This window comes from Rhinolophus sinicus, linkage group LG04, assembly GCF_036562045.2.
Source record: "Rhinolophus sinicus isolate RSC01 linkage group LG04, ASM3656204v1, whole genome shotgun sequence".
In the NCBI taxonomy this organism is placed as follows: domain Eukaryota; kingdom Metazoa; phylum Chordata; class Mammalia; order Chiroptera; family Rhinolophidae; genus Rhinolophus; species Rhinolophus sinicus.
The window spans coordinates 129,349,387-129,637,744 of NC_133754.1; the positions used below are offsets into that span (position 1 = coordinate 129,349,387).

General features: G+C 36.7%; 3 protein-coding genes and 1 pseudogene across 25 annotated transcripts; 3 read left to right on the plus strand and 1 right to left on the minus strand.

The window, feature by feature from the left end:
• Positions 1–3,750: 3,750 nt before the first annotated feature.
• Positions 3,751–4,741, minus strand: LOC109451154 (annexin A1; annotated as a pseudogene).
• A 21,970-nt stretch (positions 4,742–26,711) lies between these two features.
• On the plus strand, positions 26,712–188,901 carry FREM1 (FRAS1 related extracellular matrix 1). 15 transcript variants are annotated; one of them, XM_074330366.1, is made up of 38 exons: positions 26,723–27,051; positions 27,206–27,289; positions 50,822–51,325; positions 55,197–55,291; positions 58,021–58,322; positions 59,625–59,836; positions 65,375–65,698; positions 68,123–68,231; positions 78,012–78,143; positions 80,214–80,558; positions 81,184–81,326; positions 91,303–91,499; positions 92,189–92,279; positions 93,631–93,798; positions 98,049–98,257; positions 100,958–101,051; positions 104,429–104,681; positions 108,922–109,116; positions 110,224–110,409; positions 111,486–111,682; positions 121,784–122,006; positions 124,330–124,474; positions 127,647–127,788; positions 130,394–130,589; positions 135,145–135,409; positions 142,869–143,283; positions 150,455–150,656; positions 151,411–151,555; positions 161,413–161,530; positions 164,155–164,227; positions 169,590–169,739; positions 171,231–171,469; positions 172,202–172,249; positions 172,674–172,838; positions 173,011–173,139; positions 174,460–174,575; positions 183,889–183,974; positions 185,973–188,901. In XM_074330366.1, exons 3-38 carry the CDS (start codon positions 51,092–51,094, stop codon positions 186,170–186,172), a joined length of 6,543 nt encoding a protein of 2,180 aa, XP_074186467.1. In that variant the 5' UTR covers positions 26,723–27,051; positions 27,206–27,289; positions 50,822–51,091; the 3' UTR covers positions 186,173–188,901. The 15 variants fall into 15 exon arrangements, with proteins under 15 accessions (XP_074186474.1, XP_074186472.1, XP_074186473.1 ...); XM_074330367.1 differs by having other exon boundaries at positions 130,445–130,589; positions 161,413–161,542; XM_074330363.1 differs by having other exon boundaries at positions 26,724–27,051; positions 161,413–161,542.
• A 12,239-nt stretch (positions 188,902–201,140) lies between these two features.
• Positions 201,141–205,448, plus strand: CER1 (cerberus 1, DAN family BMP antagonist). Its single transcript, XM_019739137.2, has 2 exons — positions 201,141–202,119; positions 203,913–205,448. The coding sequence occupies exons 1-2, from the start codon at positions 201,619–201,621 to the stop codon at positions 204,192–204,194; spliced, it is 783 nt and encodes a 260-aa protein (XP_019594696.1). The 5' UTR covers positions 201,141–201,618; the 3' UTR covers positions 204,195–205,448.
• Positions 205,449–217,679: 12,231 nt separating this feature from the next.
• ZDHHC21 (zDHHC palmitoyltransferase 21) lies at positions 217,680–287,249 on the plus strand. Of its 9 annotated transcripts, none has more exons than XM_019739179.2 (9): positions 218,225–218,347; positions 225,062–225,190; positions 230,831–231,029; positions 232,533–232,631; positions 238,229–238,340; positions 242,208–242,346; positions 268,353–268,469; positions 278,456–278,499; positions 279,046–287,249. In XM_019739179.2, the coding sequence occupies exons 3-9, from the start codon at positions 230,876–230,878 to the stop codon at positions 279,176–279,178; spliced, it is 798 nt and encodes a 265-aa protein (XP_019594738.1). In that variant the 5' UTR covers positions 218,225–218,347; positions 225,062–225,190; positions 230,831–230,875; the 3' UTR covers positions 279,179–287,249. The 9 variants fall into 9 exon arrangements, 8 of the variants coding, with proteins under 8 accessions (XP_074186479.1, XP_019594738.1, XP_074186478.1 ...); XM_074330377.1 differs by having other exon boundaries at positions 230,831–230,912; XM_074330375.1 differs by having other exon boundaries at positions 218,234–218,253.
• The last annotated feature ends 1,109 nt before the right edge of the window (positions 287,250–288,358 follow it).

A 288,358-nucleotide genomic window follows, 5' to 3' on the forward strand; every position in this document is an offset into this window, starting at 1 on the left:
CCACCCGGTCAGTTTTCCTTCCATCACCATATATTTGATCCCCTTTTACTTTCTTCTACCATTTTAAGTGACTTTTTTCACTTAGCGTAATAATTTCAATATCCATCCATGTTGTTGCAAATGGCAGTATTTCGTTTTTTCTTAATTACTGGAAGAGTAGTATTCCATTGTGTATATAGCACATCTTCTTTATATAATCATCTATTGAAGGACACTTTGGTTGTTTCCATGTTTTGGTCACCGTAAATAAAGCTGCAATGAACATCAGAGCACATACATCTTTACGGATAAACATTTTCAGATTTTTGGGTAGATACCCAGGAGAAGGATTGCTGGGTTATATGGTAATTCTATTCTTAATTTTTTGAGGAACCCCCCACACTGCCTTCCATAGTGGCTGCACCAGTCTGCACTCCCACCAACAGTGTATGAGGGTTCCTTTTTCTCTACAGCCTCTCCAACACTTGTTATCATTTGTCTTGTTGATGATAGCCATTCTGACTGGGGTGAGGTGATATCTCATTGTGGTTTTGATTTGCATTTCCCTAATAGCTAGTGAGGCTGAGCATTTTTTCATACATCTGTTGGCCATTTGTATATATTGTTGGGAGAAATTTCTGTTCTCATCTTCTGCCCATTTTTTAATTGGATTGTTTGTCTTTTTGTTGTTGAGTTGTATCTGTTCCTTATATATTTTGGATATTAGCCCTTATCGGAGGCATTGTTTGCAAATATCTTCTCCCATTTGGTTGGTTGCCTCTTTGTTTTGTTGATCGTTTCTTTTGCTGTGCGGAAGACTTTTAGTTTCATATAGTCCCATTCATTTATTTTAGCTTTTACTTCCCTTGCCTTTGAGGTCAAATTCATAAAATCCTCTTTGAACCCAAGGTCCATAAGTTTAGTACGCATGCTTCCTTCTATGCAGTTCATTGTTTTAGGTCTTATGTTTAAGTCTTTGATCTGTTGTGAGTTAATTTTGGTATATGGTGACAGGTAACAGTCTAGTTTCATTCTTTTGCATGTGGGTCTCCAATTTTCCCAGCACCATTTATTGAAGAGGATTTATTTTCTCCACTGCATGTTTTTGGCTCCTTTGTTGAAAATTATCTGTCCATATTTAGGTGGATTTATTTCTGGGTTTTCAATTCTGTTCCATTAGTCTGTGTGTCTGTTTTTCTGCCAATACCATGCTGTTTTGATTATTGTTGCTTTGTAATACAGATTGAAATCAGCAAGTGTGTTACCTCCAGCTTTGTTCTCTTTTCTTAGGATTGCTTTGGCTATTCAGGATCTTTTGTGATTCCATACAAATCTGATGATTTTTTTTTTCTATTTCTTTAAAAAAATGCCATTGGGATTTTGATGGGGATTGCATTAAGTCTGTATATTGCTTTGGGTAATAGGGCCATTTTAACTATGTTGATTCTTCCAGTCCATGAACACGGAATGTCTTTCCATTTCCTTATGTCTTCAATTTATTTTAAAAATGTCTTATAGTTTTCAGTGTATAGGTCCTTCACATCCTTTGTTAAGTTTATTCCTAGGTATTTGCTGTTATCTTGCTATAGGTATTTTGTTTGACTGAGTGGAACTGTATCATTTTATTCTTTTATTGACATTTTTGTATGATTTGGGAAAGAAGCAGAGAAAAATACTGGGGGTACCAAAAATATGTATACACATAACTTGCATTCATCTTTTGTTATCAGTATATATTAAGTATTACAATTTTAATAGTTTTTTTCTTTCTTAAAAATTTATACATTTTTTGTTACCCTCTGTATATGTGTTCAATCTGCCATATTTAACCAAAAGTGTACATCATTGTTTTAAATCAATAATACAGATATATGTCTTGTGCACCTGAAACTAATAAAATAAAATAAAAATAAAAAAATAATACAGATATATTGTACTTCTTTTGACTAAAATATAAACAAAACAATTGCGTGTGAACAAAACAAATTAGAATTGACCTTGTCTTCTAACAGTCCACAATTACAAGCAATAAATTATGATGCGTATGGGTATTGCTTATAAAAAAAGTCATTCATATGTTTAATGTTTTTTTGAGTGGCCCCTTTAAAATATTTGTTTCTTATTTCCTAGTTTTTACTTTTTAATTTCATATAATTACATATTATGTCATTGTTAGCTCTCATATTAGAGGTAGTTGACTCTAAAATTGGTCCCATCCAAGAAACTTCAGTCACTGAAGTATCAAGAGACATTTAACAGTTGCGTTCATCCTCAAGCATAGTTCTGGATGTTATAATAGGGTGGTGTCTATTCTAGGTAGAAACTGTTAGTTTCATTTCATTGGGCATATAACATATAGTGATTTTAAAGATTTCATATTTATTGTGTCCTTTATAATTCATTGTCAAGACAGTATTGTAACAATATGGAAATTTAATTAAAAAATCACCCACAGTCTCTCAGTTGTAACAAGTTTGGAGTTTTTAATGCTCCCATCTAATCCTTGTATATTTGCATTTCTAATTCTTACATAATTATTTATATAAGTACATTTCAATATTCTGGTTTATTTCACATACACTATATTATAACCATTTGTTTTCATTGCCTTACTATCCTCATAATCATCATTTAGTGGCTGAATTATATTTAAGTATGTGGGCTACCGTATTTTACTTAATCATTCTCCTAAGGTTAAGCATTTGGGCTGTTTTCAGTTATGTTGAGTAACTGATGCTTGAATGGGGATAAGTAATACATATTTAAGAGGAAAATATGCACTATGTATAGGCTTTGTCTCAAACCAGCCTAAGTTCTGTTTTTGGCTCAACCACTAGCTTTGTGGCCTTGGGTAAGCTTCTTTTTATTTGTTTTAACATTACTGTGTTTGATGGAGGTCTCTTTTACATACAGTAAATTGCACACATCTCAAATGTATAAATCAGTAAATTATTACATATGGATACACATACATGACCATATTTATGCCCCTCCCTGCCAAGTATAACCACTATTCTGATTTAGCGGTATTGATTAATTTTGTCTTTCAACATTCATATAAATGGAATCATACAGTATTGCTCTTTTATGTCTAACTTCTTTTGTTCAATGAAATGTTTTGAAATTCATCCATATTGTTGTGTATATCAGTTTGGAAGTTTGTTCTTTTTAATTGCTCTGTAGTATTGCTCTGTGTGGTTATCCCAAATTTGTTTATCCTTTCTTCTGCTAATGGACATTTGTGTTGTTTCTACTTTGGGCTATTATGAATAGAGTTGCCATGGTTACTGTGAATATTCTTGTACAAATCTTTTTTTAGGCACAGGCATTCAATTCTCTTGGGTGTATATCTAGGAGTGGAATTGCTGTATTATAGAGTAAGTGTAATTGGTGATGCTGATAAATGTGAAAAATGTAGACAATCACAAAATTGAGTGGGATGGAAAATATGCCAAGACCAGACTTGAGTATATCTTTTTTTCCCTGTAAAATCATTTTATTTTCTGTTACATAAACATCTTTCTCATGTAATGTTACTAGTCCAACCTGTTTATGGGTTTTAATAGTTGGGGTAAATATATTTTTAAAAAGCTTATCTCTATTATACAGAGTTGTGATATAAAAATGATTCATAGGCTATAGTTTTCAGAGAGCAGTTAACTAGACTAATCCTGCGAAAGAAACTTTCCTATTTAAGTCTATAATATGGAATGAAAAGATATGATTAAAAAAATCTTCTGATCAAAAAGCTTGAGATCATCAAAGGAATGTTTACCATCCTCTACAGAGAGCCACAAGGATTTTTCATAATCTCCTTTGGTTCCATGATGGCTTGGCAGATGGAGATACCATACAACTTCTGAAAGCATGCTTTGTTATCTTTTATGTTGATTTCAGAACAGGAAACCATAATTCTGATCAATGTCTTATGACGCATTCCATCACCTTCACGACCCGATGAAGCTTCTCAGCAAAGAACATCGGTTTATTTGTGGCACACTTCACGATCATTGTGAAAATTGACATCACCTTTCATCTCCTGCTCCAAACTTTGTTCACGCTGACTCTACTTGGCATACTTCTGAAACACTTTGCGAAGATGGGGATAGCTTCTGGTGGTAAGAACGGTATTGAACACACTCACATCTGTCCCTTTTCTCCTTTTCCCTGTCATCTGAGTCAGCCAAGTCCTCATCTATGCCACGATCCTCAGATGGGTCACCCTTAACACGAGAGAGCAAAGCCTTCCGGTAATCTCCAGATGTGTCTGAGGTGATGTCTTTAGCCAGATATCACTTCAGTTCTTCTCTATAGACTCTAATTTCTCTGTTAGTTCTCGATGCCAAAATTTCATTCAGAGTGTTTTCTTCAGTTCCAAGGCCCTTCGTGGCAGCATGAAGTTCGTCAGCCTCCAACTGGGCAGGAGTTTTCAATAGAGCCAAAGCTACTTCCTTGAGGTGTCCTGTAAGGGATTTCTTCAGAGCTTCATCCAGGAGCTGGCCTTTTTCCTGGAGATAATGCTGTTTTGATCTGTTGACGCTATGCATTGTTTCTCTTAGTTGGAATGTCAATGATGGTTGCTTCATCCACACTTTTAACTGTCATTGCTTTATGCAAGGCAGCAACATCTGAGGAGGGTTGAAGCTAGGATAGGGGCTCACTGTTGACCCAGGACCACCTTTGACTCCTTTAACAGTTTTAAGTATTCCTATTCATTTTCAATAAACCAGGCCTGCTTGAGGAATTCTGATACCATTGCCATTTTTAAACAAGTTTCTTTTTTTTTTCCCTACCTTCTTCCAAAGAGCTAAACAGAGAGAGAGAGTCTTCTTTGATCATTTCACACTCTGGGATATAGCTTTTAAATAAAAATAATAATACCTACCCTGAATAGTTGCTGTGAAGTTTAGGATATGGAGGAGTATAAAGTACCTGGCATAGGATCTGGGGTACAGTAGGGTATTCACTGAATGGGCTCTATGATGAAGGTGATGATGATGGTAGTGGTGATGATGATGAAGATGATGGTAATATAATTTCTTTGTATGTATGGATTAATTAAACTAAATTAATTTATTAAAATAAATTAAAATACAGAGCTGACCTCTTTCTCTTATCCTTGAAAGAAAGTCTGAAAACATCCAAGAAGGTCCCTTTTGTTCATTGGCTACACTTGCGATTCTTAATAAGATTCCAGCATCCTATCCCTGAGATTCTGATTTTATTTTCCAAAAATGGGGCACAGACATCCACTTGCCTTAAATGTTTCTCCAGTGAGAAACATTTAATCTGCAGTCAGAGTTGAGAACCACGGCTTAACAGAAAAACTACTTCATAGCTCGCCTCCTGAGACTTTGCCCTTGTTCAGTTCTCCAAGGTAGCAGACCAGTTGCATTACTTCTACATTCTTTTCTGTGCTGAAAACTTCACCCTAGTCACGTCTGAGAGCCTAAAACAGTCCTGAGATTTATGTCTTATTGCTGAGTTTTCTCTCCTCCTCCCTTCTTATTTTGCTTACAAATCTCAAGCCACTGATTTTAGAGGGTGCGCCTATGTTCCCGATTTGCTCCTTGGTTTCAATATGCAGTCTCAGTCTTCTCAAATGTCATCTTATTAATATTTTCTTCTTATTTCTCCCTCTGATTTTACTTTTTCATTTAAAATAAAAACAAATACAGCAAACTCCTGCAGCCCCTGGCAGCTGGCAGCCTGCACACTTGGCTGCTCCCACCTTTGAGGTACAGATTATACTGGCAGACTGTTGAAAGTTGTTGTGACTTAAGGAGCAGCTGATTTTTTTTCCTACTTTCTTTCATTCTTTTTTTTTTTTTAAACTTTACTTCATTTTCTCTATTAATTATCAAAGCAATATATGTTCCCCGTGGCAGAAAATTTGGAGAATTAAGCCTAAAGATCCAAAACAACAACAAAAATTTACTTGCTCAATATTGACCATAGTCAATATTGAATTTTAGTTCCAGCACTTCCTACATGTATGCCACTGGGTTACTTCTCTTCCTTGAGTCTTTTGCCTCGTATGTTACAGACGGATGATAACAAAAACTTGATAGAAAAATGAGCAGAAGACATAAAGGAAAATTCACCAAAAATATAAAAGTGGTCATTAAATATATGAAAAAGTATTCAGTTTCACTTATAATAAATGCCAATTAATGGCAAAAATTTAAAAGCTTGACAACATACTTTGTTAGTGAGGCAGGTAAAAATAAGCACTCGTACGTTGCTTGTGAAAGTGTAAAATGGCACACCTTTAGAGAAGGGAATTTGGCAATACCTAAACAGACTACATATATGTTTACATTTCGATCCAGGAATCCCACTGCAAGGAATTTTCTCTGAAGCTGTGTCTCAACAATGTGAAAATATATATCCACAATGTTACTTATTGTGGCATTATTAATAATTGCAAAATATTGAAAGTAACCTAAATCCCCAAATATAGGAAATTTTTATTGAATAAACAATGGAACATTCATATTAAGAGGAACTATGCAACTGTAAGAAAGAAGAAAAAATAGCTTCACAAACCAAAATGAAGTAATTTCCTATGGAAAAAAGCAAGGGCACAAGTGTATATATAGTGTGTTGCCATTTGTGTAAGAAACAATGGTGATAAGAAAATATACACCACAAAAAAGGATAAATTAGAAACTTAAATTGGTTACCTACAGGAGGCAAATGGGAACAGGCTAGAAAGTGTAGGAAAATGAGTGACATTTCTCTGAGTTTATTCTCTTGTGTAGTTTTGACTTTTGGCATTATGTTAATGTTTGTCCACTCTCAAAAACGTTAAATCAACAAAGGTGTAGGAGGAGAAACCCAAAATGGAATACAAACAGAAGTAGATAAACCTAACTTTAAATGAGTAATATAACCACACTGAATGGTGACAAAGAGCTAATTCAAATAATTTTGAATGTAGTATTTTGGCTATTGTCAGTCAATACAATGTATGGCTTTAGCAATTATGAAATTACTTTCTGTGTATGGTAGAACTGAGCAAATATGTATATATGTTGATTATGCTGGCAGCCAGATTTCTCACAGTTGGATAGGAGTGATACAAATATGGAGTGGGGGAAGGCTGGGAAAACACTGATGTTCGCTGTTTCAGTTGGAGATACCAGAGGGAATATTTCTCTACCTGTATAAACACCTATGAGCTGTTTTAGTCCGGTAGGCTGCTATAACAAAATACTATAGACCAGGTGGCCTGAAAACAACAGAAATTTACTTCTGATAGTTCTGGAGGCTGGGAAGTCCAAGATCAAGGCACCAGCAGATTTAGTGTCTGGTGAGGACCATTTCCTCATAGACAGTTCTTTTCTCACTGTAATCTCACACAGCGGAAGGGACTAGGGAGCTCTGTGGAGTCTCTTTTATAAAAACACTAATCTCATTCAGGAGGGTAACACCCTCATGACCTGTGGAACTCCTAATATCATCACTTTGGACGTTAGGTTTCAACATACGGATTTTTTTTTGGGTGATACAAACATGTGTATATATACACATATACTTACTTATATGTGCATATATATACTCACCTGTACTATTTATATTAATATATATGTATGTAGACACACACATACATGAATGTATACACAAACATTTCCTTACTTCACACTGCAAAAACTTAGAAGCATATTAAAACAAAACAAAACAAAACACATTTTGGTTTTCAAATAACATACCATGTTAAAAATAACTAATACTACTTGAATTAATGACTGATTCCATGGCCAGGAAAGAGAAAAACCAAGATGAGCCTGGAACATCTTCTTGGCTGAAAAGCGAGGATGTACTTAGAAAATAATGGAAACCTGTATTAGCCAGGGCTCTTCAGAGAAACCAATAGGTTTTTATTATGGGTTTCTAATACACACACACACACACACACACACACACACACACACACACGGTTTTAAATATATATATATATGGAATTTAAGAATATATTTATTGTAAGGAATTGGCTCACATAATTATGAAGGCTGGCAAGTTCCAAGATCTTCATGGTAAGTCAGTAAATTGGAGACTCAGGAGTGTAGTTGACAGTGTGTTTCTGGTCCAAAGGCTGGCAAGCTTGAGACCCAGAAAGAGCCGCTGTTTCAGTTTGAATCCAAAGGTAGGAAAAAGCTGATGTCCCAGGTTGAAGGCCATCAGACAGAAAGAATTAGCCTTACTTTGAGAAAGGGTCAGCAGTTTCTGGCCTATTCAGATCTTGAACTGATTGGATACGGCCCACCCACATTATGGAGGGCAGTCTGCTTTACTCAGTCTACTGGTTTAAATGTGAATCTCACTCAAAAAAACATCTCCCAGACACATCCAGAGTAATACTTGTCCAAATATGTGGGCAGCCCATTTTTCAGTCAAGTTGACACATAAAGTTAACCATCACAGGACCTATGAAAAAAATAAGATAAATAATGACAGCAATGTATTATAACTCATTGAATAAAATAGGAATTGTGAGTCCATAGTGATAACCAAAAAAACCAAAAACAAAAACAAATAAATAAGAAAATAAAAAGGAAATCTCTTCCTTAATATAATATATTAAATACTATTGTATAAGTGTGAAAGCCAGCAATGAGAGGCAGATCACCATTTTGTGACCATTATAATGGTAACTGATTCAGAGAAATATCTATAAATATTACAATAGTAGATGAAGGTTTGATGAGGCAATGCATATACACATACTCTTAAAGAATAAAATAGGAGAGATGACTTTACAGTGGAGAAACCTGACTGGCACTGCCTAGTGGCTTCAGTGATGTTTAACATCACCAATAATGTGATAAAACGACATCATGCACTTCCTGACGCAATGCATTGAGGACGTAATATCATATAGATAGTATTTTTGCCAAAAAATGAAGAGAAACAAATTGAGGGGAAGTCTACAAGATGTATGGCCCACATATTTAAAAAATGTCAATGTCATAAAAAAGAAAAGTTGAGGAACTCTTTCAGATTAAAACAGACTAAAGAGACATAACATCTGAATGCAATGAATGATCCTGAATTGGATCTTGGATCTGAAAAAAATTGTTATGAAGGACACTGTTGGGACAGTATAGTATATTAAATATCATTGTATAAGCATGAAGTTTTCTGATTTAATTATTATACTGTGATTATATAACAAAACACCCTTATTCAAAATACCTTAGTCTCCTTGGGTGTCTAGGGCTGAGACAGATTTCCAACGAGGTTCTCAAATGCTAGACAACTGGTTTTTGGCATCAGGTAGACCTGGGTTCAAGTCTTGATTCTTTCATTTCCTTAGCTTCTAAGCTTGAGCAAGTTTTTGGACCTTTGCAAGCCTTGTTCTAAGGAAATATACAGTGAAGTACTTAGGAGTAAAGGGGCATGATGTATGCAACTTGTATGCAAATGTATGTGTGTGTTTGGAGAGAGAGAGAAAGATAAAGCAAATGTGGCAAAATGTTAATTGGTAAATCCAAGTGAAGGGTAGAGAAGAGTTCTTTGTAGTATTTTTGCTAATTCTCTGTGAGAAGTTCTTTCAAAATAGTTTTTAAAGTTAAAAAAAGAAACAATAAGCGTACATATAGTAGTGTAAATACTAAATGAAATAATCCTCGTACAGAGAGAAAAACTTGATTTATTGTTAGATATTATGAAGCTAATATAAATATAATATCAACATATTAATATTTGATCAATATAGTAATATCAACAGCAATATATATTAATATCAACTATACATGTGACATTTGATATCAATATTATTTGATCATATATTTACTATATTGATATGTTAATATTACTAATATTACTATGAATATACTAATATTGTTGCAGTAAATAATTTTATTAAAATAGTATTACATAATAATTTTTACATTGTGGCTTTATTCACTTAAATTACTTAATTCACTTAAATTATATCATAAGTGATTTTTAACGATGTGTGAGTTTCGTTGATACATATTACAATTTTACATTTTGTCTAATTTTGGGTGTTTATGTTGTGTTTATTCTTTATAAGTAATATTTTATTTCTAAGTTTATAAAACAATTTATGAATATTATAAATTTTTGTCCCATTTCCTGATTGTGTAGGACAGGGTCCTTGAGGTGCTATTGCTAAATCAAAGGGACAGACATTTTAAAAACTCTTCGGTTAGCTGACAAATGGCTTTCCAGAAGATTTTCCCTATTTTCTCTTGCACCAGCAGGATATGAATGTATCCGTCTATCTCACCCTCACCAACATTGCAGACTATCAGTTATTTTACTCTTTAGAAGGAACTGATTTTGGGGGAATTAAATGTTTCTGGATGGTAGAATTTTGTTAGTTTTTAAAATTTTCTGCTTTGTACTTTTCTCTAATTGCTTGAAATTTTCCTAAGGAGAATTAAAAAGAAAAACAAAAAAATAATTCTTGAAAAGCCAAAACAAGATTAGCTTAGTGTTGGCCAGTGTGATAAAGGAACCAATGTAGGTTGTGCGGTTTCCTTATCCACAAGGAAAATCATGCTGTTACCGAGGAAAATTAGTCTCCTTGGGTGTCTAGGGCTGAGACAGATTTCCAATGAGGGTCTCAAATGCTAGACAACTGGTTTTTGGCATCAAATAGACCTGGTTCAAATCTTGATTCTTTCATTTCCTTAGCTTTTGAACTTGAACAAGTTTTTGGACCTTTCCAAGCCTTTGTTTTCTATTGGCAATATAAGAATAAAAGTGCCTTCCTCATGGCATTGCTGGGAAGTTTAAATGAGGTAATGTGGGAAAAATGCTTGGTAATATACTAAGTCCTTTATAAATGTTGACTTAAAAAATTCATCATGCAAGTAACAATGTTTTCATCTGCAATCTTATAATAAATGAACTAGTGGGTGTTGAATGCTTATACATAGCGTCTCTTAATGTAAGTCAGGAGGAGAATATTGCCAAGGGGCAACCCACAAAAAATAAGTTTTCCGGGGAGGTTAAATTTGTCCAGGGATTAGAATCCATGACTCCAATAACTTTAGCTTAGTAATGAACTGAACCAAAGTTCTGCATACCAGATGACTGTATCTTAAATGCTTCATTACATTCCTATACTCTCCCTGGAGACCACCAAAGAACAGTTTCCTGCTAATTAGAAGTTGAGCTAAGACTTTTAGGTATAATCTTGCTGTGGGTTGACTCTGCAAGTAACAATGTCAACAGTATTATTTGTGCATACAAATGCTGTAAAACAGTGTTTAGATTTAGACTTTGGAATAAGACATGTTCAAAAAGCTGTGGCCATTTCAAGTTTCTTTAAATCAGTTTTACCTTGGGAGAAAGGATACATACTATATCTCACCACCAAAAGACCTCTGAATAGGATGATCGTCTATTTTTATGTGGTTGTAAAGGAAATATATTTCCCCAGCTCTAACTTATCATTGTAAAAGCAGATCATTAGTTGTAAAAGTGTTGCTAATATAAGGTTTAAAGGAATGGATGTTGAAAAATTAACTTGTTTTCCCTTATTTATCTCTCCAGGAAACAGTCATCATAAATATGCATTCCCTTGCCTCTTGATAGTAAGCAGATGCTACACTCCCACAAAACAGAGCTCAAGAAGCTTTAGCCTATGGGGCAGAATCAGCCATAACTGTCTGAACATATTTACTTGACCAAGATTTATGCTGCACTGAAATTAAGTCTAATCTTAAAAAGCAATTGTCTATTTAATTAAAATTTATGCACACTAGTGAATAATTTGAAAACATATGTTACAAATCTCTAATATAGAGGGGTAAGACAATGTGCCCAAAATATGTGTAGAAATAGAGCTTGGTTTGAAGAAGGAAGAAATTCCAACCCGCTTAGCATGGTGCCTCTTTTCTAAATTCCCATTTCAGTGTGCGGAATAGGGCGCCATTAGTTTACATTGATGATAACTTTTTTTTAATGTGGAGATAAGCTCAGTGATGCCTGAAAATACCAAGGTGAAGGGTCTTTCTTTGCAGGACTCTGGAAAATGATGGGGAATTTCGTCAGTTATTGTGGTGAAGTTGCCTCGCTCGCTCTCTTAACTGTCCAGGAGTGCTTCCTTGTGGTAGTTTGGGGACTGGGCAGAAGCACTGTCCGTCACATTTTCAGAGCTTGCTTTACCTTCGAATTCTCTGATGATCGTATGGCCCAGTCTGCAACTGTGGTGTTTGGCCTTTTGAGATGGAAAATGTCTTTTCGCTAAAGCTATCTTGCTGCTCAAATGTCATGACTTGCTTAGAAGAAAGTACAACTGGGTGTTGATTTGCCATTCTCTGGACTTATAATGACACTTCATCTGGAGATTGGGGGGTTTCTCCTTCCCCACTTTCTTGTTTTGTTCTTGGCAAGTATTGTATCCTGTCACTATGCTATAAACACAGCGCTAAAGCACCAAAAATATGGAAAATTATTATGGGGATGGTTTGGAATTCTCTAGTCAAATTTAAGAAAGTAGTTACAAAGGAAAAATTCTTAACTTTGAGGGTCCATTCCAGCCCTCGAACTCTGCTTCTCCCTAATTCCACAATGTTTTAATTATAATAATAAAATGACTAGCACCACCTGAATTTTTTCAAATATAAAAGTTGGAAATTTACATTTCAAATATTTAGCATTTACTTGGAGAAGTAAAAAAAACTCCCTGTTAGTACAAGTCATTGATATATTTTTTAAAGTGATTATTTATTAGTAAATACTAAAATGATTTCATATTTAGGAATATTTGAAACCTTCCTAACAATCATGCTGTTTACCTATGTTAGATTTTTCTGGCTCTAATTATCTGGTTCAGATACTTTAAATTATTGGTATTCCTGTGAATATGACCTTAAAAGAACTTATCTTCATGATCTGAATCTCATTTAGCTACCCACAAATTGAAACTAAAATGCTTGTCTACTTAAAACCAGACTACCTTACTCAGTAAAAAAGAACTAAAGTTTTGTGTTTATATGCCATTTTAATTGATTTCTTAATTCCTTAATGAATCGATTAATGGCATGCCATTAATCTCAAGCAGAAATGGAAGTGTCAGGAATCACTAAATCATCAATTTAAAAAATAAATCAAATTATAGGGAAAACCATTCAAATTGTGCAGAGCTTTAGAGAAAAAAAAATTATCAGTAAATCACAAAACAACGATTCAACACCTGATCTTAGGAAATGATTGCAAAAATCTTTCTTTTTTAAGTTTAAACACACTTGGTTCTCAAAAGGTGTTTTAACTGCTATCAGTTTGCTCTGTTAAAGACAACTCCATTCTTTTTATGGAATATATAAGCTTAGCTCTTCGTTCTGTCTCAGAAGATATATTTGCTACTAACACAAATTAGACCATGCTTATTTTTAGTGAATGCAAAGACAAAATGGATATCAGACTTTTTTAACCCTTGAAGGATAAAGATACTTCTAGAAAATTAGCTTCTCTTAAGACACTTTCAAGTTTAGTGAAAGTAGGTTTTAGTGAAAAGATGATGTTGCTTTTTTGAAGGAAAATAACATTAAGAATCATGGAGTTATAAAATATTCAGATTCAAAGTTTACTTAGAGAATATTTAGATACAGTTCTTTCATTCTGCTTCAAGAAACATGCGCTTAGACAGCGAGTGACAAACATCTACATTCCAACCCCAGTCCAGCTTGTGGCCATGGATCAATTATGTGACTTCTCCAGGTCTGTTTCCTCATCTGGAAAGTTGGGAGGATAATGCCTTTTTTTATTTATCTCAGATTTGTGAGGATTAAATAAAATCATGAATGTAAACATGGAATCATGAACTGTGACACTCTTTGTGGGGACAGAAAAAATGTATGTCAGATATTACTTGAGGGGAAAGTATAAGCCCTACATTCTTTAATTAAATCCTTGATTTCCATAAAGCTTATTTTCTTTGATTCAATTTTGGCTAATATAATTATGCTAAAACCAGACTGCTGATCCGGGAGCTTGTTACATGTGGGGATTGAGAATATTTGGAAGACATTTGCTGAGATGAATAGTTCTCAAAGTTTTTGTTCTCAGAGTTGCTTTACACTCTAAAAAATTATTGAAGACTCTAAAGAACTTTTGTTTAATTGAGTTACAGCTATTTATATTTACTGTATTAAAAATTAAAACAGAAATGTTTAAATATTAATTTATTTCAAAGGAACAATACGTTTATTACATGTTAACATAAATAAGTATTTTGATGAAAAATAACTATAATTTTGAAAACAAAAATTGCTGAAAAAGTAGTCTTTTACATTTTTTAAACTCTCTTTAATGTCTGACTTAATGGAAAACAGCTGAATTTTCACATCTGCTTCTGCATTCAGTCTCTTGCCAATATCACACGTCACATAGCCTCTGGAAAACTACATTCTAAACTCATGAGAGAATGTGAATGAACAAGGAAAAGAATATCTTGATATTTTTATAAAAGTAATTTTGACCTCATGGAGTCCCTGACATGGTGTTGGAGACCCCCAATGTTCCTGACCACTTTGAGGAGTGCTGGCTTGCAAGATACTAAAAACATACATTGCATCTTGTGTTTTGCTGAGGTACATCTTATGCAGATACTTGAATCTGATTTAGGAAATGTAATCTTTCTCGGCTGTTGTTTAAAGATCTTATGAGTTAATAGCAATCTTCTCTGAACTTAATTATTCTTTTTTATTGATATATAACATTGTGTAAATTTAAGATAGCTAACACTTAAGTATTTTTATAGCTAGACAGACTAATTGTTTTCAGGAGAACTAAATTTTCTGTTATTTCAGTTGTATATAAAGGGATTAAAGATATCTTTTTGTAGTCAGAAAACATTAGGACTCCTCTGACTTATTTTTCTACTGGCTTGTTTGTGTAGTCAGTGACTAGATTACAAACTCATTTCTTCAAACAATTTAAGAGGAACAATTTACTTGGATACAAATGGAAGTTGGTATTATTATTGCAGGGGAGGCCCAGGAAAGTAAGAGATTTCCCTCAAGTCACACAGCTGCTGATTGGAAAACTGAGAATAGAACCCCACCTTCTGATTCTTTATTCAGCACTTTTTCATGACTCATTCTTAACTAGATTGGAACACATAATTTTCAGTGGAAGTAGGGAAATGCACCCACCTTCAGACCAGTCATGCTCCTTGTTATATGCTATCACAGTGACCTGAACTTCCCCTCATCATTAATTCATCACATTCTAATTTCTCGTGCAATGTCTGCTGCCCACCAGATGGCAAGGTTCATGAACGGCAGGGTTCATAGTTGCCTCATTTATTGTTATATTCCTGATACATAGCAGATGCTAAACAAATATTTATTGAGTGAATGGTATTGTAATGAGTGCACAGAATTAGAGTCAGGTTAGAGCAGACTGGATTTAAGTCAATGTTATTTAAAATCCTGCTTTTTAAAAACACTGTAGCTGAAACATACACCTACTCTGACATAGCAATGTCTAAAATATATCCAAGAGAAATTAGTACATAGGTCTATCTAAAGACATATAAGAATGTGCATCACAGCTTTATTCATAACGGTGCCAACCTGTAAACAACCCAAATGTTCAACAAAGAAATAGATAAATCAATACTTAAATATTCATTCATATAATAGTATATTACATAACAATAAAAATAAATTACTGGATTCAAACACCACAGATAAATCTCACTGAACTTATGTTGAGTGAAATATACCAGACACAGAAAATACACACTGTATGAGTCCATGTACACAAAGTTCAGGAACAGGCAAAACCCACCTATAGTGATTTCGGCCAGAAGAGTCATTACCTCTGAGCAGACAAGGAGGGTATTGACTGGGCAGGGAATGAGGGAACGTTTTCTGAAAACATTCTATGTCTTGATCTGGGTGGTAGTTACATGAGTGTGTAAATTCATTGAGCTCTACACTTAAGATTAATGTACTTTACCCCAAATTATATGTTCTTATACGTCAAATATATTTTTTAAAAACCCTCAAGCTAGTTCTTTTTCTGCAAAATATTTTGAATTTGCAATATGGAAGAAATTATACTATGCTCAATTTTTCCAAAGTGTCTTAATTTCTACGTAAGTGGTATAATTAATATTAATAGTTAACATTTATGGCATATTTCTTATACTGCACTAACCATGTGGGTGCTTTACATACATCAGCTAATCTAATGAAGTTTAATCATCACTTCGGAGGTTACAGAGGACTTTTTTGAGCACACTGTTCTGTTCAAAATTCATGTCAATTCCTGGAGATATCGAAAGGTATAACCTCATTTTATATATCAGGTAATTGAGGTTTTCAAAGATGAGGACACTTCTCTAAGGTCACACAACTTGTAAATGCCAAAGCTTTCCGGACATCCATGACTCCACATGTGGCTAAGCTACTCTGCTGTTCTTTTACAGATCTATTATATAGCACTAATCTGGTGAATTCAAAATATCGACTTTCTTGCAGATTCTTCAGTTGTAAACAAATGATATTTTGCGTGGAAGATAGTCTCGAATGCCAGAGTTGATACCAGAAGTGTTGTTAGATACAGGCTGAGCACATACAGTCCATTTTCCAGCAGGTTGGAGCGGTAGGGACCCCCTGACACACTGAAGATTCCTTAACATCTCTCCAGATGGAAATGCTAAGATTGGCAGGCTGATCCTGCTCATTTTACCACAGGGGAATTAGAAAGAAAAATATATTGCAAAGACACAAGCTACATAACATGGAAACCTGGCTTGGAGTCAAAGGTCCTGAATTCATCTTTCTATTCCAGCATTAGTTATGAGAATTTGGGCACTTTGAATTTCTCTTCTATAAAGTGAAGACCCACATCCAGTTCATCTCTGTTATTCCCTGAAACTACATGAATACATTCAGTGGATACAAGCCTCAGAGGCAGCCTCGTGCTACAGAAGCACAGCTAAAAGTCATTGATTCTTCTATCTGTGTGATGAACAGAATAATGTCAAAATTGTAGTGTTTTATGATGATTAAACAAGTTAATGTCTATGAAATAATTTCGAAATGGAAAAAGGCTCCAAAGTATTGTATTAGTGAGATTATTTGCAATATTCATTAGAGTAATTAATATTTATCTGAGTTCACCTACATTGGAGTAGGTTAGACAATTCACATCTTTCTTCTCTTCTTGTACTAAGTTAAAAGTGATGCCCATTGGATGCTGCAGTTCATGCATTTAAAACCTTAAGTAAAAGCTACTATTAGAACCCAAGGTTACAATGCAGTTGATATTAGGTTGGTGCAAAAGTAATTGCAGTTTTTGCAATTTTAGCCTTTTAAACTGCAATTGCTTTTACACCAACCTAATATTTCTATTAATGATGGTGAAGAGTCAATTCTAGAGAGTTCACTATTTAAGAAGATGAAAACACTTAACAATATCCCCTTGGTTCTCAGGTGCCTTTGCAGAAGTTGTGCAAGATAAAAGACCAATGGAAAAGCATGGACCAGATAAGTAATAAATTCCTACTCTGTTTGCTATGGCAATGAGCATTTGTTTCTCTGAAATGGTCAGATGTTTCCTGCAAAGAGTACCTTGCTGAATAAATTTTCGTTTTGAAATTTTTCTTGGATGGAGTTTCTGGGATCTGTTTAGTTTTTTTGATCTCTGGTAATCATAATTGTGACAGAGCTAGGTGCCATTTGTAACATTTGAAGACGATAAAATACCTGGAGTATATTTTAGGTCCAAACAAGAGCTGGTGATATACAATTAAATGTCCCACTGGATCCAAGTCCAGTAATTTTAAAAATACTCACCTTCCTATTCCTAAGAAATATAATAAATGGTTAGAAAGGACCCACACATCCCCCCCCCCCTTTTTAATCCATGATTGGAGACTAGTGTCAGTCAGCACACTTCCCAGTCATCCAGTGCTTCCATCAGCAACATTTACACAGAAATGTTCTCGGGGGAGAGGGTGGTCCGTAATAAGGGAAACAGAGGCATCACAGAATTCTCCATCATTTTTCAATGATAGCATTTGTCAGAGGAAGAAATGATAAAAAATACTGAATCAGATACCTTTATCATTGACTATTAAAACCCAAGGAAATAAGATACAACTACTCTGAAGACAGTGAGGTTCATATGTACCAGGTTGGACAATTAAGTTCGTGAACTCATCCTAGAAAAAGTGCTACATACGTCACTGCTGAATATCACTACAGTCACCTTCCAAGTAGTCCCCTTGGGAAGCTATGCACCGACACCAGCACCTAGTCCATCCTTCAAAGCAATTTTGGAACTCTTTTTCTGGAATGACCATCAGAGCTGTCATCGTATTACCCTTGATGTCCTGAATGCCATCAAAATGTCTTCCTTTCAGTATTTCCTTTGTCTTTGGGTAAAGAAAGAAGTCACTTGGGGGCCAGATCAGGTGAGTAGGGAGGGTGCTCCAATACAGTTATTTGTTTACTGGCTAAAAACTCCCTCACAGACAGTGCCGTGTGAACTGGTAAATTGTCATGGTGCAAAAGCCATGAATTGTTGGTGAAACATTCAGATCATCTAACTTTTTCACGCAGCCTTTTCAGCACTTCCAAATAGTCAACTTGGTTAACTGTTTATCCAGTTAGTACAAATTCATAACGAAAAATCCCTCTGATATCAAAAAAGGTTAGCAACATCGGTGCAACAAGTTTGCGAACTTAATTGTCAGATCTCGTATATACCCAGAAGTGGGATTGCTAGATCATATGTTTATTCTATGTTTAATTTTTTTAAGGAACCTCCATACTGGCTTCTATAGTGGGTTTCCCATATTACTATCCCACCAGTAGTACATAAGGGTTCCAACTTCTTCATGTGGAATTCTTAAGACTGTTTTTCCTTTTTGAGAGATTGATTCTCTGGGGATTATGATTAGAGGTGCCATTGCCTTTTTCTTTTTTTTAACTTTGGAATTAAAAACATTATTAGATGTTACTTTTTTAGAGTGCTTTTTGTTCACAACAAAATTGAATGGGAGGTACAGAGATTTCCCACATATGCCCTGCCCTACACGTGTATAGCCTCCCCCATTATTAACATCCCCTACCATTTGTTACAAGTGATGAATTTATATTGACAAATCATTATCACCTACAGTTTATTGTCTGTGCTAAGTTTCACTCTTGGTGTTACACCTTCCATGGGTTTGGACAAATTTATAAAGACATATCTCCACCATTAAGGTATCATACAGAGTAGGTTTATTGCCCTAAAATATTTCTGTGCTCCACCTATTCATATCTCCCTCCTTTTAACCCCTGATCTTTTTACTGTCTCCATAGTTTTGCCTTTTCCCAAATGTCATATAGTTGGAATCATACAGTAGGCAGCCTTTTCAGATTGGCTTCTTTCACATCATAACATGCATTTAACATGTCTTTTCATGGATAGATATCTCACCTTTTTTTTTTAAAGCACTAAATATATTCCATTGTCTTTAAGTATCGCAGTTTATCCACCTACTGAAGGATATCTTGGTTATTTCTAAGTTTTGGCAATTATGAATAAACAACTACTATCACAGGTTTTCGTGTGGTCTTACGGCAAAGAGTATGCTTAGTTTTGTAAGAAACTGCCAAACTGTCACCCAAAGTAGCTGTGAATTCCCACCGACCATGAATAAGAGAGATCCTGTTGCTCCAGACCCTTGCATTTGGTGTTGACAGTGTTCTGGATGTGGCCATTCTAAGAGGTGTGTAGTGATATCTCATTTTTGTTTCAGTTTGCATTTCCCTGAAGTCATATGATGTGTGGCATTTTTTCATACCTTTATTTTCCATATGCATATCTTTTTTTGTGAAGTGTCTGTTAAAGCCTTAGGCCCAATTTTTAATCAGGTTGTTTGTTTTCTTAATACCATAGCTTTTTAATCTGACTGAAGAATGTGATTTTGTTTTCAACTACAAAGTATGTACTCACTAAGGAAGAGAGAAGCAGGTCTTTTCCATATCTGTTCAGTGGAGAGAAAAGTCAATAGTAAGATGAAGAATAAATATTGGAAGGATAAGAAAGGTGTTTTAGCATACACCATTTGATCAAAGCAGTACACAAAACTTGATAGTGAGGATGAAGTTAAGGTATCCTCAGTCTGCTGGGCAAAACAGACATACGAGCAGGAATTCAGTTATGAAAATCTTTATTAACACACAGTCAACATACATGATACGGAAGAGGTATATTACCGAGAATATAAATTCTTAAGGCAATACCTCCCTTTATTACATGTGATAAATCTCTTCCCTGGTCCTAGTTTTATGAAGGGTATGTTGTATATCCTATAGCACATTTTTTTGTGGCACTTACACAATTCATAATTAATTGTGTGAGAGTTTTATAAGAATATAGATATGGACTGACCATAGCATAAGTTACGTGAGGCCAGGGGGCATGTATTTTTTTTCCCATTGCTGTTTTTTCAGTAATGAAGCTGGTATCTGGTGCATTGCAGGAGCTTGTAGATATTATTGAAGGAACAAATGCAGTGTGGTAGAGAGAATCTTGTTTGTAGAGGGAAGGGATCTGAGTTCTATTAATATAATACAATCAGAATCATCACTAAATAGTAAGCTTTCTTGGGGAATTCACTTACTCTCTCAGCCTTGGTTTACACCATCTATAAAACGAGGATTCCACAGTTGAACACTTTTTCCCCCCAGACAATGTTACTTGGGGTCCTGGGGTTTTTAGGAGGTGTCCCTGGACTGCACAATGGAGAAATCCAAGACACAGGGCTCTTGCCCTCTATCCCCACTTTGGAAATAAAGAGCCCCTCTTCTCTGTTTTATGTATTGGGATTCTATGAAAAATTTTATTTACAATACACTTCCAATGCTTCAAAAGGTGGAAACCCCATAATTTAAATTGGAAAATCTCTGAGACCACTTCCAGCATTGTCTGGATTATTCTTATCCCAGAATCCTCATTTCTTTCAGGTTTTTGCCTAAGTGTCACCTGCTCAAAGAGACCCCCCCCCTTTTTTTTTAAGTTGATGGGTTTTTTTGTTTTTTGTTTTTTCCAAGTCAAGTTGTTGTCCTTTCAATCTTAGTTGTGGAGGGTGCTGTTCAGCTTCAAGTTGTCCTTTCAGTCTTAGTTGTGGAGGGCACAGCTCAGCTTCAGGTCAGGTTGCTGTTGCTAGTTGCAGGGTGTGCAGCCCACCATACCTTGTGGGAGTCAAACCGGCAACCTTGAGGTTGAGAGGATGCACCTCAACCAACTGAGCCATCTGGGAGCTCAGCCACAGCTCAGCTCAGGGTGCCGTGTTCAATCTTAGTTGCAGGGGTCACTGCCCACCATCCCTTGCGGGACTCGAGGAGTTGAACTGGCAACCTTGTGGTTGAGAGCCCACTGGCCCATGTGGGAATCAAACTGGCAGCCTTCGGAGTTAGGAGCACGGAGCTCCAACCGCCTGAGCCACCGGGCCGGCCCCTCAAAGAGACCCTTTTTGACTACCCTCTTGAACCACCCTCTTGGTATAATTTGTGCGTATTGCCTGGTATGATTTTGCATTTTATGTGGTAGGTATTAGTGCATAAATCCTGTCTCTCTGACTGAACAGTACATTCTTTGGGAATGAGAGTCATATGATGTATATCTCTTTCCTAACCCTAATCAGTCTTTAACAGAGGGCTAGAAATGGAATGAATATTACTGTTCAACTTATTCATTTACAAATATTTAGCAAGAACTTTGTAATAGTTACTGTACATTAGACATTTGGCATTCAAAGTCTTTAATATACCATTTAATTTCTTCTTTAAAATAGAAGAATACTTTCTTCAATGTTAATGGAAATCAGAGTTAATGTATTGAATCAGAAGAGCAAAATCTTGGTGAGCTGAAGATTCTGGGCAGTGGGCAAGGTTCAGTTACTGGCTGGATGATTAGGGCCATTACCCTCCCTTCCTTACAACCAACCCTTCACTGGCTGCCTATTGCCTCAAAGACTGAACTGCATATTTCTTACAGTGCCCAGCTCCTTCCCCATCTTTCTTCACCTGCTGCCATTTGGAAAGCCTTTCCCCACTCCATGTTGTCCTGATGTGTCAACATTCATAATCCCCACTCCTTCTCTAGTTGCCCTAGGGTTTTTCTGAGAAAATATGGAAGCTGACTCTTTTCCTTTTGGATTGCAAGCCATAGGAATGTAGTCCTGTGCTGAATGTGGTCTTCTTTGTCACAAAATGCCTGTATGTAGCAGGAGAAAATAAAGTTAATATGCAAAGTGAAGCAGAGATGGAGATTGGCAACAGAGGGAAAGATAACTGATGCTAAGGTTTTAGTCTCTAAATCCACTCAAGGTATTAGCGTTGTCGTAAGGGTCAAATGAATTAATAAATGCATGTAAATAAAACTGTATATAAGGATGCCTGTGTTCAATAATTGTTACCTTCCTTAACTATATCTAAAATGATATTTTAATGTATTCTTTTCTACTTCACCTGGATTGTAAGGTTTTGAGAGCAGGCCCTAGGTTTTTATTTATTTCTGTCTTGCCTCTCGCCCATGATTAGTACAGAACCTTATTGAAGATTCAGTAGTCCTTGTTGGAGGGAATTTAATAGATTAGCACATTCTGGTTCCTGCAAGACACATCCAGTGTGTGGCTTCACCCTCATCTTTCTAGATAAGTCTGGGAATTTTGTTGGTAGGCTTGTGCCACTTCTAAGATGTGAACATCATCTTTTGCCTGTGGATTATTTTTGTTACTTTTGGAGTGTTCTGACTTAGGCGGAGCTGCCATGGTTTCTTTTTCTTCCTTTCTTCTTCTTCTTCTTCTTCTTCTTTTTTTTTTTTAAATAACAGCTGTTTTTATTTTGATTTTTCTTGCTTAAAAATGCATTGTTTTTTGAGAGAGCTAGAGTTAGGCAATTTTTCCAGAATCAGTAAGCCAAGACTCCCAACTCCTTGGGTTATGCTTGGAAAGATAAAAATTGTTCCTGGTGCTAAGCTTTGAAAGACTAAATAACTCCCAAATCTCACAAAGATTGTTGAACTGTAAAACATCTTAGAATTAAATTGTGTATGTTGCCTTTGGTGCATTTTCTTGTAAAGAGGATTCCTGATGATTTTTTTCATGTATACAATCGTGTTCAGAAATCTTAATGTCTATTTAATGCTAGTGTTTGAAGCTGTTTTCAAGTTAATTATTAATGAGAAAAATAGATTGCCTGTTTGATTTTCAATTGTGAGGGCAGAATGGAATGGAATGAGTCAATTTATTCTGATTTCCTGACTGAATTTAGTGGCCAAATGTGGAAATGACAATGTAATGAGTAGAAATTTTAGCCTGCAGTTTCCATTTCCACAAGCGATAGCCTTGGATAAGAGAATGGGAAATGCTTGCTCAAATAGATTCAGTGAAGCACGTGATTTGAGTATCAGTCCTCAAAAAATTAGAGGACTTGAATCTTTCATTCTTTCAGGTCTCCAGCTAGACCATTAGCTCCAGACATGAAACAAAGTGCTAGGAGAAAGATTCCTTTGTTAATAACAGCTATGGTGCTTGGTGTGTGCATGTAAGTGTTTGGAAAAGTCTGTCCCTTTAATATCTCCCCTGTCAGGTAGACCCTCTTCCAACACCCTCATTCAGAAGATTTTTAAAAGATACTTTACAGAGAGAGACTCATATCTTTTACAAATAAAAGTTTTATTTTCTTCCTTTTCAATCCTCATGCCTCATTTCTTTTTTCTTATTGTATTACCTGGGATCTCCTATCCAATGTTGAATTATGGGGACTATAGCAGGCATTTTTCTCCTCTTCCTTCTTCAGTGGTTGCTAAAATTTTACCATTAAGCATGAGATTTCTGATAGATGTCTTTGGTTAAAAAGCCTTCCATTCTATTCCTAGTTGGTTGATAGTGTTTTGTTGTTTGTTTATTTGTTTACTTTTAGTGAATGAATATTGAATTTTACTGAATACTGCTCTTCTGCATTTATTAAAATGACGTGTGGCTTTTTTCTCCTTTAATATATTCAGATGCTAGATGTTTTCATTTTGAGCCATCCTTCCAGTCCTGAAATAAACCCCATTGATCATAACGACTTTTAAAATACATAGCTAGATTAGATTTTCAAATACATTATTTAGGATTTTGCATGTATGTTTACAAATGATATGGGGTCTGTACTTTTCTGATTTCAAGCAGAGTGCACAGCTCTGTTTCCTGCCTCCCTCAGGATAGTTTCACTTCCTGTTGTCTCTTACCCACCCTGTCAGCTCTGAACTCCTGAGGTCAGCAAGCCTCCGCCTCCAAACCTCACTGGGTTGGTTGTGTTTCTGTTCTTTTCTGGTATACAGAGGTACTTATTGTACTTTATTTATTTGCTTTTAAATGGATCTATTTGCAGTGTGGGTATGTGTGCCTTTCGTCTCCTGCACGGATAGTCTTCTTTTGTCACAGCATCACTTCCCATAGCCATCCAGCTTTATTGACTTGGCCAAAAACCATTTCCACCGGGCAGTCCAACCTCTGTGCTTGGTGTCTTAGGTAACATTTAATGAGCACACTGCTAATGCCTTGGTATGAGTTGTAAGTGTAGGTCTTGGCTGTGCTTCTCAGACAGTGCTATATTTCTACAGCAGTTTAACCAAATCATATGCATTTTATAACCCAAAAAGGTATGCCAATCTCCAACACATGACATTTTATATTTTCCATATCACTCCAGCCCTAAGGTTAGAAATAGAATAATTTCTTTAAAATGCATTTTGTTCCAACATTAAGTTCAACAGCCTATGCTTTTAGGGGAACAATTCTTGGATGTTTCTTTGCCTCGTTCTTTTTAAACCCTGGTTTTGCATTTCAACTGGTCCAACATTTGTTAATGTTAATAATTATATTATTTCAATAGCCCCTATCCATTTGTGGAAGATATGAGAGAACGAGTGACTTATTTGTATAAGCAGGTAGTTCAGATTTCAAGACATTTTGGATAAACGAACCCTAAGTCTGCCTGTTTTAGGATATGTTCAGAAGTCAGGCCAAGGGTCATATATATAATTAACTATGAAAATTACATTTCTTGCAGGCACGTTGGAATACATTGTAATCTAAATTTGTTAATTTTGCTACGATGTTTAAGGTATTTCCCCCCCACAGAAGTGATATAAAATATTTATTTATTTTTCTATGCTAATTCATAAACTTTGTTTAGCTCAGATGTTAGCAGAGGTATACTGATGCACTATATACTAGGATTTCTTTATCAAATGGATTTTGTGTCTCAACTAGTCGCATCTAGAATCATCTTCATTTCTTTTCAGGTATGACATTCACAAGGGGAGGCAATTCTTAAATTCAATCTGAGAACAAAATTTTCTATCACATGTTTCCTGGTATCATAAAGGCTTTATTTATTTCTTGCCCTTTCAAGATTAGTACATTAATATTCGTTGTCACTATATTTTGTTTACTAATAGCTGTGTTTAGTAAACAATGTTTTTTGTTTACTTATAAAGAGCTTAGTGATTCTTCAAGAAGTTTTACCATTTATACTTAGAGAAATGGAATGAATCAAGAGATTCTTGAAGATTTTAAATTCCTAGTGACTCTGAGTAAGTGTGTATGTATATCATTCATTGATATACATATGATGAAGTATTTATAAAACATGTTTTGATGTAATATTTATAAACCATGTTTTAAAGTAAAATAATTTTTCTCTCTTCTCTTGTATTCTTACTCATTTCTTTTTCTTTTCCTTCCTTCCTTCCTTCCTTCCTTCCTTCCTTCCTTCCTTCCTTCCCTCCTCATATAATTTTCTTCCCTTTTCCATTTCCCTATCTCTCCTCATTTTTCCAAGGAAAGGGGTATGATGTGGCGCCTTATTAGGGTAAACCACATCTAGGTTGAATTGGATTTATAGTGCCCTGTACATTTGGCTAAGATTTAGCATAGCAGGACGTGTCTCAATATAAACATTTCCCCTAAAGTGAGATAATAGTCCAACTTCTCTGTATACAGTCAATCTAAAAGTTAGGCCAGAGGATATGCTATTATTATTATTATTTTTTCTGGTGGAGCTGAAGTAAAGGAAACCATTTTAGTATGCAGGTGTTAAGAAACAGGACTCTCAACCACCCACTGAATCCTGATAAGTTTGACTAAATGAACCTCAGTTGAGAGGATATTTCTTGACCTGTGATGTATCTGAATCAGGGGGCTCATAAACTATATGCAAATGAGGCGTGATTAATGGGACTTTTGTGGATTTATAAAAAGAATCAGACATATGAAAAGCCTTATAAACTGAAGAACTAAGATGATACTTTAAAAGAGAATCCTAGCATCTTCTATCTTTTCCTTTGAATGCTGTGACAAAAGCTAAAAGGGGCCAGTTCCCTCTTGTCCTCCCTTCTGAGCGCTGGGCATCTTGTGTGAAATGAATAAAAACCCTTCAGGATGGCAATTTGTTTGAAGAAAAGAGGTTCAGGAAAAAAAGTATGTTTGAAGAGTTTGAAGGTTCAGGAAACAACTGTGTGGGTATGTGTGTGAGTGGGTGTGAGCACGTGTGTGTACCTACATGCGTGTAGTATGTGTGACTATGCATGCACATGGGTGTGAAGTTGTATGAATATGTGTACCTGCCTTTGAATGGGTTTGTGTGGGTGTGTCCCCCATGGGTGCCTATGTGTGTGTAGCATGTGTGCACGTGTGTGGTGTGTTTGAGTGACTGTGTATGTAGCATGTGTATGAGCATGTGCCTCTGTGTGCTGAGGGCTGCGGGTGGGAGAGGCAGCTTCGGCTCAGCCAGTGGCAGAGCAGTTAGCATATAACTAATAGTGAGAAAGGAAGCTGGGGAGAGACAAGGAAGAGAAGCAACCAACCTCATTAACAAAAGCTCAGTTTTGTCCCTGCGGACCCACCCAGCAGAAGGGACTGGAGAGCGGTGGCTGTCTGCCAGGGAGGTCGGGCTCCCTGCAAACAGTTGCAGGCATCCTTTATCATGCTCTTCTCAGAGGGAGTCCTGAGGCTTGGCAATCGGGAAGTTTTCAAAGCCGCAGCAGCAGCAGCCTTGGCGAAGACCAGCAAAGACGGTGAAGTGTGTATGTAAACTTCAATTCTATATTTTCTTGTTGGGTGGGTTAATGGATTTTTAGTACAAAGAAAGCTAAAACTCAGCTGACCTGAAAGACTGGAATTTCAGCTCTCTTTCCTTCCCTGTGTTGTTTTTCCTCCCCCTTCCTCTCTTTAAACCAGAGATTAACCGGTCAGTGACTCTGATTCTGCCCGCCCGGGCCAAGGGTTCCTAGTTTTGGGGCTTGGAAAGGAAAACCACTACCTGTAAGTATCTGCTTTATATACTTCCTCTCATCTTAACTGTGACCCTTCTGTTAGCAGAATGCCCCAGAAGTTGCATGCATGGTGGTAGCATTAACTCCAAGTAATGATGCAAGAAGTATGTAGAGTCTGCTTGCAAAAGTTTAATTCTCATGTAAACTCAGAAGCTGGTAACTTGCAGTGTTAAAAAACCATATGCCAAAAAATGGGATACTCTTTATCATGTAATAAAAATGTGTAACTGTCTTTTGAGTCCATTTCCAATGGCACTCACCAATGAAATAACCATTTTAAAATTTTGTGATTTTTCTCCCCCCAGAATGGTTTTTCTCAGCCAAATAAAATGGCAAAGAGAAAAGATGCAAAAATGAACAAAACAGATAATATCCTCATGGTATAAAGATATGGAAATTTGGAGGAGACGATTTTTGGATACTTTTGCTTTAGTTTAGCTATGTTTGGATATGTTTTTAAAAACACGGTATCTTTTTTAATGGGGATGAGAGAGAGTGTTGGAGAGGCAAAAAAATCAAATTGTTCTGAAGTTTTTGACTGATATTTGCTTATCAACCAGATTTAGTTTAGGAATTTTTGGTGCTATAGTAAGTAGATTCTTTTAGTTTTCATCTGGATCACAGAAATAATTTTTAAGGCGTTTAACTTTTATTCCTGCCTTTTACTATTGCTCTCAGTCTTGTGGCGTGGCATGAATTACAAAGCTTTAAAAAGAGCATTTCCGGAGGCTGGTTGGAGTTTATGGCCTGGGAATCTTGCTGGAGAGATTAACCTCTTCAGGGCTGCTCTGTGGACCAGATCTAGTGAGGCAAATGCTCTTTAGCTTTCTGCTCTGGAAACCTGATATTGTCATTTCTGGCTCTGGTTAAAGCTTGAAGAGTTGCTCTTCCTTCCCCTGCCTACATTTGATAAAAGTGTCTTTAGCAGAACTCTAGGAAAATGTTAACTAGCTTTGGCTCTTTCACTCCATCAGAGATTCTGGAAGTGTGCATAAGAACCACCAGGGTGCTTAGTGAAACGCAGGTGTCTAGGCCACACCTCCAAGGAATTTTAGACCTGGGGTGGGGCTGGGAATCTACCCAGGTGATTCCGATGCAGGTGAGGTCACACTTGGATAAGCACTGCTCTACCTTGTCCTTAGCAATTAAATTCTTGTCATGTACTTGGTTAATATTAAATCTCCTAGCTAATTCATAAGCTTGAGTTTGAGCTGATGTTGAACATAAGCTATGTGCCACATGGCTTTGCATGCTTGGCTGGCAAACCATGGCTTTTTAACCAGCTTTCCCACCAACTTCATCTTTTTTTCTTTTTTCTTTTCTTGCTCCCCTTTCCATCTCTGCCTTCCCATTCCCATGAGTGAGAAAGGGAGTTGAGCAAAGCTACCTGGACACCATATTTTCCTGCTATAGGATCTGACCTGCCCCCTACATAGCCAAGCAATGTTTGTCCTGGAAACTTTAAGCCCAAGGCTGTTTTAATTCTTTATCAGCCTCCTGGGATGCTCTGCCCCTGAGTTAGGCAGAACTCAGCTGGATTCCTTGGGACTGTTCAGGAACAGTGTAATTCATAGAAACTGAGTTTAGATTGGACCAGCCCACAGGGATTGGGAAAAACAGGAAGTCATTCCTCCATCATGTTAAGGTCCTCATTTGACAACATAGGAAAGTTAAGAATTCAGTCTCCATCCCCATCCTCAGTGACATTTTCTGGCATTGTATATTTATAGTAAAAAGAAAATAGGATGTGGTCATCAGTGCCCCTTCCTTTTTTCCCTCTCCGCAGTCCAATTATTCATGGGTGCCTGCTACATGCCAGGCTCAGTGCTAGTTTCCAATGACTTTGAAGTGACCAATGTGAACAGTATGGACAGGGTCCTTGTCCCTATGATGTTTCAAATCTTAGCTGTTGGTAACCAATCTTGGATGAGCCGCCTAATCCCTCTAAGCATCACTTTCTCCATCAATAAAACAATAGGGCTGAATTAATGAGTTTTGGTATCTTCCCTAATGATATTCTGACACTGATGAACTTTTTTCTTTTTAATTTTTTATTGAAGTATAGTTGGCATATAATAGAATGGGAACTCTTTAGCGTTTGCTTTGAGAAGAGGCCCCAAAGATTTGGCTTACTGCTTTTCTTCAAGATTAAAAAAAATATATGTCCTTTACATTTTCTTTCTCTCACAAATAACCAAGACCACCAGTATAGTGAGTTAGACAAATGCCACCTTTTCCAGAGCACACAGTCTTTCTTCACAATGGGATCCTGTAACTCTCTAGAAACGCTGTGTCTCTGGGTCGGTTACTTAGGACGGCAGCCTCTTATCTTGTCTGAATCTGGTGTTGTTACCCCTTTGGAGAGCTGGGTGGTCCAAACAGGACTTGCTGGCTTCCATACTTGCACAGCTTGCAACCTGACCCTTTCATTCAAGTGATTTAATAGCTTTTGTGCTACCAGGTGAGAAGCTCAAATAGAGACCTTTGAAGGGCTGGGGGGAAAAAAACAACTCCCTAATGAAATCTTGCATTTTGTCTGTACTATAGCTTCTCTCACTTCGGTGACTGGGGCAACATTTCAAAGGGTTCTAAGACTTGGCCATCAAGATAAGAAAATATAGCTGTGATCTCTGTGCTTTTCTGACAAATGTAGCCTCCAGCTGCCTGAAGATATCATGTTTGGGTGGGAAACTACTTACTGGAGACAGAGTACAGGAATCTTGCAGAATTAGGATTTTTTTTTTAACTTTTATTTATTTAAGTGTGTTTTTCCAGGACCCTTCAGCTCCAAGTCAAGTAGTTGTTTCAGTCTAGTTGTGGAGAGTGCAGCTCACAGTGGCCCACGTGGGGATTGAACCAGCAACCTTGTTTCTAAGAGCACCACGCTCTAACCAACTGAGCTAAATGGACACCCCCAAGTTAGGAATTTTTGACTAAATGTTTTCGGTCTTTCTTTGGTAAGTTTAAAGGGGAAAGCAAAATAGTCTTTGATTTCACTCTCAGCCCTCCCTATTTATGGGGTTGTTGATATGATATCAAAATACTTCTTGTGTGCATCATGCAAAGGCTGCTAAGATTGAATATCACTCTTCATTCTCAACTTTATCCTTGAAATGTTCTTATCTGGCTTCCTTAGAGACAGGGGCAGATAACACTCCAGGACTCACAAAGCCCCAAGTCCTCCATTGGGTGTTTCACCTCCCCTGGCCGATCCCATCTCTGCCTTCTGTCAAGTGTTATCAGCTGCTTAGTACTTAAAAATGCTCCCTACATTCTTCTCTTAAAATAAATGAGCCAGGACTTTATCTCATGGGGTCGCACTCCATGCTGTGGTGTTTTCATTTCAAGGTCTATATTGCTTGTTAGCACAAAAATTCTTCATGTTGTAAATTGTTAGTCAAAACCATTGTGAAGTTAGGAGAATTTCAGAAGGGATCGAAATTCTCAGATGAGGACCAATCCAAATGTTTGAAAGTTGTTGGGTGTATCCCTTTCATCAAATCCCTTTCATGGCCCAGATTTGTTTTTCCTATAAAAGTGATGCTCCTCCTTGGGAAATCAACACAGCAACAACATAAGACAATGATTTAATTCTGGGATATGTAAATCTCCCCCTTTATTAGAACATGGTAGGATGATTCTATTTTGTTCAATAAGTATTAGTGATAGTTTTAAACCCAAAAGATAGTACTGATAGGAGATCCTTGAAATTAAATCAGAATAGTGCAGTTGAAAAAAAAAAGAGTGGCCTTAGAATACATTTCAACTGGGTTGCAATCCTGGTCTACAGTATTCTTTTGTTCTGTAATATTGGGCAAGTTATATAGTCCGTTTCCTTAAGAGTACATAAGGAGATTAATATTCACCTCACCAGGTAGTTGTAAGGTCTAACAGACATTTGGAAAGCACCTAGCATGTGCATGATATATGATAAATGCTCAATAAATATTTCTTCTTTGAGAGAGGGTTAACACAGGTGTGAAGACTGGAAAGAAGCAAACATGTGGCAAGCCACTCAATATATAGGTGTAAAGAACAGGGAAATGGGAAAAATAGCTTCTTTCCAGATCTCATTGACTGAGCAGGATAGATCTCAACCCGTTACTTCCCTCGCCTTAGCTCTGGTCAGCAACCTAGTTCTCAGTGGATTCCTTTTCACAGGTTGAATAGAAGCATGAAACAGAGCCTTGAATTCACAGGCTACCAAAGCACTTAGTGTAGAGAGAACCAGGGCGATGTAAAATCCTCCTGTCCTTAGTTTTTCCTGACCCTCCAGTATTGGAGACTTTTGCAGCCATTTCAGATAAATATATAAGAAGATGAGTTATTGTTTTTGTCAGGATTTTGCTCCATTGTAGCAAGGAGCCCAACCTTAGGGGGAAATGTTTGAGAATTTGAAACTCTGGGGTTGCACCATAGCGAGCCTGTGAACTGTCATCAAGTGGAAAGAAATAGTCACTCAAACATGCAGTGCTCTTGGTCTCGCTCTTTTTCTTCTTTCCACCAGTTTTTCTTATAGGTCCAGTGTTTGCATTGACAGTCACTCAACTGGTATTTATTGAGATTCTCTGTGCCAGGCTCAATCACCAGGACTGGAGATACGTGAATGCACAGAACAATCATGGTTGTTATCTTCAAAGAGCTTACAGATAGAGTAAAAGGCAGACTTGAAAAAAAAAAAAAATGACTGCAAATAAATAATGAAATGCCTGTAAGGTGTGCAACATGTGGTAAAGGTTATTACAAAATTCTGTGCAATCAGATAAAATTGGTCTGGGAGGTTGAGACCTCAAAGGTGCTCAGAATTTAGCCAGGGGAATGGAGTGGTTGGTGAGAGTGTGGGAAGGGCATTCATGGCAGATAAAATAGTACAAACAAAAACATTGAAAGGCCTGGTGTGGGCGGTATGCTGAGTTTAAGGAAGGAGAAAAGACCTGTGTGAGAGGAGAGTTGAAGGAAAAGAGGCTGCAGAGGTGAGCAGGGGATAATCATGCAGGGAAATCAGTCTCACATTCAAAAGGGACCCCAGAATCCATATTCCCTCTCTGAGATCCTTATCTGTGTCTATACCTCAGCCCTGGCTATTACTGGACAACTCTGAAGGGAAGTTCTTTCTAAAAGTAAGTTGAGGTTTTACCCAGTCTCCCTGGTTCTACACCCTGGAATCACAGAGTCAAGTCTCTCCTCCTTCAAATATTTGGAGACAGACTATTTTCTTCACAAATTGCTGCCATAGTAGTTCTGCTCTTTCCCACACACATGCAATTGATTTTTGGAAATGCAGGATTTTACATTTGTTCTTGTTGAAAGCGAACTTACTTGCTTTAGTCCATCATTCCAGCCTCTGACTAGTCAGGCCGTGGATCTTTATGTCTTCAGTGATAACAGTTAACCTTCCTGGATTTGTGCGGTGTGTGAATTGGATAAGCTTGTCTTCTATATCTTTGTTTCAGAATTTAGAAAGTTGTTTAACCAAAGGGGGACAAATATGGAGCTATGGGCAACAACTCAAGATGTTTCTCTTAAGAGAAGTGGTGGCCCTGATTGTTCTTTTTTTCCTTTTGAAAAGGAAACTAGACACAACATTTCTAGAGGCCAGACTCATAGAGATGTCGCAATTTAAATGGGAAGAGCTCAAAGAAGTCAATGTGTGTTCAGATTCTCATTTTGACAAGGATGCTAACGGCCCAGATCAGCTGTAGTTGCCGATTTCATTTATTGATGCATGTGCTGAATGCATATCACATGCAACAGACAGTTTTGTCCTCCTGCCTTCAAAACACATGGATAAATAGCTACACCATCAGGTATGCTGTGATAAATGCCCTGTGATTGGTTTAAGGAAAATGTGGTTCTTCTGCAATAGCAGAAAAAAATGGACTGATCAGGTCTTAGGGCATCTTGGAGGAGGCATTTCAGGAGGTGTTAATCTGTGAGAAGGATTTTAACTAATAAGAATGGAAGCAAAGACATTCCAGGCAGAGGGCAGATGAGAGAGCAAGAGCATAAAGGTGGGACAAGGCCAGCAGGTCAGTGTGAATGCTAACTGCAGCTTAAGGGAGGGGGTAGGGCTGTGGTTTGGGGATGCAAAAGACTGTGGGAGTGATATGTAGTGAGAAGCCAGTTGAGGTCAAATTTTTAAGAAGCATCACATTTGTAATGATGCAATATGACCAAGAGAGGAGAAAAAGGCAGTGGAAAGAGAAGGAAGCACAAATAAAAGAGGAGGCATTGGTGCAGTAGAAAGAGAACTCGGGGTATATTGAGGCACATAAACCGGAGAGAAGCAATTACGCAGACAGTGTGGTAGAAGGTACATTGTCAGATGCTGCAGGGATCACAGAGAATTGTCAAAGTTCTATATGCTATGTTAATTAGGTCACTGACAGCCTTTGACACAGCTATTTCCGTGGACTGGTGACAACCAGAATCAAGTGGGAATGTAAGGGCAGTGAGGGAATGGGTAGAGACAGTTTTCAAGGAGATAGGCTAGTTGGTCAACAGGAGGCATATTATGGGAAAAGAGAAAAAGAAAATATTTGATGAGTATTACCAGTAATAGTCATAACAGTAATACTACTACTGGTAGTAAGAACACTAACATTTATTGAAACACTCACTCCGTTCTCGCTGCTCACCTATATTTTTTCATTTGATTCTCACAACAGAACCATGGGTTGGTGTTTTAACCCTTTTTACACGTGAGAAAACGGAGACTAAGAGAACTTAGTTTGGCCAAGGCGACCTCACCAGTGAGTGGTAGAACAAGCATTCACATCGAAGTTAGCATGTTTCCCCGTCTCATTATTGTTCCGGCATAGGACCTATGCTGGTACAGCAGCTCTCCTGGTGCAGGCTTGGTTCTCCCAGGGGAAGGGCAATTGGCCTGCTGATTAAAGCCAATTTGTCCAAGTGATAATACTTTTTAAAAAAAGGAAAGATGGGGATTAAAAGGCAAGTGTACTTGAACAGATTTCTACCACATATGGAATAAGTACCTCAAACTGATTTCTGAAATGTAAAATTACCCCTTTTAACATGAAATCATTGTCACTGAACATAGAGGAAGTGGTCCTGATGTAATGGCCTGTTATTCCACAGCAGTCAGGGCATCAGCAGTTCATTTCAAATTACAGATGCAAGGGACTTTTCTCTTGCATTCCTCTGCTTTCGTTGTCCTTACTTTCTTTTTCTTTTAATGTTTTTCGGGGCTTAAGAAAATCAGACTCCTTGCTAACCACATGTCATGGCTCAGTAACTTTGATCTTCTCATTGACGGTGACCTCTGCTACTAAGATCTAGCGACTTTCATGCAATAGAAAATGTCACAGAATTTTACAAGTGATTTATAAGTGATTTTGCTCAAGTGTCGGAAAAACAGTTGATGCCTTAAGGTCTTAGAATGTTTGGAACAATAAAAAAATAGCTGCTGCTGGAGGTATGGATTTGTGATTAATAGATCACTAGAGAGTGATTTATCAGTCGGAGAGGAGCAGGCATTAAATGGCCATTTGACTATGTTAATTAGCTACCCAAAGAGTTTAACATTGATTTTTATATCCTCCACATATCTTGTTTACCATGCATATTAATTTGCCAGGGCTGCCATAACAAAGTACCACAGACCGGGTGGCTTAAACCACAAAAATTTATTTTCTCTCAATTCTAGAGACTAGAAGTCCAAGACTAAGGTGTCAGTAGGGTTGATTTCCTTCTGAGGCCTTACTCCTTGGCTTGCAGATGGTTGTCTTTTTCCTGTGTCTTCACATGGTCTTCCCTCTGTACCCGTCTGTGTCATAATTTCCTCTTTTTATGTGGACACTAGTTAATCAGATTAAGGCCCACCAAATGACCTCATTCTAAATGAATTACCTCTTGAAAGACCCTGTCTCTACATACAGTCACATTCTGTGGTACTGGAGGTTAGAACTTCAACATATGAAATTGGGAGAAAAAAATTCAGGCCATAATATCATGCCACAATGTGAACGTTTCTGCCTGGTGTTAGTTAGCTGATCTTCCAAATTCTTAAGACATTACAGCAGGTCCTCGAATAATATTGTTTCATTCAATGTTGATGAGATGCCACAGGAACGAAACTCTTGTTTATATCAATTAACCTATGATAAAATTGATAAAATTGTTATATATTGTTTTGCTTAAAGCTGCAGAACCTATTGACGATGTTAAGTGTGGGCTTACTGTACTTTGGCACAAGGAAATAGAATAAAACCTGTAGCCCCATAAACCCACATTAAAAATATCTGTTTATAATACACTCTGGGTTTAGAGTTTGGCTTCAGGATGGGGTGATAGGGAAACTTCCTCAGGCAGGACTAGCTTTGCATTTTCAAGAATCCCAGATGGAACCCATTTGATCTTTCTCATTGGGCCATAAAGCCTGTGTACTGCTGCTTTGACTTTTCTGGTTTGGAGGGAGCAGTGTGCGGGATCCATCCTTTTACATTACAGATGCTATGTTGCCTCACTCATTGTTGCTGAATTGCTTTATTGGGAACTATTGGTTTTTATTTACTCCCAATAAAAAGTCACTTTTCTGGTCTGGGTCTTTGTTAGTTGCTTGGGTGCTAGGTCCATGGTGCATGGAAATTACGGGCTACAGGATTCATTGGTAGGAAGGCACTGGGGTCCTTGCACGCCCCTTCCCCCCACTATAGTGTTTGCCTACATTAAGAATCACAACCATGTAAGCTCATGGGGACATGGCCAGAGATCACATGGTGTTTCACAGCAGGCTTGCCGTCACTGCCAGCCCGGTGCTTACACCTATCGTATCTGAATCGTTAGCTCAATAGCCAGAGATGCTGAACTTAGGACTTTAAAACCCAGGACGTAAGACTTCAGACTTTTAAGACCTAGACTTTTCAGACTTTTTAAGACGAAGACTTAAGACTTCAAGACACTGACATGGAAAGGAGCACAAGTGCCCATGATGTGGGGGCAGGTGAATTTCTCTGTTAATTAAAAACAACAACAAAAGCTATCTTCACAGTAATCTTATGAAATCAATACTATGAATCCCCACTGTACAGAAGATGAAAGCAAGGCTAAGAAATTTTAAGTAACATATTTATATTGTAGGTTGAGGTTCTTTCTAAACAGTAAAGTGTTCAAAAAGTGAACAGCTATGTCCAAGTCCTTAGTTCAAAAGCTTAACTGAGGTCTGCCTACAAAGAGATATGTGAGCTAAAGAGTCTGACATAAATATCATGCATTATTATTTTGCTTTCTCTTTTCAAAAAGGAATTGATTCCTTTTTTCTTTCAAAAATTGATCTTCGTTTTTTGTTATTGAGTAGAAAAAGCCAAATTGCTTATCCCAAACAGAAGCTTGGAGATAGTGAAATGGGCTCCAGTGGACAAGATTGAGGTTCATGTCCAAGTTAAGAAGTGTTATAAGAGACTTGAGATACTGGCGATTGTTTCATTGAAGAATTGAGGAAGTAATTGGTACATTAAGAATACAGAGGGGAATTAGACTTTGGAGTGATGTAAGAGATTTAAATTTACAGACCTGAAGGTTTGAATGTTTCTTCTTTGAAGCAGATGATTAAGCCGATAGCCTCAAATTTATTTTCTAATTTGATCGATAATGATTTTGCAAGTAATGATTTTATGGAGATCTGTTACTTCCAGCCTAAACCCAAATGACCCTTTCTATCACATCTTGAACTATCATGCTATGAAAAAAAAGCATGGAAAATATTAGTCTGTGAGTAATACAATGTATTGCTATAATATATGTATTTAACTTTGTCCTTAAAGATTCACAGCGAGGGAAAAGTTAGAATGCAATGGAAACTAGAGTTAGCACAAAATTTTACTAGTTAAACTTCATGTTAATTTCTTTTATTTGAGATTTTGTTTTCTTTCTAACAATTTTGCCAATTCAGGAAGCCACTGTCTTGTGTCTACATCTCACACATGTGACTGGATTTCTAGGAATGGCCCTCCCTGTTAGGCTGTCAGGAAAGGTTCTTTCCTTTCCTTTCTGTCTGAGGCCAACCTATCTCCTTCCCCTCTTCCCTATCCCTCCCCCAATCACCTCCAAACTGGGTCTTGCTTTCAGCCTCTTCCTGGTGCTTTCAGCCCCACTCCACTCTATCCTGATGGTTTTCAGACCTGCCAGAAAACCTAACTTCAGTCTTTGGGCACTATAGCTCCTTTGACCTCTTCTTATACTTACAGTTTACAGCAGTGATTCTCAATCCTGGTTGCTCACTAGAAGCGACCTAAAGAACTTTTGAATTCAGATGCTTGGCTCCACTCAGCCAAATAAAATCCAAAACTCTGGGAGGGGTGCTTGAGTTATTGTGATGGGAAGTCAGACATGGGGCCTGGTAATTTAAGGGTGATGTTAGAGGCAGCTCTTTCACCATGGTGTGTTTCCCATTGTCCTCAGCGTTCAGACCATGATTAGCCCTCATAAGGACTGTTTGCTTCCTTCTGGGGCAGTGGAACAGGGCTGAAGCCAAAAGAGTGAATGAAGTTTCTTTTGCAGCCAGTACTTTTCCTCAGGCCATGGGAGACAGTGGGGCCAACCCCCACATTGAATAATTCCAGGGGGCACTGTTCACTTTGGTGTCTGTGAAAACAGCACCCCTGGAACCTCTGGAGCATGAAGCCCTGGAATTTGGTTGTGCTGAATTGAATGAAACAGAGCAGAGGAGCCTCAATACCTTTAGCCAGCATTTCAATGGACAGATATGTTAGTGTGGTTTCCTACAGAAACATCTTCCATCATGATGAGTTTATGCAGTACCCAGGGGATATCACAGTTGGAACTGCATTTTTCAGCAAGTCTGGACACTGTCTATGGTAAATATGTTCTCAGTTCTAGACAGACGCTTTGCAATCCAACTTTTTAAAAATAGCCTATTTGTGTCTTGGAGACTCTAAAAAACATGTTTTAGCCATGGCTGCTTGTATACTCTGTACATTTCTCTCTTTTAAGAACTTTTCTCTGACTTGCTGGTGTTTGCAATTGTTCTTCAATGCCATTCTTATACATGGCCGCATACTCCCACACAGATTTATTCAACAGTAAGTCATCTAATCAGACATACAGATGGGTTATTTGCAGCCTGTGATGTTTATGAAGATTTTGTTTTGGAGCCATTACATGAAGCATTTTTAATCCCGCTGACTGAGCGCACCTTTGCACCCTCCCACTCTCTGCAGCCCTCCCTCCATTCTGCCAAAGTAAGCAGATCAAGTTTCACTCTTAATGCAGTTAAACTCAGTAGGCCACAGAGGCGCCGGGAACTCGTGTGTGCAGAAGTAACACTGGCTCTGGATGTGCTTTCACATGGGGGGCCTCCTTTCACTCTCCATGTGGGAGAGTGGCCTGTGGGCCAACGAGACCTAATGGCACTTGCGTGGCACTTGAGTGGCTGGTTATATGCAGATCCTCAGCAAGGATATTGCTACACAGCCTGACTAAAATCATGCTCAGAGCCCAAATGCCAGGAAGCGTGGTGAGCAAGAAGTCGCTGTGGGTTGCCTTGTTTCTTTTTTTGTTGTTTTAGCCCTGTGCAGCTCTACAGAAAAATTTCTAGCTCTGTCTGGGTGTTAACTGAAGAGTCAATACAGCCTAAATCGTAGAGTATGTCAAAGGGTGGTTCAACTGATAATTTTTAAAAATTAATAAAAGTTCGTTTTTGAGCAGATTTAAGTTTATAGAAAAATTGAACAGAAAGTGCATTTCTCACATACACCCTCTCCCTCCAGTTATTCTTTATTGACATCTTGTTTTAGTATCATATATTTGTTACAATTGATAAGCCAATTTGGATTATCCAAAACCCACAGTTTGCATTAGGGGTGACAGTTGGTGTTGTACATTGTATGGATTTTGACAAATATTTAATGACATTTATCCCTTCTTACAGTGTTAACTTTTTTCAATGAGATAAAGAAAAAAGTTTCTTTGATTGGCCTGCAGTTGAAAGGGGAAGGAAGGGGATTGACTTGGGTGCAGCCTAGTGTGTGTATGTTTGCTGGGGACTTTGGTTGAGCCATAATCACATTTAACTATTTGAACAACCCTGAAAGGTATCAATTATTGTATAGATATGGAAACAGAGCTCAAGGAAGAATAAAGACTTTGTTCAAGGAAATGGTGGAACCGGGAGAGGTGCACATATTGGATGTATCTGATTTACAGTCTGGTCTCTGGCTTCTCACTATTGCATTTTCTTTCACTTCAGCTCCAATCCTACATCAGATCATCAAGCCCCTCCCCTTTTCCTCCTTCTCTTATTCCTCCTCTTTCCTTACATTTTTTTTGTTTTTATTGATACTGTTGTATTGAAAATTATTTATGAAGTTGTTTGTAAAAAACAAATATTTGTAGAAAAATTGATGTCACAGCTCAACATCAAAATTGTGCTAAGATCCTCAGCAGTGAAGAAAATCAAGACTCTCATTACAGTTCTGTTAGGTTTAATTAATTATTTATTGTTTTTTAAAAAGTGCATTTTTTTTTTTTTTTCACTTCGCTGTATCTTGGTCTATGATACTGTGATTTACTTTTCACACTCTGCTTGCCTTAATGAATAAAGCAGCAGGCCCAATCAGTTCTCTCACCTTTGGCAAATCGCTTAACCTCTTAGGGCCCTTATTTCCTCATCCTGACCACTGTGTGCTGGGGCATAGAGCATGGAGTTTCAGGTACCTAGGCTCCTGAGCCTGTCTACTGGGGTTGGAATTCAAAGTCCACAATTTATTAGCATTTGCCTTGGACAAATTACTTATCTGTTTCCTTAAATTCAGTATCCTGAGAATAGAGTCTACTCCATAGGTTGTTGTGAAGATTAAATGAGTTAAAACAGTTCCAAAGGCAAAGTAAAATGCATAATACTTGATGATGATCGCGATAATGCTGATAATATTTAAAATTTGGAGGAGAAGCTCCTTCCAAGTCTAGAATTCTGTGTTTTTGATATACTGTACTTAGGCCCAAACAACACTGCAATTTTTGTCCCTTATCACCATGTTTCTTAAGTCATCAAAAGCGTTTCCATTACAGCTGATCTTTTTACAAGAATATTTGTGATGGTGGTCTCTTTTCTGCACCAGATATCCGTGAGTTTGAATTTTATCATTAGCTATGGCAGGCAAGTATGATGGTCAGGGCTATCACAATACAATTCAACGAGCAACCATGAGTAGTTTTCTACATGTCTGAGCAATCCTTTTCACAACTAAGTACTTCATCCTGAACAGTAGAATTTCTTTAAGTATGTAGTACTGAGTTTGATGAAGTCATTAGAGCATTTTGCTCATATGTTATCATAGAGTATCATTTTGTATTATAAAGTACTTGGTTATAAATCTCTCTCTCACAAGACCTCAATCTCTTAAAGATTGGGCTTGTATCTCAGTTAATTTGTATGCATCCATTGCATCTCTACTCTTTCACACAAATGCTGTTTCTGATATAACATCTATTTGTTGATTCTTTGACTATGCCACATTCTTTCTTTCCATCTTCAAACATACCCGTTTTTACCTTCCTAAATCCTATTTATTCTTTCAAAGTTAAATCTCTCCCCTTCTAGGAGGCCTTCCCTAGGCCAGCTGAGTCAAATGCTGCCCTCTTATTTATTCCAACAGCACACAATACATTCCCCCATTATAGCACTTACCACTCTTTTTGAATTGTTAGTTTATATCTCTGTCTTTTTGCATTACACTATAAACTCTCTAAGAGCAAGAATTTTCTTTTTTTGTATTTGTGATCATAGCACTTAGTATAGCCCTTGTCACCAAGTGGGTACTTGACAATTGTTTGTACAATGAATGAACAAATGAATTTGTCATATACAAACAGAGAACCAGGCTGTATTCTAAAAATGGAATTGTTCTCAAAAGTTGAACTCCTGAACATGTTTTAATATGAATTTAAACAGAATCTCACTTTTGGACAATTTGGTTATTTCATTGTGATTTAAAAGACGCAGAATTTACTCAAGAAGAGGAAAACCAATTTTAATCAGGGTGACTCTGTTTGGGGACATCCTAGATGTGATTTTGGGTACAGACACATGGTTAGACCCAGGTGAAGAACAGGTGTAGTCAGCCATGGTGAATGTTGAGAGAGTGTTTTTCATTCTGTTTAACGTATACAATTAAAGCAAGCTGTTGTGAAAATTTGTATGATTCAACCCTCTGGCTAAAAGCAAAATGAATGTAAATTATGGCCACTTCCTAATCTTCAAGGAAATGCCTTTGATGGTTTAAGAAACTTTAATAGTCATTAAAAACAGAACTGTAAGTTGAGGGCACTAAACCTTTTCCCTCTGCAATCAGTTTTCTCTAACTTTGAAGGTAGCTTTAGTGGAAGGTCTCTGTAGAGAAAGGTCAGATGTCTGGTTTTCAAAGAGTGGCCTGGAATTTAGATTTCTGATGTAGATTCATTAAGTATGGATTTATCAGGTCTGACCGGATAATTTGTAGACACCATGTGGCCATCCTATACTTCAGTCATTTTAATTCTCTAGTCTTGTGTCTCTTGAACGATTTCTCAAAGAACCTGGGTTTTTTATGATAAAAGGTTTTCTAAGTTTGCAAACCTTGAGCTTAAGGGTTTCTTGTCAGAGCCTTGAATAATCTCATACTACTTGTGAATCTTTAAAAACAGATTTTAGCATTCTGTGTTTCAAACATATTTGGATATAGAAGACATTTTTGTGGAAAACTTTTAGCAGCTCCAAAGTGTACATTTTAAGAAACACAATTTGCCATAGGTGCCCCTTATCAGCAGGATAGATACTGCAGTGTTGAAAAAAATCTAAAAAAGGAAATCTCTTAATGAATTTGTGTAGTATCAATGGTCCATCTTTGCAACCTTGATTTTGTTGGCATAGCCTGAGGGAGAGTTTTCTCTTCCTAGTTCTGTGAGTCTGTCGGCACTTCCTGAGATCTTGGAAGGAATTACGGAAAGCGGTATTTCTGGACCGAGCATCTATGATTTAAGTGAGCTGCATGGGGTAGTGGACATTGCACGGGCCTGGATGTTAGAAGAACTAAGTTTGTAATCTAGGCTTGGTTTCCAGATAGCTACGTAATCTTGGTGTAAAATATGATTGGAGAAGACAATTTAGGTGATGCAAACAAACTATTTCACACTTCATGAAATGGACAGTCTCCTTTTGGAGAACTGCAAAATGGGGTGGATGGCAAGCCTTTTTTTATAGGAAAAGGAATAAAGAACAATGAAGAAATCAATAAAAAATATCTGATTGGTTGGGGCCACAGAGTCAACCTTATTTGGGGTGAGAAGACCCAGAATTGGATTGGTGTTTGGGGATTGGCTGACTGAATATACTTGATTTCTGTCCAGGGGACCAGAAAGTTATCTAAGTTTCTGTTTGCCGATATGCCACCCTGGGCAAGTTAGAAAGTTATTTGAACATTGGTAAAGTCATTTCACTGCCATGGGACTTTCTTCTGTAAAATGAAGGGGCTTATAGAAGAGAAAATACAAATGGTTAATGGACATTAAAAAGAAAAAGCTAAATCTCGAGAAAGCACAGAAATGCAGGTTAAAATAGTGGCAGGGTACATTTTACTTGGGAAATGAGTAAAGATTAAAGGGGATGATATTAAATGTCAGTGGTGAGCAAGACTGGTAAGGGTGTAAATTTGCATTACCAGTGAGAATGCATATCAAGACCCTCAAAATAAGTTTATAGCCTTTGATCTTATAATCCCATTTTTAGGAAACTATCAAAAAGAAGGAACTAGAGACATACACTAATTTATAATTAAGGATTTTTCATCACAATCTATTGACATAGTAACTACTTCAATGTAACAATGGATTGACTGTAGAAATCATAGTACATTCATGTAGTGGACATAGCACACAAGTGAAAGTAAGATCACAAGAAATATTTAATAACAGGAAAATGCTTAGAATACAATGTTACAATGTTTTGTTAATATAAAAGAATGGCACACAATTCTTTTATAGTATGGTTCTAATTAAGTTTAGAATCTGGATATATGTATATGTACATACCTATGAAAACCTAAGGCTCTTTTCCTGGTGTATTGGGAAAGTGCTTTTTTTCCCTTTATGTTTCTATATTTTAATCCTTTAGGTAGTAATGAGCATACATTTATTTTATACACTAAATGGAAATTATTTCCAGAAAAAGCAAATTAATTCATAAATAAAATGAACGTTAGTTGCATTCTAAAGTTTCTCCTAAACCATACATTCTGTAATTTAGATTACATATTAGGAAAAATTGCAGAGTGGAGGAAGCAGAACGTTATAAACAGAATCAACATATGTTTTATTAACTTCATAGACTGGAATTTTGAAGTAGTCTGTTTGCCTTGAGGCCTTTATACTTGCCTGTGGTGTGAGGAATTAGAACACTAAGAGATGCTGGTAGACAGGAGCTCTACGTTAATTATATGCTCTTAAAGTAACAGCTACTTCCTTGAGGGAACATTGCCTCCAGTGAAACGTTAACTCCTGCAACAGTCATCAATTGCTGTCTGGACCCATAAAGGAAGTTGTTAAGCTTTTACATACTGTAAGAAAAAGACCCCAGGGGTAGTGAAGCAATTGCAGAGGTATAAGATTTGTTGCAATGAGAAGCAGTATAATAGAGTGGTTAAATGCACAGGTCCTGGCATTGGGCAAAATTGTAGCATGTTACTTCACCTCCTTGTGCCTCATTTTTCAAATTCTATAAAATTGCTATCTACCTTCTAAAACCATTGTAGGACTTAAACAAGATAATATATGTAAAGTACTTTGATCTATGCCTAGCACTTAATAAATGTTAGTTTTCATTATGATTATCATGTCACTTCTTTAAGTCACTGTTTATTTATAAAATCAGGATAATAATAGAAACTACTTTGCAGGGTTGCTGAAATAGCAGAAAACATGCATATAAAGAATATAGCCCAATACCTGTATGTAGTAAGTAAAAAGGACTAGTTACCAATAAATCATAAAAGGACGATACTAAAAATTATTTGTTAAAGAAAAAATTTTTAGAAGTCACAAGCTATTTCTTTCTTCTTCACCACTCTGTTCTCCTTTTCTGAGAGAACTCACTCTGGAAATCCTGTGTAGGGCAAGATTGTGAAGGATTTTCTACCCTTCTGGGGTCACTGAACAATTAAAGCTCCATAAGAGGTTATGAACTTATTGAAAGAGAAGAACCTGCTTTTTGTCTGTGTCTTCCCAGCACGTTTTTTTGTAGTGTGGCTCAACCACTCTCTGTTGGAGGGAATGGAATGAGAATGTCAGGATAGAGGAGGAAAGAGCCAGGATGTCAAAGGCCTGCTTCTTTAGGCTCTACTGTGTCTGGCTATGACCTTGGCAAGTCTTAGAATGTTGACTACTCCTTGTTGCCTATAAACAAGGAGCAACTAGATCTCTCTCTCTCTCTCTCTCTCTCTCTCTCTCTCTCTCTCTCTCTCTTTCATTGGTAAGGTTGCAGGAGGCAGTGGATCTGAAGTCCTTGTTAAAGTCTATCTAAATCTTAATTTCCTCAACTAAAACACAAAGAAGACAACCACTTTATCCAAGTTTAGAAAGCTAGTTCCCTGCAGGTACAGGTCTCCTGATTTCCAGTTCCTCACTCCTGGGCTAATCAATTTATATCACATCTGATTTGAGTGCAATTCAGTTGTCCTGTGGATAATTCCATTCAGCTACTAGTAGTATATGATTGAGACGTTTACATTTGAATTATATGAATTACTTGGAAAATAGTTTGGGTGAAAATTATGATAATTTAAGAAACATCATAAAAAATTTCAGGATGGCTTCTAAATTCATTCTGACTGGCATTTGGAAGATTTTAATGTGGAGTAGAAGTCAGAAAATTCTCTGGCTTTCTTCACCATTCTAGTCAAGGATATCAAAATCTCTCTCTGTTTGGGTGGGTGGGAATGGGTTGAGTCCTGAGTTGGTTATTTTTTTACTTAAAATGCTACTTCTCTATTAGTTTATTTTCTTTCTTAATGACTTTAGGGTACTTGCAAGAGCTAAAGCTGTGAGTCAGGAAGTAATTCCATTGTCATCTTCAGTTAATAAGTAATAACTACCTGGAGCTCTGAGGAATAGAGTATCTGGCTACATAGGAGTTCTGCAAACAGCAAAGCAAGTGAATAAAAAACTATAATCAATTTTTGATATCTTGATATCTGTGCTGGGCACTGGAGGAGGAAGGCAATTCCCTTGTGTTGTGTAGTAGCCACCACTGCAAATTCCAAAGAGGAAAAAATAGTAATATGATGCTCATCAGGGCACATCATCAATATTGACCATCAAGAGTTTCAATTGTGGAGAGAGCCTGGGAATACAGCTGTGGTCCATTTTTTTCTTGTTGTGCACAGATTATCAGATAAGTAACAGGAGTATCATGCTTATGTCAACATAGAGAATACATGCTCCCACAGTTAAGCTAAATGTGTAATTATGCAATAAATACCAGCTTAGATTTCCCCTCCACCAAATGAAATGTTATGGAATGATTTCCTTCTGTTCAAGATATTTACTAAGAAAGAAAGTTTGGTTAAAGAAATCTTTTTGGATTTTTATAAGGAAGAACTTGAAGCAGGGTAGTTTTCCACTTTTTAGAACATCTTTTCACACATTGTTATTGGGTTGTACAGGTATACTTAGAATACGTGATTTCCCCTTGAAGAAAGACAGTCGTGGGAAATGGTCTGTACGAACAAAACTGATTTGCAGTCATGACATGAGGTTTTTGAAATGCCGAGGAGCAGCTGACCCACACAAGCAAGCAGAGACAGGATTTGTTTCTATTGTAGAATCAAATTCAGACCCATGTGGCTAAAGTCAGTTTATAATCTCTCTTGATAATCTAGCCACCTTTCTACTTCCACTTCCAAATACCCTCACTGATTCTGCTGACTCTATAGATGTCCACATCAGCAGTTAGAGAACAATCTGTGGACAGAAGGATTCTGAGGGTCTGACTTAGCCCTATGTTGAGATGAAGGAGATGGAATTCTCAAGATATGCTAGGCTTCCCCTTAGGGTATTGTCAAATAAATGTTGGCTGCCTCTGGACATCATAATTTTATATCAGAGACAAGGCGATTACTACCATTTTATTTTGGGGGACATAAAAGAGCCATCATCACCTGTGAAATCTTGTTTGACACAGCATTCTGATTTCCTTTGCTGTTGTTCTCTGTGTGGTTTTTGTTGTTGTTGTTGTAGTTTGTGTTGTGCCCTCCCCTTCTCTGTCTGTTCATCTGGATTCTTTTCTTTTTCCTTCCTCCTGGCACCTTCTTCAAGTAAAATATCAGAGCAATATTTTACATGGACTCTCCACATACTTAATGTTTCCCAACATTAAGAGAAAAATACAAAAGCAAAATTAGAATACAAATAAAAAACAAATAAAGCATATTATTTTTTTGATCTTTATTGCCCCTAATTTTGTAGCCCAGTTGACTGAAAAATGAGTTTTGTTTGATTTTGAATTTGGAAATTGTGCTCTTTTCTTTCTCCCAAATGTGTAGCTTCAGGTTGTTTCTGAAATATTAGAATTCAGTTTTCACTACTACATCCTATCTTAAGGCTATGAGGGAAAAAAATGATAAATTTAGAATGTAAATAAAACATGCTCTTTTTGACTTTTACGGAACCTAATTTTGCTGCCTTCACCAAGCTCCAAGTCCTGCCATTCTATTTTTCTTGAGACGAGCTTTACTCTCATTCCTTTGATATATTTTGTAATAATAATATTACATCTGTATGGAGCTTTATAATTAAGAAAATATTTCCACATGGATTATTTCATTTGGTCTCACGGGGAAACTGGAAGAGGGAGAATGAATGGCCTTATTTTTAAAAGAGGGAACTGATGTTCGTAAGAATCAAGATTAGAATATGGATCTTCAGTATTCAGGTCTACCTTTTGCACACCAGTGTGGCCCAGGGAGCCATAGAAATAGATTTTCTTCTTTCTTTTTATCTCTTGTCTCTTCCTGGTAGATGAACATTAAAACCTTGGTCCTGTCCCGTATCTCCTAAGTAAGCGCTTACTATCATATAGGGAATGAGCTATTGCCTCATATGCTGTAAGATAAAAAGTTACAGTCTTTAGCTAAATAGTGACTAAACTAAATTAATAGAAAAGCTTGAAGAAAAATTGATTATTAAAAGTGTAGAGTTCAATCAAGAGTAACAAAATAAACCCAGTGGGTTAAATAGGAAAGCAGTTTACATCCCTCACCATGTAGAATTCTGGGAGAATGGGCCAATATGGCGACTCTGCTTTGCAAAAGCCCCAGAGACCCAGGTTCCTTCTAGTTCACAGGTCTGTCGGTTGTGTTTCTCATGGGCAAGACAGCATCTCAATCTGGACGACAGGTTTGAGGGAATCATAAAGGTACATCTGTGAATAAAAGACATAAATTTTTCACCTTCCTGAGGCAGATGGCAATGAACAACATAAATAAGCAAATGTATGTTTAGATGATTCTAAGGGCTAAAGTTTCAAACAAAGCAGAAAAAGATGTACTGGGGAGAAGAGCCTCATACTTTTCATGGGGCGGTTAGCCGTGGCCACACTGCAAATGTGACATTTGATGGAAAATTTGAAAGTGGTGAGGTGGAAAGAAGGATATCTGAGGGAAGAATGTTTGTGCCAAAGGGAACAACAGTGGGAAGATTCAGGAGCAAGGTGAGAATGGGAAGGTTGGTCTTGATTTGTCTGAAGAAAGCCAAGATGCTAGTGTGGCTGGAGCAGAGTGAACAAAGGGAAGACAAACAGGAGATGAGATGAGAGAGGTAAGGGAGGAAAAGATTACATGATTCCTGTGTGTCATTATGATGGCCATTGCAGTTATCCAGCAGAGCTGGTGATGGCTTGGACCAGGCTGATAACAATGTGAGTAGAAAGAAGTGGTTGGATTCTGGATATGTTTTGTAGGAAGAATGCATTCAATTTATATGGCTGTGTAAACAAATTACTACAAACCCAGTGGCTTATGGCAACACAAATTTATTATCTCATAGTTTCCATTGGTCAGGAGTCCAGTCATGGCTTACCTGGGTTGTCTGCTTCAGGTTGTCACCAGACTTCAGGCAAGGAGTCAACTGAGCTCCACTCTTCTCTGGCGGCTTGATTTAGGAAGAATCTTCTCTTAAGCTGATTCAGATTGTTGGCAGAATTTATTTCCTTGTGACAGTAAAACTCTTGGGGGCTTCCTTTTTCAAGTTCAGCAGGAGAACCTTTAGCTCCAGCCTGCTAAGAGAGAGTTGTGTGTGTGTGTGTGTGTGTGTGTGTGTGTGTGTATTTATTTCAGTATCCATTGGTTGTATACAGAAATTTATTGAAGTCATTAAAATGTAAAGCCTTCCTATGGGCATAATAAATCACCATTGGTTCACCTAATCATACCCTGAATTTAAGAATGTATTTCAATACATTTTATTGTGGATAAAATCATTTCTGTTCTTATAGAACACAGGGAAATAATCTTAAAATTCTAAATGGTTAAAGTAGAAACAAAGAATACATTTGTGCAAATTCAGTCCATGGGAATGACATCCTATCACCTTTGTCTTATTTTTTTGGTTGGAAGTGTCATATGTTCTGTTGTCATGCCAGGGCAGGGAACTTCTGGATAATAGGAAGCTGGAATTATTGGAGGTCTGTCCACTGCAATGAACAAACAGGATTTTTTTGTTCATTTAGATGTAGAATGTGAAACAAAAGAGGAAAACAATTGAAAGTTGGAGTTGCCATTAACTGAGGTAGGGAAGACTGAGGAAGGGACGATCAAGAGCCCAAATTAGGGTACAAGTACAAGATGCCATGACACACCCCATGGAGATGTCAAACGGACAGTTGCATATACAAATCTAAAGTTAAGGGAGGAGGTTAGAGATCTAATTTTGGGTCTCATTAACATGTAAGTGATATGTAGAGCCAAGTAATGAGATCACTAAGGAGTGAGGGTAGACAAAAAAAACAAGTCCAAGGACTGGACCCTATGTTCCCCCCCATTAAAAAGTCAGAGCCTGGTAAGAAGCTGTACAGAAATGAGATAAGAGTGAGATAAAAGGAATGCATAAGAGTATAAAGTTCATGCAGCCTTTACATGTTGACTTAATTTGTTTAAATCTCAGAAAACAAAGTTTTTCCCCTTATTTCTCAGTTTTGGGAGACACCTTCCTACCCTGTGGCCTTTCCTCTCTGAATGTGCTAGGATTCTTTGAGTGGTTTGAGATGCTAAATGTGAATGGAAACAAGGTTTGATTTTGTTGTGAAAGTTCAACAACCAGATTTACATTCTTGTCCAAATAAGCCAACCTAATTCATCCAGCGTATGGATAGCATGGTCAGTGGAAATGTGTGAATTGTTTTATTTTGGGACTGACAACATAAAAAAAACCAGGCTGCTCTGTAAAGCATACACCCCTTCAGGTGTCAGGTGACACATGTCATACACTACCTCAAATGTAAAAGGGTTTAAATAGTGACAAGAGAATGAGTTTTCCTTTAATGTACTAGATGTAGGTAATAGAGACATTTTCGTCTACACCCTTCTGTCAAACATTTATTTCAATGTCTATTGGCTATACATATACAGACATTTATTAAAATCATTAAGCTGTAAAGCTTTTCTATGGGCATAGTAAACCACCATTGGTTCACTTAATCTTACCTTGATTTTAAGGATATATTTTAATACATTTTACTTTTGATAAAGTCATTTCTGTTCTTATAGAATACAGAGAAATAATCTTGAAATTCTAAGTGGTTAATGTAGAAACAGGAAGACCCCATTTGTGCAAATTCACTCCATTATAATGTAATTAGTGTTGTAAATAATGTAAATAGGCACACATATTTACTGTTTCATTAGCTACGTACGTTGGACCTATATTATTCGATTCTTAGTCCCTTTTACACATAAACAAAACCCAAATGTTCATGTAGAAGAAAAGATATTTTATCCAATTTCCACTCAGGTATGTCTTAGATGTCTTCATTCCCCAACAAAGTCAGAATTGTGTCCATCTGACAAATTATGAAGCGTATTTCTTATTTGGGTAGAATTATTCATGCTTCCAAAGAGTGTCCAAATAATTCTATTAGCTCTCTTCTACAAATCAGGTTATCGTCCTCATTTAACAAGTGAGGAAACAGAAGCAGAGTTCAATAACTCCTCCGAACACAGAACCAAACGCTGCGGTGAGGCTCGGGCAGTGAGGCTGGCGGGCGTCTGTTGGACCACACAACTGACATCCCAGTTGGGGCATGTTCAGTCCGGAAGCAGGAGTTACAAGCAGTGTAATGAAACGACCGCATTGCCTTTCAGATGGGCCTGGAGGTCAAGTTAGTTTATTTGTTTTTAATTTAGCTGAAATGATAGGCTGGTTGAAAGATTTCTTTGTCGGTAGTGATTTTTTGAGTAGCCACGCAAACCTTTTGGTCTCTCTCTCTCATTTTTCCTCTGACCCCTTCTCCCACTAGCAGGATTAGAAAAGCACTTGGGAGGCACATTAATCTTGCCAGCGTTGTCAGGAGTGATCAGCGAGTTTTATTAAAAGCCCCGGGATTGCCTGAAAGGCCTCCTTGTCTGAGTTTGCAATGAGAGAGGCATGTTAAGATCTTGGGGCACATTGTCAGGACCCTTTGCCCTGCCCCTTGGACTATGAACTGACACCCCCGGAAGAAGCACAGAAACTCTCCTTTGTTGAAGGGATTTCACCGGTGGACGGAAAGGAGTTGGCCCCTGTCGGCATGAGCTCTCTGAGTTGGGGTGGGCTGAAAGCCGTGATCCTGCTGCTCTTCCTGGACTGGGCCAGCCCCACCTTCATCAGCGTGAACCGCGGGGTCAGGGTGATGAAGGGCAGCTCTGCCTTCTTGTTGGGAGAAGACCTGAAGTTCGCCATCCCCAAAGAGAAAGATGCTTGCAAAGTGGAAGTTGTTATGAATGAGCCAATAACCCAGAGGGTTGGAAAACTCACTCCACAGGTAGGTCATAACTGAGATTTTCTATTCCCTGGTGTGAATAAATGTGAATGTGTGAGTGTGTGTGTGTGTGTATGTCTGTGTGGAGAGAGAGAGGGAGAGAGAGAGAGAGAGAGAGAAAACAAAACAGAGACACTGTTGGGCAGTCTCTTGAGTGGTGTGATATAGTCAGTCTTTATGGGTTATTCTTAGCCCCCATCATCATACCCATTGCTAGTCAGGTCATCTTTGGATAAGATAATCAGGATTTCAGGACATTTTTAGAACACATTTGTGACCATAGAATAGCAAAAGTAAAACAGGAAGATATGGTCATCTATTAACATCACCCAAACTTTCCCTTGATTAAGGGAAGAGAGGTGGCAAAGAGAGGTGGAGATACTTCACTTTCAATATTCACTGTTCTTCAAAAATGTCTGCATAAAATTTTTTTGCTTTAGTTGAAACCTAGGAGACTTTGTCTTTTAAGGATATTCTAGGCTCTAGATGGGCATCTAAAAAATATTAGTATACAAGAATGGCCCCAGGTCACAAGTGTTTGGTAATTTCAACATCTCCCCACTTTCTCCCAACACAACTTGCATTCGGAAATGTGTTTGATTGGCATCTATCACTCAAGGAGAAAGGGGAGACCTGAATGAGTAGGTGACGTGAATAAGCTCAGCTGCAGGCAACAGAGACTCAACTACAGGGACTGGGGTCAAAAGCAAACCCTTGGAGTTTTGGGGAGCAGCAAGATAGGACCCGAATCCTAGAGGACTGGGGTCCCTGATAAAGCAGGGCTCTATGGGTATATGTGGGTGCCTTATAAAGACTGATCAACTAATAAATTTGTACCCTTTCATATATAGCAACATTTATTTAGAAGTGATACTTAATATTTTATGGGGGAAGAAGAGAAGAAAAATTGCTCCTGGTGGCATGCTGGGGCAACCTATGGTCAGCTGTATTTAACTCTGGTCCCAAGCATGTGTACCCTACTGAGCAAACAAAAGCCCTGTTATTCACCAGCTTTTCCCTCCTTAGGAAGAAATTTTGGAGGCTATATATTAAGCTAGCCTCTAAGGTGTATTTTCTCCCCATCTCAAAAAGTCTATGACTTCTAAATATATATAGCATTTTTTTTTTCTGAGAGTAATGAAATTGTGTCCATTATATATTTTCAATGATGTTTTAATGGTTCTTATCACTTGGCTGGCTCTGAGGCACTGGAGACCAAAAAGAGGTCTAAGTGACTGAAACTAGGTGAAAAAACTTATTTGGTCACAAGGAGCAAGGGTTGTGATAGATCTCCAAGTTAATTCCATCTCAAACTTTCTCTGATGTTAAGGCAAAAATCCACATAGAAAGATAATATGGAACAGAAACAACAACATGTCTTGCTGATTTAGGAAAGTCTGGACTGCTAGGGAAGGGAGATGGGCTCTGCATATCCCCAACAGGTCCCCTAGTGAGCTGTTGGTCATTAAAACAACAACAACAACAACAACAAAAAACCAAGTCCTGAATGTTCAGTATATGTATCTCCAGAGGTAAATCTGACATCGCAAACAGATTTATGTTATCTAAAGTAGATATGTGATTTACATCTAAAATTTATCCTGTGGAAAAGGAATCCACTAAAATATGGAGTTTCGTTACCTTTTTGTCAAATATTAGCACTTTGTACCATAAAGAAATCTATATATCCAAAAATGTTGTTACCTAAACTACCAGGTGATTTTCCTTTTTTTTTTTTTTTAAATTATGATACTTTCAACAAAAATGAGATTCCCAAGTAAAGTCTGCTTTTTTAAAGTGTGTGCTTGTTTTTAATGCAGACTGATTCAGTCCTCTCTAGGGATTTATCTCTTATGGAATTTTTGAAATTAAGCATAGCCAAACGCGTGTGTGTGTGCATGGACACACATACACACACACACACACACACACACACACACACCGCCTAAACATTATTCTTTAATAGAGCTTACTAGTAAGTTAAAAGCAAGGCTTATGTGAACCCATTTCTAGCAAGATGACTGTATTAACAGCACCCTGCTGTGTAATGAACAGTTTTATTTGATTTGTACGGAAAATGTTTTGTTTAACATCTGTTCAATTAGTGTTTTCATTTCATTACTGGAGTTTGTCTTAGGACCAACAGGTTCATTTTCCTATTGGATGTTTGGAAAGGGATTTCAGCTGGTGCACACCAGTACCTTCTGTTTAGACAACCCTCCTGATATAGTCAATTAGATAAGGTCGATGGCATTATGTTTTCCTCATGTTTTAGGTCAAAACTTCTTTACACCCAGCAATTCTAACACCTGTCCCAAAGCGAAAAATTTCCTGGGTGGAAAACCACCCCAGCTTAATGCTGAGCTTGCTCTTTTGAATAGGAAATACAGCAGTAACAAAATATCTCTAGTTTGAACCAGTTTACTATCATTATAGTGAGTAATGTGTTAGGAATGTGTGACAATTTAATTATAAATTGTAATTGAAAAGCAGTTGAAGTGGAAAAAAACAAAGCTAGACAGTAATTAGAAAAGGATTTAGCTCTCCTTTGTTTTAGTTAGCAAATTTATGGACAATTATGGTTGTTGCCTTTTATAAAAGGAAAACATATTATGAAACATAAAACAGATGTTTCTTTTAACAAAGCAGATTGTCTCTTTATTACCATGACTATTTGTCAATAATATGGGAAAGGCCTTTCTTTTATTTCCTTTCTTGTTGTAAATTAAGAGGAACCAATGATGGATACAGGAAAAGACGATCATTTGTATAAGTGATAAAGTCTTCTCAGGATTATGTTTTCTGTAAATGTTTGAAGCTGTAACAAGGTACAGGCTAAACATCGTGAACTCAATAGTGATGATGTATGAATACCTCAAGGGTATATAGTAAGTCCTCACTTCATTGATAACTTCTGCAACTTTAAGTGAAATGATATATAACTAAACCAATTTTACCATAGGCTAATTGATACAAATAAGAGTTAAGTTCCTACTGCACCTCAGTTATAATGAAATGACGTTGAATGAAACGACACTATTTGAGGACCTGCTGTATAGCTTAGAACTCTACCAAGTCAAAATGGGGTCATGGTATAGGTGGCAAAGGCAATTCCTTTTAAAAACTAGAGTTTCCCAAATATAACAGGTAGCAATTTCCTTCAGAGTTCTGAGTAAGGTGATACAGTTAATTATAATTTTATTTGAATAGAGAAAATTGCCTTTAAATTGCTATTTGTCGTATCAACCATTTCTGTTATTACATAAATAATAAAATATCACAAGTATAGGAGAAACACCTGAGGGTCATGTTTGGCTCTGATGAACCACAATTGTGTCCATAGTCAGCGGCTGCATCTTTGAATATAAAAGCACTATTTTTAAAAGAAAGAAATAAAAGAAGAAAAATGAATATACAGAACTCAAACAGTGTGTTTGTGTGTTTGTAATGCATGCCTTTCATGAATACACACAGGTAGACCTTTCTTACTCAATTGTTGCGAAGGGTGTGGGTAAATAATATTTTGATAAATGGAACCATATTTTAAATGTATATAGACTGTAAAAAGATTATTTAGAGAGATAATCCCTCTTTAATTTACAAGCTTGATCTGCTTGCTGTGATTTTCATAATTTAGATATTCTCAAACCAAGATACAACGGTATAAGCAGGATGGTAAGTTGGTATGGAGTTGGGTAGACAAGGTGGTGATTAAAACACACACACACACACACACACACACACACACACACAGAGGAAACAAAACAAAAAGTTAACAGACCGTGATTTCCTCAGGAAGTACTTTACTGCTGGAAAAATTAACTCTTGTACCAATTTTCTCACAGATATTTATCCATTTCTTCATGTGAACTAGGTCTTTGACTGCCATTTCCTTCCCAATGAAGTAAAGTACATTCACAACGGTTGCCCCATTCTTGATGAAGACACAGTGAAGCTTAGACTTTACAGGTAAGCAGTATAGGAGCTTCATTCATTCTCTGCCAGATGACCATCCTGGGCAGTTCTTTTTCTGTGGATAAATGTTATCCTGGGGAGTTACTAGATTCGAAACAAGAAAGTAATCAGTAGAAACTGGAGAGCTGAATGAGCAAGGGAAGAATTGTAGCCAGCTTTCAGTGATTTTTATTTGTATCATCTAATAAAGATGGAGCTTTTCTGTGGCTAATTATTAGTCCTATTCTGTTTCCCTTTAGAGTTCTTGTACAGGCATCTCTCGAGCCAACCCTCTGCTTATGATGGGAAATGGAAATTCTAAAGTACAAATTCTTAATGAGAATAAGGAGGAAAATATATACGTATTCCAAAATTTAGTAAATTTCTTCTTTTTGATGATCAGGTGCTTAATTATAAGAAGTGCAGTACCATTTATTTATTTTTTAAAATTTTATTTTATTAAATTTATTGGGGTGACAATTGTTAGTAAAATTACATAGATTTCAGGTGTACAATTCTGTATTATATCATCTATGAATCCCATTGTGTGTTCATCACCCAGAGTCAGTTCTCCATCCATCACCATATATTCAATCCCCCTTACCCTCATCTCCCACCCCCCACCCCCCACCCCCCCTTACCCTCACCCTCTGGCAACCACTAAACTATTGTCTGTGTCTATGAGTTTCTGTTTCTCATTTGTTTGTCTTGTTCTTTTGTTGTTTTTGGTAAAACATATTAAATAATAAAAAAAAATTAAAAATTAATTCTAAAGTTAAACAGAGTGACCGTATAACCCAGAAGTTCCACGTATATACGCAAGATAAATAAAAACTTATGTTTAGCAAGAACTTGTATGCAGATGTTTATTGTAGCATTATTCATAATTGCTAAAAAGTTGAAATAGTCCAACTGATGAATGTATAAACAAAATGTGAGATATCCAGATAATGCAATATTATTCAGCCATAAAAAATGAAGTACTGATACATGCTACAATGTGGATGAACCTTGAAAACTTTATGCTAAGGGAAAGAAGCCAGGCACAAAAGGTCACATATTGTATGATTTCATTTATATGAGACGTCCAGATAAGGCAAATTCATTAAGATAGAAAGTAGATTAGTGGTTTCCAGGGGTTGGGGGAGGGGCAAATGGGAAGTGAGTGCTGGTGGGTATGAATTTCTTTTTGGGGTGATAAAAATGTTCTGGAATTAGAGTCATAATGGTTGTACAACCTTGTGAATATACTAGAAACCACTGAGTGTATGCGTTAACAAGGTGAATTTTATGGTATATTGATTATATCTTAGTAAAAAAGTTAATTTAAAAATTAAGCTCATGTTTTTGGTATTGTTCACTTCATATCAACAACTGAGAATGCAGTGTTGGTGGAGTAAGCCTTTATATAGTTTTTACTTGTTTTTATTGCTCTTAGGAGTGTTTGGATAAAATAGCTCAGTGTGAATTTCCCGTAAGCATTAGACTAATAGTAAAGAGTGTTGTAGAAGACATTGGAATAGTGAATCATTCTGTAAACACTTATGACTGCCTGCCATAGGTCAGGCCTGTCCTGGGCATAGGAAACATGAAGGTGAGGATACATGGACTCTTGGTGCTCATAGGCTGTTGCAAAAAAGACGGACAGATAATTGTGATGCAGAGAGACAAGTGCTGAAGGAGAGATATGAAAAAAATGATGTGCTCAGAAAATGAAAAGGCACTCAAGGATTCCTTAGGAAACGATGCAGTCAGGGCTTTTTTATTTTTCTAAGGCTTTAAAGTTAAAAAACAAATTAGCTTCCGAGAACTTGCCTAGGAGGGCTGGAAAAACTGATGAATTCTGACTAGTCCCATTTCTTCCTTGAGTTTCTAAGGGTGGAGAGTGCGGAGGAGCAGTCATGAAGGGTAGAGTTAGAGGAGCTGTCATTCCTCTTGGTCTTCAGGACATTTAAAGCAGGATATTCAAAAGAGTTGGAGGTGGAAAATCAGGAAGCATGCTTATTCCCCTCTTACCTCCTTTCCAGCCCTTTGGCAAGCTATTTGACCTCTATGCCTCAGTTTCCTCATCTATAAAATGGGATTAACAATGCCTACATAGGTTCTTATGAAGATTGCAATACTCTTTGTAAGTAGTTTACCATTAGCTTGGGCCACAATAAAAGCATATCAGTTAGGAGCTGCATTATGGATGCATACCCATCCCTCATTAATTTTCTTCTGGCAAGGTGTTCACTAAGGTATTGGAGGGAATGGAAATAACAATCACTGAGTACCTTGCCATGCACTAAGCTGGGAACCCAAACTAGGCTGTAAAAATCGCACTTGTCGTGTTTCTGAAGAGCAGAAAGACCTTCATATGCTTCAGAAACTCCTCTCTCTTTCACTCCTGAATTAAAACTCAGCCCATAAAGTATATGAGCTTCGTACTCTTAAATTTTGTATGTGCTAGAAGTGAGACTCTGAGCTCATTGCTATCATTAAATATCAGTATGAGTGATGGGCTTGAGAACGGGTATTGAAAGAAAGGTCATTGGAGATGAAAGTGGCAGAAAAAGGGATTGCCAGCAAGATCAGAAGAAAGAAAAAGAACAGAGAGATTGGGAAGAGAGTACCAAATAAAATCCAAACTACCCAGTAACCAAATTTTGTGAAGGCTAGTCTTTAAGTTTCTGTCCAAGCATGCAAGTGTCATAAGTATCTGTGCACCATGAAGTATTGCCTTTGCTCTGTTCTCCCCACAGGTTTACTGAGACAGACACATTTGTGGAAACCTTCATCCTGCGGGTCTATCTCCTAGAACCAGACTGTAACATCATCCGTATGAGTAACAATGTGCTGGAGGTGTCTAAGTTCTACGGCCTGTCCCGAGCCATTGATAAGAACCTGGTTAGCTTTGACTACGACAGGACAGCTCCCCTGGAGTGTACTGTCAGGCTGGACCCTGTGGGAACTCGGCTGCCAGCCCATGGCCAGATGGTTGTGGTGGAGCCTCGGCCGGAAGAACCACGGGGAGATCAGCCACACACTTTTTTCCCTGAGTCTCGTACGATATGTTTTAATACTTATTTGGGTGTTACTAACACTGATGAAAATGTCTGGCAGTGGTCATCTACCACTATGACCGAGAGTTTTACTTAATATTACTGGTAGCTGGTTGAAAAATGTAGGTTAGTTTTTCAGAGTATGGACTTGGAAATCCTAAAGACCTGGGCTTGAAAACTGCCTGTGCTATTTATTTCCTGTGTGCTTTTAGGCTAGTTACTTAACCTGTGAAATGGGCAAGGGTAGTAGCTGCTCCATAGGTTTGTATAAGGCTAGAGTGTATGAGATCACCTGCCCAAATGGTTTACACAGCATGGCTCGTCACAAGTGCTCAAGAATTGTCAGCTGTTAGTAACAGCAGCAATGGCAGCTGTAGTATTTATTAAGTATTGTTAGATTATGAGCAGATTTGAGGCAGAGCTGGTGAGCTGCAGCCATGGTTTAAATCAAGAAGAGTTAATAGTTAATTTTTTGCCCTATTATTTATTCAATCAATACATTTTGGGCAACTCCCATGTGTACAATAGCGTTCTAGGCACGATGGGAAAACCAAGAAATATGAGGGATAATCATAGTCATAGAAATACTTTGAATCTGGACAGCAGTTTACAGCTAACGACATGCTTGCACGTAAGTCATCTCATTCAGTCTTCACAGCCATTGGGTTAAGAAGAAGAATATTCATTTTCTATCCCAAGGAAATATATAAAAGGCCACTTGAAAAAAATGGGTGGCCTATGTGTATCATACACTTTGCAAGAGCGAAAAATGCAGTTGGGCAGAGACATAAAAACTATGGTTTAAAGTGGGAGAGAGCAATTGGCCAAAGAATGTTTAAGGGAAGGTGTAGTAAAAAGACTAAGTGAACCTGGAAAGATATGCACGACTCAAGGGTGTGACAAGCACCATGGGGAGAACATCTCAGTGATTAGAATAGTCTGGTAGAGAGAGATTGCATGACGGAGTCACGGAAGTGGATGCTGCCAACGCCGACTGGGGCTTGACTGTAGGACTTATCGTGAGCCACTGGCCTATCTGTCAGAAACGTTCAAGCCCCAGAAAATGCATTTCATTTTTCTCTCTGTAACTCTCGGTGCACAAGCATCCCACGAGACAACTAGCCCACTGTTCTTTTCAGTAAAAGCAATCACAGGCTTTTAGAAGAATGACAGCCCACTGAGTGAATGATTGGCGGGTACCCATGAGTATTCCTGGGGCAGTGAGAGGGAGTAATTGTCCATGGGAGGGAGGATTGGCTTTTGCATTTGACAATCGTTATGTTCAAATGACTGTCTTAATTCAGTGTTGTACACCCTAGAACTGGAAACAGAACTCAAGTGTCCAGGTGGAAGCTGTACCCCGGGATTGAAGAAAATAGGAAGCCTCCAAGTGAGCTGTGAGGAGTTCCTGCTGATGGGGCTTCGCTATCAGCATATGGATCCCCCTTCTCCCAACACCGATTATATCTCCATCCGACTGGACCTCACAGATAGCAGGAGCAAGGTCGTATACAAGGTAGAGTTTGGGGTTATGTGTCTATGTCCCCAGCTGATCCACAGAGAAGGCCAGTTTCCTGGAGGTGCTCGTGTTGGCTCCCATGCCAGGGGGAGTTCCTGGGCATTGGAGCTGGAACTGCCCCAGTGACTCATTAAACTGCAGGCTTATTTATTCTGCTAATAAGGGCTTAAAGCAGTAGCTTCTGTATATAATATCAGTATAAGAAGCTGGGGTGACTGTGTACCAGATGAAACTGCTTGGCTCTCTTCTGTCTGGACTGGGGCCAGTTACATGCTACTTCTTCACTCTTTCGCTTCATTATACTTCAGCTTGTCATTTGATCTTTTGTAATACCTTCTCTTTGATGCCCCATTTCCCCCTTCTTTATTAGAACCACTTTTCACCTGTTAGAGGAAGGATATCAGGGGGTCCACCCCAGGAAACTGGGAGGGAGGGGACTTCAGTCCCCCGTTTATTGTAGTAGAGGATTATATACTTTTCACTCTTCCAGACTTTGAGATGGAAGGCTGGGTCGTCAAGGAGACAGGCCCCCAATTTCTTTTAAATTCTCCTCTTTCCTCTTCTTGATCTCTTTACATTGAAATGATGGCGTAAAATGGAATCAGTTTATACAAAGTGTTTAACATGCTATTCTACTGATTCATGTACATATTCTATAATTTATTTACTTGGGTAGCTGGGCAACTGCAACAGCTTGGATTTTGTGCTGATATGCAATGATCCAAGATTACATTTGTGAAAACCTCCATCTTTCACAGTCTGACTTCTCACTAGGATTTCTTCTGAGACACAAATATTGAACATTACTATCCCCAAGAAATTTATAAGACATGAAATGATAAGAAAATGATAAAAGAGGATCATGAAAATTTAGAATTGAGATTTGGAAAGACTTTGAGATAGTCTGGTCAAATTGATCAGGTAAATTAATCGGAGAGCTCTTAAAGGATAAATTTGAGTCTAACATGTAATAATTAAGATCACTGGGCCCAGACTGCCTGGGTTCAAATGTTTACTTAACTAGCTGTGTGACTTTGAACTTTATGCTTCATTTCTTTCATCTTGAAATGGGGATCTTAGAGTAACTGAGAGTGTTAGATGAAATAGTTATGAAGCACTTCACACAAAGCCTGGCACATAGTAAGCACTACACAAATTTTGCTCGGGAAAAAGCCCCCCAGTAAAAAACTGATTATTAGCTAGGTTTGGAAATATCTGGTTTAGCCCAGACCCCTTATTTGATAGTGGTGGCCAGAAAAATTGCATAACTTGCCCATGTATTACATGTCTGTTTTATGGCTGAGCCAAGACTAAACTGTAAGTCTCCTGTAGTTATCTTCTGTTTGTTTTAACATGAAACTCCTTTCACTTTTAATGTTTTCTTGTCTTCATTAAAAAAATTAGATCCATTTTTTTTTGTAATTAATTTTTCTTCTTTTTCCTCTCTATATTGAGTTAGGGCTCTGTTTATATTTTCAGATCAGTTTTACTGAACGTTTATCCCTTCAAATAAACTTCTTGCTTTAATTAGCATTAATTATTAACTATTAACCATAGTCAGTTTGGCATATCATAAAACAGATTCTCTGATGAATATAAAAGTAATATGCTCACTACAGAGAATATTTTTTAAAAAATACAGAAGGCGAAATAAGAAGAAAATAAAACTAGCCGTATTTCTACCATTTTTGGACACACACAGTGGCGAGATATGCACACCTTGTTTTATGGGATTGAATTTATACTCTGTTTAAAATTTTCTATCTTTTAAAAATTATTTTTATGCTTGTATAAATCCATCATCATCGAGTGACTAAGTGACTATTCACCCATAATTTCTTCTAGTTTTTTAAAGGTTTTCTTGTTTACCTTTGCCTTTTTAATCCCCCTGCAATCAATTTTATTATATTTTGAAACACAGGAATAGTTTTTTCCAAGAAACCAAAATTTTTGACACTATTTGTTGAATAAGGAACCTGTTTACCCTTGATTTTAGATGAGTCATCTATTGTGTAGAAAGATATTATGTGTACTATTTCAAGGCTAGTTCTTTTGTTGCTTAGATTTGCTTACTTATTCCTATACCAATATTATATTATTCTAAATATAATAAATTTATAATACACTTTAATATTTTATAGGCAAGTTGTTAATCATCACTAGTCTTCAAAATTTTCTTAATCCATTCTCACCTATTTTTAGTTCCAAAAAATAGTTAAGTCATTTATATTAGTTTAAAAAAAGCCCATAAGCATTTTTATCAGGATTGGATTAAAACTACAAATTATTTGTCTGTAGAATTGGAATATTAGAACATTTACCCTGTTGAGTATTCTCATCCAGAAATGAGATATTCCCTTTCATCTAGGCAAATATTCTTTGATGTGTTTCTTTAAAGTTTGCAGGTATTTTTTCACGTAAGTTGAGCACACTTATTAAGTCCAGTCCTAGACAATTTGTTTTTGTGAAATTATTGTGAATAAATTCTTCCCTTCATTATATCTTCTCATTGGTTACTGATGATAAATAGGAAAGCTAATTTTTTTTTTTTTTTTTTTTGGTATAATTCTTGTCTATCTGGCTTCTTTCTTGAATTCAATTATTCTAAGAATGTTTCAATTCTTTGGGCTTTTAAAGACCGTAATTATATCTTTCACTAATGATGATAATTTTATCTTTCCTTTTCCAGTAATTATTCCTCTTATTTCTGGTCTCTTACCCACTGGCTTGGCCAGAATAATATTAAATATAATGATGTTTACAGGAAGACTTGTCTTGTAGTGTTTATGAATATCAAGTACGCCACACTATTCTTTTTAATGCTTCCTGCTTTGAATTCATCTTTCTTTGAAATTGATATGGTCACTTCTTTTATTTCTTACGTGATAACTTTGGATCGTCCTTTTACTTCTGATCTTTGTATATAATTTTATTTTAAATGCTGCTCCTGTAAGGCACATATAATTGGATATTTAATTTCAGAATATTTGTTATGAACCAGGGAATTTAAGCTTTATTTTTGTAATAATAGATACATAGGGATTTTTTTCTATCTTGTTTTCTGCTTTCTTGCTTATTAAAAAATTTATCTTGCAATATAGGCTATATTTTCTTGGCATTTATTTTTACTTATTTGAAAGTCCTATATCCCACATTATGTTTTACTAGAATTAAATTCTAAATTAAAAATTCTTTAACCTACATTTTTAATACTTAAAGTGAAAAACAAACAAACAAAACACAAGTTCCCTTGGCTGCTTCCTATAGATGATGAGACTTGATCCTGTTTATCTTTTTTCCTGCCAGTTGCCCGCCTTTTTAATCTGCAATTTTAGTTCTAGCATACGGTTATTATACCTTATTTCTTATATCATGCATCTTTTATTTCAAGTAAGCTTTTTTGACATTTGACATTTGTATCAATTTTCTTAACATGTTTAAAATAACATACTGATTTAATCTTAACTCTTGGTTTAATTGGTCTTATTGTTTAGCACCAGTCCTTTTTATATTGTGACTTCTCCATTCTTGAATTTTCAAATTATGCATCTTCAAATAATTTTTTCCATGGCATGTGAAGAACAGATACTCTAAACCCTGGGTATCTCAGCATATCATTCATTTGTCTTCATAATCCATGCAGTGGGGGTTGGGGTATGTATGTGCGGTAATTGTCTTCTCTGTTTCTTTTTGAGCTTCTCTCTTCTTTGGAGCATTACTAGGTATTTCCTGAACTTCCAGACTGTGGGTTTGGGGGGAGTGTTGGAGAGAGAGGTCTTGTTTGATCAGGCACTGATGGGATATGACTTCATGCTCTCTGAGTCTGGCATACGTTTCAAGCTGCTTATTTGTCTCTGAGGCAGTTTCATGGCTCCTCAGGAGACACCCCATCACAAAGATCCCTCATCACTGAGGCTTCTTACCTATAGATCTCTTGTCTAAAGAGGATGCATTTCTGGCCCGAGTAATCACTTGGAAGTCCTCCAGTAGCTCCTAAGATATGATTGCCACTTTCAGCTTCTTGCTGCTGGGATTCTTTATCCTCTCGGGGATGCACCGTAAAGATCCGGGCTTGGATGACCCCAGACGAACTCTCTGTTCTACTTGGCCCATATCTGGAAGCACTCATGTAATCTTTCCTGCCATAAACAAGAAATGTAAAATAATCCCAGCGCAGCCACCATTATCTTCTGCCTCTAGCCACTTAACTTCCTCAGGTATGAGTTTGGCATCAACCCTCTGTGTGCTCCACATGTAAAAGACACACTTTAAAGCTGGTCTCTGACACCTGAGACAGGGATGTAGCATGGTCCCATCCTTCCTCTTTGTGTGGCTGTGTGATGTTGGGGGTCAGGTGAGTGACTCAGCACAACACAGCATTCCTCGCGCTAAGTAAATCGCTTTCTTTTATCTTTCTTACAGTGGGCAAAAGGGTTCTAGAGTCCGGAGCTGGTTCCAGACAATTTGCTTTGTAAACTCGTGCTTTTCGTAAACTCGTGTTTATAATATCTGTCCCACATTCACTTTGAAATCTCTTTGATTAGAACTTCAGTTGAGACAGAGCCAAGAAGAATTCCATTTTTAACATTCCGTTATATATGGATTATAACTCGTTGTCCAATAGCCAGTGTTCAGCAATATTGAACCCATGTGACTAATAATTGAGCTTGGTTCTCTCAACAGTGGAAAACATACAATCCCATGATAACTAGCGTCTCCTGCTATGAAGGTTCTTCCCACCTGCAGCACTTGTTGAGCCCTCAGATCCCAGGATGCATCTTCGTGGTTTCTCTGGGGGACCCCCATCCTGAGGGCTTCTTCCTCACAGCTCTCTCATTTGAGAAGGGGGCATTTCTAGTGCGAGTGGTCATTTACAATTCCCATTACCTGCTCCTCACTTGGAGACTCAGAGTTTTAACTGACTAGACAACTGGCAACCATCCTTTAGTTGCATGAGTACTGAGCTATAAAGACATTTTCCTTCATCCTGCCCCTGCCTGCTTGAAAACAACATTACAGGAAGTAGCAGGGTGGCCGGAGGAGATTGGCGATGTGTGCAGCTACTGCTAAGTACTTTACTTTGGCTGTCTCATTTAATCCTCATTTAATACTTGGGGATCTAGTATTCCCATTTTACAGATGTAGGAAATGAGATTTGGGAATTAAATAACTTGCCTAAAGTTGCACAGATCATAAGTGCTAGAGATAGAATAAAAAAGCACAGTTCCTTCTGATGCCAAAATTGGTGTACCTTCTCAACCCTGGCTGCCTATTAGAGCACCCAGACAGCTTTGAAAATACCAGTTTTCCAGGTCCCTCCTCGAAACAATTCAATTAGGACTTCTGGCGATGCAGCTTGGGCATCGAAGGTGTTGAAACTCCCCAGGTGATTTTAATGTACAGCCAGGTTTCAGATCATTGCCAGATATACCCTCTATCGAGGCTGTGGTTTTATGGTAAATATATTATTAACCCTGTATGTTATAGATTCCTTTATATTGTTTTCCCCTTCATATTTTCTTTCTCCTTCCAAAGTCAGAGAGTGCGTGGTTGCCTGTCTATATCAGAGTTGGCATTCCTAATCAGATGCCAAGGGCTGCATTCATGGCCATGTTTATCCTGGAAGTGGATCAGTTCATCCTGACCTCTTTGACGACATCCGTTCTGGACTGTGAAGAGGATGAGACCCCCAAACCCTTGCTGGTGTTCAACATTACTAAAGCCCCTCTCCAGGGTTATGTGACTCACCTGTGGGATCACACCAGACCAGTGTCCTCATTCACCTGGAAAGATCTCAGTGACTTGCAGATTGCTTATCAGCCACCAAACAGCAGCCATTCTGAAAGGAGACATTATGAGGTAAGACGGAAGCGACAAAGCGCCTAACCTATTTGGTATTCACAGCGTTATTTAAGATGCCACTTCCTGTAGCCTTCAGGTTAGTTTGTACATTCTTTGGCTCTGAACAGAATCAATCACTGTGAATCAGGATGCAAACTCAAATGCCCAGAGGAGCCAGGCTGGTGATGCAAATAAGCAAAGCTTCCTGGAGGGAGACTGTGGGGAACTGGACAAAGAGCTGGTGTGGGAGGAAGCAGCTACAACTCAGTTCTAGCTGATACCGACCACCTAGTGTTGCTAGGTGGTGTGTGTAGCTCATCTCATGTATCACAAGAAGTTAGAAATCTATAATTTTTCTTGTAAAAATGTTTCAATTTTAGAAAACATATTACAAATTTTAGAAAACATATTACAAATTTTAAAACATATTGTGCCAGCTATAAAATATTTCTGAGGGCAGCATTTAGTCTCACCAGTTTGAGAACTCTAGTGCCCTCCTGTGTTACATAGACCATTGAAGTTAGAGATGAGTTTCATTTATAATTCTTTCATTGATAAACTTCCTTTACTCTTTTTTTTTTTGTTTGCAGAAGTGTTTTACTGGGATCCTTAATTAATAACACCGAGTACAGGAGATTCCATTGTCTCATATGATAGCTAATTTCACTATCGAACACTTTCCATCAGGAAAGTCCTCTTTTTATTTAATCTAAATTTCTGCTGCCACTCCAGCCTTTTTCCTCTTGTTTTGTATTCAGTGGGAGTGAAGAACAACTGCTTACAGAGTTGCACATAATAATCCTTCACATACTTAAAGACCTACAGCAGGTTGATTCAAACAGGTTGGACAATTTAAATGGATAGATTGATACAGACTTGAGTTCAGGTTTATTAAGGGACGTGAGTGTCCCTGGGGTTACCAAATTGTCCTCCATCTAATTTAGGCATTTGCAGCATTTAGTTTCAAGGGCAGACAAAAGACTTCAGACTATAAGTATTGTATTTTGCCCTTTGCTTTTATTTACTTCATTTCATAATAGCAAGTGGCAGCTTTTGTTTCTTTCCCACCCTTGCCTCTCATTCCTTCCATATTATGAAGTAATTTCTCATTAGATGTCCAGTTTTACCTCAAGCTCTCAAATGAAGCACTGCTACTCTGCCACTTCCTGTGTGCATTTTTTTTTGGCATTGCATAATGTAATCTTAAAGCAGAATTTGTTCAAATGTGTGATTTTTTGTTGTCATTAGAAGGTAACTTGATTTTTTTTCAGTGGAGATTATACACTTTTCAGATGTTTGTGGGCTGGAAGTGCATTTTGTGGCACTTTGTACATTTGGCTGCCTCTGATGGGATTTCTGAGAGCTGAGCAATGGCCTGTGCTCCTGAATCTCACTGACCCTTCTCTGGGCTATAACACCAAGGCAATCTATTCTTTCAGGCCTCTTTGGAAAATTCAGTCATTTCATTACGTACTACATGTACTGAGAAGACAATTCCTTAGTACATAGCATACAATTTTGTATGGCTCAACCTAATAAATATTTACATTATACTTCCAGAAATATATCACCCACCTTGGTGTAGTTTCATTTTTAGTCTGTTGCATTGGCACCCTTGAATCTGTTTCTTTTGATGTGTTGTATTTGCTGATATGTTGCTGTTTGATAATTGCTCTTATGCTTTCAAATGCATTGTACATCCTTCAGAAGTAGGCAGTGTATCTTCCATTTTTGTATTATACCACATTCTTCTCTGTTAACACCTGGTGAAATACATACATATCACATAATAAGGCTTAAAACTTATCATATAGCCCCACTGAGTAGTTATGGATTTCATGGGAACAAATAAAATCTAGATGTTTATTATAGAAGGATAGATGCCTCTGGATGAGGGTCTCCTAATAGCAACACCAGTGACATTTTGGACCAGATAATTCTTTGTTGTGGGGCTATCCCTATGCATGGTTGGATGTTATAGTCCTTGGCCTCTGTACACTAGATGCCAATAGCACCCCCTCCACACTCATATGTGAGACCATAAATGTCTCTAGACATTCCCAGATGTCCCCTGGGGAGACAGGACGAAGTCACCCCCCGTTGAGAACCATACCTAGACCCCATACCTTTGAGAGAGGTTCGATTGGTATGATGCTGGACTGATGTCGACTCCTGAGCAAATGCAGCGACACGTCTTCTACATATTTGCTTATTTCAGGGTAAGACATTCTTTTATGGAGAGGAAAATTTTTAAATGCGACTAAACTAAGGAACAAGATCTAGAGCCCGAAAAAGTGAGATCAGGTTGTCAAAAAATGAGATCAGGCAGCAGCAGAAACCTGAATCTGTGTTGCTTCCATCTGTAGTGTATACCCCAGATGCAGTGGTATGTTATCCTAGAACGTTTCAATGTGTGGTTCATATGCAACTGTTTGCTTGCAGGTGGAGTTGGAGGTGTATGACTTCTTCTTTGAAAGGAGCGCGCCGATTACAGTCCACATCTCTGTCAGAACAGCAGATACCGACGCCCCACGAGTGTCCTGGAACACAGGTGAAGCTCACGTGGGGTTCAAGCCACATAGCCCCAAAGGGAAGACAAAGTATATGGGTCGGGAAAGAAAGGCGGTTTTATTCCCATTTCACATGTGAGGAGACAGAAACCCAGACAGGTTAGGGGCATCAGATAGTTGGTTTGGGTTTTGTTTTTCTTACTGGCAGGGTGAGAAATTTAAATCCAGGATTCCTGAGTGCTGGAGACAAGTTCTTTCCTCTGCAGGAGATAAGCCAAAAAGACAACTTTCACCTGGATGAGGCAAAAAGGTGACTGTATGTAATACCAAGCTGCAGTTAGACGGAGAGAAAAGGTCTCTGACTGTAATTGTTCAGAGGGATAGAAGGAAGGCATAGATTGGTGCCCTGTACATTGTCCTGTGTTTAAGTTGGGTTGCATGGAAAGCACAATACGTAAGTAAGAGCTTACACTGCTTTATTTGTTTGAAAAGAATGCTCTGCCTCTCATTTCTGAGTGGACTTATAATGCAATGTATATATTTAGGTCAGATGGAAATGTAGAATGTCAATGAAGATTTTTTTTCCCCCCACTAATCCTGTCAATACTGTTCAAAACATATTTATAAGCAGTAGTGGTAGGTTCTGTTAAGGGGATAGTCCATGTGTTTGATTTTAGTTCTCAGGTAGGAGCTTAAACGAGTTGCCTCTTGTGTTTATGTGTGTGTGTGCATGTGTGGGTACATGCATGCACACATACGTGTTTGTATGCATGTGAATTTCAGTAGAGATGAAGAATATTGGTTGAGCAGCCTTGGTTTATAATTCTACTTCTAGGTCCCACTCTACCTTTGTTAGCGGGATAATGAGAGCAACGAAAGAACTGGTAACCTAAAGTTTAGTAATAACACATATTAAGTATATTATGCTTGAGCATAGAGACTTAATAGTCTGCATGTGGGCTTGTGATTTGTGAAGCCCTGGCATGTTAAGCGAGCTCTAAATCTGATTTTGGCTACTTTGGACATTAGGATCCTTTTCAAAATGAATTTTTACTTATTATGAACTTATATGTTCATCATTGAGAACTTGGAAAGCACATTAAATAGAATAAGTGATGAATGGTCATGAATAAATAAACAAAATAGTATGAATGAATAAAATCATTTATTACTCCACCATGAAGCCATAATCACTTAATATGTTGTTATATATGCTTCTAGTCCTCTTGCTTGCTTTGCTGTGTCCCATGAGGTCTTGTTCTTTGCCAAACTGTCCACTCTTGGCTTCACAACACTTATTACCAGTCAGAGATTCTTTATATCTACTTCTCCTTCCCCTGTACCTCCCTCCTTTCTTTCCTTCCTTCCTTCCTTCCTTCCTTCCTTCCTTCCTTCCTTCCTTCCTTCCTTCCTTCCTTCCTTCCTTCCTTCCTTCCTTTTTCTAAATATGCTGCATGTCTTAGTCCAGGTTCCCTAGCAGCAGCCCCTGAGGCAGGGTGTATGCATTAACCCGGCACTGAAAACTAGAGTAAGGGGAAAAGGGAAGTCAAGGTAGTAAGACTGAGCTGGTCACTGCTTTATAAGAAAAGAAAGCTGAGGGCTTGATAGTGCTGATGTCTCCAGGAAGAAATGGAACCACTGTGTGGGGGGGGAGCTGGGTGGGATGGAGAAAGGGTGAACAGTCTGTCAACTCCTTCTCATTTCCTGTCTCATCACGGTCAGTTTGCCTCACTGGATGTTAACTCCCACATGTCCAGGTGTGTTACCTGGCCCCTCCTAACAGCCACTGCACAAACTCTCTGAGCCCCATGGTGTAGGACCTGGCCACAGTCTCAAGGGAGTCATGGCAAAATCAGGCCCTTGCCTCAGAAGGCAGTGAGGTAAACAGATCAGAAGACGAGGTAACTGGGGCAGCCAAGGCTTTAAAATTGTGGGGACTGTGGGAACCCTCGTGGGGCTGCTGCAGCTGGAAAGCTGGCAAACGATCAGGATGGCAAGGGAGACTGGGTAGTTTTGAGGGGAAGCGCTAACTGGACGTCCCAGTACACTGTCTTTAAATTTTTTTTTTTTAAATTTTATTTTATTAAATTTATTGGGGTGACAATTGTTAGTAAAATTACATAGATTTCAGGTGTACAATTCTGTATTACATCATCTATAAATCCCATTGTGTGTTCACCACCCAGAGTCAGTTCTCCTTCCATCACCATATATTTGATCCCCCTTACCCTCATCTCCCACCCCCACCCCCTTACCCTCTGGCAACCACTAAACTATTGTCTGTGTCTATGAGTTTCTGTTTCTCATTTGTTTGTCTTGTTCTTTTGTTGTTTTTGGTTTATATACCACATATCAGTGAAATCACATGGTTCTCTGCTTTTTCTGTCTGACTTATTTCGCTCAGCATTACACTCTCAAGATCCATCCATGTTGTCACAAATGTTCCTATATCATCTTTTCTTACCGCCAAATAGTATTCCATTGTGTATATATACCACAACTTCTTTATCCATTCATCTATCGAAGGACATTTTGGTTGTTTCCATGTCTTGGCCACGTAAACGAAAGCTGCAATGAACATTGGAGCACACGTGTCTTTATCTCTAAATGTTTTCAGATTTTTGGGTAGATACCCAGGAGAGGGATTGCTGGGTCATATGGCAATTCTATTCGTAATTTTTGAGGAACCTCCACACTGCCTTCCATAACGGCTGCACCAGTCTGCATTCCCACCAACAGTGTATGAGGGTTCCTTTTTCTCCACAGCCTCTCCAACACTTGTTACTATTTGTCTTGTTGATGATAGCCATTCTGACTGGGGTGAGGTGATATCTCATTGTGGTTTTGATTTGCATTTCTCTGATGATTAGTGATGTTGAGCATTTTTTCATATGTCTATTTGCCATTTGTATGTCCTCTTTGGAGAAATGTCTCTTCAAGTCCTCTGCCCATTTTTCAATTGGGTTGTTTGTTTTTCTGTTGTTGAGTTGCATGAGTTCCTTGTATATTCTGGATACTAGCCCCTTATCGGAGGCACTGTTTGCAAAAATCTTCTCCCATTCAGTTGGTGGCCTCTTTATTTTGTCAATGGTTTCTTTTGCTGTGCAGAAGCTTTTAAGTTTCATATAGTCCCATTCGTTTATTTTAGCTTTTACTTCCATTGCCTTTGGAGTCAAGTTCATAAAATGCTCTTTGAACCCAAGGTCCATAAGTTTAGTACCTATGTTTTCTTCTATGCAGTTTATTGTGTCAGGTCTTATGCTTAAGTCTTTGATCCATTTTGAATTAACTTTGGTACATGGTGACAAATAGCAGTCCAGTTTCATTCTTTTGCACATGGCTATCCAATTCTCCCAGCATCATTTATTGAAGAGGCTGTATTTCCTCCATTGTGTGTTTTTAGCTTCTTTGTCAAAAATTATCTGTCCATATTTATGTGGTTTTATGTCTGGGTTCTCAATTCTATTCCATTGGACTATGTGTCTGTTTTTCTGCCAATACCATGCTGTTTTGATTATTGTTGCCCTGTAGTACAAGCCAAAGTCAGGAAGTGTGATACCTCCATTATTGTTCTTTTTTCTTAAGATTGCTTTAGCTATTCGGGGTCTTTTGTGGTTCCAAAAAAATCTGATTTTTTGTTCTATTTCTTTAAAATATTCCATTGGGATTTTGATGGGGATTGCATTGAATCTGTATATTGCTTTGGGTAATATGGCCATTTTAACTATGTTGATTCTTCCAATCCATGAGCACGGAATGTCTTTCCATTTCTTTGTGTCTTCTTCAATTTCTTTCAAAAATGTCTTATAGTTTTCAGCATATAGGTCTTTCACATCCTTGGTTAAGTTTATTCCTAGGTATTTTATTCTTTTTGCTGCAATTGCAAAAGGAATTGTTTTTGTATTTCTTTTCTGAGATTTCATTGTTAGTATATAGGAAGGCAATGGACTTTTGTGCATTGATTTTGTAGCCGGCAACTTTACTGTATTCGTTGATTGTTTCTAATAGCTTTTTGGTGGAGTCTTTAGGGTTTTCTATATATAGCATCATGTCATCTGCAAAGAGTGATAATTTAACTTCTTCATTCCCAATTTGGATGCCTTTTATTTCTTTCTCTTGCCTGATTGCTCTGGCAAGGACTTCCAACACTATGTTGAAAAGCAGAGGTGATAGGGGACATCCCTGTCGTGTTCCTGAACATAGAGCAAAGGGCTTCAGTTTTCTTCCATTAATTATGAGATTAGCAGAGGGCTTGTCATATATGGCCTTTATTATGTTAAGGTATTTTCCTTCTATACCCATTTTATTAAGTGTTTTAATCATAAATGGATGTTGTATCTTGTCAAATGCTTTTCTGCATCAATTGATATAATCATATGATTTTTGTCCTTTATTTTGTTTATGTGATGTATCACATTGATGGATTTTCGTATGTTGAACCATCCTTGTGCCCCAGGGATGAACCCCACTTGGTCGTGATGAATAATCTTTTTAATGCATTGTTGTATTCGATTTGCTAGAATTTTATTTAGGATTTTTGCATCGGTATTCATTAGAGATATTGGTCTGTAGTTTTCTGTTTTTGTGCTGTCCTTACCAGGTTTTGGTATCAGGGTAATGTTGGCCTCATAAAATGAGTTAGGGAGTACTGTCTCTTCTTCAATTTTTGGAAGAGTTTGTGCAGAATTGGTATTAGATCCTCTTTGAAGGTTTGGTAGAATTCACTAGTGAAGCCATCTGGTCCCGGACTTTTGCTTTTGGGAAGGTTTTGGATGACTGATTCAATTTATACTGGTGATCGGTCTGTTTAGATTTTCCAGTTCTTCATGGTTCAGCCTTGGAAGGCTATATGTTTCTAAGAACTTGTCCATTTCTTCTAGGTTGTTGAATTTGGTGGCATATAGTCCTTCATAGTATTCTTGGATGATCCTTTGTATTTCTGTGGTGTCCGTGATAACTTCCCTTTTACATTTCTGATTTTGTTAATCAGTGTCTTCTCTCTTTTTATCTTAGTAAGTCTAGCCAAGGGTTTGTCGATTTTGTTAATCTTTTCAAAGAACCAGCTCTTTGTCACATTAATGTTTTTCTATTGTCTTTTTGTTCTCTATTTCATTTAGTTCTGCTCTAATTTTTATTATTTCCTTTCTTCTGCTGACCTTGGGTTTTACTTGTTCTTCTTTTTCTAGTTCTTTAAGGTGTAACATGAGGTTATTTATTTGGGAGTTTTCTTGTTTCTTGAGATAGGCCTGTAATGAGATAAATTTCCCTCTTAAAACTGCTTTCGCTGCATCCCAGAAATTTTGGTAGGATGTATTTTCATTGTCATTTGTTTCTATGTATCTTTTGATCTCTCCTCTAATTTCTTCTTTGACCCAGTCCTTCTTTAAAAGTATGTTGTTTAATCTCCATGTATTTGTGTTTTTTTCCGCTTTCTTTTTACAGTTGATATCCAATTTCAAAGCCTTGTGATCAGAGAATATGCATGGTATGATTTCAATCTTCTTAAATTTGTTGAGACTGATTTTATGTCCCAATATATGGTCTATCCTTGAGAATGTTCCATGTACACTAGAAAAGAATGTATAGTCTGATGTTTTAGGATGAAGTGCTCTATAAATGTCAATTATGTCCATTTCATCTAATGTGTCATTTAGGGCTACTATTTCGTTATTTATTTTCTGTTTGGATGATCTATCCATAGCTGTCAATGATGTATTTAAGTCCCCTAGTATAATTGTGTTTTGGTCAATTTCTCCCTTTAGTTCTGTTAGTAGTTGCTTGGTGTATTTCGGTGCTCCCTGATTGGGGGCATAAATATTGATGACTGTTATGTCTTCTTGTTGTACAGTCCCTTCACCATTATGAAATGTCCATCTTTGTCTCTTGTTATCTTTTTCACCTTGAAGTCTGTTTCATCTGATATCATTATGGCTACACCTGATTTTCTCTGGGTACCATTTGCTTGGAGTGTCAATTTCCACCCTTTCACTTTGAGTCTATGCTTGTCCTTGTAGCTGAGATGTGTCTCTTGGAGACAGCATATGGTTGGGTTTAGTTTTTTGATCCAATCTGCTACTCTGTGCCTTTTTATTGGTGAGTTCAGTCCATTTACATTTAGGGTGATTATTGATATGTGAGGATTTCCTGTCATTCTATCTTTAGTTTTCTGGTAAGGCTGTGTCTCCATTGTTTCTTTGCCTTTTGTTGTTGTCTATTATTTCTGTGTGGTGGTATTCTATGATGTTTCCCTCTGTTTCTTCTTTTATTTCAGTATATATTTCAATTCTGGATTTATTTTGAGTGGTTACCCTTAAGTTTATGTAAAAGAAAGTTTGATATTTAGAGTATTCCATTTTCTTCAGCACGCTTACTTTCTCCATTCCCATATTCGGTTCAGGCCTTTACTCTCCCCCTTTTTGAGTTTTGGTTGCCACAAATTGTCCCTGTTGATGGTGGTCGAATAGCCTCCTTTAGTATTTCTTGTAGTGCAGGTCGTGTATTAGAAAATTCCCTCAGCTTCTGTATGTCTGGAAAGGTCTTTATTCCTCCTTCATATCTAAAGGATATCTTTGCTGGATATATTATTCTTGGCTCATGATTTCTCTCTTTCAATAGTTTGAATATTTGGTTCCACTCCTCCTGGCTTGTAGAGTTTCTGCTGAAAAATCTGATGATAATCTAATGGGCTTTCCTTTGTAAGTTACCGTCTTCTTTTCCCTGGCTGCCTTGAGGATTCTTTCTTTGTCGTTGATTTTAGACAGCTTCAATACAATGTGCCTTGGAGAAGGCCTGTTGGGATTGAGGTAACTAGGTGTTCTATTTGCTTCTTGGATTCGAGGGTCCAGTTCTGTCCACAAATTTGGGAAGTTCTCATCGACAATTTGTTTGAATATATTCTCTGTTCCCTTCTCTCTTTCTTCTCCTTCTGGTATGCCCATTAGTCTTATATTGCTCTTTCTGATGGAGTCAGAAAGTTCTTGTAGAGTTCTTTCATTTCTTTTAAGTCTCAAGTCTCTTTCTTCTTCTATCTGTGTCATTTCCAGGTTTCTATCTTCGATGTCACTGATTCTTTCCTCCATCTGGTCAACTCTACTACCTAAGCTGGTTATTTCATTCTTAATTTCTTCTATTGAGTTCTTAATCTCCAGAAATTCTATTTGGTTCTTTTTAAAATTTCAATCTCTTTCGTAAAATGCTCATGCTGTTCTTTGATTGAGTTTCTGAGTTCATTTAACTGCCTATCTGTGTTTTCTTGTATCTCGTTGAGTTTTTTTCAGAACTGCAATCTTGAATTCTCTGTCATTTAAGTCACATATTTCTGTATCTTTAAGTGCCTTCTCTGGAGATTTTTCACTTTCTTTCTGAGCTATCTTGTTGCCTTGGTTATTCATGGTGATTACTGGTTTACTATTTCTCTTCCTAGACATCTACAGGAGTGACTTTTGCAACAGGTTTATAGGACGAGGTCTTTCTTTTGTTTTCCAGTACTTGTTGGTAGAATGTTTTATTATTTCTCCAACTGCAATTTATTTTTCTTCTCCCACATGGTAGTGCTGTTTTCTCTGCACTATTCCTGCTTCTCACACAATGGGGGGATTCCCTGGGAGATGGGCTTCTCCTCTGTTAATAGTTCATCTAGGTCACAGGGCGCAGTGTCCCGGTGGGTATGCGGAGAGCTTTTGATGTTCCAAAGCTCTTCCAGCTCCTGATTCAGAGCCCGTATGTTTCAGCAGTTCTGTTTACTCCTGCAGGGATCCACCCAGATAGGTGGGGTCAGGGGCGGGGTAAGTTGTGAGAGGTGGCCCAGAGCAATGGCGGCAACCACCACCACAGCCGGTCCTGCTTCCACGGCTCCCTCCCCTTTGCCGGAACCAGTTGGGCTGCGAATTTGTGTCTGCGGCCCACAGTTCTCAAAACAGCAAATTTTCTGTTGTTTTGATCTGACACTGCTACTGTTTCGCTTCTAGCACCGGGCAGGTGGAGGCGGGGTGAGCTCTGGGAGGGGTGGAAGGGGGCGGCTAGTCTCAGTGCCTAAGGCTCCGTTCTCTGCTCGGCAGTGTGGGCTTAAACCACCGTTTGCAACCTTTTTCCCTCAGTCTTTTCTCCGAGGTCTCTGCCATGAGCGTTGGGTTCAGCCATGGTATATGCTGTCCCCTCAGCCCTGTGGGCCATAAGCGGAGCCCTAGCAGTCCGAGTTCTTCCCTCTCCGGCAGCTGCGGTAGTTCCGGGATGCAGTGAGCTGGGAGCACTGAGCTAGGTCTGCGTCCTGTGCCTGCGCGGCTCCGTCTCCGCGCACTTCTCCCTTTCCTCCTCCCTCCACTCGCGTGAATCTCCCACCTGTAGGTGATTTCAGTCAGTAGTGGGCCTCTTCGTCTTGCCTGTCTGCTGTGCAGGGAGTCCTTTGTGGAGTTTTTGTTGTTCGATTCGTTGTAAATTCCAGGGGAGCTTTACAGAGGCTCACCTCACGCCGCCATTTTTCCGGAAGTCACATTGTCTTTAAATTTTGTCAGCTGTTTCTTTAAAAAGTTCTGCTCCCTTTCAAGACTCCCTGTAATCTGTTGGCTCCCAGCTCTGATGGGTAATGGGAAGGGTCAATGATGCTACAGCTCCCTGTCTCTCACTGGAGTATTCAGTCTGGAATCTTTATTCTTGTTCTGAGGAGCACGCTCTCTCTTTCCCCAGATTTCCTCCAGCGCGCTGCGTCCAAGGAAAAGGTTTTATTTTGATTCCTTTAGTTCAAAAGTCCCTTCCTTATTAGAGTCTAAACTAAAATACAGCCCTCATTATAGAATGTCAGACACTTTACATCTAGCACCATTGAGCACTGTCTTAGTACAGTAGCTCTGTATATGCATATTTAACCACTTTACATTCTCTGTGCTTTGGGCTAATTACGAACTCATAAATTATAGCTGACCCTTGAACAACACATGGGGGTTGGGGGTGCTGACCCTCCAGGTAGTCAAAAATCTGTGTATAACTTATGACTCCCCCAAAACTTAACTACTAATAGGCTACTGTTGACTGGAAGCCTTACTGATAACATAAATAGTTGATTAACACATATTTTGTATGTGATACATGTATTACATATTGTACTCTTACAATAAATTAGAGAAAAGAAAACGTTATTAAGAAAAATCATAAGGAAGAGAAAATAAATTCATAATAGTTATTGAAAAAAAAATCTGTATATAAGTGGACCTGCACAGTTCAAACCCGGTTGTTCAAGGGTCAACTGTACCGTGTTTCCCCCAAAATAAGACCTAGCCAAACAGTCTGCTCTAATGCATCTTTTGGAGCAAAAATTCATGTAAGACCCGGTCTTATTTTATTATAATATAAGATTGGGTCTTATCTAATAATATAAGACCGGGTCTTATATTAATTTTTGCTTAATAAAAGATGCATCAGAGCTGATGGTCCAGCTAGGTCTTATTTTCGGGGAAATAGGGTATATGTAAAAGAACTTCTGTTTTGCCCACAGAATATGTGGATATAGCCTTTGAAAAACTCCTTGTGGACCTTATTGAACTAGAGATCCCCGTGAACATAGTATCTGTTCTTTCCTTTGGTGTTTATTTTCTGGGACTATCATGTCTCTAAAGGATATGTCATAAGGAACCAGATGTCAGATTGGAGGTAATAGTACTGAAAGTAAAAATATTACTAAATTAACAGCTCAATTCCAGTTTCTTGAAAAGCTTTTGAAGATACAATTTTCAGCTAGTTCTGTGAGTTAAAATTCATTAATCTTGTCTTCAAGTAGGCTTGTTGGCATATCATAGAACTTTGCAGGACATTTTTATTTTGTCCTGTAGGTCTGAATCTCCTGGAGGGCCAGTCGCGGGCCATCACTTGGGAACAGTTTCAGATTGTCGACAATGATGACATTCGCGCTGTCCAGCTAGTCACTGTGGATGGCCTGCAGCATGGACGGCTCACAGTAAGAGGTGATGACCAACATTTTTAACCTAGAAAAGAACCCAAGACGTACTTTCTCCGAAAGCATATTTAATAAGATCTATGAAGCATTTCTTGGGCTCCATTCCTAAATGAATTGTTATATCTCCAAAATGTGGAGATCTTGAAACAGTTGGCTTTTGTGTTAGGGTGTTCACATCAGTGGATGACCATTTATGAGCAGTGCCTTAGCTCATTATTTAAAGCTAATATACTTTGTAGGGCTTCTTCTACATATACTCTTTAACTGATTATCTTATAGTCGGAAGACAAAATATTTCCCTCTCATTTTTCTGCTTCAGAGAAATGTGTTGAAAAACAAACAAACAAAAAAACATGTTTTTTTTTAAAAAAATACTTTGATAATCATTTTGTTATGATGATGTTAGAAGCAATTACTATAGTTTAAAGAAAATGAGTTTATGATTATAATTATAAGGATGGTAGTTAAGGTTAATGGGCCTAATAAAAATAATAGCCATACTTTATGAGCTTAGAAGATTTAATCCAATTATCCTGTTAGTTCGCCTAATAATGCAGAACGAGAGCTCTTATTTATCATCAGTTGTGGTTAGGAAATGCTGAAACCGAAATAAAATGACAAATTCTCTTGTCTAGTCCCAGGACAGGGGGAGGTCAGCTTAAGACTGGGTGTATCAGGAAGGGAGGATGTTCAGCTGCATGTAAGGGAAACCCAACTACAGTGGCTTAGAAATTCATTTTTTTTCCTCATGTGACAAATTGTCCAGAGGTAGGTAGGTATTCCATATCCATGATGCCAGAAGTGCTTTTCTGCTCTGTCAGTGGTCACAAGATGGCGCCTGTACCTCCAGGCTCTGGTCTGCATTCGAGGAAGAGAATGAAAAACGTTGTGCCGTCTAAGTTTGCTCTCTTTAACAACCGGAGTATGATACAGTGACTTTTACTTACGACTCCTACCATCTCACATACTACCCCTAAGTGCAACGGAGTCTGGGGACATCATTTTTAGAAAATGATCATATTGCCATTCCAAATAGAACTAGGGTTCTGGTGCTGAGGAAGAAGCAGAAAGTGGCTATTGGGCAAGTAACTTATAGTGCTATTATACTAGTGTTTAATCGTTATTCCATGAGATCCTCAACACAAACGTACCTATGGTGTGGGGAGAGTAATGCGGCACCAGCCATCAAGATCTATAATAGTTTATGCAGAGTGGAGGAATGTTTATTAATGCTGCAAAATGAAATGTAGAATGGTAGCCCATAACACTATGATATTCTGGGCCCACAGGAGATAAGAAAACAGTGCTAATATTTATTAAGCATTTGCTTTGTGCCAGATACAGTGCAACGCATTCTACATGCTTTATCTTATTTCATTCAACTTTACAAAGTGAGGTACTATTATTATTCCCACTTTCCAAATGGGGAACCTGAGACTTGGAGAAGTTGACTTCTTGGAGGTCATATACCTAGAAAGTGGCAGAACTGGGATTTTGAACCTAGGCCATTTGCTACCCAAGCTTTAGCGATTCTCAAACTTTAGCATGCCTTGGACCCTCCTAGAGGCTTGATAAAACACATATTGCTGGGCCCCACCTCCAGAATTTCTGATTCAGTAGGTCTAGGTTAGGGCCTGAGAACTTGCATTTCTAACAACTTCCTAGATAATGCTGATGCTGGTGGTTCAAGACCACACTTCTAAGAAGTGCCACCATGTAGGATGATAACAGCGAGTTAAAGAATAAGTCCCATTTATTGTAGGCTTACGATTGTTTAAGTTCTCTCGTCCATGCTAGGGAATAAGAAGTAGCTAGTATTCCCTTTTTCTAAATGAATCTCAGATTCGTTAAATACCATGCCCAAGTCTGCACAGCTATTACTAAGTGTTACAGGCAGTGTTCAAAACCAGGTCTGTGGGGGCCCAGAGCCCACTAAACAGTCTGTCATTTTTCCAGGCCAGGGAAGTCTCAGCTGCACCACTTTCCTTAAAGCCCTCTTGTCTAGTGCTGCTTTCACTACAAGTGCAGCCTTTGCACCCCCTCGTTCAATCAGTGCCATCTCTGCTCTCTCCTTTAGGCGGGAAAGGATTTCTCTTCACTGTGGCTGACCTGCAGGCTGGAGTCGTTCGCTATCATCATGATGACAGTGACTCCACCAAAGACTTTGTGGTCTTCCGGATATTTGATGGCCATCATAGCATCCGCCATAAGTTTCCTATCAACATCTTGCCCAAAGATGACAGCCCCCCGTTCCTCATAAACAATGTTGTTATTGAGCTGGAGGAGGGACAGACCATACTGGTCCAGGGGTCCATGCTGAGAGCTTCAGACATAGACTCCAGTGATGACTACATCTTCTTTAATATCACAAAACCACCGCAGGCTGGAGAGATTATGAAGAATCCAGGGCCAGGCCTGATAGGTAAGTTCTGGCAGTAAGATCATTTGTGTCAGAATTCGTGCAGAGGTGGAAATCAAGTTTATGAGGTAAGATACAATTAGTATCCCCATTTTATAGATGGGAAGCCTGAAACGTAGAGAAGCTAAGTTGATCTATCCAAGGATGGGCATCTGGAAAGTTCTAGAGCTGGGCCTGAAGGTAACCATTACACTATGAAAAATTAAGACTGCCAAGCACAGTGATAGAACAAATAAGTTTGAAGAGAGATATTTGGCCTATTCTAGGTTATTGATAAAGTAATTTCATGAATGATATTTGCTTATTAGAATAATTTTACAACCACGTCTTAAAGTAGTCAGGAGTAACAAAACAGGGATCAAGTAGTTAGTGTTCCTTAAGACTACGTTTCTTAAAAATATTTTTCTAATGCTAATTTCTCTACGTATTTTAAGACAGGTGTGGCAATTTTAATTTTTCTGCTTTATTATTTATAATCTTTGATTAACAACTGTTAATGAAGATTCCTTGGATATATACAACATATGCAGAATGGAGCAGAGAAGACTTGGAGATAAGTCCTATATCTTTATACCCCAATGCCTGGCAGATGGTTACAAAAATATTTGGTGTTTTATGGACCCAACAGGTTATCCTATCCCTGGCTTCCTTCAGAGGGATCTATTTAATGGCATTATTTACTATCGTCACTTTGGTGGAGAAATCTTTGACGATTCTTTTGAATTTGTCCTGTGGGACAGCCATGAACCTCCAAATTTCTCAGTGCCACAGGTAAGAGGCCATCTCTAAACACTTTCCCAAAATCTTGTCCACAGATATCAGTTCTGGGAGATGTTATTAGAAACTACATGAAAATAGGTTTCAGTGTTCAAAGTCTGAGAAGCAACAGATTAAGCAAAATTAAGTCAATTTCTTTGCAACATCACTTCTCTTCCATTTATTTTTCTAAAGAGTTCTATAAATTTCCATGAATGTGGTGTTTCCAAGGTTATTTAACAGTGGGACCCTTTTGTACAGAACACCTCACAAAATTTTTTGGCCTCATGGCACTAAAGAAAACGGTGACATTTTATGTGTAGTGGTTAAAGTATAGGCTCTGGAGTTAGACAGTCTATGTTTCTCTTCTGTCCTTGACACTAATTAACTGGTTGATCTGTGCCTCAGTTTTTTCATCTTTAAAATGGAATAATACAACTTCCTTATAGTGTGATTGTGAGGGCAAGATGTTATATACAAAATACTGAGAACTTTTTGGCACATGGTAAGTACTCAATAAATAAATTAGCTATTATTTATTGTTGCTTTTGAAGAACTAGGAGTTTTGCTACCACTCAAGTATGTCATTTAAATATATAGAATGCAGATATAGATTTAAGGAGGCATTCTATAAAGAAATTACAGCAAATGGAATCAGTGTATGGTCTGGACAACTATAAAGGAGTAGACTCTTTGCAAGGAGAGAGTGGTTGGCGGTAAGAGCAGAAAAAAGAGAGCTGAAAATAAATGGTGACCTGCTACATGTAGTTTTTTTCCTAGACAGTTTATACTTATTATCTTGGAAGATAGCATGCATAGGGATCTAAGCAAATCTTGAACCAGTCCTAGAATGACTACTGAAAGTAGGTATCCCTGTTGGTTATATAATGTCTTCTCATCTCACAGTCAATTCACATTAGCTAATGCATACATGGACATTGAGCTGTTCATGTGTTTGCAAAGATGAAGGTAACAAAAAAGGGGTGATTAGGAAGAATGATGTCAGAGAACCCAGAAACTGAAGGAAGTAGGTGATTCCTGTTAAGAGGAAATGGAGAATGAATGAGAAAATTCTCGATTCAACTGCTTATTGAATAACAAATCAACTCCTTTACAAATAACAGGCCCGTATTTTCATCAATGTATTATGCACGATTTCTAGATTACATTTTTTTAAATAACTATTTCTATGTATTTTTTTAAGGTGTTTTTTTTTTTTTTGTTTGTTTGTTTTTAATTGGGGAAGGGGACCAGGACTTTATTGGGGAACAGTGTGTACTTCCAGGACTTTTTTCCAAGTCAAGTTGTTGTCCTTTCTATCTTAGTTGTGGAGGGTGCCATTCAGCTTCAAGTTGTTGTCCTTTCAGTCTTAGTTGTGGAGGGCGCAGCTCAGCTCCAGGTCCAGTTGCCGTTGCTAGTTGCAGGGGGCGATGCCCACCATCCCTTGCGGGACTCGAGGAATTGAACTGGCAACCTTGTGGTTGAGAGCCCACTGGCCCATGTGGGAACTGAACCGGCAGCCTTCGGAGTTAGGAGCACGGAGCTCCAACCGCCTGAGCCACCGGGCCGGCCCCCTAGGTTACATTTTTGATTGAGAATTTAGTTGATTTGATAATCCAAAATGGCAACTATTAATAGGATTTATTTCTAACCCTTCTGTTTTAGCTATTCAAACTGAGTTTTCTTTCTGACTAGAATACCATATCACTTTTAGCAGACTCTATGCCTTTTTGAAAATAGAAAACTCATGGCTTCTTTTTCCTCTTCTGCTATCATATATTTTATAGGTCATATTTTTATTTATATCATATTTCAGCTCAATGTAGTTGTCAGATCCCTCTAAAATAAAAACCACAGTGACTTCATTGAAACAAAACTATTTCTAAATCTTGGCAAATAAGTCAGACTAAAAACTGTAGATCAGTGATAAGGTTACTTCTTCTGATGGATGGATTTCTAAGCAAGGATCATAATCACATTTTTCTTTGCTTTCATTTTCTTAATCTATGTTGACAGACAGAGAGAATGTATACATTTGCTCTGTCTTCCTATACCACCTATTTTTGGCTCCTGAATATTCTCCAGCTCAGCCTTGTGCACCCACCTCTCTATCTGACATCTCCACATGTATATCTCACTAGCATTTTAAACTTACCATGTCCACAAGACATTTAGTATATTTACCTCAAAACTTGCACAAAACCACTGTAACTAGAATCTCTGAAACCATCTCTAACTCCTTTGTTTCTCAATATCTGAAAAACCAATTAGTCAACAAGTCTTACTAAATCTGCTGGATGAATTTCTCTCATCTGTCTCTGCTTCCCCACCCCATTGCCATTGCTTTACTTCCAACTTTCATCTTTTCGGGACTAGATTATCAGAATCCCTCACATGGTCTCTTAAGAATAGAAGAGATCCTTTTAATTTAGGACAATTAAAATCCTTTGATACAGTAGCAGCACATTTAGTAGAATCCACCTAGCATCAATTTTCCCCAAATTCTCCCTCTTCTGATTTGTGGCAGCTCTAGCTTAGTTCCTTTCCAGACTATGGACTTGCTGCTCTACACCATAATATCACCTGCTCCTGGAATCATTTTCTGATGTCCCCCTTCCACAATTCCCTCAGGCTGGGTCAGCTGGTATTTTTATATGATCTGATATAAAATCACTATAATGTGAGGCTATTATTTGTTTTATTGGATTAACTTTGAGCTCACTGATGAGCTCAAAGAATCCTGAACTATTCATCTGTGTGTCTTCAGGCCTTGGTATCAGACTTAGTAGAATCTCAAGAACTATGTCTTGGCCCCAAGTGGACTCCTGTTCTTTCAACTTTTATTGAACATAGGAGGAAATAAGAAGACTGAAACATTTGGTAGAAACTGAGGAGTCAGTGCGATGAGGAGGTAGTAAGTACAAAGGTTTATTCTTCAGAGTTTCCAGGAATCAGTGTATTCATAAGAACAAAAGAAGTAGAACAAGGATTTCTGGTCAAGATGGTGGAGTAGGTAAATGCGCTGCTTGCCTCCTCGCATGACCACATCAAAATTACAACTAAACTACAGAACAGCCATCGTTGAGATTGACCTGAAGTCTAGCTGCACAGAAGTCCTACAACTTAAGGCTATCCAGAAGAAGGCATGTTGAGACTGGTAGGAGGGGCAGAGACACGGAATGGGCTGGTGTCACACCAGCACTAGTGGCAGTTGGCCTCGGTTCACAGCTTAGCCTCTCTTAGGCCCCTTCAAGCACAGTGCAGGTGGCGGCCATCTGTGGATTGCTTTGTGGCTCATTCCAGGTTGCCAACCTGGGCAGGGTGCAGGCTGAAGCTGAACTTGGCCTGTGGCAGGGCCCCTCCCAGGAGACCCTTTGGACCAATCTGGAGCACCACCTGGCTGCCTCTGAGGGATGACACACCCAAAAGGCAGACTGGGCAGGCACCAGAGCGCTGCTAAAGTAAATCCTAATCCGTAGGGTCAGCCCCTGCGTAATAGCTCCTCCACTGTAATCACCGCCAGTTCTTATAATCAACCAGCCTGAGGGTCAATCCTCCCTATTGATATGCAAACAGCAACCAAGGATCAACTACAATAAGGAGGACACACGCAATCCACACAAAGGGACACACATGGAGCACCTGGCTCGGGTGACCAGGGAGACTGTGTCACAGGGCCCCGTAGGACACATACTACATGAGACTGTCTTGAGAGACATGGCAGTTCTGCTTAATACATAGAAACAAATACAGGGAGGCAGCCAAAATGGGGAGACAAAGGAACATGTCCCAATGAAAGAACAGAACAAAGCTCCAGAAAAAGAACTAAACAAATTGGAGATAAGAAATCTAAAAGATATAGAGTTCAAAACACTGGTAATAAGGATGTTCAGTGATTTCAGTGAGAGCTTCAGCAAAGAGGTAGGAAACATAAAAATGGAGCTAGAAAACATAAAAAAGAACCAGTCAGAAATAAAGAATATAATAACTGAAATGAAGAATACATCAGAGGAAATCAACAGTAGATTAGACTAAGCAGAGGATTGAATCAGTGATTTAGAAGATAAGGTGGCAGAAAACACCCAAATAGAACAGAAAATAGAAAAAGGAATCCAAAAAAAATGAAGATAGTTTAAGGGGCCTCTAGTACAACATCAAGTGTCCCAGAAGGAGAAGATATGACATTTGCTTTCTCTGTCTGAGTTACTCCACTCAGCATAATACCCTCTAGGTCCTACCATGTTGTTACAGATGGCAAGATTTCATTATTTTTGATGGCTGAGTAATATTCCATTGTATATATGTACCTCCTCTTCTTATCTATTCATCTATTCAGGGACACCCAGGTTGCCTTCATATATTGACTACTATAAATAATGCTGCAATGAACATATGGATGCACATGTCCCTTCAAACTGTGTTTTGGGTTTCTTTGGATAGTATCTAGAAGTGGGATTACTGGGTCCTTTTTTGTCTCTTGTTATAGCCTTTGTTTGAAAGTCTATTTTGTCTGGTACAAGTATTGCTGCCATAGCCTTTTTTTTTTTCATTTCCACTTTCATGAAATATCTTTTTCCATCCCTTTACTTTCAGTCTGTGTGTGTCTTTTGATTTGACATGAGTCTCTTATAGGCAGCATAAGCAAAGGTCTTGTTTTCTTATCCATTCAGCTAGCTATCTTTTGATTGGAGTATTTAATCCATTTACATTTATATTAATTGTTGATAGATATGCAGTTATTGTCATTTTATTATTTATAATTTTCCTTCTTTTTCTCCTTCTCCTTCTTCTCCAAGAAGTCTCTTTAACATTTCTTGTAATACTTGTTTGGGGTTGATTAACTCCTTTGGCTTTTTCTTTCTTGTCTGGGAAGCTCTTTATCTGTCCTTCAATCCTAAATAATAGTGTTGCTAGGTAGAGTAACCTGGTTGTAAGTCCAGGCTTTTCATCACTTTGAATTTTTTGTGCCAATCCCTTCTGGCCTACAAAGTTTCTGTTGAAAAATCAGCTGATAGTCTTACGGGAGCTCCCTTATAGGTAACCATAACTGCTTTCCTCTTGATGCTTTTAAGATTTGCTTTGTTTTCAAGCTTTGACATTTTAATTATGATGTGTCTTGGTGTGGGCCACTTTGGGTTCATCTGCTTGGAACTGTCTACATTTCTTGGACTTATATGTCTATTTTCTTCACCAGGATAAGGAAGTTTTCTGTCATTATTTATTCAAATAGGTTTTCGATTCCTTTCTCTCTTCACCTTCTGGGACACTTGATGCTGTACCAGAGGCGCCTTAAACTATCTTCATTTTTTTTCACTTATATCTGGAATCTAAAGGACAAGATAAACAAACAAAACAGAAACAAACTCATAGATACAGAGAACATTTTGAGGGTTACCAGATAGGAGGGGTGTGGTGGGCTGGGTGAAAAAGGTGAAGGGTGGAAAAGTACAAACTGGTAGATACAAAATAGTTATGGGGATATAAAGTATAGCATAAGGTTTATAGTCAATAATATTGTAATAACTATGGTATCAGATGGGACTAGATTTATTGAGGTGACCATCTCATAAGTTACACAAATGTCTCATCACTATGTTTTACATCTAACACTAATATACTGTATATTAACTTTAATTGAAAAATTTAAAAAAATTATTAAAAAATAGAACAAAACATGTATTTTGTGTGTGTGTGCTATAAACATTTTTGTGTTGTAGAATCCTGATAACTTCACTGAAACTCCATTTTTTTTTTTTTTTTTAAATCTCTTTTTTTTAGGGGAACAGGATTTTTATTGGGGAACAGTGTGCACTTCCAGGGCTTTTCTCCAAGTCAAGTGGTTGTCATTTCAATCTTAGTTGTGGAGGGTTCTGTTCAGCTTCAAGTTGTTGTTCTTTCAGTCTTAGTTGTGAAGGGCGCAGCTCAGCTCCAGGTCCAGTTGCCGTTGCTAGTTGCAGGGGGCACAGCCCACCATCCCTTGCGGGAGTCAAACCGGCAACCTTGTGGTTGAGAGGACACGCTCCAACCAACTGAGCCATCCGGGAACTCAGCGGCTGCTCAGCTCAAGGTGCCATGTTCAATCTTAGTTGCAGGGGGCAGAGCCCACCATCCCTTGCGGGACTCAAGGAATTGAACTGGCAACTTTGTGGTTGAGAGCCCACTGGCCCATGTAGGAATCGAACCGGCAGCCTTCAGAGTTAGGAGCACGGAGCTCTAACCACCTGAGCCACTGTGCTGGCCCTGAAACTCCAATTTTTAAAGGATGTAAATGATGATATAGTTTTCTGATTATAACATCTTCAATTTGGACAAGTATCTAGTCATGGCCTACAAATAAAAGTGTATTTAAAATAGTCAACAAAATTTGTAACTTTCAGTTGTTCAACTAAAAGTCCAGAGAAGATGATTACTTGATGGGAGCTGTTGTAATCAGAAAGTTCCACAGTCACTGTAGATTAAACTAAGGCACAGGATTGTTTAGGTCATGCTATTAGAACACTTCCTTTGATGGAGGCTGAAACCAAGCATATCCTTAGGTGAGAAACAATATAATTAAAGCTGGAAGGAAGTTATATAAGCAGGGATGCCCCTTACCTCCTCTTATCCTTCCCAACTGAATATTCCTACTGAGAGATGTTCCTGCATATCTGATGCACCTAAGAGGGGTCTACGTATCGGCAAGAAACTCCCTCCCTCTTTTTATATTGGTTGTCATTACTGTCACCAAATAGAGCCTCATCCACTCAATTTGCTTTTGAAAAATATTTCCTTTTTTATCCTTCTCAGTAGCGGGCTTTATAGAGCTTAAGCCTTAGGTCATAAACCAATAGAGAGAGTAACATTAGAAGTAAAATGGAGTGCACAAAATAAGGATAGAAGAAAGAAGCAGAAAGAGGACTAAGAAGCAGAGTAAGAAAGGAAGCAGATGCCACACAGTCCTGTCGGTGACGTGGAAGGGAGCAATGAAATGTGACAGGATGAGAGAACAGGCACCCAGGGGGTGGGCATTTATCAGAAGTCAGGCCAGAAAGTGGGGTGGGCACAACTGGCATTGGAAGAAGTTCCTGGGCTGAGAAACAACACTGGGTAATTTAAAGGAAGATGTAAGGTAAAGAATCAGGCAGGAATCAAAGCTCTGGGCAGAGAAAGGATCAAGAACCCAGGTCGACAAGAAAGTCACATATATTATGAATATGATTCTGAGGGTCAAGGTTAGGCTTTGTCATTTTGTATACTGAAGTCTGATTGATTCCCTGCAAGTCTGTATTGTGGGTGCTTATGGCAATAAGTAGACAGGAGGCATATAGGGGAAGCCAGCAAGCTAGAGCCCAGTGACTGGTCTGGGCACTAGTTTTCCATTCTCTGGAAATGGGTATTTAATAATGTCTTTTTATAACCAAATTTCAGTAAAATGAGAACATTTTATTTCTCTATGGAGTTTCTTCAAATAGGATTTTTCTCGTCCACACACACACACACACACACACACACACACACACACACAGTAATTGTTTAAACATGCATAAATATGTAAAGACACATCAACTTAGGGGATCATAAAGCATGTTGAAAAATGTGCCCACCAAGAATTACTACCGCGGTATAAAAAAGCATGCTTGTACATTCTTTTTATACAAAGAATACATTGGAGAATAAATTAGCATGGAAAATGGTCTCTTTGAAGGCACAATAACTATTGTTTCCTTATTAAACCCAGTTTTTCAATTAAGTGGAGCCTTACTGATCCACACTATGGCTGGGAGGGCCCCATAGAGAATTTCTGAACTTTGTAGATTAGCAAAAAACTATAATTGGAAAAAAAATTGTGACACAGACTCCAGGAGGCTCGAAAAATGGTTGTCATTGTGTTCCTTTATTTTGATGACTGGCTTTAGTGTTTAATTATTGAAATGCTTCATAATGGAGTAGTAAATATGCTGTACACTTTTGTAAAAGTAATGAAGGATGGAGACAGGGAATTAATTTATTGAGCACCTCCTACCAAGTACTCACTGTACTACCAGCAATCTCATTTGATCCTGACAACATTTCAGTGTAATAGCCATTGTTATTGTTCCCAATATTGTACAGAGAGAAAAACTGGCCCCAAAGGAGTTCAGTGATTTGCCCCAGGGAACACAGCTTATAAGTGGCCAAGCTGATGTTCTAGTATTTTCCATATCATAGTAAAAGCTTAACCATGTTTTAGTTTTTGCTTTGTACGTCACTTTAAAAAGGAATTCTCTTCGCTTTCAAATTGGGTATTATGAACACCATTATTGTAAACAAAATTGGCATTGCTGATCAATGCTTCAGTGACAATATTAAATTTATTAAAATAAATTGATTAAATTAAAATATTAAATTTGTTAAAATAAATCAAAACCAGGGCAAGAATACCCACAATACCAAGCAAATGTACCATTTTAAGAGACAGTAAATAAATGCTTTCTCACACCACTTGAGGATTATTGTAAGAAAATGTGATGATAAAACCTGGTTGCAAATCCTCCTTGCCTTGTAGCAGCATCTAAACCTGTGAGTATGGTTTTAAAAATGCTTAAGATTACAAGGGCATGTTGACTCATTTAGTTAGCAAACACCAATGATGTGCTTCTACCTGCAGAATACCCTACCAGTTGTGGTAGAGCTACAGAGACGAAAGTAATTTTTATTGAGCACCTACTATGTCCCAGATATTTTATCTACGTAGTGATACTTGGCCCTCATAACCACTCCGTTAGGTTTCCAATGTTATGCTTAACTTATATACAAGAAAATTGATATTTAAAAAAATTGAGTGACTTATTCAAGATCAGTAGCTACTAAGTGATACACTCAGGAGTTTAATTGTCTGTTCACCACCAAATTCCTTGTGATTTGTACTATACTATGGGCCTCCTCTTATGGAACTTTCAGTCTAGGAAAGACTGATGTGGAAACTACTAATAATATATAGGACCATAAAATAATGTTTGTTGAGGGATAAGCAAAATTCAGGAACAGTTACTTCCAGCTGAGAAATTGGGGAAATTTTCAAGAAGAGCCTTCAATTATAAGAACTCCGGAGAAAGCAGGAGAAAAGCATTCCAGATTGAAGAAACAACATGATCCAAAGCATAGAGGCGTGTTTGAAAACCTAGTCCTTTGTGTACAACTAGAGTGTTGGATTAATGTTGAAAGGAGTAAAAATGAAGTTGAAAAATAGCTTGTCTAAACTATGGAGGGTTATATATGTCTTATCACAATAAATATGTAAAAAATAATTTTAAAAACATAATATTGGCAAAAAAGTCACTACAAAAGTCAAAAATAAAAACAAACTGTAGCGAGTCTAAGGTAGCGTGCTAAGGAGTTTGAATAATTCTGTCCCTTCTGAATGGTTGCTTAAGATTTTTGAGGAGGTGAATAACCTGATTTGATTTGCATTTAAAAAAAGATAACATTAGAAGTATGTAAGTCTAGATTAGCTATTGGAGTCAGGGCTAACAGAAAGCTGTTGCAATAACATAAGGAAGAAATTATGAGAACTGGAGCTCGGCCAGTAACAGTAGGAATGACTGCTGGGGTGGGAGGGGATTTGGTCACTGTAGGAATTTTATAAGTAGAAACCCTGGGAGGTGTGTTACACATATGTAGGTGGAGAAGGGGGGAACCAAAAGTAATGTCAAGATTTCTAGAATCAATGAGTAGAGGGAGGTAAGAAAGTACAGGTTGTTGGTGGAAGGGAGATGTAGAAATACCCATTCTATAGCACTTATGACTGCATTAATTAGACTTGTGATAATTACATTCTTAAAATATAAAATGGGTGGAGAATGTTTAATTTTTGGCTCACGTTCTTAATAGCTCCTGAATCATTTCATTGGAAGTATATTATAAATGACAGTTTTTGAAAGTCATCAAAAATCACTGTGACGAGGTGATTGGGATGTTTTCTTTGGTGTCTTTCTGGTATTTCAAGTTAATGATACAGATAATTTCTTTCCAGGTGGTGACAATCCATATCACTCCAGTGGATGACCAGCTTCCAAAAGAGGCACCTGGAGTTTCTCGGAATTTGGTTGTCAAGGAAACTGACGTGGCCTACATAACTAAGAAACAGCTACATTTTATAGATACAGAATCGTATGACAGGTTGCTGCTCTATACAATAACAACTCCTCCATTTTTCTCCTTCCACCACAGGTATCTCTATGAAAAGTCATCACCTGGGCTGTTAGTGCAGGTTTGTGTGATAGGACTGCAGAGTCAAAAGTGTCAGTGCATAGCACTGTGGTTCAATTTGTTTGTCAGACATGAACTTAAATTCAGTTCAGCATTTACTCTAGTCTGAAACTTATACCTCCCTTCAAAAGTGGTATTAGTGGGTAAGTGACCTGTATGTTATAGTGTCTTCAGCTTAGGTAGGCTTAAAGCAGTCTTTAATCCCCTTCCTAAAAAGCATGCTTCTTTCTTCTTTTTAGTAAAATTCATTGAATCGTTATAACATTAATTTAAGATATAACAGGCCGCAGAATGGTCATATTCTATGATTCCAATCCGGAAAGTGGTGTGAATATACCTCAGGCTTGTATCAGGTATGTGGTAGTGAGGAAACATTTTTAGAATGAGAATAAAGATACTCTTTCATGATGGCAAAGTAGAAAATATTGTACATACTTTTTGCATTAATAAGAATGACATTGATGAGATTGGACTTAAGGTGAGAACCGCCCCCCCCCCCAACACAAAGAGAGAATATGAAGATGGAACATTTGAGTTCTTCCCACAATGAACTGTTGTGCTTTTTCTTTTTTAAATGGGTTGTAGGCTATTTGACTTAATTTTTGTTACCTGGAAAATGAGTGAAAATGTTCTCCTGTATTTCTCTTTAGACACTTGGATGCTGGGAAATTATTCATGGTGGACAGCATACCAAAGCTAACCAAAAATCCTGCAGCCCTGGGCCTAAAGTCATTCACTCAGGTAGGAGGCTATGCTAAAATGTTGAAGACTATGATGGAAGTGTCTTCTGAGAAGTCCTGGTGTTCCCAGTATTGCTCTTCTAGATGTTGGCCTTTGACATCTATTACAGATGCTTTATGTCTTTATCTTTTTTGCTTGTACATTTGCAATAAGCATGTGACATTCATTTGACAATGTTTGATCAACCTGGATATGATTTCCAAATCTTGTTGTAATTCAACAGACTTTTGCACTGTTTTGCCAGCAGCAGGGCTGTGATGTAGAGACCTGGAGCACACGTTTTTATTCCACCAAATCCAGTTTACCTAATATTAGGGTGCTAGAGCTGCCATACCAACGTGCCACAAACTGAGTGGCTTAAAACCACTGAGATTTATTATCTCACAGTTCTGAAGCCTGAAAGACTGAAATCAAGGTGTCGACATGACCGTGCTGTTCCTGAAACCATGCACTGGAATCTTTCCTTGCCTTTTCCTGCTACTGGTGGTTTGCCGATGATAATCTTTGACATTCTGTGGCTTGTAGGTGTATTGCTCCAACCTCTGCCTCTGTCATCCCATGGCCACCTTCTTCCTGTTTGTCTCTTTTCTCTTATTATATGAGTAAGGTTACCAGTTAGATTAGATTAAAGGCCCACTCTTCTCCACTGTGATGTCACCTTAACTAATTACATCTACAACAAACTTATTCCCAAATAAGGTCCCATTCCAAGGTACTGGGGCTTAGGATTTCAACATAGCTTTTGGAGGGGGACACAATTCAACCCATAACATCTTCTACCTTCCAAAATTCTTATCGGTCGTCTCCCTACTCCTGTGGAATCTACTCTTTAGATCCCCACAGGGGTCACGTAATGGTGATGAGTGCTCAGATAGTGGCCACCTCCGTAGCTTGTGGCTTCATTATGCCTAATCTCACTGGAGTTAGAAGTTGTAAATGAGTACGTCTACCCCATCTGGGAAGTATGACCATTTTATCAATTTTACAGATAAGGAAAAAGAGGCCTAGCAGGTTAAGTAGACTGACTAGTATCACACAGCTATTTAAAGTAGTAGAGCTTACGCATAAGCTCTCCTTACGACAGAGCTGGGTTAAAATTCCAGTCTCCTGTCTTTCAGAGCTGGCTGGCTTCCAGCACTTGATATAGTTACTTAATTTCTTTGTCATTTTCCCTCCTGATTTTTAGAAAAGGTGACATATAAAATAGATCTTTCTGGAATCATCAAATTGATGATGGTGGCAAACAAAGTTTGATATCACTCACCATGATGGTTCTCTTAGACTTAGAGCTCTGAAAATCTCTGACCCTTGAAAACTGGCACCCATGTGTCCGTCTCAATTTGCTTTTCAGGATGCTGTAAACCATATGAAAGTGGCCTATATGCCACCTATGCATGACATAGGCCCCCACCTCCAACACGTCCAGTTCACGTTTTCCATCAGTAACCAGCATGGTGGCACTTTGCACGGGATCTGCTTTAATATCACGATTCTTCCAGTGGACAACCAAGTTCCTGAGGTATGTACAATATGAAGGATAAAAAGGAAGGAGGATGTAAGGAAAGCAAGGAAAGACTTTAAGACTTATTGGAAATGCTGACCTGTCTTTAGGCTATTTTAAAGAACTTTTTATTTTCTAGCTACATGTAGGAAGAAAACAATGGGAGGGGAGTCCTTCACCTCCCATGGGACTTTCTATTTATAAAGCGAGATTTTCCAGTTGCTGAATTTGGCATTCTTTTCAAAGCTTTATAAGAATCCCTTTCCTTTCCACTGAATTTCACATGCTGATCCGGGGAAGGGGATTAAATTATGGGTCTCTTTACAACCAGAAGGTTTTATTTACTCTCACCACAGGCCACTTATCCCACTGTGTAATCTAGAGACGCTTTTAATTTTCCAAAATGAATTACGATGGGACCTTCCATTCTATCCCATCCTTCTCCCCAATGTTTATGTAAACTTTAAAGTACTGGGGTCTTTCATTAAAACTTAACTATGAAGGCCATGCCATCTTGTGTATCTTATCTGAGAAGGTTGGGGTTTATACTGAAAGTTTGTTCTATACCCTGCCTCCTCTCCCCCAGAATGCTAGACTTAATTAGTGTGTCTATTCCTGAGCTCATTTTCCCCCTACAAAGCGAAAAGACAAAGTAGGATTGCCCATCCACTAGGAACCTTAGTGGACTAGAACCTATACATATCTCATCCCTAAGGTCACCTTCCCAGGTAGCTAGCCACGGAAGCACTGATGTCCCCTTGCTTGCTCACTGCTCACCATCTCTACACCTGACCAAGGCCGACGTCTTACTTTGAGGGACCATGAGGCTTATCTTATGTACAGAACTGGGTTGGATTAAAAAAAAACACAGTAGCAAAAACAACATTTTTAAATAACGAGTTGCCAACACTTTAAACATTAGGAGGTTCCATATCAAGTCTAGATTTCTAGCTTCTATTGAAAATTTGGAAGCTCTGGCAACACTGAGCCTACATACCCCATGGCCACAGTGGGACAGTGCATGCTCCCCAGTTACTAAAGACCCCACCCAACTCATCACAGTCATTTACATCATGGGCCTGCGACCTCAGGCCTCTGACCTTGCAATTTTTGGTAGAAGATGCACCAAAGAATTCACATAAAATAAACTATATTCTTTGACTCTTTCCCTGTCAGGCACCAGATCACATTCTCTGTAGAGAAAATATTTTAGAAAAATTGTTCATTTGAGTAGATTTTGATCAGACCGTCCTTTTCTACGTATGAGGTAGAGGCCTGAAATAGCCCAGCATCTAAAGAAGAAGCTCAAGCTTTTCTAGAATAATCGTGGAGAAATCATCTTTTATTCAAAGCCGGCCAAGTCTCTTGCTAGAGAAAGGTGATCTGTTGAGAAAACCAAAAAGGATGAAGTAAACAGTTACCTCCTTTCTTTTCAGGTAGATGGAATAGTTATGAGGACTTGGAGCTAAAGAGGCACAGTGGCTTCTTTTTTCTACAGTGTATGGGACAAATGAAATAGTACCTTAGAGAACTGAGAATAGTGGAAATAAAATTAAATGAATAGTGTCAGTAAAACCAGCCACAGGAGTAGTGCCCTGATGTCAAATACCCACAGGTGGTTGGGCTGAGTGACAACCACTAGGGGACTTGATACCACGGTAACCTGCAGTCTCAGAAACCTAAGCACTGGGTTTGGGCAGGGACTGAGAAGTTAATAATTTACTTACTGTATTTTTGTTGAAAGTTCTCTCTCTCTCTCTCTCTCTCTCTCTCTCTCTCTCTCTCCACACACACACACACACACACACACACACACACACACACACACACACGAAAGGTTGGACAATTAAGTTCGTGAACTATATTGCCTAATATAGCCAAGTATATTCCTTGGAATATTAGCATCTTGGGACATTAATTAATGCAACCCAGGAAAACATGAGGCTGCAGACATCGACCTCGTTTCAAAGATATTACTTCTCTCTCAATAAGAGCTCCCTTTATTTCTGTCTCCTACCAACAGTGAAAACGTAGGTTTGGCAAGATGAGAGTAAGACAGTTGGGAAAGGATAGGGGTGAGGGGGCTTGTAAGGAGACAAGGTTCTGCTTTTATGTTTTCCTTTGCTGGTGGATGTAGTTCATTAAAGAGTAGAGGGCAGCTGTCTCAGGGTGGTTGGTCTGATAATTTCTATGATCCATCTGGATGCTCCTGGCTGCTGTGCCCTGGTGGGCAGGATAGGGCAGGGCTCTGAGTGGAGGCTTCAGCTTGTCTTTGCTCACTTCCCTTTCCTTGCCCATTCCTTGTTCCTTCCGAATTATCATCTTTCCTCAGGGAACATTCTCCTTTCCAGGACCAGCAGCTGCTCTGAGGAGAGTATTTCTTCCTTGGAGAATGCTGTGTCCTCACATTGGCAGGGCATCCAGACCATCTGTGAGGGGCCCTCAGAGCATACAACTGGGTCCCCCAACTGTATCTGCTTGCTTTGTGTAGTAATACAAACTTGGGGAAATGCTAGGCTAAACAAAGTTAACATATATTTCTGTTGTAGGATCTCAGAGTATTGAATATGTTTATGTGCCTTATAAATCTCCAAGGTAAAGAAATTGTATGTGACAGCTTTCTAGACTTATTTGGCCATGGAACACTTCTTGGCCCCCAGTCAATGTGTTGATAAAATATCCCAAGCCCTTCTAACTTTCTTCTTACTTACAAATGAATTATCAGTCAGTTGAGCAGTGGGTTTTTCTATTACAGAAAATGTCTTTAGGGTTTACTATTTAAGTCTAATGTTTGAATAAATCAGTTTCCTATGGAATCTTCAATTTCCAATCTTCAATTTCCCTGTGCCACTTCCATCTCTAAAATACTCGCTACAACTGACGTTGGAAAGCTCCAATCAATTTCCCAAGTCTTTAAGAAATTTTAGGTTGAAAAAAGAGACGAATTCTTTTCTCCAGGGGAACTTGATACACGTTTTGCTCATTTGGTAGATTAGTGTATATACTCGTGTGTGTTGAGCATTGGTGGGTGTGGTCATGATGATGAACGCCATTTTCTCAGTTTAGCACCACAGATAATAATCAATTTGATTGTTGCTTTTACTATACAAGGTCGGAGATAAATGTAGATACTTCAGGTTTATAGATCTGCCTTGCTTCTTTGTATACATCCATGTTTAAAATAGGAAATATTTAATAAACAATACTTTTTAGCCAAGATGTTCCACGTATGAACTTGTCCCCTATACCACATTCTTGAAAAATTAATTAACATGTGAAGATGGTACTGGAACTTTTCTATTGATTTCTTCAGAGATACCTCATGGAACAAGACTTTAAATGTTTCCCTCTGATGTATATATGAAGAAAATAAAGTCATTACTCAAAGAGTAAACTGTACATATTGCACTCCCAGTATTTAAAGAGAAATTTATAGCATTAAATGCATATTTAGGGGAACAATTAAAATCACACTATATATATTTGTGTATCTGTGTGTATACACACAAGTAAATGTATGCAATTGAAATCAAAACAATATTAGCACCTTAGAAAATTAAAGAAGTGATAATTAAACAAAACAAGCACACGGGGAGATATAATAAATGTTACAGCACAATTCAATGGAATTGAAAACAAAAACAATAAAGAAAATCAATGAAACCCAAAGCTGTTGTTTTTTTTTTTTAAACGATTAATAAAACTGATAAACATCAGGCAAGGCTAACCAAGGAAAAAAGAGAAAGGACACAAACTACTATCAGGAATGAAGGGAAAGGCATAACTACGATCTCATAGACATTAAAAGGAAAATAAGGGAGGGTACCAAATCCTAACCACTAGACCACGAGGGAGCCATAAGAAAAGATAAAATAGTGCCATTTGCGGCAACATGGAGGGAAGTTGAAGTTATCATGCTAAGCAAATGTCAGAGAAAAGTCGAGAACCATAAGATTTCACTCATATGGGCGACATAAAACTGAAAGCAACTAACAAACAAACAAAAAGTCATAGATACAAACAACAGTTTAGTGGTTACCAGAGAGTAAGGGGGGAGGAGAGGTAGAGGAAGAGTATAAAAAGGGTCAAATATATGGTGACAGAAGAATTGACTCTGGGTGGTGAAAACACAATGCAATATAGAGATGATGTGTTATAGAATCGTACACTTGAAACCAATATAATTTTACTAACCAATGTCACTCCAGTAAATTTACTAAAAACAACAACAACAACAACAAACTAAATGTTTCTTTCATTCTTTCTAGGTTGTTACCAAGTCTCTGAGAGTGGCTGAGGGAGGTCACTGCATCATCAGCACAGAGCACATTTGGGTTTCTGATGAGGACACCAAATTGGACAATATCAACCTCTCCCTGCAGAGACTGCCTCAGCATGGAAGGGTGGAGCTGAATGGGCTTCCTCTAAACGCAGGGGTCACATTTTCTTGGGGAGCCCTCCATGCCTTAAAAGTCAGGTTAGAACATTTCCTGTTTTTTGTTTTTTTTGTTTTTTTTTTGTCTTTACATGCTTTGGCTCCCATCTGGATCAATTGTGAGGCAGAGAAAGAGAAAGAAGTTTATCCAATTCATTGAGAATTATCAAACATACCACTTAATACTCTCAAGGGTCAGTTGAAAATTAGAAATGACGAACTTTTAATTTTCCTCCAGACATTTTCTTTCCCTCTGGCTTGCTGTACTAGTGGGAATGACTTTATGGATAGTTAAACAACAAGAATTCATTACCATGAATATTAAATTTGCTGAAACTGCACATATCGCAAGAGGTAACAGTCAAAGTAGATGAATATGGACTGAAATCCTCTATAAAACCAATCTACATAATTGATCTTGGCTTTAAGAGCCATTTTCATAACCCTGGAAACTCAGGGATAGAATTCTATTGATCAATGTCATTAGTGTAAATTTTTATTCCAGTCTACAGGGAAGGGGATTTGGAGGCAAACGAGTAGGATAGGCTGGGTAGATAGGGCATGAAGTGGTACTTGGCTCAGTGACAGTCAGGGATAGAATAATCCCTGACCCATGGCCACATGGTAGTTCCCCTTACCTTGTGGTCTCTCATGGTTCTGTAAGAAACTTTTCTACAAAATCTAGTACAAAACCCTCTCTGTAAAACAATGCAAGATACTCAAAAGCAATAGTCAGGTAGCCTGACATACAGGTTAATTTCTTACTTACAAATTCCAATTATAAATAGTAATTTTGGCCTTTTTGGTAAAGTATAATAGAAGGTATTAGATATTGAATGCTTAGTTCCACACTTGGAAGTTGTCTAGGAAGTAGGATTTGTGCAGAGAAAGATCAATTTCATCTGACAGTTTAGTTATATATACATATATATTTTTTACAGTCACCAATATCTTGACCTCTTTTCATTACTCACCCTTATCCTCATGAAAATTTCTTCCCCCCCAACCCCGCCCCGAGATCTCAGCTCTTAGCAACATGGTTAAGGAGCCCTGTTTAAGTAATTCTTACTAGGGAGTGAATGATGGATAGAAAAATTAAAGCACTAATATTTGCCAGCACATGTAGTTCAAGCATTCTTCTAGAAATTTCTAATTATTTTTTTTTTAAATTTAATTTTCACATCAGTCAAGCCTGATAAGGTAGATGGTTCTATTCTCAGAAGGCAGTTGAAGAAACTAAGGCACAAAGGGGTTGATGTCACTCAGCTAGTGTATGGAGGAGTCTGATTTGGAAAGAAGTTATGTGTGACTCTCCAGCCATGCTTTTGGATATGTATTCCTAGACCCACTTGGCCCTTTTAGGGTTTTTAGCATGGTAAGATAGGATTAACATGTTATCTCATATCAATCTATTTTTGATGAAAATATTAGGGAGCATGACAAAATAAAGTATAGGAGGCAGCTTATGGGAAGGAAACTGGGGGTGGGTGGTGGACCTTCTTCACTGTTGGAATAGAATCCCAAACCTGAGTCCCTGGCCAGAATATGGGTGAGACTAGTCCTGAGTAAAATACCTTTTAGCCCTCGAATTTTTCATATGTAAACATTATATATGTTCAGTATACTATACTATTTTAATGCAAATTATTTTTTTGTTTTGTCTTTTTAAACAACTTTATTGAGATATAATTTACATGCCATACATACACAATTCACTCACTTGAAATACAAAATCTATTGGTTTTTACTATAATCGTAAAATTGGGTAACTCACCATAATCAATTTTGGAATATTTTCATTACCCCAAAAAGAAATGCTGTATCCTTTTTCTGCCACCTCCCCCCCATTCATCTTCCCTTCCCAGCCCCAGGTAACCACTAATCCATTTTCTGTCTCTGTAGATTTGCCCATTCTGGGCCTTTCATATTAATGGAATCATACATGTAGTGCTTTGTGACTGGCTTCTAATGCAACTTCTAATTTCATTTCCTAAGACTTTTTTCCATTCCTGAGTATCTTGAACAGATTATTAATAAGCTAAAAGTTTGGCTTAATTCAACAGCTATTTAGGACTTACTATGTATCACTGCAGTGGGCTGGCGAAGAAATGGGAAGTCTCGGATTAGACAATTCCTTTAAGAAACTTGACTGGGAATTAAAGGAAGGTGGGCCAAGCCTAGACCAAGGAAAAATATTTTTAAATCTGGAATTTTTATAGGTTGAGAGGAAGAGAGCTAGTAAATGGAAAAGTGAAAATAGCAGGAGAGAGGCAATACATAATTCATAAATCAAAGTTTTGGAGAAGAGCTGAAGAGAGACAGAGCACAGGCAGAAAGATTAGCCTTAAAGGTGGGGGAGGAGGGAGAATCATCAAAATCCACACAGGCCCCCACTCTTACCTGTTTACTGTTCGGTGTCAGTGTCCGCCTGTTCCCAGCCAGTATTTTCTGTAAGTAGACAGAGCTGCATCAACTGGTATCTACTGTCACAGTTCCAAGCTGAAAGGCTGCTTTTTGATTCGGGGTCAAATTATGAATGCATATAACATTTTTTCTTGGGCAGAGCAATTTTACATTTAGGGATACTTGAATAGTTCAATATATGACTTCATGTTATACTGTGTTTTTTGTTATTTATTTACTAAACATACGGCCAAAGCCATGGAAGAGCTCCCGTGTCAGGCACCTTAGTGTATTCTCATAGTGGCCTTGAGAGGGTAGTGACAAATGTCATCCTCACAGGTATCAACATGATGGATCTGAGATTTTTCAGGATGACATACTCTTCGAGGTCACAGATGGCACGAATTCAGTAGAATTTGTTCTACACATTGAGGTGAGTAGAAAGTTTCCTCTCTGGTTCAGATAGAACTAAAGCATCTGATTTGGAAGCCTCTCAGAGTCCCTGATAGAACGTGAAACACACTGGCTCCCAAGCAAGAGCACGCCTGCTTACGTCTTTGAACGTCTCAGAAAGCAAAGTTGTATTGGTGAAATGGGCATCCCATTTTTTCGCTCTAATCCATTTAAAGATAGAACTACTCTGACCTCAAACCCAGATACTTAATTAATAAATCAGTTGGTTCCACATATAAATTATTTCTAATATTTTTGAGCTGTAACACTAAGAAATATTTATTTAGCAGCTGGGCAGATTAGGCTAGCATATTGGGTTCTCCCTGTTGTACACAGGAGGGATGATGGTATGTGTGCGGTGCCCCTTTGTGAATCCTGTACTATATACCTCTGGCCTAAGGTCTGTTTGAGATGATTCTTTTCCCCCTTTGGACAAATGAAGAAAAATTGGCAATAAAGTTTGCGTACATGCCCAAAGGCCTGATGGGAACCCCCAAGTTTCTCTGTTGAGTGACAACCCAAGTCCAGAAGCATAACTCATAAGATTTGCACGTATTTATATTTAGTGACAAAGGTCTGCAGAAAGACTTATCATGCTCTTGAAAGAGCCACTAATTATGCTTACTGTACCACATTCTGTTTCTGTCTGAATTTTGTCACTAGGTCTTTGTGATGAGAAATTAGTATTTGTGATAATAATAATGTGTTTGTAAGAGATTTTATAGTTAATAATTAATTAAGAATGATCAAATCCAGCTAGTATTTTAAGAAGTAGACAGGGAAGGAATTATCCCCATTTTATAAGTCCAAGAAGATTCAATGACTCGTTCAAAGTCATTAACTTGGGGTAGCCCTGGGCTGGCACCCCCCCCCTCCCCCCGTCTCTGCGACTTCAGCCACGGTTCCTTCCTCCTCACCACTGCCACAGGTGTAAATTACCAGGTGATTATAATTATGCTTGCTAAAGTCCCCTGAGTACTCATCCATGACCATCACAAGGCAAAGCCCCTCCTTCCATTTTCCCTTGTAATCCTCGTGATGGCCTGGAGGGCTGGATGAAGGGCAAGCAGTATGTTATTTCAGCTGCAAAAAGGAAACAATTCATCTATTGGCAGACTTTTATATAGAGAAAAAGCTTTTCTGAGTCACTGCTTTTTTGGTTTTTGCCCTGAAAAGCGAATTTCAGGGGAGAAAAGCCAACCCTATCTTTTATCAATGACCACTTTCTTATGAATGACAATAAGCAGTGCATTTGAGGAAAACACTGTGTTTATTGTTACTTTTTAGACAAAAGGGCATGACCTTGGATAGCCAATCAGAGGTACAAGCAAGTTTTGGACAATTATTTGTGATTGCTTTTTATTCAGGGGAAATGTTTTTAATTCTGTTGCCTCTAGACTTGGTCATCCATGGGAAACCTAAGGCTATTTTATGAACTGCTGCAAGATGGTCATCATGCATGTATTTGTCAGATTCATCCGATAGAGTCAAGAACAATAATAAAGAGGGTCTTTCAGGAATCTATTCGGAGGAGTTGAACAAAGATATTGTTTCCTAATAAGCCAATAAAAAATAGAATTCTGTGTACTGTGTTTCCCCAGAAATAAGACCTAGCCGGACCATCAGCTCTAATGCATCTTTTGGAGCAAAAATTAATATAAAAACTAGTATTATGTTATATTATATTATATCAGACCTGGTATTATATTATATTAATATTATATTACATTACATTATATTATATTGTATTATACCTGGTCTTATATTAAAATAAGACCGGGTCTTATATTAATTTTTGCTCCAAAAGACGCATTAGAACTGATGGTCTGGCTAGGTCTTATTTTCAGGGAAACAGGGTACTTTTATTTTCACCTTTGATTAAATAAGTGGGTTTCTATAACCCCATCCCTTTCTCCATTAAAGTGTCAACATAATTTCATTTATACTTGTTGTAGAGTTTAAACAACTTTAAATAGCAGGATAACCAGGGCATACATACCGATGCAGTTACATTCACTTGTTCCATAAATATTTAATAAGTGTCTTCTATGTGCCAGGTCCTATGCTAGATGCTTGGTATATGATGATGAACACGACAAATAAAGTCCCTATTCTTTTAAAGCTTATAGGCAAGAGATGAAGGCATTAAACAAATTATCACTGAAATAATTAGTTAAAATACAGATGTGTTCTACAAATAAATGGGGTGCTAAAAGAGAGTAAACAGTACAAGTCCCTAAATGAGTCTGAGTTGTCAAGAAAGTTTTCCCTGAGGAACCCCTAGGAGGAGGTAGCCAAGCAAAGATCTGGGGGCAGAGCAAACCAGGTAAGGGCAGAGAGAGGGTGCAAAAATGGACCTGAGATGTGAGGGATGTAGTGTTTTGGGGTGAAAATATTGTGGGGTGGCAAAGGCCCCCCCTGGCATGAGATGAGGCCGAAGACCTTCTAGGAGAAGTGCTGGGAAGCCATTGATGGTTCCCACAGGGCAATGTCTTTAAGGAAGCTGCATTTCGAAAAGATGCCACTGGTTGAAGAATGGGGATGGAAATGTAGGGTTGAGAGTATTCACAGGCCGGAGTTGATAAGTGAACTTGCGGGACACCAACTTCACATATGGTTGTGAACTGAGGGGAGCAATGTCCTTCATTCCCATTTAGAAGATACGCTTTTTCCAATTTCTCCATCATGTGTTTAAATTCAGAGAGCCAGTGTGATCCCATGTTGCTTTTCTTTCCCTTCTCCTTGGAGCTTTATTTTCATGATAGTGAGAGAAAAATGTTTTGTCAAGTTGAAATCTGGCATTGATTTAATGGTTATGGAGTTTCAGATTTAACTCAAAATGTGGAAATGCAGCTGCTGCTTATTGTAAGTCCAGAGAAACTTCCTGGGTGGCAGGAAGTTGAGTGTAGAGGGAAGCTTTGTAATCACCAAGTAATTTGAAATATAAATAACTTTTGATGTGGTAAATGTAAATGCATCAGACCACAAGGACCAGATTTCCTCTTGAATATGTGTGAATGTAATGAAGGGAGATAGGGGCTTTCGTGAAGAATGCTTTATATTACATTTATATTTTGTCTGTCTAGAAACAAACGAGAGATTTGAGTCCCGAATCATAACTGTACTCTCCCATTCCTACCTAAAATGTCTCTCATGTGGGTCATTTCTTGCAAGATGGTTCATATGGGGAAAGTTAAAAGATACAGACTATTTGGCCAAATTCCATGGCTATTGTTTCTTGTGTCTGGAAGATTGAAAATGCCTGTCATTCCAATTATGAGCTGTGGATTACCAGTTGGGCAATTTGTCATTGCTTTCTTTTTCTTGAAAACATGATTTTTTTTTTTTCCTTCTTAGGTATTCCCCATAAATGATGAGCCCCCCATCCTAAAGACTGATCTCATCCCCGTGCTGCATTGCTCAGAGGGAGATGAGGTGGTCATCACCTCTGAATACATTTTTGCTACTGATGTGGACAGTGATGATTTGAAACTGATGTTTGTGATCGCTCGAGAACCTCAGCACGGGGTCGTGAGAAGAGCTGGAGTCACAGTGGAACAGTTCTCTCAGGGAGATGTTATCTCAGGGGCTGTGACGTACAAACACACAGGTACGTGACAGCATTGTGACCAGTTTGAGTGTGGGGAGGCAAGCGACATGACAGAGCCTTAACCCCACTCCTTACTGTGGACTCCAATAATCGAACAGTCTTAATGCTTGCTTCCATTACAAAAGCAGCAGCAGCAGCCTGTATCCCATTGTTCAAGTAAATCACCATACTTAGAAGTAGTTCTGATTTCAGTAATATAACGAATTTCAAACAGTGGAAGAAGAGCAAGTGTTATTGTTGCTATTTTCATGATGCTCTACACAGACCTTCAGTTCACTCTGGGAATGTCCTCTGGGAATGTCCCCCTCCTCTTTTTGGTCAACTTGATAATAACTTTATTCAACCATTACAGCTTCTGGATCCATAAAGCATCACACCATAACAGGAATATCTGAAGTAAGCTCCCTAAGATGATTATATCATTAATTTTAAAACTTTACTCATCACCATCTAGCTCCTAAGAAGTAACTGGCCTGCCTTTTAAGTTCCTGAAAAGCAGTGGTGATGTCTTATATTTTTGTAACTTGTCCACAGCACACCACAGTGGTGGACACAGATTAGAGAATCAGTAAATGCTTGTTTGTTAGCATTGTGCTTACATTTCTGGCACAGCATTATATTGTTTCTCAGGTGGCGTCTGTTTCTCATGGGAAATGTTCAAATAAATAAAATACTTATTCAACATTTGATATGTGCAAGGCAGTCCTAGACACTGTGGGCTGCAAAGGAGCATAATCCAGACCGTGCTGTGGAGGATTTTTCATTTAAATGGGTAGACAAACCCGTTCACATGCAAAGATAACATTGTGACGCATCTGTGCATTATCACCCCTTACACACCTTCTGAATCCTGGGTTGGTGACACTTCCTTAGTAGTGACACCATATACTTCCTCTCACTAAGTTTTATTGCCCTCTATTACAAGTTCATGTTTACTCAGCAAATGCCCCTCTAGCCTGTAAATTCCATGGGGGAAGTATGATGGGTATGTTGGCCAGGTGAGTGGTAGAGGAAATAAGAGTTGTCAGAATTCAAATTATTTTCTTCTTTGAAAAGATATACACAGCGAATACAAGCAGTGATGGGGGAAGGGAACTCAAGGAGAGGGCATTGAGATAGCTAAGAATTAATTTGGAAATGGGTGAACATTTCGAAATAGCATTTTGAAAACATTTTAAGTAATAATATTTGTTATTATTTAAGTAACACTGATTTGTTATTAGGAGACCAGTTGTCTCATGCCGATTAGTTAGTATGGCACATTTTGATCACTCCTCCAGACATCTTTTCTCTTTATGGTATCTCCTTATCTCTTTATCTGTGTTTAGTCTTAGGAAAGGTTTCATTGGGTATTTCCTTGTCCTGGGGAAAATAGTCCTGGCGCTTGATGTCTCTTAGTGTCTCTCAAGATTGCACAACTAGGTATTTCTCTTTGATTTCCCCAATAGAGCTTAAGTAGACTGGCAGAAAGGGGATCCAAAAAAACAAGGATTGTTGTTTGTCACATAATTTTAACATCTTTGGCAGGCTCATGTACCATTTATAAATTAGGGGTGAAATGAATCTGTCTTCTTTTCCAGTGCCTTATTCCAGGTACTAAACAACAAGGGTACATAATTATAAATCTTTTCTAGTATGATGGCCACATAAGGGAATGTTAGCTAATTTTTTTTCATAAGACCTAGTAAGACATTGGAACAAATCATTTCAAATAGATTTTGTTTTTTTGCTATGTTACTAAGTTAGCAGAAATATCGTATTTAAAAGATGTTTTCTTTTTTGAAGGTTATGTTTTCTTGTAACATTCATGCAATTACTCAATTGGTAGTAATTTAGCACTGTGCTAGGATGAGTATAAAGAACCACAGTATTGTAAGATCAAAAGTTTCAGTGACCTGCTCTTGCCTTCATATATTGATTATAAAGGCCACCTAAGAGTAGTTTTGTCACCATTATTTTATCTGATTTCTACGATTATGAAAATAATACATTCTCATTGCAGAAAACTTGGAAAGTATGCAAAAGTGTAATGAAATTTTGAAAACTCACTTTACCTCTCAGAGATAATCATTGTTAACATTTTAGTATTACAGTATTTTACTTTCTTTTTTCTAAACATATTTTTTAACATTGTTGCAATCATGTTGTATGTACAGTTTTATAGATTACTCTTTGCATTTAGATTATCACCTGAAATTGTTTATTAAAATAATTAGTGAATGTTATAAAGTTGTAAGCATAAGTTTTAATAAGTGAATATTCTGTTTTATGCTATAAAAGTACATAATTAATTTGCTATTCTTGCAACATTACACATGAAGTCATCCAAAAATTTTCTTTTAAATAACACTATAATTAAGAGTTTTAAGTATAAATCATGTCCTTAGACTATATTCCATTTCGAAGTAATGAATTCTTCCATCTGTGTTGTAGCCTTTTTTTGTGGCTTAATGCTCAGGCTTCTTTTCCAACTCCTTCTGTAAAAGTATCCTATGCTTCCATTATATTAAAATTAAAGTTACTGAACATACAATGTTTGCTTTTTTTTTTTAAAGCTGCCTTCTCTTCTTGGAATGATTTTTCCCTTTCTCTTCCCGGTTCCCTCTCCCTACAGGTCCTCTCTCCCATCTCCCAATTCTCTACCTTATCTAATGCTCAGTACAAAGCCAACACTGCCATCTGGAAAGACTTCTCTGACTTTCTCTGGCATGTGTGCCCTGCCCCGACGCCAGTGTCAGCCAATACTCTCATCTCCTTCACTCTCGGCACCCCATACAGAATCACACTGAGATATATGAATTTTCCATTTAATAGGTAAACATTGGCCCAATAGTGGCATTTTCATGTGGTTCCACTTAATACATCCACACATCTGTGATGTTCTAACCAAACTGCATTTCTTTCTCTACAATTAGATTGTGTCAGCGCCTGACACATAGCAGATCTTTTGACATTTGACATTCTTTTGAAATGTCTTTTGACATTTTCAAAATGTCTGTCTTTTTCACTGCTAGAACACCCAGTACACTAGGTGTCACATAGTAGGCATTAAATATTTAATATCTATTTATTTAATGGATAATGAATAAATATGCCTTAAGCCAATTTGTTTTTTGTGTATTTAAATAGAGGAGAGGCTTCTTATTTTTCACTTTTCCTAAGGTTGAAGGCTGATTGTTTAATGCTAATTCTCTCAACTTCAATTCTACTTTTCCTTAAAAACCTAGGTTTCTTATCCTTTCATCATTTGATTGCTCAATAATATTGTCTCTGAATTTTCTTTGTCTTTGTTTAAACAGGGAGAATAATGCCAGGCATGATACTCTGTAGCTGTGACCAGTGTGTCTTGTGAAAAAGAGATGCTGTCCCTGATCTTTTGTGCCCTAGTCTCATTGAAACTTCAAACATAATTGCTTCCATCTTGGCACTTTCAGAGTGATGCATGAGAATTACCAAAAACACATCCGTAGAACTTTTCTTTTCCCTGGAGAGTGAGCGCTCCTACTTTTGTGCTGTTAGTAACCCAAGAGTGATTGTCCTGTTCGCTGATAAACTATGTAATCTTCCTTGTTCCTCTCATTGCCTGAGTTGGGGCCATTTTGAAACCCATAGGTGTAAGCCCTAACGAGTAAAAAGAAAATGAAAATAAACACCACTCCTTTTCCAGGTGCCGCTGTTATTTTGTTAGCAACTTGGTTATTATATGATGAGGAAAATATTGAAACAAATGACAACAATGGGGATTATCTTTGTGTTTCACTTGTTCAGCTCCTTCTGTTTCTCAGAACTGCTATGTGGTTGATGGTTTTTAATTTAAGGTGGTTAATGCAAATGGGCATACAATTACCAAAGGGGCAAGGGTACCTTCTGCTCTCCCTAAGGTTGGTCCCAACACTAAACAATTATGAAGGAAGAATGAAACCAACATTGGTCTAGTTTCGGGTCTGTCCTTTGTTCGTTTGTGAACTGTCAGACCCTTGTTAGCCCTGTTTTGTTTGCCCCTCCGTATGGTGATAGATGTCTGGCAGGGATTTCACCAAAGGCAACAGATGGGCAAGCATTTTTGCATTATCTTCATGACTATTTACTTTCATAGTGATAAAATTGCGTTTCACATTTTAGCCATCTAAGTTCCTTTTCTTGACATTCTGTGCTTGTAGAAGAGGTTTGAGTAGATTTGATCTTTTTATTTTTCTATATTTTTACAAAGTCAGGTTTTAGCTCTAGCTGTGTCTTCCAGGTGGCGAGATTGGCCTGGTGCCTTGTTACGATACCATTACATTAGTGGTTTCGGATGGAGAAGCAGGCCCTTTTGTGAATGGCTGTTGCTACAATGGACCTCATCCATCTGTTCCTCTTCATGAGTCCTTTCCAGTGTATGATCTCAACATCACAGTACATCCAGTGGACAACCAACCACCTTCAATTGCAATAGGTGACAATGGTTGTTGTTGTTTTTTCTGTTAAAGTTGTTTTATTTTACCTAGTGATATAGTGATATACCTGTGGTTCAGTGAAATAATGCACTTTACCTATAGCCAAAATAGAAAACTACCCTACAAAACTGTCTCCAATAATTGCCTTAATACAAATTTGTGGAAACCTCAAATCTATAAAAGATTACAGGGCAAAAGAATTTACTTGTTTAAAAATTTAGATAATTCTGTATAGGAGAGAGAGAGAGAGAGAGAGAGAGAGAGAGTGTGTGTGTGTGCTGGGATGATGACAACATTGGAATCCTCAAATATTCTGGTTTTATTTCACATGGGAAAATATCATTTGCCTGCTGGAGTGAGAGTAAATTATTTTACCCGTAATAATTTCTATTAGAACAGAATGAGTATACCAGAGAGACCATTTATATACATTTAACCTTATTTGCTTTTTAGAAAGTCATCTCTTTATAGGCATTATGTATATGTTCTGTCTCTCAGAAAAAAAAAACCCCCAAAAACAAGCATATGTATGAATGTTATTGAAATTTGCAAACTATCTCCCAAGCAATGTTCTGGAAAGGAAGCATTATCCCTACAGACTAATTAAGCACCACGGCATAAAAAAAAAAAAAAAAAAGAAAGAAAAAGTCTGTTATGAACAATTCATAATAGCTTGCAGGCAATTAACACTCTGACAAACAGAGGTAACGACTGATCTTGCAGAGTACATAAACTACATTTAGTGGCTTATCATTAAAACAGTTTGGCAATTCTTATTTTCATTTGTCACTTCTATAGAGACACAAGGGAAATCAGAGTTCCTTGAGAATGACTAAAGGGCTGTACTGGATTATTTAGTATTTCTGCTGTCTTTCCATTATTGTCTGGCTTGCTTGTACCAGAAAAAAATATATAATTCCATAATTCAAATTAAATTCCACCCATACCCCTGAATAGTTTCTCTGTAAGGAGAATTATCCTCCTGTGGAAGTATATTTGCATATGGGAGGCTTCTCTGAATTGGAATTTCAATCACTCCCATTATCCTCACTATTTTGATTAGAGATTTCACACTAAGTCACAATTGTGTTACTCTTTGTATGCAGGTACCATGTTCGTGGTAGAGGAGGGTTTCTCAGCAGTCCTTACCATTAACCATTTGTCAGCCACTGACCCTGACACTGCAGCAGATGACTTGGAGTTTGTTTTGGTTTCTCCACCCCAGTTTGGCTACCTTGAAAACATACTCCCTTCTGAGGGTTTTGAAAAAAGCAATATGGGTATAAGTATAGGTAAGTCACAGTTTCATGACCTGCAAAAACTTGCCTATGTTTATGCATCTTATTGGCCAAATCATAGGTCATGTCTTCAAAAATGTTCAGAGCCCCATATACATTGAAGGAATTATTATAGCTGATACTTTGGAATATTACTGTTTTTCATTTTAATTTTTTGTTGTAAAATTCCCGATACATGCTAGTTTACTTCAAAATAAATGGAAAATTCACTTATGAAAATAATAATTATGAAAGTGAATAATTTCTGGGGCTCTAAGGTATAGTATGGGGACTGTAGTTAATAGTACTGCATTGTATATTTGCAAGTTGCTTTGAAAGTAGAGCTTTAATGTTCTCACCATAACAACGACAACAAAATGGGAATTATGTGAGGTGAGTGATGTGTTAACCAACTTTATTGTAGTAAACATTTCACAATATATGTGTGTATCAAATCATCACCTTAAATTTACACAATGTTGTGAGTCAGTTGCATCTCAATAAAGCTGGGGGGAAGAGATTAATTGCATTAAAGTTTACATAATTTTTCCTGTGTCTTAATGTACAACATAGAGCATTTTTCTCTTTTGATTTAAGGCGGTGTCAAAATACCAAAACAGCATGTCACCAATTTCACTCAGTTTAACCCGTTGCTTGATATGGACATCAAGTAGCAGGTGATCGATGGATTCTTGTTTTGTCTTCATATAAAAGAGATGTTCTCTTTCTTAATGAAGCATGACAAGAACGGCTCATAGGGAAATGTTTTTAAATCAAGAGAAGATCTCACTGACATTCATTCCAAATACATAAACAATGGTCATGAAGTCGCTCTGCATCCTGGTTAGCAGTTACCACTTTTCTGTTCTCCGTGTAAATTTTAATCCTTCCTTAGGATTTATGGATATCTGCCTTTATGATGATGGCTGACAGTCATTGTAGCAGGCCCTGAGAGGTGATTCTTAGGTCAACTGTCATGACCTCTTATTTGCTTTGCTGAGAAATAGGCTATTGGGTTAAGGATTAAGGATCAGTAGTAGCTTGGAAAAAATGCCTTTCTTACCTACCTGCTCTATCTCGGTGTGCTCTAGCTTCCTTTCAGTGGAAAGACATGAAGGCTTTGCACATCAACTATGTGCAGTCTAGGCATCTGAGGATGGAACCGACGGCCGACCAGTTCACGGTCTATGTCACAGATGGGAAGCGACGTTCCTTGGAGATACCATTTAACATTATAATCAACCCCACAAATGATGAAGCTCCTGACTTTGTAGTACAGAATATTACTGTAAGATAATTTTCAATTTTTCTTTTATCGTTTTCTGATTTTTATTTTCGCTTAGTCCATTTACATTGGTTCAGGTGTACTTAACACATTGTTGATGAGGAATGGGGAGGGCAATATAAAGTCATATAATGCAAATCACTTGAAAAATATTAATCTAATAATAATGATGACGGTAATGATAATAACTGCTAACTTAGAGCAAATGCATAGATGTGATTATCATTGCATATATGTAGGATGAGTACTCACTAGGTGGTAGGTACTATTCTAAGCCGTTTACATGTATTTAATCCTCACAATAGGCTTTTAAGGTGATGGTATTATTACTGCCATTTAGTAACTGAGAAGAGGCGTAACAAGGTTAACTAAGTGGCCCAAGATCACAGAGCTTGGAAGTGAGTGGCACATAAGGGATTTGCACGCAGGCAGTCTGATTTCACAGCATGCCCTCTTAACGAGTGCTATAATGGTGGCAAGGATTCTTAACTCATATTATACGCATCTTTTTTACGTAGCTCTTTATAAAGATAAATGAAATTTTAAAAGTACAGTTTTGAACATCCTTTTTATGCAGTTTTAAAAAACGGTTTTATATAATCACATTTATTAGTTTTATTTAAAAGTTCAGATATAGTATAGTTAAAATGGCCCATAGTCTCACTCTTTAGAGAACACCTGTTATCTTTAAATAAAGAATAATGTGTGTGTTGTTAAACAAGTTAGAATGTAGAGAAACATACACAATGAACACGGAATTCTTCCTCTTCAAAGCTCCTACCCAGTCACTCCCCATCAATTAAGTTTTCAGTAATTAATTGCACAAAAATAATTTGTACATGTGCCAGTGATGATTGTGTGTATGAGCGATTTTTCTGTATGTTTTTACTTACAAACCAAAGATTATATTATACCTACTACTCTCTACTTAAAAGAAAATAACTAATTATGTATGTAGGAAATTAACATCAGCATAGAATTTTTTTTAAACACAACTGGTTTTTATATATTGTTTAACCCAGACATACGTATAGCAAATCCTGACTGACTGGATGAGCCCGGGCTTTGGAATAAGAGGGACTTGGGTGTTGCTGTTTACTAGTTGCAGGGTCCTGGGTAAGTTATTTCTCTGTGCTTCTGTTTCCCCATCTGCAAATTGTATAGCATGTTGTCCTTTGGGGTAGTCATGACCAAGATGGTGAGACATGTAGTAGACCCTTAATAAACAGATGCCATTTGGATTAGTGTTGTTATGTTTGTCGTCTATTTTCTGACATTGACCAAAGCAAATATCCATTTTGAAACAATTACCTTGCCTTATTTTTTTTTTTTTTACTAAAAATCATCAAATTCTAAATGGAAAAGTCTTCATTTGATTTTAATTTTCTACTGAATCTTAACAGTATATGACAGCCACCTCAGGATGCAATTGAAGAGCCGGCTTCTGCCTTTCCTCTTCAGTTGGGACATGGGTTTCTCGGGATAGCACCTAAGTCATTATGAGACAGAAGAAAAATCTACAAATAATTTATTCTACTCCTACTTCTATTGTCTTGTGTCTATTTAGGGTTTAAGGTTGGAGTTTCTGAAATAATTAGGCCCCTGGGAAATTGTTCCTTGCTCTTTTCTGAAAGTGACCATGCTTTTTACTGAGGATTCCTTAGAGAAACTATTGAACGTACCAAATGTGACCCCCATGTTTATTGGCAGAGCTTGCTTTAAGCAGTAAGTGATTTTTTTTTAAATTAAAGTTTATTGTGGTGACAATTGTTAGTAATGTTACATAGATTTCAGGTGTACAATTCTGTAATACACTAACTATATCTCACATTGTGTGTTCACCACCCAGAGTCAGTTCTCCTTCTATCACCATATATTTGACCCCTTTACCCTCTTCTAGAACTCCCCCGCTCTCCCCTTACCCTCTGGTAGCCACTGAACTATTGTCCATGTCTATGAGTTTTTGTTCCTTCATTTGTTTGTCTTGTTCTTTTGTTATTTTCAGTTTTATATACCACATATCAGTGAAATCATATGGTTCTCTACTTTTTCTGTCTGACTTATTTCGCTTAGCATTACAATCTCAAGATCCATCCATGTTGTCACAAATCGTACTATTTCGTCTTTGTTTTACGGCCGAATAGCATTCCATTGTGTATATATACCACAACTTCTGTATCCATTCATCTATTGAAGAACATTTTGGTTGTTTCCATGTCTTGGCCATCGTAAATAAAGCTGCAATGAACATTGGAGCACATGTGTCTTTATGGATAAATGTTTGGGATTTTTTGGGTAGATACCCAGAAGAGGGATTGCTAGGTCATATGGTAATTTTATTCTTAATTTTTTGAGGAACCTCCACACTGCCTTCCATAGCGGCTGCACCAGTCTGCATTCCCACCAACAGTGTATGAGGGTTCCTTTTTCTCCACAGCCTCTCCAACACTTGTTACTATTTGTCTTGTTGATGATAGCCATTCTGACTGGGGTAAGGTGATATCTCATTGTGGTTTTTATTTGCATTTCTCTGATGATTAGTGATGTTGAGCATTTTTTCATATGTCTGTTTGCCATTTGTATGTCCTCTTTGGAGAAATGTCTCTTCAGGTCCTCTGCCCATTTTCAATTGGGTTGTTTGTTTTTTTGTTGTTGAGTTGTATGAGTTCCTTGTGTATTTTGGATATTAGCCCCTTATTGGAGGCGTTGTTTGCAGAAATCTTTTCCCATTCAGTTGGTTGCCTCTTTAGTTTGTTGATGGTTTCTTTTGCTGTTTAGAAACTTTTAAGTTTGATATAGTCCCATTCATTTATTTTAGCTTTTACTTCCCTTGCCTTTGGAGTCAAATTGATAAAATGCTCTTTGAACCCAAGGTCCATAAGTTTAGTATCTATGTTTTCTTCTAGGCAGTTTATTGTTACAGGTTGTATGCTTAGGGCTTTGATCCATTTTGAATTAATTTTGGTACATGGTGAAAGATAGCAGTCCAGTTTCATTCTTTTGCACATGGTTTTCCAATTCTCTCAGCACCATTTACTAAAGAGGCTGTCTTTTCTCCATTGTATGTTTTTTGCTTCTTTGTCAAAAACTATCTGTCCATATTTATGTGGGTTTATTTCTGGTTTCTCAATTCTATTCCATTGGTCTGTGTGTCTCTTTTTCTGCCAATACCATGCTGTTTTGATTATTGTTGCCCTGTAATACAAGCTAAAGTCAGGGAGTGTGACACCTCCAGCATTGTTCTTTTTTCTTAGGATTGCTTTGGCTATTTGGGGTCTTTCGTGGTTCCATACAAATCTGATGATTTTTTGTTCTATATCTTTTAAAAATGCCATTGGGATTTTGATGAGGATTGCATTAAATCTGTATATTGCTTTGGGTAATATGGCCATTTTAACTATGTTGATTCTTCCAATCCATGAGCATGGAATGTCTTTCCATTTCTTTGTGTCTTCTTCAATTTCTTTAAAAAATATCTTAGAGTTTTCAGCATATAGGTCTTTCACATCCTTGGTTAAGTTTATTCCTAGGTATTTTATTATTTTTGCTGCCATTGCAAAAGGAATTTTTTTTTCTTTTTCTGAGATTTCACTGTTAGTATATAGGAATGCAATGGACTGTTGTATGTTGATTTTGTAGCCGGCAACTTTATTGTATTCGTTTATTGTTTCTAATAGCTTTTTGGTGGAGTCTTTAGGGTTTTCTATGTATAGCATCATGTCATCTGCAAAGAGTGATAATTTAACTTCTTCATTCCCAATTTGGATGCCTTTTATTTCTTTCTCTTGCCTGATTGCTCTGGCGAGGACTTCCAATTCTATGTTGAAAAGCAGAGGTGATGGGGACAGCCCTCGTGTTCCTGAACGTAGAGCAAGGGGCTTCAGTTTTTCACCATTAATTATGAGATTAGCTGAGGGTTTGTCATCTATGGCCTTTATTATGTTAAGGTATTTTCCTTCTATACCTATTTTATTAAGTGTTTTAATCATAAATGGATGTTGTATCTTGTCAAATGCTTTTTCTGCATCAATTAATATAATCATATGATTTTTGTCCTTTATTTTGTTTATGTGATGTATCACATTGATGGATTTGCATATGTTGAACCATCCTTGTGCCCCTGGGATGAACCCCACTTGGTCGTTATGAATAATCTTTTTAATGCGTTGTGGCATTTGATTTGCTAGAATTTTGTTAAGGATTTTTGCATCTGTATTCATCAGAGATATTGGCCTGTAGTTTTCTTTTTTTGTGTTATCCTTACCAGGTTTTGGTATCAGGGTAATGTTGGCCTGATAAAATGAGTTAGGGAGTACTGTCTGTTCTTCAATTTTTTGGAAGAGTTTGAGCAGGATTGGTATTAGATCCTCTTTGAAAGTTTGGTAGAATTCACTAGTGAAGCCATCTGGTCCCAGACTTTTATTTTGGGGAAGGTTTTGGATGACTGATTCAATTTTCCTTTCTGGTGATCTGTCTATTTTGATTTTCCAATTCTTCGTGATTCAGCCTAGGAAGGCTATCTGTTTTTCAGAACTTGTCCATGTCTTCTAGGTTATTGAATTTGTTGTCATATAGTCCTTCATAGTATTCTTGGATGATCCTTTGTATTTCTGTGGCATCCGTGATAACTTCCCCACTTTCATTTCTGATTTTGTTTATTAGTGTCTTTTCTCTTTTTATCTTAGTGAGTCTAGCCAAGGGTTTGTCAATTTTGTTAATCTTTTCAAAGAACCAGCTCTTTGTCACATTAATTTTTTCTATTGTCTTTTTGTTCTCTATTTCATTTAGTTCTGCTCTGATTTTTATTATTTCCTTTCTTCTGCTGACCTTGGTTTTCATTTGTTCTTCTTTTACTAGTTCTTCAAGGTGTAATGTGAGGTTATTTATCTGGAATTTTTTTGTTTCTTGAGATAGGACTGTAACAATATAAATTTCCCTCTTAAAACTGCTTTCGCTGCATCTGCAAAATTTTGGTAGGATGTATTTTCATTGTCATTTGTTTCTATGTATCTTTTGATCTCTCCTCTTGTTTCTTCTTTAACCCAGTCGTTCTTTAAAAGTACGTTGTCTAATTTCCACATATTTATGGTTTTTCCTTCTTTCTTTTTGCAATTGATATCCAATTTCAAAGCCTTGTCATCAGAGAATATGCTTGGTATGATTTCAATCTTGAATTTGCTGAGGCTCGTCTTATGTCCCAATAGATGCTCTATTCTTGAGAATGTTCCATGTGCACTAGAAGCAAATGTATAGTCTGATGTTTTAGGATGAAGTGCTCTATAAATGTCAATTATGTCCATTTCATCTAATGTATCATTTAGGGCTGCTATTTCTTTTGTTATTTTCTGTTCGGATGATCTATCCATAGCTGTCAATGATGTATTTATGCCCCCTAGTATAATTGTGTTTTGGTCAATTTCTCCCTTAAGTTCTGTTAGAAGCTGCTTGGTATGTTTTCGTGCTCCCTGATTGGGGGCATAAATATTGATGAGTGTTATGTCTTCTTGTTGTATAGTCCCCTTTACCATTCATTATGAAATGTCCATCTTTGTCTCTTGTTATATTTTTCACCCTGAAGTCTGTTTTATCTGATATCATTATGGCTACACCTGATTTTCTCTGGATACCATTTGCTTGTAGTGTCAATTTCCACCCTTTCACTTTGAGTCTATGTTTGTCCTTGTAGCTGAGATGTGTCTCTTGGAGACAGCATATGGTTGGGTTTAGTTTTTTGATCCAATCTGCTACTCTGTGCCTGTTTATTGGTGAGTTCAATCCATTTACATTTAGGGTGATTATTGATATGTGAGGATTTCCTGTCATTCTGTGTTTAGTTTTCTGGTAAGGCTGTGTCTCCATTGTTTCTTTGCCTTTTTATTTTTGTCTATTATTTCTGTGTAGCGGTATTCTATGATTTTTTTCCCTCTGTTTCTTCTACTATTATGTTATATATCTCAGTTCTGGATTTTTTTTTAGTGGTTACCATTAAGTTTATGTAAAAGAAAGTTTCATATTTAGAGTATTCCATTTTCTTCAGCATGCCTACTTTCTCCATTCCCATATTCCGGTTCAGACCTTTACTCTCCCCACTTTTATGTTTTGGTTGCCACAAATTATCTCTATTGATGCTGGTCAGATAGCCTATTTCAGTATTTCTTGTAGTGCAGGTCAGCTTCTGTGTGTCTGGAAAGGTCTTTATTCCTCCTTCATTTCAAAAGGATATTTTTGCTGGATATATTATTCTTGGATCATAATTTCTCTCTTTCAATAGTTTGAATATTTGATTCCACTCCTTCCTGGTTTGTAGAGTTTCTGTTGAAAAATCTGATGATATTCTAAAGGACTTTCCATTGTAGGTTACCATCTTCTTTTGCTTGGCTGCTTTGAGGATTCTTTCTTTGTCGTTGATTTTTGACCACTTCAACACAATGTGCGTTGGAGAAGGCCTGTTGGGGTTGAGGTAACTAGGTGTTCTATTTCCTTCTTGGATTCGAGGATCTAGTTCTTTCCACAAATTTGGGATGTTCTCTTCGACTATTTGTTTGAATATACTCTCTGTTCCCTTCTCTCTTTCTTCTCTTTCTGGTATGCTCATTATTCTAATATTGCTTTTTCTGGTGGAGTCAGAACATCCTTGTAGAGTTCTTTCATTTGTTTTAAGTCTCAAGTCTCTTTCTTCTTCCATCTGTGTCATTTCCTAGTTTCTATCTTTGATGTCACTGATTCCTTTCTCCATCTGGTCAACTCTACTACCTAAGTTGGCTATTTCATTCTTCATTTCTTTTATTGAGTTCTTAATCTCCAGAAATTCTATTTGGTTCTTTTTTAAAATTTCAATCTCTTTGGTAAAATGTTCATTTTGTTCTTTGATTGTGTTTGTGAGTTCATTAAACTGCCTGTCTGTTTTTTCTTGCATCTCGTTGAATTTTTTAAGAACTGCAATCTTGAATTCTCTGTCATTTAAGTCGCATATTTCCATATCTTTAAGTTCATTTTCTGGAGACTTTTCATTTTCTTTCTGAGCTTCCTTGTTGCCTTGGTTATTCATGGCAATTAATGATTTGTTATTTCTTGTCCTAGATATCTACAGTAGTGCGTTCTGCAATAGGTTGATAGAAAGAGGTCTTTCTTTTGTTTTCCTGTAGGTGTTAGTTGAATGTTTTATTTTCTCTCTGACTGTAACCTTTTATTCTCTCTCACACTGTAGTATTATGTTTTCTCTGCACTATTCTGGCTTCTCACACAATGGAGGGATTCCCTGGAAGGCGGGCTTCTCCTCTGTGAACAGTTTGCCTGGATCATAGGGTGCCGCCTCTGTGGGGAGATGTGGAAAGCTTCTGAAGTTCCAAAGCTCTTTCTGCTCCAGATTCAGAGCTGGTGTGTTTCAACAGTTCTGTTTACTCCTTCAGGGATCTGCCCAGATGGGGGGGTGGGCAGTTGCAGGATTCTGAGAGGAGGCTCAGAGCAATGGCGATGACAACCGCCACAGCCAGTCCTGCTTCCACAGCTCCTTCCTCTTTGCCAGAACGATTTGGGCTGCTAGTCCGTGTCTGTGGGCCACAGTTCTCAGAACTGCAAATATTCTGTTCTTTTGCTCTGACACTGCTACTGTACTGCTTCTAGCACTGGGCAGATGGGGGCAGGGCGAGCTTGGGCGGGTAGGGAGGGGGCCGCTAGTCTCAGTGTCTAAGGCTTGCATTCTCTGCTCAGCAGTGAGGGCTTAAACCACCGTTTTCAGCCTTCTTCCCTCTGTCTTTGCTCCAAGGTCTCTGCCATGAGCGTTGGGTCCAGACGTGTTATATGCTGTCCCCTCAGCCCCGTGGGCCATAAACAACGCCTTAGCAGTCTGAGTTCTTCCCTTTCCCGCAGCTGCGGTAGCTCCAGGATGCAGTGAGCTCTGACCACTGAGCTAGGTCTGTGTCCTGCGCCCACATGGCCCCGTCTCTACACTTCCCCCTTCCTTCTTCCCCTGCTCACGCAATTTGCCCAACTTTAGGTGATTTCAGTAGTGTGCCTCTTAGTCTTGCTTGTCTGCTCTGCAAGGAGTCCTTTGTGGAGTTAACAGTTGTTCAATTTGTTGTAAATTCCAGAGAAGATTTCAAGAGGCTCACCTCATGCTGCCATTTTTATGACGTAATCGCAAGTGACTTTTTAAAATAGTCATATTTGTTTTTCTTTATTGTCAAAAGTATATTTATTTAGTAAACAGCCAGGCTTCAATGAGTTGTGTGCAACATGCGGAAAAAAAAAGAAAAAGATAAGGATGGTTTAAGTTTAAGTTCTTGTCATCCATTTCAAACCTATCTACTAGTGTGTATCTGTATTTTGTATATATTGATTTCAACCTTTTATTTATAATCTCCATAAACAATTAAATGGGAAAAAAGAATCCCACATTTTTTTCAATAAAATTTCCCCATTATCTTGTGAATTTACTGTTTTTGTCATGTATTGAGTCCAGCAGTCCCAAGCTCGGTGAAGAAGGATATGTTTAAAATGAATTCTATGCTGATATGAAAATATTTCTGATATAAATAGTTATTTTTGTAAAGTAGAGCATAGTAGGTATAATACAATCCTTGATTTGTAAGTAAGAACATACAGAAAAATCGTACATACACATAATCATCACTGGCATGTGCACAAATTACTTTTGTGGAAATAATTACTGAAATAATAGAACATATTTTTAGGTTGCCTTACTATAATTCTTAGAGAAAAAGACTGGTTACCCCCAAAGATGATCTCATAATTATGTCATTCTTCATTAAATTTTGATGCCATCTTCATCCTTAATATGAGTAGGACCAGATAAAAGAAAACCAATAGTACTTTAGGCCAGGTATCAGATATGGCAAATGATTTCTTCCTTATGCACATTTGAAATGTGGTTGCAGGAAGGCTCCCTTTAAAATCAACAGTAGAACCTGAAGAGAAAAGGCATTTTCACAAAACTAAACCACATGTGTCCTTCAAGTCTAAAATGCCCACTCAGTCATGATGACATTCCTGGTCTCCTCAACCCTTTTGTACTTCTTGTTTATCCATATTTAGTAGCTAGACATTTTCTTCCTTGCTTTAAAGTTATTGACGGACAGGCCTTCACAATTTCATCTAACTTGTATGCTTTAGAGTATTTGTATTCCCCACAGAATGTAGCAGAGTGACATTGTAGGTTCCCAATAAGCATGTGTTAAGCGTATGCACTTTATTATTTAGGTCTTGCTATATTTCAAAATAGAAAACAGAAATCTTTCTTTGTTCTCTTTATTCTTACTATGAGAAAAAGAAGATCAAGACAGCTTACTACCAAGCTCTAAACGACTAAATCCTACATGAAATAAAAAAAACATTCAGTTCTCTTTGTGCTTAAGGAAGTAGGAAACCTGAAGTGGGGTGTGGGAGTGGGGGAAGGTAGTTCAGGAAAATTAGAGGTATGAGAACTAGGGAGAGATGAAGGACCCTGAATTAAAATATACACTACTATGCATGCAGAAGCACCCTTCTCAATTGTTGATAGAAATTGAAATGCAAAAGTTTTTCCTGCAATGGCAAAAATGAAAAAACACACCAGATAATCCCAGTATGTATAGCAGATATTTGTGTCATTTCTAAAAACAGAAACATAAGAATTGTGAAAGGAACAAGGTCCAGGAGGTAAAAATAAAAGATTAGGATCTGAAGGTAAAGGGTCTACACTGTTTCATAACTGAATTCCTCTGTCTTCCGAGTATCTTTTGGTTGTTTTTCCCCAATTTTTGAATTATGAAATTATATATATATGTGTGTGTATGTGTGTGTATGTACACACACACATATATGTAAATATATATATGCACACATACATATATATTTTATCATTTGTCTATCATGTAAATGAATAAGATGCTCTGAAATCTTCAGAAAAAATCTGAGAGAGCTTAGCAGATTTGTTCTTTTCTCTAAGGTCATGTTAACCCAGCAATATTTAGGACTCACTACCCACAAATCTCATGGAAAATTTGCAATAGGCTATCTTAAAATTGCTTCTTTTGAACAATGGGCCAAAAGGAGGACAAGTTTGATTTCTCACACAACTGACTTTTCTGACTTGTTGTCGTTTAGGTGTGTGAGGGTCAGATGAAAGAGCTGGATTCTTCCATCATCAACGCTGCTGACCTGGACGTGCCCAGGGACCACTTGCTGTTCAGCATTGTGCATACACCACGTCATGGCCTCCTCGTCAATGGGGTGTTTAGCAAAGACTTTCCTCAACATAAGCAGCCAGCCAGCCCTGGCCAGAAGCATGAACTTGTTCACAACTTTTCCATGGATCTTCTCAAGAATGGTATGTCATGTGCCTACTTTTATTAGTTGGTTGTTGATTTAACAATTTAACCCAGAAAAGATTACCGTAAATGACAGAAATAGGAAGTGAAGAAATGGAATTCACCTACTTCATTCATTTATCCCTGGAGGGTTTTCTCCTGGCTCTGTATTAATGTAGGGCATGCAACTCCAGCTAGAGATAGTGGGTAATTAAAAAGGAAATAATAGGTTTCTTTCACTTTTAGAGCATCAATAAAAATGGTATTTGTGATTTTGGGTATTTTAGCTGAAGCTTTTAATGTCATACTAAAAAAAAAAATCCCTTTAAGACTATTGAGATCATGGAACTAAATTTGAAGAGATTTGTCTGCCAAAATTTCCACATTTGAAACAAATATAGAACCATATATAATACTTCATTATTCTCTGAGGAGATAATTTCCTCTTTAAAGAAATGACACATTGGAATAGCAGCCTGAATTATTTTTTAATTACTCTTTTAAAAAAATTGATCTGATGCCATTTTCTATATATAAAAATACTTTTAAATATTTGAGACAAGTGTGTGGTTCTAGGACCACTGCCTACTCTCACTCTCCTTTCTGCCCTCAGTTATTCTGTTTCCCAGTCCAGGGTCCTTTCCCATCCTTTGCTGGGGTCGCCACAACCAGTTTACTCTTGATTTCCTCCTCCTTGGAGCTCGCCCAGACCATTGAAACCTTTCCTTTCCTGTGTTTCTTCTTAACACTTGTTCAAAAGTTTTCCTATGGTCTTTTCATTTCTTCTTTCTCCAACTAGAATGTAAGCTCTCTGCCCCAAAGTTAATTTTGCAATAGTTCTGCAATGTCATCTCATGTTTGAATCTGAAAACCTAATTCATATATTTTTTAGTTTTTGTCAACTACAGAGAAATAAATTCTGGAACTTAAATGATGATATTATCAAATCAATAACCATGTGTAGGAAGTAATTTAAGACATAGTTACAATATTTTATTAAAATTTACAACACAGGAAAAAGGAATGGTAAATTGAATTTTACTCTCAAGAAAATCAGTTTTTTAAAAATAACATTCATTGGTTATTGTTAGGTTAAATAAGTATATTGTGTGAAGTTTACACTATAACAATCATTATAAAGAAAAAATATTCATATAAATATTTTGGTGATATTCTCAGAGATTAGATTTTCACATCTATTTCATTTTTGGTTCATTTATGGCTACATAATTTTTAATTTTAATATATTCTTTCACATAGTTTTTCCCCTGCAAACATATAGAACTCATTAAATTGCTAGAATGTTATGTAATCTGTTTCATTACTATCAACTATTATAAGCATCTTTTTACTTTTTAAATATTAATTGAAAACATGGTCTGTGATAACTACAGTGTTTTATTTTATGGATGTATTGCATTATAATCTTATATAACTGTCTCCTGTTTTTAAATATGCAGATAGCTTTTCAGTTCTGGATATTATAATAAACATATTTTACATATATTTATATAACATAAATATTCGTGCACATCTCTTAATATTTCTTTTACATAAATTTTTATAATGAGATTACTTGGTAAATAAGATGAGTATTTATAATGCCTTTAGAGAAAAAAATTGCCATTGCCACAAGTGCATAAACATACCTATTTTCCTAATCAATAATAGATGTTGTTTTTTAAAAACTTTGCAAATTTGATGGTCAATAGTAGTCTCTCATTGTTATTTTGATTTGAAATTCTTAGATTATGAGTGAAATTGAACATATTTTTTATATTTATTAACTATGTTACAAATAAGTTTTTCCATATTTGCCTTTTAATTGATGTTTTTAAGTACGGAAGTAAAAATTGTGAGTCCTCCAACATTGTTCTTCTTTCTCAAGACTGTTTTAACTTTCTGGGTCTCTTGCATTTCCATATGAATGTTATGTAGGTTTTAAAAAAAAGTTTCATGTTTAAGTTTTGATTCATCTAGAATTGATTTTGGTTATTGACTAAGGTAGCGATCTAACTATAATTTTCCCCAAGTAATGAACTAATTTTCTGTTTAAGTATTTTGACACCCTTGTTCTCATGCAGTTTATTAAATAATATATTCTTTTCTCACTGATTTCAAATAAGAACCTTATCAAATACTACCATATTCAAATAGGAATTTTTAATGAACTAAGAGGGTACTCTTACTTCCTAAAATATTTTAATTTCACCCTATTGCACTGATTAATGATCTCTTGCTAATATCAATGGCTTGGAAATTAATACAGATTATCTGTGACATGTTTTGGAAGTGTTCACTCATCAGAAAGGTTTACTTTCTCTCTTTTTTCTCTTCTTCCAGGAATGAGGTTGTTGTATATACATGATGACTCAGAGAGCCTTGCTGATGGTTTTACTATCCAGTTGTCAGATGGGAAACATAAGATACTTAAGACCATTTCAGTAGAGGTCACCCCAGTCAATGATGAGAAACCAATGCTGATCAAGTAAGCTACCTGAAAAGGGTCCCTTTCACATTCTCTATAAAATTCTGAGGTCCAGAACATTAGGTGTAAATGCAATGTGTGTCCTCAGAGAGAAACAAGTCTTTGCTCCCATCACAATTTGTCCCACCAATTAGGCACCTAGAACATTTAGTGCAAATGTTAGTTAATGTAACTGCTTCTAAACAATTTTCAATGAGCCTTTTAATTATTTTTTCTCTAAAAGTTCTTTTTAGTTGTAAATAACTAAGAATGACTGAACATACAGTATAAAGTGAGCAGTACACTAAATATTTAAACACATGCACCTACATGCACCAAAGTGCAATCAATGCATGATTTCAACTAAAGTGTGATAATATTAATTGCAGATAGTCCTCACTGTGGATTTGGTCAAACTTGTAACTAAGAGTGGCTGAGGGAAATATATCAATGTCACTTTCTTCATCATTTTGACATTTCATTGTCTACAAGTCCTCTACCCTATGGATCAACACCTTGTCACCTGATGTCAAAATGATCACTTTTTTAAAATGCTGAAATGATACTAATTGCAGACTTTTTCAGTATCTCCCTCCATAGTTGATCAGAATTTGATCACAGGGTATGGAGTCTTCATCAATTATATTTCTATAGCTCCAGCCATTTCTCTTATTATTGTCCACTGTACAGAAGTGTTAGACTTTTAGGAATCCCAACTCTTCTCTAGTGTTGTGTGTAGAGAAGTGTTTGCTCCTTGACCAGTGCACCTCTATATTCAATGGTGCAGCCGTGAGAGGCATTGAGTAGACAGTCTGAGCTTTTATCAGGAGGTGAACAACTTTCTGAAAATGTGTAAACTCCCAAAGTCTCCTCCACTTTGCAGAAAAGAGACCTCCAACAAGCTCCTATCATATCCTGCCGACTCTCCTGCTGTTCCCTTTTGGGCCACCAGTGACACCCTTGAAACTATTATGGGAAGTACTGATGACAGGTTTTTGGAGGGTTGCATCTCAGACATCATTTTGACTAAGAGTATTCAACAGAAATTTCTATTTTTTAATTCTCTAGCTGAGATGTTGGCTTGGTATGCCTTGATTTGATTTATAAAAATGAAAACATGAAGGATATTGCAGTATTATGAAACTCCTTTCTGATAACCTCACTTTACCTAATTGGGAGAGCGAGAGAGAGGTGAAAACTGGTGTTTTACTAAGTACTTACTAAGTGATAGACACTATATTGCAATCTTTCACATATGTTATTTCCTTACGTCCACACAAAACTGTGGGAAGCAGGTATTATTATCCTCAATGAGAGAGCTGAGACCTGAAAGGTAAAATAATTTACATAAGGCACTCACTCAAGTCTATCTGACTTACTATTTCTTGTCATGTTCTTGCTATTAACCTGCCTGGGATAGCTACATCTACAGATTCATAGCTACATCTACAAGTCTGCTTTAAAATCTTTCCTTCATCTTTCTTTTCTTCTTGCCTTCTCTCCAGTGGAGAAGAAGTTATATTCCCCCTTCTTTCCCTTCCATATGTGTCCTTGGGTCTGTTGCGTCTTGCCTCCTCCCCATTATATGTGCCCCAGAATGTGCCCCATTATATTTTCACTCCTGCATCTCCAAGCTCTCCCTTTTCATTCCTTCTGCTAACAAGACATAGGGATACAGTTTGTGCTTGGGAGAACACATTCTGGAGCCAGAGTTCCTTGGATTAACCAATTACCGGTGGTATGAGCTTGAACATGTTACTTAACCTCTCTTTACCTCTTTGTCAAGCTCTTTGTCAATGGGATTAATCACCGGATCCCCCTTATAGGGTTATTGCAAGAATGAAATGAATCAAAATATGTAAAAGTGCTTGAAAGACTGGCTAGCACATACTAAGTGCTCAGAAGAGCTAGTTCTTGTCATTAGTACCAGCAGGTATTCTCATTCTAAAACTGGAAAGATGATCCAGTCCCTCATTCATTTCAGTGCCAAACTATTTGGAGAGGGATAGCTTATGCTCCCTTCTTCCATTTCTGCCCACTACTGTCTCCAACCTGTACTACTTTATTAAAGTTGTTCCCTTAAAAGTGACCCTTGGCTTTCCCACCAAATCTAATGGCTCCTCTCATCTTACTGGACACTGTTAGAGCATTTGACATAGCATTTCTTTGATAGTCCTTTTCGGTGCTGTAGATGTTTTTGGTTCTCCGGGTCACATCCCCTCAGCCCTCCTCTGACTGTAGTGGTGGGACCTACTGTGCACGCTGTCTGTCCATGTCCCAGCCAGTGCGCACAGTGTGTGCTCCACTTTTCTGCCTCAGGGCTTTCTCTGAAGCAGCAGTGGCTCATCCAGCCCCTGTCCAGGCGCAGCAGAAAGCACTCTGCGGGCAGCCTTCAACCTGTGGGAGCTAGTAGATAAGATGAATAGCCAGCCTCTCATCCTTCAGAAGCACAATTTGAGGCGTATTTCACATGGTTCTTCAAATGATCCCCAGCAGCATGGAGCCCCATAGCAGTCTAAACACCCTTTGTTGCCATTTCCTCTTTACTTCTCTGACTCCTCACTCCATTTCCTGTTCCTGAAATCACTTTGCAAAGAAATTGCCTGCACTCAAATTCCTTGTCCCAGGGTCCCTGTCAGTGTTACCCAGACTCTGGCATACTTCCCTCTCTCTCTGCTTCTCTGTGAAGAGAACATCAACCACCCAGAATATTAACAGGAATGTAGAGGGCCACGGATTACCTAAATATCACCAAGCTTATCATGGTATATCATATGGGGCACCAGACCACCTGGGGTTGAGTCGCTGAAACTGTAAATAAGTTTCTGTAAGATTAGAATGATAATACCTGACCCGCTTACTTTATGGAGCTGTTATTGTATGAAATAAAGTATTAGAAACAAAATTATTTTATCAAATAGGTGGCAACATAAAATTGTAAAATTATTTATAAGTAAATAATAGAAGTATGTCGTTACCTCATACCATATTCATTGTTGCTAATTGTCTTTTAGGACTTTCATGAGTAAAGTGAAATGAGTCACAAGTCTGACTCATCATTTTCAATACTTTGGATATTGAATTTCATTCCTGAGTTGTTGAAAATTGAAAACTGTAATAGTCATTATGAGTGTCCCCTGCTAAAGCAATACCTTCTATTTTCATATCAACCCAGACATCTTTCTTTTTACAGGAAGGCTGAAATTACAATGAACATGGGTGAAACTCGTATTATTTCTAGCGCTGTACTTTCAGCCATAGATGAAGACTCACCCAGGGAGAAAATTTACTATTTATTTGAAAGGCTTCCCCAAAATGGGCAACTTCAGCTTAAGGTTAGTGACCTTTTTACTTTATTTTGCAAAATGAGTATCAGGTATAAATTTTCTCAGTACATAGATTTCTGTAACTGAATTTATTCTCTAATAGCCGTATTTTGTCTACAAGTAGAAAACTGAAAATTTTCAAGTATGTAATGAACTCCCACTATTCTAAACATTCCTATTCCACTCAGGGTAAATTCAACCATTATTAAGGCTCTCTTTCCCCTGGGATTGCACCTAAATTTGGGGGAGGGAGTTACCGGGATAAAGCCAGTTGTCCCGTTTCTGACAAGAATCAGGTATCCTTTGAGATTCCTTCATTCCCACCAGATGAAAAATGTTTTAAAATAGATTTTATTTTTTCAGAGAAGTAATTGTAGATGTCAACACACTGATTACCATTTATAGAGAGAGACAAAAGAACTGAAATAGGCAACACGATATTGAAGAACAAAGGAGAAAGACGGACACTATCTGACTTCAAGACTTACTATAAAGCTGCAGTTATTCTGACAGTGTGGGCTTGGTGAGACAATAGACAGATCAATGGGACAGAATAGACAGTCCAGAAGTAGACCCACACAAGTAGAGTCTGCTGATCTTTGACAAAGGAGCAGAGGCGATACCGTGAAGAAAAGGTAGCCTTGTAACGAATGTGCTCACCAGTCTGACTCAGGGTGTGTGTGTGATGCCCAAGGATTAGCCCAGCACGAATTACAGATCAGTCACTTGAAAAGGTCACTTGAGTAATCCCTCAGAAGGTTTATTTGAATGGTGGGTTAAGGCTAGCACCAACCACCACCTCCCATCCCCAATGTGATGATTTAACTGAATGCTTAACTTTTAATGTAATGGAGGCATCGTCCTCGAAAAGCAGCAAGGATTCGTTCTGTATGGAACAGCCTGATTGTCTCAGATTGTAGGTACCATAGAGAATCAGAGTGAAGAGCAATCACTGATTTAAATTGAGGTACAGCTGCGTCCTTATTTCATTTCAAAGAGTAATGAAGCAGAAATGCAGTGAGAGCTCACACATTTGGGTGACTTGGGAACTGAAGTGTTTTGGATATGTGAAAATCCAGATGGGTCCAGGTTCCCAGCATGGCGCCACATAATTCTCTCCCAGCTCTTTAGGGGTTCTCCAAGTCTCTCCAAGACCAGGGACCAGGACTCCAGGGTTCTTGTTTGTTCTTGACTTTCCTTTGTTTTCCCCACCTTACGTGTGACTCTTATTTACTTCCTCGTTTGGGGCTTGCAAATGATTTCGTCAACTCAAAGCTTTCATTTGGGAGTGCGAGTGGGGAATTAGAGAGAAGAGAGAGAGCAGATGATATTTTTTTTTTCTGTAATTACTTCCAGGGGAAAGATTACAAAGGAAAAAGTTAAATAGAATTGCAAGTTGTCCAGTTTGAAACCTGAAAGAGAATCTGTTTTAAGAGTTAGTTTCGCAAGTAGATCTTATGGTGAAAGCAATGAGCTTAATTATTACATATAATTTTCACCCCATGATCACTGAGGCAGAACATAACCTTTGTACAAGCTTCAGATGAGCAAACATATTAAAGAAGAGGAAACTTTACCAAATAGAGTAACAAAAAGGGAAGTGGTAAAACGAGAGGAGAGGAAGACAAAACATTGTTGCCAGAATCTGGGAGTCTGTGGAATAATGCGCCAAGAAAAATAAAACATGACTGATTTAAATTTCTGTTTTAGGCTCTTAACCCAGACAGGAAAAGTGCAAGATAATAACATAGAGTAAATTTTTAAGATGACTTTTTTCTTAAATTATGTCAAATGACATTACAGACTATTTTGGGGGGAAAACTATGCATTTTGAGAGAATAATAATAGTGTTAGCACTCAGATACAGGTTTATTAGTATTATATTTAATAATACTCTTAATTGTCAGCTCCCTGTAGCATAAGAACTTCTTTTAACTGAAAATACCACAATTTCTAAACTGGATTATGTACAGAATATATGCTTAACTAATGTTGGCTTGTTTTAAAAAAGATTCTGATATTTGCAGTTATATTTTTTGCTGACTCAAGGTATAACGTAGTGCGTGATAGGGAGCTTGATTATTTTCCTTGGGCTGAAAAGTGTATGGGGCATAAGCACATTTATTCTACTTTTGTTTTATCTTCGTTAGAATAGCCCTATAACAAACCAGTTTGAAAATATAGGTTTGATTAATTGTACAATGATATTAACTAAAAAAAATAGGAAACCCCAGGTGAAACACAGTTAATATTTAAAGGATCAATTCCAGCAGCTCGATTACCCACCTGCTCTCATTAATTGGAATATTTAATCAGCTATGATTGCTCATGATAAATACCTTGGAATAAGCATTGCTGTTGAATTGCCACATGACTGTCAAAAATCCTTTGGTTGAAGTTATTTTTTTCCCCAAGGTCATAAATTGTTTTAATATATTTCTTTGAAAGGAAAAAAAATAAGACAAATGGTAAAAAAAAAAAAAAAAAAAAGAATCTGGAGTTTTTCTGAAATATCATTTATATTGGAGGTTTTCAGGGGATATGGAACACGTCCACTAACACAGCTTGGGGGGAGAAAAAGCACAGGCACCTGACTAATTCTGGCACCTTTCAGATAGGGAGGGACTGGGTCCCTCTCTACCCTGGCATGAAATGCACTCAGCAGGAAGTGGATCTGAACTTGCTGAGATACACACACACCGGGGCAATGGATTCCCAAAACCAAGACAGCTTCACCTTCTACCTCTGGGATGGCAGCAACAGGTCACCTGCATTTGACTGTCACATCACCATCAATGATATGGGAAAAGGTAAAAGCGTTTCTATCAGGGTTTACTGGGATGAACTTTTTTTTTTTTTTTTTTAATTTATTGGGGTGACAATTGTTAGTAAAGTTACATAGATTTCAGGTGTACAGTTCTGTAATACATCATCTATAAATCCCATTGTGTGTTCACCACCCAGAGTCAGTTCTCCTTCCATCACCATATATTTGATCCCCCTTACCCTCATCTCCCACCCCCCACCCCCCGGGATGAACTTTTAAAACCATAAGTGAGCCGGTGAAAGACAAGTTTTTCCCCTTCCCTCCTCCCGCTCTCTCTACCTCCCTCGTTTCAGTACTGCTTCCCTTCTTTCCTTTTCTCTTTCCATTCTTTATACCTGAAATTCCATCCTTTATGATTCAATCCTTTGGCTCCTCACCTGTTTTGTCTGTGATCCATGAGGTTCGTGAGATAGCGAATCCATTTGTTACTTTCAGTATTTCAAAAAGCCTATTGGAAACTAGCCTTGCCCACAACATGGCTGCATATGCTACTTTACCAGCATTTTTGCTTTAAGTGAAAATTTGCCAAATCAATGTGTTTTAATTTCAGAAAGTAAATTGTTATTTGAAAATGTAGTTTCAAAGGAAAAATATTTCCAATACAATAATAATAAAGGAAATAATAATAAATGCATTTTAAAATTAGAAAAAAGGAACTTTGTCATTGAAAAGGTTAGAAGTTGTTGCTCTTTTCAGTTTGGAAGTGATAATACATACTCTTTAGGGTCAAGGGAGAAGACTACAAGTTAATAAGCTTCTCTTGAATTAATTAAGCAGACCATTTGCATAGTAGGACTCAGAGTATGTAAATGGTGAAATGCACAGAGTGAAAATACTAGAAAGGTGAGCAAGGCATGTCCAACTGTCACTACTCCATCCTTTTTTTTAGAGGTTATTTGAGGAGGCTAAGGATCACATTTCATTCATTGATACTATCCAGGATCTATATATTCCCAGGGCCAAGTATAGTCTTAATATCTTTACTACATGCTTGGTTGACTGAATGCTTTCTTTTTTTGCCTTGGCTGCCAGGAAACTCAGAACTACATTGGATGCTTACATGCAATAAATATCGTACTTCATGTGCATGGTAGAATTATAATTTTCCTGAATCTTTTAAAACACATTTTGATTGACTGGCTTTGAGATATTTATTTTGGGCTGCATAATAATATATTTGTTTCCTGATTATAAAAATATATCCCTTTATTATGTCTAATAAGTAACTCTCAGATTAGCTAGATAATACTGTACACATTTATTTCTCTTTGCAAAAGTAAGACTTGTTCATCATAACTATATGTCTAGGCAAAATACAATACAAGGAAATATATCAGGGAAAACAACTAATGTGTTAGGGCAGACCATCTTCTCATTGCCTCAGCACAGTGCATTCCTGGGGAGTGGGGTGAGGGTGGAGGAAGGTATTGCTCCAGGTAGCCATCTGGGATAATTTTCTAGCTAGAGGATCCTCCATCTCTGAAGGCTTTGAAGGCAGTCTGGCAGTGAGATGTGGAGGAAAATGAGAGGATTTCATGGGCTCGGCCTGAAGGAAGGGCACCTCTTTTCTACACATCCCAGTGGCCGAATCATAGTTACATGCCACATTGAGGGAGGCAGGGCAATGGAAACCCTGGCAGTATGCCCAGGAAGAAAAGGAAATGAGGCTGATGAGTGCCTCACCAGTCTGCTACAACTGACACTTGATTATTTTCTAAAAGGATTTGTAAACCCTTACATCAAGTAGATACATTAACCTATTAACATTGTCAAAAGTTCCAAATATCTTCTCTTTTGTTTCTTTTTACAACATGGTTTTATATCTGTACTGTGTTGGTTGTATCCTTTTTTTTTCTTGGCATGAGTTTTCCCAAGTTGCAGCATAACTTTGTAGCCATGATTGTTCATCTTTAAATAAAACTACATTGAATTGTTAGACTAAAACATAACCCTAATATTGAGCATTTGGGTTATTTGGGTTATTTCCATTTGGGAGCCATTATAAGTAACATTAGGCCTTCCAGTTGTGCTGTGTCTTCTGATTTGCATGGTAGATAAAATGACGTGGAGATCTTGGAGGGAAGTTTAGAAGGACATCACCTGTAGTTGACCCTACTCCACACCTTGCTGTTACAGGGCTGAAAAACTGCATTGAGGCAAAACTCAGATGCTCTTTTTCTTCCTCAAATCCATCTTCTGCTCCTGGTGAAACCTCTTGCGGGTGATTTTTTGTTTTCCCAGCCTTTGTTCAGTCTTCTTACTGCTTTGATGTGTTCGTCTTTGCTTCCTCTGAAGCTCGTGGGGCTCGGGTTTTGATTTAAAGTCAGGATAGTCATTAATTCTGCACTGGATGTAAGTTGCATTGTATTTTGCATAATATGCCAAAACGACGAATTTAATCATCTAAAACAAGGTTTCTCAATGTTGGTGCTATTGACATTTTGGGATGGATAATTCTTTGTTGTAGTGGACTCTCTAGTGCACTGTGGGATGTTTGGTAGAATTTCTGGCCTCTATGTGCTAGAAGCCAGTAGCAACTCCCAATTATGACAACCAAAAATGTCTCCAGATATTGCCAAATGGCCCCTCATTGAGAATCACCAGGCTAAGTTATATCTCCGTGATGTTTTATTTGCAGTTTTTGTTTCCTCATGGGACTGAATATCTTTTCCAAATTTTATTGACTGTGTGTGTTATTAAATTTAGAATTGGCTTAGCATTTACTTCACTCACATTTCCTTTTGGACATTCACCCTTTTAGTGTTGATTTATAAGAAATCCCTATATATTAAAGAGAGGACACAAAATAATATAGTGTTTGAGTTTGTACTATTGAACCAGATGGGCTCCACCTTTTATTAATTGTGTAATAATTGGCAAGTTAGCATTTCTACACCTTAATTTCCTCATTTGTAACCTGGAAAATAAGATAATACCCTACCTCATAGAATTGGTGTGAAGATGAAAGATCCTTAGTCCTGTGCCTAACACAAAGTAGAAGCTTTATATTTTAGTTGTGATCTTTTTTTAATGAATGGAATTGGATTATAATCCTCATTTTGTAAAACACTGTATCATTAGCCCACGTGTGACCCACTTCTACTTTGCTCATTCATCTACTCATCCATATGTTCTTTTTAAAATACATAACCATGTGATTTGAGGACTGGACCATTTGCAATAATGAACATCTACCTCTGTGCTCTTCCCATCCTCCAAAGAGAACCACCATCCTGAATTTTGTGTTAATTATTTTCTTACCTTTGTTTATAGTTTTCTGGGACTTGCTCACAAAAATAACAAATCTAATAAGCTTCATCAGAGTTGTCGTATGTAGCTGTAGTTCATTCATTTTGCTATTGGGCAAGATTCAGTTTTATGAATAGACTACAGTTTGTTTATACATTCACCTTTGAAAGGGCATTTGGCTTGTCTCCAACATTTTCAATTACAAACAGTGCTGCAATAACCATTCTGGTTCTTGTATCCTGGGTGTAAGTGTGTGTGTTTCTGTCTGGTACACAGCTGGAGTGCAATCATGGGGTCAAGGTGCACGAGGTAGGACAATTAGGTTCACGAACTCATCCTAGAAAAAGTGCTACACACCTCATTGCTGAATATCATTAATGTCACCTTCGAAATATTTCCCTTGGGAAGCTATGCACTGATGCCAGCGCCTAGTCCACCCTTCAAAGCAATTTTGGATCTCTTTTTCTGGAATGGACATCAGAGCTGTTGTCCTATTACCCTTGATGTCCTGAATGTCGTCAAAATGTCTTCATTTCAATATTTCCTTTATCTGGGTAAAGAAAGAAATCATTGGAGGCCAGATCAGGTGAGTAAGGAAGATGTTACAATACAGTTATTTGTTTACTGGCTAAAAACTCCCTCACAGTGTCGTGTGAGCTGGTGCATTGTTGTGATGCAAGAGCCATGAATTGTTGGCGAAAAGTTCAGGTCGTCTAACTTTTTCACGCAGCCTTTTCAGCACTTCCAAATAGTAACCCTGGTTCGCTGTTTGTCTATTTGGTACAAATTCGTAATGAATACTCCCTCTGCTATTAAAAAAAAAGGTTAGCAACATCTTTGCAACAAGTTCGTGAACTTAATTGTCGGACCTCATATGTGCTATTCAACTCTACAAAATCATGCCAAATTGTGCACCAATTTATACTTCTACCAGAATCATATGAAAGATTCTCTTGATCTACATCCTCTTCAACACTTGGTATCATCAGAGTTCTATATGTTTGCCAATCCATGGGTTACAAGATGACAACTTACTGTGATCTTGACTTGTATTTTCAGAGTTACTGAGATTGAGCATCTATTTGTATCAATAATTGTCCACTGTGTTTCCTCTTCTGCGTAATATCGTCTCATATCTTTTGCCTAATTGTTTCAGTAATCATAGTTATATAAACCTTTCCACATCATGTTAGTTTTTAATTCCACACTATTTGGCCTTTGTTTTTTTACCTTTACCTTGGACATTTCATTTTTTTTTTAATTGGGTTCTTGACCACAATCTCTTCCAGGTGATATTGTCATCCTTGCAAAACCACTTGTGATGTCTAAAGGAGGCAGAGGTTTCTTGACGACCAGCACTCTCCTTGCTATGGATGGAACAGACAAGCCTGAAGAACTGCTCTATGTCATCACCTCCCCACCGCGATGTGGTCAAGTGGAATATGTCCACTATCCTGGAGTCCCTATTACAAGTTTCAGCCAAATGGACATAGCAGGACAGATAGTCTGCTACGTACATAAGAGTAAGGCACCTGTCTCCAGTGACACATTCAGGTGAGCCTCAAGGAAACATTTCAGAACTCCTTCACTGGATTAATGCTTAGAAAGACAATGAGGGGCAAAAATGAGTCCTTTCCAGCTCTGGTATAGCTCTGTTCTTCAACTGACCAGCTGTAGAAAGGTAAAGGTACACGATGAAAATAACAGCAGCAAGGCAAGAAATTAGGGCTTGTTTAAAAATAAACAAATACATAAGCAGATTTAAAGGCAAGCTGTTCTATGAGGAGGATGTGAAGACCTGAGGATGCCAGCTAAGGAGAGGCATAGAAAAGTAATTTACCACTTTTTAAAAATATGTTTTTCTATATGAGGAAAAGTACTTACTAGTAAACATTTGGCATAAGCAGACACTGCCTTTTGACACAGTGTGTTCTGGTAACTATACCATAAATCATGTTGTCATAGAGTGGATCATATTTCCCCATAGAAACAGTGTTATAATTGGGGGCTGTGCACCTGTTCAAGGATTCTGTATCAAATAAATCATTGGAATGAATAACAATCTGGTGAAAGGCAAAGACACAACATTAATGAAAGTCTACATTCATTTAAAATACTGAAATCTGTTTCCAGTCACAAAAAGCAAGAGAAACTTTAGGGAACCTATCATCTAGCAATTCTCAAAGCTGGCTGAAGTCACGGTCCCTGATACAAATACGGGTCTTCCGGGCCGGGCTGAGCACCAAGAAATCCTGGACTAACCATGGAGAGAACCATGGTACATATCCAACCCTGAGTTTTACCAATTAAGAAGGAGGCCCTGAGAGCATTAGTTCATCTGCCATACACACAGGGCTTCTGGATAATTTTCATATCAGAATACAACCTTGAAAACAGCACTACAAATGTAGCATAATCCTATATTATTCAGTGGGTTCCCGTAAACTCTCAAGTGTACTGATACCATGTTCAAATACCTCTCTCTCTCTCATATGTTTTATCTATCTCGGTTTAATATGTCTGCTGTGATAAGCATTCTTTAAGTGTCAGTAAAGATGATTTTGCTTGCCTTTGTACCATTTAGAATGATGATTTGGATAGTTCAACTGTTAAACAAAAAATCCAGGGACGTTTGAAGGAATATCTTTTTTTTCTCTCTTGACGAATGTCCTTAACAAGGAGATAATCCTTTAGTTGATCACTATCTTCACAGCCAATTTAGTGCTTGAATATTGCTAGTCATTAACTAAATAAAATAACATGTGGGGATTCCTTTTCATGCTGGTTCTTTCTCTCAAGAAGTTGTATAGGACGATTGCTGAGGTACAGGCTTGAGGTCAGTTGTGGCCTCCAGGACTCTGTCCATTTACTTCCCATTGCTGCCTCCACGGGCCTATATCAAGTCCCATATCTTCCTGTCCTCCCATTTCCCCTTCTGTGAAAAGGAATGCTGCTCGTAGGGTTGCATTCGCAGGGTTGTTGGGAGTTTAAATGAGCCTATACATACAAAGTACATAAAACAATACGTGGCACATGGGAAGAATAAAGTAAGTATTAGCTACTATTATTACTACGACTACTACTATTGTTATCATTTTTCATTATATGCTTTCCCTGGCCTCCTTTTCCCCTACAGTCTTTATAACACCAAGCACAGTCTTGCAGGAGAAAACAAGTTACGAAGAAGATTGCTCTTGTTTCCTATTTACCAATTGAGAGTGGGTGCTTCTTGGGTTAACCATGTATATCAGATTCAGGGCTTTTAATGTTTCACTTCTTTCTGGAACTTCTTGCTTATGCCTAGTCCTGCCACCCCTACTCAGTACCCACCAGACGGTCTGATAAATACATTAATAATTGTGGTGGAGAAACCCCTGATCCTGCTGAAGAAACCAGTGCATAAGTGTGTAAAGATGTTCAAATAACAATGTTAGGTATTAATCAGATGGTGGTGATGAGCTGAGAGTGAAGAACAAAATCTCCATATGTGAGGATGGGTGATACTGCAACACTTTCCTATTTCGTTATATCTGTAGAAACTCAGATGGCATTTTAGAAAACATTTATCCCAGGAATTTCTAAATTTCTAGGCCCTCAAGAGAGTTACCTGGGAGATTTATAAAAATACGAATTCTTGGGCCTCACTGCAGAGAGGTGACTTTCATAAGTCCTGTCTCAGAAATCTGTATTTTTAAAAGCTCTCCAGCCGATTCTCATGCAGTCAGGACGAGCAATCACTGGTCTGGTCCAGTCTGTTGTTCTAAGTATGTTCTGAAGAGTTTAGAGAATGTACAGAAGCCCTCTCAGGGCCTCCCAGGGACAAAAAAATGAAGGGGCTTGAATTGGTGGGGCTCTGGGCCCTTACCCCAATTTATTCATAGAGCTTTGTTTTGGTTTGTTTTTTGATGGTTTGATTTTTGGTTTGTTTTGCACACTGCGTTTATTTTGGGCTAGGTTTTCTTTTAGCAGAAAGGCTGTAGCTCTATTTCCCAAAGTAAGTGAATTGTACCACCATGATATAAAAATTCAAAATGAGGTGGGCTCGCACAAGAAAAAGTGAATCAGGAATGAGAAACTACTCCCCTTTAGTTCTCTCCATCCTTCCGGAAGGAAGTCTCAGGCTAATGCTCGTATGTCCTTAAGAGCTTTTCATTATTTACTGTTTCCCTTTCTAACAAAGAGTGTACAGGCCTCAGTGTCCATGCCATTGGGCAACAATAGCAAGAATTAAAAAGATTCTTTTCTTATATGTATTTTTGTAGTAGTTATGCAGATTAAGCTTTTAATAGTTAAAACCTTCAGTTTTTAGTCATTAAAAGGTTTCCTTTTAAGTGTATTTAAGTAAAAATGTGAGTTGATATAAAAGCAAAGTATTAAATAGTAAGAGTACAGGCAGTACAAGCAGATGCAAACATTATGACTCAAGATTAGGAAACACGTGTCTCCGCAGAAAGTAAACAAATAACAAAGGTTGAAAGCATTGATTTAGTCCAATCCTTCTGTGTACATGTAGGAAAGCTAGTATTGCTTGAATACCTGCAATGCATCAGACAGTGTACCAGATCCTTTTCTGCATATCATTTCCTGACACCACCACTTTGAGAGAGATGCTTTGTTCCCATTTTATGCATGAGAAAACTGAGGGTCCAACAGGAAAAAAAGGAAAGTCACCTATCCTGACATAACTGAGTATCAGAGCTGTTTTCGGGCCGAGATCACATTTTGGAGAGCTCTTTCTGTTGTACCTCATTGTACCAATAATTTGCGGAGAATCTGCCCTTGTGCAAAGGAACCTCCTCAATGTGTCGTTCTGTTTGGCCAGCAGTTGTACATATTTATAACGGAAGAGCTTAGCATCTGCCCAAGACCCTCGGTTTAATCTTGCCATTTCCCTAACCCAATCAGGGGCTGCTGTGCTGTTTGTCAAGTGGTGCTAAACCAAAGCTGAAAGCCTGTTTTAATGAATGTGTGATCATGGTGCTTTTTAAAAATTAAATATATGCAACCGATCTAATCACCTAAATTTATGTTGCTTGCTGTTAAATCTGGCAAGGAATTTGGCTGCGTAGAAGAGATAAATTCTGTGGCAGAGGATTTTTCCCCCCTTCTCTTTTTAATGTAAGATATGGCAGCATTAATTAAATGAGGCGGAGGGGAGGGGGGTTTAATGGTCAGATTTTACTTTCTGCAGAAATATTTTGTGAATCATAAATTTTTCCAGCATTGTTTGGTGCTGCTGGCCTGGAAGAAAGATTTGGCAGCACATTCGAGGACAGATGACACCAAGTGATTAGCAAGCTGACTTCAGCTGCTGGCAGCCGTGTACTAAAAGAACATGCTAATGTCCTCCATTTTGACATGCCGGCTGGACTTCTTTTTTTTTTCTTTCTGAGGAACTGGCTCTATTTATGATTCCATTTTTATCCTTTAAATGCCATGACAGATGGCAGATTCTTCAGCCAACTCTATTGCCAGGAAATGTGGAAAGCTTGAAAGCACCATGGTAATGGTGAAATCAGACCAGGCAGGCACCCAGACAAATCTGAGAGTCATTCCCCAAATTTTGTGAGAACAGTGGTCATCTTGGCTGTGTCTCTTCTCAGGGAAGTGTCATAAAGGAGGTTCAACAAAATCGACCCACAGAAGGAGTTGCTACCCCGATACCAACAGCTTCTTAACCTTGGAATGGACGCCATCATAGCAATGGCACTGTTGTATTAAAACTTGAGAATGTATTTGGAGCGTTTCTGTGGGGAGCGGGAGGGGAACGTTTGGAAGGGCATCTGGTTAACCTTCGCGTGTGTGAGCAGCACTGACCTTCTTGCACTTGCTCTGCTAGGCTTATTTTGACTGGGAAGCCAACCATGACTGTTCACCCTGTCGGTCTCTCTCTGATAGCGTTTCTCTGCCTGTGAGTAGTTTGCATTGTTACTCGTGAAAGTGACTGATGTGTTTGATCCAGTCATGTTTAGAAATTGCATCCTTTTCACCACTGGCTTATTAGCTTTAGGTCAGTGCAGACAGCTGCCTCGGTGTCCCAGCTGGGAACACTGGCCTCAGTAAACATATTTCTTTCTCTTATGTGGTCCCTGCCCTGCTTGCCCTCATTCCCATCTGTCTGATGGCAGGCTGCCGATTTCCGACGTGGTCAGATCCCCATCGTCAGGCAGAGAGGCATTTGAGATGGACGGCCCGGATCGTAAAACGACTTCATTGTCCTCACACAGGTTACACACTCCTAGATACATGCAGCCATCCTGAGACTGAGCTTTGAGGACCCAGTCAGGTATTTTCAGAATTCAGTCTCTAGAGAGAAAAGTCAGAATCAGCTACTCAAAATGGCCACCTCTGGTTGAACCCCTGGCAGTCACTGGAGCTCCCACTTAACCTCCTTGCTCCCGACCCCCATCTCTCCCTTTCGTTCCCCTCCCTCCTCCTTCCTTCTCCACCGATATTTGACATGTTTTAATGGGCACAAAGTATTTAACTCCACAGTTAATGCTAATACTGAAAGTATGTCTTTTGGCTTAAATTTGTGTAAATGGCTGGTTTAAAACGCTCCATAGGAGCACATTTTGATACAGAGATCTGGAAGGGAATAGAGAGCCCTTTATTTGTGAAAGAGGGTAAACTGGGAAGCATGAAACATATTTACTGAGAGGTTAAATAGAAAAGGGGAAAACTGGAAGCTCTGAGGGAATGCCTAGCTTCCTGCTTGTTTTACCTCTAGTCAGAGGATAGGCTCCAGGGAGGAACGTGGAGCAGTAACAGGAAAACAGTGAAATACAGGCACAATTCCATGAAAACCTTGCCCTGAGAAAGAGACCATGATTCTCACACCTAAAAATGCATGTCGCTTGACCTTTGAAACTGTCAAGGTAATAAGTAGAAGGTTGAACACAGAGATATTTTTCTGGGTATGCTTCTATTTTCTTTTAAAAAAGTAACGAATTTTGTAAACACTTCATGATTTGGCAGCAAAATTACCCTAATTGCTTAGAATATATTTATCAAAAATTCAGTTTTACAAAAGGAAAAGTAATTGTTTTAAGGAAACAAAGTGATTTTGCTCAATGTACAATTCTAATGTTAATTCAATACCCTTATTCAAACTGTAAAATAATGCTGTGGCCAAAACAAAAACAAAACAAAAAAAGCAAAAAATAGTTTATATTCTTTACAAGTCTAGGTGTGTGAGATGTTGAATTTTGCTTTATTTGTTACATTTCTCATAGCAATTTTAACTTTTTGGACAGATTCATTTTTCTACGCATCATAGTTTCCTTGTAGGCATTCTTAACAACTCGATAATTAAAAAGCTCAAAAATTTTAGCCTGTCCTTCAAAGCAAAATCTGTATCAGCCAAAAGTCTTCTCCCTTTACTTTTTGTCCAGCGGTTCTTCTCCCTGAGTCCTTCGCCTCAGGCAAGCTGGTCGACTCAGTGCACTCAACACAACTGGGTTTCAGGTTCCTTCATGTTGAAAAGCAAAGCAACAACCCTGAAACCTGGAAGGACAAAACACATTTTGCAAAGGATAAAGAACGTGGTAGTCAAATTTGTCATGTCAGTGAAACAAATATAAACTCCACATTTTCTCTAGTTCAAAAAAGAACCTGCAGAAAATATCCTTGTATAATTTAATGTTATATTCATCTAAAATTATTTTTAGAAATGTTTACATTTATGGAATATCAGAGGGTATTCTCCGTGAGTATTTCGAGCCACTACAGTACATGGGGAAAAAACCCCAAAAACTAACAGATAAAACTCCATGATTATTTTGAAGTACATTTTTGGGGGTCTGTGGTGAATTTGTCAATTTCTTTTACAAGTAGTGATTTCTTAAATTTTTGGAGTCTTAATAGTGCATTTTGTTTGCTTAATTTCATGCCACTATTCTCCTTAAAATAAAAATTGCACATTGAGATGTTATAAAGATCATTTAAATTAGTTTTATTTTGAGATTGGCAGTGAGGGGTGGAATGTGATTTAGTGATCAATATAATCAGAAACACTGTACGGTATCAGAAACCCAAGATTATGAGAGAGAGTTTGCTTACCTTGAATTTATATCATTCCAGCTTCTCTTTATAATTCTGAAGTTGTGCTCAGGCACCACCACTCTGTCTTAGTGGATTGCTAAGCCAGCAGTTATTAAACACGCTGCAAGAGCACAGTGTGAGGACCAAACACCTGGGTTCTGGTCTCACCTATCTCCTACCTACCTTATGATCTCCTACCATGTTTCTGAAACTTTCTGGTATAATTTTCTTTTCTTTAAAGCAGGGAAGCAATCCTTGTCTATCATAACTCCCACATATCTTGTAAGGAACAGATGCAAAAGCACAAGAAAAAGTAAGGGATTATAGCATCACATGATAATTTAGAGGTGGATGCTACTTAACGATCATTTGGTCCATTTTTCACTTTACATAAGAGTCAAAATGAGGCCCACAAAGGGGAGATGAGTTAGACATGATTACACGGCTGAGTAATGTGATCTGCCCCTAAGAAATGTACCACAAACACATGAATACAGTGAATTAGCCAAATTCAGCCTACTCAGCACTTTATTGAATTGGCCCCAATTATCAGTCTTAAAAGTTTAGCTTATTAAAACACAGTTGCAAAAGTATAAATATGTAAAATGAATATATTCTTCAAACTCATGCAATGGGTCTAATTCAACGTGAAATTCCTTTTTGGGGGCAAAGAATAACGCTAAGCATTGACAAGCCTGAGAAATAGCCTTGGCAGAATTAGCCTGCTCCATCTACCGTCAACATTAGCGAGAAAATACTTTTGGGTGTAGAATGGGCAATTTGTGTGTTACCCCGTGACTGGTTTACTGAATAGAATGGCGTCCTTCTGAAAGACCTGCCCCTGATGTTTCATGTGAGTCCCAACACGACATACATATCCTTTAGTAAAGGCGTGTGTTGTTATCATTTCATTCCAGTAGATGGTGACACAAGAATCCATGCTGAAGGCTGCCTTGCCTCTCTTTGCCAGATTCATTGTCAGCAATGGACTGCAGACCAAGCATGGTGTGTTTGAGGTCATCCTGGAGACTGTGGACAGAGCCTTCCCCGTGGTGATCAGGAACAGGGGGTTGAGACTGGCCGAAGGGGCCACAGGCCTGCTTTCCCCTGAACAACTTCAGCTGACCGACCCTGACACGCCCGTGGAGAATCTCACCTTCCTTTTGGTCCAGCTCCCACAACATGGCCAGCTTTACCTGCGGGGGGCAGTGGTGCTTCAACACAATTTCACTCAGCAGGACATAGACAGAGGGCACGTGGCCTACCGACATTCAGGACGGGACTCCCATACCGATCGCTTTACTTTTGTGGCTACAGATGGTACAAACCAAGGCTTTGTGGTGGATGGTCGAGTGTGGCAAGAACCTGTTTCATTCACCATCCAGGCAAGTATGACAAATACACAGTTCCTTGCTACAGATGTGGAGAAAATGCCTTTCAGGAGAACTATTTCCTTTCCTTCCTTTCATTCATATATTTACTGTTCATCTACACCAAGACAGGCACCAGGCATATTAATATGAAGAAGTAAATGTGGTCCCTGAGTATGGGCTAATGACTGACCTTAAGAGTCATTGGTAGGTAGTACAGAAGAGAACAGAAAAACACAGGCTTTAGGTCAAACAAACCTAGGTTGGAATTTCTGCTTTGCCGTTTATTAGCTGTGTGAAATTAAAAGAGTTCTTTAACTCTTGTAGATTCTACTTTTCCTTCTTTGAAAAAACATGCCTCACAGCATTGTGGTGAGAATTAAGTAAGATTAGGTATCCAACGCCCCAGCGTGTTGCCTGAAACATATTAGATATTCTGTATATTGTACCTACTGTCATAATACCTAATTATACTGTTATGATGATGCTTATTGGTCCATGTCATCTGCTGGCATTTTAATGGCTTTCAACTAACCATATGAAAACTTACAAGGCAACATCAATATTCCACATGTAATAATGATGAGAAAAATATTTATAATCACTGCAATTTTTTGAGTGCTAACTATAGATCAGACCCACTTTACATATCTTGTTTAATTCTCATAAAAATCCTGTGAGGTACATTTTACTATTTCCGTTTTATAGACGTTCAGAAGTTTAGAAGTTAAATAATTTGATCAAATTCACATAAAGTCTTTCTGATCCCAATTCGGCGTCTTTTCTATGGCACAACGCTGCCACATTTGTGTTGACTATTATGATGATTCTTGGAGGGCATAATGTGTTTTTCTTTTTTTAGTGAAAACACATCAAGTATGTTCTGGCTCTCAAAGCCTTAAATCCACTCTTCTTGGATGTAGTTCACCCTGTTCTACATACTTCTATCAACAGCAAAAAATATATAAATCTGTCTCTTCAGGATGCTTTCTGATTATATAAAATAATCATAATTTTTCATTGCTCTTCAGTCTCTGTACTACTCAGGATTCTCTAGTAACAGAACCAATAGGCTGTACGAATATATAGAAAGAGAAAGAGAGATTTACTTTCAGGAACTGGCTCACAATTATAGGGTCTGATATGTCCAGAATGTACAGGGAAGGCCAGCAGGATGGAAATTCCAGCAGGAGTTGATGTTGCAGTTTTGAGTCTAAAGGCAGTGTGGAGGCAGAATTCGTTTTTCTTCAGGGGACTTGTCTCTTCTTTTAAGGTCTTCAGCTGATTGGATGAGGCCCACCCACATTCTGGAGGGGAATCTGCTTTCCTCAAAGTCTATTGATGTCAACGTTAATCACATTGAAAAAATACCTTCACAACAGCGTCTAACCCAGTGTTTGACCAAACAGCTGGCTATCATATAGCTCAGCTATGTTGACACATAAGTTTTCACAGTCGGGATCTCAGGTGGGATCTGAGTAGAAAGGTGGTGTCATGATAACATCCAGTGAGTACTGAATCAGTCTTGGCATTAGGGAGGTCCAAAAAATGTAATGAAATCATCATGCACTGGGAGAAGAGAGAAGGTATTGATATAATTGACACAGTGTGTTAAGAAGTACTTTGTACATAGTAAGATAATTGTGTTTTTATTTCTTATTGTGTTTTCATTGTTATTAGTCTCATCCCTCTCTTCAGTCTATTAATATCTTTTTCTTGATTCCAGACTCCCCACGTTATGTAGACATATGTCACTGTACTGTCCAACCAGAAATAATTTTCTGGGTCTATTGGCAGCAAATTTGTAGGAGTTATCAGTTCTGGTGCAGGCATAAGAGTTTGTTCCTATACTCCAGAACAGAGAATAAAAAGGGGTAGAGTTTGGAGAAAGTACTAGAATTTAAATTAGGTCTCTCCCAATGCCAGTATTATCATGGTTATTGTGAGAGAGTTATCTCCTAGAAGTTGCAGAATTTACTGATAGGATAATGTTGGATACATATTATAAAGATTCTTTTTCATCAAAAGTACAAGGTTTTTCTTGCCAAAGGAAAACAAAATCATTATGTATAAAAATCTCACAAAAAAAGCCTCAAACTTTCTTCCATAATATCCCTGAACTCCCTGGTCTCTCTGAGCAGAGAAGTCAAGCATTTTAGGAAGTGACTAAGCACGCACGGCCCCAAGCAGTGCAGGAGAAATGACCCCCTCAGTTTCTTGCCCTCAAGAGCTTTTTTTGGAAGGATAATCTAATGTCATCTACCACTGAGTGATGAATTGCTCCAATTAAGTTTCCCAAGTGTGAGTATCCTACTCTTATGGTCCCAACCTTGGAACCTTGGATGGTAAAGCCACTGGACTTAAACGCAAAGCACAGTTGAGTTTTACTGATACCAGCAGGCACTAATCTAACATTCATTTTGTAGGAAATAATGTGTATCTGACCAAGATACTGCAATCTTGCTGCAATGATTGCTGTAATCTTCTTTTAAAGGCGATAGGGCTGAAGGTGAGAGAGAAAGGAAAAGCATCACTGCATTCTCTGGTTAAGGCATGTCTTAGATTTTCAGTAAATTCAACACAGTTATAAGGACACAGCCTTCTTCCTCTCCTTTTTTTTTTTGTTTTTTGGTGAATCATTGTAGTATTAAGTCATTATGTTTTAGACTCATTTCTTACACAGCAATAGATAACTGATACATCTCTCCTCCATGAAAGGCTTCCTGTTTCTGTCATCCTTCCTAACATCCAGCCATTCTTCAGGGATTATTATTTCCTCCATAAAATCTTCTCTGATTAGTCCAGGTCAAAGACTGTCTCCTATTCTTGTACAGAACCTACCAATACATGACTCCTTAAAGCAGTAATTATGTGCCTTGTTTTATATTTTTAAATTTCTTTATACGTGTTACCATATCTTGCTATATGACCTTTCATGAATATTGCCTTCTTTTTTAAAAAAACAAAAAACAATATTTTACACTCCAATATTTTTAAATGCTTCTGGTATACTGAGGCAGAAGGCCTGCTTTTGAAGAATCTAGAACTTTAATAAGACTAGCATACATTTTAGCACAAGGATGATCAAAGGCACAATAGGGAACCATACAACCAGAGTTTAGATATTAACATTTTTTAAAAAATAAGTTATCACAACAGTGTTTATTCCTCTTACTATACTTTTGTTTACCAACTTTGAGAATTACTTACATGGCTTGAAGTATTTTTATTTTTCCTCTCCTGACATTGGCCTTCCTGGCCACCATGTAGGAGCTTCTCACCCCTAAAGGCCATGAAAACTATATGACTCCCCACCTTCTACTCAGCTTCACAGCTCTGAGGTTGCCACCTGTACTTTTTAGGAGATGAGAATGACTAACTTTTGAAAATGTTTTTTGCTTTTTCAACTTATAAAATAATTGTTTATTGTAAAGAATTCATGAACTACAAGAAAGGACAAGAAAGAAATATTTTTCACAATCATACCACTAAAAGGTAACTATTGTTGGTGGCTTCCTTCCATTCTTTTATTCTGTGCAATAAAAAGTTAGATGATAATATATGTACTACTATACATATTGCTTGTTCCCACTCTTCATTATGTTATGAAAATTTCTTCATGTCATTAAATCTTCCTTGAAAACATAATTTTTAAAGGCCGCATAACATTCAGTCTCAGGTAGAGATAATTTATAAATCCCCTGTGGGACTTTTATTTTTATATAGCTTTGTTAATTGCTGTTGCAAATTATATTGTAGTGAATATCTATCTATCTATCTATACATTTTTGTGTACACATATAATTATTTCTGCAGAATATACTAAAAAAGTGAAAGTTTTCAATCAATGATATACATTTCAGTATTCATATATGCAGATTTCTCTTCAGAAAATTTTCACAAATTTGGTGAAAATATAAAAATGTTTGATTCTCCAAACATTACCCAACATGATTTATGATTATTTTTTCTTTGAAAATAATTTTTTAGCGTAGTTGACATACAATAATATGTTAGTCTCAGGTGTAAAACATAGTGATTCAATATTTATATACTTTGTGAAGTTACCACTATCATAAGTCTAGTAACCATTTGTCACTGTACAGATTTATTATGATGTTATTGACTATATTCCCTATGCTATATACTACATCCCTGTGACTTATTTATTTTATACTGGAGGTTTGTACCTCTCGATCCCCTTCACCTTTTTTTGTCCATCCCCCTTTGCCGTCTCCTTTAACAGCCATCATTTTGTTCTCTGTATTGCTAATCTGTTTCTGTTTTGTTTGTCCATTTGTATTGTTTTTTAGATTCCACATGTGAGTGAGATCATATCATATTTGTCTTACCCTGAATTATCTTACTTATCATAGTACCCTCTGGGTCCATCCATGTTGTTGCAAATGACAAGATTTCATTCTTTTTTATGGCCTAGTAATATTCCATATATTACTAGGAATATTACATCTTCTTTGTCATCTAACAGTGGACAGCTAGGTTTCTTCCATATCTTGGTTATTGTAAACAATGCTGCAATGAGCATGAAGTTGCATATATCATTTCAAATTAGTGTTTTTGTTTTCTTCAGATAATACCCAGAAGTGGAATTGCTGGGTCATATAGTAATTCTAGTTTTAATTTTTTGAGGAATCTCTATACTATTTCCCACAGTGACTGTACCAATTTACAATCACACCAATAGTGCACAAGGGTTCCCTTTTCTCAACATCTTTGCCAACACTTACTTGTTTTCTTTTCCCTAATAGCTATTCTGACATGTGTGAGATGATAGAATGCTCATTGCGGTTTTGATTTGCTTTTTCCTGATGATTACTGATGTTGAGCATCTTTTCATGAATCTCTTGACCATCTGTGTGTTTTCTTTGGAGAACTATCTATCTAGGTCTTCTGGCCATTTTTAATTGGAGTGTTTGTTTTTTTTGATGTTGAGCTGTGTAAGTACTTTATATATTTTTAATATTAGTCCCTTATTAGATATTTGTAAATATCTTCTCCCATTCAGTAGGTTGTCTTTTCATTTCATTTTCATTTGATGTAGTCCCATTTGTTTATTTTTACTTTTGTTGCCCTTGCCTGAGGAGACATATCTAAAAAAATTGCTAAGACCGATATCACAGATTTTACTGCCTATGTTTTCTTTAGTTTTATGGTTTCAAGTAGTATTACATTTAAGTCTTTAATCCTTTTTGAATTTATTTTTTATATGGTATAAGAAAGTGGCCCGGTTTCTTTTTCTTTTTGCATGTAGTGTGTTTTCCCAACACCATTTATTAAAGAGACTGTCTTTTCCCATTTTATTTATATTCTTGCATTTTTGTCATAACCATGGGTTTATTTTTGGGCTCTCTGTTCTGTTTCATTGATATGTGTGTCTGCTTCTGTCCCAGTACCATAATATTTTGATTACTATAGCTTTGTAGTATAGTTTGAAATCAGGAAGTGTGATACCAACTTTGTTATTCTTTTTCAAGATTGCTGTGGCTATTTGGGGTCTTTTGTGATTCCATATAAATTTTAGAATTATTTGTTCGAAATCTGTGAAAAATGCAATTGGTATTTTGATAGGGATTGCATTGAATATGTAGATTCCTTTGGGAAGTATGGACTTTTTAATGATATTAATTCTTCCATTCCATGAGCACAGTATATCCTTGCATGTATTTGTGTCTTCTTCAAATTCTCATGATTATTTTTGTTGAAAAAGGGCCTTGCCAACTGGAGAGGAAAATGCTATTTGATTGTTACAAAATTCCGTATGGAAATACACAAAAGAGGAGTGGTAATTTTTCCCCACCCCAGGAAAAATGTACAGGCTTGTGCAAATGCTCCCAGAATTCTGTAAATGTCTGTATGAACACAAACACGTATTTATTTTGAACATAAATGGTGTTATAGTCATATCCAATTCTGCAACTTGCTGGGTTTTTTGTTGTTGTTGTTGTTGTTTTTACCAGTTACACTAAGTTGTGGAAATTATTTATTATCAGTTCATACTACTTCTTTTTCTTTTTAATAGCTGAATAATTCATTATATCATCATATACAAAAAACATATAAAGGCTTATCATTGATACTTATTCTGCACTTTGCTAGAGTGAACTACGATTTACAGTGGTATCATTTTTGGGTCAATGAAGTTCAGAAATGAATGGTTAGGTATAAGGGGGGTGAAGGTAGTGTTTTTGTACCTGTTTCCTAATATCAGTGGTAAATTATGCTGATCCACCTAAACCTGCTCCATCCCTAACATGCAAGAACAACAGGTATTTGCAAGATGGTCTGAGCTCCATACCATACCTGAGTGAGGCTCTCTGTAGTGTTTGAACCTGTACAGCTTTTTCACTCATGAGTAATTGCCCATCTACCATCTTCACAAATTGAGTCCACCTATTTAGTTACCTGGTGCTCATCCTCAATGAAACAAATACACAAATGCCTATAAATAATCACTTCTCACTTTTTTCTTACCGAGGCATTTCTAATTTTATTGAACATTTTTTTGCCGTTTAAACAAAGACATGCCAAAAAATGTTCAATGCATTTGTAAACCCTAATAACTTTGTTTCTGTAAATCACCAAATACTGGAAAAATGGGGAAATCCTTCTGTGGAGCTTATAGTAAGTTTGCAATACAGTTCTTGGGTCAATTTTAATGTACCCATTCAACAAATATTCCTTGAGCTCCTGTTATGCTTTGGGCACTGTGCCAGGGGCAGGGAGTAGGTGGGAGAAAAAAGACATGACAACTACTCTCAGAGAGCTTATTTCCTAAGGGAGGAGTCAGACAAACAAATAAGGCTGTGTCAGAATTTGTAATGGAAAGTCCACCTCTGTTCCGGGCATTGTGATATTTGCTGAGAATACTGTGAACAAGACACTTAAACAGCACACAAGCTAGCTAGCTAGTTAGTAATAACTTGATTAGTCTCGCCAGTCAGATTCCCTAACACCTTTCTTAATGGAACATCTATTGACTCTTCAGGACTGGTGTTCCATAGAAATGCTGCAAGAGCAAAAACTTACTAACAATCAAGATTTGGGGACATTCCCAAAGGAGGATAAGGAATCTGAAATTCAGGAAAGTTTGTCATTGTTAACCGTTAAGACCCCATGGGGATGAGAAGTCTTTGTATAACATTGTATGTAATTATTGACAACTCAGGTGGACCAGTTGGACAAAACAGCCCCCCACATCACACACGTGCATTCCCCTTCTCAAGTGGGACTCCTGAAAAATGGCTGTTACGGGATTTACATCACTTCCCGTGTGTTGAAGGCATCAGACCCTGACACCGAGGACGATCAGATCATCTTTAGGATTTTACGAGGGCCCCAACATGGACATCTGGAGAACACAACAACAGGTACTGCCTTCCTTAATCCTTGTAATTGCTCATTGTAAAATGCCCAGTGGTTCGCAGTGCTAGGGAGTAATTTAATTAAGTGCAGGCCCATTTGCTAAACATTCCCCAGGGCTTACTGATAGATGTAGTTTATACATCAATATTGGTGCTCAAGAGGGTTTGAAGCTGAGCTTTCCTAAATTCATCTTGAGTGGGGGAAAAAATACTGATATGTTATTTTCTTATATGCTATTTGTTGTTTACAGCTTTTTTTTTTAGCAGCCAGATTGTAATATATTCAGAGGAATATTCAATGTCAGGACAAAATTCATATTTGTGACTAATTTTTTCTATCATAAATTCTAAATGATGTCAGTTCATTTAAAAAAATTCTGCGGGTTTTGTTTTTTTTTGTATAATGGTTTATCTGGATTGTATAATGTAATAATTTCTGCTTTATGAAGACTGTGATCAAAATCTATCATTAAAATGGATGCCACAGAATTATAGATTTTATTACAGTGCTTTCCTACTCTCTCTCTATATTTATATTTTCTTTAAGGTACAGTATTTCTGAGACAAAGTAAACTTTAAAGAATAATTTAAGTTCATTGCATGTGTGTTGTAAGATAATTGCAATAATGTTAATTTCCTTAAAAAATATACTTCTGCTATTTTTAAAGCTGAGTTTAAAATAAAGTAGCCATGCAATTTAATCAGCTCTTATTTAATATTTTGTTTGATTACCCATTAAATTCCTTTATTTCTTTTGTAGGTGAATTTATCCATGAGAAATTTAGCCAAAAGGACTTAAACAGTAAAACCATTCTTTACATCATAAACCCATCTTTGGAATTTAATTCAGATATCATGGAATTTCAAATCATGGACCCCACAGGGAACTCTGCTGCTCCTCAAATGTAAATTATTTTGCTTATTCCATAGTCCTGCATATAGTGTCCTAAATGTATCTGATTAGGAAAGCTAAATGTTCTTTTTCAAACAGAATCTAAGAGGATAAATTTACAGACAATTTCACAATCTCATATAATTTATTTTGGGGAGAGATTTTTCTTTTTATTATTGCTTGATATTGAGAAAAGCAGTAGCTTTACAGAGTATGGAAACATTAAAAAGTTGTACAGTTGTATAGTGCTGGGTCATTCAATTTATGCGTGTAAATGCATACGTGTTCACATACAGAGAGGTGTCTGCCGTGACAATTCACGGGCATCCAGGACGGAGCTTGCAGGCTCATGTACAAATCGTGCAGCAAGAGGTCACTCTAGGACTGTGTTAGTTCCCATAGTCTTGTAAAATAACCGGAGTGGGACGAATGAGATACCTAGTCAGGAAGAGTTAGCAAAATAGCTCTTCCTTTCCAAAAGAAAAGAAAAAAAAAAAGAAACAAATGATTACTTGAGACTACCTATACATGTTAATGAATCTATCATAGGTAAGATGAAGACAGTGTAGAGGAAAATAGACTTGTTGGTGTTTAGTGACAGAAGTTGTAAAATGTGTACAGCCACCCTCAGATGACAAGAGTAACAAATCCTCAAAATTAACAAAATTAACAGACTATAGGAATTTCACTCACTGGGTCCCTATCCTAGACTTGTCTTAAATGTAGACTTTGAATAATTTATCAGCTATCAGATGACTGTAGAAAGGTTAATCGTAGTCCAGTTCTTGGGCTGTTTTTTCTTTCTTTTTAGATTTGATACCCTTACCCGTCACCTCAAAGAAAAGTTGTTTATTTATCCTAGTTTCAGTATTCACCATATCTTAGCCAAACTACACATCATAAGTGAGTGCAGCCTCTTGATGGGATTTTCATGACAGATTACGGACAAAGAAACAAAATAAAACTGAGAAAGCGCCTCTGCTCTTTTCATTCTTGCCTTTTCTTTTTGATCCTGAATTGTAGTTCCAGTATTTCCCAGCAGAGGTCTCTGTAGTTCTTGTTAGAAAAACTAGCATCCTCTTAAAACACAGTCCCCGGGTTCTACCTCCATTGCCCTGATAAAGTGCAGTACCTGGCCCAGATTTATGAACTCCACAGATTTTTATTGAGTGGCTATTATATTTCAGGTGCACAGAACCAGAAACTGGTAAATATAAGTGAACGAAGAAGGCCTCACCCTCGACATTTAAATATAATCATGAGCTAATAAAATTAAAACAGACAACCACCACCCATTAAACCGCTCTTGCCTAAAAGAAATGATTCCTCAGGATTGCACTGTATAGAAAATAGATAAACCACTTGCAATTTCAGAGAAATATCTTCCAATTCTCAAGAAAATGTAAAAAGAAAAAGAAATCCTGCTCCAAAAACATTAATAAATTGATTTCACTTGCTTTTTTAATAGTTCGACTAAAAAACGTAAGAATACTGATCAGACTTGCTACTGATGTAATGCTGGCAGCTGATCCGCACGTGTGAACGCAGCATAGTTGATAGAGGATATTTTTTGCCCAGCAATGGTGCTAGATTGATATTGCGTCACTTACATGCCCTTTTCATTCCTTGTTCTTACCAAGGACATTGCTTTTGAAGGTGATTTATATTTTTAAAATAATCCACAGATTCATAGCTGATTCACAGAAGAATTTATATCCTTAAGTGAGGCTATTTTAAACGGGCTCCGGCTTGTGTTGGACATACATTTTTATGTATCCATGCTGAAGATGTTTCTAATTCACTTTGAAATGGTTAGAACCAATGGAGCAAGATGATGCAAAATATGCCTACTGGGTGTTAATCCAAATACAATTTTTATTTGAGTCTGACATATTAGGTTGCTTTCTTTAAACTAGGTAGGGGAAGGTAGAAATTTATGTTCATAAATAATTTTTGAATGGTATAGTTGTCTCCAGCCTCCTTTATTAGAATATGGTTTTGTTTTGGAACAAGAAGCATATTTTCCCAGTAAGATATAATGTTATGAATAGTAGATTGACTTCCCAAGAAGTCAGCAAGAACCTAGTTACACGTACAGTATAAATCACAGGCATTTGCAATATAATTGTTTTGGGCTCTATTTCACTGCTCTTCATTTAGTCATCACAACCACCTATGAGTTAGGTACCATCATAATACAGAATTTATAGGTGAGAAAACTGAAACATGGAGATAGAAACTGATTTTTCTAGCTTATGCACCTAATTTGTGACTGAGCTAGGATTCGGGCCCAGAAAGTATGGCTCTGGAGTTCATGGTTTCCTCACTGCACAAGAGAACTTCTTGCCCATTCTTTTTTTTTTTTTTTTCCAATTAAAGTTAATTGGGGTGACAATTGTTAGTAAAGTTACATAGATTTCAGGTGCACAATTCTGTATTACATCATCTATAAATCCCATTGTGTGTTCATCACCCAGAGTCAGTTCTCCTTCCATCACCATATATTTGATCCCCCTTTACCCTCATCTACCACGCCCCTCCCCCCTTATCCTCTGGTAACCCCTAAACTATTGTCTGTGTCTATGAGTTTTTGTTTTTCATTTGTTTGTCTTGTTCTTTTGTTGTTTTTGGTTCATATACCACATATCAGTGAAATCATATGGTTCTCTGCTTTTTCTGTCTGATTTATTTTGCTTAGCATTATAATCTTAAGATATATCCCTGTTGTCACAAATGGTCCTATTTCATCTTTTCTTACCGCTGAATAGTATTCCATTGTGTATATATACCACAACTTCTTTATCCATTCATCTATCAAAGGACATTTTGGTTGTTTCCATGTCTTGGCCACCGTAAATAAAGCTGCAATGAATATTGGAGCACACGTGTCTTTATGTATAAATGTTTTCAGACATTTTGGGTAGATACCCAGGAGAGGGATTGCTGGGTCATATGGTAATTCTATTCGTAATTTTCTGAGGAACCTCCACACTGTCTTCCATAACGACTGCACTAGTCTGCATTGCCACCAACAGTGTGTAAGGGTTCCTTTTTCTCCACAGCCTCTCCAACACTTGTTACTATTTGTCTTGTTGATGATAGCCATTGATCAACAAGGTGATATCTTGGGGTGAGGTGATATCTCATTGTGGTTTTTATTTGCATTTCTCTGATGATTAGTGATGTTGAGCATTTTTTCATATGTCTATTAGCCATTTGTATGTCCTCTTTGGAGAAATGTCTCTTCAGGTCCTCTTTTTTCAATTGGGTTTTTTTTTTTTTTTTTCTGTTGTTGAGTTTCATGAGTTCCTTTTATATTTTGGATATTAGCCCCTTATCGAAGGCACTGTTTGCAAAAATTTTCTCCCTTTCAGTTGGTTGCCTCTTTATTTTGTTGATGGTTTCTTTTGCTGTGCAGAAGCTTTTAAGTTTGATATAGTCCGATTCATTTATTTTAGCTTTTACTTCCCTAGCCTTTAGAGTCAAATTCATGAAATGCTCTTTGAACCCAAGGTCCATAAGTTTAGTACCTATGTTTTCTTTTATGCAGTTCATTGTATCAGGTCTTATGCTTAAGTCTTTGATCTGTTTTGAATTAATTTTGGTACATGGTGACAGATAGCAGTCCAGTTTCATTCTTTTGCACGTTGCTTTCCAATTCTGCCAGCACCATTTATTGAAAAGGCTGTCTTTTCTCCATTGTGTGTTTTCTGCTTCTTTATCAAAAATTATCTGTCTTCTTGCCCACTCCTAACAAAGTATGCTAACCAGCCGAAAGGGAAAGGAGCTGCAGACTTAACTCCCTTCTTTCTCTCCAGTCTCATTGGCCCCCAGGCAACAAGAAATGATGAATACTTACTCTTCAAGGACTTTCAGTTTTACTTGGTTTTAAATGTTAATTATAAGTATTACTATTAGTGTATTCTCCATGTCTAACACACCAGGAATTATAGTGTAGATAATAAACAATAAACTACTGGATTTAGAGCCAAAGAACAGGGTTTGAACTTTGGCTCTGCTGTTGATCTAGGTGATTGTTCAAGCCTTAGTTATCTCATCTGTCAAAGTGGTGGCAATTGCAAAATTTGTTTAGAGAAGCATGTGAGGTAAGACATATGAAAGCATCTTGCACATTGGAAGTCCTTAACAAATGCAACCTGTGGTAGTGATTACTGTTGTGCATTCATGTGCGTACAAAAGTTGTGCTGTTTGAAGAAATATTCCGGAGACATTGGGTGGCCAGCTATAAAGCCCACCTCTAATTAGAAATTGATTCTAGGATGATTTCAAAGTGAACCATCAATATGCTTATTAACCCACAAGCTAAATGCTGTGCAACTTTGTGTTTTTATTTAGCTTGGACAGGATTAATAGATTAATATTTTGCATATTTGAATGGGTGAATACCTTCTGTAATAAAGCTAAAGGGACAGGTGGGTGCCATCTGGAGCAGAAAGGGGGCTCTTTTAAAAAACAGAAGGACCCATGTTCAGTTGGAATGTCCCCAAAATCTTGATTGCGGGTAAGTTTTTGCTCTTGCAGCATTGCTGTGGAATACCAAGCCTGAAGAATCAATAGATGTTCCATTAAAAAAGGTGTTAGGAAATCTGATTTGGTTAGACTGATCAAGTTATTGCTAGCTAGCTAGCTTGTGTGCTATTTAACTGCATCGAATCCCAGAATCCTGGAGATGCTTGTATGGATTGGGGATCTGAGAGAGGGACATAGTATGTGGCATAGATTCAACTTGATTTGACTATAGAACAACTTCTCTCTTCCCTTCCCTCCCACACACCCCGCAATAACTCATGGAACAAGTTTTTCATGGAATACAGTTGGGAGACATTGTGAATAGAAATTATTTTGTAACACTGAAATCCATGGAAATTTGCATAGAGATTTAGACTTGGCTGAGGGCCTGGATTTCAGGTACTCTGCTAGGTGCTTTCACATATGTTGTCTAAGTTAATCTGCAAAGCACAATCCTCTAAGGATGATAAGGAAATGAAGCTTAAAGCATTTAAATAATTGGCCTGAAGTCACTTACATTGGTGAGCACAGAGCCAAAAGTGAACCCCGATTCCCTGACCTCAAAGTGCACGGTTGCCTTATTCATCGTAGTGGCCCATGCCTGACTCACTCATTTGTGAGTAAGGCGTGACTCACTCACAAGCTCATGTCTGTTCTCAAGTCCAACTTGAATCTCAAGATGATCTGCAGAATTCTCAAAGCAAACTACATAGGACCCACCTCATTCATCAAAAACACCTTTGCAGAGCACAGAATGTAGCCGACTTCTGACCACAGCAGTTTCCTAATACATCTTCTACGTCGACCTTTTTCTTGCGTCCGCTGACAAAAAGTGAACTTCAAAACAAAAGTTGACCCATACTGAAGTTCTCCATAACTCAGGCTGCTTCTCCAGCTGCTGCATGATTCCAAACACCCTGTTTTACTCCTCCGTCTGCTGTTCTATTATTCACTGTTGGCCTTAAATGAGAAGGTACGAAAGAAATGAAAAAGAAAGGGAATTTCTAATAGGTGAACTTTGCAATAGTTTGACAGCTTTATGAAACACCTTGTAGGGGAAGAGGTTGAAACTATTGGCTAGGTAAAGCTTTCACATTACCAGCAAGCCAGAAGTTAAAAGTATTTGTTTCCAGATTCGAGCTAGGAAAGTACAGAGGAAGGGAAGGGAAATAGCACTTTTTAAGTACCCACTGTGTACAGGTGCTTTACACAAATTAATGAATTTTAATTTTCATCATTTGACATGAGTATAATTCTTCTCATTGTAAAGATAATGAAAACGGAGGCCCAGAGAGACTAGGTAACTGACCGTAATCACACATTAATAAGTGGTTGCAAGACATGTCAGACTCCAAAGCACTTGTTTGGGTACTCGCTATGCTGCCTCCTGGCTAAACACTGTTTCCCCATTATCATGAGAGCAAGACAAAAATGAAAACACAGGTGTTCATAGCATTAGATTAGGGAACTTAATAGCATCCTCTTTGAATTGATAAGTCTTAAATTGACTACTTGGAAAAATGTTTTTTAACATCTCAATTTTCTTAAATCATATGCGACTTGATTATAAATGAAAATCTAGTTATGAGAATAATTTAATCACAATTTTAGGTTCTATAAAATCACTGAGAAGCTCAAACTACTTAATGAGTATTCATTAAGGTTCATTTAACCCCTTTGAAGTACAGACCCATCATTATTATATTTTGGGAAGTGAGGAAACTGAGGCATAGAGGGATTAAGTACCTTTTCCACACCCTCTTGTAAACCTAGAATAATGTCCCAAATTCCAAACTGGAGTTTTAATCCTCAGTGTTTCTTTCAGTTCATTGCTCCTTCATATAAATGAATCAAGTAGACAAAGAATAAAATATTAGAAAGTGTATATTTTTGACTCTACGTCAACACTATTGACATTTTGATAATTCTGATAATTCTGTCATGGGGAGGCGTGTGTGTGCATTGCACTATGTTTATTGCACATGTGCATTGCACGATGTTTAGCAGCATCCCAGGGCTCTACCCACTTAATGCCAGGACCACCCTCTTCCCAGTGTGACAATCCAAGCTGTATCTAGACATTGCCAAATGTTCGGAACCATGCACATGCCTTAGATAATAACATACATGTGTGTTAAATTATGATGTGTGGTAGGATGCTCTTTTATCAATGCCATCTTTCTACTCTAATGAAGTCCAATAACAGCTGAAGAACCCAGAGTAAGTCAAGGCTAGAAAGAATATGTGAGGGTAACCTAGCCTAGCATTTTTTCAAAGTGTGTGAAATATGATGTTAAGAGGGCTGGGGAGAAAAAAAATCTTTGGTGGTCAACTTAGCTTGAGAAACAGTGGGCTAAACAAGATTCATTTAACAAATATTTATGGAGCATTTGCTGCATCCTCGTCACTCTACAAGGGACTTGGGAATATGTCAGTGAACCAAAGACTCCTGTCTTCTTAGAGAATACATGGTATCAAAGTAAATTAAATAGTACATGATATGTGATGCATACTTTGGAAAACGAAAAAATGGGTCAGAATAAGGGGGGATCACAGATGCCAGACTTTGAGGATGGACTGCGATTTTAAATTGGGTGTTTAAACAGCTTTTCTGGTGTCTGATTTAGAGTTAGTGAGTGGCAGAGGGACCAAAAGCCTCATGCTTTCTAATCCAGTTTAATTTCCACTACTTTATCCTAGTCTTCCATTTACAATAGTGGTTTGGGATGAACCAAAATTCAGTTTTCACATTAAATCAAATTTTCTATTGAGATGAGCGCTCCAAAATCACTTAGCGAAGTGTTTCTCAACTGGGGATGAGTTTCCCCCAAAGGCACATTTGGAAGTATCTGGAAACAGTTTTGATTATCGTAACCAAAGGAGAGGTGCAACTGCACTTAGCGGATAGAGGCCAGGGATGCTGCTAGGTATCTTACGATGCTCTGGGCAGCCTCCCACAACAAAAAACTATCTGGTCCCGAACGTCAGTAGCGTAGAGGTTGAGAAACCCTGACTTAGAGGCTAAAGGAGTTCTCACCTCCTGCTAAATGACTTGAAATGATTGCCATGTGTGTTTTACGTAAAGTGTGCCCAGAAACTTCATTTCTGACCTTAGAAGGATATTTATTCAATGGTAACAAGAGAAGGGAGGGATTATTAGAATGTGAAAGTTTGAACCAATCCTTTTCTACGTGACACCTACACATCCAGAGGTTTCCAAATTACTCTCAGGGGCTCCTGCATCTGGTTGTCTGCATGCTGCCAAGCATACAGCTGTGTGGCTTCTAGAAGGGAGAATTCCCAAGTGACTAACTACAGGTCTTACTTTTTTCCAGGTGTTTGTGTAGAGGTTAAGCAACCATAGTCTCAGCGTAGAAAGATCTGAAATACTGTACAGCAAAAAACAAAAAGAAACACATTCAAAACGTGTGTTGCATGCTCGTATATTTCATAGGTATGCAAGTGCTTTGCAATTTAAATATTTTTCTGGAAAATACAGAAGGTGCCAAAAAAAAAAATGTATACACATTTTAAGAAAGGAAAAAAAAACTATTAAAATTGTAATACTATATCCTGATAATAAAAGATGAATACACGTTGTGTGTATACATTTTTCTGGCACCCCCGGTACATAGCCTGGCTTAAATTTTATGGCTTTTCAATAGATCTGTATTAATTGTACTGAGTAGTTTTAAGACAATTAAATAGAACGTTGTATTATGACAACCTTACGTTCTAAGCATCATGCAGCATTCTAATGGTGCATCAGGGAAATGTACACACTTTCCCAAACACCGAGACCCTCTATGCTTTGAAGCTGCACAGACTCTTCATGGTGTTCTTATGGCTCTAGATCAGCAATCAAGCTGCATTTAGCTTTGTGCCCTGAGATCATCTGGATCTGCAGAGTGACATTGATGAATTTTGGCTTGTCATAGTTAGCATTGTAATGGATGGATTCTCAGGAGATTGGACAATGAAACTCATTTAAACCTTACTGAGACTTAGCTGAAATGCAGCCATAGTTATCCAGTTCACTTGTTTCCAATGCTTTCCTATCTTTCCTGTTTCATCTTTCTCTTTTTTCCCAATCCTTCTTGCTGATTTTGTTCTTTCTTATTTAGCTGGATGCTTTAGGAATTCTTTGCAACATGTTATTTAGAATAATAGCATAATTATGTAGAATAATAATGGAATGTTATTTCTATTGGCATTTATAATATCCTTGTTGCTTGTTAGCACATGATTCTTTAAACATTTATTTCTTGATCTGTTTCATGCCAGATTTGAGTTCCATTGCATTTAAGATCCATGAGGTTCCCAATATTATTTAAAGTAAGAATCTTGTCTGCATGACAAAGTGTTATGAAGCCCAGAATGCCAGCCACAATGAATTTCATATCTATTGATTGAATAAACATCTGTATTCATAGAGATTCGTGAACCTCTGCAATAATTCCATGCTCCCACACTACCCTGGGATCCTTGGCCCATGGTCCGAGCAGTAGAAGACAGTGCTACTGAGTGTGTTTGGCTTCAGATTTATGCTGGAAATTTCATCTCTGCTACCTATTAGCTTTGTCATAGCTTTTTTCCTTTGAGCTAGGCTTGGGTTTCTTTCTTTGAAAATAGTTTCTCTCCATATTATGACGATTAAAGAAGACAGTTTCCATCAAATGTTGGGTTCACTAGTTATATTGCGGGGGAAAGACCACCCTCTATTTATCAGGTTTATTCAGTTGTATGGCTGCATCCAAGCTCCATTCTTTTATATGCACACAAGAATGAACAGATAATGGTTACAAAACACATTCACATTTTACTTGTTGGGCACACTCTCAAAGATAACTTGTTATGAAACTTAACCCAAGTTCAGAGAAGATCTGTGTCTGGAACCATTCTTGTACCAATGAAGAAGGCCAAAAAACAAGAGCGATTTCATATCAATGTCCTTTCCAAAAATGAAAGTCTTGAATTTCACAACTGCTCTTTCCTTTCCCTTCAGTACACTCAAGTTTGAGTCTTTTTTTTTTTTTGTCATTAAAAACTGTGGGACCTCTGACAGTCTTTTGACTTTAGTTTCTGCATTTGTAAAATGGAATTCTAATACTTGCTCTGTCTCCCTCGTGGCATTACTGTAAGCATTACATGAGATCCTGAAAGTTCTCTGTGAACTAAACGGTATCAAACATATGTAAGAAATTTTTAGCATTGGTGTAAGCTAATGAACCACTTTGTCACCATGAGGTGAACCAGTGGTTCAGTCTCCTACCCGGGAAAGGATCCCTATAGGCATTTACTATACGTATCTTATGATTTTCCCTTTTCTTTTTCTTTCAGTTTGGAACTGAAGTGGTCTCATATTGAATGGTCACAGACTGAATATGAGGTCTGTGAGAATGTGGGCATGTTGCCCTTGGAAGTTACCAGAAAGGGCTATTCCATGGACTCCGCTTTTGTGAGTGTAAAGGTAACAACTCTAAAATGTAAACTTAAGCTAAAACTTAAGTGGCTGGCTGCTTGGTGCCTTGGATTATTTTCTTAGAAAAAATTAGAGTAACCAAGGACATTTAAAGTTGCAGGAATGCCACACTCTTCTGGAGATTCTAAGTACAAAATCCCCTGGTTCCTCCACCTGTTATCTAACTTCATTAGCTCTTAGATATGATATTGCGAACCCATTTTTAGTTTTTCAATCTGGTCGTTAAGTCTTACAGTTTGATTTCACAGGAAGATAGGTCCAATTTGGTGAACTTGGGCCAAACTCTACTTGAGAAAAAAATAAAAAGTCGTGTGCAAGACATTCTGTGGGGTAGCCAGAGCAAATTTCAGTCCACAGATGGCTTTCTCGTAGTATACACCAGGATCACTTCCTGGTCTCAGGGAATGAGGAAAACCAGGGCACAGACTTATCTTAAGAGTCCCCAAGGGGTACAAAATTAAGAGAGCATATATCAATACAGGTACCCTGAACTATAAGACATTTTCAGTAATCACTTTTGAATGAGTCGACTTGCTATTCTTTTTCACTGCCATGGACCTTGAAGCACAACCTATGGTTTCTAGAATTGAAGGATTTTTAGAAGTCCCTGTCACAGGAGCACTTCAAGAGAATGAAAGCATGAAAAACTATTATGTACTAACAAGAGCAAATAAGCCTTAAGACTCCCTCCTCAATCTAATGAAAAGGGCACTGATATTAGCTGCTGGAAAAAATAGCAACTCAGTCAAGTCTCAATTACAATAGTAAATTCAAATCACCTTCAGAGCCTTGTGCACCTAAACTCTGCCGTATCCAGACTCAGTATTTATCTGTTCTGTGGACACAGGCTCGTTTCCCCAGATCTGTAGGTGCCTTATTGTTATTAAAACATTAGACAACTTGGTATACCCTATAGTTTTCCAGCAGATTGTTTATGGAAAAAGAAAGAATCTGCCTGGATGGTTTTCTAATAGTGCTCTGCTCCTCCATAGAAAGCACCATATGCTCGAGTCTGGAGTTTTGGGCCACACTACCATTCACCTTGCCAGATAGAAAGAACCTACGTGGTGTGACATAGAACCTTTTGTCTACTTAAGCTGAATGCACACCATGAACCTGCCAGCTGGGTGCGCAAGGCCTTCAGCAAACAGCCCTGAGTCCTTCACTGACGACTCTACCCACAGCACACAGCCTGTCGCTGTATTTATCCAGAGTTCATTGGCAGCTTGACTAGGAGCAGGGAAAGAGAAAGCACTTTTACTTGTGTTATTTGTCCTGGTTTGAATCATGCACCTTCATCGGACTGATTTCTCCAATCGCTTTGCCTCAGACCATCCTTTTTCCTACATAGGATTCCGTAAACTCAGTGGTGATAAATACTAGGTAATTGCACGTGCAAGTACCATGCGGAGATGTGTAACTCCCAGCATATGGCAGGTACAGGTGTACAATGGGCTGCCTTTCCACAAAGAAAGGTGTTTCATGAGGAGCCTTGGCACTGTAGGCAAAGAGCAAATGGGAGCTGAGGAGGTAATATCCTTCGTGAGCAAAATGTTTCCACTGCAGACCCACTGGCAGGTGTTAGGGCTTTTGATTAGAAATGGAGATAATGTCTGAGGCCGTAGAAATAGGAATTTTTACGTTAATTGTGTGTTTCATTCCTTTGTAAAAAAGTGAAGAAATATATTTAACCCACTTTCCCCACCATCTTAAACATCTAAAAAAGTGCAAAAGTAACAGCTGTCTATTGAGCTTATACTTGGTTCTCATTCGATGACCTCTTTTTTTAAACCAGCCAAGGATTCTTAATATGTGTAGGCTCCCTCGAAGGGAGGTGAAGCCATGAATTTAGAGCCCTAAAATCAACTGGTTTTTAGCCCTGAGGGTAGGGAACCGGGAGACAGTCAATAACCTCATTAGACTGGAGTGATTTTTTTTTTTCTTCTGTTTTACATCTTACTTGATGGAACCTCTAAAGCTCTCAGTTCTGGATGTGGATTGCCTTGTGGAGCTGTTCAGGTCTGTTATTCCCATAAAGCCCTCATTCATGTCTGTGAAGAGGGATGGTTTCATCCAGACAGGAAAATGGAGCAGACTTGTATTAGTTCATCTAGTCTAACGGCTTTCGGTGCCATGGAGCTCGCAGGAGACCTCAGAGCTCACGGACAGATCAGCACCCACGCTGTCGGGAGCGCCTGCGTTTTCTTCTCCTCTTCACTGTTCCCCTTCCCTTTCCTCAGAGGCACTATTTTAGAACAAGGTTTAGGTGAAGGGAAGGAAACAAAATAAATTCATATTCATAAAAAAGAGCAAAATATTTTTTAAAAATTCACATTACTTTCTCCAATTACTGAATCATTTAGAAAGGAGAAGCAAAAAAAAAAATAGTTTTACTTTAATTGATATTAGTCTAGAAAAAAGTTAACTTTAAGGAAGATCCATGTAACTTGGATCAAAAATGGTTTATATAATAAAAAAATGTTATGTTAAAAATAGATTTTAAGAATATGAATTTAGTCTAGTATGAGACTAGACTGGGCATTTCTCTGTGATAGAATATTTATTTTTATTAAAAAAAGACATTTTGTTTCTGCTTTAAGGTCAAACAAGTGTCAGCTGCAGTTGGAAAAGATTTCACCATGACTCCATCTAAACTGATTCAATTTGACCCAGGTACGTTTTGTGTCTACAGTTTATTTCATGTTTTTGTAAGGAAATCTGGCGATTTTGGAGAAGACAGAATATTAGGCAAATTCAGCCAACTAGAAACTCCTCAGGGAACCATATCACCCCACAACAAGAGAGATCAGTTTGGACTTGATTGCCCCTTATATTTTATTTTATTACAGGTGGATAATTATTTTAAATGAGAAGATCATAGCAAATAAAAAGTATAAAATATCAAAACAAACATCCAAAAATCCAGGAAAAAATAATGTTTAAAAAATTATTTGAAGTCCTGACACAAAGCTGAAATGATTTAATTGCCTCATATTTTGATATTCATATAGAATGTTATATTCATATAGATTCCTAAAGGGCATTTCTAAATTATCTCTCTTAGAATAGGTTGATCTGAGGAGATTCCAGGAGAAATTATTATTTAATTAGTACATATTTTGCATTAGATCTCTGGAAAAATTTTGGTAGGAACAAAAGGGAGTACAAAAGGATGGTGCCTGTTCTCAAGGATGGGAAATACAGACATGAAAACAACTCACTAATAGTGCATTGGAACACAAAGGATGCGCCATTGTTTGGGCTAAGGAAATTCCTGGAAGATTTCCCAGAATTCTGAGCAGGTAAAAGAAGAAGGGGACTTTAGGCTGAAAGACCAATACACTTTAGGGGAACTGTGCCTAAAGCACCGAGGCTGGAACCATGCCTTCTTTTCCTGGCTTCTGTAGATGGGGGCAGGTAGCCCTCCCTCACTGCACTGCATGGTTCTCTCTCTTTCTTTTCTGGATCCCTGCTCTTGATCACTTGTCCAGGGCAAATGGAAAAGGCCTTGAGCCTCATGAGGCTTACGAGGCTTGTGGCTTTGTGGTCTCCTGTAGAGGAGGTGTTCTGCCCTGAGAACACACCACAAAATCAAAAGTCTTGCCATCGCTTGTCACTGCCACATGACGTTTCAGGCAAAGGCAAAACAAAATAGCCAGAATACCATCACCACTCCAACATGGACAACTTTAATCTAAACACACAAAAAATTGCCTTTCTGCAGTTTACCCCAAGTTACCTGATGTTTGATGACTGTATTTGTTTGCGAGGGCTGCCCTAACGAAGTACCACAAACTGAGTAGCTTTAAAACAGAAATTTCTTTTCTCACAGTTCCGAAGGCTAAAAGTTGAAGTTCAAGGTGTTGGCAGGTTGATTGCTGCTGAGAGCTGTGAGGGAGAGAGACTGTTCCATGACTCTTTTCTGTGCTCTTGTGGTTTGCTGGAATTTTTGGTGTTCCTTGGCTTCTGCTGTCTTCATGTCCATACTGGTGTTCTCCTTGTATGTGTGTCTCTGTTCAAATTTCTTCTTTTTATAAGGACACCAGTCATATAGATCAGAGACCATACTCTAGCAATAAGACTTTCTCTTAATTCATCTGCAAGGACCTTATTTCCAAATAAGGTTACATTCTGAGGTGCTGGGAGTTAGGATTTCAACATATGGATTTTTAAGTGACACAATTCAACCTACCCCAATGAGCCTTATATTTGACATACAAGAACCCAAATATTGTTATTGGCCTCCTCCTGTGATATTTAAGTTGGTGACTTTCATAAGTTTGTTCCTCAGGCTGACCAAACTTTGTGAAAAAGAGCTATTACCATTATGTATTTGATGTTTACCTTCGGGCTGCTGCAGGCTCTTGTGTTTTGGTCAATCCTAAAACGAAAGGGTTTGATGTGTTTGCCCTGGGTCGTTTCTGTACTTCATGTTAAGACAGTTCCAACCTTTCCACTTTTTGAGAGCCAAGACTCTGTCATATGTCATCTCTATCATTTGAGGTCTGTTTGTTACAAGCCTATAAGTGATTTTGGCTTTTAATAGATTTGAGTCACCCACCCAGTGCTCTGTTTGGGTTGATAGGAACTAGAATATATCACACTAGATGAATCTCTTAAAGCTACTTTTTTGAAGATTTCACTGGATAAGATAAATGCCCATTTGTCTAGAAGACTTTATATTCTATTTTTGAGTAAATACTAATGACTTCTAAGGGTTGTAAATAGTAATGATTTTTAGAGATTATTTAGACATGTTAAGAACAAAAATAAACATATCTTATAAATGAAAAAGAAACAACACGTGGCTGTTCATTGTTTTGGAACTTATTAGCCAGAAACAGTTTCATAAACTGAAGTCTTACTTAAGAGAATTTTTAAGTTCCCCATATCCACAGGTCCTGCAAATATTTATTTACTCCCATGTTGTTAATCCTGGTCTTTTTTGGGTCTGCTGTCTCCATCCCCAGCTCTACCCCTTTTGCCCAAAGCAATCTGTTCAAGTCTTTAAAAACAGCAGTTTCCATGATTGGTGAAGAGAGTGAGAAATCAAAGAGAGTGGGATATTATACGGTTTAAGAACCCTTGGGAGGCAGCGGGAGAGAAACCGAGTGACTTTTCAGGCTAGTGAGCTATACTCAAGTAAGCTTGCCTTGTAGTCATTGTACCAAGCCAAAAACTAATCCTGACTACTTTATATTCAGCTTTTGTGACTAACCTTGAGTTTAAGTGTAAATATTCTTAAGAAAACGATTGTTTTCTTTTAAAATATGTGTTCTTGAAAGGTTTGCCACATTCTTAGTTGAGACTTCATCATTCCTAACAGTCAAAATATTTCCCTAAGGAACAGATCTCGAATGTGGTATTTACTAAAAAACATCAAGAAAAATGTCTTTCAATGGTGAAATCTGCTTTGCAGGAAAATATGCAGGAATTGACCTACTCTGTAAAGTGGGACATGTCTGCATAAAATGACACCTTCTCTCTCCTCTTCAGCACCTTTTGTTTTATGGGAACATGGGGCCAGTTCAAGCCTTCTGAAAATACTTATAATCTCAGTAATTTAACAAATACTTTGCACCTTGAAAGTGGGAAAGGAAGAAAAAGAAAAAGCAAGAAAGTCTTACTTCCAATCTCATTAATGTAAAAAAGTTGGTTCTATGTGCACACCTGGTAGGCATAGAAACAAAGTTGAAATGCAGGCAAACAAATCAGAAGCACTTACATGAAACTTGGAATAGATTTTTTCTAACCATCTGTTTCTACTCCATAATGTCTTACAAAAAATTGTAAGGTTTTCTAGGGGTGGGCGGGGGAAAGGAGATGTACTATAATTTTAAAAAATTCTTACAGCAAGAGGGCAATTGGTTAGGCTTGGAAATATTTTTTTTGTGTTGGATTTTTATTTGAACACTGCTTAACTCCATGGGCTTTGAGAGTCAAAATAGTTCTCTGAATAGTGAAAATCTTAGTTTTCATATGCTTTCTTCATTGTCCAGCCTCTTATCTCTTTATGCCAGTTTTATTACTGCAGCTGTCTGTTTATTACTGCAGCTTCTCTGCCTGGGCCCCTAAATCTCCCCACATAACACTTTCAGTTTCATTTTTTCCAAGATGTACGTTTTTCAAGAGTTTTCCCTGTTGCCTTTGGTTTAAAGTCTGAATCCAGCCACCGAGTTAGTGTCCAGGACTGTGGGCAATCTGGCTACAAACTGCTACTGTGGCCTTGCCATTTCCTAGTCACTTCTGTGCCCTCTCTATTCCTACCAGCTAGTCTGCTCAGCCTTCCCTGACCAAGGCTTCTGCTTTGCTATCCTCTTGCCTTTGCTTTTGTTGTTTTCCCATTTCCTCCCTCCAGATCCTTCCACCTCTGGAGCCCACATACATGTAGTACGTACCATCTATTGTGTGTCTTTTGGAAGCTAGTCATACATAGCCTTGAATAATTGACTTTTCTGGTCCATACATCTTGTCTCTTCGAAGAAGTTTTAAATTCCTTTATGTCAGGGCTTGCTTATGTTATACCTCTGGTATTCTCCATAGCATCGAAAGCAAAGGTAATTACATAATAGTTACAAATTAATGTATTTTGATGAATTGATTTATCCATCCATGGGGTGGGACTTATAAAATATTTTATATTAGCTGCTTCAGCTTCTGTTTTTGCAAAGACTATGAAAGTCGTTGTTTTAAGAACTCAGTTGATACTGAAAGCCTAACAAATGAGCTGTTAGCTTATTTTTTTAATACAATTATGTCAAATACTTTTTTTTTTTCCTTTTAAGTGCAGCCAAGTGAAGGGTAAGTAAACAGTTTCATCTTTCCATTGGATTCGGCTGTGAATAGATGAGACTTTGATTAGATCATGAAATGTATAACGACATACCTTCAGGAAGGAGGCCATCATATAAACTGCACCACTGAGAGGCACAAATCTGTCGGAAAAAATCTGCAAAGAGAAAAGTACTCAGATTCTCAGAGGCTAGAAATGAAATGTTTAACTCCTTATATAAAAGGGTTGATAGGAATAAAAGCACTCAAATAGCCAAGGAGTAAGGTTTTCAAAACTTAGTCCTAGAAGGTTAAACCATAACTTTATTGTCTTTGTTTTCCTCTTAAACTTGAGCCTTCTTTCTCCACTAAACAGGTATTTTCTTTTCTTCCTGCCACCACTTTTTTTTTAAAAAAATAAACTCAGGGGTATGTCCTATAATCTACATCATGGAAAATGGCCAGCTTTAGACAGTCTCAGAAGTTTCTCCCACCTTTAATATTTTGTGTTTCGGGGGTTGATTTGCTTCCTGTCTGAGTGGTGGTAGGCTGGCTGGGGATATGTTTGAATAATCCAAATGGTTTTGTGTTATGTTCACAAAGTTACTATAAACCAAGTTTGATTGTAACTCCACAAACAGAGGCAGACAGAGAAAAAAACAAGAGGGCTCAGTCTATTTCTACAACTCCCATCCCATAAATTCTCTCTAGGAGACTATCAAACTACTGAGTATGACATCATCAGCAAAAGAATTTGCAGGCTAGAAGGATCTCAGGAAGTGGGGCAGCCGATAGAAGCAGCTGTCTGTAGAAATCAATCATTTCAAGGGTTCCATGAATAGCACAAAGTACCATCCGATAATCACTTCTAACTGTCTGTATCAACATCTTAAGAGTTTTGAAACTATTAAGCTTTTTAGATTGCAGTACTTGTTTATTCCTAAGAAGAGAAGGGGCAGGTTGGGAAAAAATTAAGTCTTGGATCTCATCTACTAACCGTTTTTTTGTTCATCCCTTGCAAAATGCAGCTTACTTTTTTCTGTTACAGTGTTTGCATTTAAACGGAATCATCATTGTCCAGGAACAAATGTGGTCTTTTCATGTTATTTGGGAGAACAGCAGGACGTGAGTGAGCTGGTAGCAGTACAATAGCTCACTCAGGATACTGCAGTCTAGCTGTAGACATGTTAATTAATATATTTCTCTGACACCTAGGTGATTGAAATAGCAATTAAAGAGTAATTAAAATGTTTACTTCTTGTAGGAATGTCAACTAAGATGTGGAATATAGCAATTACCTATGACGGATTAGAGGAAGATGATGAGGTCTTTGAAGTAATTCTGAACTCCCCTGTGAATGCAGTTCTTGGCACAAAGACAAAAGCTGCAGTGAAAATTTTGGACTCAAAAGGAGGTATTCTTTTGATCCTCATCTTGAAATCAGGAGCAATCCTGGCACTGTAGCTGCTTGCTTTCAACAGCCAATGTGCTTGATAATGCCTTCACATCAAAAATGCTTAATTTTTTGTCAAGAAAGCAACCTCAGCCATGATGTAGGCCCTTTATTCTGGTTTCTGCTTCATGCAGTTTTCCTCCTGCTAAGAACTATCGGTTCAGAAAAGCAACAAGTCAGTGCCATAGTTGGTTTTTTTCCTACCGGTTTGTTGTTCTCACCAAGGGGGAAACAATGTTGGTGAGAATCAATCGACAATTATTTTTCCCCAGAGTTTGTAGGGCTGTAATTATCTTCCTCTGTTAAAGAGAGCTCTGAATGCCTAAAATCTGAGACCCCAATGGAATGTGACTAGGAAAGGCGTAAAAGAGGAAGGAATGGGAGAAAAATAGATGTGAAAGATGCAGCTGGCTTGGGGATTCAGGAGCAGCTAGAAAATATTAATGAATAATAACCTTGGGTTGCAGAGCCAAATATAATAGTTCCTGGGTAGTATATGCTAAAGAACAACCTGTGAACTCAATAAAACAAAAACCAACCAAAGTCCTTGGTGCTTTGATTTTTTGTGTGTGTGTGTGTCTGCCAAATGCTTTGTACTTATTTGTCTATTTAGCATTTGACAACTGCCCAGGTACCATGCTTGCTCTTATATCCCTGTTTTTATACCTGTTATACCCTGTAGTCCCTATATTTTCCTTATCTGAAATCTGTTATCTCCTCCTCTTTTTCTTTTATAATACTCACATTTTCACAGCATCTCTCCCCACCACCTTTCCTCACTAAATTTATTTCTTTTTCAGTAGAATTTTCTGTTTTATGTACATCAAGTACATAAAGCACATGAAGTACACACTTTACACTTGAAGTACAAAATATCCAGACGGGGGTTCTGGTTTTAGATTATTTTCATACTAATTGGCAATGTTTCCAATAGAAGTAGCTCCATTAAGATTTACTGGATCTTTGTCCTGTAGCGGTTGAATGCTAATTTTTAAAACTGTTACTTGATTTCACTGATATGTTCAAACAATTTCAGTTTCTACCTCTAGGAGACTGGGGAAAGAATAATAACTTGGAAGTGTTTGTGGAATGATACTTGATCAGTGAATATACCTGATATATTGAGGAATACTAGAATATGAAGAGAAGTGAGGCTGTTGTGGTAAAAGCATATGATATGATTATAAAATCCCACAGAGTGATTTTCATCTGTGGTTTGTGAAATCAATTTCATGACTTTATAATCACCCTGTAGCTGTGCAGAAGGGCACAGCTTTCCTGGATGGAAACTGATGAAGACTAAAGGAGTTCCTGGCAAATGGCAAAAAGGCAACATCTGGTGGGAAAACCATCCATCTAAGTTTAATGACAAGCTGCTCCAGGGGCTGTGTGGATGTGATCACTTATCTGTTTGTGTAAAATGAACTGACCTGCCATCTTACATGCCTCCAGGACAGTGCCATCCTTCATATTCCTTCAACCCAAACAAGCACAAAGCATGGAAGAAGGGCATTTGGCCCCCGCTGTTCCCAGGGTCTTCCTCACACACCACTTCTGGTTCTTTTCATCTGGAAAGAAGACCTCTTCCATCTTCCAAGCGGCTCGCCGTTGCCAGGGGAGACACCCCACAGGGCTTTGATTCTACAGATCTTTATGGACTAAAGCTTAGGACCCAAGGGAATGGCAAAACAGTAAGGATGGGCAACTTTGGGGATTTGATGTGAGGGGTACATATCAAAAGAATCTAAAGTTATTATTAATGTTAACAAGTATTCTGAAACACTGAAGAAGCTGTTTTGATTCTCCCAGTGAGTGGGGGCCATGGTTCCTCGCATGGTCATGAAGTCCCTTTGGTATATATTAGGTTGGTGCAAAAGTAATTGCGGTTTTTGCAATTGTTTTTTTGCCTTTTAAACTGCAATTTCTTTTGCACCAACCTAATACAAATAACATAATGCTGCCCCAATTCATTTGAGGTGATAGATATACTGACTCATCCAGATGATTTCTGCTTTGGTTCTTTTTGTGATCAAGACAGGGAATGACCAGTGGCCCTAGAATAGAATGAGATTAAGCAATCTACTTGAGTGTGGAAACCATGGCTTTGACTTTATAGCGTAGCATTCTAACCAGGCACACAATCATGAGTATGTGTGTGTGTGTTCTTGGACCTCTGTGTACTGTAGATGTACCAACAAAATAAGAAAGTCTTTTCTCCCTAACTGGGGCTATGAATATATGCATCAACATTGATAAGTTGTGATTAGGTCCAGTGATTTTTAAAAGTCCAATGATTTGGGCATGGAAGATTTTGAGAAACATATGTTTTAAAAATTTTTCCAATATTAACAGGATCTTACTAGATGGGTTTTACCCTATTGCTAATGATTATTCAAGCCAACTTTGTTCTGTGTTAATTTCAGGTTCATCCATCCTCTGTTTATAGAAATGGAACAGACATCATCTATAATGTAAGTATAGTTTGAGAGAATTGCTAACTTTCTTGTATTTATGGATAAAAATATTTGCTGAATCTATTTTTTTATGTCTTCTATAAATTTCTCAAAAGTTAGTATAAGACTTGGTATTATATTATATTATATTATATTATATTAAGACCCGGTCTTATATAAAATAAGACCGGGTCTTATATTAATTTTTGCTCCAAAAAACGCATTAGATCTGATTGTCCAGCTAGGTCTTATTTTCGGGGAAACACTGTAAATTTCAAAAACTTGATTTGAAATTTGTTTTAGAGGATTGGGTGGTCAGAAAAATAAACAACTTTTTGCTTTTATTCAGTTTTTGAATTGCTCATTTTTACAACAAATCTTTTTGTTTGCTATCTTGGTGTTTTTTTATTTTATTTTTATTATTGTTTGTTGATTTCCTCAGTATCATGGAATGGTTTCCCTGCAATTGGAGGATGACAGGTCCCCAGCTCACAGAGGAAACACCAAAGTATCCATTATTAGTCAGCCACAAAAGACAATCAAAGTGGCAGAACTGCCTCAAGCAGATAAGGTGGAATCCACAACTGACTCACACTTCCCCAGACAGGTATGAAAATCTTTTTCTTCCTATTCACCTTACAGCAAGCTGTTTGCTGGGCCATAAAGCTTAAGGACAGTTTACTCAACACAAATGCTACTCAACAAATGAAGACCTAAAGGAGGTAAGTCAGTCATCACTGTACATTAAGTTAAATTTCAATTGTCTTTCCTTCTTATAGAGCCATTTGCCCACATTTCCAAAGAACTGCACACTGGAATTGAAAGGACTCTTCCACCTTGAAGAAAGCCTCCAAAAGCTGTATAAGTGCAATGGGATTGCCTGGAAAGCTTGGAGCCCCCAAACCAAGGTTGGACACAGGCTGAATTGCCAAATACCTTTACTTGCCATATGCCCTGCGATATGCGGTATGATCAAACAATACGGTGAATGTTTAAATTAAAAATATATATATTACAGTAAAAGACACATTGCTGTTACTCCCCCTCAAAATACTCTCCCTCACTTCAAACACACTTATCCCATTGTTCTTGCCACTTTCTGAGGCAGTTCTGGAAGTCCTCTTTCGTGAGTGTCTTTAGTTGTGCTGTCATGGCTGCCTCGATGTCCTGTATCGATTCAAAACGTTTTCCTTTCATGGTCATTTTGACTTTGGGGAAGAGCCAGAAGTCTCTTGGTGCCAGATCTGGAGAATAAGGTGGATGAGGACACACCATAATGTTTTTATTTGACAGAAATTGCCATATACCAGAAGCCATGTGTGACATGGAGCCTTTCCATTGTGATCAACAAATACAGTGAATGCTGCTGCCGAGTGCCATCCAACGGAAAGGCAGGATCTTCAATACAAGAAGCAGCATATCGAACCTTAGTAACAGTCAGTCAGGTGTGAACTCTGGTTGAGAGAAGGTATGTTATAAAGTGTGCCGTAAATCATCCTCCATCATGACAATGCTCCGTGTCACACACTGCTTCTGGTTTATGGCAATTTCTGTCAAATAAAAGCATTACAGTGTGTCCTCATCCACCTTATTCACCAGATCTGACACCATGTGACTTCTGGCTCTTCCCCAAAATAAAGATGATCCAGGGCATCGAGGCAGCCATGGCAGCACTACTAAAAACACGAAAGATTTCCAGAACTTCTTCAGAAAGTGATAAGAACCGTGGGATATGTGTGTTCGAAGCGAGGAGGAGTATTTTGAAGGGGATTAATGGCAATGTGTCTTTTACTGTAACAAACTTTTTCAATTTAAACATTCACTGTATTGTTTGATCGTACCTTGTAAGATGGCAGGGAGGAAATGATCTGTCAACTCATGCTACTTCTTCCTGCCCTTGTTACACTTTAAAGACGAGGGGGAAAAATGATGCAGGGGTGTTTTAAAAATCACATGAACACACTGGTTATATCAATACAATTTAAAAATAATTTGTTTCATTATCAGAATGCCACAGGTATAGAATTGAAACATTGCCAACTTTAGTAGTGTTTTCTGTAAGAAGCCATTGTATTTCTCAAGGTGGAGAATTGGGATTAGGGCTGACTTCCTTTCTGGTGACAAAGCTACTCTATTTAAATTAGGAGACTCATAGGATTCTTTATGTTGAGAACAGGCTGTAGACTGTGAAGACCATTATGATGTGAACATGGGCAACTATTTTTCAGGAGGTAGAAGACAAATCCTGCCCAGCTGGGTGGCACCATCACTCAGGCTACTGCCACTCCTTGATCACAGAGCAACAAGGCACCTGGAGCACAGCTGCCCAAGCTTGCAGGGAACAGTAAGAAACCTTGTTTCAAATTTGACTGTCTTCTTTCCTACTGTTTCTCTATTTTCTCATGGAACTGTAGGGGTGCTTCATTCATTCAAGTGTTGGGTGTCCAATACCTACCCTTGGCGTTGTTAGGAGGCCAGAGAGAGTTCTGAAGTTCAGAATGGATTTGGGACTGACCTTTGATTTAGCTCTTTTATGTTAAGATTATAGCACTACCACAACTCTATTTTTTAGCCTCTCCATCTCAATCTTTTGAAGAAAGTCAGAAGGAGATTTTCTGAGTCAGCAGCATTGCAGGTTCTAGCTTTTTTTTCATTAAATAGGAATTCCTATTCATTGATTTGAAAATATAGCAATGAAAGGTCTTAGCATCAGACCTATGATAACATAAGGGGCATTGATGATTATGAAACCAGACAGGTTGGACAAAGTGTCACTGGGTAATGGAACACTCAATGAAGGATGGCTTGTGGTTCAAAAATGACAACAAAATTAACCTAGTTCAGAAGGACTTTAAAAATGCATAAATAACTACCCCTGACCCTCCTGTTTTGCGTACCTGGATATTATCCAAAACAATTCAATTAGGCTAATATGCACATGGCTGTAAATTGAGACTAGAGAAGTCCCTGGTGGATATCAGTCAGATCTTGCACTTTATCAAATTTAAAAAGTTATGCTCATCTAAAATCGCTAATAAGAAAATGAAAGGACAAATCACATTTGGGAAAAGCTAATCTCAAATCATATATCTGATAAAGGTCTTGAATCTTGAAAATACAAACAACTCCTACAAATTAATTACAAAAAGACAACCTGACAAAAAAATAGCAAATGACTTGGAGACTTCACAAGAAAAGATATACAATTGGTCGTTAAGTACATGAAAAGGTGCTCACCACCATTAGACATCAGGGAAAAGCAGGTGAAAATCAGAATGAAATATCACTTTACACGCACTAGAATAGTTAAAATCATAAAGACTGACAATACCAAATGTTGTAGAGCAAATGGAATTCTAATGTATTGTTGGTCGAAGTGTAAAATGGTATTACCACTTCGTAGAACTGTCTGGTAGTATCTTAAAAAGTTACATGCATCTATCCTGTGACCTACCAATTTACCCTAGGTATTTACCCAAGAGAAATAAAAATATGTGTTCAAATAAAAAGGCATTCACAAAAATTTATTTTTCTTTCTTCCTTCCTTTCTCTCTCTCTCTCTCTCTCTCTGTCTGTCTCTTTCTTTTTTTAAATTTGGAGATCTAATTGGCTTTATTAAGCATTCATGAATTGGGCAGCATCCCCATTTAGCAACTAAAAAGGCACTCCCACAAAAATTTCATAGCAACCTTTTTTTTTTAATTGGGGGAGGGGAACAGGACTTTATTGGGTAACAGTGTGTTCTTCCAGGACTTTTTTTTTTCCCAAGTCAAGTTGTTGTCCTTTCAATCTTAGTTGTGGAGGGCGCAGCTCAGCTCCAGGTTCTGTTACCATTGTTAATTGCAGGGCGCGCAGCCCACCATCCCTTGTGGGATTCGAGGAATTGAACCGGCAGCCTTGTGGTTGACAGCCTGCTGGCCCATGTGAGAATTGAACCAGCAGCCTTCGGAGTTAGGAGCATAGAGCTCTAACCTCCTGAGCCACTGGGCCGGCCCCCATAGCAACCTTTTTCATAATAATAATAGTTTGGGTCATTTGTCTTTTTGGTACTGATTTATAGGAGTTGTTTATATTTTCTACATCAAAAGGGAATACTGTAGATAATTTTTTTGATAAATTATTTTATAAACAATAATGGAATGAACTATTGAAACCTCCAACAAGGTGGATAACTCTCAAAAACATTATGTACAGAGGAAGCAGCCCAACTAACCTATTAGTTGGTGTTAGAAATACAAAAACAGCTATCTCTGGCAGGAATTGCGGTGTGACTAGAGTGATGGAACTCTTCAATCTTTTGCTCTGGCTGGTTGTTGACATAAATATATATACTATGGTCAAAAATCATCAAATTGAATACTTTAAAATTTATGCATATTTTTTGCATGTAAATTATACTTAGATTTTTAAAAAGCTAATAGAATATTTCAAAAGTATATTTAAAAACTGGTCAAATCAACCATCCTTCATTGATTGTATTTCAAGTCCTAAGTATAAGGTACTATAGAGGTTAGTCAGTGGCCTGAAGGTTTTTTTGATTACTTGGTGGTATAAAATAAGTTAAAATTTTTAAAAAATCTTATGGATAATCATTGCTTAAATACATACATGAGGTCTGGCAATTAAGTTCACGAAATCATCCTAGAAAAAGTGCTACATACCTCATTGCTGAATATCACTATGGTCACCTTTGATGTACTCCCCTTGGGAAGCTATGCACTGATGCCTGTGCCTAGTTCATCCTTCATAGCAATTTTGGAACTCTTTTTTGGGAATGGTCATCAGAGCTGTCGTCATATTACCCTCGATGCCCTGAATGTCATCAAAATGTCTTCCTTTCAATATTTCCTTTATCTTTGGGTAAAGAAAGAAGTCATTGGGGGCCAGATCAGGTGAGTGGGGAGGGTGTTCCAATTCAGTTATTTGTTTACTGGCTAAAAACTCCCTCAGAGACAGTGCTGTGTGAGCTGGTGCATTGTTGTGATATAAGAGCCATGAATTGTTGGTGAAAAGTTCAGGTCATTTTTGTTTAACTTGTTCACACAGCCTTTTCAGCACTTCCAAATAGTAAACTTGGTTAACTGTTTGTCCAGTTGGTACAAATTCATAATGAATAATCCCTTTGATATATATTTTTTAAAAAACGGTTTAGCAACATCATTGTAACAAGTTCACGATCCTAATTGTCATACTTCAGTATTCCCATAATGCTATATGTGAAAGAACAATTAAGACATTCTTCCACCGAAATAACCAGGCACCCTTGTTGTTGTTACGGGTCATTGAGTTGGCTCTGACTCCTTGAGACCCAGTGAATGAGTGATGTCCACACGGCCTCTCCTCCTGTCCTCCTGTCCTCACGGCCCTGCTCAGCCCCTGCAGATTCATGCCTATGGCTTCTTTCATGGAGTCAATCTATCTCATGTTGGGCCTTCTTCTCTCCCTGCTGTCTTCTATTTTTTTCCCCTAGAATTATTGTCTTTTCCAAAGAACGCTGTCTTCTCATGATGTGTCCGTGTAGGACAGCTTCAGTTTTGTCATTTTTGCCTCCAGTAATGTTTTGGGATTAATTTCCTCTAGGACCCACTTGTTCATCTTTCTGATGGTCCAAGGTTCAGAGGTCCTACCTTTATTTAAAGTTTGCCTTAGGAATAGTGGGATAGGTCTTTTTTCCTCCTTAAGGAAAGGGCTTTGATTTCACAATTAGCAAGAAGATTGCAACATACTACAGATGGGAAGATACAGTTTCTCTACTGACAGTAATGAACAGGGCAAGTACAGAAGTGCAGTTATTCTCTAGCCAAGGTTATCAAGCTCAAATTGCTGCTGTGATCTATTGGTAAAATATAGATGAACAGAGCAATAGAACCCCCAAACCTCAAGTTTGAAAGCAGCCTTATTGTTCATTTTTGGGTAGTTCTCAAAGATAGCGCAAGGAAATCTAGGGGACTGTGAGTATAATAAAGCTTTACCTGGTTCTTAATGTGATGAGAAAAATGAGAATGTGTATTGAGTACTATCTTTCCATCCATTCATCGATGTTTGTGTAAGGTAATCATTCTTTTATTCTTTTAGTTTTTTGGTGTCAAAAATTATTTCTTATGAAACAATGGCAACTTATAGTAATACTGTTGATGTTTTCATGTTGACAACCCTATATTAGTCCCTCACTCTCTCTGTTTATTTTATTTTATTGATCCATCTAATTGATCTAATTGCATCTGGGTTTTAATGGTAAGACTAGTTATAAAAGGGGTTCTTCATGTATCTATTAATATTGTACAATTTACTTATCCCAATAATAAATTTAAGGCCCAAATTAACTTAAAAGCCTAGCTACTTCCTCTTGCATTTAACCTAGGATTTCATCTGCAACCTGGTTTGAAGCACCTTCATGCTGTGACCCTTTCATACTAGCCTGACCTAATTCTACAGGTGTCTTTGCCAATAATGCCCTTCCTTTTATATTGCATTCTATAGTTTACATAATTCTTCATACATAGGGGTACCAAAAAAATGTATGCAAGTGGACACTTTGGTCAATGTTGCTCAAGCAGTAGTTTGCTATAATCAGAAGTGTCTTGATGCTGATGGTAACCACTTTGAGCACCTCTAGTAATTGCAGGAGTCATCTTTTGTTGTTGGTATATATTGAGTATTATAATTGGAATAGTTTTTTCCTTTTTTAAACAGTGTATAAATTTTTTTGTCACACTCTGTGTATTAGCTTGTTTGATCCTCCCATCACCTTAGCGAGGAAAGCTGGCATTATTATCTACCTTTTACAGATAAAATCAAGGGGTTCGGGGAAGCAATATCACTTGTGCTTTGTCATACAAGCAAGTAAAAGGAACAGTAAGGACTTACTTTTCTATTATACTCTCCAGAATTAGTTCCATAAGCATAGGGGATATCTTATCTCAGGTGAATTGACAAGGACACCTATTTTAACTTTGTATGGGACTAACCTGAAGTAGGTTTTCAAAACTATGGGTTAATTTTGTATCTTTCACAACAAAGACAAATTAAGATTTTTTATTAAGTTATGGATTCTAAGTTTCCTTTGGATTAGAATCAAAGTAACTGTTCAGGGTAAACCTAAGATACAATCAAGTTCTGAGTTTATAGATTCATTCATTCAACAAATATTTATTAGGACATTATTGTAGATCAGACCACAGTTTTAAGTATTATCCCCCAGTCTTGGCCCCACAACTTAACGAAATCACTCCTCATTCATCAATGAGCTTCAGAGATATAGACACCGTAACTCTCTACATTTAGTTGTCCTATATGTCAAGTCCTAAAACCCTGCATTTTACACCATTAAAGTTGTCATACTGTCCTGATAATTTCCTCCATATTCCCTTCCCACAAAGCTCTATCAAGGATGTAAACATCGCTGAATTTAAATGACAGTATTTAGCTTTTGTGGAGTTGATGTCTTATTATAGGCTCAATTAAGAAGTTCTGTGTATCTAAATGTAATAATATGAGTTACAAGAAATATTTCTTGATTAAATATGTAACACATAAATTACACTTGGAGATAGTATAAATAGAAAGATATTTTATTCTGAAATAAACTATTATAATTAAATTGTAAAATTTCCATCTGTCCTATTAATTCAAGGAGATTACTGATCATATCTAGCAGATCAAACATGATACTATAAATAGGTTAAAAACTAATTTGTTCATATATTTTGAAGTTATTTTTATAAATTCTGTTCTCAGAGAATTGTTTAAAGCTGTGGAACAGATACTTCTTTTTACATGTAAAACTGAGAAAGTTTTCAGAAGAAATGAAAATTTTTAAGGACAGTTGGAGATTTCTCATATTTTATGTGACTAATTATATATTTATCGGTAATATAAACTCAAATTGCACATTGTCAATTCACCATATTGGTCCAGAAATTAAAACATCTGTCAAATACCATTTCTGGTAGTATTCCAGGGTATGTAAGAGAGGCAAAGAAAACATATATGGTGTGAGATTATTTTAAATATCATAAAAAGCTTCTAATTTTAAAATTTTAATGGAAAGGATGGATATGAATGTTAAGTCTGATTACATCTGTATGATACTTCAATATGCACTTTATTTCAGAAGGACAACAATGATTACCCTAAAAATAGTTAATACTAGTTATAAGCATTTCAGAAACTGTCTAGGTGCAAATGAAAAGCAAACTAATAGAAAAATAAAAGATCTCCATATTCCTTTGAATCAGTCATTCTAAGAGGAACATTTTTGGGCAGCAAGGCTACCTCCTCAGTACAGTTTTTCTCTGAACCTCAAGACTTTCCCCACCATTCAAAATGTTTTTATTCATCCTGTGGGCCTCCCTGCTTCCCTTCACCAATTACTTTTCAGGGTCATTTTATTCTTTTTTTCTCCAACCTCTTTGGCTTGAAAATAAGTATTCCTCTTGGAAGTATCAATTCCTTCTGTGATGTAAAATTTATCATTTCAATATTGCATAAGTATTTTTAGAGCTGGTTTTAGATTCTATAATTAGAATTAATATTCATCTAGTATATCTTTGATTTGGTCTCAGGGACCGTTATTCAATTCTGGGCTATGTTTTCCTGGGCTCCCTTGCTACCTAAAGATCCTTTACATAGGGTAATTTACAGCACCCGTGTCTCAAGAAAAACAGCAAATTTTACTTTATCCCTTATCCCTAATCAGATCACTACTAACTCAAGTCAATCTTTATCTCCAATCTCTTTTCCTCCCCATTGGTGTTTTATTATTTCTCTAACCCAGAGGAGCTAGACTCCTAGATTAGGTATTTCTTGAATTTACATATTGTAATCTCATCTGCTCATTTCCTTAGGCAGTCATTGTACATTTGGTAATTGTATTATTATAGATCATTATCTATGAAACCATTTTGTTTTTCCACAGGAATGTCTGGAACCCCTGCTGACCTATCCTTAAAGAGTTACTCTGAAATATATCTATACTTAATCAAAAAGTTTCAAAGAAGTAAATGTTTATTTCTGTAACTAGGAAAATTAAGGTTTCTGTTTTTAATACTACACTTTGAATGCCTTCAAATTTCAAAGCTGTCAAAAGAGTTTTGTTTGTGTCTCTATGTTTTATTTTTATGTCTCTATATACATATCTATCTAATATTCACTGTACTTTATATGTATGTGAGCATAAAAGGAATGATGTTTATAAAATAATCAACATATAAATGCCTATTATTTTTATAAATAACTTATTTATTTTTATAAATAACCTCACATTTTACCTATGCTAAACAGCTATTTTCTCATCTTGCTTTTTTGGGACTTTTTCTTCTCAGAGTCAAAAAGGAAATCAAACTTATACTTGACCAACTAAAATAGATATTACAGTCTCATTTAATGATAGTTTCATGAACCTTAAAGCAGGAGGAGATGCTAAATAAAACCCGTTACGTCCTGATGATGGTGAGGAGTTGCATCTGTTAGGGAATTAGGGGCAGAGCAGGAAGTGGAACGCTCTGTTCCTACGCTCTGTTCAATACGCCATATCAACTGAGGCAGCTGCTCAAGTCTTCCCTCTGTCTGTATTTAGCATATATGTGATATTCCTTGTTCTAAACTCTCAGCATGTTGGATATGAGGAAGAATGACCGTATTGAATATGAGGAATAAGGGAAAAGATGTGGTATCGTATCTGTTGAACTGTCAGACAGGAGCTAACAGTACATAATGAGGTCAGACAAGTCACAAAACCCAAATCCGGCAGCCTAAGACCATTCAGAAAAGGAGTAAAGATCCTTACATATCTTGGAAGGTCCAGAAGTCACCACTGAATTATAGAACAGTAAAGCACTGGTGTTAGGGGAAAAAAATCATCAAAAAATGGATAAATTATGTTCACTGTATGTGATCTGGAAAAGCAAAAAAATGGATATGAAGTTCAGAAAGACATAGGCAAAATGACTAAAATTCAATTCAACAGTTGTCTAAACTTATACAAGTTTTACTAATTTTGTTTCCTACTTTTAAAAATATCAATGGTTATTAACCAGGCAAGAAAATCGTACTAACTTGGTTTCCTGTTTGACACTTTCTGTATTATAAAAAAGGAGAAAAAGAAAATAATTATCTATTGTCTCTTAAAGCATTTTAAAAGAGCTTTTAATGAGTACTGCTGGGGAATTAAATATAATCAAATATTGCTTATAGAAATAACTCAGCTAGCAGCAAAACTAATGCATAAAGAATTATCATGACTGTTAGAATGTCTCACATCAAAAATAAGAATGGCAAATGCTGGCAAGGATGTGGAGAAAAGGAAAACTTGTACACTGTTGATAGGATTGTAAATTAGTGCAGCCACTATGGAAAACAGTATGGAAGCTCCTCAGAAAATTAGAAATAGAACTACCATGTGACCCAGCAACTCCACTTTTGGGAATATATCCAAAGGAAACAAAAACACGATGTTGAAGAGATATCTGCACCCTCATGTTCATGGCAGCATTGCTTATAATAGTGGAGACATGGAAACCAACTAAGTGTTCATCGCTGAATGAATGGATAAAGAAGCTGTGGTGTATATATACACACAATGGACTATTATTCATTCATAAAAAGAAGGAAATCTTGCCATTTGCAACAACATGAATGAACCTTGGGGCATTAAGTCAGACAGAGAAAGACATACTGTATGATCTCACTTACTTGTGGAATCCAAAAAAATCCAAAAAACAAAAATAAAAATCATAGAAAAAGAGATCAGATTTTGGGTTACCAGAGATGGAGGATGTGGGGTAGGGGAATTGAATGAAGGTAATCAAAAGGTACAAATTTCCAGTTATAACACAAATAAACACTGGGGATGTAATGTATAACATGGTGACTATAGCTAACACTGCTGCATGGTGTAGGTGAAAATTGTTTAGAGAGTAAATCCTGAATTTGCATTCCAAGGAAAACATTCTTTTCTCTTTTTTGGTATTTATATGAAATGATGTATACTAATTTACTGTGGTAATTATTTCACAATATATATGTAACTCAAGTTATAATGCTGTATACCTTAAACTTATAAAAAAGAATTCTATTTGGGAAAAATATGTATGTTTATAAGAACAGGTGTTTTATCTTCTATACCACTTATAAAGTTTTGACAGTGAGGGCATACTCATTTCACTGAGTATGATGAAAAGATCACAGTTATCAGAGTATTTGACTAAACACACCAAGCTCAAAATGTAGGCCTCAAGTAATTTTATCTGAATTATTTGGTTTACCTTACTGATTACATTAACTAGATAATTGCCAAATTTTTGCCATTTAGAGATAAACTTCCTATGAGAGGAGTAATATTTTGGCATCAGCTAATGAATCTTTATAAGAAAACAGTTGCTGATTTTCTAAAAAGATATTTCAAACCTATTGAATTTATGGTGCAAAGCCCAGATATTATAATAAAATATTACTTTCTTTGCTGGTCACTTACCCCACCCTGAAGATACTCATTAAAGTAAAAAAAAAAAAAAAAAAATGCAGTATTAAAATCTTGGAAAGATCTTTCTACATGTGTACTTTTTCTATATTAAACTGATTTTGAGATGCGTATCATATTAGCAGAAATGTTGAACTGCTTGTCACTGATGCTGTCATTTTCATTCATTTTTGTATAGTCACCTGGGCAGCCTTGTAACTGTCCTCTCCAGGCAGCATCTGCGATGGCTCTGGGACTTCAGTGGAAGGGAGCCTTTTTGGATAGGCAAGTATTTGTGCTGTTCTGAGGGAGGAGGCACAACATGAAGAGAACATCTCTCTTCTGTGGACCAAATGATTGTGGTTTTATAACAACAAACAGCGTTGCATGGTTGGACAGTCTATCTTTTAAAACTCATCTTAATCACACAATACTTTCATTTTTAGACATCTGTTTCAAAGAAATATTAAGGGATGTGGTTCTGTTTACTGGTAAGAGAATTCAACAAATGGTATTTCTAAAAGTAAAAAATTAGAATTAGCTATAAATAGAGGATGGTGAAATGAATTATAGTGTATCGTATGAAGGAATATTAAATATTTCATGCTTTTGTAAGATATTAAATATTAAAGACATGACAAAATGCCTTATGTTTCTTAATTCGTTGAATAAATATATGTTGGATGAATATTATGTAACATATGCAATGCATTGCATTTGTGGTAAGGTACTAAGTAACAAAGCAGAGTCCATAGCCATATGAAGCATGAAATAATTTAGAATAAAAAAGAAATTCATATATATTAGATATGTATATTTATACATTTATATACATGTACACATATCATACATTTATAAAAAGAATATGCCAGGGGTGGCCCGTTAGCTCAGTTGGTTAGAGTACGGTGATCTTAACAAGAAGGTTGCCGGTTCGATCCCCACATGGGCCACTGTGAGCTGCGCCCTCCACAACTAGATTGAAACAACTACTTGACTTGGAGCTGATGGGTCCTGGAAAAACACACTTAACAACAACAACAAAAGAAATGTGTCAAAGAATTAGAACTGTTGTACCTCCAGGTACACTTATTTTCTGAAGTTTTAATATTTTCTACAATTTTAACAATAATACAAATACATTCAAGCCACGTTACAACTAGGAGCATTCTCAGGGCTCAGCAAAGTCAGTATTCTCGCTATCTCGCCTTAAAGGTACTGTGTTTCAGGGAACTCTAATAAACCCATTCTTGGCTTCTCAAAATCTCTTTAATACTCACTGAGTCTCTAAATTCTGGAATTATGAGAGTATTAAGTTACAGTTGGAGGATAAGTTTTCTCTGCATCCACAACAACTGATTTCAAGACTCTATCCCCACAAAAATACTTAGGCATAGCATCACCTGATCAATAATTCAAGGAAACAATCCAGAAGAAGATAGGTTATTTCTAACCAAAATTAGTTCATTTTATTCTATCCCAAAATACTTCACTGAGAGTCAGTTGGGAGATTATATGCTATGTAACTAAGACTGTTTTCACAGTCAAATTTGGTTTGGGAGATGTCAGATCATGCTATGAGGGGTCCTTTTCTCCACTTACTCTTTTTATTTCTCTTCTGAAGGAGAGTGAAGAGGAGGAATGCTTCTTTAAGAAAAATTACCAGAGCTTTACAACATTAAAGTGTAATTTGCAAAAATTGCCAGTGGGAGTAGAGACAAGTTGAGAAAAGCTGCTTTTTATTGGAATTGTAACAGATTGAAAAAAGTCTTGAGCTCTAGACTAAAAATAATACTTAGTAAGCTACTTTCACATATGAAAACGAAGACATTTAAATAATGAGGAAGAAGAACAATAGACAAGAATGTATCCATGTTCCTGATATAGAAGTTCTACCTGTAGAATAATACGAACAATAATTGCCATTTATTACATAGTTGTATTTGCTATGTATTTGACATATCTTATTTAACCCTCAAAAACAGCCCTAGTTATGCTATTTTTATTCCAATTTCTTAGGTGAGGGAACTAAAACTTAGAGTGGTTAAGCAACCTGCCTAAAGATGCTCACCTAGCAAGTGGTAGAGCTAGGATTTGAATTTACTTCTGCCTGAACCCAAAGCCTTATGTGCTTAGTTACATCTTATAGGATTCCCAGGTCCTATTCCGTGTTTTAGAATGTAGGACCAAGTTTACATGTGATTACTGAGCTTAGAGCAATAGACTGATATGATATCCAAGTATTAATGTGATAAATGTTTTGGCACATTCTTTTGTTCACATTAGGTTTGAATGACCAAGTGCGTGCTGGCTCCTGGGAGTGGATTGGAGGTGAACCTGTCACCTTCACCAACTGGAGGAGAGGGCCCCCTCAACGTTCAAAGCCTGGCAAGAACTGTGTTTTGGTTCAAAGACAAGGAAAATGGCAAACAAAGGACTGTAAGAAGGGCAAACCTCACAATTATGTGTGCTCCAGGAAACTCTAAATGTAACTGGCTTTACAGGTGCCCAGTGGGATTTCTCACCTATTTATTTACTGGATTTGTGCAGGTTGCTCAATAGAAAATAAGGTGCATAACTGACTTGGTACTTCTTTTTTCATCATAGTGTATGAGCGATTCTATCTAATAAATAAGGAACATAAATGAATAGTTCCAGGAATATTGATAAATGAATATTTCTTACAGGAAGAGATATACTTCTTGCATCTCAATCTCTTTCAAAATAAATGCCTGATGTATTATATGGTGCAAGATTTGCTTGTTCCAGGAGATCCCCATTCCAACCCCACCCCGTATCTCAGACAGCACCAATTTCCTGGTTTTTGGATTTTTTCGGTCCCAGTACCTTAAATGAGTCCATTCTGAAATCAATATTGCAGGTGCTTCTACTTATTCAGTCTGAGTGAAACTAACCCTACCAGTTCATTAAATCAAGGTTGAACTGCAAAGGGTCGCTTTGTCCCTTTGGAGCCCTTTTAAATATGAAACCTGAAATAAGAGGCTGTGGATCAAAAGGAGAATTTTCTGTGGCGAAAAAGGAAAGCTTTAGATGAAAGAATTTTGCTGATGGAAGCTCATCTGCAAATCTCTAGTTCAGGTAAGAATTCTGGGGCTACCTGTGCTTCAGAGGTCTACTCATCACTACTCATGAGACATATCTCCTTTTCCAATAAGAATGTTGGCATTGTACCATTCCAAGGCTAATTATTGGGTTTCTCCAGCCTTACAGACTCATGAAAAATTTGAAGTAACATGAGCCTCTCTTCATTCGTGTTTGTAGCAGTGACTAGCATTTCTCAAAGACATTTGGAGTAAAGAGCATATATAAGTGATGGTTAATATATGGAAGAAAAATGTGCCTTCTCAGAAGTGTCCCAATGAACAAGGCTGATAAACAAAGAAAAATAATACTGAAAACAGAGCCCTTGAAAGCCTATATCCTCAGAAAGGATTTTGATACAATTTTGAGCCCTTAAATAGTTAATATTTGTAGAAATGCCATATTAACTTGATTCGCTAATGTAAAGGTACCTTATTAATTTATAATGTCATCTGTGTAAAACATTTTTATAGCACTGAAGCATGTTGCAACCTTACAAGAACACCCTTCTGAAATCAAGTTTTAATTACAGGAAATTGGAAATTTATTTCTGAAACATTTACTCAAAATGTTCCTCTTTTTATAATCACTAAAAAATATGGTTGTGCCAAATGTAACTTGCTATATGAGCACCCGTGTAACTTCAGAATCAAAATGAGGTTACCAAGTAGACAAAGCTGTGGTGTAGGTTTTATTATAGTAATACCTTGGGTGAAATTTTAAAACACTGAAGAAATTCACTCTACTTTCTGGATGTAAAATATGACAAGCTTTTTTTATTTCTGCTCATTTATCAATATTTTGGTTAATAGAAATATTTACAAAGAGAGGCTGGGATAAGATTTAGACATTCTACCTCTTAATAAAGTTAAACATCATTGTGGAGTCTGGAGGCTCCTTACCTTAGTTATCACAAGTAGGTACTGGACTGATATAATATACAGGTCTCCTGTATGACACAAGTAGTCTCTGGTGCTTAACTAAAAGATGTTAAATCCATTCTCCAGACCAGTTCCAATCCCCTCTGATCCGCTGGTCTCTGCAGTGTGGAAAGGTGTGATGCCAGATAAACAAAGAGTTGTTTACTTCAAGGGTTATAGCTTAGGGTGGGAAGTAAGAGTTCAAGGAGTGAGAAATTCAAGGGCCGCTTCTTCTTACTGGAACTCTAGATCTATGTTAAACTTTAAAACTGGAAATCCAGAACCATGGCAACTCGTATGTAGAATCTTATTGACTTAGTAGATTTTATTATACATTTTGCAATGACAGTGATATTTAAGTGTAATTGCAATGTGAGCACAAAGAGATAATATTTTGAATTTTTATAGCAACCAGAAGAATATTTAAAAATATTCCTGATCATGAAGGCATTAATCAAGTGGTAAAATCCAAGTAATTGAAAGAAGATACAAATAAAATTTCAGGCAAGTATGGGTGCTGGGAAGTGTTCATCATGACCTTCATTTTTTACTCATGATTGGGTTTGACTGTGTGGGGAGAAGTAAGTGATTGTCATGGTTCTCTCCACTTTGATTGGTAACTGTCACCCTTCAATTTCTGGTGGGAGTAGGAAGGAAGGAAATGGAGCAATGGTAGAATGGGACTGGGAGATTATAGAAGAGGGAAGGGTTGAATAGCAAGAGATGGGGACTGATGGTAGTTAAGAAGGAGAACACCAGAAAGAAGGACCAGGATGCCACCTAGCTCTTCTCCCCACACTTGAATATGGACTCAGGAAAAGACCCACTGTATTCAAGGGCATCAACCCAGCAAAATAGTGTGCAGCTTTTCAGAGTCTGGTGATTTTTGGTCTTTAACAAAAGCATACATGTATACAACATATATTTGCTATACATAAACTTAAAAATGATATAATTATTTTATCTCCTTCCAAGGAGTGGTAAAGATGAACCAGGTGACATTAGTTACATTTCTGTTTCATTTATTTTTAATACAGCTGAAATCAATATACACATATTTTCCTTAACAGTACGTGCTGTATAATTTAAACCATAAACTGGTGCTGATTAATTTCTGCAACAAAGCAACATATTAAATGTACTGTATCTACTGTTGTATCAAAATTAATAAAATAAACGTTTCTAGTTCTGAACCACTGTTTTTAATTTTTAACATTTTATATTTATTCTACCCGTTGTTAGAAAGGATGGAAAAGAAAACTCAACATGTCTTTTTTATCCTTAACTCTGAGATCAGTCTTTAGTTATATGGCTTCCATCCATCTACCCAGCCACTCATCCATCCATTCACCCACCATTCATTTTACAAATAATTGAATATGGAGTGCCAACCTGCACCTGACATTACCCTAGATACTGGAGATATTGCAGTGAATGAGAAAAACAAATAAAAATATAAAAGCATCGTGCATATATGCTTGTTTCTAACAGTTTTTTTTAAGCATGGAGCTTTTTATCAGGACGGATGTCACAGAGGAAACCATTGATTATCACTTTTTAGAACTGGACTGATACAGACAGCTCAGGCTGTCTTTCGTTATATTTTTCTCCTGATTACAAAACTGGTGTTAAATTCTTGAGCTTATATTCAGCTCAAAGTGTTATTGATAGCGGCTAACCCAAGTTTCCTGTCTCCAGATCAAGTTAGGAACTAAAATTTTCAAATCTACTAATTGGTTTTGCAACATTTTTTTTTTTTTCCCCAAAAAGACAGCAGTATGTCTCTTTGTGTCTTTGAGATTCCTGGAGTAATACAAATAAAAAAGAGATAACTTTGATATTATCTCATCTAACATCCATCTTGTACAACAGAGTAGACCCAGGCCCTCAGAAGTTAAAGTGGTAAGAAGTCAGCACTAGAACTAGAGTACATATTCCAAACTGTAGGTTGAATCTTTTGTAATTATTTCACATATTTATTACCACTTTGAGCAAGCGGTTTTATTATAGTCAAGGAAAATGTCTTTGAATGATGAGTATGATAACATTCGCTATATACTTGAAGACATTATAAGTGAAAGAAGATGGACACAAAAAGTCATGTATTGCGTGATTCCATTTATATGAATTTTTTTTTTGAGGGAATGGAAATGTTCTAGAATTAGATAGTGGTGGTAGTGAATATACTAACAACTACTGAAGTATACACTTTAAAATGGTGAATTTTATGTTATAGGAAGTACATCGCAATTAAAAATGCTATTTAAAATCATATAAAATTCATTTTAGAAAGCTGTAAATGGGTTGATATATTTGACTCATCCAAGATACTTTTTCCAGTCATTGTACCATGTCTCATCCAGGTTTCTGTTTATTTGTTTATGTGGTTGGTTAAGGGGAAGAGAATACTGATTCAACATATTTTTTAATTTAGAGTACTGCTTTATTGATTTCCTTCTCTTTCTCCCCATTAATCATGAGGGAACACTTACTGATAGAAGAGTGTGTCTGGATGTCTATAATGTCCAGACTTCCATGATTTTCTTAAAATTAATTTTACAAGTCTTTAGAACAGGATCATGCAGGAAATGAATATACTATCCTCATAACTTACACATGTAACTGTTCATTTCGAACAGTTTTTATAGGTCTTGTATTCTGCTAAGCAATAAAATTTAGTTTATCTTAAGATGGAAAGGAACAAAAATCAACCAACACTTCCATTAAAGGGCTTATGGTAACCTGCAGTACTTTTTATAAGCAATGAAGTATGATTTCACCTTTTACTTCTATCCTTCTCTGTATTTTTGCTTCCCAAAGGCAATCAATCCCAATTTACCCTCCAGAAGAAAAATGAAAAAAGATATACTATCCTAAAACTAGTGAAAAGAAAACTGGAGTGGCTATCTTCATATCAGAACAAAGACTATTACCAAGGAGAAAGAAGTTTATTTTATAATTTAAAAGGGCCACTACATTGAGGACACAATAATCCTAAATATTTATGCATCTGATAACAAAGTTTAAAAATACTTGAAGGAAAACTGATAAAATTGTGAGGAGAAATCAATAATTAGAGTCAGAAATGATAATACCCTCTCTCAATAATGGATAGAACAAGCAGGCACTTTTAGAACACTCTACCCAATAAAAGCAGAATGTACGTTCTTTTCAAGTGCACACAGAACATTTACTAGGGCAGACCATATTCTGGAATGTAAAATGAGTCTCGATAATTTTAAAAGATTCAAGTCATACAAAATATGTATTCTGACCACAATTGAATTTAATTAGAAATAAATAACAGAAATATCTCTGGAAAATCCCCAAGTGTTTGGAAACTAATTTATAGACTACTTTACTGCATGGGTTAAAGAAGAAATTAAAGGGGAATTTAGAAAGTATGGTGAATTGAATAAAAATGAAAACACAGCATATCAAAGTTTGTGGAATGCCATTAAAGCAGTACTTAGGGGAAATTTTATAATACTAAATTCCTGTATTAGAAAGCAAGGTCTTAACCTTAGCTTCCACCTTAAGAAACTAGAAAAAGAAAAAAAAAAGCAGAAATAAGGAAATAAAAATTACCAGAGTCAAAATCAGTGAAATAGAAAATCAATAGTAAGTTTTTAATTTAATTTTATTTTTTTAGTAACAGTTTTTTAAATGTCAAAAGATTTGAACAGATATTTCACCAAAGAAGATATATGGATGGCAAATAAGTACATGAAAAATATGTCAATATATTAGTCATTAGGGAATTGTAAATTAAAGCCACAATGTGATAGTATTACACACCTATTAGAATGGCTAAAATTAAAAAGACTGACAATAACAAGTATTGGTAAGCATACAATGAACTCTCATACACTGTGGGTGGAAATATAAAATAGTCCAACCACTTTGGAAAACAATTTGGTAGTTTCTTAAAAAATGGTAAACATATACGTGCCATACGATCCATCCAGCCATTCCACTCCTAGGTGTTTACCCAAGAGAAAAGAATGAATATTTTCTTTCAAAGACTTACACATGAATGTTCATAGCAGCTTTATTTGTAACAACAAATTAAATAACTAAATGTCCACTATCTTGTGAATGGATAAACAAAATATAGTATATACTTACAAAGAAATACTCAGGAATATAAAAGAATATTAAAAATGAGATATTGCTACAACAACGTGGATGATTCTCAGGATAATTATGCTGATTGTAAGAAGCCTGACCAAAAAATACATAGTGTATATATACTCCATTTATAGAAAATTCTTTATAGTGCAAACCAATCTATAGTGACAGAAAGCAAAACAAGTGTTATCTGTGAATGGGAGAGGAGGACAGGAAAGGGCACAGGAAGGGATTGCAAAGGGACACAAGGAAACTTTTGAGAGTGATGGAGTTTTTCACTATATTGCTTGTAGTAATAGTTTCACAGATATATATATGTATGTATGTATGAGGTCTGACAATTTGCGAACTTGTTACAACAATGTTGCTAAACTTTTTTGATATCAGAAGGATTATTCATAATAAATTTGTACCAACTGGACAAACAATTAACCAAGTTTACTATTTGGAAGTGCTCAAAAGGCTGCGTGAAAAAGTTAGACAAAAATGACGTGAACTTTTCGCCAACAATTCATGGCTCTTACATCACAACAATGCACCAGCTCACACGGCACTGTCTGTGAGGGAGTTTTTAACCAGCAAACAAATAACTGTATTGGAACACCCTCCCTACTCACCTGATCTGGCCCCCAGTGACTTCTTTCTTTACCCAAAGATAAAGGAAATACTGAAAGGAAGACATTTTGATGACATTCAGGACATCAAGGGCAATACGATAACAGCTCTGATGGCCATTCCAGAAAAAGAGTTCCAAAATTGCTTTGAAGGGTGGACTAGGCGCTGGCATCAGTGCATAGCTTCCCAAGGGGAGTACTTGGAAGGTGACCATAGTGATATTCAGCAATAAGGTATGTAGCACTTTTTTCCTAGGGTGAGTTCGCGAACTTAATTGTCTGACCTCGTGTATATCTACATATATGTCTAAATCTACCAAATTGTACATTTTAATAATGTGTTATTTATTGGATGTCAATTTTATACTCCAATAAAGCTGTTTAAAGGAAAACAAAATAAAATCTACAACATGGTTGAAAATTTTCAGAAGAAAATGAAAGCTATATGCATGAAGATATATTTATGTCAGGACAATGAAAAATTGGAGCAAAGTTATATGATTTAAATGTCTAATGGCAGAAGAATGCTAAATGGAATATTTTATTGCCTCTATTAAAATGATAATTCTATCACACAATGTTAATTTAAAATAGCAGAATATAAAATAACATAGGCACCATTTTAATAGTTGTGCTGCAAGAGGCAGGCTGGCGAAGAAGAAAAGTAAGAGGTGGGTTTGTATCTCAATTCCTCTATTTACTAGCCGTGTATCCCAAATTCCCTAAACTTAGGTTTCTCATCTATAAAAGGGGGATGACAATAACTTCCTAATGAAACTATAAAGCATATGCCTGGGACATAGTAGGCACTCAATAAAAATGCCTCTTTAAAAGCTGTACAGAATGTGTGTGTGTGTGTGTGTGTGTGTGCGAGAGAGAGAGAGAGAGAGAGAGAGAGAGAGAGAGAGAGAGAGAGAGAGGTAAAGTACCATGACAATGTCAAACAGTACTTGTTCTCACCAGTAAGTGGGGAAGGAGGAACTGGGGGCAGGAGAGTTGGGGTTGTAAGTTCCATATTACAAGTGAGAACTGTTCATATTAGAACATTTGTGTTGAATAGTTTTTGGAGAAATCCAGGTGACCGAGGAAGCTCTTTTTTAAACCCCAATATGCCTTGCTTTCAGACATTAGGGAATAGTTTTTCACATAACAGAAGGATTGTTTGCTGCGAAGGACTTGGAGGATATTTTCTAAGAATGGCTTTTCCATGGAGCCATATTTTCAAAATTTCCTTTTGCATTCAGTATGCAAGGAGCATACTTGTTGCATATATTCAGTATTCATCATGCCCCCAAATGAACACGTGAACACTTAAATGGTGCTAAGTGGAGAGAACTGTGGTTCAGGGAATATGGGAGGCAGGAAGGAATAAAGCTAGAAGCTAAAGGACAGAAAAGACCAATGGAGACCAGCTCCCAGTAAATCACCTTCTTGCCTACAGATTTCCTTGGGTCATTTTAATGACTATCCACAAATAACAGGCTTCTTAGAGTTTCAGATTTGAATCAAGAGTTGAACTTTTGCTAATATGACTAAAGCCAGCCTGCTTTATGGAAATCTTGAACCCAGGGTCAGGTACACAACAGAAGGTAAGCCTTACTGGAAAGTTCTGCTTTACTTTTACATTTTATTGTCATGATTTTTCACAGTTTGTCTCATGCCACCTTGTTACTGAATTCCCACACCTTGGAGGGAAAAATGTGTAATATTTTAATATTTATGTTACAGATACTTAACATTATGTTTCTGCACAGGTGTTGCCAAGATAGTCAAGCCAACCTTTATTTATAGAGGGTAGAAAATATAAATCTGTCTAAAATCTTTCATGAAACGAAGGTCTTACTATTTCCAGGGTTGATTTTGGTACCTACTCTTGGAGAGCCTTAGAGAGGCGTTGTCAATACAAGGTGTCATTGTTTTAGCTTTCCTACCCATGACTTGCTTTTCTCCCCTACTTCCCTCTCTGTTGGCAACTTTTCCTCACATTCTGTCGTACATTTGGCCCCGAGTCAGTTGAAAGCTTTGCAAGTTGATTTTCCATTCCCATCTGAATTTTAGCTTAGCTGTGGAACTGTTTTCCATGTGTTTTTAATCATTTGTTCATGTGTTATGAGCTTATAGGAACAATATGGTTCCCCCAAGCTGCCTTCATTGTATAAGCAGAAACTGGCAAGGTGGCCAGTGGGGAAATGGTTTTCAGACAGATGCCCCTACACTCATTTCTGTTGGTGATACACCGCCCCCATCATCCAACTGGAGGAAACAATTTACAAGCTGCATAAACTTAACTAACACACATAGAATTCTCTGGCATGAGTTACCTTTTCTAGGAGTGTACTTCTCCTTCAGGAGAGACTTACTTGGGAACTGTGGCTAGTATGACAAAGTTCAAAGACCTACTCTGAGACTCTGGCCAGGCTGGAAAATAAAGGTTTAATCTGATTCTTCCCAGATTCAGTGGAAATTTGGTTTTAAAATAGGGTCTAGACACAGAGAATTAAGGATATGTTCTCCAGGACAAAGAGATACCTTTTAGAAAGTAAAGAGCAGTAAGGACCTGTGTCAGAAGTTTCTTTCCACATTTTAATTGGATTTGACATGTTCAAACAAACATTCACCAACTATCCAAGTATAGAGTGAGTGGCCAGGAATGGGAAATAAACAGAAAATGTCTTTAACAAAATCCCTCTTGTCAAAGCTGCTGACAATGCAGTCTCCTGCAAACACAGATCTTACCTTCGAGGAGCCTTCCCTCCCTGGTTAGGAAGAGACACATGTATCCAAATTAAGCTAAGGCTGAGGAATCACTAAATGGCAGAGTAAAGAATATCTTTCCTGGTGCCCCCAAGTAAACCTTGGTGTTATGGGGTGAGATGGCCCCCTTGTAAATCCTCTACTACCTAGGGAGCCAGCTGGATAGCGGGTCTGCTCTGCAGCTGAAGACTTCAGGATTGTCACAGTTCTTTTGCCCTTTCTGACCTTTTTCCCCCCCTTTATTATATTTAGGACCACACTCATGAGAAATGAGTTAAATATTGCAGAGAGTTCCAACAGCTACAAGAAGGTATGGGTGATCCTGGGAAGAAAGATGGAAAGGTGTGCTAGAGTGAAAAGCTAGACTTCAGTGAGTTGATATGTCAATGGACGTGAAAAAGTGGAGATGGGATTTAGACAATTCTTTCCAAAAATTTTCTTCAAAGGCAGAAGACAATATTGAAGTGCAGAACCTGAAAACTTTTATGAAATAAAGAGACACTTCCAAAAGATTCAAACCAAGCAAACATTATATTAAGAGCAGCCAGTAGAGTGAAGATAGTTTGATGATAAGGGGGGAGACTATTCGATAAAGTAGGTTAGACAGGATGGAATTCAAGAACAGAATGGAAAGGAGAAATGAAGTGGTGTGGTTTGATGGTCTAATGGGAGGAAATTCTCCCATCTGATGGCTTCTATCTTTCTCTGTGGAAGAAGGAGTGAGGTCATTTGCTGAAAATGATGTGAGAGGCAGAGCATCAAAGGTTTAAGAAAATTCAGGAAGTTTTAAAATAATCTATATGGAAAATGAAGAGAGAGTTGATTAGAGTAATATGAAAGCTTGTTGAGCAGAATTGAGGGTACAATTAAGATGAGAGAGAGTTAATTTACATAGAATCAATTTTTGCTATTTTGTCATCATCTCTGCCAACATTCCATAGCCCAGGTATGGCCCAGGGAAGGTGGATAGCTGAGTGTTTCTAGGGTTGGAATTTTACTAGATGGGTGCAAGAGGAGGAAAAAGGGGCCAGGGAGTTAGGAATACTGCAAAAGTTTGAAATGATGGGCCGTGAATGCAACCTAGATAGGGAAGAAAGTGAAGACCAGAGAACTTACATTCATTCATTTGTTCATTTTAAAATCAGTATTTTGGAGCATCTGCTACATGGTAGGAACTATTCTAGGACTTGAGGTTGTGACTAAGAAAGATTTAGCCCCTACTTTCACGGACTTTAAATTGAAAGTGGAGACAGATGTTAAACAAATGTTCACACCATTAAGTGTTTAACTACAATTGTGGTAGTACTAGTATGAGGATAAAGGAGGAAACAAATGCTGTGGGAACAACTGTGTGAGAGCACTGAAACAACAAAATGTCATGAGAGAGCAGAATGTGGAAGTCACAGGTTAGAGGTGGAGCAATTCCTGGTAATAATGGGTCAGGATGTAATAGCGATGGGGCGTCCGGTTGGAATGGAGGTCATCTGATTTCAGCAAAGGTATTGAATGAGACATCATGTAATACTAGTGGCATGTTATCAATCAGACCCATCCATGTGGACGCTGATGTCACCCAAGGGATAGGATTAGGGGTGAAAAGAAAGGCAATGAGCCACATGAGGAGGGCAGGGCAGGCTGTATTGTCCCTGGCAAGGTTGAGGGACATGAATTTAAGTACCTGAGATCATATAGCTTATGAGCTGTGAAGCTGAGCCAGGAATCAGATAAAGTTTTTCTGGCTTCAAGTCCAGAGCTACTGCCACTTACATTACTCTTGCTGAGAGCAGCTTTCTGAAGCAGAATGAAAAATGATCAAGGTAAATGTTAAGGATGGGGAAGAAGGAGCATGACAGAGGTTAAACATCAGTGAAGGCAACCTGGACTATGGGAGTGGGGGAAGGATGGACAATGGGCTGGTGGGACATATGGTGGAATTCTCTTAGCTGCTTTGGCCTACTTTTCAGATTTGCAGGAGCCCTCTCTGCAATCTTGATAAGTAGCTGATTAGTCACATTTAGGCATTGTCCATTATTTGTGCACGGTAATAGATACATCCCCAGTTGCAAAAAAGTAAAACGCTTCTCCATGGTATGGGAATGTTTTGGACAGAGAACAGTAAGATCACTGAAACTGCAAATAAAATTATCAGATCTTAAAAGATATTTCAGGGATCGGTGCCTAAAAGTGGAAATGGGGAATTTATTGGCATGCTACGCCATTTGATAGTTGTCCTTTTCTATTGGCTATGCATTTTGTTCCCTTAGGGTGATGTTATAGTTTATGAGAGCTGCCATAACAAAGTACCACAGACTGGGTGGCTTAGACAATAGAGATTTATGTGCTCACAGATCTGGAGGCTGGAAGTCCAAAATCAAGATGTTGATAAGGTAATTTCCTTCTGGGGGCTCCCTCCTTGGCTTGGAGACAGCCATCTTCTCCTTATATCTTCACATGGTTTTTCCTCTCTGTGTGTCTTTGTCTTAATCTCCTTTTCTTATGAGGACACCAGTTTTATTGGAATAGCCCCCCCCCCCCCCAATGACCTCACTTTAACTTAATTACCTCTTTTTTAAACATGGTCACATTCTGAGGTTCTGAGGGTTAAGATTTCAACATATGACCTTTGAGGAGACACAGTTCAGCCCATAGCAGGTGACAATATAAAAAGATTGCATAAATAAGTTGATAACAGTGATTGCCTCCATGGCAGGACAGGAAGCCTGAGAGGTCAGAGGAAGATTTACCTTTCATTATACAATTTTTGTCCTATTTGACTTTTGATACTACATATATTTATTACCTAACCAAAAATCAAATGATTGCACGTCTATTGCACTTCCTTGCACTTAACAAAGATTTATTGACTAAAATGAGCAGAAACACAGTGTGACTGTACCTGATGCTTTTGGGATCTGGCTCTGAAAGTCCCTGATTAGCACAGGAATGGTGGCTGCCTAGTGTTCCTTGCGTAACTTGCTGTGAATAAACTAGACTCTCCCTATGGACTGCAGACTCCACCAGGCCTGGACAGGGACACCACCTTTTTATCCTCAGACCCTAGCACAGAGTTGGCACTCACATACTTGCTATACAAATGAATACATCAATGAGTCCAATTAGTAGAGCAGCTCTGGGGAATGAAGCCCTTTCTGATGTGTTCTTTACATAGAAAGTGTCAGGGAGGGGTGTCCAGGGGGGAGAGTTGTACATGTTGAATAATTTACTGAAGCAAATTATGTCAAAAGGATTAAGGGGAAACCACTTACTCTAATGTGCCGTCTTCTTTGTCTTTTGGAAAACAGAGAAAGATTCTGCCTTCTTTGAAAGGGTTCTTTTTAAATAATCAGAACTCCCATGACACAATGGCTATTCCATATTTTGAAAAGAGAGGTCATTATGAGGCAATGGCATGCGCCCTAAACAGATTTCTTCCACAAATCCATCAACCCTAATTCTCTTTTCTGTCTCTCAGTTTAACGCTAATGCCCACCTTCTACCCCAACACTGCTTCTCACCTTTTGTTGATTTAGGTCTGGGGTTTTCAGGAAAGAGCTGAGCCTCTCTCTTTTTCCTCAGAGAGCGCTAGACCACTTTTTCACTTCCTTCTGAGAGTCTGTAAGAGAGATAGATAGAAAAGGCAGCTGTGACTGTCCTCTCACAGGCACGCTGGGAGCTCTGCCCAGTCCCGAAGATATCTTAGTGCCTAGGAAAACCAGGTCAAGTTGGAATCAGAGCTCATATTATGCGGAGCCCGAGCTGTAAATTGGAATGAATGTATTATGATATTGGCCCCTCTGGCTCTCACGAAGGCCTGAGGTTATCCCAGGAAGTGGACTTAGCAGTCTCGGGCACATGTAAGCTCAGGCCTGCCTTTCACTCTGGCGTTTGCTACTAGGTACACCAACAATCTGTGGTGCTCTCTCCACACATCGGCTTCCCGCTGTGTCGGGAGGCCCACTCCAGACCCATCTCCATTTGGCTTCATCCAAATTGGGAGGTGACTAGATGTCTGTGTCACTGAAGACCCACAGAGCCAGTATATTTTTGCTGAAAGCTACAAAAATGTTTGTATTCTTAAGAGTAAGCTATAATGTGTCACACACTTAGCTTTAGAATTGGTGAAAGGACACAGTGGTGAAAGGGGAATGTCGTCGGCCCTTAGCTGTGAAAGATGGGACTGGAAAACAGACTACTATACCATAGCTCTCATCACACAGGCTTTACTTCGCTAGATTTACCCTTCAGGGTAATTGTCCATTTTCTCAACAAGAATGACAACACAACAAGAGGAAATTCTCCATGCGTACTTTTTAAAGGACATTTATAAACACCAAAAATGGGATCAGAAAGAGAGTTTAGGACTAAAGGAAGGTTTAAAATGGATAACGGACATCACTACAGCTAATATAATAAGGTTACAAAATGTATGACACCACTAGACCATATAAGCTGCTTGAGGGCAGGAACCAAGTTTTTATCATTTTCTATGATCTCCTAGTATGGAATATGTTGCCTGGCTCCCCAAGTGCTTCTTCTACAAATTTTGATGCAACAGAAATTATTTTAATTTTGTTCTATGTTCAGAGCTGATCAACCTGAGACCCCAAGTGGAATCTCTGGGATAGTCTTCAGTTTGAGGAAATGCTAGATATTGAGATTGATGGCAATTAAACTTTAGGCACTGAAAAGTAAAGTTTAAAAGGAATTAGGAAATATATCATAGTTGGTGTCAATAGCATATTATTCTCGGGGACAGAGAGGCCAGCTCTGGAAAGTCCATTTCATTGACTAACTGAGTGGAATGAAGAAATTCAAATAGCTGGCAATTAAAAAACTACTTTAAAAGAAGTGGCGAATCTTAATGCTCATTTAGGATAGATCAACTTTACCTTAATTAATATTACTACAGGTTCTATGGTATTTGATATAAGTAAAATATGTCTCTTCTGATAGAATTTTGGAAAAATATGGTCCATTTTTAAATAGTTCATTATTTGTAGGTAAAGGGCTTACTTGAGGCTTTATCTCACAGAAATCAGGCATGATTATTAAAAAGAACACAGGTGTCTGGCAAAAATATTCCAGTGGGTCACTTCTTTAAAAGAATGATTAACTAGTACTAAAAATTGGGGGAGCATGTTCCAGGATTATGTGTGTTACTGAAAGCAAGGAATATAATCATTAAACTAAAAGGGAAGAAACATAAGCAAGTATTGGGTCAATTCTCAGTGGAAATAGTGTTCAAATAGTGTGGAGAGTCCATTAGACTCAATTCTGGGGTTCCCGTTTCCTGCATATGTTTCTTTTTCATATCCTGGCCTGATTTACGACATTTTCAAATGATAGTCACGTAACAGATTTTCCTTTGATTCCTAAAGACTCATATTTATCTCCATCTTTATTTATCCTGGTCATCAGTTATGCTAGAATTGGGAGGTAATGTGGATTCTGTAAGGTAAAGAATTGACCAGCCAGCTTCATGCCCAGAGCTATCAAACCTGGTTCTTAGAATCCACGTTCTCAAGTCTGGCTCTTTGTTCAAGAAAGAAAAAATCATTAGTCTGCTTGAGAGAAACATTTCCCCATCTTCAGTGAAGACTGATGCCTGTCAGTCTATTAGTTAGTATCTCGTTGAGAAATTTGTGAACAATTGAAAGGGTTTATCTGATGACTGACCAGTTGTGAAATTTAGCACTGAGTATTTGATTCTTAAGGTGAGGGGAATGACTTCGAATTATGAGTTTCCCCTTACTCTTTTGCCACACAAATCAGCAACCCCAACCGCATCTAAGTAAGATGGAGAGTCTTCTACTCAGCAAACATCCATCTATTTCTTTAACATCCACCTATTTCTTCCTTTCCCTCCCTTACAATGTTGATATACTCCTTTGGCTGCTCGTGTGTGTGTGTGTGTGTGTGTGTAGAATCTAAAAGCTTAGGCTTCTGCTAAATGTGTGCTTTGAATTTTTATGTGGTATACTTTTCTCATAAAAACATGTTTTATCTATGCTATCCCAGCACAAAGCAGATGCACCTGAAATGTTCTGTTGACTCTGGTCCTTCTTCTAATAACAGCGATGGGAAATCTGGGCAAAGAATGTGTTGTTTTCTCTAATACTGCTCTTTAAATCTCAGACGATAAAGTGTCAGCTAATGACCCCCTGGGTCCCAGGCTTTCACTCGGGCCTTCTAAAATACACAAAACTCTAGTGAAGGCAGGACACCATTAGCACTACATAATTCAAGCAAACAAATGTGTTTACATTGCCTGGCTACTGACCACCTGCCTCCTCATCCCACAAGGCTTGTATCTATATATGGGAGCTCCTTGTTCACAGTCCTGCAGGGAGCGAGTCTCTCCTTCAGGCCTCACCGGCTGTGAATCTGAGAGGAGCTGGGGCCCGCAACAGCATGCATCTCCTCTTACTTCAGCTGCTGGTACTCCTGACTCTGGGAAAGGCTGCACAGCACGGCCACCAGAGTCAGAGTGCGGTTCCTCTTGTGCTCCTAGAAAGGAATCGCAGAGAGCTTCCCATGGGCAACCAAGAGGAGGCCGAGGAGAAGCCAGATCTGTTTGTTGCAGTGCCACACCTGATAGGTGCCAGCACTGCAGGGGCGGGCCGGAGACAAAGAGAGAAGACGCTGTTCAGGTTTGGCAGGCTCTGGAAGAAGCCTGAGAGAGAACTGCACCCAACCCAGGACCCGATCAGTGAGCACTTTCCACTTGGCACCCAGGCCCTCACTCAGTCCAAGGATGGGATACAAATGAGGAAGTCACCTCTTCAGGAAGAAGCCAAGAAATTCTGGCACCACTTCATGTTCAAAATGAGTCCGGCTTCTCAGGGGGTCATCTTGCCCATAAAAAGCCACGAAGTGCATCAGGAGACCTGTAGGACGGTGCCTTTCAGCCAGGTATCTGTTCTGGGGGGAGAGGGGATTAATTGGGTTTGAGGAAGGGGGTGGGCAACTGGGACAGGTGAAGAGGAAGGGAAGAGGCTGCCAGGAGGCTGAGTCCTGCCTGACTCCCAGACTTTCTCCCTGGGCAGTCATCATAGGATTTGGCAAACTATTATCATACCCCGAAATTTCCTTCTAAACTTGCCATTGTTTCTTGGTGTTCTAGAAACGCCACAAGAATTGTGTGACTCTCCTGCCAATATTAATAATCATTTATATTGATGGCACATAGATTTGTTTTCTTATTTTTACAAAAGTGTTGCTCTATCCAGAATGATAAATAAAACAACACTTTCAGTTAGAAAACAGGGAATTTAGAGCCATCTACCAAGAACTCTCGCTAGCTGTGTCACTAACTCTCTATTAGGATGTGGGTGAGTAGGTCAACTCCATCTGTAGATCAGTTGGGATACATTGGACTCCTCCCCAAATACTCTCATACACATATATGATGGCCTTAATCCTAGTATTTCACATGGAACTACTTCACAGGTCTATAAAATATGTTGAGGTTTCTAGGCAGAAGCTGCCATATCACTTTAATATAATCATAGCAAAAATGACTCATTTTCTCATAAACTTTTAAAAAATAATTTTGATGCAAAGTCACATTTTCTAATACCTAATCGCCTAATTCCTAATACCTATCCTGATACCTAATACTAATTCCTAATACTCTTCCTAATACCTATCTCCTAATTCATGTTGTATTGGATGGTTTGTGGTTGTTATCATTGATTCTACACTATTAAGATGAAGGAGCATTCTACTGTCTCCTTCCTCCCGTCGGTCCTGGCAAGCCCCATACTCCAAATGTTAAATTAAAATTGAGAAATTGCATCAGGTGCTTACACATAAAGATAGTGAACTAACAGAAACATGAGGTAGAGTAAAATTTTACAGTCCAATAATACTACCCAATTAAGCGGGCAGTATTATAAGGTAATTGACTGTGCAAAGCAGTTAAGTGTTATGCCTAAAAAGGCAAGGATATGTAGCAATGACAAGTCAACTGTCAAATAATAATGACTGCTTTGTTGGCCATGTGCAATTAGAAAATTGCTCCTAAGAATCATGCAATCAAATTTCCTTTGAAACTCTTATTTTGAATTCTATTGCAAATGAAATTGAAATTAAGGTGTTTGACTCATACATTTTGAAAGGCACATAAAGCTATGGGCGTAGGGTTATGGGAGAGGCAAAAGTGATGTCATGCACGATGATTTGCAGGCTTATGTGTTGCCAATTTGCTCCATGCAACTTCATAGATTTGAATGTACTATAGACCCTGCAGAATAGGATAGAATTAAACTCATGATATTCTAACCTATGAGCAACTGAACAGACTTGTATTGAGAATATATTATGTACAATGTACTGTGAGGAATCAAAAGGGAAGGCATATTACTTACATAAGAAGTCAGCCATTAGAATTTTTCAACTGGCAGCATCCAATTAGACAAAATTTCTTAAAGTTTTGCATTTCAAAATAGAATAAGACTTTCATTTTAACTTAGGGACTTCTTAAAGGTTAATTTATTCATTTAGTCAATAAAAGAAATCTTTTGTTGAGGTAGCTTTATGCCCTTACAGATAACATCACTTGGATAACGCAGAATATCCCAAATTGGAAAGTTTTTGACATTTTATTCTAAATTATCCTCAGACTTAACAATCTATAGCTTCTGTATCATGTGTATTAATGAAATGCTGCAAGATCATTTAATGGAGATGTGTTTGCCTTGCAGACTATCACCCATGAAGAGTGTGAGGAAGTAGTTGTGCAGAACAACCTGTGCTTTGGGAAATGTGGGTCTGTTCGTTTTCCTGAAGCTGCACAGAATCTCCATACCTTCTGCTCCCACTGCTCGCCTGCCAAGTTCACCACGATGCACTTGCAGCTGAACTGCACTGGCCTTGCCCCTGTGGTCAAGGTGGTGATGCTGGTGGAGGAATGCCAGTGCAAGGTGAAGACGGAGCACCACGAGCATCATGCCCAGGATCCCTTTATCCCAGGATTTTCAACTTAAAAAAACTCTCCCAATATTACCTTTCAACAGCAAAGCCACAATAGCAAAGTTGCTGATTATTCGTTCTGGAAATGTTTAGTACTCTTTTAAGGGAAAGGTGGTTTAAAAAGTAGTAAGATAGAGCAATTTAGAGATAATGCTATTCGTCTAGTTATCAGTACACATTTGGTATCCAGTTTTGGCTCTCCTGCTTACTGGCCATAGAAGGGTAACAAGTTATGGAAGCATTCTCCACCTTGAGTTTTTCATCAATAAATGAGGTACTTGAACTCGATGATTGCTCAAGTCCTTTCCACTACTAATATTCCATTATCTATTGTCTCCAAGTTTTGGTACAAGCCCTCCACCTGAAAAAAGGAAAAGAAGTAACCTAGATCAGAAAAATGGGCTTCTTTAATAGCTGTCAAAGCACCAGCAAATTTGTATAATAGAAAGGATTCCTCATACTTACAGCTGCCTTTGCCTCTCAGGCAGTGTTTTATTTGACTCCAATCAGATGATTAAGTAGTTCCATAGATGTAAGTAGTAACTTGTTTGGTTGCTTCCTTATTTTTGATACTCCCCATATAAACTTCTTAATGTCAGGTCTCCGGCTTTGAAGAAGGAACATTGATGGTACTTTTAGTGCTTTACGTCGGGATAAGGAACAATCACTGGTAGCCAAACAAGTACCTATATTGTGGGGGAAAAATATACGGCCAATACCAGGTTTAAAGGTCAATCCAGAGATGCTAATGAAAGTAACCAAGGAATTCCAGAAGCTGTCAAATTAAATAAACTGCAAATGATTTAAAATTAAAACAATTTAAAGATGATATATTTTATCCATGTATTTTGGATAAGGTAGTAAGTAAGGGTTCTGTGTCTGGATGACTTTTTTTTTTTGCTACTGTGTAAAAACTTTATATTACAAATTTTATTCAGCAAAAGCCACCATTGCAAGTTCTAAACATATTCTGAACATTTGAATGTATTAAATTTTAGTGTATGAAACATTCTGGGAAATGTCATGACATTCAGTTATCTTATAGTTTGTCCTTATTTGTTTAGTCTGTCCCATAATTTAAAGACACTTTCTGGAGATTACCTAACTCGAAGCATTTCTGAAATGGTTTCAGAGCTAAGACAATGGCTGAAATGTTTCTTCTGACACATCAGATAGACCTCTGTTAAGGTCCTTGAATCACTGTCTTCTGTGATTACATTTCTCCTTTTGTATTTATTTATATGCATGTTTTGTGCAAAGCTCACTTTCCCCAGACATATTTCTTTTTCTGTAATCATTCTTTAAAAATTCATCCTAAAATTATTTTTATTGTTTGGATTTCTTTATTTTCAGTATATTCACAAAAAGTGTATCCCAGAATAATGATTATTTTCTGAAAAAAAAAAAAAAAGAAATCAATGTATAGTTTAATTCTATTCCCCCTTAATCACACTATCTAACCTGGTGTTCTGCAGAAGCGAATGCATTTATATTTAGTGTATATTTTACAACACATCAACGTAATAGAATATGTGCTACACAGATACACATGTGGCAATTACATCAGAATATATTATACCCTTTAGTGGTCAAAGACAAGCTAATTGGCCAAGATATGATCATAAGGATACAACTGTTAAGCATTACTGATATCCCAGCTGGTCAATATATTTTGGTGCCAAAAGCTATTGAGCAGCTGTCTAGTTTGCAATTGTCTAACCCTGATTACGTAAACCCATCTCTGCCAATTGGACTATCCTCATCGTCCTTACATTCTTGTAAATCCCTTTTATCTATCCTTGCAAATAGACTCTCTAGCCCCACAGAGTCGTCAGTTTTATTCAAATTCTGGCCTGCCATTCCCTCACATGTGAATTCAAGATGAGATAGCTAATAGTGGCATCAGGGCTTGTATTCATAGAGTAATTGTATGAACCTCACCGTTTTTACTTATTCAACCATTTTTATTTATAAAAAAGGCAATTTTCAATGGTTCAACATAATACATGGGAACTTAAGAAACCAAGAGGAAACACACAAATATTGAATATCTATTAAGTATCAGATACTGTGCGGGGTCTTTGACATAAATTGAACAACTTATGTAATACATAAATATACAAATTATACATTCCTTACAAAAATATTATGAGGTGGGTAAACATAGGTGAGGAAAATAAGTCTTAAAAAAGTTTAAGCAATTTGCCTAAGGTCATTTGGAGCATATTTTTAATTTGTATTAAAAAATTTGCTCATTCATTGTCTACCAATTTAGATTTAACTCCTCTAGGTCTCTGGATTATAGGCCTCAAAGGTAATTTCTTTTTACCTCTTGTCTAACTCTCATATTTCAAGGAAATTGATGCTATCTTTTGAAAGAGAAATATTGCTTAGGTCAGGTTCTCAGCCACGCATTGTCCTGATTGAGAGGTGATCACGGCAACCCTCTCAAAAATCTTGGTCTCATTTGTCTCCTGATTAAAATAAGGCTGATAATAGTTACTTTAACATTATTGTGATGACTAAGTGTAAGTAACAGCCTATCAGAGAGCTTTCGATTCTGTAAAACTACAAAGAGTTAATTCACTCTTTTCCATTCAATTTTCTCTTATTTTTTAAAAAATTTGTTTCGAGAAATTTAAAAGACAGAAAAGTGCAAAGAATCACGTAACACTCACATTCTCACCACGAGAATGTTTAATATTTTCTCATCTTGTGCTCCTTGTCTATTTTTTTTAAAGAAATCAACCATTTCACATATTAGTAAAGTCGGCTCTAGCCACTCTGCTGAGTCCCATCTCTCACGCCCCTGACCCTTCAACACCCCTCAACCCAAAGATTCCTGTTTAGAATTCCAATATCCTTTTATATTTTATGGATGTACATACACATCCGTAAATAATGTATAGTATTATTTTTGTGTGTGTGTATGTTCCTTTATTCAGCAGGTATTTATTTATTCACCAGCTATGTGCAAGATACCACTCTAAGTTCTGTGACTGTAGCGAGGAAACAAGTCAGACATGATCCTGCTCCCTAACGGGGGGAAGACAAGCAATTTGAAAATCAATCAATTCATTGATTAATCAACTGAGAGGAAAAATATCAGGTGGCTATAAGTGGTATGAGTTTTAATTATATGCATGATATTTTATAAACATTGTTCTATAGTTATTTTTTTCTCCACACAGAATTCTGATGTGTTTTTACAAAAGATTTTAGAGTTTTGTTTTTTTAAAATATATTTTTATTTTAGAAACTTGGCATTAAATATTCCCTATAGAGAGTGATTAACTTAGATTTGATAATTAATTTTTTAATGTACATAGTCTCTTTAACCTGTCAATTGAATTCCTATCTAAGAATGTCCTGTACCTTCTGAATTCTTACAGAGAAGTTATTCTATGCAAGTCACTGTGCTGAGAACTCTGGGATAATCTAAGGTAAATAAGACACATTCCCCACTACCCTGGAGCTTACAATGTAATAGCAGAGATAATATATGCAAATTATAAATCAATAATGACAGTAATAATAATAACAACCACTAATTATTGAGCCCTTACTATGTGTTCAAGTACTTTATATTTTTCATCTCCTAGAAATAGACATTTTTATACCCATTTTTTTGACAAGGGAGTGAGAGTTAGAGAACTTCATTCAGTCAGTCCACAAATATTTATGATTGTGATGAGCTTGGTCATTGTGCTGGGTACAAAGAATATAAATAAATGAGTATATGATTATCTGAATATAATTCCTGATCTTAAGAAGTTTACAGTCTGAGAACAAGAAACTGGAAGTATTTGCTTCTGTAAAGCTAGAATTATGATTCCCCCCACACAACCCCCAACCCCAGATTCAAACACCACTTTCCCAGTGAAGTCTTCCTTCACCCCCAGATTAGGTCAGATTCACTTCTTATATGATTTCATGGCGCTATATACCTGTACGTCATAACACTCGTCTCATTTTGTAATTACACCTTTATTTGTGTCATTATTAGTCCAATCATAAGCTCCATGAGAGCAGGGGTCATATTGGATGTCTTTCACCACTGTAATCAATACCTAGGAAAGTGTCCAGCACATAGTAGGTATGCAAGAAATATTTTCGTTGGCATAAAGAAACAGTATCATAGGTATCATGTTGAAGGTATATCATGTGTTAAGCATTGTTTCAAGAACTTTACATACATCATTTCACTTAACCCTTATGAAATCCTATGAGGTAAGAAGTACTGTATTATTTTATAGATGAGGATGCACACATAAATTCAATAACCTTCCCACACTGCCACTTCTGGGGCATAGCAGAAGCTGAATGACTCCAAAATCCCAGATCTTTCCTACTATGCTGCAGTGCTTCAGGATTTCAAAAATAAGAATATATATATACATAAATACATATATTTATCCATACATATATACATAAACATATGCATGCATATACATACATACATACATACAAACATACATACATACACATATATAATCAGGGTTAAACACCTAATTCATCCACTAGTCTATGCCTTCTCGGATTCCCACAGCCCCATTAGTCATGCCTGTCTTAGGGCATTTATATCAATGAGGATGCTTTCGACTCAAGTACCAGAAAACATAGTTCAGAATATACTAAGTTATAAAGGAATTTATTATTTCATAACAAGAAGTTTGGGAGGCAGCTAGTTCCTTCGTTGGTCAAGTCAGAAGTCCTACCATTCCATCAAAGACTTGGGTTCCTTCCTTCTTTCTGCTCTGTCACTCTCTGTCACTCTCCACCAGCTAAAACTCCCCTCAGTCACAATATGCTGCTGCAGTTCCTGACATGTTTCGCCATTCACACATCAAGGTCTGAAGTAGAAAAAATGGATTCTCTCTCACTTAATATCAATTTTAAAGAGCTGAATAAAATCAGTTACACTGAGGATAATTAAACAATGGAACAAAATCTTTGCCCTGACAGCAAGGAATAAAAAACAAAAAAAAAAGCTATTGGGTAGGTCAGCATGGTGAGTGCCATAGCCAGTGCCACTTTTTAACTTAAGTTATCATTATTTTTTTTATTTTATCTTTCTTTCTAAATTGTAAGCTCCTTAATAGCAAGTCCTGTATATTAGACATTTTTGTTAACCCACTGCTACTAACCTAGTGTTTTATGTTTAATATATCGTATTATATTATTTTAATATTATTAAATGCATAAAACATTTTATATATTATATATTTGTATATACATATATACATATATATAAACATGGACATATGCATATACAGTGCATAATTTTAATGTTTATAAGGAATAAATGCTGAACACATTTAAGCTAAATAAATGCATTTTGGGAACTGGTCTTGGAAGGATAGGTAGTATACATAGTGCGGGGAATTTTGAATAGCAGCCAACAGCTTTTAGAGATGTATTTAATAGGCAATGGGGAGTTTTTGAAGGTTTTTGAGCAGATTAGGATGGTATGGGTTTATAACAGGCACTTCAGAGAGGCTCACAAACCCCTTGAAGTGTGCATACATGTTTTGACTATGGGCATACTTCAGGGACGAAGGTCCAGAATTTTTATGATCTTCTCAAAGATTTCCGTGAGTCAAAAATCCTAACAGTGGGTATGATAAATTAGGATGGGAAAAAGCTGGAGGCCAGAAGAGCTGGAAGGAACCTTGGAAATCATATGCATAAACCTCTTCTGACTGGAACTCAGGAAAGTCAGGTTTCCATTATTGGAACAAAGGATGGACTTAAAATACACACTAGTGGTTCTTCTTCACCTTGTTTAACCTAATGTTCACGTTCAGGAACTTGCCAGGGTGAAATGGGTGAGTAATAATACCCTGAGCAAAGGAACAGATTTTCCTGTAATACTAGTTTTCCAAAGCCAGGTCCCACTTATCCACCCACATTTCTGGGACAGAGCTCAGGCTTTCATTTTATGGCCTGCCTCCCTCTTATTCTGTTGTGCTCCTCCTCCTTTCCTCCAAAAGAAACAATCACCAGTGACCCACCTGTGGGTGGGGACTTGGGTTAATATTTTTCAAAGAAATTATCACAACTTCCTCTTGTATACCAGGTAAGGGAAACACACCTATTTCTGCCCACTAGCCAAAGAACAAGAATTTCCAGTAATTTTATTACTAAAAGGAAACCTTCATCCTGCCTAAACCTCAGGCAAAAGATAGGTAAACATAAATGGATAGAACACCATGTGAACTTATAATTGAAGGGACTCCCAAATATGCAAATATCACAAAAAAAGACTATGCCCCCATTCTCCTGCTTATCTGCAAAGGAGATTATAAGTCCAGGTAGAGCTCCAAGGAAAATTGCAAAGCAGGTGGAATTTTCTTTGGAATCTACTTTTCCTCCTTTCTGCCTGTCATCTGACCCTAGAGCTCCTGCCTTTCTCTCACCTCTATTTCAGGATATCCAAATTATCTAAGTTGCCCCAGAGCTTCTAATTCCTGCCCACTCATCTATCTGGCTCATCAATGTATTCATCCAATTGACATCTATTTAGAACTTATTAAGTGTCATGCATTTTGCTGACTCATTGGGGTACCAAGATGGCTATGATAGGTTCCTGTCCTTGAGGACACATAATTTACCTGGCTGGAGAGTTTGGGTTTCATTCTACAGGCAACTGATTCTTAACCTAGAATTATCTAGGAGCTTTTAAGATATAGAAATTCTGTTCCAATGGGTAGAGTTAGCAATAGGGGACAACAGTCAATAGTCAATATATCTTTAAAGCTCCACAGGTGATTTTGCCACCAGGCCAGATAATGAGGCGGTGGGGACAACTCTATTCTTCCCCACACTGAAGAATTCTGGTCATAGGAATTCTGAACACTTGCTCAGATTCCTTTTGGAAGGAGAAGATCATGCTGTTTTCCCAGCCCTTCTTGATCCTCCTGTTCTCCATCAAAACTCTCTTTTAAGTTCTTCAAATTTCATTTCTGTGTAATTCATGAGTAACATGACTCTTGCCAGTTAATAAAATTGCAATATTTTTTTTGCCAAGAGGACATAGAAATGTTTAATTGAGTTGATTTTTTTCTCCCCCCAGATAAGTTGTTCTTTTTATCACATACCTATGGCATTTATTTCTCCATTAGCAATTAGCATTATAATTCAATAACTCTCAAATATTAGTGTGCCTACAACTTACTTTGGGTGCTCAAAGCAATGCTTTCTTGGCTCCACACCCAGGATGTCTGATTTACTGGGCTAGAGATATATTCAGGTATCTGCATTTTTCTATGTGTTTCATTATGAAGATTTTCAAAACTACAAAAAAGCTAAAGCAAAATAGTACCAAGAATAATTCTATAGCTGCCAACTTCATTCAACAATTGTTGACATTTTGCCATATTTTCACTTCTCAGTTTGTATAAATGTATGTATGAATATTCACTACATATTTTTATATTGTTGATCCATTTGAAAATAAATTACAGGTATCGTGTAACTTCCCTCTTAATACTCCAGCATGCATCTCCTAAGAATGAGGATATTCTTCTACATGGTAAAGATAGTGATATTATCATTACTCCTTAGAAATTTAACAATATTTTCAAAATCCCATCTAGTTATTTTAATGGATATCTTCTGGGTCAAATTCTCTCTCTCTCAAGTTTGGAGGGAGAAGTGTCAGACATCGTGGTGTACTAATGGAGGAGAGTTTTGGGAAGCAAGCAGGACTCATGGCACAACCCAAATAAGTCTTGAGTTAGCTGTGGGTAGATTTCACAGATCAGGGCAGACTAATCTTGCCAGAATATCCATTCCACTTGACACAGAGTCTAAGAGAAGCCAGACAGGTCATACAGCTCCTAGGATACTCTCCTACACAATGGTTTTTAAGTATAGGAAAGGTGAAATGTTCTTTCCTTCCTGGGAAACTTCAAAGAAAATCCTCCTGCCCTCATTTTTATAATAGAAAGTTGACTGGTGAGGGTCCAAAAAGGTATCTACAGCATTAACTACATACCTGGTGTAAGGGGTAAGATTTGTTTCAGTGGAAACGATCAATTGGATGATTCCCTGCTGTGATTAAAGAGTTAAAATTGTGGCCCAGAGTCACAGAGGTGTTGTAAGAAATAGGGATCATGGGAATTGTAGTGTGACACTTCTGCATGCTCTCTAATATTGTCTCCATAAAACAGCATCAGCTGCCTGTGCACATGGTGTAATTTTAACATGCTCTTTTAATATTTACAGTGTGCCCGTAAAAGATTTCATGATGACAGTTGGTGCTTCCCGTAATATTTAATGCATGACAGCTCAACAGTGATCAGTTTGCTTTAGAAAAGAGTCTCTGAGAATGCTGTTTGTCACAAATCCTGGCTTGGGGATGATTCCTGGGGCAGGATTTTCTAAACCTAAGGTTGATCCCATTTTATTGCCTGCATGGTTCGGTTCGGTAAGGTCATATCTCCAGGTTCTTCCCATACAGCAAAAGTGGAATAGGAAAAGGTGGAGTGGATAAGGAGGTTGCTTGCAAGCATAGGTATGAGCTTGGGAGTGACTTTTTGTTTTTGAAATGCAGTTACAACAAAAGTTACTCCTTGATTAAGAGAGGAAAGGAAACAGATATCAGCAGAAATGATGTGTGTGTGTGTATGAGCATGTTTATGAGTTTGGCTGCTATCCAAAACAGCACAGGCATTTATTAAACCCAAGATGTGGTCAGTGCTTTCTACAGAGTTAGTCAATCTTTCACCATTGCTTCCATTGAATTCTTCAATTACGTGTTTGCTTGCCCCATGCTATTCTCCATCATGACACTGAGCTTGCATTGCCTGCCTATGGGATTTTCTCAGACAGTTCTATTTACTGCTGCACCCATGTCAACCACATTTTTACCAGCTAAAGCTAAGGCTTACTGCTGTGGCACTGCAGGGTGTCAAAAGGCGAAACATCAGATGGCCTAAATTTTTTCATTTATTAGATGTAGATATCATGAACCCGAGGAAAGTGCTGTTTTATTACCTCTGGTACCTGGGTTTTCCTTGAAGTACCCAGATTATTTTATTCCCCTAGTCAACGTTATCCTCACGTGAGCCATGTGGGCTGTCTCTTTCAGAGTCTTCATCAGCTTTCCTGGCGCTGAGTACTTCCTTCTTTCCTTTCCATTTCTGAGAGCTCAGCACTTCCTGTGTTGTGTGATGGAAGCCATTGAATTTTAAATCTCAGCTTCCTCCTCTCCCCTTCAAAATCTCCCACTTGGTCACCCTCTGGCTCTTCTTTTGCTTCTGAATTTGACAATTAACTGTTCCTTTTTCTACCAAAGGCCAGCCTTCCTGTTTGGATCCTTGATTCTACAAGTGCTCCTGCTCCACACTTTGTTTAAGCTCCCAATTTTAACTTGTCTTCTTTTTTTGCTATTTTTATGGTCTTGTCTTGGTGGCAAATCCAGGATCCCCCCATTTCTTTTGCTATTTTCATTATAATGAAATCTCTCAATGAAAATCTCACTCAATCTCATGCAAAGTGGTTGGCGTCATTAAAATTGCCTTATTTTTGTTAATGTTCTTTATAATGAATGAAGACAGAACTTTTCATAATTTTTCTAGACTGATTTTACGTCTTCCTTGGAACTCTGTTAATCCACTTAAATTAAGCTGTTTTCTAAAAATATTTCTCAGAAAAATAGTTTTTTTAAAAGCACATTTTCCTTCTGCCTTCTACTTTGATCCACATTTGCCTTCTACTTTGATCCAAAGGATGAGGCATCAGGGTACCCTGCCCAAAACATCACTTCCTCCCATGTCGGAAGAGTCCATGTGTGAAACTGCTGAGTATGGCAGTTACTTTATTGTGCCATTGACACAGAAAGAAAGACCTCTTTCCTGAAGAACCTTGACTTTGTCCTGACAGTGGGTAGCTTTCTTTATCAAATGGGTTGTTGTTCAAACTTAATCAGCCAGAGGCTACCAGGGACAAACCTGTAGCTTGACAAAATAAGATTTGCTGCCTTGCAAGAAGGGAGGTCACTTCAGAGGAGTGCCACTATTCAAGCAGGAGGAGCCAGGCATCTCTTATAAATTGGGCTCCCATTGAAGGATTCTGAAGATGATCTAAGGGAAGCAGAGATCAGTTTTTGGATTAATTGTTATTTCAAGGAGGAGTTAGGAAAAGAGGGAGTTTGCTAGGAATTGGGTGTTATCCTGAGGTGAATGTGGCTGGGAAATTGGGTATGCCTAGTACTAAACAGCAAGCAGTCTGGGGCAAAGAGAAGGTCATTATGGTAATTTATAACTGCTGCATGACCTTGGCAGGAACAGTGTTTTCTATTAACTTTGCAGCTGGCTTTATCGGTGTCTGTTCTCCCAGCCCAAAAGTAGTGGCAGGGCTTCTTTTCTCTGTTCAGTCCAAGTTGATTGTCATTCTTTCCAGTCCAAACAGATTTTAACTCTTCAGGGGCCTGGATTCTAAACTGATCGTTCACCAGGACACATTTCCCCACTGGTACTTGACCAACTATAAGAATCTTAGGTTCATCTTGATTTACCTTAATATGAATCTTGAGAGCAAACATCAAGCAACCCTAAAAAGTTAATGCAAAGCCACGTGGCTTCACTAACGGGTTCCAATTTCAGACATTCATAACTTTTCCAAACTCTGTCACTGTGACTTTTGATGATGCCACTGCCCTCACTATTAGTCTTTCTGGACTACATTACCCTACTACAAAAGCTTAATGGCTCCTCACTGGAAATAGCACTGTATTTTAATTCATCATGATTTGACTCTGTTGTACCATTCCATTCTCCTCTCTACCTTCCCATGTGTTTTCCATTTGTGCCACAGCAGATGGACTGTTGTACTTTCACGTCTCCATGCCTTTGCTTATAGTTTCCCTCATCCTGGAAGGATTCTTTTTCCCAGTCAAAATCCTGTCTTTATGTGGATGATGCACAAACTTGTTTCCATGAAGCCACTCCTGAATCACCCTATCTGCTTTTCTAGCACATTGCTTTAACTGTTTAGCATTGCTTTTGTTCTGTCTCCTAAGCATACAGTGGGTGTTTTTTTTTTTTTAAATATATATAGTTATCCTTGATATTTGGGGAAAACAAGGTTATTTTGCCTACTCTCTGTGTCTCAGGGCAAGTTCTTAACTTGAAGTTCAGCACTTCATTATGGTCCTCTGGAGGTGTGGGAAGGTGCAGCAGCTTGTGAAACTTTATACATATGTTTATATAATTGCGTGTGCGTGTACTTTGTTAAGAAGCGGGTCCACAGATTTCGTCAGATGCTAAAAATTATGTGTTACCCAAAAGTGGTTAAGAACAACTATTAGAATATTAGACTGTTGTGGAATGGGCACTCTGCCACTCAAACAGATGGGGGAGATGACTATAAGCAACCAAGAAATCATGAATGTGCATCAAATGTGGGTGCTTAGGGCATGGTACCCAGCTGGGCAGGTGGAGAATGCCATCCACCCAAAGCTGCCAAGGGCTATTATCCAGTACTGATTAAACTCTGGACTGCATTTGCACTGACTTTTGGAAAATGCAGTAAAATCCAGTCCTCCCCAGTCACGGCACAGAAGCACAGTAATTGGCTGAGCTTATCCACATAAATGCCCTGACTGTGCCTTTGTTGAGAAGCTAAGTTGACGGTAGCAGCAATACTACTTGCCCTTGTCTATTTTTTCAATTCCCAGATAAATATTAGTTTGATTAATAACCATGTTTCCATCAGTCACAGCCACCATGAGTAGACTAGAATTTTGGAGGGAAAAAAAATAGTACATGACATAGTACATCTTCTCTCCATCCTTACAGTACATAGAAAAGCTCCTGTAAAGATAACATGATGCCATGTCTCCCTTACTGTCTCATTATGACACAGGTATCCAAGTATACGGGTTGCAATACAGTATTGTAATATCTGTCATGAATAATAGAACTAGATGACTTGAACGTCAGAGTAAGGAATAGATGGGCCCTTGATTATACTTTTTAACTGTCCATGCTAAAAAGGCTCATGATTTTGAGAATGTTTTTCCTGCTACTTCTCTCTTTCCATGGCTTTTAAAGAAAATTCTCTGTGGTATTGATTTGGCTGGTAAGAGACAAATTAACTCATGGAAAAAAGTCATGAGAAATATGTACACTTTCAATTGCCATGTACATTCATGTGCTCATCCACTAATGCTCATTTTGGCACTTGTTGAGATATTTGCCACAAATTATTGTCACAAGGGTATGCTAAGAGAGTGCAACATTATTCAATTCAGTTACCTGATACAGGACGTAAAACTCTATCTTTTCTCTTTGCCCAGTGACTCATTATCTGCATTATTTCTTTTCAAACAAAACAACTTACAAAAACCCAATTTACATAAAACGCATTATGAAAATCAAACGTAATTCTTCCAAATGCAATTGTCACAGCCTTCCAACTAGCGAGGCATAAACAGAGGAGTTTATTTGTTAATCTGAAAGAAAATAAAACGTGCATAGAGTTAAGCCGATCCCTACCGTTGAGCTCCTTGCGGGGTAAGAGACAATATTCTAGGTCAGTAATTTTAAAACTTGAGTGTGCATGAGAATCACTTGGAAAGCTTGTTAAAACACAAATTGCTGGGTTCCCTCCACCCCCAAAGTTTCTAATACAGTAGATCTGGGGTGGAGCTGGAGAATATGGAACGTCTCATGAGTTCCCAGGTGTTGTTGAAGCTGCTGGTATGGGGACCACACTTTGATAACCATTGATTAGGTCTTTAAGGTCCCAACGTGTTTGTAATCAATTCAGAAACTACAACATAACATATTTAAAAATACCTAGCAACACAAGATAGCATAAGGACCCAAAATAAGCTACAATGTGTGTGATGTATGTGCAGTGGTGAGAGAGAATGCTGGGCTGGCAGGATTTGAGCTGACTCCCAGATCTGGATAGAATTAAGATCATCAGAGTAGAAGATGGACGGCATTCCAAGTAGGTAAATGAACCAAGTTAGTAGTTCAAGTTGAGACTGAAGCGGTAGGTAGGGACCAGTTTGTGAATGGCTTTCAATGACATCCTGTAAGGAGTTCAGATTTTATGCAGCAGGTAATATTTCTTCCATCCTCACATTATCTCCTCCAGTGGCCTACAAGCACAAAGATTTAACTCTACTGCAAACACTTTAACCTTCCCAAGGTACTGTTCAGCTGGGGTGAGGGACAAGAGGGGAGGTTTTCGTATAGCGTTTGATAAGATACCAATTTAGACCTGGAGGTGGATTATTTGCAATGTCGAGTCAATTTATTTTTCAAAAGGGTCAGGATGGGAAACTGGGTAACTTTCGGATGTCTCCTGAAATACTAAGGAAAACCTCTTTGAGTACGAATTTAGGTTGCTGACCGACATAGGGAAAATCTTGGATGGCTGTGGCAACTTTGGCTCTTGTCCTATTGAGGGTCTGTAGTGAGCAAGACCATGCACTAGGGTCCAGTGCTTTTCAATCTCTAGGGTATACACGTAGGAATCACCTGGAGATCTTGTTAAAATGCAGGTACTGACTGAGCAGGTCTGAGATTGTGCATTTCTATCAAGTTGCCAGAGGATGCTGATGCTGCGGACTGCATTTTGAAGGAAGGTACCACGAGACATCCAGAACGTCTTAGGGGGAGTGAGGCCGGTTGACCATCTCCCCGTAAGGAAAGAGGATAAGTGCCATCCTTAAAGGAATGGCTCTCCCCTGTATTCTCGGAGAGGGGGACGCTGAGGGTGTGGGGGACCAGGAGGAGGACGCCCTGGGCAGAGGTGGGAGCGGGCATCAGGGGAGGGCGGAGGCGCCCGGGTGCGTCAGGTACGAGTGTTCGGGTGATGGCGGTCCGGCCGGGTACGCGGACCAGGTCCACCGAGCGTCTCCTCCTGCCCGCCGCGCGATCTCTGGTCTTTCGGCCCTCCGCGGCTCCCATCGTGGCTGCCGGCGCGAAGCGAGACGGCGACGGCGGCAGCCGGTCACTGCACGGAGCGGGCAGGCGCGTACCCACCCCGCGGGCCCTGGCACTCGGGCTCCCGGAAGCGGAAAAGGAGAGCGGCCCGGCCTGGGCGACGGAGGTACTGGGAGAAGTGGAGGAGGAGGAGGAGGAGGGGGGCGAGCCGCCGGCTGCCGCGAGAGCAGCGGCGGCGAGAGGACAGCCCGCGGGCGCCGGTGAGTGTGCAGGCGCGGGGACGCAGCCGCCCCGCCTTCCGGGCCCCGGCGCGTCGCCCCTCGGCGCCCGGCCGTCCTCACCTGGCCGCGCGCCCGCCCGGTGCCCGGCCCCCTCCCGCACCTGCCGCCCCGCCCTGCCCGCCGGCACCTGCCCCCCGCCCACTCGGAACCCCGGGTTTTGTCGGTGCCCTGCTGATGCCTGGCCTGGCCTCGCTCAGAGCATCTTCAGTCAGGGCTGCCGCCGCCGGCCAGCTGCCCCTCCCATTAACTCGTGCTGGGTTAGCGCCTGACCGTCCTGGAGATGATTTGGGTAGGTAGGTTTGTTTGTTTGTTTGTTTAATTTATTAAATCTGTGTTCTGAGTTTCTCGCCTGTGAAGTGTTTCCCGTTCTGTACCCGCGCTCGGAGACCTGCGCCAGGGATCCCGGATTGATGCTACCACCGCCTTTCATTCATTTTCCAGATGGCGGGTGCGAGGCTGCCCGGGATTAGCAGGAGGAGACACAGTTGACTCCTGTAGTGACCTTCTGCCTCCCTCCCTCAGATCCAGGAGTGGTTCTGAGAAAAATGGCTCATGGACGGCAGCACTTTGCACTTGTTACCCTTCACTATAATTGGTCGTTGGCTTTTAACTGGAGAGTCCATTTAAAGTTGTGGTCTTTCTCAAGCTGTATTTGGGTCACGTTTTATGATCCCTTGGGAGTTAGTGGAGGATGTCTGTATCTCTAGGGCTGAGAGAACCTGACCGGTTATTACTTGAAAATATTGCAGTGTAGCAGTCTATAAAAGTACAAAAATCAAGGTCGTTGTGGGCGGGTCGTAAATCATAGGGTGAAGTTACAGTCTAAAATAAAGAGGACTAAGGATAATTAAGGTGGGCACGTTAAAAAGATGTGTCAAATGGATCCTCACCCTAGTATGCGAATATATATACTTAAAAAATTCACTACCTACCTTGTGGTGGTAGTAATAACAGTAATAGTAGTAATGATAATCATGATCGTAAGGTAGTATGTGTCATCCCTGTCCTAAAATGCTTTTGGTGTAATATCTTGTTAAATCTTTCCAAATATTTAGATTTTATTTATTTTAAAGATAAAATCGAGAGAGGTGTGCTTTATTTTGCCTCAGTCTGAATGGCCAAAATATTTTTGAAGAAGAGATGACGTGAGAAATCGATCAGAAAGAAATAACCAAATGAGATTGGGTGTTGTGGGGAAACAAACAAATTAGATTTTAGTCCCATTGCCATCACTGTCTAGCTAGCTGTGCGGTCATGGGTTTCAGTGACCCATGCTCTGTTTTCATCTATACAATTAAGGAGTCAGGCTAACCTCTTTAAAGCATATTCACTTTTCCATGCTGATTTGGCATATGCTATGTCTGGAAATTAAGACCCTTTAATATGTTAAAGGTACATTTAAAACATTTACTTGAATAAGTATTAGTAAACTTATATCAAAATATAAGTTAAAAATGCATAATTCCATACTTTTGGAATAGTGCTTGGTTAGTACTATACCAGAATTCCTCATTTTGGGTATAATGTAATAGGATTACGTTAGGCCCCTTTAAACTGTTGTGATTTCTGTTAAACTTAACATACCTTAGAAGCTGTAGTTGGAATAGAGCATATTTTAAATAAAATGATAATTGTGTTACATTGCCTATCTCTGGGATGTTTTATTTAATAAAAGAAATTTAAGCATTTTAAAATGCAGGCACATAACCGTCAACTTACCTGGTAGGTTCTAAAGCAAGAAGTAATTAGTAAATCATTAAATTTTTATTTCTTATTTGCCCACTGCCTGATTTCTTTAATTCATAGGGACTGTTTAAGTACTTCTAGAAAAGAGCATGGATAAAATAATGCCCTGTATTAGTGAAGAAACGGATTGAGAAGTCTAGTAATGTCTCCATGGAGTTTTTTTTCTGGAATTGTAATTGAGTGTGAGTCAATAAAGTCTTTTTCAGCATAGAAAGTTATGTAGTGGTGGTATTAGTATTACTGGTGTATTACTGGGAAGGCAGAGGAAAAGCTATTTTTATTACCAGAAAGTTGTTCCCTAAGCTCAGTTTCACTATATATTAAGAAATGAAGACTTTTTATATTGCTTTAGTAAAATATTAGGGCTCAGATTCAACTTTTCAAATGTACTAAATATAAATGGCATTTAGCATCTAGTAGAATAATCAGTGCATTAATACCTCTCATTAAAGTTGAAAATGTTTGAACTATTTTGAGTTGGTAAAAAAGTGTAAGTGAAAGACAAGAATGGAAAAACACTAGTCATTGTTATTGTAAGAATAGTGCTATTTGGATTAAGAATCGTTGATAAATTGAGTTCGCCTAGTTTAAGTAGCACGTCTTCATGGCCCTGAAGTAGCACTGCTCACATTTTCAGTCTTCCTGGAGAACTCAGCACTTGAGTCAGAATTCCCTACTTTAGGGGCTTCATTGACTTCTGAAATCACGTCCTGATTTTCTCCCATGCTTCATTCCACAACTCACCAGTCCTGCTTTTACTTGCAAGAGATTTAGTTTACAGGCTTTAGTTCTGTCTCTATTTTAGATCACATCTCTATTTTTTGATTTACTGCTTGAAGAGACCTCATGCCAACATGTGGAAATACAACCTCCCTACATGCTTATTGTATGATACTAGCTGAAAGGCCATACTATCTGAGGTTTATCATCTCTGACAAGTAGTTCTCAGACTTTAGTGTTGGAGAAAGTGGGTAGCTGGGGTATGGTTAAATTGTATCACTGCTTTAATGATGGGGACCCAGAATCATTTTTCATTCTAGAGTTTGTAAGACTAGAAGTAAAACTCATCTTTAAGTTTCCCCTCTCCCCTTCAAAGTTATCATTTTTGGAGGTGCTTACATTTGCCAGGCAATTTATCACTTAAGCATGACAACAACACTGTGAATTAGTATTTTTATCACCATTTACAGATGGTTAAACTGAAGCTTGAAAAACTGAAACTTGTAGAGCTAATAAGAGGCTGCATTATAATTTGAATGTGGCTCTCTTTTTAATATCTGCATAAAATTACTTTTCTACTCTATTGAAATAAACTGAATACCTATGTGATATTTAAAAATTGAATACCTCGTTGACTATTAAGGACAGCTGTAGCCTGATATTTTAGGTCGAATTATTTAACTCGACCAGTTTTAGAGTAGATAAAATCAAAAGTTAACTAATTGTATAAATGTTTATATAGTTGTAACTTTGTTTTTCAAATTCATATGAAGTGGCTATTTTAAAATTTAATATATATACAGAGGATGCAAAAAAAAAGTATACAAGTGGACAGTTTGGTCAACGTTGCTCAAGCAGTTCACCATGATCAGAAGTGTGTGGATGCTGATGGTAACCACTTTGAGCACTGCTTATAATTGCAGAAGTCAAACGTGACTTGTGTTCATCTTTTGTTATCGAGTATTACAATTTATATATTGAGTATTACCAATTTAATAGTTTTATCCTTTCTTAAAATGTGTATACATTTTTTTTTTTTTTTCGGCATAACCATTTTCTTTTTGCCCTGTGGGGAAAAATTTTTTTTCTTTTTTGGTTTACCCTATAAATTACTGATTGTATTCTTTTAGACATAGCAATATTAAAAATATTTAATTACATTTTATAGTTAAGAATATTTGGGATATTCTTTGTTATCCCCAAATTTCTTGGATTTTTAAACCTAGCATTACTTTTATGCCACATTGATGAGATTTGATTCCACAGTGGTGGTCATGTTGTTGAACTGGATGAAATGTTCATCTCATTTTGGATGCTTTGGCTGCGGTTTGCCTCTAATAACTATAAATGTAAAGTAGGATTTTCCCTTGCTTTTAAGCCAGTGAACTCATGGATGACTCATGGATGGTTGACTTGAGCTATTACCTAATAACATTACTGACAGAAACTGTTGTGCTGAAACATCAGGAAGCACCCTACAGTCAGTCATAGCAGCGTTATTGACCTTGGTCATATTTCAGAACATTTTATTGTATCACATTTAATTCTGCTTGAGATTTTTTTCTCTAGAAGAAGACTGAGTCATTCATTTGCCATTAGAGTAGCAGTTCCTTTACTGTCATTCTGTATTTTGTGTCTGAGAAACAAAGGTGCAGCCAAGAAGGCCACTTTAAATTAGCTTAAAAAATTAGAGTAGAAACAAATTACAGTCGGCAATCTAACAATCATGGACCACGGAAAAGTTTAACCTGGGAGAAAAATAGTTTAAAAATATCTCTTAAGGGGAATGGAAACGTCATGATAATGATTTTGATAATGATAATGATTTTGATGTATTTTTCAAATCCTAAGTATGTAATAGTTTCTCATTGCTGTGGTAAGCAGTATGCTTAACAAACTCTTAACTTGTCCTTTATTTCCTGTCTTGGAGAATGGCACCACCTTTCACCTAGTCCCTCAGCCAGAAACTTGGGAACCATCCTAGCCTGTGTGCTTTTGGGTCCAGCTGCTCACCACTCCTGTCAGTTTTACTCATTAAGTTATTAATTGCCTTTTTTCCAGCATGTCTCCTGTCTTCAGTGTTCTTCTTCACCCCCTCTCCTCTCCAGTCCTCTTATAAGTTACCGCTTTTCGGGTGCTTACCACGTGCCATCAATTCTCATCTGGGTAACCAGTAAGCCTAGCTTATTTCATTTAGTCAGTCTTGGAGCTTAATCCATCCACCCAGTTTATTCTTCAAAGTGTTGCTCTTCTTTCCAAAATGCAAATTTCACCATGGCATTCTTCTGCCTAAAATCCTTCAATGGTCTCCCACTGTGTTCAAGGGCAAGTCCAAACTCATTGGCATGGTTTAACAGTATGCTTCACTCTTAGGTCACTCTCTGCTTGTAAGTCATGAAATAATATCAGAGTCTATCAGGTCCAGTGAGGGTAAATATCATTTTATTCAACTTTCAGTTCTATATGTCATACATACAAAATATATTCTCATATATCTCACCTCTTTCTATGTGTACTGGTAACATTATGAAATATATTTCTTAGAATTGATTGTGGTTCATGCGGTTAGACATGTTTTATCCCCTTCTATATGCAATGACTAATCATTTCAGTTTAATTGGATTTTCCTTATGCTAAGTGAATAAGTCAGGCAGAAAAAGTCAAGAACCATATGACTTCACTGATATATGGGATATGAACCGAAAGCAACAAAGGAACAAGACAAACAAACAAAAACCCATAGACACAGACAACAGTTTAGTGGTTAGAGGATAAGGATTATCAGGGGGTAAGGGTAAGTGGTAGAAGAAGGTAAGGGGGTCAAATATATGGTGATGGAAGAACTGACTCTGGGTGGTGAACACACAAGGTGATGTCTAGATGATGTAGAATTGTACACTTGAAACCTGTGTAATTTTACTAACCAATGTCACCTAAATAAATTTAATTAAGAAAAAGGAATCCTGATATATCATACAATATGGATGGACTTTGAAAACGTGCAAGAAGCCATTACAACAGACCACATATTGTATGACTTCATCTATATGAAATACTCAGAATAGGCAAATCTATTGAGACAGAAAGTAGATTAGTGGACATGTAGGGCTGGGGGAGGGAAGGGTGGAGAAAAATGGGAAGTGACTGCTAATGTGTACAGAGCTTCTTTTGGGGGTGATGAAAATGTTCTATAATTGATTGTGCTTATAGTTGCACAACTCTTTGAATATGTTAAAAGCCACCTAATTGATTTTGAGCACACTTAAAACAATTGTACCTTAATAAATTTGTTATAAAAAAAAATTAGATTTTTTTTTTTTTGCCTGTTTTTATACCCTTGTTTGTTTTCTTATTCAGAAGAGCCTCCATTCTTCATTTAGATTTCACTCTCTCTGGAAATCTTTTCCTGAGAACAATTGACCATAAGAAGTACATTTTGTATTGCAACCTAGTACACACATAAATATTCACATAAGTGAAAAACATTCCAGAAACAATATCCTTCCTATATGAGATGCTTTCTTGTCCCCTTGCCCTCTATCTTACCTTGTCTTATGTAGTATTGATCTTGTCTGTTTACTAGTCTGTCTCCACTGAGGATAGGGCCCCCTCTCTTTTGTACTTATATATAGTATTTACATATACTACATATAGTATATAGTCAATAGATATTGATTAAATTAATGAAATATTGAAGTGGTGTGTCATCTAGAACTCTTTACAGTATTATTGTTTAAGCTTGAACTGTAGAAACTAACTTTTATGGTTGCTTCTTACAAAAGGATAACTTTTTTCCTTAAACATAAAACATTTAAAACTAAAACTTGCTTCTATTTTACATTCTATGTTTATCAGTTGTGATGAGAAAGTTCTAGCCTCACATGGTGATAGATATTACATTGCATTTTGTCATATCAGTGATCTCAGAATTGATTGTCATTTTGTGATTTGTGGTCAGGAAGTTTTATGAAGTCCAAATGCCAGACACATAATGCTAATTTGATTTTATGGGAACTGAGTGGTTTCAAAAGAGAATTTTCATGTATAATGGCAACCAAATGCAGATTTGGGGGGAATGGGGAGATAAGAAAGCAGATAATCAGATGGAGTTGAATCATCTTATTTCTGACTTTAAAACTTTGTAATTGACATTTTCACAGTTAGAATATTTAGCTTTTTACAGTTTTGTTCTTTGTGAGAGATAATTGTTTGTTAAACCATTAATAGAGTCTCATGGAGAACTGTTATTGAGAAGAGCTCCTTTGTTGGAATGTAATACAAAGAAAGAATGAATCCAGATAAAACCTCTAAATGCCAGTATCAGAAAAATTGCAACACATCATAGTGAATTTACAAGTAAGTATTTATTTAATTTTACATGGGAATATATTTCTGAATTATGTGGTGTTGTATCCTTAAAGTCTTATGTTTGGATGCATTTAACAATTGTTCTGCAAAAAAAATTGTAGTTATTTTATTTAAAATTTTTCATATTACATTTGACCTAAACATTTTCTTAAATAAGGCTTTTTCCACAGAGAAAACAAATCTGTAAGTAATAGAAATTTCAGAAACATCTTTCTGTATTATAAATCTTTACATGGCTTTACAGCTGATGCTTCTGCACTTCATTTTAAAAAATACTAATTTTAAAAGCATTTAATATAAGAACAATATGTAGATAAAGAGAGGCTTAAATTAAACATTTTGCTTGTAAGGTTTGTAGTGTCTAATCAGACTCCATAGGCTATCTTTATATTTCGGTTGGTGAAAAGAGTTTAGAAGTACATATGTTTGTTAATAAACTTAGAAGAACATGTAAATATGTGAAAGCCTTCCTTCTCACTGCTCTTTCCTTCCTCAGCCCAGTGGTAACCACTGTTAACAGTTCAGGAGATGTGTTCTTTCTCACACTTTTTTTCTATACGTATACAGAAATTACTTATACATATATTTTTTCTAGCAAGAAAATTCTACAGATATTTCTATAACTTTCTTTCCCCTTCAACATTTAATTATGAAAATTTTAACAGGAGAGTTGAAAGAATCAGTGTAACATCTGAATACTCATCACCTACATTCACAACTAGTATTTTACTGAACTTCATCATATACTCATGTCTCCCTCTGTCCATCTGTCAATCCATTTTAATGTTTTTGGATCCATTTCAAAGTAAATTGCAGATATCAGTATACTTCCTCCCCCCGCTCCCCAATACTTCAGCATACATATCATTAACTAGAGTTCAATGCTGGTTTACAAGGTTTTTTAAAAGATAAATTTACATACCATGAAATACACCAATTTTATGTGTATGTTTCCTGAGTTTTGACAGTTCATAACCTGTGTATCCCAAACTCAAATCAAGATAGAGATCTTTATCAGCACTACAGAAAATTCCCTATGCCTTTCCTAAGCTATCTTTCTCCTCCCCTCCCTTTAGGAAACCACTGTTAAGATTTTTCTCACTGCCATAGACTTTGCCTATGTAATTTATTTTTTCTCACTCAATACTATGTGTGGGTAGCCATATGCAGATCTAGGCTCCCTTCTTTCTCTTCTGTTTTTCTTTTAAAGTTGCAGTGGTTTGGAAATAGTCTACACAATGAATGTGTTGTAATTGATTTGATCAGTCCCTTCCCTCTACATGGATATTTAGGTTGTGCCATATTTTTGTGATATAAAAAGTGCTGTATAGAACATCCTTGTATGTATATATACCTCTATACTCTAGTGAGTATTTTGTAGGTATTACTAGAAATAAAACTCTAAGAGTTTGACATTTTAATAGATACTACCAAATTGCCCTCCAAATGATTGTATCAATAATGTATAAGTGTCCTTTTCCCTCTGCCTGCTCACCATTGGATTTCATCTGTCTTTCTAAAATTTTGTCAATAGAAAGGATGAAAAATATACCTAGTTATTTCACATTTTCCTAATCACTAGTGATTAGTCATTGGCTTTTTTTCTTTTGTGAATTGCCTCTCAAAGTATGTACTTTATATGCCTCTTATCAGTTATATGTTACTTTATTTATTTTCCAGGGATGCTTTGGCTTTTAACTTTGTTTTTGGTGTGTTTTCAGAACTTTTTTCTTTATGTGGTCAAACTTGGCTTATGGGTCTTGTTTGTGAAAACCTTCCTCATTCCAAGATTATAAAACTACATGCTATTTTCTTCTACTAGTTTTGCTTTTTATTTGGAATTTAGAACAGACAGAAAAGTCACTGTGTACGGGGTGCCAGGAAAATTTTTATATGGAGAGTGAGATTCAAATTGACCTTAAAGTATGAGTTGAATTTAGAGTAAGCAAAATGGTAAGGACATTTCAGATAGGAGAAGTGAAATGGGAGAGGGAATATATTTTTCATATTCATGGAACAGTAACAGACCACTGGCTAAGGTGGAGAGTCCAATAAAACTGTAAGTTTAGAGATACATGTTTGACTAGATTTCTTGTAAATTATTTTGGATAACTTTTATCATTTCCTAAAGTCTGCATTCTGTTGGTATGGTTTTCTGTCATATAGTTGTTTTCTGTCACTTTTTATAATGACTTGAGTATTCTGCCTGAGGAAAATGTGTGGTGAAATTATAGTTGCCTGAAAAGGCAAAAAAGGAAAGGTGGTTTCCTACCAGAATAGTTTGAACATTATAAAATTCACATAGTCCAGTTTATTAGAGTTGAATTATGATTTCTTTTTAAAAAAGTTTGTGCTGTAGTAATTTACATCATTAAAGAAGTTAGTCACAGCACTCAAGATTGCAATCTTAAAAAATGTTGAAGTACCAGTATGTCCACTTAGTTACATCAAAGTTTGAGTTATGAGTTCACCATTAATATACAAATTAATATGTTGGAATCTCTAGCTAATGAAAGTATTTTACAAATGCCACACTTAAGACGGAGTAGCAGCATGTGTTCAGTTCAGTTCAGTTGTTGCTCAGGATGTGTAATAGTTTCTGTTCAGCCATAAGCCACGCCTGGTGGATATTAACTGAGTGGAGCCAACCTGCAGCTCTACCAGTTACGTGTTTCTGGTTGTAATCTGATTTGGAGCTCTTGGGAGACTACTGTTTTCCTCTCTACAGTCCAATTGTAAAGATTATGTGGCACTAATATTCACTAATCAGGTATTTGAAAAATATATTCAACATCTTATTTGTTTATTGTTTTATTTTTCTATCTTTTGCTTGCTTTTCCTTGGGGATGCTTGTTCTTTTAGAGTTTGTTGTCTATGTATATTTCCATCCAGGAAAAACAATTTTTAACTGTCCTTTTCACTATCTATTATTTTTTGTTGTGAAGAATCTCTTCTAGTGATAAGAAAAATTTGTTTTCTCTGGTGGAGGAGAATAAAAATAGAGTTCAAAACCTAAATATTTGATAATTTTGCTGCTTGTTTTGCTGGCTTGTTTGCTTTTCTGTTTTTAATACTAACAAATTTAGAAATAGGTAATGAAATTTCTCTGCTCTATATAATTATTGTAGCTCATAGTCTGTTGGTTAGTCCTGAATGGAAGGAACTGAAACATTAAATGATAGAAGGCACATGAAGTTAACAATATTAAAACATGTTGAGAGACAGAGCCTTTAGTCATTTCTGTTATCACTTGATGGTTGGCAAGACTGTAAAAATAGACATTCTTTTCAATGTTTGTCTTTTTAGCTATGTAAATAGCTTATTAATTGTATTTGAATTCCCTTAGTGTTTAAAATAATAACTAGCAAATTAAATAGCAAGCTTTATCCTCTGTGACTTTCCTTATTTAAATGATGCTGATAGGTCTTTTACTTTTCTAATTGAAAGGTAATGAAGTTCAACTTTACTTTTTTTAAAGACTTAGGCACTATTGGCATTTTAGACTTCATATGTAAGTACTAATTTAGACCATATCTGATTTAAACAGTTGGGTGTTTTTGCATTTGAGCTGTCTTTTTTCCTGCTGCCCCAATACTTGTAGGTTCTGAGGATGATAGCAAAGGAGTAGTCTTTGAAAACTAACCCTTAATCTTTTTTTCTTTGTTCTGGTAGCTTTATAGCTTTAAAGAACATTGGCAAGGCCTGTAAGAGATGATACTCTGAGGCTCTTCATCTGATGATAAATTATTCTTAGAATGAAGTAGTCTGGGATATAAACTGAAAATTTGGGAGTCATTCTTGACTCTTTTCTCTGTGACCCCTAATATCCAATCAATTAATAAAACTTACTGGTTTGATTGTAACTATTTCTTCAGTTTAGCTCTTCTCCAAAACTAATTTTGGCTTTTGTCTTCTCTTAGCCTAACTGATCTCAGTCTTTAATTTTACCCTCCACATCAGAGCTTCAGTAATTTATTTAAAGTATATTCATACTGTTCATTATGTGAATCCCCTGCTTCAGTAGCTTTCCAATGCCTAAGACTGCAGTCTTAGCATCCTAACATGGCGTCTTTGTATCCTTCATGATATAGCCCCTTCTTTCTCACCACTCACTCTTCATTGAAAGCTTTGTGATTTATGATGGCAGTTTGTTATACCTCCTACAATTTTTATTCTTGTATACCTCCTGCTCTGCCTTCTGTTTGCAGCATAACTTTTGCTCTGTCTTTTAAGACTGAACTCAGGTTTTACCCCCTTCAGAAAGTCTTGCCTTGGTTTAACTAGTCCCCATCTTTTGTGCCACTACTAACATCTTGTCCACATTTCTGGAACTTATCATATTATTTACACCCATTTAATGACTTGCCCCCCCCCCATTAGATTGCTAGTTTCTTTAAGCAGAAACCATGTCTTATTCATCACTGTATCTACAGTGCTGTGTATTGGAGGCTCAGTGAACATTTGTTGAACTGAGTTCAACTCATTGCTGTAACATTACAGTCTTAGTAAAGCTCCTGGGTAAGTGGTTCCTAGATACCAGTCAGCTGTATAAGATACAATTGTGGAGCATTTGAAAATATTTTATTGTTTTCGAGCTTTACTCCGTAAAGAATTATGATTCAATAAATCTGGAATGGGGCCTGGGAATAAGTATTTTTAAAACAGTTCCTCAGTTGATTCTGGTTTGCTTACAGGTTTGAGAAACATTATCCTAGTTTATTATTGTATTATTCCATTGTATTTTATGTAAAAGGTGCCCCTTAGATCTCATATAGTAATTTATTGTTTAAGCTTTGTAAGTTACATTTAAAGTATAGATATTTTTAAGTCACTTTTTTGGTACCATAGATATAGAGGGATCTTAACTTTTAAATGGCTCAGTGGGAGGTCTGTTAGCATTTTGTTAACTGAGAAATGTCCCATTTAAATAGGTGTCTTTTTGAGTTGATAGTAATAAGAATAGTTGGGCTTCATTCCATTAATTTAAATATTTTAGGCAATTTGTAATTACTTTTTACTTTTTATTATTTTTCAAAACGATTTTTAAGCTTCTCATTATGGTTTAAAATTGTACAAATCTTAAGTGTACAGTTCAGTGAATTCTTACATATGTATATACCCCATTAAGCACTACCCAGGTCAAGATATAGAATATTTTTAACCCCTCACATTTTCCCGTGTGTCCCTTTCCAGTTAATAAAAACCCCTCCCACTACAAGATTATCATTATTTTGACTTGAATGCCCATCAGTTAGTCTTATGATTAAAACTATAAAAAATTTTATGCATATATATCTTTTGGTGGGTATATGCACTCATTGCTCTTGGGGTTTACAACACATGGCATTGCTGGGTTGAGGACAGGCTTGTGTTGAACTTCAGAAGGTGGTGCCAATTTATGTTCTCTGATAGCAATTCATGCTGAAAATTGAAATTAAAGTATTTGAAACTTATGGTGAAATTTGAATATTTTGAAACTTCTCTTTGTTTTCCAAAGCATTTTATTTTGTCAAAAATATGCAAAGAAAACTCAACAAGTGTCCTTTTATAGTTGCCAGTAATGTAGTTTTGTTTTAGTCAAATAATTTTTTCTATATCAGTAACTTTTTTCTTTTTTCTCTCTCGTAGGATCGTCGTTCCGTGTGGGTTGTCAGGCAGTTGTAGGACTGCAAAATGGGTCTCCGGATTCACTTTGTTGTTGACCCACATGGTTGGTGCTGCATGGGTTTGATTGTCTTTGTCTGGTTATACAATATTGTTATAATTCCCCAAATTGTCCTCTTTCCTCACTATGAAGAAGGACATATTCCAGGCATATTAATAATAAGTAAGTTTCTAGGTCTTTATTTCTTTCTTTATGTAATTAAAGATTTTCCTCATTGCGAATGTTTTTGGAGCATAGTGCTACTATGATAACCTTTCTTTTAATGTTGTTAGTACTATTAATGTAAGTTACCTACTACACTATGTAAGTTTTAAAAAATAATGGCCTTCATACATATTTTGCAGGGTTAGATAAATGTGATAGCTTCATATCTAACTCTGAAAAATATATACAGATCATTTTGTTTTAAAAAACTGGTACAACAGTGCTAATTTGTATGTGGGTGGTGTATTTTTAATGTTTCTGTTATGTACTTACTGCAAATATAGGAGTTTGAAGAACGAAGATGATATACATTACTGAGAAATGAGATTTTCATGATATGGATATTATTGACTATGATGTCGATTATAACACTTTGAACTTCTGGATAATTATTTTCTGCTATAACTTTGGAGGTGGCTTGCTTATAATTAAAAACATAAGTTTGAAATGACATATTTTATATGTGCATGGCATTTACAGTTTCCATGTACATGATGTCATTTTGACCTCATAAGAGCTATGGGAAATATAACCTCTGTTATACAAATGATCAAGCTGACCATATACAATACATTCAGTCCTGGAGTTAGCACTTGAACTAAGTTTCCTATTACATGTGAGTGCCATCTTCCCCCCACCCCAACAAAATGCCTATATCTTATTCATTATTCATTTAAAAGGTGAAATTATGATGAATAAATCTATTTTCTCTTACTATTATTTTTTTCTAATTTTTTGTTTTAAATATTTTTTAAAAGTTTCTAGATTTTTTATTTTCAAATTAAAAACATTAAGATCTATTGAAAAGGGCAATTGAACATCACTAACTCAAAGTAATTATTTTTGTGTGTAATTTTTTTTAAAAAATAAATTTTATTGGGGAGTATTTGGGTAACAGTGTGTTTCTCCAGGGCCCATCAGCTCCAAGTTGTTGTCCTTCAGTCTAGTTGCGGAGGGCGCAGCTCACTGGTCCATGTGGGAATCGAACCGGCAACCCTGTTGTTTATAGCTCACACTCTAACTAACTGAGCCATCCGGCCACCCCACTCAAATTAATTTTAAAGATAGCCAGTTAAAGTTAATGAAAAAGTCTAACTGTTGAGCAGGTTTAAAAATGCTACTTTGATTCTTTCAAATATAGTACATGTAGTAATTAAAAGGGAACCCATTTATTTATACCGTTATTGATAGGGAATCTCTGTTAATATAAAATCTGATTTATAACAAGTTTATCAGTTATTATCATGCAAAGCAATATTTAAAAGTGGTACATTTAAGGAAGTCCTCTTGGCAATATTATTTGATGAATGAAAATAATCATTTAATTTTTCCATCTTATCTCTTGAAAATTATTTATCTTGATGGTATTAATTAAAATATACATGCAAATTTTCAATATGCTTGTTGATAAAATGTTTTGAAGCATAAATGTCTAATTTTATTTATTTCTTTATTTCAAAGTATTCTATGGCATTGCCATATTTTGTCTGGTTGCCTTAGTAAGGGCCTCAATAACTGATCCAGGAAGACTCCCTGAGAACCCTAAGATTCCACATGGAGGTATGGTACTACTCAGATTTATTAATTTTACGATGCCAGAATTATTATCTTTATTAATATATTTTATTACCTTTAGTATATATTAGTTATATGTCTTCTAAAAAACACAACATTTAAGTTTTTTCTCAAATGTCTTCTTTCCAAACTTCTGTATTTAGGATAGCAAATCCCAGCTGACTCATATCCCCCACTCCTTGGCTGTCCTTTTCAGTATACTTGTGTATTTGTTTGTCTCTTCTCCCACTGTAGCTCCGTATAACCTCTGTGAGGGTGAGAGTTGTTGTTTTGTTTTTTTCATTTGTTCAGTGCTGTATCTTTAGTGCCTGGAATGGTCTCTCACTTAGTAGATGCTGTGTATATATTTGTTAAATTATATATAGTTATCTGATAAATTATATTTTTATTTAATAAAGGAATTTTTTGATAGTGCCACTTGCCTCATGATATAATAAAATACTATTGCTTATAGTAAATTATGCAGTGTTATAATGTATTGCCTATATTTCTCCAAGTTCTAACAATTCAGTGAAAATTTTGAAAGCCTTTTATTCTAGTTTCAATTGAAGGTAACTTTTAATTATCTTACTGTATAGTAACTGTTCACACCACAAAAATGAATTGAAAATGATTGCTTATTTTATTACATGCCAATATAGTAAACCTCATTTACCTTTTTTCCTGAGTTTCACTTTTTGAGCATTTGCTCTGTAAGCTTTGAGAACTCTCTGTACTTCCTTCTATTAAGAAATCTATGTCTTTGTTGTACATTATAGAGCCAGAATACTTTGTACAGTGATTCAGTGGTTTCTGCACATTAGAATCACCTGGAGAGCTTTTAATACAGTGTCCTGATCACATCCCATAATAATTAAATTGCAATTGAGGGGGGATGGGACCAGGTATCAATCAGGATTTTTGGCATCCCAAGTGATTCAATATGTAGCAAAGTTTGGGAGCCATTAATTCATTCCAAAATTAGTGGCAAGTCATTTATAGAGCCTCCGTTGAGTTTCCTTTTTTTTTTTTTTTTTAAAGATTTTTATTGGTGAAAGGGAACAGGACTTTATTGGGGAACAGTGTGTACTTCCAGGACTTTTTTCCAAGTCAAGTTGTTGTCCTTTCAATCTTAGTTATGGAAGGCGCAGCTCAGCTCCAGGTCCAGTTGTCATTGCTAGTTGCAGGGGGCACTGCCCACTGTCCCTTGCGGGAGTCGAACTGGTAACCTTGTGGTTGAGAGGATGCGCTCCAACCAACTGAGCCATCTGGGAACTCAGCGGCAGCTCAGCTCAAGGTGCCGTGTTCAATCTTATTTGCAGGGGGCACAGCCCTTGTGGGAGTCGAGGAATCGAACTGGCAACCTTGTGGTTGTGAGCCCGTGCTCCAACCAACTGAGCCATCCAGGAGGCAGCTCAGCTCAAGGTGCCGTGTTCTCTCTTAGTTGCAGGGGCGGAGCCCACCATCCCTTTCAGGACTCCAGGAGTTGAACTGGCAACCTTGTGGTTGAGAGCCCACTGGCCCATGTGGGAATCGAATCGGCAGCCTTGGGAGTTAGGAGCAGGGAGCTCCAACAGCCTGAGCCACCGGGCCGGCCGCCTCCATTGAGTTTCTGATTACTGTTTTTTGAGACCCATTATTTAGGGGCTTGCTTGGCCATGCATGTTTAATGATTAAATAGGGATATGACACTGATATTTACTTAGCTGTAGAAGTTTCGGAAAACTGTGTTGAATATTTAGGTTTGATGAACTTATGGAAACAGTATCACTGTCACTTAGCAGTTTGTATGTGTGTGTGTGTGTCTGTGTGTGTGTGTGTGTGTGTGTGTGTGTGGTGTGTACACACTTGCATGCACCTGTGTTTGGGGGTAGCACTCTGATTTGTATAAAATCTTTCTTCTCAACTAGCTTAAACCAAAGGCTCTAAAATGTAGATACCTGTATTGTCTACTTCAACTCTAAAACTTGTTTCTGATGAAATCTTTTAGTTCGCAGTGGTCAAACACTCAATACCTACATATGTCAGATACTGCAAATCAGTGAATGGGGCCACATAGGAATTACTTCGTATTGAAAGTTTCATATCTAAAGAGAGCGGCTACTACTCAGCTAGAGGGTTTATACCATGAAGAAAGAAAAGGAGAAGACTAAGAAATGGTTTATAGATATATGTATAGGGTAGGTTAAAATGGATGGATTTTTTCTTGCTGTAGAAGCAAAAACATAGATGATGCTTTACATTTTTAGATTTTTACAATAGTGATTTTTTCTTTGCTTTTTAAACACGTAGGGGTGTGTGTGTGTGTGTGTGTGTGTGTGTGTGTGTGTGTGCTCATGCATGTGAGTGAAAATGAGTTTTCATAGGTATTTCTCATTTTACATACTTGTATAGTATCTTAAATTTAGCCAAAGGAATAACTCAGCTCTTTGTTTAAATAAATTTATGGTCCAGACCATAAATCAGCACACTTTTCTTTACTGTAAAGTGCCAGGTAATAAATATTTTCAGCTTTATGGACCATACAGTCTCTGTCACAACTCTTCTGCTCTGCCATTGTAGCAAAAGCATCACGTATTAGACAATACGTAAATGAATGTGCCTAGGTGTGTTCAAATAAAACTTTATTTATGGACATTGAAATTTGAATTTCATGATTTTTATATACCACAAATTATTATTATTATTATTTTCAGTCATTTAAAATTTTCAAAACCATTCTTAGCTCATGGGTCACACAAAGACAGGTCCTGGCCTGGATTTGCCTGCGGACTGTGGTTTGTGAACCTGAGAATTACAGACTTTCTCTGACTATAGCCAAATGCACTCTTCTGTTCTTAGGATATAATATTTTCAGTCTGAAATAAAGAATTTTATTGTTTAGAATATTTTGCTAAAATTGCCAGTAATAAATACACTGTATTTATGTTTTAAGGGACTGGTTTAAGGACATAAAGTTTTTATGTTGTCTTGTAATGAAAATTGGCTCATTGAGGCGACTTCTCCTTTTTTACTATATTTCATGCAGTATGTGAATTCAAAGTCTTAACATGTGGGATGTTTGGGAGCATCTAGTAAAGTGGAAAAAAAATGTGATATGCTTGTGACATTTTTTTTTGCTACATATAAAATGAGTTTCCATTTTATTTACAGTTAAATAATGCTGGTTTAACTGTATCTAAATTAAACCTTAGTATTGTTGCTCTCTCACATGTTTTTATTAAAATGAGACCTGTAAGTAAAAAATGAAAGAGGATTTTTTAAATTAAAATTTATTGGGGTGACACTGGTCAACAGAACTAGATAGGTTTCAAGTGTACAATTCTATAATACGTCTTCTGTATATTGCGTTATGTGTTCACCATCCAGAGTTAGTTTTCCTTCTATCACCATATATTTGACCCCCTTTACCCTCTTCTACTACCCCCTTCCCCCCTTACCCTCTGGTAACCACTAAACTGTTGTCTGTGTCTATGAGTTTTTGTTTATTTGTTTGTTTTGTTCCTTTAGTTTTATATCCCACACATGAGTGAAGTCATATGGTTCTCGATTTTTCTGTATTTAGCATGATAATCTCAAGATCCATCCATCCATGTTGTCACAAATGGCAGCATTTCATCTTTTCTTACGGCAGAGTAGTATTCCATTGTGATATATACCACATCTTTCTCCAGTCATCCTTCAAAAGACACTTTGGTTGTTTCCATATCTTGGCCACTGTAAATAATGCTGCAGTGAATGTCGGAGTACATATATCTTTATGGATAAATGTTTTCAGATTTTTTGGGCAGATACCCAGGAGAGGGATTTCTGGGTCATATGGTAATTCTATTCTTAATTTTTTGAGGAACCTCCACACTGCCTTCCATACGGCTGCACCAATCTGCATTCCCACCAACAGTGTATGAGGGTTCCTTTTTCTCTATAGCCTCTCCAACACTTGTTATTATTTGTCTTGTTGATGATAGCCATTCTAACAGGTGTAAGGTGATATCTCATTGTGATTTTTGATTTGTATTTCCCTAATAGCTAGTGAAGTTGAGCATTTTTCATGTATCTGTTGGCCGTTTGTATGTCTTCTTGGGAGAAGTTTCTGTTCATGTCCTCTGCCCATTTTTTAATTGGATTGTTTGTCTTTTTGTTGTTGAGTTGTATGAGTTCCTTATGTATTATATTTTCTATATTAGCCCCTTATCGGAAGCGTTGTTTGCAAATATCTTCTCCCATTTGGTTGGTTGCCTCTTTGTTTTGTTGATGGTTTCTTTTGTTTTGCAGAAGCAAGAGGACTTTATTTTAAAATGAAATTTTAAATGTAAAAATTTCAACTTTTATATTATTGGAACAACCAGTTAATTCGATACAGATTTTATTTATAATTTATTGATTTCTTCAGAGACATCTATAGCAGAATGTTTTTTCAACTTTATTATATAAAGTTCCAATACACTTATTTTACTCCTGGACATTAAACTAAAATAATGGAATTAGTGTATCTTTTTTAGAAAATTGAATACTGCCTGCTGTTATCTTCCTTCACTTATGTTTAGAATCATTTAAAAAAATTTTAAACTTTTCATACTTTAGCAAGCATTTAGTAACCACCTATTGTATAATAGTCTCACATTTGCATATACTAATATTTACTCTGAATGTGGAGTTAGATTAATTTTACAGACTTTCAATGCGGTTAGGGTATAGTTTAAACATAAGTGATAGAAGGTTCAATTTTGTAAAAGTAAAATTTTTCAACAAATATTAAAAAAATGCATACTGTATAATGAAGCAGTTGTCTTATCCTGGTAAATTACTTTCCTTTATAGTTTTTGTATCATGAAAACAATGACTTTTCTCTATTTCTGTAAACTTCATGTTTTTAGCACAAACCTTATTTGTATGCTTTTTCACTACAGAATAGAGGAAATTGCTCTTGATGGTGTCACAGTTTTGTAAAGAACTTTATTTCCATTAGATAGTAATTCTCTTATAATGGCTTCACTTTTGAAACTATTTTTATACATCCTAAAATTATCTAAAATTCTCCCATAAACATTCCCAAGTGAATTCATTGATATTAAAAAATAAAAGTGTTTTTGGCCCAGGTAACTGTGGGGTGTGGTGGGCGGGGGTGGAATGCCATCTCTGTTTCTCTAAGGAGTTTATAGGATTGATTTTGATTTATTAATCCATGTAAACAGGACTCAGCATTAGTCTTTCTTTAGAACCTTTTCATAATAAAATTTCTAGAGAGTAATTTGTTTAAATAAAATTCTGTTTTCATATATTAATTTGGTTGTACTTTAAGGTTTTGTCATTAAATTTTACTTATAACAATATGTCCAAAATCCAAATACATTGTTTTCTATCCCTTAGTTTGACTATTAATAGTGTCTCATTTTTATAGTGTTTAAAATTAGAAACATACATAATCAGACATACATAGAACAGTGGCAACATGTATGGCAAACACAATACTAGAGACTTAGAAGAAAAATATCTTAAACATATATATTGAAGACTTTGTATAAAATCTTCTAAACAGTTGTTGCTAAATTTCACCGTTACTCATTTGCCTTCATTAAATAGATTTTAATTTCTTTCTCTAGAAAGGGAGTTCTGGGAATTATGTAACAAGTGTAATTTGATGAGACCAAAGCGTTCCCATCACTGCAGCCGCTGTGGCCACTGTGTTAGGAGAATGGATCATCACTGTCCATGGTAAGGAATGAATAATTCACTTTTGGAAGGGAAAAAAAAAAAGTCTTAGTACTTAGCAGATTTAAACAAAAGTTTAAGGTTATATAGTTAAAAAAAATTTTAATAAGGATGCATTTTTGATCATACGGTTCTGTGAATTCCCAAAGTCATTTTTCCACAGAGATCCTATCTTTTCTAACACGGAGATATTTGAGCAGAAAACTAAGAATTAGCATGAACCCAAATAAAGAACGAAGGTGATTGTATTAAATCAGGCATTATATGTAGAGCATTTCATATAGTACTTGACATTTAGAAAGCACTTAAATAGTAGCTGTTAATTATTTCTAAGTGTAATAAACCATATACATCCCATTATTTGTATTTTCCTTCCCATTTGTTTAATTAAAGAATAACACTTTTCAGGTACCCTGATACCTCATTTCTCTCCCGTTAAGCCTTTTTCAGTATTATGTGTTAGATATAAGTATTAACGTTGCATACATGCTGGGTGTAAGTGGTACCTAGCTGATTCTGCTGAACTGCCAGCACTTTTGGTCAATAGGGGGCTCTCTTGTAATATTTAATGAAAATGATCAGTTGAGAAATAGAATTCTTTAAAACAAATGCTGTGAGGATTCTGTGTTGTATCTCACTTCAAAGCTGCCACAAATATCTGTGAACAAGATACTTTATTAGGTCTGTTTTTCTAGGATGGGATCTTTATGTAAATATTTAAACTGGTATATTGTAGTACTTTATAAATATATATACGTGTATGTTTATATATGTGTATGTATATATGTATATATGAATGCTAGCGTCATTATGTTTGTACACACATGCATGCATATGTACAAAGTTAACTACATAACAGGCTTATAAAGGCATTTATCTCAAGTTGATTAAAGGGAAGAGTTTAGCTTCGCCTAATAATGCTAATCAATTTAGAATTTTCCTTATTTTTGATAACTTATTTTGAGAGCACAAATTATTATTGGCAAGCTTTTAGTGGAAATTTGGGTTTTACTGTAAACTGATAATTTAAATAGAAGGTAATTTTCTGAGATTAGGAGAAAAATAAAAGCATTTTAGATAAAAACACTTTGTTTACTATATTAGAAAGTTTAAAATTGTCTAATTCCATCAGAAGGATAGTATAGTATATAACATACAATTGATGTTTAAAAATATGCCTTGAATTTAAACAGATTCTCAAATGCTTTGTACACCTCAGTGATCTGTTTACAAATAGAATAGTACTAGATGAAAAAAAGCTAGGTAAAAAGGTAAGTGGTAATCACACTGAAAAACTCAATTTTATACATTTTTTAGAGTAATGTTTCTGATTGATTAAAAATATAATAAATGTTCATGATACAGTTGGTTATTGATACTTCCTTTTAGAAGAATGAAATAGTTTGAGCTTAAAAAAATAAACAACCAAATAGGAAATGTATTAGTACTATAGAAATTTGTGATATTATTTATTTACTTACTTTTAAAGAATAAAGACTAACTTGATGACAAAATAAAGTGCTAGTTAGCCAAAATTCTAAGATGGGGGTGAGTTCTCTGTTTCTAGGCCTCTTGCTTCCTTCCAATATAGTCAACTTCTCAGAATATCAGTAGGAAGACGAGTAGAATTAGAAAAGAGTTGGAGGATAGGAAAGGAGAGACCAGAGACCTAAATAGATTTAGGGGTTTTCATGATTGAATTTTCTAATAGAGCATTGCTGAGATATTCAGAGTGAAGGAAATGTACAATGTAAATTGGAAGCAAGAAGAATTTTTATTATTTTCAAAATCTGCATTGTTACATGCAAATTTGTAGTCACAATATAGTCATGGGGACATGAAATACAGTATGGGGAATATAATCAATAATGTTGTGAAGATTATTTAGGGTGCCAGATGGCCACTGGACTTACCGGGGTATCATTTCATAGACTGTGTAGATGCATGACCAATATGCTATACATCTGAAACTGAAGTAGAATAATATTGAATGTCAACTATAATTAAATACATACATATATATACATACACACATACATACATATATATGTATATATATGTATGTATATATATGTATGGGGTGCCACAAAATGTACACATCTTAAGAGATGTTATCTACATGTATTACTTTTTGAAGTTGAATTGAATTATGGGAGCAATGTGTAGTATGATGTTTGCTCAAAAGATGGCGTTAATCAAATGAATGCTAGCGTCATTCATTGTATTACAATTTAATACAGTTTTTTCCTTTCTTAAAATGTGTATGTATGTTTTTGGATATATATGTGGCCACAGGATGTAAAGTACAGCATAGGGAATATAGTCAATGGAATTGTAACAGCTATGTACAATGTCAGAGGGGTAGTAGATTGGTCGGGGTTTATTATTTTGTGAGGGGTGTAAATGTCTAACAATTACATTGTTTTGTACACGTGAAACTAATAAAACAAACAAACAAACAAACAAAAACCTGTATGGTATAACTGCCTAACAGCTTTAGATTTGGAGGTCACTTTTCAGATCACCTTAAGACTTTTTCTGTTTCTTGCTCTGTGTATTTTAATTGTTACCAAAAGAACTCTGACATACATAGATTGACTACCTTAGTGTTTCTTAAAGCTCTTTGGTTAAGAAGAATGCCATGATCATAGCAATTATTTCTCAAATTGTGGGCAACAGGGAGGATGGGACAAGCATAAGTTATCTTTCAAGCACAGCTGTTGAAGAATATTTTTGAGTACATACATAAACACACTTCTCTGATAGCCCCGCTTGTAAATGCAAAACACAGGAAATTTTCCTGTTAACAAAGCATAAGTTCTTAGGTATAAGAAATGCCTCTGCAAGGCTTTCCATTCAGTTCTAAATTTGATTTTAAAAAAATAGTTTAACAACACACTTTAAAACAATTTAAGTTAGGGATTGAACCTATTATATCATTTTTTCCCAAATAGTGACAGTATAATACAATGTTGAAATAAAACATTAGTGCAGGGTAATTTATAGATTTAAATTAGTGTTTTCTGCTGGAATTGTAAAATATTTTGGAAATTTGGATACAATAAGTTTGGAACAATAAAATACTCAGCTTGTATTAGCCTTAAAAAATGTGTGATTATAGTATTAATCTTTTTTTCCTAATTAGGGTTTACTATTGTATTGCTGGAAGTATAGCTCTAAGAATTTGTAAATAGTTTTGGATGAGTTTGTATTCAGAAACCAAGGATAGCTTTTACTTTTTAAATTAAATTTATTGGGGTGACATTGTTAATATGATTATATAAGTTTCAAGTGTACAGTGCCATAATAGATCATCTGTATATTGCACCGTGTGTTCACCACCCCAAGTCAAATCTTCCATCACCATATATTTGAGCCCCTTTTATAAGTATGGCTTTTAAAAGTAAAAAAAATTGTGAACTTAGCAGTTATGTCCGAGTGGCAGGTTGAAATTATTTTACTTCACATCATTCCAGTTGCTCTCCAAGCTAGAATGCCGTAATGAATGTGCAGTGACCACTAATTGTACATGGTCTAGCAAGTGTCTTAACTCCTTCATTCCTGTTTCCATATCAATGAAACAAGGAGACAGCTCTTCCTGCCTCACTGGGTAGTTGTGAGTTGAAGGGGATCATATACCTGTGGACTACCTTTGTAAAGTAGAAAGTGCTTTACGAATGTGAGGTGGCATATTTCCCTGACATCTTTTCCTGTGCACTGTTTGTTTTAAGATTTGAGTGGCTTTAGCATTATCTCCATGAAGTTAAGCATATATGAAATTCTTTGTGTTTATTTTTAGTTTTACCAATTCTGAAATTAACATCTTATTAAAGTGTAAAATATCGTTTCTTTTTTATTTTTTTTCTTTAGGATTAACAATTGTGTTGGTGAAGATAATCATTGGCTTTTTCTGCAGTTGTGTTTCTACACTGAACTTCTTACTTGCTACGCACTGATGTTTTCTTTCTGCCACTATTATTACTTTCTTCCACTAAAAAAGCGAAACTTGGTAAGAAATGTTTATATCCACTAATGTTAGAGCAACTGTAGCATACAGTTATCAACATGCAATTCCTTTAAGTGCAGAAGATTGAAGACAAAAGCAACACAAATAGACCCCCAAATTAATGAATTTTAAAATAATTGGGATTGAGAAAATAGACTCTAATCTGACATTTCCTTTTAACCAAATTCATTTCTGATTATTTAAGAGTGTTGAGTGGCTTTCTTTAAAAAGCAACATATTAGATCTTTCAATATACGAGTATATGTTTTGGTTTAAAATATCTGCAATAATGAAAAACAAAGTGAAATTTGTTAACTTCGTGTTTCTTTCCAAGAATAAAAATAGACTTTAAGTGTTTAAATATTCTCAAAGGAATGTTAAGTTCTTCAGAAAAAGACATTTTTTCCCTCTGACTTTTAACAATACCAATAAGAAGAATTTAAAAAATTGTATATACCATTTGAGGCAGTAGAGGAACTACAACAGAGATTGGTAAGGCTTGCCCAAAAAGGTGATGGTAGTGGTGGTGGTGTAAATAGCAGCAACTAGGAGTTTTAAGTCCTTTTGACTGTGTATCAACCCTATGCTATGGGCATGCCATTTTCTCACTTTAATGCTCACGACAAAGGCATGAGGTGGGTACAGTTTTTTCCCCATTTTTATAGATGAGGAACAGACTACCGTGTTTCCTCGAAAATAAGACCTAGCCAGACCATCAGCTCTAGTGCATCTTTTGGAGCAAAAATTAATATAAGACCCGGTCTTATTTTACTATAATAGAAGACCAGGTGTAATATAATATAATTAATATAATATAATACCAGGTATTATATAAGACTGGGTCTCATAATATAATATAATATAATATAATATAATATAATATAATATAATATAATATAATATAATATATAATGTAATGTCATGCAATATAATGTAAGACTGGGTCTTATATTAATTTTTGCTCCAAAAGATGCATTAGAGCCGATGGTCCGGCTCGGTCTTATTTTCAGGGACGCACGGTAGTAGGCTTTAAATAAGTACTTACTGAAGGCACAAAGCTAGGAAATGATTATTCAACTGGTTTTAGTAGTAGAGCTGGGATTTGAACATGATCTTGTGTTTTCTGAATCTTACCTTGTGTGTTTTGTGTGTAGAGCTGGTATTTGAGCCTGATATTTATGTCATTTGGACTTTGATTGTGTTTTTAAAATACCGTCTGTGTGTGACAGAGAAAGAGAGCATTCACAGGCATGCAAATGTGCATGTGAGGTAGCAAGATAGGGGAGGAGAGAGGGAAGAAAGAATACAATTCCTGATAGAGAAGGAATTTTTCTTTCCTATTTATGTGATTTTTATATTGCTTAAATCTTTTATAATAAAAATAAGTTCAGTGGTAGTGCATATAATTAAATTTTGGGATAACGGAGAGAGCAAGAGAAGGTCTTAAAGTTCTAAGTATTTAGATCTAATTGGGGTATTTAATTCATTTTTATTTAGTGTAACTGGTAGTCTTTCATCTTCCTATTTTCCATTTGACTCATGTGTTCTTTGTTTCCGTTGTTCTCCTTTTTCAGCCTGCTTTGGAATTTTCAAGAAAAACTAATTTATCCTTTCTGATGACCATAATTTCTCTACTCTGCTTTTAAAGATTTTTCCAGAGATGTAAACATTCTTGCTTGATTTTTTGAAATTTAATCGAAGTTTGTACTTTGACCATTGCCCTGATAGCGAATGCATTGGCTTTAGAACACCACCTGTCATCATTTTTGGTATTGTAGGGTATAAAATAAATGTAGAACTAAATCACATGATGAGATGTTGTTGCTGTTGTTTATATTTTGTGTGTTACAATGCATATGTTATATGAAGTAAGTGTTCATTTAGAGTTATCCAAATATCGATGCTTTTTCTAGTCCTTGCTGTCTTCATACATTTCTCAACTTCTTTCTAGTATTTTTTTCTGGCTGTTGTTGGAAGTCTACTGGAACGAATTCTCCTAGTTGTGGTTCACTTGAGAATTTCCTCATTTCTGTTTCATTTTTGAAGGATTTATTTCCTTGGCATAGAACTACAGGGAGGAGTTACTTTCAGTTTCAAAAGGTGTTATTGCATTGTTTCATGGTTTCCATCATTTCTGTGAAGTCAATTTTTAGTCTTACTGTCACTCCATTGAAATAAAGTATCTTTCTTTGGCTGCTTTTATGATTTAGTTAATGTAGTTAATTATTTATTTCAGCTTCAGTGAGGTATAACTGACATCAAAATGTGAGTTATTTGAATTCCACATCATTGTGATTTGATATACATATGCACCATGAAAGGATTCCCCCATCTAGTTGATTAACGCATCCATCACCTCACGTATTTATCTGTTTCTGTTTTTTGTTTTTTGTTTTATTTTTTCTGGAGAGAACATTTAAGTTCTACTCTCTTAGCAAATTTCAATTATACAATACTGTTCTTACCTATAGTCACCATTAAATCCTCAGATCTTATTCATCTTAGAGCTGAAGTTTCTACTATGCTTTTACCAACCTCTCCCTATTTCCCCCAACCCCAGTCCCCGGCAACCACTTTACTCTCTGTTTCTATGAGTTTTACCTTTTTTAACAAAAAAATTTGCTTTATTCTATGCATAAGTGATACCATGCAGTATATGTCTTTTTCTGGAATATTTCATTTATTATAATGCCATCAAAGTGCATTTATATTGTTGTAAATGTTCTTTCTCTGAATAATATTCCATTGTAGGTATGTACATATATTCCATCGTGGGTATGTACATATATTCCATCGTGGGTATGTACATATATTCCATTGTGGGTATGTACATAAACATATATACATTGTATATGCATATATATATATATAGTATATATATACTATATATATACACACATATATGCATTTTATATATATATATATATATATGTATATACACACGCACACACACACACACATATAGGACATCTTCCTCATCTGTTCATCCATTGGTGGATACTTAGGTTGCTTCCATACCTTGGCTATTGTGATTAATGTTGTAGTGAACATAGGAATGTAAATAATTTCCTCGATATCCTGTTTTCATTTCATTTGCATATATACCCAGAAGTGGAATTGCTGGATCATGTGGTGGTTTTATTTTTAACTTTTTGAGGAGCCTCCATACTGTCTTCCATAGTGGTTGCACCAACAACGCACAAGGGTCCCTTTTTCTCCACATCCTTGCCTACGCTTATCTCTTGTCTTTTTGCTATAGTCATTTTAACAGATGTGAGATGATATCTTGTGGTTTTGATTTGCATTTCCCTGATATTAGTGATGTTGAGTGCCTTTGCATGTACCTGTTGGCCATCTGTATCACTTATTTATAAAAGTGACTGTTCAGTTCCTCTGCCCATTTTTTAATTGAATTTTTTGTTTTTTGTTTTGCTGTATAAGTTCTTTATATGTTTTGGATATTAACCCATTATCAGATACATGATTTGAAAATAGTTTTCCCATTCCATAGGTTGTCTTTTAATTTTGTTCATGGTTTCCTTTGCTGGACAGAAGCTTTTTGGTTTGATGTACACCCACTGGTACATTTATTTTTGTTTATTTGTTGCTTTTGCTTTTGGTGTCAAATTCAAAAGGTATGTTTCAAGACCAACATCAAAGAGCTTACCCAATATGTTTTCTCCCCTGAGTTTTATTCTTTTATGTTTTATGTTCAAGTTGTTAATCCATTTTGAGTTGATTTTTGTGTATGGTGTAAGGTAAGGGTCCAGTTCCATACTTTTGCGTGCAGCTGTTCAGTTTTCCCAGCACCATTGGCTCCCATGTCGAAAATTATTTGACCAGGTATTCATGGATTTATTTCTTGGCTTTCTATTCTATTCCATTGATCTATGTGTCTTTTTATGCCAGAATCATACTGTTTTGATTGCTATACCTCTGTAATATAGTTTGAAATCAAGAAATGTGATGCCTCCAGTTTTGTTCTTTCTGAAGATTGCTTTGGTTACTTGGGGTCTTTTGCAGTTTCATACAAATTTTAGGATTGTTCTATTTCTGTGAAAAATATCATTGGAATTTTTATAGGGATTACATTGAATCTGTAGATCAATTGGGTAACATGGACATTTTAAGAATATTTGATTTTTCCAATCTATGAACACGGATTAGGTTTTCATTTATCAATGTCTTCTTCAATTTTTTTCATCATTGTCTTAGTTATTGTGGTACAGATCTTTCACCTTCTGGTAAATTTATTCCTAGGTATTTTATTCCCTTAGATTCAATTGAAAATGGGATTATTTTCTCAATATTTCTTTCTGATTATTATTAATGTATAGAAATACAACTGATATTTGTGTACTGATTTTATGTCTTGCAACTTTACTGAATTTGTTTATTAGTTCTAACAGTTTTCTGGTGGGATCTTTAGGTTTTCTATATATTATATGCCATCTACACATAGAAACAGTTATACTTCTTCCTTTCTAATTGGGTTGCCTTTTTTTTCCCCCCTTGCCTAATTGCTCTGACTTCCAGTACCATGCGGAATAGAAGTGGTGAGAGTTGGCATGCTTGTCTTGTTCCTAATCTTAGAGGAAAAGCTTTCACTTTTCACAATTGAGTGTGATGTTACTGAGAGCTTATAACATAGAGCCTTTATTATATTGAGTACATTCCCTCTATACTCAATTTGTTGACAATTTTTATCTTGGGGATGTTGAATTTTCGTCAAGTGTTTTCTCTGTACCTATAGAGGTGATCATATGATTTTTATGCTCCATTTTGTCAATGTAGTGTGTCACATTAGTGCTGGCCTTGTAATATGAAGGTGGAAGTGTTCCCTCTTCAATTTTTTTGAAAACTTTGAGAAGGATTTGTGTTAATTCTTCTTTAAATGTTTGGTAGAATTCACTCATGAAACCATCTGATCCTGTACTTTTCTTTGTTGGGATGTTTTTGATTGCTGATTCAGTCTCCTTAGTAATTGGTCTGTTCATATTTTCTGTTCCTTCATGATTCAGTCTTGATAAGTTGTATATTTCTAGGAATTTATCCATTTCTTTTAGGTTGTTCAATTTGTTGGTAAATACTTTTTCATAGTAGTCTTTCATGATCCTTTGCACTTAATGGTATCATTTGTGATGTCTCTTTCATTTTTTATTTTATTTGAGACCTAGTTTTTTTTTTTTTTTAGTAAGTATAGCTCAAGGTTTGCCGAGTTTGTTTATCTTTACAAAAAAAGAAAACCCAGCTTTCAGTTTCCTTGAAATTTTTTTCCTTCATCTTTTTAATTTCTTCTTCATTTATTTCTGCTCTTACCTTTCTTATTTCCTTTATTTCTGCTAACTTTCAGCTTGGTTTGTTCTTCTTTTCTTAGTTCCTTGATGTATAAAGTTAGGTTGTTCGAGACCTTTTTTTTCCTTAGTATAAGTGTTTATTGCTAAGAACTTCCCTCTGAACTGCTTTTGCTGCATCCCATAAGTTATGGTATGTTGTATTTCCATTTTCATTTCCCTAAAGATATTTTTTGATTTCTGTTTTAATTTCTTCTTTGACCTATTGGCTGTTCAGTAGTGTGTTGTCTAGTCTCCATATATTTGTGAATTTTCCATTTTTCTTCTTGTAATTAATTTCCAGTTTCATGCTATTGTGGTTAGAAAAGATGCTTGATAGGATTTCAGTCTTAAGTGTATTAAGACACATTTTATGGCCTAACATGATCTATCCTGGAGAATGTTCCAATTGCTCTTGAGAAGAATGTGTATTCTGCTGCTGTTGAATGCAATGTTCTGTAAATGTTTGTTAAATCCTGGTTTAACATGTAGTTTAAGTCCAATGCTTCCGTATTATTTTTCTATCTGGATGATCTATCCATTGTTGAAACTGAGGTATTGAAGCCCCCTACTATTGTATTGCTGTCTGTTTCTCCCTTCAGTTCTATTAATATTTTCTTTTGTATTTAGGTCCTTCTATGTTCTGAGCATATGTATTTACACATGTTACGTCCTCTTGTTGGGTTGACCTTCAAGAGGAAAGATCTTCTTTGTCTCTTATTACAGTGTTGACTTAAAGTCTATTTTGTGTGATACAACTACCTCTGTTCTCTTTTGGATCCCATTTGCATGGAATATCTTTTCCATCCCTTCACTTTCAGTCTGTGAGTCCTTAAAGCTGCAATGAATCTCTTGTAGGCAGCCTATAGTTGGGTCTTAGTTTTAAAAATCCATTCAGCATTTCTCTATCCTTTGGTTGGAGAATTAAGTCCATTTACATTTAAAATAATTATTGATAGATAATGGACTTACTGTTTCCATTTTGTGAATTATTTTCTGGCTGTTTTTTAATTCATTTGTTCCTTTCTTCTTTTCTTACTCTCTTTGTGATTTGATAATTTTCAATGAGTTATTTTCTGGCTGTTTTTTAACTCATTTGTTCCTTTCTTTTTTTCTTGCTCTCTTTGTGATTTGATGATTTTCTGTTGTCATGTGCCTGATATGTAGAATTTTCCCAGCTAGTTTCTAATTTCTATCAAAGGGAATTGCTCCATGTGTAGCAGTGTGTCTGTGGGAAGAGTAGAGATCAGGAGCCTTCTTTTTTGCCATCTTGGACCAGAACTCCTATTTTTTTCGGTCTTTGTGTTTTAGCAGTTATTCTATGATGTGCTTCATTGTTGTTTTCTTTGCATTTTTTTTGTTTGAGAATTTATATAACTTCTGGAATCTGTGGCTTAAGGACATCTTGGCCAGTGTCTTCAAATATTACTTCTGCCCAACTTTTTCTTTTGCATTTCTTGGAGTCTAATTATGTGTATGTGAGCTCTCACTGTACTGCATAACTTTTGCACTTTTTTCTGCATTTTTCTTTTTATTTTCCTCTGTGCTTTCAGACTGGGTATTTTCTACTGACCTATTCTCTGGTTTACTGATCAACTCTTCTGCTCTATCTAATCTGTCAAACCCTTCTGTTGAATTACTAATTCAGTAGTTATGTATTTCACTTCCAGAATTTTCATTTGATACTTTTTTTCATAGATCATGTTTCTGGTGAAATTTTTCCTTTGTCATCTGTATTTTTGAACATTTCAATGAGTTATTTTAATGTCTTATGTTTGATAACTTCGGTATTGAGATACACTTGTTGGTCTGTTTCTGTTGACTTTTTCTTTTTCTCTTAGTTTCCATATATTTGGTCCTTTCTTCTGACATAACTGATAAGTTTGGTTGGATACTGGGCATTTTGTGTGACAAATTATAAAAGATCTTGTAGAAGTTTTCTTTTTCAAAATGCGATACTCCTTTTTTTAGACAGTCATCTTGATCCAGTCAAGGGTTTGTATAACAAATATTTCTAAACTAAATAACAGAACATTAATCTTAATATAGCAGTTCTTTTGAAGATGACGTTTATTGATTTTATTGAGATTTTGTAAGGATTTATGATTACTAGGTTTTGTCTTTGTGAAGGACTACTTTTACTTTGCCGTTTTTCTTATAATGAAGCCCTTCAGGATTCTCAGCTGAAAAACTTAGATATTTACTGTGGATTGTGCCTTATCTTTATTGTTTCCCCAGCTCAGTGAAATAGTAGAAAGCTCTGAATCTCCACTTTTACTCACTCTTTCAGAACTACTGCTTATGAATTGACGAGTACCTTATTAAGGTAAAAAAGCAGTGCAGAATGTAGGAATCACCTTAATCCATTTCTACTCTCTGTGCGATTTTAGCCCTTCAAGTCCTAGCTACCTTGCCTACTTTCCAGTGTCTTCATTCAAGCTGTTTCTTTATCAATTAATTGGATTTTATCTGGTTTTTAGTAGTGTTCTTACTGAGAGGGTAGTCTCATATAATCTCTTCCCTCATAGGTGTCATTTGCAGTAGAATTTTGTTTAAAAATGCTGCCTAACTTCATAACTCCTCAGGGAACACTCAGTCTATGTAAACGGTATCCTGTGGAGTTGTGCAGAGTAATACTTATGTAGACGTAAGATTTGAGAACTGGGGGGGCGTGTGGGGAATGAGACTGTGATGGACTTTATAATACATACAGGTAGAGATTAACTGGATGGAGAGATGAAGGAAGTCACTGCTGGACAAGAGAACAACAAAAGGCTTGGGGCAATAATTAGAATAATTGGTTTTAAGGTCAAATCTGTTCTAAAGTAGTGATATACTATATAGAAAATATTTCTGAGGCTAAAGAATAGAGCAGAACATTGTGCTCACTATAGCAGTTCTTTTGATGATGACATTTATTGTTGTTGTTTTTATCAAGGTAGAAAAAATTCAGTACAAAAATCACCGTTAAAATTTGTAAAAATAAGTTTGTGTAGTGGAATATTCTTTAAACAATCCCCATCTTCCATCTTTTTTTTTCTGAGTAATTGCCTGTGTCTCTCATTTTTCTCTAAAACAAACAAAAAACTACTGTTTCCCCAAAAATAAGACCTAGCCAGACAATCAGCTCTACTGCGTCTTTTTTAGCAAAAATTAATATAAGACCCGATCTTATTTTATTATAAAATAATAAAATAAGACCGGGTTTTATATAATATAACACCGGGTATAATATAATATAATATAATATAACACCAGGTATAATATAATGTAATACTGGGTCTTATATTAATTTTTGCTCCAAAAGATGCATCAGAGTTGATTGTTCGGCTAGGTCCTATTTTTGGTGAAACAAGATATATATCCATCTCTTTGTTTTGTTTGTAAAACTGGCCGTAGTGTCAGAGATCTTATTCATTCACCTTGTTACTCTTTTTTATGATTTCGGATGTATAATAAGTATCCCCCAAATATCCATAATTATTTCTGAAGATTGTTTAATGACTACCGTGCATCTTGTGGAGATAATAGTACAGTTAAAGTATGCCAAGGACTTTGACACTATATTCTGTTGGCCAGAGGAAGTAAGTGAAAGCTTTTTAGTCTGAATTTTTCTTTATACTCTTTCAGGTAGATAGATGGCAGCATAGTATCTTTTCTAGCCCATTTTTAAATTCTAAACCAAGTACTTCTTTAGGTGGGAAAAGAAAGTGTTAACTCTTAAGTTTTTGTTTTGTTTTAAGGTGAAAGTATTTATTTATTAAACAAGTGAAAAAGTGAATTGCCCTTTCAACTTTGTTGTAATGGAACTTAACCTGTATCAATAGGAAACTGGTACATTATGGTTAGGCTTATGAGAAAGAGAGTTGAAAGAAAGGCTATTTATAGATTCTGGGAAATAAAGGGTTTGAGATTCTGATTTCTATGTCTCTCTCCTCAGCTTTTTCTATTCTGGGGAGTTCTTTCTGTGCTGGATTGTTTTAGTTGCTTTGCAATTGCTTCATTGTTTTTTAGAGTACCTTAATGCTTTTTAGACTTTTTCTTTTTTTTTTATTATTAGTTTCAGGTGTACAAAACAATGTAATAGTTAGACATTTATACCCCTCACAAAGTGATAATTCCCCTCCCCCAATCTACTGCCCCTCTGACATCATATATAGGTGTTACAGTTCCACTGACTATTCCTTATGCTGTCCTCACATCCTGTGACTATACATACATACATACATACATATATATATATATATATATATATATATGTATGTGTATGTGTGTGTATATGTATATGTGTATATATATAATTATAGTTGACATTCATTATTATTCAGCTTCAGCTTCAGGTGTACAGCAGCGGTCAGGCAACTACACTGCCCATGAAGTGGTCTCCCTAATAAGACAAGAAGTGTCCGTCAAATACCCTACAAAATCTTTGCAACATTATTGTCTATATTCCCCAAATTGTCTTTCGTATCCCCATGGCAATTTTATGGTTACTGATTATGCTTTCTAATCCCCTCACCTTGTCCCTCATCCCCACCCCCCCTCCTGTCTAGCAACCCTCATTTTTTCCTCTATGTTTCTGAGACTGTTTCTGATTAGTTTGTACATTTATTCTATTCTTTAGATTCCACATATAAGTGAGATCATAAGGTAGAGTACCTTAATACTTTTCAGATTTTTTTCTTAATCTTTACTTTTAAAATATCCACATATGGATTTTCAAGAATTTAAATGTTTTTACTATGTGGAGTTTTGAGGAAATACTTTAATATATCCTTCAATGATGGAAGGCAGTAGTAAAAGGTGTAGGAGGTAAGGAATTTATTCATCATGAATTAATGCCCAAAATAAGAGTTTGTTTTTAAGTTGTAAATATTGATTTACATTGTCTTACACTAAAGGCCTACAAACCTAAGAGAATTAGTATTACTTTCTTCTTTATAAATAGAAACTAAAAGAATCTCAAAACTCTCAATTAATATTAAGACAAAAATTCTTATCTATAAAAATTTCAAAAACTTAAGCAATAGATTATTTCTAAATAAATGGGGATAAAGTAAATATTTTTAGTTAGAATTACAGAATTCAGAATCAATAAAGAGTATACGCTTTGAGATATTTGGAGAAGTTTTTCAAATGTTAAATGTCAGATTAGTTTGACCATCATTTGCATTTGTCATACCAATATTATGTTAAATTTTAATTAAAACCCTTCTTAAAACTAATGTCTTACTTTAGTTATTAGGATGAAAATCATTTTAAAGATTACAAAAACCTGTAATTTGGAAAGTAACTTAGCATTTTAAATGAATAAAATAAAAGACATTAAAGAAATTAATTTTCTGTGACCAAAGTCCGTATTTGATTATTTTTCACATAGTTATGTTAAATGTTTATAAGCAAGTGCTTGGTCATTTGGCATATTATTAAATTATAATATATTTCATTTTGTATGCTAGTTGTTTACCAAAATCAATATAAGAAAATTAGTTTTCTAATTAAATATGAAAGAAGGTATCACTATACTTAGAGTATACGTTCTAAAATTGATTATTTGTTGTTCCATTAATATTTCATTAGTCACATATTTCATAATTTTTACTTTGTATTATTCTGAGTTTGTAAGCATTTGATTAGTGAAAGATGTTGACTCATTTAAAATATCCCTGAGAGTATAAATAGTATAATAGGTTCCCATTGTACAGATAAGGTGATGAAATTCAGGGTGGTCCAATAACTTGGTAATCAGAAAATTGCCAGTTGGCAGAGGTGTGATTTGAGCCCTTTTCTGCCTGTCCCTAACTAAGTCAGTGTACTTTCTGTAGTACCAAGCTGCTATTCCATTTTCCCCTGAGAAAAATGTTTAGCAATATTACTATAGAATTGTTCATTAAAAGAAAACAGATTTAAAAATACCCAAGCATCACAAAATCTGCTCTTCAGAGAAAGTTCATTGAATCTCCTGATTGCTAAATTCATACTTGGCTGTGTTCATGTTTTTATTGAGGCAACCCATCTTTAGTAGTTTATCTAATATAAACTGTCAAAATACATCTTATAAAGGCATTTTAGTAGGTTAAAAATATTTTTAAAAATATGTACCTGCTGCTAGTAATCATATATTGTAGGCGGTATTGTCTCTCTACATGAGAAAATAAGAGGTTGTTTTCTTTTTTAAATAAATAATTTGTGACTATTAGTGTAGAGATTATGCACCTAGTCTTTTGTGGCATACCACTTTAGTTCTAAAGTTACATCTTTTAAATTGTTTCTGGATGAAATAGAGTCAGATAATTTCTAATTGATTTTTTTATGCCTATTTGTATGTGAAGGGCAAAAAAATATACTAACTGCATTTAAAACTATGGGGAGAGTGACAGAAGGGGCGAAGGAAAGGGAGAGAATTTCAATAAAGGACATGCTGCCAATATTCAACAGAGGACAATAAATAATGTTTAGCAGTCCATCCAGCCCTTCAGCTAGGAAGATACATTATTGTTATTCCAATTAGCTCATATCTAATAGTGTTGCTAAGCATTTGATATCAGATATAACCAAGCCACAGAATTATTTGCCTAGCTTTTTGGCTAAGAAAGAATAGAAATATCCAGAAGACATCGTTGCAGATAGCTTGAATATTATAAATCTCTTTGTAATTTATTTTAATTTATTTTGTATAATCAATCTTAAAATTTCCTGACTACTTCTGTTATTTAAAAATATGTTTTAGGCTTTACCCAATAACCTTTGTTTTTTTGATATCTGTATGGTTATTTATTCATCATGGTCACGTTAGAATGGATAAAATTGCCGAAATGTGTATTTAGCTTTTTGGATTTTTGGCAAGAGTAGTCAAGAATAGGCAAGAATAGTGTGGAATTAAGATAAACATGAAATGAAAATTATTTTAATGCTAGTATGAAGGTAATTTGACATTTTTTTAAAATTAAAGTTTATTGGGTTGACAATTGTTAGTAAAGTTACATAGATTTCAGGTGTACAATTCTGTAATACATCATCTGTAATTAATTTGGCATTTTTGTTCACGTATCCTGAAATGCTAGTGGAGATACTGTCCCTTGGTAAAGTTTATCTACCTTCTTTTTTTTATTTTCTTGAAAGGAATAGTGTCAGATATATACATAATTAGTCTATATTTGCAGGGGAGAAAATCAGTTTAAGAATACCCTAGTATTCTAACAATTGTCAGTTCTGTGTGTCAATATATGTCTGTGCTTTTAGTGACAAATGGAACAGAAGCCTTATAATAAATCTTGACCTTGCCCTGCAATACCCGGTCTACTGAATATATGTCCTCATTACATTTGTTTATATAGCTACCGTAATTAGTTATGAATATTATAGCATTTAGCATAAAAGATATAGCAGTTTGTATTTCTCTATAAGAATGTTTTAGTCACTTTGACTTTAAATAGTGTAGCCCTGGTAGCAGGTTATTTTCTCACTCATCTTTTACCAGATACTGTAGCACTGTATTAAATGATAAATGTAGCAAGAAAATGTTATCTTGTTTTCTTATTGAAGTGTTCCATGTTTTCTAGTTTTTACTACTAAAATATGGGAAATCATACAAAATGATGTTTTGGAAATATTGTACCCTCAGCTATGAACGTATCAGTCAGGTGCCAGTGAAATTTGCTCCCTTAGAAAATGTATTTATATCTGTATCAAAATTTAATGTATAATTCTGAACACTCAATGATAGCCTTTAGTTAGGTACGAATAGTGATTTTTTTTTTTCATTCAAATTCATTTCATTCAATTTCTATTAGGATTTAACAAGACTGAAAAAGTGCATTTTACTTGGGGGCTGGAGGTGAGAGAAGGATGGATATACAGAATAACCTCTTCACCTGTATTTTTAAATATAATGATAACACTTAAGCTAAGGTCCATTCCAAAAAATGCTGGTAACCATGCAGCTATAATAGAATTTTATTTTATGCAAGACTAATTGCCACATGACCCTAACCTCAGGATGTCAAGTTGGTTATTTAAGCATTTTGAAAATTCAAATCTGTATAGTTTAGATTAATCTCAGTTGTGATTGAAGTTATTTCCAGTTTTTGAAAAATGGGAAACCAAATCCCTGCTAATAGTACAGTAGGGGGAGGGAGGAGACTTTGCCCCCCAGGGGACAGTGGTAATGTCTGCATACATTTCCGATTGTCACAACTGAGGGAGTGCCACTGGCATCAGGTGGGTAGGGGCCAGGGAGGCTGCTACATACCCTCCAATGCAAAGGATAGTCTCCCGCAGCAAAGACTGATCTGGTCCAAGGTATCAATGTGCTGAGAGTGAGAAACACCTTCAGTAGCAGGATGATCACAAACGTCACATATTGTGAATTATCAGAGCAGGCTCATAAAAAACACAGAAAGCCACCTATAAATAGTAGTTTATAAGCAAAAATTGCCTTACTGGTTAATATAAAAACTATTTTATGTGTAAAATTTTATTTGTAAAACATAGTTTGTTTTTTTGAATTATGAAAAGTCACTAGTCATTCAGCAAATATTTGAGTCCCACGGTGTGCACTGGTCCCTGTTCTAGGCTCTAAGGATGCAGTGGTGAACAAAACAGTTCCTACATTAAGGAGCTTACATTCTAATTGGGAGAGACAGGCCATAAACAAATACATGGTATAGAAGGTAAATATAATGAAGTATAGTAAAGTTGGGTAAGTGATAGAGAGGAATGATTGATGATACAGTCAGGGAAGGCCTTTGTCATAGTGACACTGAGCAGAGACCTGGAACTCAAGCATGTCACTGATATGAGAGGAAGCGCATTCCAGGGAGAGGAAAGGACCCATGCCAGCACCCTGGGCTGGGAGCATGCTTGTCATTTTTAAGCAACAGTAAGGAGGCTTGTGTCTTGAGTGAGTTAGGAAGAGAGTAGTAGGAGATAATACGAGCTAATTGGATGTGAAGACTTTGTTTTGCTAGGATGTTCAGTGGTCGGGACTTTGGAAGCTATTGGAGGGTTTTGAGCAGTTACACACACTCATTTACATTTTATAAAGAAAACTGATTGCTGGGAAGAATAAGTTGCGGGATAAGAATATCAGTAGGAAGACCAGTTGCTAGACTATTAAATTAAAGTCCAAACATTAGATGATTATGGGAGTGGTGGAAGTACTGAGAAGTGGTCCATTATAGTTTGAAGAGCTAACAGGATTTGGATGTGGGGTGTGAGATCGAAAGTGACAAGTTGAGGATGTTGCCAAGATTTTATTGCCCCAACAACTGGAAGAATAGAGAGACCATTTACTGAGATGGAGAAGTCTGGAGGAAAAGTAGGTTTTAGGAAGAAGTTAAAGATTTTGGTTTTACTTGTGTACATGTTTACTTGAAGATGCCTATTTGACACCCAAGAGGAGATGTTAACTAGACAGATATAAGAATCTGGATTTCAGAGGAGTGGTCTGCGATATAAATTTAGCAGCTTTTGGTAGGGAACAAACCTGGGGAAAGGCACTGGATAGAAAAAGGAAAATTTATTCAGATAACAGTTTGCAAATCGAGGAGTTGCAGCCTCTGGTAGAAACTCAGAGAGTGTTCAGCCAAGACAAAAGAGAGGCTATTTCTTATAGAGAACTTCCCAACTGTTCTTCATGGTACCTATCAGTTTCATGTAAATGAGGTTTTCAAATTGTAGTTTGGATGGGATGGTGTAAGTGCAAATAAGGGGACATTTTGTACCATTCTGATTGGTCAGGGCAGGTCACAGTCTGTCGGTTGGTAGATAGCATGGCAGTGACAGAATAAAGAACTTCTCTGTGTTGGTTGACTCAGGCAGCATAAATAGAGCATAGTGTAGGAAACAGAGTTCAGCTCGTGGTTCTTTAACATACAGTATGTGTAAGAAGTCCCTGTCAGAAAACCGTCTCTGGACTCGAATTTTGAATTTAAGCCCACTTAACCAGAGGGAATCCATGTCCATTTCGGACAAGATAAATTCCTCCTCAGGGTTCACATTAGATAATTTTCTTCTCAGAGTCCACACAGCATAAAGATGGTATTTAAAGTCATGGGACCTGGTAGATTTTCTAGGAAGTAAGCATAGATAGAGAAGAAAAGAGGTCTGAAGACCAAGCCTTGGGTGCCCTTAAATTTTAGTGGTCAGAAAGATGGAGAGTGACCAAAAAGATGCCTGGGAAGGATCAGCCAGTGAAACAGGAGAACAGTGGTGAAAGAGGGGGTCAGTGAAGTTGATACTGTATCAAAGGAGAAATTATAACAGTGTACCATGGCATGTAAACAAGTAGCATGAAAGTATTGGGGGGAGGCAGTGATGAATGGTGAAATGGTTGGATTAAGAGATTGGCGGTCCCATTGAGGTTGACAATGTGATGTGTTAGCATTGATGGCTCTCAGGCAGTTAGCTTGAAAGATAGGAGGTAGTGTTCAGAAGATGGTGTGCTTGAATTTGCAATTATGATATGGGTAGAGTTATGGGAAATGATGAAGTATAGGATATAATCATAGAACTTAGATTGAGGTTAGGATAGAAAACAAAGATTATTGGAAGAAATGAGTTTGAGGAATTCACAGACCACGTATTAGGATTATTTGCCAGATCATAAGTAGCCAAATCTGACTCTTGGTTTATTTTCATTTAGCTGCATTAGGAAGTGATGCCCCTACTACTCCCTAGTTTTATAACCTTTTGAAATTTTAAATGATAATAATTCCAAAAGATTACCAGATAGGAATATTATTTCATGTAAGTGCCTCCTCTTCCTCTGTTGGTTTGTGTGACATGTGTGTCTGTGTACATGTTGCTTATGTGTTTCTTTTTCTGTGTTTATCTCTTACAAGTGTGTAACAGTCTTTGTAGGTATTATTCTCTGTCTCTTTACGTGTTGGGGGAGGAGACTGTGTTCGTTTGTCTAGCTTTCTATCTCATGTTCATTCATTCATTCATTCATTCATTCATTCATTCATTCATTCAATAAATACTTATTGTGAGCACCTGCCGTGAGCTAGAGCTAGTTGTAGGCTCCAGGGTCTCATCAGTGAACAAAACAGGCAAAAGTCCCCGTCTTTAAGAAACTTACATGCTATTGAAAGACAGACAGTACATAAAGAAATAAATATATATCAAATGGAAGTAAGTATGTACTATGGAAAAATAAAATAGGCCAAGGGGATAGGGAATGATGGGATTTTCTGTACTTTGGAAAAATAAGCAAATAGGCCCTGGTGAAAATAAGCCAGTGGGTCTCTGATAAGGCGATACTGAAGCAGAGACCTGAAGGAAGTAAACGTGGTTATCTGGGGAAAGAGTTTGCTGGAAGAACAAATGGAGCAGTCCTGCTGTGCGAGGCTGCTTTGATATGTCTGACAAACGGAAGGAGATCAGTGTGGTTGGATCAGAGGGGGCCAGAAGTGGTAGATGATATTAGAGGGCCAGTCTGACGCTTCCTCTCTCCTTTTTTTCCCTCTGTCTCTCATATCCTTTCCTATAACTTGTTTGACATTTTTTTTTTTGTCTCTTCTTTCACAGGCCATATGTAACTAAATTTTATTTTATATTTTGTTATATGTGTTTTAAAAAACTTATTTTTTATTTCTAAAATTAAAGTATTTTCATATTTTATATTTCATGATCACCGCTTTCTTTTTACTATAATTTCATTTTTTGGGGCCTTTTATATTATAAAATATATACATACAGAGGAGTGCACAAAAATCAAAACCTGGCTCAGTGAATTACTGCAAAGCCTTTTTGAGCAACGTTCTTTAAGTTTTATTCTTTTTGTTACATTAGATATAGTTAGTTTGTTTTCATTGCTAGGGATATTGCTATAAATGTTCATAGAATTTCATTTAGTATAAAACAGTTTATTTAGCCATTCTATTGATGGACATTTCCATTGTTTCCAGTTTTGGGCTGTTACAAATAGCGCTACCATAAGCAACCTTGTTCATGTTTTTTGCTGTACATGTGCGTGTGTTTCACTTAGATGTATAGCTAGAGGGGGCAGTGTTCAAAGGTTATGTGTATGTTCCTTTACATACTGTTAAAATAGTTTTCCAAAATGGTCTGCTGATTTAATGTCCTGCTACTTGAGTATATAAATTCAAGTTACTTCACAGCCTTACTAATACTTGTTTAAGCCTTCCTAAAGTTAATTATTTTGGTGGGGGTGAGCAGAGCTTAATTGTGTTTTAATTTGCATTTCTCCAATGACTAATGGTATTGAGCCCCTTTTTGTATATTGACTGACTGTATAAATAGTCTATTTTGGTGCAATATGCCTGATTATGTATTTTGCCTATTTGGTAGGTGGGTTATTTGACTTTTTTTTTTTTCCTTGTAATGCAGGATGTTTTAACTTTGGACCCTTTTTTGCCTATGTGTATTGTAATTTACTTTCACTCTGTGGCTTACTTTTTCACTCTCTTAATGGTGTTTTTTGATGAACAGAAGTTTTTAATTTTGATGTACTCCAATTTACCAATCTTTTCTTTTCTGCTTAGTGCTTTTTTGGGTTTAATTTAATAATTCTATTTCTAGCCCCCAAATGATCAATATAATTCTCCTATATTGTCTTACAAGTATTATATTTTTCATATTTCCACCTGGAATTGATTTTTGTGATCCTTATGAGGTAGGAGTCAGGGTTTCATTTTTTTCACAGATGGATATCCAATTGATTTACCACCACTTATTGAGAAGATAATTTTTTCCACTCTGCAATGCCATCTTTGTCATAAGAACCACATATGTGTGTATCTGTTTCTGGTTCTTTTCTAGGCCATTGGCGTATTTATCTATCCTTGTGGTTATACCACACTATTGTAACTATAGTTTCATAATAAATCTTGTTATCCAGTAGAGGAGTGTTTCTCAACTTTTTTTTCATTATCATGACTCCACTAAGGGGTCTTTAAAAATATCTTTCCCCCTCCCTTCTATGAAGTTAAATACTAAGGAATAAGATTTTGTCAGGCAGGACTGATTTGTGTATGGCCACAAACCATTGAATAGCTAAGATTGTTTTTATTCCATTCAGGAACCAATCTTCTCCTTCCTGGGGGCGATATACCCCTACTGTGAATACATGCAGTAGAGCAAACCCTCCCACCTTGTTCTTTTTATATAGAAGTGGTGTGCTAGTCTTTGTGTTTGTTTGTTCCTATGAAATTTAGAAACAGCTTACTTAGCAATTCTGCAAAGCAAAACAAGTAAAACAAAAACTCCCCCCAGTAGAGTATATACTCCAATGGTGGGGGATTTTTATTGTGATTGTATTAGTTCTGTATGTCAGTTTGGACAGTTGACATCTTTACTGAGTTTCCCGATCACAAGCATAATACAGCTTTAAGAAGAAAATTGCCTCAAGAAGAAATTGGAAACATGGGTAGTCCTGCAATCATGAGTGAGTTGTTAAAGCGTTTCATGCAGCGAATATTAATACTCATAGATTTACTAGTGAGTTGTAGCTCTAGTAAATATGAAAAGTAAACAATAATTCCAGTCTTATACAAACTCTTTAAAAGAACAGATAAAAAGAGAACTTGTCCCAACTCATTTTATGTGTGTAGCAAATATTTGATGCATAACTTCTCAAGGCTAATAAGAGAAAGAAGATTATAGACTAGTCTGATTATGAACATAGGTAAATAACTCCTGAACAAAATATTAACAAACTGAATCTGGTTATGTATAATCAGCCTGATGAAGTTGAGTGTATCTTAGGAATGAAATGTTGTTTTTTACATTAGAAAATCAGTATATTTTACCACAACAGCAGATGAGGGAAAAAAATTTGGGTATATGAAGACTATGTATCAATGTATGAAGACAAAGATAAAATTCAGCATTCATTCATGTTACGAATTCTTAGCAAACTAGAACTAGAAATCTTCGTTAAAGAGATAACAGGTCTCCAAAAAAGAAAAGAAAACAAAAAACCACGAAACAACACACAACAGCTATCTCACGCGTAATGATGAAATGTTGATCTCTTTCCCTCCAAGTTGGGGGACAAGGCACAATTGCCCAATACATTTCCTGTCACCATTGTTATTAAACATAGTGCTAGGAGGTCAGTTAGTGAGGCAAGAGCAGAAAGAAGTGGTGTAACTGCTTAGCTTAAAGAAATAAAACTGTCATGACTCTTAGATGATATGACTGTGTAAATGATTTATCCGTACATTCTTTTGGGTTTTTAAGAAAGTTTAGGAAGTATGACTACAAAACAATATTTTAAAAATCAATTCTATCTCTATGCTAACAAACAACCCGTTAGACAATGAAGTTAATAGCAAAACCATTTATAATAGAATCAAGAAACAGGAAGTTCCTGAAATAAATCTGACAAAAAAAAGTACAAGACCTCTGGGGGAAATTGTGAAGCTTAATGGAGAAAGTATGTTACATATGTGTGTATGTCTGAGTGTGTGTTTTAACTTGAAAATCTAATTTAAATATTTTTATGGCAATACAAATTAACTGGAATAACCAAGACATTCCTGAAAAATAACAAGAAGGGATGACTTGGCCTGCTAGGTATGGAGAATTATTACAAAGCCGTAGTAACTAAGACATGTGTCATTGGTACAGTGATAAACGAACCGAGAGAACAGAAGAGAGCCCACATCAGATTCATGCATGTATGGACACTTGACCTCTGATCACTGAGGAAACGACTGCTTTTTAAATAATCCACCCTGGAACAATGGGTTATCCATACAGTAAAAGTAAATTCAGACCCCTATCTTTCACTGTACTCAACAGAGTAAACACCAATTTCATATGGATTGGTGACCTAAATGCCAAAGGCTTTTAAAGGCTTTAGAAGATAATATAGGAGAATGCCATTACTACCTTAGGATTAGGAAAGATTTCTTAAATAGGAAATAAAAAGCACCAAAGGAAAAGATTGATAAATTGGACTACATTAAAATTAACAACTTAGGGTTATCAAAAGATACCATGAAAGCAATGTAAAGGTACACTCAGAATAGGAGAAGATATTTGCAATATGCAAATGAAACAGTAGTATCCAAAATACATGAGCAATGAGTCGTAACCTTTACCTTGCATAGGGATGTGGAAGCGAATGCGATAGGGAAGGAATGCACAGAGGAAAGCCTCTGCATGGTTTCAAATGTTCTCCTTCTTGAGAGAATGGTGCCACTTTTCTCTAAACTTGTATTTTATGCATTTATCTGTATATAAGCACATTGTTTAACCAAAAGTGGGAAGAAATGAAAACAAAGAAATACAGCTATTATATTAGCTTGCTAGGGGTGCATAAGAAAATATCAGAGACTGGGAGACTTCAACAACAGAAATCCATTTTCTCACAGTTCTGGAGGCTAGAAGTCCAAGATGAAGATGTCAGGCAGGTTTGTTTTCTCCTGAGGCCTTTCCTTGGCTTGTAGATGACCTTGTCGCTCTGTGCTCACAGTCTTTCCTCTGTGCTTGAGTGTCCCTGATGTCTTTCCTGTTTCTAAATTTCCTATTCTTAATAAGGATACCAGTCAGATTGCATTAGTGCTGACCCTAAGGGTCTCATTTTATTTTATTTTTAATATTTTTTTGTTTTTCAATTACAGTTGACATCCAATATTATATTAGTTTCAGGTTTACAACACAGTGATTAGACATTTATATAACTTATGAAGTGATCACCCCAGTAAATCCAGTACCCATTTGACACCATACATAGTTACCAAAATGTTAATGACTATATTCCTCATGCTATGCTCTACATCCCCATGACTGTTTTGAAACAAGCAATTTGACCCTCTTGACCCCTCCCTGCTTCACCCATCTCCTCAAACCTCCTCCCCATTCAGCAACCATCAAAATGTTTTCTGTATCTATGAGTTTGTTTCTGTTTTGATTGTCCATTTATCCTGTTCTTTACATTCTACATATAAGTGAACTCGTATGACATTTGTCTTCTCTGTCTGACTTACTCCCCTAGCACAATACCCTCTAGGTCCATCCATGTTGTTGCAGATGGCAAGATTTCATTCTTTTTTCTGGCTGAGTAATGCTCCATTGTATATATGTTCTTTATCCATTCATCCATTGACGGACATCCAGGTTGCATCGATATCTTTGCTACTGTGAAGAATGCTGCAGTGGGCATATGGATGCACATGTCCCATTGCAGTGGTGTTTTGGGTTTCTTTGGATAAACACCCAGAAGTGGGATTACTGGGTCCTTCTTTGTCTCTTATTATGGCCTTTTGTTTGTTTGTTTTTTTATTTTTTTTATTTTATGTATGTCAAAAGATTGAAAAGTTAGATGTAAACTGAAACATACAAATGATAAGTCTTCCTATGATGTAATTAAAATACAGTAAAAATTTTAATGACATTTACAAAATCTTTTAGAAGTTCAGAGCACCCCTCTTGAGCTTTTGATTATCTTAGTATTTTAATCTCATAATTACAACATATCAGTACTCTACTTAAAATGCATATATATACATATATATGTATACACACATTTAATTGTAGTTGACATTCAGTATTAATCTACTGCAGCTTCGGGTGTGCAGCACAGTGGTCAGACACTTACCCAGTCTATGAAGTGATCCCCCTGATAAGTCCAGTGCCCATCTGGCACCCTATGTAATCTTTGCAATATTATTGATTATGTTCCCCATACTGTATTCACATCCCACCCTATGTCTTTTGATTGGAGCACTTAATCCATTTACATAGAAAGTAATTGTTGATAGATATGTAATTATTGCCATGTTATTATTCATAGTTTTGATCTTTTTTTCTTCTTCTTAAAGAAGTCCCTTTAACATTTCTTGTAATACTGGTTTGGTGTTTATGAACTCCTTTAGCTTTTTCTTGTCTGGGAAGCTCTTTGTCCCTTGATTCTAAATGACAGCTTTGCTGGGGAGAGTAATCTTAGTTGTAGGTCCTTACTTTTCATCACTTTGAATATTTCATGCCAGTCCCTTCTGGCTTGCAAATCTTCTGTTGAGAAATCAGCTGAGGGTCTTATGTGAGCCTCTTTGTAGGTAACTGCTTTTCTCTGGCTGCTTTTAAGATTCTTTCTGTCTTTAACCTTTGACGTTTAATTATGATGTGTCTTGGTGTGGGCCTCTTTAGATTAGTCTTATTTGGGACTTTATGCATTTCCTGGGCTTGTATGTCTATTTCCTTCTCCAGGTTAGGGATGTTTTCTGTCATTATTTCTTCAGATGGGTTTTCAATCCCTTGCTCTCTCTCTTCTTCTTCCGGTACCCCTATAATGCACATATTGGTATGATTGATGTTGTCCCACAAGCCCGTTAAACTGTCCTCATTTTTTTTTCTTTTTTGCTGTTCTGATGGGGTGTTTTCTGCTACCTAATCTTCCAAATCACTGATTTGTTCCTCTGCTTTTCATCTGATCTACTGTTGATTCCCTCTAAAGTATACATTTCAGTTATTGTATTCTTTTTTTCTTCTGTTTGTGTTTTATGTTTTCTATCTCCATTTTTATGTTTCCTCTTTGTTGAAGTTCTCCCTGAGATCATTGGGCATCCTTATTACCAGTGTTTTGAACTCTGTATCTGGTAGATTGCTTCTCTCTAGCTTGTTTAGTTCTTTTTCTGGAGCTTTGTTCTGTTCTTTCACTTGGTACATGTTTCTTTGTCTCCCTATTTTTGCAGCTTCCCTGTGTTTATTTCTATGTAGTAGGTAGAGGTGCTATGTCTCCTGGTGCTGGTAGAGTGGCCTTATGTAGTAGGTGTCCTATGGGGCTCAGTGGCAATCTCTCTGGTCACCTGAGCCAGGTATTCCAGGTGTGTCCCTTGTGTGGGTCGTGTGTATTTGAGCCTTGTTTGCTGTTTGTACACCAGTGAGAGGGATTGACCCTCAGGCTAATTGACTGTGAGGATGGACTACAGTAGAGGAGCTATTGTACAGGGGCTGACCCTATGGAGCGGGATTTGCTTTAGTAGGGCTCTGGTGCCTGCCCAGTCTGCTTTTTGGGTTTGTCGTTTGTGGAGGTGGTTGGGTGCTCTGGTGTGGTTTGAAGCTGACCACCATGTGTGTTGTTTCTGGGGCCTCTTGGGAAGGGCTGTGTTGCAGGCCAAGGTCAGCCGATGCCTGTGCCCTGCCCAAGGCCACTTGGTATGAGCTACAAAGTGATCTGTGGACGGTTGCCACTTGTGCTGGGCTTGAAGGTGCCTGGGAAAAGCTAAGCTGCCAACTGCGGCTGGCTGCCACTAGTGCCAGGGTTGCGGCTGCTTACCAAGAGGTACGGGGCATGCCTAAGGGCCTCATTTTAAATTAGTCATCTCTTTAAAGGCCATATCTCCAAATACAGTCACATTCTCTGGGGGAGTTTGGGGAGACACAATTCAACCCCAGCGCTGATTGTGTAGTCAAGATCTTGAATAGCAAATGGGTTTCTGTGATTTTGAATAAAATTTCCCAAGCCAATTTTTGGATTTAAAAAGTGCTATGTCTAAAAAAAAAAGAAGTAAAGATGCTGCACTCTGGAGTACTGTGTGAAATAACTCAAACTATGGCTATGTATGTGTAAACTTGGAATACAACTTTTTTTAAAGTATAAGAGTGATAAAAAATAATTTCTAAGTTACAGTGTATTTTTTACAAATACTCTTAAATGTAAACATAACCAAGTGAATAAATGTAATATCACTAGCTCTTTTAGTTTCATCTCATCCTTACATTTATAAATTCTGGTTGCAAAAAAAATTTGTTTAAGTCTTTTCACTAGGTGAAAAGAGGATGCATTTTATTTGGTCATGTATTGTATTTTTATTACAGTGAGCTCTACTATAACACAATATGTGCATTTCTAAAACTCACCCCACTATGCAAAATCACGCAGTGAAAACCACAGACTGATGGGAAAATGGAGGCACAACACTCAAAAATTTAGTGACACTTAAAAGGGTAGGAACCTCATAAAAATAGCAGCACAGTTTTACACATGCTAAATAGTTAAGAAATACATAAATACTGTAATGAACATGACACTGTACCGTAAAAGAAACCTGAAGTTGCCTTGGGGAAGTGGGCATGAGACGGGTTGTGGTGTGTGAGTTACTGTGAAGTGATGGAAGGAGGGAAGTTGTAATACCAGAGGTAGATAGATGAGTATGGCTCAGAACACACAAGATAAATTGAGGTAGCGGGTAGATGATTGAAGTTGTGAGTGTGTTTGGTGTGATCCTATGTGGCTTGATTTAGCTCCCTGCAGGTTTTTGTGTTTAGGGCTTCTCACAGATAAATCATGTATAAGCGAAAACAGTATGCTTGTGCTCAAATTATTGCTTAATGTATCAATGTTGTTAGAACAAATTTGTGTTTTCAAGCAGTATTGTAGCAGAACTTACTATACCTAATTGTTTCTATTATTCATAGCTCCATCTTTTCATCTTTACATGTGTTGTAAGGATTCTGCATTAGGCTATTTTTACTGAAGTTTTGACATGACTGCTTAATACTTGACTGCCACCTAACACCTTAAGTGTTTTGGTGAATTTTAATTTCTCCTCGGCTAATGAATGGAGCGATTTAGGTGTGGAGTCTGATGTTTGCTTGAGTCTGGTGGGTGATCACTGTGATGATACACAGAAAAGCGTGAGTTCTTTTGTGTCAAGCAAGGGAGTTCTGTTCAATCACCTCCCTATTTTGGGTATGGCTACCAGGATATCTTTAAGCCTTAACCTGAATCAGTATTAAAAAAGAGTTTGGGTGGTTATGTGTGGGGTCCTTCCCATTCATTTGTTGTATTTATCCACTCTGGAATTTTATACCAAAGTTTTGCAGTAATAGGTGTCCAGGAGTAGTCTTTGTTCTTTCACTCGCACTCCTGTGGTCTGTCTGGTTGGTAACAATGAGGGTAAACAAAATGCTTCCCCTTGTTTTCCTGTCCTTCCACCACAGTTTCTTTTAAGACCCTCATTTTTATGCCCTGAACCAGAAAATCAGCTTTCCCTCACAGCATTGCCATTTCTCCTTCCCATCTAGGCGTTCCTTTATATTTCTGCAGTCTTCCTTGCATACGTCCCTGTTACGGCATAAATCACATGGTTGCGGAGTTGTGCAGAGTTGGGTTTTCTCTCTAAATAAACTGCAATACTTGAGGGCGTGGACCATACCTTTATCATTGTTATGTTTCTACTGTATAGTGTAGTGCTTGGCAGTGGTGGTTGGGTGAGAGGGTGGATGGATGAATAAAAGGGCTTAATCCTATTATTCGCTTTCCTCCCTCACTTTGACTTAAGTTTTGTAATCTCTAGGTCTCTTGGACTTTACTATTATGAATCAGGCTTGTGAATTCAAGCCTTTTAGCAGTGCCAAAATAAAATTTCCTTTTGTGGAATGAAAGATTCTACACAATTTCTTTTGTTTTTTGTTTTCTGGAGTATTTTTGCTACAAATAGTAAATGAACATGGCTGATTTGGAACCTTAGGATTCAGGGGTTTTTTTGGGGGGGCACAATGGAGTAGTGAAATCTTATTTTTCACCTTGTTGCTATGAATTAAAAATTCTTTTTCAAAATTTTAAAATATTTATATATTGATTGAATGAAATAAACTCAAAACAAAGGCAGAGTATTTCTTTTAAGACAAAGAGAAATGTTATGGCTCAATTCTTGATCATTATTGCAACTATAAAAAACTTTCTTTTTCTTCTTACAGGACCTCTTTGTTGTTAGACATGAGTTGGCCATAATGAGACTAGCTGCCTTTATGGGCATTACTATGTTAGTTGGAATAACTGGACTTTTTTATACTCAGCTCATTGGCATCATCACAGTAAGTATATTTTTAATGTAAAGCAATGTATTTATCAACATATTCCCTAGTTATAAACTTAATTCTAAAATGTTATGAAAGTTTAGAAATTAAAAGAGAAAGTTACTCATTGTCACTTATATTCCCATTTCTCTATGCCTGTATAATTTTAAACTAGTTATAATCAGTGTACAGAATGTACATACAATTTTTATCCTGCTTTTAAACATTAACGAAGTATTTTTATATAGCTATAGACTTCATGTTTATAGCTTTTAATAGTTGGATGTACTCTGTTAGTGAATCTACCATAATTTAACTAACCGTTTTGCTGTTGATCAGGATCTAGTATGTAGTTACTTTCTCTTACAGAAAATAGTACTTTGAACATCTCCTTTTCCTTTTTAAGCTATTATATCAGGTCAATTCCAAGAAATGGAGTTGCTAGTAGAAACATTTTATTAGTAATTAAATCTTTTGGGTATTTTTTTTTTTTTTGCATGTACTTATTAGTTAATGAGATTTAGCACAACAGAAAAGATCAAAAAGTGAGAAAAAATCATATTGAGTAAGGATTTAAAAGTTTGATAATACATTGCATTGCAGAAGATGTACGGTGAACAGACTTTCTCATAAATTATTGGTGGGGGTATAACTTTGGGTAACCTTTTTAAAGGGCAGATTGTCAATGTCTTTCAAAATTTAAAATACACAGCTCTTTTGACCAACCACTACAAATTTGTAGCAACTATTTATTCACGTCTATGTAAGTAATCATGTATGTTTAAAAAGGTCTTCATTATTATATATAACATATGCATTATGTATGAAAACTTAAGTATTTACCAGAATATATTCAGTGAAAGAAATGTGTAGTAAGAAAATATGTATCAAAACTTACTATAAAGCAATATTATTCAAGAAAGTGTGGTACTGGCATAAGGATAGACATACTATTAAATGAAATGGAATTGAGAGTCCAGAAATATACACATGTATCTGTGGTCAATTATTTTCAACGAGGGTGCCAAGACTATACAATGGGGGAAAGAAAAGTCTTTTCAACAAATTCTGCTGGGACAACTAGATATCCACATGTAAAAGAATGAAATTGGACCCTTACCTCACACCATGTACATATATTAACTCAAAATGGATCATAGACCTAAATGTAAGATCTAAAATTATAAAACTCTTAGAAGAAAACATAGAATTAAACATAGGCAGTAGTATCTTAGATATGACACCAAAAGTGCCAATAACTAAAGATAAAATTGATAAATTGGACCTAATCAAAATTATAAACTTTTGTGATTCAGACGACACTATCAAGAAAGTGAAAAGACAGCTCACAGAATGGGAGATGATATTTGCAAATCATATATCTGATAAGGGACTTGGATCTAGAATCTATGAAGAGCTCCTAACTCAATAAAAAGATGACCTAATTAAAACATGGACAAAGGATCTGAATGGCCATTTCTTCAAAGAAGATATACAAATGGACAATAAATACATGAAAAGATGTTCAACATCATTATTCATCACAAAAATGGAAACCAAAACCATAATGAGTTTTTGAGTGCACACACACTAGGATAGATGTAATAATAAACTGACAGTTGGGTGGCTGGTTGGCTCAGTTGGTTAGAGCGTGGTGCTTTTAACAACAGGGTTGCTGGTTCAATCCCCGCGTGGGCCACTGTGAGCTGTGCTCTCCACAACTAGATTGAAACAACTACTTGACTTGCAACTGATGGGTCCTGGAAAAACACACTTAAGGAAATAAAAGTTAAAAAAAAACCCCACACACACATAAAAAAACCGGACAGGTAGATGTGAAATAAACAGACTGTCAGAAATTTCAAAAAAATAAAAAATGAAAAATAAACTGACAGTAATGAAAGTTAGAGATTCATTATAAAGTGATTGTAAAGTAGTGATTTAATCAAAGTAATTTGTAATTACTTTCTAGTTTGTTCATAAGTCATGTCAAAATTGCCAGATTGTACTTGTGTTTTTTGAATTTCCATTTTTGAATTTACCAAAATCATTAGTATATATTTATATCCCTTGGAATGGGATTTCTCATATTTCCCCAATTTCTTCTGATTAATGACTAGAAATGACATTTGGGAGCGTTGCTGCTAAGAGTACAAGTTGCTTATGAGGGCCATCAGGGGTTATACCTGAGGGTGACAATTTCCTTCTCATCTAGCAGCTCTGGTAGCTTCAGAGAGTCTGGTTTAGCAGCAGAGGCTTCAAGATCTTTTAAAAATCTCTACTTTAAAATTTTAGTGTTCACTACTGAGTTAGACATAAAGTTATTTATCATATTTGTTGGTTTTTAAAACAATTCTTAAGTTTTAAATTGAGCGCCATCCTGAGTAGCGTGATGAAATTTCTCATCCTTCTACTCTGTTCAGTCCCATCTGGGACGTGAATCATCCCTTTGTCCAGCGTATTCGCTCTCTATACTGTACCCACCTGTTAGTCAGTAGCCATCTCTGATTATATTAGATCTACTGTCATGGTATTGCAGTGCTTGTGTTCAAGTAACCCTTATTTAATAATGGTCCCAAAATTCAAGTGTAGTGATGGTGGCAATTTGGTTATGCCAAAGAGAAGCTGTAAAGTGTATGTATGTGTGTATGTATATATTGGAAAAAACATAGTACACAAGTATATAGAGTTCGGTAATATCTGAAGTTTTAGGCATCCACTGGGGGTCTTGGAACGTATACCATTTGAATAAGGGGGCTACTGTATAATATCAGGTTATGTGCTGACTGTATTCCATACTGCCAACCTGTTAATATTTTCAAATTGCACAATTTTCTCTTTTGCTGTAATATTGAACAACATTTCATTGTTTTAAGAGAGGGAGATTGGGTCTGATGTGCAATTTCTAAAACTGCGGAGAAACCACACTTGTTAAATAGTGCTCTCTCCAAAAGTATCACCTCTTTCTGTATACATATGTTACCCTCTCAGAATAGTCTGTACCAGACAGGTCTGATGTCTGTAGAAATTATACAGATACATTCAAAGAATGTGAAACATTCAAAGAAGAATGGAAGTATTAATAGAAAGAAAGAGAGACCAAGAAGCATTTTGGGAAAGCACTGGTAGGAATATCATTTCATTATATAAACTATGTAATTACATAGTTTGAATATAGGCCCATTAAACAACATATAAGCAACAAATGCTAGCTTTTTTAAAGTTTAGATTGAGATTTTGAGGAAGCAGCATATCAATTTTCAGCAGTTTTCCCCATTATTTGTTATTTGGAATAAATAAATAATTTCTCTCCTGTGTAAGAGGAAAAGTGCCATCTTCTTATTGATAGTAGAAATAACAGGATAATCAGAATAATGATAAACTGATACCATTTTAGAGCTAGCAAGAGTAGATTATCTGACCCAGAGAAAATAATTAGAAATTACTTAAATTTAAAAATAATGGATTTCTAATGTCATTTCCAAGGTTAAAAATCAACACAACCGCGTGTTTCTGTGGAACAAACTAATCTTAAACCCAATTTTCAAGGATTACCTTTGATTATTTTTAGATTTAATTTTAAACAGGATTTAATAAATGTTTGTATTTTTACTAAAATTAATATTGAAGTTAAAGTGTTCAAAGTAATTGGCTTTAAAATGTTCTTAATTTAGGGAACAGAGTATTCTAATGATTCCTTACTTAGACTGTTTAGCCTTTTATTCTGTCTCTGAATGAAATGGACAGTGATGTTGTTAGTAGTAAAAGATGTCTGAATTTTTCCTGAGCAGTAGTTCACACACAGCCAAGGATAATGTCCATTCTGACAACCACCGGTACTAATAGTGCTGGGTGATTGTGATAGCCCTGTTTTCAGTCACTGGGCTTGGAGAAAGTTAATCAAGAAGCTCTGTACCAGCTGGGACAGCGCCTTCTGGTGAGGCTCTGACAGTGAGCTATTGTACATCATGACACTGCTCTGACAGTCTGTCTAAATTTTGTACACAAGCATTTTTGTTTTCTGGGCACCATGGAGTTTATGTAATAGCTTAAGCTTTTGATGGTGTCTCTGGAGCTTAGTGCTTTTCTCAGTTGTGGTGAGGTTGAGGGTAAGGTCGGGAAGATGTATTTACTTGCAGTTTTATAAAAGGCTTTAAATTCTCAAAGAAGAAATTGAGCTTTTGCATTTGGTCTCACAGGTACTATTGTTGGACTCTCCTTGAATTACTAAAGGTAGCTTAAAGCAGAGGTTTTCAAATTAAAAGGGAAAATGACCCACCCCCCCTTCAACCCCTATAAATATGGGCTCCTGGTTACCTAATAAATACAGAAAGAATTACAAATGTAGCAGTGACTTAATTTTAACTTGGTAATCTTATACAGTGAAAGTATCTTCTATTCAAAATGTCAATTAGTGGACATACCTGCCTTTTAATATATACCCAGAAATGTAGTCCCGAGATTATTAATCCTTATAATTAAATTTTGCCAAATATCCCACTGAATCAGTGTGGTGAATTAGCAGCATTCAGTACAATCTCTGTACAAATTATGTTTCGTTTACTCAACTTCAAATCAGCATCGCAAATATGGAATTCATTGCTAATTATGCTGAACATAGCTCACTTATATTTCTATAAAGGGAATTCTGTACAGCGTTTTGTTTTCTGTTCTGAATTATATATTTGTTTACTAAAACAAAATGTATTTCTACAGTATTTCAAATTATAATATTAAATGAAATATCTCTCAGTAGCTTTTAAAAACCTAGAAAACTCATTAAAATTTAAAATGTCACTTCTTATATGCTTGTAATGCCTTATACTAATATTGGCTATAATATTTCTTTGAATTTTGGATACAATAGAGAATTTATAGAAACTAGATTCCCCCTCGCCAAGGAATTCGTTTAAATACATACTAAGTTACATTGCCTAGTAATATAAAAGCATTCTTTTAAAAAATGCCTGCTATCATCAAAATTATTATGTGTGTAATTGGATCACTCTTTAGCATAAGCATATTCCTGTGGGAAAATGTATATTGTCTCATCTCTTTGCCCATTATAAGTATTAGAAGTATTTCTGATAAGATTAAAAGTAATTAAAAACAATTTAAATCTATTTTTGTAATAGTGCACGGGGACAGTGTATTTTAATTTCTTAAAGCATTACTAATTGCTTGAGTGATTAAATAGATGCTTTTTTTTTTTGGTGTGGAAGCTAAGCATTTACGAGTTTTCCCTTCTAATTTTCCCTAGACATTCATTTTATTTCATATTCTGAATCCACATCAATTTTTAATCTGACTTTAAAACATTATAGGATTGGAGAAAACAGTGAATCTTACATTTATAGTTAACTTGTAGATCTTTTTCCACAATGATTCATAGTTTCTTTCTGTCACATTCTATCCATATATTAGTTACTCCCTATACTCCAGCTAAAGGGGTACATTAGCTCATTTTGCTTATACTGATAACCAAAACTCTCACTGAAAGTAGAATCTTGTTTTAAAAAGGTAAGAGTAGTTGACCTTGAGTGTTGATTATAAACATAATTTTTCAGCTGTTTCAAATATTTTGTGTAAGGCTTATTTATAGAATATGTCACTGGATAATCATCCTCTGTATATTCCTGTATAGTTATTTCTTGGCTGCTTTCACTAGACTGTAAGTTCCCTGATGCTAAGGACTGTGTCATAATAGGTACTTAGTAAATTTTTGATAGATGGATAAATGAGTAAATGAGTCATGGTTTATGTACGTACTACTTGGTTTTCCAGCTAGATTATAAGCCCCTTGTGGAAACTGGATTTTATTTGTGTAGTTTCCCAGAGCCCTGGTCATTTTATCTTTTATTATAAAAACCACTTTTTTGTTTAAATGTAATTTTTTTTATAGTTCAGTTCTGATGTAATTGAGAGATTATATCTCCAAGCCCTCTCAGAAAGTGTTTAGTAGGCAATATCAATAAAAACGAGGACTGCCATTTATTGAGGAGTAATTAAGGGCTCTGACACATTAATTCACTTCATTCTTGCAAAAACCTATGAAGTAAGTATTATTATTATTTGAAAATTGAGATCCAGAGTTTTAGTAACTTTCTTAAGGTTTTATATAGCCAGAAAGTGGCTTGCTAAAGAGAAGTATGGGAATGATTTTGGAAAGAGATTTTCAGTGACTGAAATATAAGATCTCCTTCCCTCTCACTTTGGTTCCATGATTGATTAAATTGTATGTCAGATCTCAAATAAAAGATATAGCTGGTCCGGTGTTGGAGATGGATGCTTAAAGAACCATTATTTCAAATGAGGAGTAAAGTGAGTTCTGGCTTCAAAGGAGGAGAAAGAGCTCATGTTAACAGGAACTTTTTTCTCTTTGGACTGCAGAAAAAAAAATTTAGTGCTGCAAACATATAGTGAGTACCCACCTTGAGCAATATATGCTGGCTGCTCGATGCTATGGAAGGGATGAAGGTAAATGAGCTGCTCTCCGTAGGTTGATCAGAGGTGCTAGGAAGTCCAGCAAAAGTCTATCTTAGAGTTAGTAGAAAATAGTAATAAATAAACAGGTACATAATCTCTAGTTGTGAACAACTTTCCTGAATAGTTTTTTTTTTTTTTAACTCCAAATTAATCAGAATCACTGAATGAGGTATGTGCAACAGAGTTAAAAATATTGACAAGACCTCTAAGAAGAATAAAGAGTGCTGGTTATCTCTGATTTTAGACCGAATGTCTTCAAGGTGTCCTTCTGATAGAATGTCCTTACTTGGGTCTTCAGTTTGGCAGATCAAAAACGCCATTTTGAAAATCTTTCCAGAGTTACTCAGACTCAAAGACAATGGCTCTTACTTCCAGACTTAAAAAGTGTAGCCATAGAAGTCATATCAACCAGATTGACTGTTTATCCCCTTGTGTGTGATGTCAGCTGTGCCAAAGGAGTCTTCACACTCTTTCTCCCTGTAACAGCATTTATGAGAAAGTATAGGTTGGTGAGAATGAACTCAAAGCAGAATGAGTTAGTTGGGTAGATTATATCACCAAGCTGCCTGTTCCAAGAGGACTAGATTCTCAGGCCTGTTAACCAGGAAAGGTCTGGTGATAAATTCTTGCTATTTGCACCTCACGCCTCCCAATTTTTATAGTTGGCAATAAATATTCCCGCTCTTTTTCATCTAGGAACTTTTTTTTTCCATTTTAGATATAATCTTATAAGTTAGGATACAGCTTTATTTTATAATCAAACATATTTTCTTAGACTGAATTTGAAAGATCATTTCTAAGGGTAAAATTAACCATCCGAAGTAAAGTATTGGTTGATAAAATAAGTAAGGCCTATATTTCTGTAAGTGCTTTTTCTAGTTTATTCTTTTTTTTAGAAAATGAACTTTCAGTTTTTAAAATAGGACAGCATTTTCATACATCTCTTAGTTATGCATACTGAAGAACATCTTAGATATTTTGATCGTTAGACCATAGTCAAGACAAATATTTCTCTTGAGGTAAGGTACCCTAATTGTAGACAACATAAAATGAAAACTTCTTTCTTATCATCCTTTGGAGAACGAATTTTTCTGGATAGCTGAATTTTGTATATAACAAAGATTTTATAAATTATATTTATATTCCTTAAAGATAGCAGCTATCTTATTGGTCATTTTGTGATGAAGGTATTGAATTTTTTATATTGAATGGAGCTATCTGCCCAAAAATCTACTTTAATTATTTTTATTTTGTTTTTTTCAAAAATATCCCACATTTCCATGCTTTATGAAACAAAACAAAAAGTATATTAAATCTAACTAGGCACTTGGAAATAACTTAGTTTCAGTATTCCAGCCAGTAGTAACCTGTTTCTTCTTCTAGTTTTGTTGTTTCCGTTGTGCTTATGAATATGATAGCATGATAACTTGTGTTGCTCTGAGTATGACATATAATGGCCAGTGCAAAAACTTCGTGATCTATTTGGGTGTTCAAATACAAATTGTACTTTTTTCTTGCATCATAATAATATTTGGATAGCAGAGTTTCAGAGAGATAAGCATTTGCCATTTCTAGAGGGGAAAAAATAGCTATTTTTGGCTACCCTCACAAATCGTGTTCATTAAATCATGGTAAACATCACACCCTCTGATAGAATAACCATCTGTTTATGATTGCTTAATACGTAGTATTCTACTTTTTTCTTGAACCAGATTTAGAAAGATGTCAAAAGCACTTGAAAATAAAAGTTTTCCCCTTAGGAAGTTTAAATCTGAAGTTTTCAAAATTCATTCTTTTATTGCCACAAATAACTTCCTCAAAGTTGTAATCAAGTTGTAAATTTCTGCATAGTAAAAATTTCCTGTAATATTAGCTAGTTAAAGTAGGTTGACCTTGCAATTGCTTCTGTATCCTATAATAGTTTCTAGTTTTTAAGTATTATATTCACAACTGCAACGTTAGGCCATTTATATATACCTTTGCTAATAGCACTTCCTGACTTCTGTTCTGTCTTTTCCCTTTGTATGTTTGCACAGTCTATCTTAATTGTTTTGAAACAACCTGCCACTCACCAGTTCTAAGACATCACTAAAATTATTTCATTCACTTTCTATACAGATGTGAAACCAGGCGGTCAGCTTTCCTCTAAGTCCCTAATCAATGTTGTCATGTATTTACAGATTGTGTTTTCACAGAGTAAAACATTATTTTGAGGAAATTATGCAACAGAATCAAGAAAGGTTAATTATAAATGCAATTGTCATTGGATACTATGAATTTCAAAGCATGATAGGAAAGCTAGTTTATATAGAATACGTAGCTAATCTATAAACTTCTCCCAAATTCTTGGGTAATTTGGAAATGAAACTCTATTACTGGGGACTAGTCATCTGAAAATTGAAAAAAAAAAAATTTGTTTTCCCATATGTGGGCTACTGTAGTTACTCAACTTTGCTCATGTATAAGAATTTAATATTATGAGCTATTCATGTAACTTATATAAAGAGGCTTTTAAAGTAAAGGTTCTTTTAATTAGTGTCATTGGAGGGAAGTTCTACAACCAAAGTTCTTGGGATTGGAGTTGAAGCCACAAATATTTGCATAAATATTACTGCTAAATAACAGTACAGCCCACCTGCCATATATGAGCAAGCTAGGAAAGGATAAGAGGAGAAAAACTTCTCTAACTTTTTAGTATATTTAAAAGAATATCTTTTCTTTTGTACTACTTTAAAGTATATTTAAAATTTAAATATATATCTAAAATAAGTTTATGTAATTTGATTATTTATATATTATCACAGTTTCTCAATCTAGTGATAGATCTTCTGTTAACATGAATTAAATCAGAATGTCTAGAAACTACCTTTTGTTTATTGAATTGTTTTTCTTATATATTTGTTAGAACCTTATAAAAAACACATAAATTGTATTATTATCAAGAGACTGATTATTGTATTGAAAAGAAGGAAATAGTTTTTAGCCAAAGAACACTAATCAGTTCACTTTACTTTTCAGAGTACTAGATGTTGTAGTATGGCAAATGCATAGATTGCCTTGCTGAATTTGCATTTGTTTACAGAAATCCAAAACCAGTAGTGTTCTTTGGCTCTTGGCAGTTTTGTGTTCATTAGTGTCTTTATTTTGTCATTTTGGTATTTGTTTTTTAATGCATGTTCACTGACAGTTGAATTAAAAATAGATACTAGATTTTTAAAAGAATTATCAAGGAAGAAAGTATATAAAAGATTATATTTTAATGAAATGAAACTCCTACATTTTTTGCGAGGTTTTATAATTGAATTTTTTTTTATGCAATGTAATGTTGAGTCTGTTATTTTCACGGGAACTTCAGCAATGTATGTAGATAGTTTAGAATTCTTAGGACACATATGTAAACGGTTTCAATCTTCAGAATATTCTCTGAATATGATTAAAAACATTGTAAAATTAATACAGAATAAAGCCTTGATAACTTTGTTACATCTGAGTATAACTTTTTTTTAAATTTTTAATAGGATACAACATCTATTGAAAAGATGTCAAACTGTTGTGAAGAAATGTAAGTATAAAAGTGATGTCTGTAGTGTTCTTACTAAAAATGGAAACAACCGGCCACATTTGAAAAATGTGCATATGTAGTGGAAAAATAATATAGTGATGGCTTTTTCCTGGTGCCTTGTCCAGAGCCAGAGCCAGACAGGCAGAACCCAGTCTTACAGTCGGGGTCTTCTAGACATGATAGTTTTCAAACAAAATAAGTAGCGATCATTCTTGTTCCTTGTCTAACTAAAGTAAGTTAAATTATTTGTCCTGAAAGTACATCAAAAGAGATTTGCTACTGTGTTGTTGACACACATTTTGTTAATCCTGAGATTCTCCTCTGCTTCAAAAGTTACCCTCGGTTGATTGACGACACAGATACAATATCTGCTATCCAGAGTTAAAACTCAGCTGCATGCCATAATGAAAGAAAAGCTGTATTTGTGATGCTGGGACACAATTCATCAGAGTCCAGTAATGGATCCCCAGCCAACCTGTATTGTTTTAGCTGACTGAAGTGCACCATGGGAGTGCTGTCTTTCACTAATAATGCTGTCTTCTGTAGATCGAGGCCCCGAAAGCCATGGCAGCAGACCTTCTCAGAAGTTTTTGGCACTCGTTGGAAGATCCTGTGGTTTATCCCTTTCAGGCAGAGGCAACCACTGCGAGTTCCCTACCACTTTGCCAATCACGTCTAAACAGATGGATGGTGGGCACAGATGGGTCCTCCATGCTGGAAATGCGTTACAGGTTTTCTGATAATAGAGGGATGACAGTCTTCAAGTCAATTAAAATCCACCCACCAATCTTAGGCATCATAATGTGCCCCAGGCTTAATTTTAATAGTGATCTTGATCCTGTTGTGGGACTAATACAAGATCTATATTTAAGTTTTAAAGCATGTTTACTTTCAAATTAGCTTTCCACAGGGATTTCTGTAAACGCTTTTGTTATTAAACTCAAAAGGCATTGATTGGGATAAAATAATTGTACATAATTTCTTTGAGTAGTGACAATGGTACTGATTTTAATTTATGGGAAATTTCAGATGTTTATTTAAATTTTTCACTCTGAAGCAGTACTAACCAAATCTTAATTCTTCAGGTTTTGCAAAACATTTTGCAGGTTATATGCAAATTTTCTTTTTCAAATACAATTTAAAATACGTTAATATTTCCTTTTGTATGTGCTGCAGGATTTTTTTTTATATGCAGCATAGGATTGAACAACAACAAAAAAACAAAAACAAAAAAAGGGCAGTGTTTTCTTAGAAGTAGCTTTTTAACGTTTTGTTTTCTTCACCAAAAACAAAATAAAAACGCCACTAAAATAAAGCACCAACTACCTACCTTATTTTAAAGGAAAGATTATTTTTTTTCCATGTTAACTTTCCCATTTCTTTACCCTGTACTGTTGTAATTATTGGTTGTTGTTAACATATTTGCTCCAAGGAGAAAATTTAGACTAAGTGGGCATGTATTTCTATTTTACCCTCAGATTTTGATGAGAAAAAAAGAACAGCGAATTTGCAATAATTCCATAAATACCTTTTCTAGTGCAGTTATACGAGAATGTGTATGTTTTTAAAATGCTAGTATGACTAGATAATATGTCATGTACAGTATAAAGAAGAATATTGTGCTTTTGAAAAGAATATATGTACTTTTAACTTTTATTTACTTACCAGTAGATCTAAAATTAAACATTGATAGTTTATATATAATAAATATTGGCCAACTTATACTGAAATTTTATCTATGGGAAATTACCAGTAAAAGCAAGTAAATAAGTTTTGTTATTTCACCCAAATTGAAATTAAATTTTAATTGGTCAACTATAATTTGGATTGAGAGACCTTTTTTAGTACCTAATGTTAGGAAATGATCTTAAAATAAGAAAATTTAATGATCTATATTTATCATTAGTCTTCTACAAATTTAAATTGCTAACAGTGGTGGGCTTTTGGAAAGCATAGAACATTTGTGTAAAAAGACATTTAGCATGCTTTGAAAAAAATTCAGCTTTAAAATTTTTTTCCATTAGAATACTGCAAAATCCATATATCTTTAAAAAATTTTTATGTACTCCAAGTCTTTCCCTTGAAGAGAAGATTGAAGGGGGTCTACTGTTCTTGGAACATATCTATAGTTTCCTTTTCATTGGTTTTGATAGTAGGGAATCATACCTGAGAAATCATGAAACAGAAGGTTACCACTGTCAGCCAACTGTAGTTAGTTCTTTCAGGAATTGTAAATATCTTCTAAAATAATAGAATAAGCTGTTCTCAGAGATATAAATACCATGTCTTTCATGTTTTGATTAAAATGCTTTATTATTTGAAAATTTAGAAGTGGTAAATGAAAAGATGTATTGGTGCTGATAAGATGCAGCGTCAATTCAATGTGAGACGTATGTTTGTGGAGCTTAATGAACCACTAAGTTAGTATGTTCATGTCAGGCACATGGGTTGGGTTTTGTGCAAGCTAACATTTGGAGTAAATTTGGCCTGGTGACACAACTGTTATAAGGAAGTAATATATCGATAATGCAAATAGACATCAGTCGAATGCCCAGCTGTATACATTCCTTTCAAACGAGGACCTTGAAAACAACAAAATGAAGTGAGGATCCACTAATGAGCTCTATGGACCTAGTTTTGCTTCGTATAGTAGCAGTAGTTACCTTGAAAGGCAGCTGGGAGGTACTCAGTGCCAACTTCTGCCTCAGTAATGAGAACCAGAGGTGGTCCCTTTCCCAGTCTAAGGCTTTTTGTTTTTCTTAGATTTACCACTTCTAGGGCGCATTCTCTTTCCCTCATTTCTGTACTCCCTCCCTGGTCCTGATCCCGCTGTACCTGATTCCTTTGGTACTGGACTACAAACTAATTTCCTAGGCAAGGCATATATTTATTTTGTTTGAATGGCAGAAATGAAACATGTCAATATATTTATATAAGAATCTATATTAAAGTATATCTATATACTTCAGGTGTAGCTTTCAGTATTACCAAATAGTAGGTTGGTGCAAAAGTAATTGCGGTTTAAAAGGTTAAAAATAATTGTAAAAACCGCAATTACTTTTGCACCAACCTAATAGCACGCCTAACTATGGATTTTGTTAATTCTTGTTAAGACAACTTGAGAAAAACTAACTGGCAGTTTCCTAGGGAGTGTATAAACTCTAGTGTTCTTTCTGCGCCCTCTTTTGGCTAATTGATGTAATTTGCTGGCTCTAGAGATTTACTGCCCCACGAGTAAATTGTATAGCCGAGTTCTGAGCATTTCAGAGGTACAAACTTAGGGGGAGTGTATGTACAAAAATGTAATATTTTGTGAAAATGAATGTGTTCCTGTTTATGTCACATCTAATTCATACAAAATGATGACCAGTTTGCTTCAATTATGTATATTATTGGGGATTTTTTACTATCAATTACAAATTTACATCAGATCAGGATAAACAAATGTAAACCATTTCATGAATTTTATTTTATTTTAAACCTTATTTGGGCAAATTAAGAATTAGAAAAGCCATTACTTTAAAATGACCAATTTATTACAGAACACCGAAATCCATTGCAGTTACAACAGCAAGCACCTAATGTGTTTTACTGAATATAAAAAAAAATTGTTTTTTTAATGTTTTTGGAATTTTTTTTTATTGATTCTATTGCATTAAAATAAGCGATTAATAATTCTTTTTATACTTTTCATTTTTTAACTTTCCTACTCAGAGTTATATAGCTGTAGCTTTCTTTAGTAACCGATTTATTATGTATTCTGGATATTATGAAAATAACTAATGATGTTGAACATTAGAAAATGATTATGAACCATAAAGTAACTGATGTAATCTATATGTTGGATGAAGTAGTTCCTTATAAACATTCCATTTCGTTTTAAGCAAAATGTGTTTTAAAGGATGTTTTATATCAGCAAAGTCATTAATTGGGCTTCTGGAAGTGCAAGAATTTTACCTAGATATTTTAAGTTACACCTCTTTAACAATTATATTTGGTGTTGTTCTTTTCCTTAAAACAATCTTTATGGGCTCCAGATTGTCAGCAAATATTGACTGAGTTCACTAGCCCCCAAACTGGAGGCATTCAGTTAAAGAACTTTTGGTACTTTGTAACCAAGACTTACATTTTAAAAATACTAAGTTAACTGATGTCCTATTATAAGAAAAATACTATTTTGCTTAAGAGTGGTATTAAAAATGTTTGTGGTTAACATCACAGATAGCTGTATTTGAGTTTTTAGTTAATACGTTAATCTCTTTTAACAGAAGAAGGCATAGTTTACTTTTAAAGTAATAGAAGTAGAGAGCGTAAACATATGAATACATAAAGTTCAGTATTAACAACGAAGTTAAAACTTCCATCAGAATGAACATCAGTGAATTTTTGCTAATGTCTAGAGATATTTTTCTCTAAGGATAGTGGCTAATTATAACTATTCTTCATCAGGCTTTTTCAAGTCACTTCCGTACAACTAATTAGTTGAATGTATGTTCCACCCAAAAAGGTATATTAATTCTGAATGCTAATCATGAAGACTTAAGTTAGGACATTACTCCCCATCAGGAAGTGTGAAATAATTTAGATTATGGCCACATAGTTTTCTGTGTGATAGGTCACAGGGCTGTTCAGGTGTGCTAATATGTATTGCTATAAAATCACAATGTGTCCAGCCCTGGTTTACAATGGCATTAATAGGAACAAAGCTGCGAGTCTCACCCTGGATTTGTCTCTAGTCTCTACTTCCCTTAGGCTTCATGGAGGAATACATCACCTAGCTCAAATGTACTAAACTATTGCTGCTTCATTAAATAAGCTTTTGACATGACCTCTCATATATGTAGCTATATCTAGAACTTCTTTGGTAAAGTTTGTATACTTAACAAATGTTAAGTAATTTATTAACAGAGATAAATATTAGATTTTTATACCCAATTCTACTACTATTGCTCTCAAAAACATGAGTATTGGCAAAGGTAGTTAGTGAGTCATGTACCTTTAGTATGTTCTACTTGCTAGTATTATTAACCACATAATTAACCAATGAGTGAGTGTATTATTCAATGTCCACATTTGTTACCATCTGTTCTAAGATTCATCCTCTAAATTTATCTGTAAATCACAAATTTCATTATGCTCTGAATTTAGCCATTCTCGATTGAATTTTAGAATATTCTACAGTAGAATGTAAGAAAGTAATAGACCCTACTTGCTTTAAGTATTTTGAACCCATGTTGTGATTCTGTGTATCCGTATTTAGCGTTTCTGCTGCCTTTGGGATGATGATGGTTTCACTTCAGGAAAGTGACTGTTTCCTCAGACATCTCCATTCATTATCATTGTGCAATTTTTAACAACAAAATTTTCTGTATTTTTGTCTGTTTTTCAGATGTTGTAATACTGCCTGCTAGTGCTAATTTGAAACCGAAGCAATGGTATTTAAAAATCTTAAGTCATTGGTAGTGCCAGTATTTTCCACTATCATTACATACTTTTTCACTATTATGTCCTTGTCCCCTAGTCCACCGTAGAGGACACAGAGTACAAATGAGTAGTAAGTAGCCAAAATTGGAGAAAGACAATAGAGGAACTTACTATGGAGAGAAGGCTAGACTGAGCATGGATAATCAGCATCTCTGCAACAGGGGAGACTGGATTCAGTGTCTGTGACATCAGAACCCCCCGTGCTGCAGTCATTTTAGCCTTATCTCATTGATACCATTTTACTGGAAGAGTTGTTTAATGCATGGAAGCATTTAGTTTGAGCTATTTTATCTAAGGAAGTTATATTGCTGATTTTCTTCAGCTGGTCAGATGCCTTTGAGAAATTGTTTTAAATATAATCGAGTAGTGTGTGCTAACATAAAGCGTTAAGAATAAACTAAAAGGTGCAGCTATTTAATGCTGAGGAGAAATTAGTAGATTGCCCAAAGTTTGCTTGAAATAACTGGGACCTTTTTCACAAGTTTCTTATTGCAAAGAAAAGATACTAAGTATTCTAGTAAATTTTGTCACCAGGGTAAAAACCAACAATTTGTATATAAAGGGTGATTTTCACTTTGAAATTTGGGGTATTTTGGAGTCCTTGATACCCTGCAGGTCTCCGTATCTGTTAGTATTGTGAATACCTGTAACACGTAATGTAGTGCTTGCCACAGTTGTTCAACACTCTGATCTTTTTGGTAGTGATAGCTTTATATATAAACAATGATGTGAACACAAGGCAACAAAACAGGTGTGTTTCTTTTTGTGGCCTGGCTTGCCTGTTTGACTAAATACAGGGTTTAACTACGTAGGCTGTTCACTACAGGGAAGGGTTGTCTGCATATTGCAAGCTCCACGTTCTTGCCAGTGTGCATTGGGGACATTTTAACCTACTAGTGCCTGAAGTCAGTGTTTTGCTTTTTTTTTTTTACAACCTTTACAACTAAGACATCCCGGTGCTACTCACTTTAGCATTGAGTGACATGTTAATTTCTTGTACCAAAGAGTTTTTGGTTGACTGAGAGTTTTCTTCTCACATCCTTGCATTTATGAAGTAGCATTTAATGTTAACTAAGAACCATTTTGATGAACAAATCTTAGTTTTTGCACACTGCTGCCTCAATTTAATTGGTTTTTAAATGTCTCTCATTTGAACTTTTTTTTGAGTTAGGTGGATTAGTATGTTTTTTTCATTTTGTATTTTGATATAGAGTGGCTACTTTAAAAGGTAGTTTAATAAGTTGAAGTTACAAAAGATAATTGAAGCATTTTTCACAAGATATTTTGGTTTTGCTTTATTTCTGCAGGAATACATGAGAAATAATAAGAAGTCTACTTTTATTTCTGTAAATGAACTGTATAGCTTATTGGGCCCTTTTAATGAGTGCTGAAACAAAATGCTAAAAAGAAAAGGTAAGGGCCCTATCTGATTACAAATGAAGAATTCTGCATTTGTGTGTATGTGCGTGTATATAATCTTTAGTGGCATTAAAAAATGGTATCGGCATTTGTCTATTTTGCAGATAAGGATAAAATTAAAGAACACTTAAAAATATACATACATATATACATATGTATGTATATATATACATATATATACACACATATGTATATGTGTGTGTATATATATATATATATATATACACATATATATACACACATATGTATATATATATATGTAAACATTTCCCAAGAGGAAATGCAAATGTACCTGATTTAAACAAAACTGTAATAGAAAATTGAACTTTACAAAAAAAAAGTCTGTATTTGTTACTCACTTTACATAAAAAGTTAGAGTAAGAGTTGTTTTAAAAACTAGTTCTACTTAGTGATTCATTTTACACAAAATGGGAGAAAACACCTTTTAGAAGTACTTGTAACTGTCCAAATGTAATACTGCTATGTATACTATTCTGGTTCCCTATGTTTTCTCACAAATATTCAAAACAATAATTTAGTGTCCTTAAAACTGTGGCTGAAATGGTTAAAAATTCTGGCAAGATAACAGTGTGTATGTATTGGAAAAATAGACAATCACATTTGAGAATGTTTTGCATTATTTTTAATCAAAAATTCTCTCATTGAATGTAGATACAGTGTATGGTTTTGCAGTGGATTCTGAATGGAAAAAAAGAAATCTGAAACTTATATGAGACGTGACTTAGGACAATTTGAATGATATGTAGAAGTACAAATATACATGCCATTAGAGGTAAAAGCAAAATTTGAAAGCAAAATGGGAAGAAGCAACCTTATGTGTCTGTCTAGTTATCAACAATTTCGTTCCTAGATCTCGTTGCCACAGTATCAGTTCTGAGTTATTCGGCTTGTTTATTGTATTTTGTATTATTTAAAATAATGTGGCTGAATGTGGGTATTTGTTCAAATTATTGGGTAGTAGAGAGTTCATCACTATCCACTGTCCTCCAGAGATGAATATTGAAAAAAAAAATTCTACTTTAGCATAGGTAGAATAAAGCAACTAAACGATATGATAGGGAAAATTTCTACCAGAATCAGAGATACTCAGACAAGTGAGTCGCGAGTCCAAGAAGGAGCAGGATAGGTTGTTGGGAGGACTGAGCACAGATTTATGGTGCTTGTGTGAGCTTTGTGTCCCTGGAATTAGTCTTTTGAAAACGTCTGACTAGCAAGCTTAATGAATAGGCAAAATCTGTGATATTTTAAGGTTCCTAAAATTTTGCGTCAACCTCAAATTGTGTCTAATATTATATCCCTAAAATAAAGAACTTTTATTATTTATTAATGGTATGTTCCGAGTGCCATATAACGATCCTATTTTTAAATTGGTGAGGCATTTTTTCATTCAGTGCATATGTTTACCTCTTGAGTGCTATTTTGCTGCACTGCTTATTTTATCTTGTCTGTTCCCCAAGAGCATTTAAAGAAAATCTTCAATAACATTTCTAGTGCTAACAATAATAAGGAAAATAGTAGCTGAGAGATAAGAGGCTAGGTTGACAAGAGTGAGGAAAATTGCAGGTGCAAGTCATGTGTCTGAGATATATGTACTTGTTTAAATGAAGAGTCTACACTGGTTCTTAAAACGGAAAACAAACCATGTATCTACCTTAAGAAAAATATTTTTTTTAAATTTATTTTAGTGATTTAGTTTTATTCATGTAATATTTCTATATTTCTTTGCTGATTATTTTTAATTTAAATTGTGGAGTTTTCTCTTGAAATGTATTATGTACTGTATTTTTAGAAATCTTATTTTTAAATAAATATTTTTTAAAAACATAGGACTGTCTCCACTACTTTGTTATTAAAATCAACCCAAATTCTAGATTTTTAACACTAAAAAATGTGTGATAGGCCACTTTTTTTTTAGTTTTACACTATTTGGATGATTATGCATAATTAGTAGACTTAGGATATTGTTTTACCATAATCTCAAAATCTGTTACATATTCAGTAAGAACCAGGTATACATAGTAGGGTTTAAACTGACAATGACAAACACATTATTCCAAATTAGGCATATTGTCTTAAAGACGACCCTGATGGCTGGATTAAGTCACGCAATTTATTTAGCATTTATTGTGCCAGACACTTTTATGGAAATATTTTTCTTTAAGGAATAATTTACTTAACATGTGTAGAGTTTGAATATACATCTAGGTATTATTTTAGATCTACAGATATTGAATTGCTTAAAGCATTTGCTTTTATAGAGTTACATTCTAAGAGTTTCTGGGTACTTTATATTGACACATTTCTAAAGTCTCAACTAATTGCTTTACCTGTATTTGGGAGAAGTCACACAGGAGAAGTGTATATTAGTATAGTCAAAAATGTCATCTGAAAAGACAAATCAGTATATCTTAAAAACAATGAAGGAGTAAACACTGCCCTGAGGATAAAAGATAGGGGTTTGACTTTATTTTTTAAATTCTTTCTTACATTTTCATTGCCAGAAAAGTAATGTTGATAAGTATTCTAGGTTAATGCATAAATTAAATGACTGGGTAGAATTGCATTTAAAACTATAAACTTTCTTGCATTGGTAAGTAAAAGCAAATTGTTGCAAACTTTCAAGGATTATAAAAGTTGAACCTTATTCCTTTTCCAGTTTTGTTTGCTCTGATTATAAGCAGCATTTATGATAATGATGCTTTCTTAGTAAAGATAAATTATGATTCTCAATATTTTTGGTCTCAGGACTCCTCTACATTCATTAAAATTATTGCAAGCCTCAAAGAGTTTTTGCTTATGTACTTGTCTTTATCGATATTGACCATATTAGAAATTAAAGCTAAGTATTTTAAATGCTTACTTATTAATTCATTTGAACATAATAATAAACCCATTGCATGTTAACATAGTGTATTTTTATTTACAGACCCGTGAT

What these genes read in the sequence shown, in the direction of transcription:
- FREM1 (XM_074330363.1), top strand. Translation starts at nt 51,092, where the DNA reads ATGAGCTCTCTGAGTTGGGGTGGGCTGAAAGCCGTGATCCTGCTGCTC. An exon ending in ACGAGTGTCCTGGAACACAG is followed by an intron (nt 68,232 to 78,011) that starts GTGAAGCTCACG and finishes TTTGTCCTGTAG; the next exon opens with GTCTGAATCTCCTGGAGGGC. An exon ending in AACTCTGCTGCTCCTCAAAT is followed by an intron (nt 151,556 to 161,412) that starts GTAAATTATTTT and finishes TTTTTCTTTCAG; the next exon opens with TTTGGAACTGAAGTGGTCTC.
- CER1 (XM_019739137.2), top strand. Translation starts at nt 201,619, where the DNA reads ATGCATCTCCTCTTACTTCAGCTGCTGGTACTCCTGACTCTGGGAAAG. An exon ending in GGACGGTGCCTTTCAGCCAG is followed by an intron (nt 202,120 to 203,912) that starts GTATCTGTTCTG and finishes TTTGCCTTGCAG; the next exon opens with ACTATCACCCATGAAGAGTG.
- ZDHHC21 (XM_019739179.2), top strand. Translation starts at nt 230,876, where the DNA reads ATGGGTCTCCGGATTCACTTTGTTGTTGACCCACATGGTTGGTGCTGC. An exon ending in ATGGATCATCACTGTCCATG is followed by an intron (nt 238,341 to 242,207) that starts GTAAGGAATGAA and finishes TTTTTTCTTTAG; the next exon opens with GATTAACAATTGTGTTGGTG. An exon ending in AGCTCATTGGCATCATCACA is followed by an intron (nt 268,470 to 278,455) that starts GTAAGTATATTT and finishes AATTTTTAATAG; the next exon opens with GATACAACATCTATTGAAAA.